The sequence below is a fragment of the Vanessa tameamea genome, chromosome 3 (genome assembly GCF_037043105.1).
Source record: "Vanessa tameamea isolate UH-Manoa-2023 chromosome 3, ilVanTame1 primary haplotype, whole genome shotgun sequence".
In the NCBI taxonomy this organism is placed as follows: domain Eukaryota; kingdom Metazoa; phylum Arthropoda; class Insecta; order Lepidoptera; family Nymphalidae; genus Vanessa; species Vanessa tameamea.
The window spans coordinates 12,291,623-12,528,144 of NC_087311.1; the positions used below are offsets into that span (position 1 = coordinate 12,291,623).

General features: G+C 31.4%; 7 protein-coding genes across 9 annotated transcripts; 2 read left to right on the top strand and 5 right to left on the bottom strand.

Annotated features, from left to right (window-relative positions):
- Positions 1–250: 250 nt before the first annotated feature.
- On the bottom strand, positions 251–3,851 carry LOC113397125 (histone PARylation factor 1). The gene is made up of 5 exons (XM_026635288.2): positions 3,121–3,851; positions 2,857–3,005; positions 2,255–2,484; positions 1,567–1,820; positions 251–418 (listed from the first exon to the last, which is right to left on the bottom strand). Exons 1-5 carry the CDS (start codon positions 3,703–3,705, stop codon positions 365–367), a joined length of 1,272 nt encoding a protein of 423 aa, XP_026491073.2. The 5' UTR covers positions 3,706–3,851; the 3' UTR covers positions 251–364.
- A 777-nt stretch (positions 3,852–4,628) lies between these two features.
- Positions 4,629–12,399, top strand: LOC113397126 (uncharacterized). Its single transcript, XM_026635289.2, has 2 exons — positions 4,629–5,072; positions 8,016–12,399. Exon 2 carries the CDS (start codon positions 8,038–8,040, stop codon positions 8,911–8,913), a length of 876 nt encoding a protein of 291 aa, XP_026491074.2. The 5' UTR covers positions 4,629–5,072; positions 8,016–8,037; the 3' UTR covers positions 8,914–12,399.
- Positions 12,400–13,482: 1,083 nt separating this feature from the next.
- LOC113397420 (rab proteins geranylgeranyltransferase component A 1) lies at positions 13,483–30,597 on the top strand. Its single transcript, XM_026635748.2, has 9 exons — positions 13,483–13,657; positions 14,353–14,551; positions 14,978–15,104; positions 16,643–16,886; positions 17,707–17,929; positions 19,832–20,181; positions 24,848–24,966; positions 26,299–26,421; positions 29,456–30,597. The coding sequence occupies exons 1-9, from the start codon at positions 13,609–13,611 to the stop codon at positions 29,600–29,602; spliced, it is 1,581 nt and encodes a 526-aa protein (XP_026491533.1). The 5' UTR covers positions 13,483–13,608; the 3' UTR covers positions 29,603–30,597.
- Positions 30,598–30,788: 191 nt separating this feature from the next.
- LOC113397421 (inosine-5'-monophosphate dehydrogenase) lies at positions 30,789–33,014 on the bottom strand. Its single transcript, XM_026635749.2, has one exon. The coding sequence runs from the start codon at positions 32,616–32,618 to the stop codon at positions 31,083–31,085; it is 1,536 nt and encodes a 511-aa protein (XP_026491534.1). The 5' UTR covers positions 32,619–33,014; the 3' UTR covers positions 30,789–31,082.
- Positions 33,015–36,289: 3,275 nt separating this feature from the next.
- Positions 36,290–38,362, bottom strand: LOC113397422 (probable serine/threonine-protein kinase clkA). Its single transcript, XM_064218035.1, has one exon. It carries the CDS (start codon positions 38,257–38,259, stop codon positions 37,264–37,266), a length of 996 nt encoding a protein of 331 aa, XP_064074105.1. The 5' UTR covers positions 38,260–38,362; the 3' UTR covers positions 36,290–37,263.
- Positions 38,363–49,471: 11,109 nt separating this feature from the next.
- On the bottom strand, positions 49,472–161,838 carry LOC113397137 (CD151 antigen). Of its 3 annotated transcripts, XM_026635306.2 has the most exons (8): positions 161,658–161,838; positions 122,166–122,193; positions 61,514–61,539; positions 55,996–56,238; positions 52,534–52,725; positions 51,411–51,584; positions 50,687–50,836; positions 49,472–50,343 (listed from the first exon to the last, which is right to left on the bottom strand). In XM_026635306.2, exons 4-8 carry the CDS (start codon positions 56,134–56,136, stop codon positions 50,200–50,202), a joined length of 801 nt encoding a protein of 266 aa, XP_026491091.1. In that variant the 5' UTR covers positions 56,137–56,238; positions 61,514–61,539; positions 122,166–122,193; positions 161,658–161,838; the 3' UTR covers positions 49,472–50,199. The 3 variants fall into 3 exon arrangements, with proteins under 3 accessions (XP_026491091.1, XP_064073585.1, XP_064073584.1); XM_064217515.1 differs by lacking the exon at positions 61,514–61,539; XM_064217514.1 differs by lacking the exons at positions 122,166–122,193; positions 161,658–161,838 and adding an exon at positions 89,307–89,474.
- On the bottom strand, positions 56,381–59,279 carry LOC135193290 (sorting nexin lst-4). The gene is made up of 2 exons (XM_026635304.2): positions 59,125–59,279; positions 56,381–58,480 (listed from the first exon to the last, which is right to left on the bottom strand). Exon 2 carries the CDS (start codon positions 58,463–58,465, stop codon positions 56,789–56,791), a length of 1,677 nt encoding a protein of 558 aa, XP_026491089.2. The 5' UTR covers positions 58,466–58,480; positions 59,125–59,279; the 3' UTR covers positions 56,381–56,788.
- Positions 161,839–236,522: the final 74,684 nt, after the last annotated feature.

A 236,522-nucleotide genomic window follows, 5' to 3' on the forward strand; every position in this document is an offset into this window, starting at 1 on the left:
GAATATTTCATAAATAAGATAAATTGGTCTGTCACATATATAAGATTTTATTAGTAATATCTATATCATAAGAAAGAGATGTACGTTCTACAAGTCCCTACTTGTGTAATATAATAATTAATACTTGAACGCCATGTAATAATGTTGACAATGTTCTTACAAAAAAAAAAATTATATAATGTGAAAAAACAATTTTCATAAATAAAAACACGTTACTTCAAAAAATAAGTATAATTTATTTTTCTTCTCTATAAAATTAAGTTCAAATTTAACACATTCCACAATTTTTAAAGCGTTCAAATGATGTTTTAAAGGCATGCCGACATTAACAGTTACATCAAATTTGTATATTTGTCAAGAAAAATTATATATTTAATACTGACATCTCTGGACCTTTGCGGCGATGCTTCATGTGCATCTGAAAACAACCAAAAAAATTAATTTATAATTCGAGCGCAGTAATCAATAATTTTATCAATATTCTTTATTTGGCACGATAGGAAAAGAAAGATTTCCCTCTGGCAATGCCTTCCAAACAGAATTATGTGGTCCACGCGGAGTAATCTACATGTTTAAAAGCAGAGTTGTTCATGCTAAGACATTTAAGATATTTACTTGACTTATAAAGAAATCCTATGTTCTTCGCCCCTTGGTATAGTATTCGACTGGGATATAAATAAAATATGTTTTTCCTCTCTCTAATATATTATGTTCATAAAAATAAAGTTAAGGAGTAGGTTCTTCTCAAATGTTCAGAAAAATGGTATTATTTTACTTTTTAAAACAAATCACCACAATAAAGACAAAATGTACAAGGATTCCGTTATATCCATATCCAATCTTATAGAGCCTTAAGAGCGCTTATAGCAATTTCTGCTTGTCAATTTCTGTCAATTCTAAGCTTGCGTGCGCGTAACTGCGTATGCATATTTAGCTCTCAAAGCTTTTAAAAAAATGTCGTAAAAACGGCTAATCCGGCATAAACCCTATACTTTGTAGTAAATTTTAGTTTATAAAAAAAGTCATACAAATATTCGTATATATTATAATAAAAAGTAAGTTTCGTTGGTATTTTTTACCGATACACATAGAAACCATTAACCTAAAGGATTTGAAACTTGTTTTTTTATAAATATTATGTGCTATATATACGCGAACGTTAACAAATAGTTGCGCAAAAGCTTTACAAAGGAGATTTGAAAGTTAAAGATCTTCTTTTATACTTAAATTACAGTTTTTTTTTATGAATTGTTGGAAGTTATGCAAAGGGTCACCTGATGATAACTTTTTAACAACTCCTGGCATCACTCACGCAATCCAATATTGAGAACTAAGATTTTATATCCATTGGGTCATATGTGCACTCAGCCTTCAGACCAGTACACAACAATGAATATTGCTACTTAACAGCAAAATAGGTGATGTGGTGGTAACTACTCAGCTGAGCTTGCACAAAGTGCAACCACTAAGTAAAAATCTTACACAATGAAATAAATAGCTTATTCGTTTGAATGTTTTATGTAGTTAAATTTAATTTTTTACATGTAAATGACTTGGAAGTATTACCTGAATTATTTTTTTAAAAGCTTCTCTTCGTAACAATGTATAAGCTACTTCTAGATTCCTTAAAGTACTGGTTTGAAGTTCTTTTAAGCCTGAACAGAACAAAGCAATGCCAGCCTCTAAACCAGTTCCAAAGTCACACTCGTCCATAGCTATACTTGCATAAGTTAAAACTGGCTGTAGCTCTGATAGAACTTTATCTTTTTCTGTTTGAGAGTTTGCTTCTGATAATTGTTTAAACATTTTTTTTATTTTCGCTAAAATAATTTTAAAAAAATACACCTTTAGTGTTGTACATAGTATTTCTTAAGAATTTAAAAAAGAAAAATATTCTACTGTTAGGAATACATCATCAGAGAAAAGTAGTAAATTGTCTATGGGAAAATCTTATTGTTTTATGTTGATGTATAATTTATGATAGGTACAATCTATAATAATGAATATGTAATAAATTAGTAGTTAAATTAGGCTAGTCTTTAATCTTGTTTATGTTTTGTTTGTGATATTAATACTTCTACATACAACTACAAAATATAATAAGAAACTATTGTGTCCATAAAAGTAAAACAATAGATGCACATAAAAAAGAATTGAAAATTAGTTCTGCTTAATTATCTACTGTTATCATTTAAAAACTTAACTGAATGCAAACACATTGACAAAAAATATTTGGAATGAACTTATACCATACCATCACTTTCAGCTAATTTCCTGTAACCTAGCTGAGTTTTCTTATTATAAGGTACTACAATGCCAGCACTGTGAAATGATCGACATACTGTATTAGGTATTCTTTTCTTCATATTAAATTCTTCTAATGAATATTTGTGTTCCTCAGCCCAATTCTTGACGTTTTCCATCATTTTCTGACATGCTATAGAAATAAATGGCGATGTTTTCTTTTCATTTTGCAAAAACCAGCTAAAAGGTATATAAATGTTACTGTACAGGTTTTTATTATTCGTTAGAATATGTAGGCAGACTGGCAAATTGGTCACCAGACAATAACCACCACCACTATTAGCATTAGTATTTTAAGGAATATTAATATTTTCTTACACTGTAAATGTGTCACCACATTGGGAACTAAGATCTCATGAACCATGTGCCTATAGTAACACTGGGTTAATAATCTTCATATTTGTACACAAGCATACTAAGCATAATATGGTATTTGATAGTAAATTTTTTTATATTGAATGAGTGGTACCTATCCAGGTGGTCATGCACAAACTTCTACCACAAAAAAAACGAAGGCAAGAAAATATTGCTAAAGTAATAAACTATACATACTAAACTGCTCCAAATATGTTCTCAGAAACAGGAGTGATAATACAATCTGTCGAGCTATCATTTCTGGCAACGAATACTGGTTTCTCTTTAGGATCATCTCTGTAGTAACCAATGTGAAATTCACTTTTGCCTTTCTTTTTTAAAATTGCCTAAAAATAACTATGATATGTATCAAAATGAATCAATTTATTTTCTTATATTAAATATCAAAGAGCATTAAAGAAAACTGGCTCTGAAATTATGAATAAAATTTAAAATGCATACCTGAAATTCAGGTGGATCATAATAAAATCTCCAGTGAATTAAATACATATCTTTATCTTGCAATATTGGTAGTTTACCCAAAAATAATTCATATGGACCAATTAATTGTAAATTTACATTTGCTAGTATTTTTTCTATAGGTTCAGATTCTTTATTAAGGCACTCATAAAATTTGTAAAAATCTGGTGGCATTTCAACTAAAAAGCATTCTTCCAGGATGCTAGGATCTACGTCTCTGTCATAATAAGACACAATATCATGGGAACTAACATCTTTGCATTTGAGATTATTTTCATTATCATTTTCAGTTATAGTGGATGAGGAAGGTTGACTTTCAATATTATTATCTTTAATTTTTTCTAACTCTTGGTCATTTTTCACTGTAATATTGCTTTCATCTTCAGAAGTTTTAATTTTGTTATAAGGTTGAAAACGGTTGTTTCTTTGCTTTTTATTTGCTTTAACCTTTAACTGAGGTGGATGTTTATACTGCTTATGATGTTCAGGATTTTTTTGATAACACTTTATTCCATATTTGCATTGAGTTCTAGTGTCTTGAATATATTGTTGCCATTCCTCAGACATTTTAATGTTATATGATGTAATTACCAATAGTGCTAATAATAGTAAATTTAATTAGTGATATAAAGTGTTTGGTTATAATAGAGTGGTAAATGGTGATGAGTAGTAAATTAAAAAGACAAGTTAAATAAGTTAAAACAATAGTAGAGTCATAGAATATTATTAAATAATCAGATAAAAAGTAACACTTTAGCAAAATATTGTGTTGTGTTAAATGTAAATAAAGTTTCTCATTGATTTATTTATCCAACGGTTTTTGATAGATAGAAGCTTCAAGATGACTTTGACATTTTATTTAGTATTGCCAGTAACACAAGTGATGTCTCAAAGTTGGTCTTGTGGCCACTATCAGGAGATTATCGTTATATCAAAACGTAAAACAAGAGATTATATTTATATTTAGAAATAAATAATTATATTACTAATATTTGATGTAAGTAATAAACATTTATTTATTTACTTCAAAGACTTTTATTAATAACATAATATATATTATGGTAGTACAGTAATAGAAGTAATTTGTAAAAAAAATGTTTCCACCTTACATAAAACATTGGTTGTTGTAATTAAGGCATTTATAATTAAGAATTCTTGACAAAAACAATATATAATGCTAAATAACTCAACAATAGAAATTAATTAAATAATACTATTTTATACAGTGTATTTTTTTTACGATGAATATATTAATTTTTATCAGTAGTTATAATGGAAATATCTGTTAATTAAGCTATTCATTTTTAGGGAACATTATAAATAAATAAAAACGTTTATTTAATCATTAGAGTAATGGTATAAATTAGTTATAATCATAGTTATAATTCATAGCTACTACTTTTATTGTCCAAATTTTTTGGTTACTCGGTAGCTTGTAATATTGTGATCTGTAAACTTCTGTAGTCATCTGGGAGGTGTCCAAAAGTTAGGTATTTCGCATTTGACATTTTTGTTAAGTAGGTAGTCAGTTGAAGAGCACAGAGTACTTATTATTAGTGAATTAGTGTCATTGGCTAGGTGGTGGTTCTTAAAATCAGAAAAATGTTTATGTGACTATATAAATGAGAAACATTTTTAGGAAGCCCTATAAGTCAAAAAGTTAAGAGAAATTCCTTACAGGCTCTTCTGTGTTAGTTTTGTAGTATTTAATTTTGTAGTCGACAATTCGGAATAATTATTGATGCGAATTAATATCTACAATAAAACATCGACGCGCGTTGAACTTTCGGTCTCGTTTTTAGCATATGTGTTTTTTATTTCCAATGTATGGATGTCTAAATTTTAATAATATACCAAGGACATGTTCATAATAAATCTTCATCAGGCAAGATATTTGACAATTTGTGCGGGCTTTGGATCATGCTCTATTATTGGTAAATACATTTTAATGGAATTTATAGTTTTAATGTTGTTATTCGTTTAATTTTAAACTACATATAGTTTAAAATTTCTTTTACAATTTAGTTGATTTTTATATTCTCGATCTTAAATCATACAAACATAATAACATTCTTATTTAAGGCAACAAGTTGTTAAGTAATGATTTTTTTTTTTAAGAACCTTTATATATATTACGTATTTGATGTGGTAAAGAACGAAAAGCTAGTAAATCAATTTTATTACAATAGGTACTTTCGGGAATTTATACAAATACTACAATTTTAGATATAATTTTTGGATATCTTCTTGGGTTTTGTTTTTTTTTCATAAAGTATGAACAGTATGCAAAAGATTCTGAAAAGTTAAAAATATGAGCTAAAGACAACAGAAGAAACATTAAAGTATTATATCAAGAATTTATAATATACATAAAAAAAAATGTTATCCTTGTTACGTCAATATCATGAAAACTACAGAATGTGTAGGTATGACACTGACCTATCTTACAAATATGTATGTTTACATAAAGGTATTATTATTGGTTCTATGATAGAAGACAATTATTATTAAAGTGCAAACCAAAAACTATAGGATTACATTATTAATTTATCACCAATTTCTTCTACTGACAAATTGTTTGGTGAATTATTATTTCCAATTCTCTTAAACATTCTAAAGTCTTAAACAGTCTTCATAAAATGTAGCTTAACAAATGTAAATTTGAATCTTGAAAAAATTATTAAAAAATACATAATCTTATACTAATTTTGTGTGTGCGTGTGTAGGGGGCAAATGCTAGGTACCTTTTGTCCTGTTCTGTATCCCTGCCAATGTTTCTGCAAAATTTTATCATAATCAATAAAGTAGTTAAGATGTGAAGGCATAACAAACTTGCTCTTGCGTTTATAAAATATTAGTTGGTATAGTAATATTGAATATAATTATATACCTGACACTGAGAATAACACACCAACATTAAGTGTTAATCCTTTGTTTTCATTTTCAATATTCATGTTGTAAATTTGAACTGTTTCTTCATCAGCAGTTTATTACCTTACGGTGGTGTATTTTTAGTTTCATTGTGAGTCGTGCTCAAACCTTTGTAATTTTAAAACAATGAGTCAAATAAATATTATTTTTAACAATACACGCTGAATAATTGACATAGTATAGTACTATTTACAATTTAGTAAACTTTGTAGTAGTTTAGCTTACATTTATTTTCTCATATATGTATATATATATATATAATTTTACTATATTGTTTTAACTTTCAACCCAGTAACTAAATGTACACATTCAACAGATATTAAAACCAATACTTTGTTGGTATCTTGCTTTTATTTTTTGGCAAAATCTTGTACTTACAATTTTTCTTAAAGGACTGTTACAGTGAAATAATATGATATGTAGGCTCTATTGTTGATATACCTACTATTTATTGCAAAACTATTGTAGTATATATAGTAGTATCTGTTGTAAAGATAAAATTTACGTTTATTAGGTATTGGAAACATATATTTTGGAGCACTTTTGTAGTCTGTAATCTGTACAAAAACATTCTCGCCCTTTGATTTAAAATTCGCTCATTGTTACCAAAGGCTATTCTAGGCTCTAGCCTAGTTTTATTGTTTGAAATTGTATTGATATATTCCAGAACGTTTGGAAAAACGAAATATACCAGTCACTAGACATTGGATATAATCCAAACTCCGAATTGTCTGCAACATAAAAAAATAAAACAAAGAACATATTGTCTTTCTTCTCTGTGGAAGGAGAAGAATTTAAAGTTTATTCCACCACGTCCTGACACTTTGAATCTGACATGGTCATAATTTCTTACGACGCGTGCAGATATCCTCACTATTTTTGTCGTCACTGTCGAACCCCGCCACAATAACAATTGTACGCAAATTTATCATAGAAAATAGCTTTGTAGCTTGCCTTCATATAAAACCGTGACCTTGGGTTAAGTTCCACGTGCTCTAGCCATTGAGTCGCCTTGGCTTGTCTTAAATATACTTAAATATTCATAAAGAATAATGTTTACATTTAAAGGATCGATGTATCTCACGACTACATTTTGTTTTCAAGGAGTGGCGTCCGAAAATAGTACCTATATGCATTAATGTTCGATTATGGTCGTAATAGTAAAATTGATATTATCACGAACTGAGCCAAAACATTTCCATTATCCGTGCACAAAGTTGTCCTTGAACATGTGGTATACTACTTGCTTATTATGGTTTCGGCTGTGTATATAAAGTTATAGTTATAGTCATTATGCCAAACCGCAGAACAAAATATTAAATTACGTATTTATTTTTAAATACATACACGGTAATATAAGTTCTAGAAAACGTTTCATGCTACAATTAATTTTATATTTACTCTAAATTAAATATTGTTTGTAAAGCAAAAAAAATAAGCGAAAGCTTACATCATATACAACTTGATAAATACTAGATATTTCTGCCAAGAGAAAAACCATAGGCAGAAGTATTAATTATGTTCATGTACCGATTATAATCAAATTGTAAGGGTGTAGGTATGAAGGAAAAGCAACGTTAAGCGATATGCGGTGTCCCAGATATGTCGGTCGGGGACTCGGGGCTGGGCGCTAACTGGCGAACGGAAATCGCTTAGCGACAACATTGTTGTTCAGTTTTCCAGCTACATTCTAGAAAATAAATGTTGTGTACCTACAAAAAAATATTTTGCACGTAAAATTGAAAGCTTGCGATTACGATTACATATCACACCGAATTTAATATTATTTGATTTTTTTATACCTCTACCAGTGCTTATCTTAACAGCATTGTTTTTTATCTAACAGCTTCACATATTGTATTTTCAACGTGACATTTTAATATATTACAAACATTTTAGTCTTTCGATAAAAAATAACATCCTAACTGTGAATACCTCTTCTACAGGCAATGAACACTTGACCGCAACATGGAACACCAAGATGGATGGAGTGGTGGAGAAACGACTGCAGCTGAGAATATTACCGAGCGCTCGCAGACCGATCGGGATCGCGTACGAATTGAATTCTATGCTACCTACGACGTCATGACCGGCGTGCGTATAGCCGCTACCCTTGGCGGCTTTTTTGCACTAATGGTCTTTTTAATCGTTTATAAGAGCCGGAGTAAATCTGTGAAAGCTCTGAATGATCCAAAAATCGTAGAATTAGCCGAAGCGGTTGTGGCTGAAGAGCAAGCTGTAGAGGAAGAAAGGCAATTGACGGCAGCTTTAGAGGAAGCGCGTTCGGAGCGAGCTCGTTCTCGCCCGTCGATAGGAGAAATGCCGCTGTGGACGAGAACTGCGCGGTTTGCTTCCTATGGTGGAGGTTATGGTAGCTTATTAGCACCACCTCGGAGACTTTCAACTTTACGCGGTGATTCGCTTCCCGGTTCAGCGCTAAGGTTTAGTGAAAGACGAGCCTCGGGAGGGCCTCGTGATAGGCGATTAAGCTCGGCTACATGTTCGAGTTCAGGGAGTTCCTATTTGGAAAGACGTGGTTCATCAGTAGTGTGCTCTTTACCGGAACGCCGGTTGTCACCCTGTCCTAGTGAACGGCTCGCGCCGCTGGCATCGGTCGGTAGCGTGGGTCCGTCGTTTGTGGTGGAATGTGACCTTGCATCAGTAGGTGCGGATTCTGTATTTGCAGAAGACGATGCGGACTCTACAGATGATGAAGTGGAGCAGTTTTCGACTGATAGCGGAGGGCCTGAAGCCGGCACGTCCGAGTGCACGGAACTCACAAGTCGGCCGGTACTCCCCATGCGTATCGATCGCGCTTCGCACTCTCGTGAAACGTTATTCTAGTCGCCGGCGCTTTTCGCTGGATGTTATATGTTATTTAAATGTTGAGATGTCGACTTTTTCGTATTAATATATTTTTTATATAAATAGAAACATATCGATGTCAGAATTATTTGACATATCTATATTAATTCACGATGCCAAACTCTTGTTTAAATATTTTTTATATATAAGGCTAAAAATCTTTTTATTACTCCGTTATGCGAACAAATATACTGCTTGTGCCTCCGTTTAATATATTTTCACTAAAGTCACGATTTTCCAACGTAAATATGAAACTATTAATACGAATGCGTCGATATTTTGATGTTAATTGTATTGTGTAAATAATTTGTTTTGTTAATAAATTCATGTATCGCAATGTTAATGTTTCAGATCATGATAGATTTTTTTCGCGAATTGAATTCGGTTCGCGGCAATTAGTTTAAAAATATCTGAAACTGAATATCGAAGCTTACTAGTCAAACTCTGATGCTTTATATGTTACCTAGTATATAGAATTATATGTACTTAAAAGTATTATTTTCAAATCGGTACTCATTTTCTATGAAATGGCCAAAGATACGAGAAGACGTATATTTTTTGCGAATATTATTTTCTACACGAAACAGGCTTCTCATAAAACCATAAAATATTTCGAGAGTATGAATATTTCAAATAAAAAGAGAATTTTTAAATGACCGGCGTGATAGCAATGTCTTTTTGTTAAATTTTTCTATTTCATTGTTGTTCGTGGGGTTTCGATACAAAACTGGTAATGTCACCAACTAGTGTTCTTTTTTAAAAAATATTAGATAAAGTAATGATCTGCCGAATTAGTCTTTAAAAGGCGCATTAATATACTTAATTGTAATGATTAGTGTCAGACCAGGTTTGTTTTTATTTATTAATTTATTTTCTATTTAATACTAAAATAACAATATGTGTTCATTTAAAAAGTTATATACGAAACGTTTTGAACGAACGTGAACGAACGTGAATCGTTACGGGCTGGTTTCAGTTGGTTCAATATAAATTTTACTTTTTGGGAAGCAGCACCTACGTTTCATTTGTGTGACCTGAATCGCAACCGAGTCGCAAACTATTTCCATACGGTCCTGCTGCATGAAAGCAGTCTAATACATTGTCGAATATGACCCAAGTTTACTTTTCATTTGAATGCAAATTTTCTTAAATTTGATTAACATTTTGAAACACGCACAAGGTAACATAATCTTAAATAGTTTATTTACTTTTCGGACAATAAAATTACATTTAAAATATCTGATTAGTTTTCTTGATAGACGAGACGCAGCTTCGCGCTGGTGCAATTACTTTCTTGAAAAAAAAAATGGCCGTAAAACATAGGACATATAAATTTAGCTCGACTGGGTAGGTACCACCCACTCATCATATATTATACTGCCACACGGCAGTACTTAGTTTTGTTGTGTTCCGATTGGTAGGGTGAGTGAGCCAGTGTAACTACAGGCACAAGGTACATAACATCTTTGCTCTCAAGGTTGGTGGCACATCGGCGATGTAAGGACGGGTTTATAATTTTACAGCTCCAATGTTCATGGGTGGTGGTGACCACTTACCATCATCTGTCCCATTAAACTATGTTGTAAATAAAAAATGTATAGGTAAAAGACCTACAGTCCGATATAGGCGTTCTCTCGTCTTGTGGTGAAGGATAGGATCTCATTTCGCAAAAATACTTCAATGCGGGTCGGTGAATGTGGTTACACATATGGCAGTTTATTTGGTTAAGAGAAATATGTTCTCACTATGAGAACATCAAGGCTCTTAAATCATTAATATTTAATTTTCCAATCGAACCATTCACCTACACCTATTAAACTATTCACTTACCGCTAATATATTGTAACGTAAGCGTTGCATTGTTTTTATTATTCTTTCATTCAAACATCGTTTTATCTGAAACTAGTAATATAAATTATAATGTTCAAAGGAAAAAGTTTATATCTGTGAAAAGGTTTGAATTACTTTGTTTTAAGGAAAAAACACTATGATGATTAATATTTTGAACAAACAAAATATCAGCTAACGTTATTAGCAGCACTTGGACTTGTCTGTCATATTATTTATGTTTATTAAAATATACCTCTTGATTTTAAATTAGCAATGAAAAAATCTAAATGTCGCTCAAAGCTTTTGCGATTATAATAATAAATACTTTCTTAAAATATTTTTTTAAATTTGAAACAAAGAATTAGAGTACCTATCAGAAAAAAAGGATAGGTATATGCCCTATGTAAAGCTTTCCTTGTATTAAATTTTCACGTAAGTTACAATATTTAAGAGTCCGATTGAAATGTTGATAATATTGATGTACAGTCCGTAATGAATCCAATATTCTTTTTTTAAAACTTAAATAGTATAATAGTTGGAAGACGTATTAATTCGTTGAGTAGCGCGCTGGGTTGAGAATCCTATACCTCAATAAGAAAAGTAACATTTTGTAATTGTAAAATAGTCGTGTAAAATGTTATGTTATAGACGGGTAAAATTGTATAATGATAACGCTTGAGTAATAAAGCTATCGTCACTATATGGTGTAGATCTTAGAAAGGAATGTTTTTTTATCATTATAGGTTGTTATAAAATTTGTAAGCGAATGTTAAAATGAATGTTACCTATTGCTGTTTGTGTAGAAGGCTAATATAAAAAAAGAGATTTGTCTTAGTAATAAAATTATGGCTTCTTGGTAAAAAAATATGCCAAAACACAAGTGTGATATCGGTCGTGTTAGCGAGTAGTTTTGGAAGGTTTGTTAAAAAGGCAAAGTTAAAATTTATTGCATATTTGAACTATTTTGGACTATAAGCAAAACTCGAAACTTATTTCCACAGAGGAAAATAACTTTGAAAACAGGGATTTTTACTCTGCCTGCTAAATTATTCATATTATTTTTAATGTATAGTAATCGACAGTTGTTGACAGCTTTTAGATGAGTCGTTTTTATTAACTATGTATCTGATGCAATATGTATGTATGTATATCTGAAAAATCCACGAACTTTTCATGGCATTTTAAACTGTAGATAGTACTAACTCGGTAGGGTAGTCGTCAAGTCAATTTTAAATTGTATATTTGTACTATAGTGTTTGAATCATCCCTTACACACTAAAAGGGCACACGAGAAAATTCGTCCTTCGAACAATAACTATTAATGGGAGGGGCGGCCTAATAAATTACTGCTTGTACCTACGGATACACTACGAATATCACTTGTCAAGGATACTGCCACTGTTCTCTCGTTTAGTAACAATGTAATACGCACACCGGGGTTTTATTGATTCTAGTGTGCCGATCCCGTCTACCGCGGGCCCAGTAGATCAACTAACACAGATCGTTTTTATTACGAATTAGATTTACGTGTTAGTTTATGTAACTGTTCGTTGCTCGAATTAAAAAGAGCTCCCAGTAGCCTGTAAAATGTTGAAATGTATGTAAAAAATATTGTAAATATAAAACACAACTCAACTGTCGTTTCATTTTTGATGATCGCATTTTTGGTTTCCTGTATAAACAATTGCCGGTTTCGAGGAACATAAAACTATAATAAAATTAAATATGACCTAATAAATTTTGGTTCACCAAACCGCCAAAGCTAATAGCAACTCGCAAGTGACGTGAATTGACGCATCTATATTAATTCCAGTTTTATAACGTTTTCTAAAAAAACTTAGCAATTAATGATTCTCCCACATCCTACGTAGTGGTAGGTAATTATTATTAAAATTTTATTAATAAACCTTGCACATAAGTGTTTATACCTTTCAGTTTTGGCACTTAGTATTCTAGAATACTTATTGATTTCATATTATATACATTTAACGAGGATTATTATCGAGGTTCTTATAATAAATCCCGGTAAACATCGAAATGTACTAATGATACTGAGATAAATGTTATACCTAATTTGCAGTAGAGCTGGACCAAACATGTTTGTAATCCTGATTTCCCGTAAAAAATATACCAAAATACTATGATACTCTTAGAATGAAAACAAATTTAACCTGCTAAAATATAATCTTTTAAGACTAAGCATATCAACATATCGAGGTTTATTGTTAAAACTTGGCTCTAAATATTTATTATCATACGTTTTTTATCCGTTTAGTCAGTAAGTTATTTTGAATGTACTACTAAACAACTTCAGCTACTTTAACATTTGATATATCTCATAATTCGCTTGTTTATCTCATTTAATATAATTTAGGATTCGTCTGTGCAGTAAAACCTCCATGAGAAATGAATTTGGATAGAAATTCGGCTTATATATTTGCATAAATATATTTATATGCATGGTGAGATAGCTTGCTTACTGCTACTACTGTTTTTTTTTTGTTTAGTAGGTTACTAAAGATCCTTTAGTCAGCACTTACAACAGTCAAGGGTTGAATTGATTTAATTTTACTGTGTAAGCTTTTTATATTAGGGAATTGCTAGGATTCTTTGGTCCTAATTTATTACTCTCAAAATGAGTAACATACTTTTTAAACTATTTTCTTTTAAAACAAAATTAATGTTGTGAATTTATAGTATCCGAACGTAGTTGCTTAGTTGTCACTGTCAGACACATCAAATGTCAGAGAAAGTAAAATCCTTTACACAGTGCAGGCACATTTTTCATTTATATATTTTAAAAAAATCAATTTAATTTGTGCTGGACGTACTAAAGAGGTAAAAATGGACGAAGATTTACCGACCGACTTCAATGTCATCGTTGTAGGAACAGGTATGACATATTTTTTTTTATAAATGATACCGGGTTTGATGGCGATAGGTAGCCTACTTAGGTATCGATCTAGGCTTTTTTCATTCATTCTGCAGTTCTGTATGACTAACATTTTTACAGTTTCTAAGTAAAAGTGAGAACTACTTTAAACAGTTGGATTAGTATGAAAAATAATAACTATGCAGATTTCATATAAATCAATGCTTTTGTCTGCGTGAGCGATATGTCTGCCTCTTACGGATTACTCATTTATTAAATATTTGCGGAGTCGATTAGCAGTTCATTGTCTTTTTAATTTGAACACGTAATTTGAAATTTCTGTCCAAGTCTAAGATATTTTTTGTAAAATTTTAAGCTAACTTTTTAGTAGAAAATAGGAATGTAAAATATTTTAAGTTAATATGAGTATTTTATGAATTAAAAAAAATGACATTTTACAGGTAAAATCAATTTATTGTAAAACAAATTATTTTATAACTACAGTGTTTAAAAAATATTTTTTAATATTGGACTACTATTATTATTATCTCTGAGTGCTTTACTAATATGTTTTATTAAGGTACTAAAACATAATAATTAATTTCAAAAAATATTTGAAGCATTATATTTTATACCAATATTGTTATAAATGACAAAAAAAATTGCTTACATTTATAGCTTTTTTCTACTTAAATATATAATAATTGCTTCAATAGGTGTGGTTGAGTCTATTGTGGCTGCTGCTTGCAGTCGAATTGGCAAAGATGTCCTCCACATTGACTGCAGTGACCATTATGGTGGTTTATGGGCCTCTTATAATTTTGACGGGCTGCAGAAATTCATCAAAGAGGTTAAAACTGAGCCAAATAAACATTCGCAAGTGTACAACTTGGAAGAGAAGTGGTACATAAATAAGTAAGTTAATTTGCTCATTATTATTCCTTTACAATATATTCCCTAATTTTTTTCATACAAATTAAATATATACCAAACCTAAATTAGACATATACTTCTAGATAATTTGATTCATACATAACTTTCTTACAATAGCGAATACAAGAAGAACTGAAGACTATCTTCCGTTTTTATTACTATTATTATGTGTAATCCTGTCCGGGTAGGTATCACTCACTCATTAATTATTCCACTGGCAAACAGTAACAGTTTTTATTGTTATCTATTGATTTTAATGTAGTTAAGTAATAGTAATTAGTTAATAATAGGCTTAAGGGACAAAACATCTTACTTCCTATGGGTCACAATGCATTGGTGTTGGATGGAATTATTCATATTTCCTATAAAAAAAAATTAAAATCAAACTTATATAATTGTTTCCAATAGGGATCCTCCACAAGAAGAACCAAAGGAGGACAGTGAAGACGGTAAAGCTGAACCCACTAAGAAAGTGTGGTGTCAAGCTGATTTCACTTCAGAGTACAGGAAGTTCAATATTGACATGACTTCAAAGGTAAGGGAAACTTTCAAATTCAAATTCTGTACTCATTAACGCTGTCTAAGCAATAATTATATAAATTTGATAGTCTTTAAATATCATATTCATAATTGAATATATAGTTTTATATAGCTCATTATACATTTACAAGAATCAACTTATATACTTTACTAAATTCTCTAAATATATCATTTTTATGAATCACAAATCTGGTTAGCTAATCAGTGCCTTTTAAAAAAATATATCTCAAATATATATGTTTCGTAAATTATCGGACCATGCAGTTGTAATTACAGTTTCTATATTAATTGCGTTAAAAAATAAAATTTGCTAATTAACTGTGGAAATACGAAACGGTAAAAGTTTGTTTATGTTTTATAATGTCTGACAGTCCAATAGTTCCTTCACTGTTTGTTGGCTATGGTTCGCGTTTTATAGCGTCGCTTTTTGTGTCATGTAAAGTACATTACGTTTAGATAAAACTGTGACTAACAGTCCACTTTGTCGTAGTTCGTTTTTTTATCTTTTTTTAAGCAACGATTTCTATTCCAAAGCGTTTTTTTTTAAATTACTCGAACCCTATTTTGTATGCGTCACATTACAAAAACACTTTTTTTGTATACTTTATATTAACAGAACTTTTAAATATTAAGCGATATCTTTCGTAGTCATGGTCAAAATATTTTCTTAGTACTTAATTTTCATCATTCGAATGGGTATCCGAATATTCTATTATAACGCCTAGTTTCTGAAACCGCAAAGTCAATAAACCCTTTTTGGGGCAAGGTATTCGTTTCTATAAAATTCCGCAAATATTCTTCGTCGATTCTTAAATTCAAAGCGTTTGTTGAAAAAAACAAAAACACATTAATAAATAAAGCACATTATTCAACACAAGATTATATAGATGATAAAAAAGCGTATAGGTAATACTTGTCGACTTTCAGGCAGGATATATGATATATAATTAATTGTATTTAACTTTGAATTTCAAATGTTAAAAAAGAGTAACTACTAAGTTCCTCGCCGGTTATTCTCAGTAAAATCTACATTCCGAGTCGGTGGTAGGCTTACGTTTAATACAGTTGTGTAAATTTACAAAAAATCCTTGTAAAAGCCTATTTGAATAAAGAATATTTTGTTTTTTAATTTTCCGGTCGGTTGGCACTGCGTATTATACAGCTTCTTTTGTCTACCTCTTGCCTTCCAAATCCATGCATAACAACACTTTTGCAATATTCCTGTGTTTTATACGTCCAAGTTTGCATTTACAGATAATAACTGATTTTTATCATTCGCTTTCCCTTATCTCATTTATTTAGGATCGGTGAAGCGTGACTGTATCTGTAATATGGAAGGGAATTAATTTTGTAGACTATCCGCTGGCCGCTTGTCGGTGGGTTTGTTTTCGAAAGCATGTTGTTCAGGCGCAAATATTGTATGAATGTATATACGCTTACTAAATAAAAACCTTAATCAACGACATCCACGGGGTAATATGGGGTGGTTCCTATCTAATCACTATATCTCTGACTGATGAAATATTTATTTAGTTGCTGTTCTCACGAGGTCCACTGGTTGAACTTCTGATATCCTCAAACATCGCTCGTTACGCGGAGTTCCGTTGTGTAACGCGCGTACTCACCTGGCTCAATGACAAGTTGATGCCGGTGCCATGCTCCCGGGCCGACGTGTTCGCCACCGAGGCGGTCAGCATCGTCGAGAAACGTATGCTCATGAAAATGCTCACTTCCATCGTTGGTTACAACGACGAGGAAATGAACAACGAATTTAAAGGTAATTATTTTACAGCATTCCAATCACGTATTATATTTTTTATTGAAAAAAAATGACTCGGAAACTTTAAAAGTCGAAATACATTTCTCAGATATGTAGTTTGGTTTGGTTTTACTTTTTTATGGATACATAAGTAAATGTAGTCATTGATAAAAAGGTTATTTCGTAGTTTCTTAATAGCCTGTAGTATGGATAGTTTTACCGTCCCGTGGGGCTGCAAGCATACACCCACGCCAGCAATCTATTCTGAATTGAGTTAAATGAGGCGATTAATTATTGGTCCCGGGTTCAAATCCCGGGTCGAACCAGTAAGTGTTTGGTTTCCTTTTAGTTTTTAATAGTAACTTGGAGCTTAGAAGTTTGTTTATACTTCCGAATCTCAAATAGCACGTTAAGCCCTGGTCTTTTCCCGATCGTGACGCATTGCTATCCCATCGGACTTGGAGAGTATTAATTCGTGATAGTTTTGTGTAAGCCAGTCTGGGTAGGGACTACCAACTCATCAGATATTCTACCGCCAAATAGTAATACTTAGTATTGTTGTGTTCCGGTTTGAAGGGTGGGTGAGCCAGTGTAACAACAGGTTCAAGGGTATCTGATCTTAGTTGAAGTAACAGCGCTTACCATCATACCATCAGGTGGGCTATTTGCCCGGCCGTCTAGATATTTAATAAAAAAGTCACAAACACACGTATCTTTGAAATGAGCTGCCGCGGCTGAAAATAAGCCAGAAGAATGTTATTAATAGTAAATATAGTTTATTAAACATGATATTTTTAAGTATACACAATATTTCTAAAACGCAACTCTTTTCCTATAGACTGGAACGACAAAACCTTCAAAGAATACTTAACCCATAAGGGTCTAACTCCAAACTTGATCCACTACGTTCTGTTCGCTATCGCGGGCGGCACCGAGAGCATGCCTTGCTTGGAGGGCGTGAGGGAATGTAAGAAGTTCCTCATGAGCCTCGGTCGTTATGGGAATACTCCATTTTTGTGGCCGATGTATGGAAGTGGAGAAATACCTCAATGTTTCTGCCGGTAAGACAATATATATACAACATATATATTTATGCAAAAATAATAAAAATACAATCAATTTCTTAATTTAAACTCAGAATGCGGTGCTCTAAGGATTCTAACGATACTCATACATCCAAATCTGTTTAGGTATTTAAAGTTATGATGTAATAAAGAAACTCACATACATACGTAGATAAACTTTAAATATTATATTCCTTTTACGGGAAGTCGTGTTAAATTTGTAAGGTAAACTTTCTTGTTGGTATATGCGTTTAATAACTATTAAACGAACTAACCAGCAGTGCGTTTCTGAAAGAATTCACTTCGTATTTCATTCGTGAAAAGTTGACAACCGAGTTTCGGTGTATTCTATAAATTTTATAATTATTATAGGCAACATCGCATATCACATACTGACATTATTCGTTCGTGTGCTGCGGTTAATTTCGAATTATTCTTACAGAATACCTCTGCAGTATTCAAAACAATCGTTTGAAGTATTTTTATCAAAGTGCTTCCTACACACATGTATCTTGACGTCTCATGATGAGGGGTGTAACATATCCGTGGATATAATGTTAAAAACAATGTGTACATACTTTAGTTTTTCGGGGCTTATTCATCGTATGAATAATTCAATTTTTAGTTAGATTGAAATGATTACATAGGACACGATAGAGATTCGTAGCTTTATTTCATTATCCTTTATACCTACTTGTTATGGTTACAATGAAATTAAAAAAAAAAAACGATAGGTAATTTCTGTTGCAAATATTTATACGAAATTTTAAACGTCACGCTTGTCACGTCAATAGTCTAAAGATAAAGGGGGGGGGGGATGCGAAACGTTATAATTTTTTTACTTATATTATAATATTATATATATAATTTTTCTTTAAGTTTTATGTATATGGGTTTAGTGGTTGCACATTAGTAAAAAATCTAATTTTATAAATCGAAATTAATATACATGATAGAAATATATACGTTTACGTCATAACCATTTTAAACATCCCTGTTATGTAATATCTTTAAAAAAATTGTAATGTAAATTCGATTGCAAATATTTTATATGACGTAACAGTTAAACAATGAAAGTATGTATCTTGATTGAAACTTGAGAGAGTAGTGTAATAAAACAGAAATACTTTTAAAAATTCCTCGGAAATTTAACACGACATCATAAAATTTCCGTAACGATCCTGACTCATTCAGAGCGGCTTCGAAGCGTTTATTTTTATTTACAATACACGGGACTGGAGGAGTGAGAAATATCGATTGTACAAATATTTTGTACTCCGGTTTTCGATTAAATGGATTTTTATTGGAGAATAAAACGCATCATTGAAAATATATCTCTGCACTCGTTATTTAATATAGCAGTTTTCATCACTCTTCGACTGTTCGATTTTTTAACGTTCAACTGTTTCTATTAAAATTAACGTCTATAAATCATAGCAAATAAATAACGTTACGCTAAATTTAACGCGTAATTTTCGATTCAAGGCCTTTATACTTCAATAAAAAATGTGTTATTTGTTAAATATGAAATGAATTATGAGCTCCTAAATTTGATGTCATTCTCTTGTAACGTTAAAGTTGAGTGCAAAATAACCATGAAAGTGTTGCGGCGAGAGGTTTATTGACCCAGATGTGCATCGTTCGAGCGCACTCGAAAATAAGGCGACTTTCTAGCATTGCATGATGCACGACTGACATTTTATTATGAAACCGACGTTTTTGGTATCATTTCATCGGTTTTATGATTTCATTGTGATATGAAATGTAACAAAATCGAATGAATGAAAATGAATTGACTTGAGGTAAAAATTATAATGTAAGATTAGAATTATTATAAAAAAATTATACAAATAATTATACGTTAATATGATAACGAATAAAACCGTTTTTCTTTTTAAGATTGTGTGCAGTGTTCGGCGGATGGTATTGTTTGAACCGGCCAATCGACTCCGTTGAAACAAAGACCGTCGATGAGGGCAAGACTGTCGTGGTTGTCGGCAGTAAGTCGAAAACTCTGAAATGTGACCACTTGGTTATCGGCATCAACGAATGCCCCAAGGATTTCATTTCGTCGGAGCCAGCGGAAACCTGTGACATATCAAAGGCTATTTTCATAACAAATGGAACGATTATGGCGAGCGAGAAGGAACCTCTGACACTGTTCAGGTTCCCGCCACTCAATGACGAACAGAACTGTGTGACTGTTCTGGAGGTTGGCCCCGCAACTGGCTCCTGCCCTAAAGGACTTTGTAAGTATTTTCGACCGATCGTTATAGATACATTTTTTTTTATAATAGCACAAAGTCCTACTTCATAAGGGTTTTTTCAGTGTATATATATTAGTTATTATTAATGACAGTTTCGCTGGCTTAGTAAGCTCATAAAGCTTTATATCTCGAGGTCGTGCGCTCGAGCTCTCCACCCGTTGCTGTCCCATCGAGCTATAAGGAATAGACTGCACTAATATTTACGTACACACTCGGGCACTATAACATGTCCAGCACAGTTGCTGTTGCAGATTATAGTCGCCGGGACCGAATTTGGTCAGGAGAGTCATTGCGATTTGAGAGTGGAAGAAACTGTTATTCCAAGATGTCCAATGTAATTTTAATTAGATGTAACTCTTCAAATGCTGAGAGGTATAGCTCTAATCTAAAAGGTTCCGGTGAAACTCGGAACTCATAAAAAACATATACATATATAATTGTATATCCCATTCGCTTATATATATATTAAAACCAACACCTTTCAAGGAATTATAAACATATTGAATTTTCATGCGTTTAATGTGTGTTCATAATTCATCTCGTGCTCGGCGGTGAAGGAGAACATCGCGAGGAAACCTCCATGTGTCTAATTTCACATAAATTGCTACTCGTGTATCCGTCGTATCTTATTGGAGCACGGTGGAATAAGCTCGAAACCTCCTCGAAAGGGGACGAGGTATTAGCCCAGTTGTGGGACATCGACGCTTACTGTAATGATATGTCGGGATCTTTCGTAATTTTTACCGTATTATATCTATTTTAGCTACCTTACATTATTTTATTTTCCTCACTAATTAGCATTTGGAGATTACTTGAAGTCAATTTCACGAACCATAATTATTAATTTTTTAAAGCGCTTCGATTATAATATTAATATAAATGCTAATATATACCACAGAACTATATAAATTAACACAACTATAGTCTATACAGATAAAATTACAAATTGAAAGCTTTATATAAATAGTGTTAGAACTTTGTGAAATTTTGTTCGTAATTCATGAGTCAATGTTTTTTCTGGCGTTTTATTGAATGTTGTTGTTACACTTAAAGCGGCAAAAAACGCGATATAACCAGATCTTTTGCTTTATTCGTTTCATATAAATTCAGTAGCAAACACATCAATATTGTCAAATAAAGATTAACTATTATATAAACACTTTCTGAGTCAGTAGACGTCTAAAGACGTTATAACAATTGTCTTCTGAAAAATCTTGTGAAAAATGAAATCTCTTGCTAATTAAAAAAATGCAACAAAATCTAAATATGTAAATAAAAAAAAGTTTTGCGACTACTTCGTCGAGCTTTTTGATTCGTGTCTTCATACAAGATTTCGTTTGTTTTTTTGGTGGCACAAGTCCGTTTATTTTTTGCACCTCGCTAGCAAACTCATTTAGTGCTTTAGTACCAAGTTTTTTTTTTAAATGACCATGAGTCATTGACTGGCAAATTGAGGAAATATAAGGCTTCCTACTTAAGCGTTTGTAGAGCGTTTTATTCAGCCATTTTTTGATTGCATTTGAAATAAAATTCACAGCAACAAATGATTCATTAAAGTTTTCGTTGTTACAACGCATTATTATTATTTTTTTTCTGGCTACTAAAACAGACAAACAGTTTCAAGAGAAAGACGACAATTTGTTAGTGTTAAATACTTAACTGAAAATGAATTGTTACGGATGGACCTGGATAGATGTATCCATCTCCTAAAAATATATTTTTAGAGAACACATAATTTTAATATAATATTACAGGTTATATTATAGCCGTGTACCCGATGGGAAAATCGGTAACATCAGACCAAGCAGACTGAACTAAGCGGTTTTTTTTAAATAGTTTGATTTCAAATCATCAACAGAAGCTTACAGCGATATATTATTGGGGTATCGAATGGTGAACGAAGCAACACAACTACAATTTTATTTGTTCACTTAACGTATTTTTTACGAATTGACAATAAGTAATAATTTATATGTAAGTATTTATGTAGCGTCACCGGACGGGTGGGTAACTTTACTTTTTTTTTCGAATTGAGTTTGCTGTATGCCGTAATGGCCTCTACAGCGTCACCCGGCGGGAAAAATAATAAGGACAGCGTGATTCAGGAATGTGACATTTTCAATCAGCGCCATCTATCGCTTCCGGGTTGTACCAAACACAATTATACAGAAGCCTAAATACTAATTTAAATTTTTCTAATATCAGAAAGTCGTTTGATAATCAGTTTCAAGATCTAATCTAAACAGGCTGTATGTCTGTTTAGATCGTCTTGAAATATGTATGATTACTAAAAAAAAATGTTCTTGAAAGTTCGGCACTCAAGCCGTGAACTTTAAATATAATTAAATTGTATTGTCTGTTTTTCATTGTACAAATTACTAAAAACACTAAGCTCTTATACCGTAAACATATCACGCTGATTGACTTACGTATGGTTTATCTCTTTGTAAGTGCAATGTTCTCGGTAGTCGTTAAGGACGCGTCGGTTTTGTACAAAGCTAATGTAGGGTTACAAGGTTTATTCGTTTTTGAAGAAATCTTGATTATTTAAATTACGGCGCCTTGATTATTTATGAGAAACCTTTTTTGTTTTTTTTTTTTTTTACAAATTTTAGTATATCAATTTATTTTTGAAATATAAATTATGCAAACGTAAGTGCTATTAATTTTAAAACTGTCTCCGTTTTTCCAATTTCTGTTGATCAAAATAAGGTAATGTTTTATTAATATTGTTTTTTGTTTACCAAAAAACAATACAACCAGTTTTTAATCAGTCATTAAATATATATTATTTGCTAGCTTCACTATGATATTACCCGGCTTTGGTTGCGATGGCTCTTTAGCATTTACGACACTACACTTGACACAAAGGTTAAATAATTATTATGACGTCTATAAGCGTTTACGGTCACAGAAAATTTAAGTTCGATGGTAAACCGATACGATTCATAGTAAAATGTTTGGATTAGGTGATAGCACAAATGGGGTCGAAGTTTTATCTCAAATATATATACCAACATCCAATATTATTTTTTTATTTAATTGAATAGTATGTTTAGTTGGCCGCATATAAAAGGCCATGGCTCTACGAATGATCCTGTTTAACATTCTTCTCGCTTCAAGTAAATTCAAATGTTACGCATGTCTGAAGATCTTTATAAACATTGAAGAACAGAATTTAAGTAGTTAATACAGATTTTTATCTGTTTTCAGTGGAGTAGTAACTAAAGTAATAGTATGTAAGTTTCTCACTGCTCGGCTAAGGCTTCCCCCTCCCTTTTGAGGATAAGCTGCATCTCACCTGTATGTGACGTATTCGAATTTCAGTGGAATGAGTCACATGCAGGGTTGTTTACGACGTTTTCCTTGACCGCACGGGTACGAAATGAATTATTGTTTTATTATATAAACAAAAATCAAGTGCAAGAAAATTCAGTAATGCTTGCCTATGTTTGAACCCGCAATCGTCGGTTAAGATTTAAATGTCTAAGCCACTGGGCCATATCGGCTTATTCAGATTAAATAGTAATTCATTTTAATGTTTTACATATTATCTATACTTGTTCGCTTTAGTTCGTAAACGTCACGCCATAAAAAATCGGTACGATAAGGTACTGCGGTTATAACCTGGTATATTTTGTATGAAAAACATAAGATTCGACAACATTAACGAAACGACCGAAGCCAATAAACAAAATTAAACAGATATATGTATTTTAAACACATACATCAAAATACTAAAATCCGTTTTTTTTTTATTATTATTCTCAAAGAACTGATTACTTTGTCAGAATTATTCATTGAAATTTCATTTTACTATTTCTCGTTTTTTTTTTTAAGAATACGTGCTATATAATGTTCTCAGAAATAACCTAAGTTATGTAAGTCGTAATTTTGTTTTTGGGGCGATAATGCAGCACTTGCACCACACTCACATATCCTATCGCCAAACAGCAATAGCTTAGTTACAAGCAATCAGCTTAGTATGTATTGTGAGTTAGCCAGTGCAGTCAGCCAGGATGAAGGCACAATGCGATGTCACGAGTGGTTAATATTTCTTGTCAATGTCTGGGCGATGGTATGACCATTAAATATAGAGCACAATTTCATGTACTCCATCTTAAAGAGTGTTGAGAATGTGTATTAACAATAATTTTTCTCATTTAAATATATTTTATTTCAAAACAGAAATTATTTTAATCAAAACACGAATTCAGGAAAAAAGACGAAATCGTCACACTTATCATCGAAGTCTGTACTGAGTCAGTAGCTCTTGTATGTATGCGGTTAGACAATGGGATACCAGACAAAGACTGACGCTAAATAAATAAAAATATATATATATATATATAGCGATGCAATAAGTAGCTTTATAGATAATACTATAAATAATAATAATATAACTTGAGAAATACTCATACTGACTATTTCATAGAATTTTGTAAAATCTAATAAAATGAGATCAAAAGATCGTTGAGTTTCTTTCGCTGGTTCTTCTCAGTTCTACTGTTGTCATTGCGGAGCATTCGGTGCTGTTGCTTCAAATTTGAATGAAGACATTTGAATTAGTATAAGATATTTTATATTTCTAATGATATATTCCCAAAACGAATTAAATATTAATGGTTTACTTTTTTTTCTATTACAGTCGTGGTTTATTTAGTAACGAACAAGGTAAAAGATGCAGAGAGTGACTTGAAGCCGTACGCGGAGAAAATCTTCGATATGTCCGGCGGGGACCAGACTGCGACCTCCGATAAACCCAAGGTCTGTTAAAGAAAGTCCCTCATGTGTAGCGTATCCCGAGGCCTGAAGAGTACAGATACTATAGCTCCTCTATGTACATTAACATATATTTATTTATAATTCACACTGTAAACACTATTGCAGTTTAACTACATAATGTTTTGATAGCAACTTCGCCGATATACAAAAAGTAAATTTTTCACGAATCCGTAATGAATACCACGTAATAATTATTTAGATTTTAGACCAATAATGTCGTAACGATTCAAGGTCAGAGTTGTTTTTGCATCTACTCCTTCTGGCATTGACTGGTAATAAAGACGGGAGACGGTGGTCACCCATAATCTGGTAAAGCTATAGAAATGTTATTTTATCAATGCTTAGAAAAATAATGAACCGTAGGTATGTCGGCCTGTAACTCGTCCGAATTTTATTTTAAACACAAATAATATTATATTACTAAAATTTCTTTCTTAAGTACTTTGTAAGTTTCGCATCGGTCGGTTGAACCGTTAAAACCTTAACTTTGCTACAAAATAGGCGTAAACCTTGATCGTTTTGATTTGCCATAAACGTTCAGTATGTATGTATTTAGTAAGAAATAAAACGGGTTGAAATATATCTGACTGAGACTTTAGTAGATAAAGTCGCCGGTGATTATGTCCGGGACGCACCGGTTATGAATAATGAGAAATAACCCCGACACGAAATTGCTTTAAGGCACGCTAATCCACCTTAACCACACAATCCTTGCTTTAATTGCGGTAAAAATAAATGTATCGAGTGCAGATTAAATCTATCTACTTTTTAAAATATTTGAAGACTTACTTATAAAGTATTTTTTTTTTAAATTTAAGTTTTGATGTTTTGCGCATTGAGTCGCGGTTACTTGACCACAACTCATTTAGTCGAATGCGAGAAAATAAGAGGAATAGTCGGTTGTTGAAAGCACAGATTTATTTTTATTCTTCATGAATTCGGACATTTTTCTGTGGGTGATTAAACGACATTATTTTGATTTAATACTAATTTATGGGTTGTCAAATTAATTTAGTAAGATCTTGTAAACAAATTATTTCACGCAAGTTACATGCATGACAGATAGTTTGACTCTTTATCAGCAATACTTAATATAGTAGTATTCCGGCTTAAAGGGTGAGTGAGCCAGTATAGCTACAGGCTCAAGGGACATAACATTTTAGTTCCCAAGATTGCCGGAACATTTGCGATGTAAAGAATTGGTTAATATTTCTTCGATGCTAATTTCTCTGAGGTGCGGTGACCACTGACCATTCGGCCTATCTGAAATACATATGTAGTGTTTTCTAATGTGATGTCGTGTTGCCGTCGCAGTGCCTGTGGTCGCTGTTCTACAACGTGAAGGACACGAGCGCGGCCGTGCACAGCGGCACGGACTGCGTGCACGTGTGCGCCGGGCCCGACGCTGGACTCGACTACGACCGCGCCGTGCACCAGGTAACGCACACCCGGACACACACACACAGACCCAGACACACACGCACGTTAATTTGTAGTTTTCTTGATTAAAATACTTTTTTGAAGTTTATGACGTAAATATTTTTTTAAGGATTGACGTCTGTATCTATTTGTCATAATTATTTATATATCTGAATCAATAATTTGTTATTGATTTGTTGTGTTAAATCCCTATAATTATTATTTATTTGTAATCGGTGTTACTTTGATATCATTATTCAAGTAAAGCATTGTTGATAATAATACTATAAGCTTGCTGATAAATATTTACATTGACAGATTTATATTGCGTGCAAAAATCGTTTAATTAAATATTAAAATGCTGATTGAATAGAAATAAATATAATTTATTATAGTAATATAACAGCAATAGTTCAAATGAGTGATTTGCACGAGAGTGTAAGTCATTCACCGCGACATTATTTTATCGATAGCACGTGTTTGACGCGCACATCACTATACCGACCATGTGTATTATAGGCAGCTATAGTTAGGCTGGTCTGATTACTTTAAAATAGTCGATTTTTATAAGGGTGAACAGTATTAGAAGTTGTTACCGTTTTTTGGATTGTACTTGTGTTTGTTAATAATTCACTACGTTTAAGTTAAAGGAAAAGTCGCAAGGAATCGTCCCAGTCCATAATTCCGTGGTGGGATAAGGTCCTTTGTACCACTTTCTTTCGTGGTAGTGTTAGGACATTTATGGGACTATCTATGTTTCTTATAGATCCAATGTCTTTGGACAGCACTTACCCTCATTTGGCCTATTTGCTCATCCAAATATAAACAAGTATGACGTTGTAAGCAGTGCTCTGTCGCAGGTTCTTGGTTGGTTTGACATAAATAATTTGGTACTAAATGCCAAAAAGACTAAATGTATTTTGTTTTCTCTGCCAAATGTCAAATCAAATTCTTCTGCCGTCATTTTGAATAATGAAAGGCTTGAGTTTGTTGAGTCGACGGCCTTTCTAGGAATAACCCTTGACTCCAAACTTCAGTGGGGCACCCATTTGTATGCCCTAGCAGGGAAACTAAATAGTGCCATTTATGCAATAAAAACAATAAGAAAACTCACGGACATAAGTACTGCTAGACTAGTTTATTTTAGTAATTTTCAGTCTTATGTCATATGGAATGTTGTTATGGGGTAATGCAGCAGATATTGAAATAGTATTTATTTATTCTGCAGAAAAGAGCTATCCGAACTATTTACAATATTAGCTCTAGAACATCATTACGCGAAAAATTTAAAGAAATCGGTGTATGATAATATAATGTTTATACAGAAGAATATACAAAGGTATTCCATAAAAGCCGATATACATACTATTAATACAAGAAATAAGAATAAACTTGTAACTCCTACATTCCGTTTGCATACGGTACAGAGAACGTTTTTGGGCAATGGTATACGCATATATAATAAGATACCGGGAAATGTAACCAATTTACCATTTACGAAATTTAAAAAGTTTCTTAAGACTAATTAATAAATAAGTCTTATTATTCATTAAAAGAGTACTTTTTAGAAAAAAACGCCAGGCTCGGGTTCCATCACATGACACTAATTATTGTAAAAAAAACAGCATTGTAAATCTGTTTATTTGAAAAGAGCAACTATGCGAGGTTCTTGCCGTTTCTTCTCACTGGAGGCTGCTTTCCGAAACGGTGATAGTATTTTAATATCGACGATTCAAAAACGCTTCGTTGTGAAGTTTACTTGCATAAAATTCATTTGATTTGAAATGATAATGACAAAATTCTAATTAAAAATAATGAAAAAGAAGTTTATATAAAACGGAATACAATGTAGAAAGAGATAGAGTGGAAGAGAAAGAAAGGGAAAGGGGTCGGGAGGGGGTCATAACGATTTTTCCGTACGTAACTATTTCTGCTACTTGCTAGCTCACTCTCAAGCCGCGTAAAACAATTTCGTACCAATACACGTAAAAGGAATTTAAAAGTTATTTTGGAATAAAGACATATATGAACTCTGAAAACATTACACTCCACTTTCGGACTTTTCTTGATTTGTTGTAATATAAACATAGAAAACGGTTACATTGTATATTTTATTATGTTATATAATACACGGTCAACTTAACTGAGCTCACTTATAGTGACAATTGCTAATAATGATAATTCAAATCACAAACACGGAGATAAAGTAAATTGTAATAATAAAATTAAATATGTTTGTTATATACCTAGTTATATGTTTAAGTCATGTCTTCTATTTATAAAAATAATAGCAATAACATAATTTTAAAAGTTAAAAAAAAACATAGGTATACAAAAAGTTTAGATGATAAGTTTTTTGGCTGTTTATTTTACATTTGACCCGAACTATAACTATTGATAAATTCACAAAATATATCTTGATCACGAGTGTAAAACGTGTTACAATTAATATTCGACGTGGACTAGGTGTTCCTAGAAATTAATTTTATTGAGATAATAGTAAAATTATCATAGAAATTTATTTTGTTTGCTCTTATAAGTAATTACAAAATCATATTTTTTTGTTTTAAAATTATTATTGAATAAAGTCACAGCCTGTCAATTTCCCACTTCTGGGCTGAGGCTTCCTCTCCCTTTGAGGAAAAGGTTTGGAGCTTATTCCACCACGCTGCTCTAATGCGGGTTATGCACATACTGGTTTTACGATATGTTTCTTCATCGCCGAGCACTAGATGATTTATAGACACAAAATGAAGCATATTAAAACCCAGGCTGGGTTTAGCACGAAATCATCGGTTAAGATGCACGGGTTCTAACCACTCGGCCATCTCTGCTCTTAATATTATATAATATTCCCTACGCAAGTGCCTCTTATAAAGAAACCGCTTGAGCCAACTAATTAAAAGGAATGGTGCCTGTACATTATTTAGTTTGAAAAGAAGTAGCTAATCTAAAAATTTAATACCTAACGTGACTCTATCTTATTTTCGTGAAACCGAATACTTCATTATTCCGTATCTTCGCAAAAAAATAATTAATCGTATATTTTCAGGCAGAAGAAATCTATAAGAAGATCTGCCCAGGTCAAGAATTCCTGCCCCGTGCTCCCAATCCAGAGGAAATAGTGTTCGAAGATGGCGCAACTCCCGGCCCTGAGTTCCAAAGGGAGGACGAAGACGCAGAGGGCGACAAGGAGTAATTGCTGTAGTATTAGTGTTTTTAATAATTGCAGCACTTTCTGGTATGTTACAATACCAACTGTGGACATGACATAGTATTTACAGCACCAGATATAAAATTACCATGGATCCTTTGATGTTTCAAAGAGGTCCCATATGGCTGGTATGTTTTTATACTATTACGACTTTGTTGGTGAATCTCCAATTTTATAGAAATAAATTCTGTAGTAAATAATAAAAACAATTTTTAGATTTCAATTAACGAATAATACGTATCGCTTTAGAGTTGCATTATAATGTAGGACATGATATAAAAAATCACAAGTAGTAACCATAGACTAAGGCATCATATATAATGCCAACAAAGTCTGTATGTTAAAAAAAATCTCATCATTGATCTCCTGTTAACAGACGAGAATGTGCTGATTAAGTTAAGGTATTATCCCAGTAAGATTTATACGCTTCTTGCTTGACTTAATGCATTCCGACTGGTGCGTGGTGGAGTCAGGAATATTGATATTTTGGTTTTGCACTTTGGTGGGATGGTTCAAGTAACATCTGATCTGGAAGAGTAATATCATGACATAACGACATATCTTTTTATATATGTAACTAATATTGTCTTGTAATATTAAGCAAGAGAATTTTTTAGTTTGAATTGAGAGTTCATGATTAATACAAAATCTATCAAGTAATTTATTGTGTATAAAAAACGGACAATTAAATGAGCCAATATTGCTCTCTTGTTTTATATAAAACAGTATTATTTATTAAATATTTCAAACTATATAGGGCAAAAAGGTTAGCGGAATGTGAAATTGTCTAGAGCTAAGATTGTATAGGCTAATGAAATTGGATGCACCAGTCAAACGCATATATGTAGCACATATTAATTTTTTATATTTAAGTTATTTAGCACTTTCAATCATATTTATTGTCAAAACGAATTTGAATATTCATGCATATGCAGCTTGTGCATATTATAATTCCATTAAAATGTGATTATTAGAAATTACTCAGCATTTTTATTGAAAATTTCCCCATAGCCGTCTATTTCGAAGACTTCATTAGCAATATGGTATGTTCAGCAAGGCTTCCTTGTTTATAAAGGTCATGAAACCCTATAAGTCAAGAGATAACAAGATTAAACTATAATTACTCTATGTCTAGTAAATAATATATTGAAACAATGTAATAAAAGTATACTTAGTGGCAATAACTTTATTTATGAAAGATATTTTACATCTGGTCCATAACTTACATAGTATATTCATCAATATTACATAAGATATAAAATCATAAATGGAATACTTAGTTTGTAATATTAACAGCTGTCCATGCAAGCTTACAATTATACAATTACACAAAATAACAGTTTTATGTCTTCATACATTATAAAATTTTAAAAATGCTTGTATATGTTTCATACAAAATAACTATTAATGGATACTTTACTACTTAAGTAGTTTGCTACTTCAAGTAAGGTTGGCACGGCTGCTTTTAAAATAATCGTTTTTCATAAGAAAATAATCCATGAACATTTCCTTCTAATTGTGCTGAATATGTTCTTTTCATAAATCTCAAATCCCCAGAGTAACTCATTTCGCGCAGTTTAGTTATTGAACGGGCACCAATATCTTGACAACTATGCTGCATTCCAGTTTGTAGGTATGGAAGAAATCGAAGAACAGATCCTTTGTCAACTATACTTCCACTAACTCCCTGAGCAACTCTGTGTTTATCAGTTTCCTTGTGGAAATATCGACTCATAGCTGAGCCTTTGCCATCTTTGTTTTCCATTGCTTCTAAGCTTCCCATTCCCCTATATTTCTTAAGCCTAACACCATCAGAAAAGAAGTATTCACCTGGAGCTTCTGAAGTGCCCGCTAGAAGTGATCCCATCATCACAGTAGAAGCACCCAATGCAAGAGATTTGACAATGTGGCCAACAGACTGGATTCCGCCATCAGCAATAACCGGGATATTAAACTGCCGAGCATAGGAACTAACCTGATAAACTGCTGTAGCTTGAGGGCATCCACAAGCCATAACTTCTTGTGTAATGCAAATAGATCCACTACCCATACCCACTCTCAAGGCATCAGCACCAGCTTCAATGAGATTTTTAGCTTGCATCCTTGTTACAACATTTCCTCCAATGACTTGGATGTCAGGGTAAGTCTTTTTAATATATTTGATCATTTCTATTTGATATATTGAATTACCCTGAGAAGAGTCTAGAACAATGACATCAACTCCATTGTTTACAAGAAGTTGAAGACGTTCCTTGTCAGCATCTCTAGTTCCAATAGCAGCACCCACCAACAGCTGTTTGTTGGAATCTTTTGATGCATTGGGGTAACTTCTGGCCTTTTTTAAATCAGTTCTAGCAATCAGAGCCACGAGTTCACCGGAGCCATTAATAATGGGCAATTTTCCTTTTTTGCTCTTCTCCAGGATGTAATTAGCATCTTGTAGCGTAACACCAGACTGGGCAGTAATCATTTCCTGTATAGGTGTCATAACTTCTTTTAAACTGAGTTGTGGGTCACCTTCCCTAAAATCAATATCCCTAGATGTGACAATACCAATCAAACGCCCGCCTAATTTTCCATTTTCTGTAATTGGATAACCTGTAAATCCATTTTTCTTCTTCGCCTCCAAGACATCAGCAACGGTATTTTCTGGACCCATACAGACTGGGTCTCGGATAAAACCGTGTTTATATTTCTTGACTTTATGAACCTCATTAGCCTGATAGTCTGGAGTACAATTGTGATGTATAATACCTATACCTCCACATAGAGCCATGGCGATAGCCATGTCAGCTTCGGTTACGGTGTCCATCGGAGTCGAAACCAGAGGTGCCTTGAGGTTTATTTTCTTGGTGAGTGGAGATGTCAAGTCGACTTCCTCGGCTTTGAAATTGATGAATCCCGGAAGCAGAAGGAAATCATTATAAGTCAGACCTTCGCTGTTTGCAAAGATTTCCTTAGCCGACAGCCCATCCCGTAAGTCACCTTCTGCGTTTGACATGGTTCGTTGTTTAAGCACGTGTTATCAAATTATTATTATAATAACTGCTTTAAATAGCAAGAGGATATTCTTTTGTCACTTGAAATAATACTGGTTTTTTTTAGCGCATAATAAAAGGTATTCAGAAATTAATTATTTCACTTCAGAAACTTAAAACACGTGGTACGTATATATACTTTTTGTCAAGGATTTAAATAAAACGTAAAAAATTGTTTTATCCTTTAGGATATCACTTTTTTTACTGGAGTTTAATGTGGATTAATATCCTGAGTTTTAAATTATTTTATATTTTCAACAATGCTGGCGGAGTTTCGAATAGCCGGCTTCTCAAAATTGAAGTCCAGTCTAGATTAAGCTGAAGCTGTTTCAGAAACAGCGTCACCGTCATTCGTACTGGCGTCAGATGTCATTGTCAAATGTCAATTGTTTTTCCTCTTGCAAAAGAAAAAGGTATAATCACATACAGCCTCGTCTTCGGTAAAACGTCAATACTTTTTCTTGTCATCGCTTTCAACCAGCAAAGGGCAAATCATTCAGCCTAGTAATTATTTGATAAATCATGTGTTTTATTATGAAAATACACAGTGAAGAAAAGTTTTCTCATTCTATACTTTATTTGTTTTTGTTAAATTATTTTTATAAATGTCTATTATATTATTTCAGTATATTTTATTTATCCATAACCAGAAGAATATTAAATAATCTCATGTTAAATAATAAGGCTTAAATATCTTCCTTGTTTAATTTTTTTTAACATTTCGGTATTTGTTATGATTTGGGAGGAATTAACTTCATTTTAAAAAGTCGTATCTCGTACGTGGAACCTATTTCCTTCAATTCCATTTATTTTTTTATTAATTCAACACTGTTTACTTACATCAAAACAAGGAAAAGAGCAAATACATTACAGTTAATTCTTTGACAATGATAAATTAAAACAAAAACCAAACTGACAAAATTAAAACAGGTATTTAAAAAATATATTAATAAAATAATATTAATGTTATTTATCTAAAACTATAATAGGACTAAATATTTATTTTTTGTTACTGAACACTCTATGAAGAGTTAGTAAGTAAGACGCCCAAAAAAACATCGTAAAATATATATATAAATGGACTATGAAATTATGTATATTTTTTATATGCAACTGTTTCTAAAATGAGCTTTACAAACGCCCCGGCTGTTTATTATTTATAAATATGATATAGATTCCTATAAAATAAGTTTATAACACTGGTTATGAAAGCGTCATTGGTTTCAATTGCAAGTACTGTGTGAATGTAATGTGAAAAGTGAATAAAACCAATATTTGGAGTCTTCATTTAAAAGTACTTTCTGTAAAGGTGGTCTACAGCTTAGTTCAGTTTTCTGTAGGTTATGCCGAACCTACGACTTTTCAAAGATACAGACCACAGAAAAAAATATTAATAAAAACAATAAACAAACAAAAAAATATTTCAATTGTTCATTGAAGATTTATATAAAAACTAAATAGATTTTCCCTGACAATTTTAGTTTAGAGCCATTTAAAAAACCAAACATAAGAAAAACCTTTTTTTATGAGTGATTGATTGACCTACAGTTGACGAAAATTGATTTCGTTGAAAAAATATATGAAAATTGATTTCCCTCGGCAGCTTAAGATAGCTTACAGTCACTACGTTTTACCAGCTGAGCCCCCAGGCTTAACATAGTAGGTTAACTTTGTTGTTGATAAGGTGTAGTCCCAATTATCTAATTAACAGTCATAAAAATACTATAATATTTATTTAATTCATTTCATATTTTATTACTTTAATTTTTATCAATTGTATTTTTTAGTATAAATTCCACGATTCGGCCGTGGTTTTTAATAATTAAAACAACTGATAATAGTCGATGATTCATCTAAAAGATTGAACATACCTAGATCATTCGTCAGTCGTAAAAAATTGCGAACACTGAAAAACAATCATTTTGTACAAAAAATAGTAACAATATATCTTAGAGTATTAACGGAAATTCGATTATATAATATGTAGTGGAATAATACAATAAGGAAGTTTTATGCGTAACAGTGCGTTTATTTATTTAAAGCATTGTATATTTTTCGATGCTTGATGCTTCACAGAGTCAAACCATATTTTTTGTAGCTACTTTTACAGTTTCTATTATTTATTTACCAGCAAATTTAAGTTTGCTTATTATGTTATGTAAACAAAATTAAGATTTCCATTTAAATTATAAATGCAACGTAAGCAGATGAAATTAAGTGTATTATCGCTTTCAGACCCATTGATTAATTATTATCTATTAGACATGGTATAAGGTAGATAAAAAACAGTTTACATAAAAAATGGTACTACAGACCTATTTTTTTTAAAGTTTGTAATATTAATTTGCTTATGTACTTTATTAGTAATAATAGTATTCGTTTCTGATAATTTTCTACTCGTTATTTCAAATTGCAATAAAATTATATTTCACATAGAAAACCAGTTAGGTACTTAAATTTTAACCTGTTTTATTCAGTCGTAATTATCTTGCTTTGTTACAGCATAAACAAAGACTTGAATCGATATTCTAGATTAAATACACTAAGACAAATAAAAAACTTTATTATATGTACGTGTTATATGTAATATACATATACTAGAATAAACATTAACTTATGTTAGTAAAATATAATAGACAAGTATTGCTTTAATCGGTTATGTCGATTTATATAAATTAGAAAAGAGCAATTAGAATTACATATTTTGACATTTGCAATTTTCTAAGTTTGTAAATAGGAGAACTATTAATTAATTGATATAAGCAAGACCATATATTTTAAGTAGGTGTAAGTAAGATTATCATTTTATACATTTAAAAAGACATTTTATCTTACTTTTAAAATGGATTAACATTACATTCAGGTAATATTATTTTCTAGTACAATTTGGTGTACTACAATATTCTAGAGACCGCGGAATGTAGATAATTATTAATTCTTAATAATTAACATTTTATAAATACCCAGCAATAGGTAAAGTGCTATTCTAAAAATAAAAATGACATGAGCTTTTAATTTTTTTTATTTTGCTAATTTTTTTGCAATCTCCTTTTAAATGATAAAAAAACGAATATAATACTACATTATGTCATAGCTATATAATATCCTGCTTATAATGCCCGCAAAAAGAAATATCACAATACGTTATAATTATTACCAATGATTACCATATGCTCGATACCGTGTATTTTATGCGATATGCAAGTCACTACAGTTCTTTGCTTAGTTAGAATTGGAGTTGTAACACAGTGTACTGTGTAAAACGTTATTATTATTAATATTAATCAGGCATAACACATTTACCTTTTACCTTTACATAGTCCGTTGGGCAGTTGTCACCATTAAACGCTGATTTAGTATGGAATGTTACATTATTAAGACTTTTTTCTGATGCATCTTCTAAATCACTTGCTTTCCCAACGCTTTGTTTAACGGTTTTATTTGTTGAAGGCTTGAAGTCGATCGTAGAATTTGCTAGATTGTTTGAATTCACCGGGAATAAATCTAAAGGCTTAACCTTGACTTTATCCGGGTTATCATTACTATTGCTTGATTTGACTTGACTTGATGGTACCTTACTTGTATTGTTTTGATTCGACTTCTCAGACATATTTCGGAATGTTTGAGGATAATAATTTTCCAAATTAATACTAGGTGACAATAAAGTTAAATTGTTGTCGTTTTCTTTAGATGATTTATGCAAATTTATTAACTTTTTATTAGATGATGAAATCGTCGGAGACAATCCTGTATTCTCAATGTTTATTAATCTCTTTTCCTGGTTAGGACTTGAACTTCTTGATTTCACAATAACTGTCTCAGTTCGAGTTACTTGCGACACAACTACTTCTTGACTGACAATATTATTTACTGTCGACAAAACCAGGAAAATATGCAAACCCAACATGATGTAATGGTTTCCTTGAATCACTAGATTAATTAAAAGAATTATATGTATATTTTGTATTGTTTTGAATAAAGATTTTTTAGATAAAATGTCTTTGTTAGAAAACTGTTGGATGTGTAATAACCAAGTAAGCGACGTCTTATGCAGGTAATGCTACGCTTTTTGTATACATGAAGAAATAATATTTATAATGATGTCGTGATAAACATAGGGGGGAAATCCTATTGTGACGAGGTTTAAATTATTTATTCGGCCTTGCTTCTTAGTAGTTTGAAATTTAAATGCAAAACCTAACACTGCGAATAAATGTAATGTATATAGTAGTTCCTATCTGCCTGTATATTATATATTATAGTGCAATATACATTATTGCGTAAAACTATACTAAATATTTATTTATTTACTAAAATAGTTTTTATTAGAAAATAAATAATATATTCGCAAATATAATAAAAGTGATTAATATTTATTCAATATATATACAAATCTGTATAGTAAAGGCGGAGTAGAATATTAATTACAAACTAGTTTATAGGTAAATAACATAATAATAATAACGCTCGTCCGACAACCAATGCCAAAAAAAAAAAACTCATTTTGCGGTTTATCATGTTACTATTAAAAAGTAAAATAATATTCTAAGCAATATATTTAAATTTCTAGTTTTAATCAAAGTATATGAACATAATATTTGTTCTGCCTTAGTCTTTAATCCTTATGTCTAATTCAAAATCTTCTTCTTCTTCTTTATCCTTATCAGTTTCCCTCTTGGGATCTTTAACATTTTTATCTTTAATATTTTCATCTGGTAAAAGAGGTATAAACAATGGAACATCATTGTCCGGTGTCTCCGTTGTCGCGGTTGGTGCGACGGTAAAGCTTGGTTTTTTGGTTGAAAATTCTGTGGTTGGCCGATTATTTAAATAGCTGCCATCTGAATTTCCATTATTATTATCGTTATCATTGTTATTGTTTTGCTGTTCTTTGTCATACATGATTGGCCGATTAGGTGTACCGTTGTTATTATTTCCATTTCCGTAATTATTATTGTTATTATTTTGTTGTTCTTTGTCATAAAGGTTTGGTCGATTAGGTCTACCGTTGTTATTATTCCCTGGATTTAGATTGGGATTATATCCGTAATTGTTATTACCATTGTTATGGTAATCGAACTTATTATTGCCATTATGTTGTGGAGGATATTGAGGTCTTCCATAATTCATATATCCTTCGTTCGGACGATGTGGGTACCTATTTGGTTTGTTTCCATTATATCCATAATTATTGGGGTAGCCTTGATTATAATTATTGTAATTACCGTTGTAGTTAAAGTTTTCATTTCCCTGATGTGGTCTTCCTTGTTGATGGGGCCTATAATCATTGTATCCTTGGCCGTAAGCTCCGTTGTTATTGAAGGGAGGTCTTTGTTGATTTGGAAGTGGCCTATGATTGCCAGGAGGTCGATGTTGTTCGTTCGGATTAGTTTCACTTTCAACGACCACTATAATGGTCTCTTGTTGTGTCGTTTTAGGTTGGTTTTCTTCGCGATTTAAATGAAGTCCTTGAGCAATACCACCAATGATACCACCAGCAACATCATGTAATTTTGAATGTGCTGACGATATTATAGTACCCAAATCAATGTTTCCGTTGCACGCAGAGATAGCAACCAAAAAAATAAACAGTTTTGTTTCCATAATACACAAAATTTTAACAATACACAAATGCAAACACGCAGCTATTCCGTGTGCTACGAGAAGCGACTGACCGCACCGTCAACTGACACAACTCATCTTCAACGTTCGTATTCATACGTACCTATATCAAAACCTGTTCGAATCCGTATTCAAGATTTTGTTTTTAGTAGTCATTATATTAAAGATAAAAAGGCAATTTTAGTGTTTAATGATGAAATTATCTTAAGAGTAAAGTTACTAAATTAGAATATATTTGATACATTAAAAAATATAATTAAATTATATTCAAATACTACATGTAGTGTACAGAAGATATAATTTTAATTTTTTTAATTATAAATAAAATTACAACATTTTAATAAATCTCATTTACTTGATTCAGTTATTTTTTCGTGTAATGATAAAATTATTAATTGAATAATAATATTAACAAACTTTTTTGTTTTGTCATACTTCAAATGGATGTAAATTTTTTTGTCATTTAATGTTGATTAATGAAGTTAGCACGGACATCAAAATCGTAGTATTTATCATATTTTGTATTATTAAGTTCATCTCTATTAGCACTAGTCAATTTAATTGGCATATACGTATTTTCAGATGTATTAGTTTTTGTACTAAATTGCTTGGTAAATTCGACGGTGCTATGACTAATAGATGTATTTGGCTTTTAATTCTTATCCCTAATGATGGAAGTTTCCATTTAAAACTATTTTTTGCCATATCTGATCTAATAATTCCTCGTTGATGTATAACAATAGGTGTCAAATCTAAATTTTTTATAGGCTTATTATTTATTAGCACTATTATTCTTATAATATATAAAGCTACACATGGGATTATAAAAAAAAAATGTCACCAAGTTTATTAGCACCTTCGCTGACATCACTTATTGTGTACATTAAGTACACAATAAAGGGTAACGGTAATTGAACTGCTAAATTACAAAATATTGGCTAAGAGCTGAACCTCTTTTACCAGCGAGAAATTTACCTCTACCTATAGAACACAAACCGTCACCCCATTTTACCCCCTCGAGGGGTGGATTAAAAAAAGTAGCCTTCCTAGGACTCAAACTATTTTGAAACCAAATTTCATCTATGTCGTTTTAGCGGTTTAAGCGTGAAGAGATTACAGACAGAGTTACTTTCGCATTTATAATATTAGTATAGTTATCGTGTAATGCGTGAGACATAAATAATTATTATGAGGTAAACATTATGATGGCCGTTCATTTTTTAAAAATGAAACAAAAAAGAACAACGAAGGCATTAAGCTAAGATTACGGATCAAGTTTTTTTTATTTCTTTTTTTAGTCTGTATTCAGTGTAGAAATTAACAGAAAATAAAAATAAATAACCGATTAAAAAACGAAACGAAACGTAAGTAGATTCGTAATCTACACTTATATTATAAAAAGGTAAAATTTGGTGGTTTTTATATTAGTCAAGGTAAAGTTAAAATCAAAAATCTTTATTCAATACAGAAGTGTTACACTACAATTTCGGAAATTAACACATGAGAAAATCCGGCGAAATTAACTCAGCGGGAACACCTGAAATAATTACAAAAATCACCATTCACAAATTCTATTGGTTACAAAATTATATTCATACTAGCGGCCCGGTACGTGCTTCGCTACGTATAAAGTGATATAATACAAAAACGAGTTAGAACATCGACTCATTTCTTAAAAAAATATATTTACTTAATGGCTAGCTATTTAAAAAAAATATTCAAAACATTTGGATAAACAATATTTTTGGTTTTTCCATTTTGAGTGTGAATAAACAAACGGCTGGGGGTACCGACTCTGGAACAGGCAACATAAAGTTGGCCGTGTGAAAAACATGATTCTTCCAAATTCACACCACAAACGTGAAGTGTTTGCCCTTGGGCCTTGTTGATGGACATCGCAAATGATAAACGAACAGGATATTGTAATCGTTTGAACTCGAAGGGCATATCAGTTTGAATCATAGGGATACGTGGTATCAAACAAACTTCACCTTTAGATTTACCAGTTAAGATCGTAGCTTCGATCAAATTTGGCAATAACTTTTTCCCTGCCAATCTGGTGCCATTACACAGTTTTGGTGGATTAATATTTCGCAATAATATAATTAAATAACCAACATTGGTGGTTATTTTCCCGCAAGATATCGATTCAGTTTCGCGTAAAAATAAAAATACAAAAGGAGTAGGTATTGACTACTAAATCAATTCTTGGTGGGAAAACAACCAACAAAATTTCATCCTGTACCTGTATAACAGCATTCGTTGTCAATGTATATAAAAATGTCAATAAAAGAATCCATTACAAAATAATAAAATACACAGCAATATATTTTTTCAAATTAAGAAACACACATACATGTAATCACTTCAACAGTTCAAAACTTACCGTTTGTGTAAATGCGTTTGACAATTTAATTCAAATAAAGCCTGCTAACTACATGAAACACCGACAGCGCACTAAAAAACTGAGTAAAATTTAAAAATTGAAAGTACACGCTACTTTTATGTCGACAAACGTAAATAAATATTTATAGGATTTTTGTTTTTAAATAGCTAGCAATTAAGCTGACAGCTCAATCACTTTTAAAATAAGAAATTGTGTTACATACCAGTATTTAATGCTATGCCATGGGTTATTTGGAAATAATAAATTGATTTTTTTAATTGATATTTACTTTTAATTTGACTGACAATTCTCCGTCTAAAAAATCTCCATTAACAAAATGACCCGCCATTTATTGAAATCATTTGTTACAAAAAATGTGATAAATGAAGAACCACTCTACCGATTTTGTGCAAACTTCACATAAACCATCTACTAAATAGTCCGAACAAACCCTGAAAATTTGGTTTGGATAGATGAGCCCGTTCTTGAGTTATAAAGTGACAACGAAAAATGCCACTTATTTTTATATATAAGATAATTGAATAGAAAATATGCATTATATTAGCTCAGCTATCAATTTTTTATTTAACGAATTTGCAATTAGTTAATAAATTACACCCGGGCGAAGCCGAGGCAGCCATAATCGCTAATATTTGTATAATTCTGTTTTCTGTCTTAAAAAAATAGGACATTAAGCCGCGATAAATCGAAAATAATGAGCTATTGACAATGTCCGCGATCGAGTATTAACGGGGTGCTTAACATGACCAATGGAGAATTGTGAAAAGATTACTCGTAGTTCCTATCTAATAGCGGCTTGTAATACTTTTTCCAATAATTGGATTCGAATATTGATCCACTTTGCTGCTCCACTTTGAAGACTTTTTGTTTCTGCTATCCATCATGCATTTGTAGCGATTACATAACCGCGGGTAAATCGGTTGGTGGGCTTTTAAATAAATAAATAATTACAATAGTCAATATTTTGATAAGTTAGGTAAATTATTTCCTTTTCCTTTTTTAAAAAAGAAGCATTTCGCTTTACGAGAGCTTACGAGACTCGAACGAATATGAACTTATACTATGACTATATTTTTTTTCTTCGGAAATACGCATTTTTGCGTTATACCACAGAATGTGGGGGCGACGAGTGCGACAAAATACCCACAAAAAATTAGAGGACATTCTGTGACATCTTTTTTGCAAAAGGAAACCATCTCCTTCCTCTTGCTACGTTCCGAGCATAGTCCATGGATTCACTTAAGCAGCCGGTGAGCACCTGCGTCAGCCTAAGCGTCAGCGTGCCGTTACTCTTCTCAACCCAGCGCCTCAGGTGATAGCGAACCGCATCCACGGCTAGCTGAAAGGGAAACCCCGAACGGACGAGAACTTCCAGTGACACCTTGGCGCCTATACCTCTTTTCATTAAAAAATGAGGAAAGTTTATTGCGAAAACCGTTTAAATATATGATACAAGAAAAATAATAAACATTTTTAAAGTATTTTAGTAAAAATTATAACAACGGAATTTGTTCCGTGTATTAGCAACCATAATTTTATTAAAAAATCATGTACTTGAAAAATCATGTACTTTATAAAATCCCTGTTTTGCGGAAATTGTGCAAAAATAACAACGCAGGAAAATCATCTTTATCCGTTTATGACACATACCTCCGTATTCTAAATTTATTACTTGTCTAAAGTTAATTTAAAAGTTAAATTAAAAAAAATGTTAAATATTTTTTATAACAAGGAAAATCATATAAATATTGTATTATAATTTTAAAGAAAACGTTACATAGTATATAAGTAGCGCCCACAATGAATTATTCGAGGAGCCATAGAGTTGCATGACGCAGGGATTTTATTATTTGTCATTGTAAGCTATTTCCCTTAATAATTAAAAAGAACTTCTTTTATTGCAAATACTCAGAAGTTATTATAAAAACTACGCGAGAATAAATTATAGTTTACTTTTTGTAAGTTGTTTTTTTAAATTATTTGTTAAATAATAATAACAATACATGGTTAATTGGCGTAAAATAAAAAAACATACTTATTATGTAAATAACCTGTTTTTTAATATAAGATTACACAGCAGTAATTAATAAACTTACTACTGTTATAAATAAAATCAAATAAGATTTCTACGATATCACGAATTTTCTAAACTTTATTTTAGATGCAATATTATTCTTGTTTTATAAAGGTATATTTTTTAATATATTCATAATTAACAAAAATACTTAAAAAGGTCCGTGACCGGAGGATCTTGATGAATCCCTAAGGTATTTTACTGATTTGTAGATTATGTTTACATACATATGGAATTTATTTTAATAAGTTAGCAAGAGTCCGTTATTGTTGATTAGGGATGTTTTATGATTAATAAATAAATTTCATCTATTTTCCTGTTCCTGAAAATAATTCTGTGATTAAAATATATTTCAAACTACGCCATAAAAGTATTTATTATTTAAACCAAATTTTTTTTTATCGTAATTATATAACTTTATAAATAAAAATAACGATTTTTATAACTGCGTATACCTATATACATATATCTACTTATATTGCAATGGTACTAACTCCGTAATACGTTAGTCACTATATACAGTTAAATGTTAATAAGTTATAGGTTAATAAAAACAGTCGCTTTTTTCAGTTATCAACTATTTTTAAATTTTAGTTTTTATTAAATTTCCATGTATAATACAAATTTAACGCAGGTAATAAGCCGATAACGAATATACTTGTATTTTATAAACATAGTCTAGTCTAGAGAGCGTGTTTGGTCTTTCAATGCACATTACTATATATTTTTTATTAAAAATAATTATGATTATTGTAAGGCTAAAGTTTATTCAAATATCAAATGTTCATTAACCAACTATGGTTCATAAAGGAATGATTATCATGAAGCTAATTCTTCATAGCTTAAAATGTTATAGCGTTACTCATCTAACATTTATCAGTGTGCTTAACTAAAGACTAAATACATAGCTATGTACAAGAAAACCTTTTACGAACTCGGACAGCTAGTGTTGTATATCTTAGTAATAAGTTAATATATAATATAATCATCCGATCAACATACTTTGATTGTTTTGTTTAAGTATGTAATACTATATCCTGCATTTACTAAATTATATACTAGTATAATAATTATACCCTTTTAAATGATATCAATGAGTAAAATGGTTTACAAGAAATAGTTTAAGACTTAATAATGGCTAGTGACTTACTAATTAATACTGATAGGAATATATCAAATTATTAAAAAATAATAATATTGTCTATACCTATATCTCATTGTCTTTGATTAGATCTATACGGATGACTCGGTTATTATAATTAGTATATATTGAATGAACAGTTACATAAGACAAAGACTGAATAGTGGTAACAAAACAAATACTTAATGTGTAAATATAATAAATTTTAACAAAATTTCGCAAGTAACGTTATCAAACGTAAAAAGAGGTAAAACAGGCAAGTATAGCGCCATAGAGTCTATAATGTAACGTATTATAACCGTCACACTCACAAGTTAGTATAATCTAATTCTACTAACTTGTGACGGTTATAATACATTAACGATTCAATGAATAAAAATACCAATGAATTAAAAAGTATATTTAAAAGAGAGAAATTATAAGATAATTAATAATAAAATTTATCAGTACTACTATTATATTAGTTAAAATTATTTTGGCAATAGGAATATGAAACATATCATATTTCTATATATTATCCGAGAACATGTTAATTGTATTAACAAGTTTTTCTCAGAATATCCAACTTCTATTTAGGATTATTTTAGTTAATTTAGCTTTGGTTGGTCGCGTTGAATATATTGATTGATGATGATGATGATATATTGATTCGTAGACGATGAAAAAGTATTTTAGAGGCTAGGTGGGGCGATCAATATGACTATTTATTATTTTATATAATAGTACTTAGTCTCGTTGAATACGTCGGTCAACGGCCGACATCCGTTTAATAACATTGATATATTATATAAGTTGATTTTGTGATTGGCTTTGATAAAGCGGTGATGGATACCTTTAATTTCATAGATGTGATTCATATAATGAGGATTCCACATACTCCAAAATTGATCTTACAAATTTATTATATAATAAAATAAGCGTTAACGGATGCTTTAATTCTTTAGAAATACTCAGCACCAAGCACTCAGTAAGACTTATCAGCTATATAACCGACGTGTTCATCGAAGAGTACCTTGGAGTCAATAAAAACAATACAATACAATCCATGATTATATTGTCTCTATTGATTACTTCGCCATTCAATTTGTATTGTATTATAATCAATAGTCACTATTTTTCTAGTAAACGTCGTAACGTTGAATTCTTTTAAGTATAGGAATAAGGAATTTTGTTAACAATAGCCAACAGGCCCCTCAGACAATTAAAATCTAAAAATCTAAGTAGTCTTCGGGTTTTATTTTTCGTTGTTTTATGTATCTTATTGTTATCAGCATACAAAAAAAAAACGTTGAGTGCCTAAAACCTAAAATGATATCGTTTATATAAATATGTAACAATAATGGTCCTAAATGCGAACCTTGTGGTACCCTGGGCGGCGCAGGAATAAATGATGAGCAAAAGCCTGTACCTGTCTGGCGTCTGTTAGATAGGATTTAATTCAACCCATGTAAATCGATGTATCGATAATTTTTCGAGAAGGATGGCATGAGAAATTTTATTTAAAGCAATACAATGTATACAGCGACCACTTAGTAACCGTCCTTCTCGTATGTGACCAATGCAAATGCATATAAATTAGTTTTAGTAGATCTTCTATTATTAATCCGAGCTGCTAGTATGTATCATATTTATTAGCCTGTTTGTTGAAAAAAGTAGTTTTAGTTGTTCCCGAGACATTTATGTTAATGTATCGAAACTCGATCTAAGACGTGATTTAAAATACTATTCCACTATAGTTTTAGGTATTAACAAGTCATTTTAGGTATATTTGTAGCAGAGCATATGAACAAATACTTGTTATCCTTAATCCACATCAGAGGCGTAGAATGCCTATACCTGAAAGCGTAACATATTTTTTCATACCAGAACAAAACCAACATGAAGAAACCCTTGTCATGATGACGTTTTTGTAAATACAATTAAATATGTCCTCGCTGTAATCTGCGGCAGTGATATAACTGGCCATGAGATTATAGTCGGTTTATATCTTAGCACATCTGAGTTAATTATATTAATATAATATATATATAATATAATAATAAATTCCATGTATTTAATTATCTATGTAATTGATGGAGAAGAGTAACTACTGAGTTAGTCGCCAGTCTCTTCTGCAGAATCTAAATTCCGAACCTCTATTAAGTTAAGTTTCTAAGTCTTGCTAAACTGTTTATTCAAATAATGTCTGCGGGTCAGCCTGGAATATTTGGAAGATGGACGAAATAGTGTGGCTTATCGATTTGATATTTGGACTAACTGCAAATATATTTCTCGTGACATTGTCTCTCCGAGATAGTTAGAAGTAAAAACATCGCATTTAAATATTAATTGTATTATAAACTGAACTTCTGTAAAATATTTACATATATAGAGCTTGTGTTCTATACTGTACCTTGCTCGATGAAAATCAAATTTTAATTCAATCTTCACAAGATACAACCAATCCTTTATTGAACATGTTTTTTTTCTTATACGGAAATGTAATAAACAGGTTATTTCAACGGTTTCTTGTTTACGAATAGGCCATAATTGCTCTTCAGTTCGTTTTAAGAAAACTAGGGTGAGAACTAGTTCGTTTTTTGAATGTGGTATTGATAATTCTACATCATTGTATTTCATCTTACCTCGTGTGATCCTTCGCCCTTTTTATCATCCAGTTCCAGTTTTGCTCTAATAGTATTTTTAAAGATTTTGTAAAATAATTAATTGTAATATCATCATATCTGAGTCCAGTAAGTAAAAATATGCAAAAGCTCTAAGAAACTTGAAGTACTTAGTAATTTTAGAAATATTGAATTAACATCCTAATACACGAAAACTTGATAATTATGACATCGGTGTGTCTCAAGTAGGCTGTTACAATGTAGAATCAAACTCTGGGTTGAAGTCTAAATCGGTGATAATAAATAACACACTCGTGCTAAATAAAAATTAGATAAAAATAACAAAAAATCAGAACTTCACCGCTGTTTTTGCTTAAAGGAGTCAGTGTGATAAGGATTGTATCTGTATTTTTTTAAGAATATTTCTAGGCTACTAGAATTTTCTTTTTTTAAATATTTGAGTGTGATGTATGTGTTTAGAAGCCACGATGAAAAGGTTTGATTGATAAAAAGATTTTATTATTAATTGTATAAACTATTATTTGAGTGCGAAATAAACCCTCAGTTTCGTTAATTATATTAAATACGTAAGAACTTACAATTTCTCTACTACGAACTCCTATTATGTTTACAGATAACCGTATGATAAATCAATACTACGTTTTAGCAAAATATGTAAATGATTTAAAAGATCGCCGTTTAGTGACCTTTTGTATATAATGTATTCATACATTTGTCCAAATAGTTGTGATATCTAGGAAAATAACTCAATAAAACTAATAAAAAAAACCTGTATTTTAATTTGCAATTTCAAAAATGATGTTCTTTCTTTATGGTATAAATATTTAAACAAAAATTAATAGGCGTACACATGTTAGGAATATATCATTAATCGTTCACATCCGTCCTCACACACTCCATCCATGTCTTCTTAGGTCGTCCTCTTCCCCTCGCTCCCTCTGCGCTCATGCTCATCACCTTTAGTACCTAACGTGTCTTCTCTCTGTGCCTCACATGTCTCTACTATTTCAAACCTGTATGTTTCCTATCACTTTTTCTGTTATTATATACTCGTTTCTTATTCTCTTCTCTTCTTCATCTCAACATTCTCATCTCTGTTACATGCAATTTATTTTCATCCTTCTTCTTCACGGCCTAGCATTCAGATCCATACATGACAATACATGATAATCTATGCTGAATATGTTTTATAATAATTACGGATATAGTAAATAAATGGCTAAACAAGACTTATAAACTTAAGTGATAATAATGGAAAAATAAAACTGAAATCAACGAAAAAATATTTCCTTTAAGCAATGCTAGCTCGACAATATTTGCCGTTTTTTAATTTCCACGTTTTAATAGAAACTATTTACCTACGTCAAACGAAGTAAATATGTTTTATAATCTGTGTAATAAAATACAGGATATACCTACGAAATAATAATTGCAGAAGAGGTTATATTAACTTTATTCTTATAAATTAGTAAGGCACACATTAGCTTTGGTTATAATATTACAATAGTTTATAGTGACTTATACGACTATATTTTACATATTGATATATTTAACACTAGTTACATAAATTTTCTTTTTTATACTATAATAAATAATTGTTTTAAGCACATTTATGTAGTCCGTTTTGTTTCAATAAATTTGTACAACAATTAAAAATGTATGTAATTATTATATCGTAACTTCGCATAAATACTTTGTACAAATTTATTTGAAACTTACTAAAAACGTACCACCCAGCTATATAAATTTGGGTTATCGATATAAGCGTATTAAAGCGACGTCGAGATTCGTAAATTTTTGCGAAATAAAAAAATACAACACGTCGCTGTAAATTGACAAAAAAAAAAAACAATTTATTGAAATAAACTTTTATCTAACTCTCATTAATAAACCCGCTTTTTGCATTTATTATTTATTTGGTAAGTTGCCTTTAAGTAGTGGAACTTTTGCCTAGATAATTTTGAAATATAATTTTATTATTTATTTTGGATCTACTGTTGGTTTTCCTAATGAAAATAAAATTAAAATATAATATGTATTATTTGTTTCTATAGTGAAGTACAGTTTTAACTAAAATTTTGTCTATTATTTAAAAAGGATAATTAATTATTTATATATTTACAAAAAAAAATTGTAAGCCAATAAAAAATAATAATAAAAAAAAAAATAACAATAATTGACAAAGTTATATGACGAAACGGCATTTAGGTAATGATGAAAAAATATCTAATATAGTATAGGGCGTAAGTACTTTTAAGACCCAGTTTTTTGTCGCAGTTGAAGGCGAAATTTATTTATTGGTTAAAGAACTTTGTTTAAAGGTTTGACAATTTTGTATTTAGAACTTGATCTAATTAGAATTACGAACTTAGATATGCAGCGATGAGATGTTATATATATTTTTTTTCAATTTACATTGATAAAAAATGTTATTATATGTTCAAAACGTCACGAGGCGTTCCTAAGACCGCAAGTGAGACCAAGCGTGACATGTTAATCATGTACACACAGATAATGTTATATTAATTATACCAAAAAATATTACTTTTTAATTAAATTAAATTCCAAAAAGAAACATAAAAATAATGACGGACAAAAAAAGCCAAACTAAAAAATAGTTTTCAGTGTAGATTCTAATCTTTTTTTAAATTATATTATTGTTTTTTTTTTTAATTTATTATATATATTTCGATGTAATTTAATTTATATATAAATTATGGCTTAAATTTCGTTAACAAATATAGCACCTTTATTTTTAAAATAACGCGATACAAATTACGTGTAAAATATGTACATCTATAAGTTAAAAAATATTACATTTTTTATAGGTTTTTTCTACAGTGAAAATATACTTTAAAATAGACAAAGATTAAAAAAAATATAACCAATGATCATATTATTAAATGTTGCCAGTTGTTTTCGAAATATTTTTTTAGAAATACAAATTCTTTATTATTATAATAATTTATATCACGTTTAAAATAACATTACAAATTGCACGCTTAACACAATAATATAAATTCGGTCTTGGTGTCTAAAACTACTAACTAGATACGAACATTTTTTTAAATTCTATGACAGTGTAGCACTGATGAACACACATACAAGGTTTATCTACATATTGGAGATTCTACAGATTTTTCATAATTTTCTGTAAATTTTTCATCTTATTTAGTGTTTTAGATTTCTAAGAGATTTCTTTATTATCAACATAAAAATAATAGATATATATATAATATATATATATAAGTAAGTAACGCAGCCTTAATTGAAAATATATAAACATTTTTTTCCACAATGTCTATCTAATATAATTAACAAAACAAAACTTTACAATAATAATTTGATTATGTGCAAATTATATTAAAATATGTTACTACTTATTCATATTAAAATATGTGTTCAAATTAAATAATTTTAAATTAAATTATAACAGACTTTCAGCTTAAATGCTGACATTGTCGCTGATCGTTGATATTGGAATTTTTTCTTCCTTGTCGGGTTTAGAATGCAATGGACAAGGCGCACGTTTAATAGTTCTCTTAACTTGAGTTCGTTTAGCGATCTTTGGGGGTCTCTGCGGTTGCCTCGCCATTGGTGCTTTGGTTAAGTCACCAACAGAAGCCGACTTGTCGATAACCTTGCACTTATTAGGAGGCGCAGGGTTAGGCCGGGGTCAGTCGATCACGTGTTTTATCTTCACATACAGCACGCACGAGAAGAAAAACCCGAATATAGGTATGACAGACATCCCAACGCCTACTGCTGCTAGTATAATAAGGTTGTCTCGTATGTGGTTCGTAAATTGAAGCATACATCCCTGGAAAAAATAAATGACAATTTGCTTAGGCGACAAAAATATTATTTAAATGTAATTACGATAAAGTTAAATGATATGAATAAGCTGAAATCTAATGTCTCGTAGACATAAAAGTTCATGGACGAATTAGTGAATGATACTTATACGGAAGATGGAGTGATTTATAAATAATATTAAATATTATTAGTACATTCTAAATAATATTGTATAAAATACCTCGTGTGCAAGGTGTACATATAGGATATATTTTCAGATAGATGTATTTATGTAAAACGTAATATAGAAACTAAATTCGCCGGCCCGAACTCACTCTCAGAGTAATTTCTGACCGGCAAAGACTCACGTCGTAGTAGATGTTGGAGGGGTGGTCGCGGGCGCCGCAGCGCGCGCGCACGCTGCGGCAGCACGAGTCGGGCACGAGCAGGCGCGGGTCGTGCTCGTGCCACGCGCTGCGCCGCCAGTCCGAGTAGCGCAGCGCGCCGCAGCACTTGAACTGCGGGCCGACACTTCATTTATATACGTACGGTTGAGTTTATATACATCCTGCCTAGAAAGTGTGCATTGTTATCTTTGATAAAACTTTTTATTCAGTAATATACCTTATTTCGCAATGATTATTTGAGATGAGATTTAAATTAAAAGGCCAAGTCAATTTAACTTATTGGTAATGGCGAATCAAGGCCGATATATTTAACCTCTTATGCTAGTTCTCAATGTAAGCGGCTAAAAAAATTGTAAAACATTGGAAAATTTTAAATTACACGCCGTCGTCGCTCTTTTTATGGGAAAATCGAACTACTAAAAAAATATGACATATTATTTAAGATACAGTTAAACGTGCGTTTAATGTTAGACTTATTTATATAATTATAAATACACGGAAAAAACTCTATAACTCGTTGTTTTAGTTTTTATAGACTAATTAATTTGTTTCATGAATCTACTTAATATTATATCGAATTCAAATTGCTATACATTTATCTTTTATTTTATTGTACTATCAAAAGATTGAACAAGACTTAAAGTGTAACAGCCGAGACCACTGAAGCATCTTCAGAGTCAGGTACCTCAGTCTGCATGCTGTCGACAGCGTTAGTGACGATGGTATCCAGCGCGTAGTTGGTTATGAAGGTGGTGTTGAGCTCCGCCCGCAGTTCGTCCTCGACGGCCACCTCGTAGTAGTACGCGAGGCCGCCCGCACCCGCCTCCAGGATGAACGTGATCAGCAGGAAATATGTATACTGAAATATTACAAGAGAATATTTAGATTTTTTAAAAGCTTTCATTTCAATTGCAATGTTCGTTTGTTTAGGTCAAATCTTGCAATATTAACTAAAACTAATTATTTCCATCATATACAGTTGAAATTTTACGTTTGTTCAAGCAAGCCTGACATAATTTCATATCGTGGATTGGCTCTAAATCAAGGAACTTCTCAACAAGATTTATTCGTTTATTAATTGAAATTTATAACGCTCTAACTTTATATCTATGATTCGCGCGTTCTTTCAAAGTTCATCCTCTAGCAACGACATCTTAATTTCATATATTTTAACGGACACTTTATATTAACAAAGATAATTTTTATCTTTACACTCCAAATAAGTATGACGTCTTACAAATTACGATCGTTGGGTCAATATCAACAATAGATTCCGAATGTTTACGTTATTATTCGATTTAAAATAGATAAATGAAACGCTTTGTATGGGATTTCGATTGTGATTTTCAATTTTATCAAGGAGCAATACTTTGAGTGAGCCAGTGTAACTCAAGACACAAGGGACATAACATCTTAATTCTGATGGTCGGCGCCATCTGCAAAATGTGTTAATTATATTTGCATTTATATAGTGAAATAATAAACGAAAAACACTTGGTGGTAGGGCTTTGTGCAAGCCCGTCTGGGTAGGTACCACCCACTCATCAGATATTCTACCGCCAAGCAGCAGTACTCAGTATTGTTGTGTTCCGGTTAGAAGGGTGAGTGAGCCAGTGTAATCACAGGCACAAGGGACATAACATCTTAGTTCCCAAGGTTGGTGGCGCATAGGTGATGTAAGGAATGGTTAATATTTCTTACAGCGCCTTTGTCTATGGGCCGTGGTAACCACTTACCATCAGGTGGCCCATATGCTCGTCCGCCAATCAATGCCATAAAAATAAAAAAAAAAAAAAAAAAATACTTACACACAATAAACTGGTTCTGTTTTCAGTCTTAAGACCGCAGCAGCCGAGGGCGCAAAGCGGTACTCCTAAAGCACCGGCGATTATAAGGAGGTATGCAATCGCGGGGTAAGTGGGCGTCGGCAGGAGGGAGACGAATCTATGTCTAGACGTAACTGTCCAAGCGCCAACTAGCAAAACGCCGGCTCCTGCAAACTAGATATTTACAAATTAGTTACCAGTTATCAGACCCGGCTTCGCACGGGTAAAAAACGTTTTTAAATAATTAGTCCCATTGGTCGGGATAGCTTTTTCCGATTACTTCAACAATCATCATATTTCAGGCAATTTAAACAAAATCTTAATGAATTATACAATTAAACCTTCCTCACGAATCGCTCCGTCCATTAGTAAAAACCGTATAATATCCGTTGGGTACTTTTTGAATTGGCTTGAATAGATACAGTTGGAGGAGGAGGCTTTTATTTTATAAATTTTTTTTACTGATATACTATGTAATTAAAATGGTGGCAAAGAGTAACTATTGAGTTTCTTGCCGGTTCATCCCGGTAGAATTTACTTTCCGAAACGGTAGATTAACCGGTAGATTTAAATTTAATTCAACATTGTAACATGACCATTCGAAAGTGCTTTCATTAGCCTATTTGAATAAAGAATATTTTTACTTAATATGAAGTGAAGATAGAGCTGGCAACCGGTATCGAGTAAAGGCCAGTCAATGTCTCCTCTGCTTTAGAGGAGAGGGAAGAGCTTGGAGTTTATTGTGATGCGAGTTGGTGGTGGTTGGTTGGTGGTTACACATGTATCAGTGGGGTTATTGCGGTTATAGCATAGCAACTGTTGCTCTCAAATATTAGTTGCGGATTGATAAATGTTGCAGTCGATAATTCAGTATTGCATAGGTCTATAATACTGATTTATATTTTTTTTATTTCATTTCATATCAATCCACAACAAATATTTGATAGCAACAGTTGCTACGCTATAACCGTAATAGCCCCACAGATTCCATCCGATACAGTTTACATTTACATTTACATTACAAAATTGTATACACGATAACCGAGTTTAAAGTTTGCATAACTTTGTGACTTGTGTCAACAATTTAATTAAGAACTTTAATATAACATTCAGGATTAGTCAGAATATAAATAATATAAATGTTGTTTAAATATTGATTAAAGAAAACAAATTATTATATTAAGTTGATTAGATTAGAGTACTTTATTTGGAGTAGGTAAGTTCAAGCAATTGAGTGGTATCATTAATATGTTCAAAGTTCATTTAGTTCAATTCATTATAATTTAATTTAATTATTATGAATTCAATTCATTAAGTTTCAATTTCGTTAAATATTACTAGTAATATAATATCATGATTTATTTTAAACATAAATAAAAGAAAAAAATCTTTTACACTAACAATTTTAAATTAGTTCTTAAACTGTTTGTGATTAAAGAAATATGGTAAGCGTTCTATTCCTCTTACGCGCGAGGCGTTAATTAGTCGGAAATTAGAAATCTTATGTAGGTTAAAAACAAAAATAGTAGGCGTGCTATAACATAGGCGACGACATAACTTATCTGTTACTGGATACTTGTAAACATCGTCGGTTAAGATAGTTTTCATTGAGCCTAGCGAGATTGTAAACTGCCAGAAAAATTCGAAACGTAGCATTTAATGTATTATATACATTACATACATACATTATATATACATCACGACCAATTTTAGTTTTAAATAAAAATTAGGTTTTTTTTTGGTAGTGGCCGTCCATATTTCCCGCGTTAAACACGGTCTTTTTTTAGTCTGATTATAACCATTTTAACAAATAGGTTATTAAAAATAAAAATGTATATTTGGAACTGTCTGCTAGATCCTGATTAGGGCGTTTAATCAAACGATCAAACGCTTCGGGTTTATTTATATAACGGGTATATTTATACAATATACACATGCCAATCGGTTTAATTGGCTTAAACATGTCGAGATTAAACTTTTAAAAGTGTTAATTCGGGGCGTGGCGGATAGTGTTTGATAAAGTATTGAAATCAGTATAAGAGTTGTCTTAACTGTTGAGTTACAAGATAATCCCTGGCGGAATAAAAGATGCGCATGTAAAAACATTTAATGTAAGCGTCTAATATAACTAATACTATATTTTACATTATCTTGATCACAAAACTGACATCGCTTTTTTTTAATTACAGATTATTTATAACGAGATACACGATACAAACAAACCTTAGGAGCAATCGATTACTGTATCGTTATAATCTTGTTCGTTTTGAAATTAAAAAATATTTCGAATGTAAATATTTTAAGTTTTATTTTCACAATTAATAAAAATAATAATAATTATACATTGACATTATTTATTCGTTTTTGTTTTAATTTCCCCAAATTAAACCTCCTTACTTATCTCTATGCATTGAATATATATGAGTTCTTTCATTTCTTAATATAAGCCTATTCCAATCGAACGCGCAAAGATAAACAAAAGTTAGATTTAGGTATTCTATGTGATTTACTAATAGCTCTACTATGTTATAAACTACATACAATTCTTGTTTAATGTATCTGAATTTATAATACAACACTATTTCAGATGTTATATCCCTCGTGCCTGTAGTTACACTGACTCAATCAAGTTCTAGTAAAATTCTAGTCAATATTTAAGGAGATAAATAAAAGACAAGCGCTACGTCATTCTGGTAAATGTTATATAAGATGTAGTTAATTGAGTAACTCCTACCATAAAAGGAGTAAAACAAAATAAACAACTTTGACATTGAATTGACGTAATATGGCGGCTTTACTCGCGCGAAATTTATAAAACACAAACTTCCAACGCCCTTTTACCCCCTTAGGGGTAGAGTTTCGTTAAATCTATTCTTAGTCATACCTGCCAAATTTTCTCAAGTTTCTGAGATTTCGTGATAATTATTCAGTCAGTGTATTTCGCTTTTATATATATAGAAAATTTAACGAATCTCCTTAATTTTTTAATAGTTTTTCATCCATATAATAATAATTTTGACTTAGTATTAACCAGTGAAGAGATTTAATTGTTACAGGAAATGTATCATTCCGTTTATATGACAAAAATGGTTCTTGATTTTATAACAGAATTGGATACCTGTTTTTTTTATATAAAAATGTATTATATACCATTAGGAATATAATATTTCCTTCTGATATGACACATGATACTTAAATAAGATGAAACAACATCCAAATTCACGTTAGTATTTTTTTCACTTATCTTTATTATATTTAATCTGTTAAAAATGTAGTCTGAATTGACTTCGTCAATAATTATAATTTCGTCAGAAATTCTTGCAAAATAACTGTTTTCTTTTTGTACTTAATTGACCTTTTTCATTTGATAATGTTTGTCTATTCTTTGCCATAGATAATCACATGCTTATATAATAATTAATTTAAACAACGATATTAACTTACCAAAAATATAACATTGAATATATGCAGAACACACTTTAGGAAGTTGACGCTACAACAGTCTGCGTCTCTCGATTTTCTTGGTTTGACTTTTTTCTTCTTAGCCAATAATGCACTTGAGTCCTTTTTTTTTTCTTCTGCCATTATATTTTGCAGACTCTGTGGACCTCTGAAGATCTGAACAATTTGTTTTAAAACTCAGCATAAGTGGACACCTTATTTGTCACTTTCGTCCATGAAGATATCCTGAAAAAAAAAAAAAAAAAGTTAGTTTGGTATATACTTTAAAGTAATATATCGTTTATAAGATCGTCATACTTACTATGTATAATTTGTCACTGTTAAATAACTTTAGTCTTAACGTCACAATATAATAAAAGACAATAAGAACGATTTTACTTTTTATTGTTTTACTTTAAAATGGAATATTACAACACTTATTCTACACAATGTCTCAAAATAAATGAAAAATTATTAGTAAAAGTTCAAATAAAAAATCGTATATAAGTGATAAAAAATATTATTTTATGGAAAATGTAATATAGCAAACTATATACAGAACATCTCAGTATATAAAAATTAAACAGTTTTGTGTGTATTAAGCATTATTTTACATTCAGTCACTTTCATCACAATATAAATTCATTATCCAAGTCCATTTCAATCCTAAGATTTTAGATATACCTACAAAATATCAATACCAATATTATAATAGGATACAATGGCAATAAATAGTCCATATTCAAAATGCTCATTGAAAATTTTCAATTCTATCATTAGTCATTTAATTGAGGTATTATTCATCATACTGGTTAAGAGTTACTTCCAATTTGTCGACTATTCTTTTATAGAAACTAATTTGTTGTCTCAAGAATTTCTGCATTGTCGCTTTCAAGTCGTCTGTTCTTTCTGATTTGAAGTGATTGATTTCGGCAAGAAGGGCGTATGATATGACATCGGTTCTTCTCAATACTTCATTCAGTTGTGCTACTTCCATTTTGTGTTCAGCTGTCAATCTCTCACACTCTCGTCTTTTCTGCACAGCTCCCTTGTGATTGGCTAAAACATCTGGAAATGAACCTACAATGCCCTTATATAGGTGGAATTTGTCACCGAGGGGTTCCCAATCATATTTCGGTTGATCCTCATACATCCTGCCAATTTCGATATAAGCACCACCAGTCATCTTTATAGCAGATGTGAGTTTTGAAGTTGATATGACAGTCCCCTCGTCCAAGCTGAGGGCATTTCCTAAGTTATAAATTGCTTCACCGACCTTCTGACAGTCAGTTTTGTAAGGACCTTGGAACCTCTTTGTTTGTGCTAGACACATATTGGTAACAGATTTTACTGATGTATCCATACTACCAATGAATGTGTGACATTGCTCTGTAATATGGTCTACTTGTGATTGCAATAAAGCTTTTTCAGGTACAACTAATGATACACAGTAGTTAAGGCCTAATAAGTTATCCCTCTCTGCTTGTCTTTTACCAGCTTTCCAACGTTTTTCATCAGTGCAAGTTAGAAAATGTTGCCAGACCTCACTTTTAGATAAAACAGGGTGTTTACACATCCAATCTACAAACTCTTGTAACTGTACTCTCCTGCGTTCAATTAATTGTTCATCATAGCGGCCTGAAATTTGTTTATCTGGTAGCGGTGGTATGGGTATAAGTGTAAATTTCTCTTGTAATCTCTCATGTAGCCAATCAAAATGCTTATATCTTCTAGAAACTTGTATATTATTAAAGGAAGGAGTTAATTGATATGCTATAAAGCTCTTAATACCTTTGAATTTTGATTCCTTCTTCGGAGATGCAACTGTTACATTATATGGCTGTGTAATTTGGGCCCATACATAGCCATCTCCTTCTTGAACTATATAAACTTTTTCAGTTTCAGGCACCTCGACATTTAATGTTGCCAATAAATAGCTCTCTCCGCTAATTTTTGAAGATGGTGCAAATTTATTTTTTCTCACTGTTCCAACTGTTGAACCGAATGAGGAAGTGTTGTCATCTATTTGTTGATTGAAGTCACTAATAGGCATTCCAGGTAATGGGGTAAGTTGTTGCTGGCGGCTCATTGATGGCTTATTTTGAGGAGCACCTGGACCTATTTCTGAATATGTATCGTCGTCCCAATCGTCATCCCAGCCATCATCATGTGAGGCTGCTCTCTGGTAATTGTTATCTCCTGCACTAAACTGTTGTTCGCCCCATTCATCAGCTGCCTGGTCATATCTAGGTGCAGGAGGAGCAACTTTTGTTGGTGCTGATTCTTCTGGAGAGAGCTTCCTTACATATGCTGCAGGAAACAAACCTGTTTGACCCTGAGCATTTTTTCCTTCCCACCATCCTTCACCAATATCTGTATTCAAAAGAGTTAACACTTCCCCACAAGTGATTGACATTTCTGTGGTCCCTGGTTCACCCGCGAAGTCATACAGGGCTTGTACTTGGGCCGCCATTGTGGACCCTGCAACCTACAACAATATCGAAACATATTATTCACTGCAAAACATTATTGGAGGATTGATGTAGCAATTTAATTTTATCTTATCAGTGTTATCTAGTAATGTAGGGAGTATGCATAAAGGTGTGATAAAAGTAATATTCGCGTGGATTTAGTCACCAAGAATTAAATTGGAACAAACAAATTAGGACGATATTCGTCGCGTAAGGAGTCGACACATTTTCGTAACAATGTCAATTAAACACGAGATAAATTAATGAATGACTCTATGCCTCTATATTGAGCAGTTTCTTACTGATTACTTATAGAAATATACAATGTTTTCTTTATTCAAAAAAACAGTTCGATGTGATGAAATTCGAATTTGTAAATAAAAAGTTATGAAGCAGTTTTATTGAATCGCTACGAGCCACCATTTATTTTATTTATTTTTACTCATATTTTTTTCATTACATATAATAAGATTACAAAAAGGCAATTATTGTAATAAAAGATAGAAGCTAAATTCTTGTTTTGTGATGGAAATCAATGACGTCAATGTAATATGGTCTTGTAAGAAAAGCACTGCACTACGATCAAACTTGTTAATTGCACAATTTCATAGATCGATTCATACACAGTTAAAATATTCGAAAAGATGAATTTGTTACTTACTTTTGTTCACAAAAAATTTAATTCAAGGCGGATACACTACTCGTACAGTCATCTGAATGACAGATTGATTCACAGGAATTTGTTTTCTCTACTACTATTGTTTTCATTTACGTGGCAGAACATTGATAAACCTCGTTTTTTTATTGGTTGTTAGAAAATTTGTTAAAAAGTAGCCAATCACAAGTCGGATACTAAATGTTAAAATCAATGTCAGGCCTGTGTTGCTTAGTTCAACAGTAAAGTTAAGTTTTATTGAAGTTTACGGGTATATCCACAGATGGCGCTGAACACAAATAAAAAATTATACTGTTGACGCCATCTATTTTGCAATCCGGTACATTAAAATACAATACGGACAGTGGAGTTCAATTGGCTTTATTGAAAATGCCCTCTGTTTTTTTATTGTTATTCGTGTATTAAGGATAGTAGATGAAGGTTTATCCTTTACTGCGTTTTCATGAACAATACAAGATAATAATTATATTCCTAATTAGGTTTTGGCAGATAAATGTCCCTACAAATTATTGGCCAATTGTTTTGTACTGACTTTAGAAATGTAAGTAGCAAAACAATAATATTAAAATTATCTAGTTTTTACAAAACTGTAATTTTATATCCTTTATTTATACTTTAACGTACTTTTAAAGTACCAAAAGTAGGTACTTTAATTAAAAAAAAATTAGTCAACAATTTGTAGGGACTTTTATCAGCCAAAACCGCTATAAACATTGATCTAATGCATATAAATGAAAGATACAATAAAGAGGCAAAGAACTTCAGTACATTGTACCAACCTGTATATTTTGAAGTGAAGCTTCGTCGGGCGCGATGAGAGTAAAATTTCGAATATTAGTGCAAAATTTCTATTTTATAACATAAATTTTGAATGAAATATTTCTAATGAACACAATATTATTTTTGACACGTGATACAGGAGCTTTAATTTAATTTATTTTTGGTTACCTACAAAATTAAAAATATTATTATGAACTTAAATATATATTTTAGAAAAGGGCATGTTGACATTTCATTTTGCAATTATTACGTACATCCAAGTTTGTTTTTGTTAGCTTTGTACTTCTTCATTATTTTTAAAGTTATTAATTTTTTAAAGTTGTAAATGAGTTATTATTTAAATATTAGGATATTATCTAAAAATAATTATTTCCTGTTTTTAATCACAAATTTAATAATTATGACCTTAGATAAGTTTTAGCTTTCCGCAGAACTTCACGCTCGTTAGTTGTTTTCCTCAAAAATGCAAAATTAATACTGGAACAGGAATAATTTTGTTTTGTAAAAATTCGTAACCACCTTTCTGCTCTCCTTCCTGTTTTTTTTTTGATTTTATATTGTAATTTTTATCAACATATTTACAAATATATATTTAAGATATCTACGATGTTTTCAAACATACGTATAGACGTTTCTTTTGCTACTCTATTTCAACAAAATATTCTACTTAAAAATGAACTAAAATTTGTAACCAGGAAATGAATTAGAAACGAATGAAAGGATTCTCTTACCTTTGTATTTGTTTGAAAGTATCTCTACTTTTGAGTCTACCAACTGGTTTAGTAATACATTGTTGTCAAGATTAAAGCAAATGACTTTCGTATTGGGACAAGCAGAAATAATTCCGATAGGTAACTCTTTGCAACACTATAAAATATTATATATTGGTATTAAATAAAGAGTGTATTTTTTTTGGAAGCAACTCAATATAAAATGTTATACTCAAATACTTACGTGTCTACGTTTATTAAATATACATAGACAGACTTGATAATATAATCATATTTCATTTTGGTTAAGAATAAAAATGTATGTAATTAGAAACCATAAGTTATCAACAACAATTTCCACAATATTATGTACTTAATGATACAAGTAGACAAACTGCCCGGCCGGATTTCGTGAGGGTCAAATAATTCATGCAAATCCGTCCATTTCCATCATCCCTTCAAGTGGATAAATCCAAAATTCCAAACGTTATAAAATAAACCTATGTTCTAAATTTCAGGTTTCTAGACTAAGTACTTTTGGCTGTGCGTTGATAGTTAGCGAGGGCAAAATATTAGTTTAAATTATCTGATTTGCAAACACCGAAAGTGCCAATAATTTCGGTTAACTCTGATAATTGAAAATTGACTTTTTAAAGTCCATTTGAATAAAAAAAACTGGGTACATTGACATTTTAATGAATGCCGGTAAAGCTTATCTGAATTAAGAGTATTAAAATTAAAATCCATGCCTTTGAGCGGACTTCAATGTAATATGAAACTCGAGCCAATGCAGGCACTTTGTGGCGGGGCACGGATTAACGTAAGCACCGAGTACGAGCACCAAAGACCGGGTGAGTGATACACAATATAAATAACATACAAACCTCCGAGTACTCTGCTTTTAAATAATCTGAAACAAGTATAAAAAAGATTAAAACATTTAAAATAACTATTGTTTGGTCTGATCACGAACAAAACAATATTTGGGTATTACGGTCATTCATTCATTCATTTTTCAAATGCAATTAAAGAAAATTGTTTAGTCTGAACGCTTAGAGATAAAATTATTTAAAAGTTTTTTTATCATACTCAGCGTTTTAATAACATATGTCCTAGTTTATGAACTAGACTACTTAAGTAATTTATTGTTAAAGTTTAGGAGTCAGATTCATGCTATTATTATGGTATAATCTACCTCTTCATTAACGTGTCGAGTTTATAAGAGATATAATATTTATGAAATATAGTTAATTTTGAATTAATAATGAAATAAACACTAAATTAAATTAAAAATGAACATTATATTTGATTTGAAGTAACTCTTGACGGTTTTAAAAACATGTTAAGATATATACAGAAGTAAACTGACTTCAAAACAAACAAAATTTTCTCAACAAATGTGTAATTTTTCAATTAGATTTTTAATTGATTATACCTACTCGTCGTTAGCATACTTTCTAATCAATTGTATGTTATGAGTCGAAGAAAATTATGAATCGATATTTTCAATTACTTATACTAGAAGCTCGACAATAAGGCTATTATTTACGTGTTTATAATTTGGCTGGACAATAACAATTATATTTAAGCTAACCGTCGTAAGCTATAATCATTCGCATTTTACATATAGTCTCTGTAAAACTAGAAACCCTAAGTCAAATATAGTGATTATAATTTACATTTAAGAATTATTTACTACAGTTTTCATAGCCAAAAGTATGAAGCTTGCAATCTCAATACACCTGTTTTGTCATTAATATGGGGCGCTCTAAAGCCCTTGAAATCAGAATATGTCACAACTGAGCGAGTCTTACCGGCAGCTGGTGCCAGATGCAAGCTGCACTCTCTACGTCTCGTACCATGTCTTTTTCACTTGGCTGACTGCCAGCTTTGGCTTCAATGCTCGAAATGCATTTTATTCTACTAAAAAGACGAGAATATATTATCTTTCCAATTTTTCAGTGACGTTTTTTCATGTATGCATCTATAAACCATAGCTATCTATATTATTTAGTTTGCTAAATAAACGTTGAGCGTTTTTTAATTTAATTTACCTATCAATTTTTAATCTGTATTTTAATATTTTTTTTGATTCAGGTAATTTATTATACAATATGATTTTATTTGATAAAATGCATAGAGTCATATATTATCATAGACAAATATCATTAGAGTATGTCGAGTGAAATAGTTTATTAATATTCATCTATTAATAAACAATTTTACTCAACATAGTCTAATATAATAAATAATTTTAGAGTATGTAGAGTCACAGTAATACTCCGTAAGTGTAGTGCAACTTAACATACATTATCATACATGAAATGAAGCTGCCAATATTGAAACGTAGAAAGCATAAATTAGTACGGTTCCTGAAACTCCTGAGGGAACATTTCTCGGAACAAAAGTGATTAATTAAAGTGAGAGCTAGGAATTGAAAGTCATAGAACGAATATAGTATATTTTATAAAATATAAATAAGTATATTTTACTCCAAGTTATATAAATTTATATTTAATTTCGCTAACGTGAATTTAACTTATGTTATTCCACGTAAATGGTTATATTAAAAAAAAAATCTAAATTTCTATATAGACGGGCTGATTCTGATTCTGATTCTGATTCTGATCGATATGATCGTATCACGAGAAAGTAATATCAGTATAATAGTTACATCAATGTTAACGTCAGCTCCAGAGACGTTGGCGATGGCGATTTGATATTAGCAATAGTGTCTTGGATCATTGGTACTATTTATGCTGACGTACGTTCGATCGTTCGAATGATTGATTCGTCATTTAAATTATTTAGAGATATATCTTAAATTATTTTCAATCACATATTATTTCTTACATGGTCCATCCAGCTTCTTCCTAGCCCTCAGATATCTAAATCATTATATATATTTTTAAAATTTCTTAGATAAAAATGTAGGCGTTACGGGGTGTCAAGAATTGAAATAGGTAGTTAATGAAATAGATTATAGTTAATTAAAGAATTACCCACTGAATTTTCATGTGCTTAATTTGTGTTTATAAATCATCTCGTGCTCGGCGGTGAAGGAAAACATCGTGAGGAAAACTGCATGTGTCTAATTTCAACGAAATTCTGCCACATGTGTATCCACTAACCCGCATTGGAGCAGTGTGGTGGAATGTGCTCCAAACCTACTCTTCAAAGGGAGAGGGCTTAGCCCAGCAGTGGGAAATTTACAGGCTGTAAATGTTAATGTTAATTGGGCAAATAACCTTTCTTTTAAATATATTCAATTAAAACTTAATAAAAATGGGCTCATTCGACTTTCAGAGTATAAAAAAAGATTTCGTCGAGAATAATTATATAGATAACTTATTTTATTATTATTATATTTTAATTCTCTACTGATATTATTTAATTTGATTATTTAAGGGATAGGCACGACTGTTCCTTATGTTTTAGTGACGTTGACAAATTGTCTCTGAAATGCAAAGAGAAATTGTTAAGATCCCTTAAGATTTCACCAAGAAGGATGTCGGAATGTCCGTTGTAATAAATTATTTCGGGGAATTTAAGATATGTTTGTGAAGTTTGGATATTAAATATGAGAAAATTTAAAGGTACTCTTATTATGATTTTATTTTATATAAATAAAAATGAATATTTGTCCGCTTTGAGTTTCTAAATCAATCATCCGTTTGTATGTTCTGCGTACTCGGGCCAAAAATCTTTTCTTTGTATGTTTGTCCTTTAATATAAACGTTTTATGTAGACCCTTATCCTCCCGTGTGAAGCCGGAACGGGTATCAAATAAAGGCCTCGTTATTGGAAATATAAATATAAATTTGTTCCTAATCGAACTCCTGTGAAAATTTTCTGATGTTAGAAATATGTTATTCGTTATTTTGGCTTATGTTATTGAGTTAAAAAGATATGTTTAAACTTTTTTCAAAATTCCTGATCTAAGGGGGGTGAAACTTAGGATGAAAATATCTATGAAAGTTCATAATTTTTGAAAGTTATAAATATAAAATCGATATTTAGAGTTCTGTTAGTTTGCTGTGGCTGTAGTGGGTTATGGGTTTCTGAATAATATTTTCTATAGGATAGCCTACATGGCACGATGCTAGTCTTTTCATAAATTTATTTTCTGAAAATTGTTAACTAAATAACTTTCTAAATGAATAAATAAATAAATTTCTTAGTCTAAATTCTAGATATCATTGTGTTTAAATTGTAACCAATGAATTGTTGATATTGCCAGTAAAGTTACCTTTTTCATCTATTAGTCGTTGACAAATTCTGAGGTTTTAACACAATAAAATTGCGACTCATCAACCAAAATTAAAATCAAAATATTCTTTATGCAAGTAGGCTCATAAGAGCAGTTTTGAATCATCATATTAAAATGTTGGATTAGTGTAAAGCTACCACCGGTTCAGAAAGTAGATTCTACTGAGAAGAACTGGCATAACTCTGTAGTTACTCTTTTCCACCATTTTAATTTCAGAGTATGTCAGTAAAGTTCAATTATTTTTTTATATACATTGCCTAGAAATCTACAAATAAGTCCAAGTAATTTTTTTATTATTAATATAATATCTTTTATTGAGTAATATGCCATATTTATCAATGTTTTTTGACATGAGCTTTACATTTTTAATAGACCAAGTTAGAATTAACAAATTAACCAATTTTATCTGATTCATATAACGTGCAAGAAAGAGCAAGAAGAAGAAAGCATCTTCTTCCTTAATATTAATTAAGTATATAAACTAATTAATAAATAAACGTTATAAAAAAAAAAGAATTATACTTTGTCATATTTTCATGTTCCTTTTGGCAAGACTCAATTTCTTTATTAATAATAAAATTGCAATAATAAGCTTGTATAATACAAAATATTTTCAATGAACTTTTAATCTTCTCTATTTCAAAATCTAAGGTGAAATCGTGCTACTATCCGTGAAGCTATTAAAGGAGTCCGTATACGTTTTAAATGCACAATGTAGTACGAATTGAGAACTATCGCCGTCTTGAAAGAGGAATGGCGTTGGAAATCCTAAACTGCTCGAGTTTCCCGCTAGGTTAAGCTTTAAAGGTAATGGTCTGTTACTTTACGAGCATTCCGTAATGTTCCAAATATATATATGTATATATTTATCCGCAACATATTATGCGACGTCTTGTTTTATCTCGGCTTAAAGCGCGAAATCACGTTACCTATCTAAATAATACAGGTATGATCTTATATTTGAAAATAAGATTCGTGAAATGTTTTATATGGAAGCTTTTATGCCTTTTTGATTCCGTTACTTTTAGAAGCAAATATTTCTATAAAAAAAGAATAGCATAAGTAATAAAATTCAATATCTAGTCGGTCGTTTATTAATTTGTCGAAATAGTAATGACTTAATTCCAAATCTAAATATATTTTAGTTAAGTAGGCTTTTACGAACACTTTTGAATCGTCATTTTAAAGGGTCATATTAATTGTAAGCTACTGTGTTATGTTCGGAATGATTTTACTTCTAAGTATTAGCGGAAAGAGACCCGGTCGTTACTTTTTACCGGAATATAATTGAATACTATTAAAATCAACCCATATTGACTCTACTCTTTTTATCATCTTTAAATAATATTTAATTTGACTTGTGTTGATTACTATAATTTGTTTTTATTTAAAGTTTTTATATACCTACTATATTTGTTTCAATATTCTAGTATGACGTTACTATTATTTCAAAGTAAGTAACCAAAGCGGCATTATTGTGTCAAGGTAAAAATAAGTTTTAACTAACAAAGTGAACTAATGACTGTAATTAATTAGCATATGACATCAGTTTGAATGGTAAGCCTATATTCTGAGTCATCAGGGCGAGGGTTGGTCTGACGTTCAACTTTATATTTACAGCATACGTTTTTGTGGTAATAAATACATAAATTGTTAGTTTGTCACCGATTATTTTGTCAAAATATACTGCGATAAAACCAGGTATAGTATCTCTCATATGTATATATGAGAGGTTGATTTGAGGAGAATTTTTGTAGGATGTGTCGCTTTGTATCCTACTAACCAGTTTTTGTATCGCAATACTTTTAATTATTTGTATATAAAAAATATTTCTAGCTGTGACTTATACATATTTTAATAATTTCTATTTTATATAAATAAGAAGAATATACAATGATTACTTAAATAACATTTCCCTGTTGCATCGTAATACTGATTCTTTAAGCGAAATTTTAATCAGACTTTACGTCACCAGTGGAGGAAATAAGACGAGGCTTATGTTTTTTTTTTAAATATTTATATAACATTATAGTATGGATCAATGTAACTTATTTTCGGTATAGTTATCGTGTTGAATGTTATAAATAAATTACATGGGCGTTAATTAGTCTAAGTATCGTGTTGCGATGTCGTTATACGCGAACTTTTTCAGCAAACGGTTTTTTATTATACTTGTGTGAATATTCGAATGTTTTGTAGTGAAGTTAGGTAGACAGTAGAATGAGTTAACATAAGCATGTACGCACTCACTCACACACACTTCTTTTTACAATACGAATACGACTATAATTAATGGTATACAGTAAAAAAAAAATAGCCTTCATAGTTACTATATAATATTTAACTTTTTTTTATAGTTAAAACTTCGAACTGGAATTAAAAATACACTTTATTTGAATAGGCTGTTCCTGTTGACTTTCGGTAGTTGATATTTTCCAAAAATCATACGGTACGTTTTCTTAATTTTTTTGTCGACGTTACACTTTAAATCTCGCTAGACTCTCTTCTGTTAAACTAATTCAATTTCGTTGTCATGTTTTGAATCTTACTACAGTTCTTTTTAGAGTATAAATAGTAAGTTCTGTAATGAATAATTCAATACATCGTAAGTAGTCTGTGAATATTCCCTAGCACTTCTAAAGATCAATACGTACTCGACCTCAGAATACAGATTAGTTCAGAAATGATATGTGCATTAAATAAGGTTTAAGTGTTTTTTTTAAGACGAAGATCTTAAGCGGAAAATCCCGTATTTTTAAATTTATAAATAATAACTTTGTAATCTTATATTGTGGTTTATTTTATACTTCAAAAGAAAATATTGGTAGACGTTGTTCGTTCCGTGTATGTGCCTTTATGTATATCAATCAAAATGGCGATCGGTTTAACGGTATGGAAGTAATGTCAGCACTATGTATGAAATGGTATCTAAACCTTTTAAAAAAAAAAATATTTATTGTAATCGATAGAACAATTTCCATATAATACAAATATTCTTATTTACTAACTCGAAAAGAACATGACTGGTCATGTTCTTATTTCGAGTCATAGAATTTCGAGTCATCGAAATCATATAAAAAAGTATTTGACAGACGCTTGACGCGCGTCTTTCGGAATGTTTTTTTTTGTTAGGCCTACCTATAAGTGATTGAGTTACTTGAAAACTCAATTGCATTGCTAAATGCTCTTAATCGACTTAATGGTTGAATCTAATTATATCGCAGAAAAGTGTCGTATTAAGGATTTCATTTATAATGTTAAGTATGTAAATGTTCTCGAAAGCAAAAGTCGCGCTGCCTGTCAAGAGCAGCCTACGCTCTCGAGTCTCGACCAGATATAAAGGTTGGAGTGGTGAAACCGCAGATATTAAAACGTATTTTTACTTGCAGGTTAAATAGTATACTGAGATATAAAACAGAGAATTGATACAGTAACATTTTTTTCTATGTTTATTACAAACGGTTCATTTTGTTTCAATTTACAATATGCCTCAATTAATTATTTTGTATTTTTTTCAATTAAACATAACATTTTTAAAAACAAAAAAGTTTTATGAAAAAGTAAAAAGAGAATTAAAATTGGTTATTATAATTTTGTACTTGTATGTTTTTTATATTTTTGAAGAATACGGAATTGAAAAAAAATGATAAAAAAGATATTCCATTAGTCAGGTATATACTTAAAATAATCACTTTTCGTTAACCTGAGATCGAGTTCGTCATTACATACATTTATACATTTACCTTACATACATTAGCAGCCAGCAATATAGTGTAAATGATTCAGTGTATCGAAAACGTGGAACTTAATCGAAGTTTACGAATTCTTATCGGTTTAACGTTTGAGTTTTATATTGTTCAATTTGTATAATAATTACAATAATGTCGTCCTCGGAGGGAAAGTTATTCTTTATCTATTAGTCGAACAAATATCTGCCACATATGTAACCACCGAACTGCAAGTAGAAGAGCGTGTATTGATCAGCTCCAAACTTTCTGGTTCTCCTTCCTTTTTGAGACTTTTATTTACTATACTTATTATACAGTTTATTAGATTAATAAAGTAGACACAGTCTGTAAAATTTCCCATTGCTGGGCTAAGACTTCTCTTCTGTTGAGGAGAAGGTATAAAGCCACTACGCTGCTCCAATGTGGATTGGTGGATACATATGTGAAAGATTTTCATCCGATACATGTAGATTTCCTCACGAAGTTTTCCACCGCCGAGCCGAATTTTTCAATACAAATGACCACAAAAAGCTCAGTGATGCGTGCCCTTTGCTTTCAAGATTCACGTTTATTTAGCAATTGGGTACATTTCGGTGAGTGTAATCATTAATTTCAGCAAATACCATTATATATCAACTCGAAACTGTTTTACGGCTGGATGTAATCGATATTTATAATCCCTTCTAATTGCGTTGAGACAATTAAGCTGAGGAATCCGAGCTGCTGATCTAAGTGAATTACGATGAATTTAATGAGAGATCACAAGTGAGCAGTCTTCCATTATTACATTACACTTGTATGGTTCTATATTGGTTGTTGTCCATTTTTAATGATTGGGTTATATTGAGATTTCTGTCTCTACATCTTTGCGTTTGTCAGATTATGTAAGAAATAAATAAATAATTAGACGATTACATACAAGGCTTACACTATGTATTGTATGTTTTAATCAATTCTGTAATAATAATATTTTAATTTAAGTTATTTTTGAATTGTCTTAATAACATTGATATTAAATAAGAGGGTACTTTGACTTTTCTGTTCAATATTGTGAGTCACGTAATTTGTAGTGTGGCTTTTATAAGTGATAGAATCTCCGTACAGAACACTTTTACTTTACACTTTACTCTTCTTGGAGCAGCAAGGTGCTAACATTTAAGGTACGATATAATTTTGTGATATAGTATAATTGTTATTGCTTGTTAAATTATTGATGAATATATGAATTGTGTTTTTGCACTTATCAATATACAAGTTTAGTATTATATATACATAGTTAATATAATTGTATTTAACTAAAATGACTGTATTTTTGGATATTAAAAAAGAGTAACTACTGAGTTTCTTGCCGGTTCTTCTCCGTAGAATCTACATTCCAAAACGGTGGTAGCTTTACTTTAAATAGTTTGTTAAATGACTATTCAAAAGTGCCTGTAAAAGCCTACTTGAATAAAGTATATTTTGATTTTGATAATGACTAAATAAATATTTGTATTTCATATATAATCTTTTATTGTCTTATAACCTTAAAATATAATAAAATAATAAAGAAATAGAAATTATTCTTAAAATATCCTGACATAATGTATTAACTCTATAAAAAATCTAACACGTTCGTGATTTGAGTTTTCCTTTCTTTGATATCTTGACTGGATCTTAACTCCGTTATAAAGTAACAGCCCGTTAATGTCCCACTGCTAGGCTAAAGCCTCTTCTTCCTTTGAGGAGAATGTTTTGTAGGTTATTCTACCACTCTGCTCCAATGCTGGTTGGTGGATGCATGGATGCACATGTCACATAATTTAATTGAAATTAGACACATGCAGGCTTCCTCACGATGTTTTCCTTCACCGCCGAGCACGAAAAAAAAAAATATACACAAATTAAGCACATGAAAATTCAGTGGTGCTTGTCTGGTTTTGAATCTGCAATCATTGATTAAGATGCACGCGTTTTAACCACTGGGCTATCTCGGCTCCGTTATATTCGTATATTATTTACTTACAAAATTACATCTTCCGTGTGATCATAATATAAAGCTGTGGACCTTGGAAAATATTATGCACACACGAGTTCGTTTTAAAAGTATACAAATGTCTTCACCTGATTTATAGGAACAATCCAATGAGGTTGCTGCTTTACCGACCGCTCTTGTTGCATTATATGCTTTAGTAATAGTGCCTGTTATGTGTTTCTATTTGGAAATTTTATGGGATGTAACTGTCTGGAAAGTTTATGGGTGTACATCCAGGAATCGGAATCGCAATCTTTCGGTTGCTCATTGCCGGAGTCGTTTACAATACATACGACTTAAGAAAACTGAGGGTTGCTTTTGTTTTTTTTTATTTTGGTTTAATAATTTGATGGTTAATAAGAGAAATGCCATAGTTTTTTTCGGTAAGAGCATATATTCATCAAGTACGGAGGCGTGTTAATCGCCGGTATAGTTGTTGGCAACCAGCACACTACGACCTAAGTATTCCCAAGAGAAGTAGCGAGGTGGCTTACAGTAATAAATAAATTGTAAAAATAATACATCGTTCAATAAACTATCCTGTGGCGTTGTAGCTTGGAACGAAGCGCTATAGTCTCTTTATATCGCTTTAAGCTCATTCTTTGAGTTACATAAGCCGAAGTCCTTCGATGGTCTGAACTACTCGTATAGACCAGGTGCACAGAATAGCCTTATAGTAATATATGAATGGTCTTATTTGTTTGTTCGTTATCCAGTTTCGAATCAATTTTGTGACAAATTGGTGGACCACCCTCTTTTATTTTAAATTTTCGAGATTTTCAGGAAATATTTTTCACAAATAATGCTCTGCTCTTAATTAGTTATTGGTATTAATTATTTAGATATCAGACGCTCAAATAATGTATTTACACATTTTATCGCAATGAAATTGAGTTTGTGTAAGTAACTGATTTTACAGCACAATGTTTTGTCAATTTGGTTGTGACTACACGTATACGGCTAATAAATCTTTTTGTTCCTAGATCAATAGGGAATATTGTGAACAACTTAATTCGATCTAAGCCCGAGTTGCCCGACAAGAGTTAGTGATTTTTCATATGAAATTGGAATTAAAATTTTAGGCGGACTGTGCTGTAATAATAATGTTCCTTATATTGCCAATGCACCAACAAGCTTGGCAGCTAAGATCTTATGTCCATTTGTTACACTGGATTACTCACCTTTAAAATAGAAACACAGACCAGAACAACGTTACTATTTAGAGGTAAATGATGAGTGGGTGGTACCTACCGAGATCAGCTCGTATAAAGAGCATACATATATATATATAGTCATATGAAGTCCAATAAAACTTTGTAGAATATGGTTTTTTTATAATGCTAATGTAATGAGTACTGAATAGTAAGTTCCTTCAATTTTGTAGCATATTGACGTCAAATTAAACTCCTCATAAATGTCCAGTTGCTCAAAGGTCTTTTTTCAAACCGAAGGGTTAGAACTCATTCCAGATAGAACAATTGTTTTATTACGACGTTAATTTTTTTTAATAAGCTGATCTGCGCCTACTGTCCATCCTAGTTAGATTGAGACGGACAGATGACATATTCCAGGATTCCTAGACACCTCCTGTTTCACTAGCCAGGATCTGTACAGTTTAGCTACATTTATTGATTACTCACACAATGATTCCTTACACACATATATGGATAAATCCCCGACCATAACACGGGTTAAGAGTATTCCCGTGTAATCACTTTGCGTGGCGTTGAATACCATTACGAACCAATATTAATTTGAGAGATTCTGAGTGCCTTTTTAGATATCATTTAGAAATTTTAATACAGAATGAATTTTGAATATCAAGGCCTTACCCTTAACATTTTATCGAAGAATATTTAATTATACTAAACCGTCAAGGATCTTAAACCCTTAGACTATTAAATTGAATGGTTATTAATAAGATTTCTAATAATTAATTATTTATATTTTAATGTACGATTCAATGAAATTTATCAATTATTATGGTTAGGATCAGTTTTACTGTACGTCAAATTATTTATTTGACCTTAAGTTGAAGGAAGTACAAGAACATTATACACGTAAACCCATGATGAAGTTTATTCTTTTTTTTTTACGGTTCATTCCAACCGGATTACTATTTATAGAACATAATATTTATGTTAAAGTGACGTGTAGTGTAGGGTCGGGTGACGTGGAGACATCCGCTATTTCACGGTCCATGATACTCGAGTATCGTCCTAAACCAGATTTACGTTACAACAACTCTAAAGGGTTCTGTACGTACATGTTTTGTCCTTTATAATAACAATATTTTATCTGTATTATATTATAGTGTTTGTCTCATTAGATCAGTGGCTATTTTATAAGGCTTCAGATCTTGACGTATTGGGTTCAAACTATTGGTCGCAAGAGTAAAATATATTTGTTTTTTTTTCTGTCAAATAATTCTCAGTAATAAATTGAAGTAGGTATGGCAGTTTGCTTGCAGTTTTAACTCTCATACTTCCAAGCATGTATAGCCATTGGTTCTCTGCCTGCGTATTCTGTTCTGACGTTCCAATTGTCGTCCCATTGGATTATGAGTGTGTGTGAATAGATCGCATCTCTAATTACGCACACATTCAAGCATTATAATATGTCCAGCTTGTTCTCTGTTGAGAATAGCCTAGAATTAAAACCTAGAATGTAGTGTAACTTATCTCTAGATCACACGTATATATGGGCGCAAGTCGCCATTTATGGGCAATGGTTTAAATTAAATAATTATTAATATAATATAAAATAATAATTATATATTGTCAATTATCATTTTAATGTTTATATTTTATTATGTAAATTTCTAAAACACTATTATTCAATAAGTAAAACTTAATTTGGATTCGTCTTGCAGCGCCACCTGTAATGTGTCATAACGGACTATGTAACAAAAATATTATATTATTTTTTAAGTAATTCAATTGTAATTAATTAAGAGCTATATTTAATAATAAGAATCAAATAGATATTCATTTTTAATATTAAACTATATTTTAAGAATTAATTTGCAGTAATTGCATTAATTTATTATAAAAAGTTTTAGTTGTGAATATCCGTTTGATTCATTCGAAGAGGACGCGTTAGAAACGGGCATTATTATAGCAACGCCATATTGCATTGACACATTTTTTGAAAAGACAATAAATTGTTAACATAATGAATAAAGATTCATTAAATTGATTGCGTTTCACTGCGATGGAACCTGTAAACCCGACTACTTCTCCGACATATACGTCTTTTATTATTTGGTAAAGAGAAATGAACGCACGAGAGAAGAATTCATGTCATAATATGGTGTCGCATTCATTGTATAAAGTCAAAATGTTGATGAAAGGCGTCCTAGGTACGGTTAGGAACGCGAAATTGTTTTATGTCATTTGTCTTGTAATTATTTAGATATGTAGATAGCTGAAACTAGGCATTTACAACGTATTACATCACTACAATTTATTCTCAGATCTTGTGTTTTTCCTTATAAATATTGCGTTTTATTTATTGTCTCCATACGATATGGATATTATATAAATCTAGCATATAAATTTATTATTGTATATAAATTAAAGTATTTTTTTTTAATCGAAATTTTCCATTTCATTTCCCAGCGAGCACGATTGAATTTTCAAAGCTTAATTTCTTACGTTACTAATGTTTAATTAAACTCATATTTAAATCGTATAGATATAAATTACATGGTAATATTTATACCAAAGTAAGTGAAATTTAAAGTTAGTTAATAGAGTGTGTATGATGGATTGCCATCAATCAAGAACTCCATCAACTAATCGTTTGTAAGCGATTTGCCCAAAAAATAATTGTCATGTTCACCACGTACGATGCAAATGAAACAAAAGTAGGTACGGAATACTTTAACTTCTCCACTAATACTATATATTCTCAATGCATAAAGCGATTTTTAAAATCAAAATATCATTTATTCCAGTAGACTCATAAAATCACTTTTGAATCGTCATGTTACATATTGAATTAAAGCTACCGCCGCCTTGGAAAGTAGATTCTATCGAGAAGAACCGACAAGAAACTCAGTAGTTTTCTTTTCCACCATTTTAATTACAGGATATGTCAAATAAATTACATTAAATTTATATGTATCCTGCCTAGAATTCAACAAATATTAAGTTCACACTTTTTTAATATTTATATGTGTATTAAATAATATGACCTTAAGTGTTCTGATACTAGAAGTGTTTTATATACAAAGCCATCGATCCCCATTTCTCTCGCGAAACACCCACTCTTTTCAGTTTTATCAAATAATATAAAACGAAAACGAATTCAATGCATAATGCAAGAAATGCTCAAACGGTCATTTATATTCTGATCATTTGTAAAGTTGCAAATTTTTGAAGATAAATCTCACAGAATACAGTTGCATTTTCACTACTTTCGAAGAGAAAATCTGGAAACGGTGTCTTTGAATGTATTGAAGATCTTGGAATGTACTTTATCTTTCGTTTGTCATTTTACGTGTTATGTCCTTTTGTCTTTGAATATTTGTTTGTTTCAATTCGATTCGATATCACTTATTATCTTTAGGAGTTCATCTTATTAAAAATTTTATACAATAAGTATTATAATATTAAAACAATAGTGCCAGCGTCTTTGGTATAATGCCTCAGGACAATTTTTTGATATCGTTTTTTATATAGTTTGTATATCATGCTTGCATAGATATATTTTTTATTTTTTTTTTCTGTATATAGGTATTCTTTAAGTAATTAATGTATAATCTTTTTCTCGTTGTGGTATGCTGTTTTTTTTTTTAAATAACAAAGATGAACTACAATAAATAGGTCACATATTATACAGCTCCTTACAAATTAAAAATATATTATAAATTACTTTACTGTTGTTTGTGCTTGTGCCCACGTAGTGAATTGAAGGATTTTCAATCTCGCCATTATAAAATAACATTTTATTTAGAAAATTTCATCTAAATTTCATGAAAATCTGTAAGAGGTTAAATAATTTCTTATGGTAAGAAAAGAAAAGTTATCACCTTTAAAAGTGCTACCTTTGTAGATGTTTTAGTTATGCTAGGGGCTATATGCCTCTAGCGTCACACTAGCCTTTAACAATACTACTGCTCTGTCAAGCGAAAGATCAAAGATGTTATGTTCTTGTACCTCTAATTATACTGGGTCACTCAATCGCCACATACGAACACGTCCGAAAAATAATATTGCTTTGAATACCAAAAGTAGAGCTTGTTTCTGTAGGATGAAAAGAGTTCCCGTTTTCACGGAATTTTCAAAAAAGGAATGGGTTTTATTATTTCTTTATTTTTAATAAAACTCCTTTGTAAGTTCTATACAAATAATACAATAATTATAGCTGTGAACGTGTAGTCTAAGAATTCTTTGTTGTTAACGCTTATGTACGTAAAATGTATATAAATCATTATTTTATGGACATATATATTTATTTTGGCACAGTATTTAACAATTGTATTGTTTTATGTTATAGCTACATTTTTTTTTCATATTTACGATTTAGTGAGTGAGTGAGTTACACTTTATGTTGTGAGACAATTAAAGACAAAGAAATATGAATGGGAATGAGTAAACAAAACTATATTGTTTGAATTTTGCATTAAAATTAAAAATTAAATAGTAAAATATTTCGGCAAAAACAATATATTTTTTTAATTTATTGCTAAGAGTTAATCATAAATTGTAATACTATTGTTGAACGAAAACTGAGTGACGTGGTCAAGAAAGTGACGTCATCCGTCAGAAGAATTAAAAGAAAAGGGCATTCATCTTGGATTGATACGGTGGTAAAAATTGTCAGTTGCGTTCTTGATGAATTTCATAATATTTTTTTTGAATATAACTAAAACTTAGGTAATCAGTGTCCGTCAATATTTATTTTAAATGTTTTAGTAAATAGCCAATTATAATACATTATACATAATTTAATAATAAATAATTCTATATATTATAATTAATTAAAAAATATAAATGAGTTTCTCGCTGGTTCGTCTGGTAAAATCTATATTCCGATGCGTTGATAGTTCTCCGTTTAATTTATATTTTAAAATTACGTTTTAAAAGTGCATATACTACAAGTGGTTTCATAAATCTTATTTCGTTTTCCTCGAATACATTTAATTTTGATATTTTAATACTTGATTTATATTTTCAGAGGCAGGGCCGGACCGTAAGTTTACGGGGCCCTGGGCTAACACTACTTAGGGGCCCACGTAAGACATATCTGAACGTAGACTTGAATAAAATTAATTGAATGGGTTTGATTAATTGCAGGACTCGCAGGGCTGCAAACCATACGATCTGTTTAATTTAATAAAGTTATGGATTCTTTGCATTATCGTCTATTTTTGATTTTGACTTAACTTAGCTAGGGGCCTCTTAAATCCACGGGGCCCTGGGCTGAAGCCCAAGAAGCCATATGGTAGATCCGGCCCTGTTCAGAGGGGCTTTTTATATCATATTGTTACATAAAAAGGTAATACATAAATTTAAATTGATTTCAATATAAGAAACTTATGTAATGTAAATAATGAAGAATATAATTTATAGTTATGTATATGTAATTATTACATTTTTATTTATACATTCTACATTTAAAGGGATTTCTCAGATGGTCTCGATAAAATCTTATGGGGTGAACCCTTGCGAGTTGACTACAAAGCCCTCAAAATGAAGGGATCGACTGAAAACAAGCAGCTTTGGAAATGTGGCTCGGCTGCTGTATAATGTTCATCAAGTAATGATATTCTAACACAGAGTTTAGTTGTTTATATTGTTAAATAAGCAACATAATATTTATTACACGTTGCATAAGTAGATTATATGTGTCGTTTTGTTTCTGGTTGAAGAGAAAAGAGTCCGAGAAAAGAAAGATATCTTAATCCGCGTGTCTGTCATGAACCGAAAACCACTTCTATTTGAAATTTATTAACACTAAGTATTTTTATTTAATTAAACCGAACTATTTAAGTATGTAATTATGTATATTATAAATTGCCTTGAACCAAACGTTAGCGCGATTCAGAAAATATCTCTGATCATATTGTTTACATTTGATCATTAAGAAGGTTTTTTTGTTATGTTTCATTGCTATAAGCTCTTATCGCTTCAATAACCAAACCAACGCCGAAGCGCCGTTATCAGTCTACTCATACTTATTGTGAAAAATATTTACTAAAAATTGAATTATTAGTGTTTTAAAACACGTGGTGATAAATAAATAGGCTAGGGTTACGCGATTGATGGTTATATAAGTTACTAGTTTCTCATTTCGACTTCGCAACAGGTGAGAAGGATTTTTAAATTCTACTCTTTTTTAAACTAGAAAATATATTAAGTGTATCTTATGTGCTTAAACATCGTTTGGTGTGCTGGTGGTTTTGGTTTAAAAGAAATATTTGCGAGTACGGTTGACATAATGACATTATTCAACATAATAATTCTTACAACATTAGTTTGGATTATTTATACATTGTACATATTTTCACGTCGTGCAGTTTACAAGTTAATTTATGGTACACTTAGCGTGAATAGCATTTTTTTATCAAGAATTCTTATTGTGGTCTTACTCATATTCGTATGTTAATGTAATCGCAACACATTCGCAAGTCAAATGATAGAAGCAGACTTTTATTGACACTTGTTATTGTATGTGCAAATGTTAAAGAAATGATCCTTTGTATTCCAATTACTAAAGTATCGAGATATAAGATACGCGCCCTTACGTTTTCTATACTAATTTTATAGAGAGGCAAAAATTTGTTTGTTTTTATATAGGGAGTATTATTTCTTAGAACTAATGTTCCAATTTAAAAAATAGTTTTCACTGGTAAATAAAATTAATAAATAAATCTTATTGTTCATTATAAGAATACTTTATAAAAAAAAAAAACGCTTGGATTTAGGCTCGGGTTCCATCACAGGACACTAATTGGGAAAATCAGCATTGTATATCTGTTTTTTTGAAAAGAGCTACTATGCGAGTTTCTTCCAGTTTCTTCTCGCTGGAGGCTGCTTTCCGAAACGTTGGTAGTGTTTAAATATTGACGATTTAAAAACGCTTAATTGTGACGTTTACTTGAATTAAATACATTTGATTTAGAAATATTCATGTTATTTCCTGAGTGCTATATTAATAAATTGCATCCATGTGCAGCCAGGGTTTGCAATTTACATTAATAAAATAGATTTTCTTTTATTTTCTTCGATAGATATTGATGAGTTGCGCGTTTCAATGCAATTATCATTTGTCATAGAGTAAAATATCAAATTAAATTTGTGTTTTTTTTAGTATTGTAGCAATTTTTGTAAACAAGATTGATGACCTCAAAATATTATAAAAATATCCTCCAATGTTTCGGTCAAGGATTTATTTTTTGCCAGCTTATAGGATAAACAACAGTGTGCGAGTCTGGTGATAAACACACGTGCACTCTCTTTTCCATTACTCATTGTCCGATGGGCCGGTAATCCGATACGACCGGAAAAAGTCCGGATGTAAAGCATGCGGATTTACATGGTTTCCGAAGAGAACCATAACCGGGACGTCGTGATTATCCTCGCATAATCTAGTAAATGTTAAGTTGGTAAATGTCCTTAATAGTATTAAATAGCTTAACGATTTTTTATTCCATAAGCAATACTAACATGTGTGTATTTCTTCCGTGAATATTGACTAAACTTTATATTGAAATAATATATTGGGTTAACTGAATAAAAAAAAAAACTAATATCGATTTGAATATATGTGTATATAAATAGTTTGATCAATCACTCAATAATTATATCTTAAGAGGTAAATTATCTCTAATCTTCAACTCTCATAATTCGATGGGACGGCAATAAGAAGAGTGATGAGAAACAGAGAGTTCAGAGCATAAGGCCAAGGCTAATGCCGTTTCCGAGGCATGGGAGTATAATGCCGTAAACTTTCAAACTTGTTAACTTCCAATCTCCAGATTGCTACTGAGGCTTCCATATCAGAAGGGCCCCGCTTAGTTTCTTTCCCATTGCTTAGGTTATTCTGCTTCTATATCGTATGAAGATTTTAGTTTGACTTAGTCATATTAGTATGACTGGTATGATTCACTTCCCTTTAGTTAAGTTATGTTTTATTTTATCAACTTATAACAACAATCGTAAGTCACCCATTGATTAAGAGTATATTTTTAAATATTTACAATAATATCACGTTCTGTATTACATATTGGTTTACAGTTATATGTTATTAAAATAACACCTATGTAAGTATTATATTTATTAATTTTATTAATAAATATAATACTTTTTAATAATAAAACTACTATAATGTAGTGGATAACACGAAAGGTCTTTCAACTAAATCTCATCAATTAGCTAAATAAAGAAAAGGTTTAAAGATATTTATTTCTTAATAGACGTCGCCAGCGGCTTTGCTTGTGTTTTAGGGGTTGGTCGTCTGGTGATAAGCATAAACACCAATGTCCCTCCTCGGAGGTCAAGCTTGCTTCATAGAATTTTTTATTGATTTCTGTTCAGTGGCTTGCAAAGAGCAACAGACGATCAAATCATTTATAATATTGGGTTATAGATAACTTCAGCTCTCGGCTCCGGTCGCCCATTAGGGCATCAGCCAGCGTTCTTTTCTGTACCCCTCAAAACGTCTAAAAAATTTCATGACGATTGGTTGGATAGATTAGACCTGAAAGCGTAACAAACAAATAAACTTACTTTTGCATTTATAATATTATTTAGAATATCTCGTATCACAATGAATGTTATATTAAAAAAATATATATAAAAATGAATACGAGAATATAGTGTAACCTTTTTTCGACTAAACTGGAATATAAAATAGAAAAAAATAAATTTTATTTAGAATTACATACGTACATATCGAATTGATAACCTCCTTTTTTTTGAAGTCCGTTAAAAATAGTATGGGTATTGATTTACTTAGCAGCAGGGCTTTGTGCAAGGTCCTCTATGTATGTACAGCGTACTAATCTATTTTTCTTAAAATATATATTGATGTGTTATGTTTTCAACGGCGAATGAATATAAGTTTAATCGTTGTAGCTGGACGTAACATCTTAATTCTTTTGAATAACAGTGTATTGATAGTTTTTGTGATGATTAATATGTCTTACATTTCCACGATGGAGAACATTACGACGTGGTCTATTTGCCCTCGTCGCCCTGTACTGAAAATAACAATTTGTCGTCCATTTTTGTAAATTAACGGTATAGTTCTTTTTAGATATGACTCAAAATCAAAATCTAAAAATACTTTATTCAAGTAAGCTTTTCAATAATTTTACAGAATTTTATTAAACGTAATAACCATTACTTCTTTTGAACTGGTTCACTCTCAAGAAGCTCAGTAGTTACTCATTTCCAACATTTGAAATACAAAGTCACGAAAATGACTTGAATAACATTTGAAATACAAATGAACTATATCCTGTCTGAAAGTTAACAAACATTTGTTCCACGCTTCTTTATCATCTATATAATATTGAATAGAATAATATTTACTTATGACTGACTATTTTGGCAACAATGTGCTAGTTGTTTTCGTGTAAAGACATTCAATTATATCTCTTAATTTTTTTGTCCTCTTTTATTTCTTATGAATAGTCGCAGAATGACTGTGATATTTTAGCAGTGAGATCTGTCACGGGGCGAAAACTAACAAGAGTGTGACGCAAGAATCACTCCAGTTTTTTCCTACAGCATTTTCTGTGACAGAGCAGGCATCAAGGTTAACGCGAACAATGAGAAAAGTTGCAGCATGAAATTAATATTTCAAGCTCGTTGTTATCGTAGTAGGAAAAGAGTAATGGTACTTTATTATAAATCTTTTAAAGATATTCTGGTGACTTTTATTTACAAAGCGTATAGTTTTGATTAAAATATTACGTCGTGAGCTACTGTCATTGATTTTGTTCGTTTTTACTTTAAACGTTTAAATACGGTCAATTATATGATCCCTTTATTTACTACAATAATATTAATTATATATTTTCATGAGCCGAGGTGGTTTATCGGTTAGAACATGTTTTTAACCGAACATTGCGGTTTTGGCTCGGGTAAGGATTTTTGAGTTTTCATGTACTTGTGTTAATAGTTCATCTCGTGCTCGGCGGCGAACTGCAAGCTTTCAACAAAATCTGCATTATATGCTGAATAAAATGTTGCTATATGAACATCCAACGATTCATGAGATCCAACGAGAGCATTGGTCCTTACCTTTTCCTCGAGAGGTTTTTTTAAGTGATCATTCTACAAGAAGTAGATCGTGTTGCCTATTGGAATTTATAGTAATCTTGGATTGCTTAGGATGAAGACTATAATAAACATTGGGTCGAGTACGATTTGCTCTTTGTATTTTCGTTAAATAATTTGGGCTCTATAGGTATCCAATGTGTTGAACATTCGAGATATAATTATCTTTTGATTGTGTCTCGAATATTGTTTAAATTTCATCGAAAAATACTATTATTTTTCCAACGAATCGCTTTAAGATATTTTCTTCAAGGAACTGCTATTAAGAGTCCTTTATATGAATTTAGAATCTTTAAATTTCCATTTAAAGATTCTAAATTCTTAATTCGTTCGATTCTATTCGAAAACTAATCCAAATTTAACTTTTTTTTTTTTATGGAAAAGTCTTCTGTTTGTTTTTGTTTTATGAAGCATGACTAAATAAAAGTATATTAGTTCAAGTAAAAATTGTACCATGTAAAGTGTTTATGTCAATTAAAACTAAGTAAAAAAAAACATTTAAAAAACAGGGCTTATAATTTCTAACTGTACTGTATAATAATCAAGTAATAACATTTTTCTCCCGCCATTACGGTTAAAATATAATGGCAGCAAAGATTTATAATACATTTAAAACCTATAATACATAAAAAAAATAAGCAGCCACTTAATGATCCTTTGTTTTAACGATAAGCCTTTATGAGTGTTATAAGTTAATTTACAGTAACGTACGTACATTTGTGTTAAAAAAAATTATACTTATTTAAAAAAAAAAAACCTTGTCCACTATTCTAAAGCAAATGTATTTTTCTTTTCTTTAAGCGACTTTGTTTCCAATTCCTTTAATAAATAAGTTTCTTAAGCCACAATAATAAAGTAAACGAAAAGTCAGATCTAAATCTTCATTAAGTTGAAAATATTTTTATAGAGTACGTGCCGGTGAGGCAATTTACTGCGGGCAATTCTCCAGTGGTTGCTGTCAGCTCGTATATCTTTTAGATATTGATTTCAATCTTGTCTAAATGAGCTCATTTCGAAGATATTACGTGAAAACGTGTGTTTTATTTTTAAACGATACTTGATGTATATTCTTTATCGAAAAGATCTTTGCTATTATCTTTAGACATAGTAATAATATGAAGACAAATACCAGTGACGTCACGAAGGATGATTAGCATTCGAATATGTATAAATCGTGCTATCAGTACATAGTATAAAACAAAGTCGCTTATCGCTGTCTGCCTCTATGTATGCTTAGATCTTTAAAATTGATTCAAGAGAAAGGTTTATGTTTTATAATACATGCTCAATATAGTAGAGAAACACTGTTAATTTTAGAGATTTCTAAAGTGATGTCGTAAATAAGCACATTTTTTGCGCTTACATTGCAAATGCTGGCTGAACCCTACAAGATATGTAGATCAAAATAATGTACTACAGTATTGTATACCTTAAAAAGTCTTATCGTTAAAGTGAAGGTTAACTATGATCGAAAAAGAAAAATTGTAAAAAACGTAATTATCTGAAATAATCATAACAATGACTTATTTATTTAATAATTAAGAGTAAATATGTTAAAAAAAATCGGCAAACATATGAAAGTCCTTAAACTATAAATCTACGCATTTCCATTCAATGAGTTTTATACACTTTGACGGGACATCGTTGAAGTAAAATGAAACATAACACGAACAGACTGTTGGCAGATTAATTTGTGCACTTATCTAAACGACGAAAAAAAAATATAAAAAAATTTACTAATAATAATCGTAAGAGACATCGTTTGTTATTACAATTTATATATTTTATATTTATTTATATTTATTTTTTATACCAAATGCGTTAATGTTTGGATTTATCGATTTCTGCTAAAGATAACCTTTTTGATCTTATTTAAGTAGACATATTATATTGAAATATATAAAAACCTATAACATTATCAGTATTAACATATTCAGCATTATCTAACAATTTATCAGGGGGACAAATATAAAGCTAGATTTTAACAAAAGGCGAACAAGGAAGTTTTATGTAATTTATAATATTACGTTGTAAACAAAAATTGTTATAAAGTTGAGTAATGTTTGACTTTCTGAAGGATAGCAAACGTAACATAGTAATGTGTGCTATAATTAAATAGATAACTATGGGTCGTATATCTGTCGACTTTTCTTCGAATCTTGGTTAATTGAGGTCGTTTGGCTAATCTTAGATGAAAATATTGAAGTTTATTGCCGGTCGAAGCGGTATCTATCTATATAGTAATTCACAATTTATATTTTCTAAACAGTGATGTTACAATAAACTATATAAGGGTTTATTACATTAATTATTATGAAGGTTCATTCGAAAAGGTTCAAAAACTATTCGTTTGTTAGGCTTAATAGAATAACTTATTAATTATGGAATATTATTAAATTAGTAAAATGTTTTAAACAAAGTCAGAATTTGTTCGAACCTTATTAGGGTTCATCTGTGCCTCGCATTAGCAGCATTAAATTGGATACATACGAGTTATGTTAAACATTTATCTGATTCATTGAGGTTTATACTTAAAGTTATATAAAACTACCTAAGTGATCGGATTGTCTAAAGGCATTGTACAAATTAGATCAGTAGTTCTGAAGATTAGTGCGTTCAAACATGTAAACTCCCAAGCTTTGTAATGAACACTAACTGTACATGCTCATTACATTTTATTTTATTTATAAACTAGCTGAGCCCGCGACTTCGTGCGCGTTGTTTAAATTTAAGTTATTTGGATATGATAGCGTGATTTTATTTTTATTCTATATATAATTCTAAAATAAAAGTAGCCTAAGTTACTCCTTATTACATCCGGTATCTGCCAGTCAAGTCCCGTCGAAATCGGTTCAGCCGTTCCAGAGATTGGCCGGAACAAACAGACAGACAGGCAGACAAAAATTGTAAAAAATGTTATTTTGGTATATGTACCGTGTATACATACATATTGCATTTAGTAAAAATTGGTTATTTTAATATTACAAACAGACACTCCAATTTTATTATATGTATAGATGTATGCACATTGATATATGCAATGTGCATAACTTTCAAGTATATAACCAGATTGGTTGTCATTTATCGTTCCCGTTCGGATCTTTAATAAGTTAATCTTACTTAAAATCGGGGAATGAAGCAAATACTGACATTGTTCTATTGGATGCGCGCTCAGACGTACATTATTTTCAACGTTTAAAGGTTTAAATGACAATCACAAAAATACACATGATTACATTTTTCATGATGTAGACACGGCATGCGTTTAATATTAAGTACCAATTAGCGTCTAGTCCATGAGAGCAGCAGATACCAAGCATACATTTTTTTTTTTCTTTAATTTCAGTTATTTAATCTATTGAAATATTTTTTTTAAAACAATTTTTAATGAGGCTATAGAACAGTCGGCAAAAATATCGTAATAATAACTAATACTATTGTAAGAGGAACACATACGGTATAAAGGCGAGTGGCTAAGAACATTTGTTCGAGAGGTAGGAAGACAAAAGGTCCTAGAGTTGGGCAGGCGACTGTTTGAACGAGGGATGGAAAATTTTATGCATTGCAGGATATCGGACGAGTCAGTAAGCCCATGAATCAGCTTGTAAAGAAAGATAATATCGTTCATTTTTCTTCTAGTATGAAGTGAGCTTGCTCTGTAATAATTGAGTCTCTGTATGTACGATTTAAGTTCGTGACATTTATTATCAGTGTAAGTGAGGTGATATAAAAATCTCTTTTGAACACGTTCAAGTCTATTAATGTGAACCTGATAGCAAGGGCTCCATACTACACTACAATATTCCATGATATTTCGAACTAAGGTATTGTATAAAAGAATAGCAACACTCGGCTGCTTAAATATTTTTAACTGTCTAGTAATAAATCCAGATATTTTAGATGCTTTTTTTATTATATGATCAACATGTAGCCTATAACATAATGAACTATCAAGTATAACGCCAAGATCACGTATGCTCTTTACTTGTATGGTTGAACTGCCATTAATATAGTATGTCACCGACTCAGAAATAATCTTGCGAGAAAATTTTATGTAAATATAATATAGTAAATATAGTAATGTAAATATAATATATAATATACCAGTTATCTGTCTCAGCTTTACTTTACTGTTATACTTTTATTGTACACCACACAGAGAAAATAAATAAATACAACATAGATCCAGCCTTAATAAAAGACGCGTACAATTTTGTCGACCTTATCGCTACATAGCGATCTCTTCCAGGCAACCAAGCTTTGCAAGTAAAATGAGTATTCTATTCCATGTTTTGTTAATCAATGGGATATAAAAACTCGTTAAACGATCTTTTCACACGTACTGTGCGAATGCATCGTATTTCACGCGTTCGTTTATATATCTCGCAATATTTATGAAATAACTGTTTCGAATTGCAAAGTGAAAAATACAATATTTATCTACATAAAGGTTTATTAATATGTTATTTATTTTGATGAGGATTAATATTTTGTGACAGTTAAATTTAACCGATGTTATCGTTTCGTTTTATAAACATATTGGATTAGTAGTTTTTGTTTGAATACGATAAATTTAAACCAATAATTTTACAATATTAGTAAAATATACATAATATTATCTCGGTAGCCTCGTTAGTCAAGTAGCTATAAGCTTGTAGAACCCGAGGTCCTAGGTTTAAAACATAAGCCGGGTTGAATGGGTTTTTCTGTCGAAACAAGATTATATACCTAGATGATAAAAAAGCGTGGAGTTAATGCTTATTGACTTCCAGGCAGGAGACAAAAAATACATATATAATTGTATTTAACTAACATGACTGTATTTTTAGATGCTGAAAAAGAGTAACTACTGAGTTTCTTGCCGGTTCTTCTCGGTAGAATCTACATTCCGAACCGGTGGTAGCTTTACTTTTAATAGTTTGTTAAATGACGATTCAAAAGTGCTTGTAAAAGCCTACTTGAATAAAGTATATTTTGATTTGATTTGAAAATTTGTCAGTAGCAGCGCGGAGTCTTGAAGTTGAAAGTGGGTAGACTACCGTTTCACATAAAGCATGTAAAGTATTTTATCCTACGTTAAAACTCTTTCCAGACGTGTCAGATTTGCTGTCTCATGGGATTATGATGTTGTTCTCATATAGAGAGCACAGAGAGAGCGTTAGATTATGGCCCGCGTAGTTGGTTAGACTTCTTTGAGAATGGCCTCCGAAATTGGTCAGAGGGACGTCATCATCATCATCATAATTTTAAATTTGGAATGGAATTGTACAATATATACTATAGTTGCTAACTATTTATACTAGAAGCAGTGAATACTAATAGTATTGAGTTTGTAGTAGTTAGTACTAGAAAACCTATCGCTCACTTAACATTTATTTAAAAAAACCAACGTAACAATAGGTATCTTTTGAATACTTAAGAAGGTTAAGGTTATATGAGGATTAGCATACACCCAGTCAGTCTAAAAACTTTTTGCAGAGAGTTTAAAAAAAAGTCAAGGTTTCATACAGTTCAATTCTATTATTATTTATAGCGTCATGGTCACGTGACTAAATTTGGTTTCTACACTGCGATTCTTATATCAATGTTGATACAATAGTTTAATTATAAATATAATAAAAAACTAAATAAGTAATACTTTGAAAATGTATTTTTATTTATTTAAATGGGACCAAATAGAAAGTTTACTTAAATAAAAAAAAATAATTATCCAAATCGGTTCATAAAGGACAGAGTTCTGTGGTAACAAACATAAAAACATACAACCGAATTGAAAAACCTTTTTCCTTTTACGAAGGTGGTTGGAGTGTAAGCGGCCTGAAAATGTTCTACTACTAGGCAATGGCTATCCTCTTAAACAAAAGGTTTCGAGCTTAAGCCTCCTGCTTCTTAATATATAAATATGTAGGTATTCCAAATTCAAAATTACCTAATTAGGTATTGTAAATATTTAAATATTATATTTAAGCGTTCACGTAAGCAGAAAATTGAAGTTGGTTTTCTTTGTTTATTTTAAAAAATAAAATTAGTGTTGTAATTTTTATATTAAGTATTGGTATGTCATTGTTCTATTCAATCGTGATAGCACCGTTTTCAGTTACAGAAACAAGTTCCGAGCAATAGATGTTCTAGGTCTGTGACATTGTGATACTGGTCACAAAGTCACAAAAAAAATCTCTTAAAAAGATGAGAATGGATGAAGTCCAGTAAATAAGAATTCTATGAGAAAGAGGCCTAACTGATTTCATAAATGCGAAAGTCAGTTTGTTTATTACGATTTCACGTCTTAACTACTCAGCCTATTGTTACTCACATTGTCAGAGGTACAGAAACGGACATGGACTTAAAGCTGCTCCTTCTCCACACGCGTTTAAAGCCACGGGCGGAAACTAGTGTTGCACAAATATAATTCACCTTAAACATTCTGTATAAGTACGAGTAGGTAGTACTATTTTTGTTTGTTTTCATTGTATCAGTGAATCAATAAGGAAGTATCGTTTTAGTATCACGCTACAATGTCGTTTTGTTACCTATAATATAATTTTAATTACGTAATTATAGCTAGTTAGATAAATTTTAAGTCCTCTATGATTTGTATTCAAAGTCATGTTCAAACTTCACAACGAATGAATAATGTAGGTTCGGTAAGGTACGATAAATGTAATGTATTGTTTATTTGCGTTTCATGTATCCGCATTAGGCCGACAATTCACTGGGTTATGACTGCTAAGAAGCGCTATAGAGCAGTAGTGCTTATGAAAGTCAATAGAGGGAGACAGGGACGCAAGATTGACGAGTTCTATTTGTAAAAGTGAGATAAATTTATTATGTTTAGTTGCTTCGTCTAAATAGAAAATAATATATATGTATTGATGATTAACATCTGACGTATAGTCGCCGTGTGATTCTTATATACAAGGCCAACATCAATAGTATACAATGCCATGTGTTGGCTTTAGTTTAAACTATTTTGAACCTTATATCAAATGCAGTACATTTCATTTTGAGATGTCAAAGTTTGTAATAGTATTATTTACTTGTGATAAGAAACATGCAAACTATAAAATTGTTTTAAGACTTACCTAATTTATGACGATTATTACTTTTTAAATTGCTTAGCGTGAGAGTATCATAAAAAGTGTTTACAATTACTTCAGTATTAATTATATGTTTTAATAAAAACCGAAACAATGCAATATCGATTTAATTTATTACTTTTATTTTTAATTCAATGTTTTCAATTACTCCCTATGTTCTCTTCTTGAAATGAATTCTTATTTTTCAAATGAATTCCATATAAAATTCCAGAGAACTATAATAACAATTGGATCTAGAAGTTTTACGTAATAAAATTATTGAAATATATCTTACCTTTTTATTTTATATATAAGTTAACGCATTCCAGTCACATAGTTTTAGTTCACTCACAAACAGATAATAATGATATTATATTAATAATGAAACATGTTCTATGTAACTTTGGCGCGAAATTAACAATACATCGGAGCCCGCGAAACGCGACGTCGGTCGCTTCCAACGCTACAATCGAACTGACTTACTTTAAGTAAGCTAATAAATGTTGTTATATAATAATTAATTCAGGTCTTCGACTCAGTATTGTATTCTACATAAATTAATCTTTTCTAAAGGAATAATCTACTTTAAGTTTCTAAAGGTCCAATAAACAATAGATTTTAATTGCGGCTTTAAAATAATTATCGTTTTTGTTTCGTTATTTTACGGAACTCAAAATAATTATAATTAAATTATTTATAACATCACACTATGATTACTTATTTAATAAATAAAATGTAAAAAAATATATTTACATTTATGTATATTCAACAAAGCAATATTGTTAAATTTATTCTTATACATAGTATGTTTAACATTATTAATAAAAAACCATAGTTATCTGCTTTAAAAATAATATATTAATAAATAGTATAAATACGTATTCATACAAATTATTAAGATATACCTATATATATGTATGTATATACATTTAAAGAAAAAAACTTATGTATTTCCGTAATGAATATTATGGGATATTATTTACGTCGTTGAGTCTTTCTAAAAATAATCACTTAGAGTTCAAGTGGCGTGGGTGCCGTGTGGTGATTTTACTTTTAGCGATTGCCAGAAACGGTTTTCAAGAGCGGGTTTATTTAGAGACAATCTGTATCATATTATGGTTATCTTTTATCTATATTGACCTTTTAAATTTAATAGTTTGCTTTTCTACGAATAAATATTAGTAGATTTGCTTTGTTTAAGTTATTACTAATACAGCTTGGTTTTATAATATGTAAATATTAATATAGGTATAACAATCAAACAGCTATCTCGATTGAGAAAGTCCGATATTGTGCACTTTTATTATCTGGTATAGTTGAGTTTATTGCTTATATAACCTTTTGTGTGCAATGGAGAGATAACAAAGAAGATTTTGAGGGGTGCGGCGCCATTAATTAGCAACTTACAGCAATTTATATTAAAACCTTCTCCATGATAAATTAAGTACATTTTATACATTCGAACTTTTATATTATATAGATTAGTCAAACGGTCAAATCTCGAACCATATTATAATTTCAACTTTATTATACTATTATCTTATTCATATTATATATTATTAATATTATATCAACTTTATTAATAGTTAATGTCTCAGTCGTTTTTGCACCAGCAAATATTGGTTCAACTTATATTTGTTGGTGCAAAAGCATTCCATAGAAAGCGACAGGAAGACTTCGACCGCAAACGTTTGCTTTACAGTAATTAGGTAATCATAACAACAGGTATATACACCTAATCACTCACGATGGTGCGCACCTCCACGTGCATTCGTATGAATGACGTTCATGCTTACAAGACGTCATCGTGTACGTGAGACGACTAAGAGAAAATACTGAAAAAAAATACAAATTAGATAAATTTTTTTGTGAAGAAAGTCTTTAAAATATATTGACAATTGTATCATCAGTTGAAGAGAGTGTCAATATGATAGACAATACAATGTGGGCAAATACGTGATAGGAAAATAGAAAATACTTTTTTGCTGCCATTACTCTTAGATTTATTATTATTTACTCACGCACACTAAGACATCTTATAAGCCCGACCGTCACTCATTCAAACGTGGAGTGAATAGAACTATAATTATAAAGATATACAAATAATGTATCTAGAAGATGTCGTCGATGCTGTTTATGAATAACACTCAGCCAAGTACTGAGTTCTTTTCTTCAAATAAAAAATCCTCGATTCACTGAAATATAAAAAGCTTTTCAATTATATTTATTAGTTGAGGGTGAGAGTGTTTTTTTGTGTTCTGTGTATTACTAGCTTTTATTATTTTATCGTAACAAATTATTATAGTAAAATGTACATTAATTTAAATAGCACCTTCTTAGGAAATTAATTCGAGTCTGACCTTTGTGTGAATCTCAAATGAGATAAGGAGGGATGCTGTTATCCACCCTAAATCTTAAAAGAATTCTGTTGAGAGGATCTTAACGCCTTAAGAACGCAATTTCTTGGAAGTAGCAGGCTAAAGTGTTAACTCGATTGTTTTCACTTTTTCATTTCTGTCGCTGTCGTTTATTTATCATTAAATGATTTTTTAATTATTAAAAAAAATGTTGTATAAAAATTAAAATAAAGTTTGCGTCTTCTGTATAATATTTTTTACAGGCGTTCTTTAACTATCGACACATAATATTAATCTATCTTTCTATCATCAATAAAAAACGGCACATCCATGTTATAAGAAACAAAAATTGATTCCATGGCTGGTGGTATTCACTTTCCATCTGATGAACCTTAAGCCAGTTTGATCCCTGTTCCGTAAAAAACCTAAATGTGACGAAATCACGGTTTTGCCTTAAAACATTCATTTCTGGATTTTATTCTACGCAGAGTCTTGAGTTTCCTCGTACAGTCTAGCTCTACAGTTTAAATTTATTACGAAACCGCTGTCGTACAACTCTCTCCAAGATCTAATAAAATTACAAGTGCCCTCAAAACTTTATATTGTTTCTTTTAGCCTTCTTGTTGAGATAAATGGCAATTTTAAAGCTACAATTACTGGGTTCAAAGAAAATGTTATAACAATAATTAAGTATATTTACGCACTCACAAAAATTAAGAATAATCATTCAATTTTTCTCGTGCTCGGCGGTGAAGGAAAATCTCGTGATGGGACTGGACATATGTCGCATGAGAGTCTGTAATACATGTATTGATAGATTCACCAACCCTCACCGATAGCATCGTGTAATAATCAGCGAACTTTTTGAGTCGAATCTAAATAGGAAAAGGGCTTAGCCCAGAAGTGGACATTTCACATTGTTACTTGACATATTACATAGGCCAGTATTTTTGGTAATATTAGAAGCGATTTTGGATTTTTGATTCGATAGAACGTGATATTTTTTTTGTCGTATAGTTTGGCGGATGGGCCAATCAACTTTGGGGACTAAGATGTTTAGTCCCTTGTCCCTGTATTTACAATGGATCTCTTACCCTTCAAACCAGAACACAACAAGACTCTGTATTGTTGTTTAGCTTTAAAATACATTATGTAAAGTGGTACCTACACAGACAACTCTACCAACAAGTAAATACATCGTACATAATATGAGATTTAATATTTTAATGTAAGATACAACTCAATTGATTATTAGGTTAGAATGTTGACTATTGCAAACCAGTTGGAAGTCTCCCCATTTTCGCGCTTAACATTGCTTTATAAGTAAAACGATTTAGGTAATTGAAAACATCAGAAGCATCATTTGTTAATATATATTTAATTTATTAATAGACTTTACAGTACCTTTCACTGGTTCAGCCTCAAGTTCGTAGCATTTGTTTTAATTATAAACAAACAACTTTGGGAAGTATTTAAAGACTAAAATGGTTTCGCTTCTTGTTACAGTAATTAACTTCTCGTTTTAGATAATATAAGAAATATTTGTTTGAATTAGAACAATTACGTATTTAGATTATCATTTCTGAATTATAATTACTTGCTCTCCTTTACGCTGAGAATAACTTGGAAAGCTAAGCACCAATTTGTCTATGTTGTCCCAGTTTGGGATTAAAACACGACAAATTGCTACCATCGAGTGTTCTCGTACTTTGCGCACATAATGCGACGTGAGGATGAGACCCAGAGACAATTTGAGTAACTTGTCAAGTGATTTCTTTATTTCCACTAGGATCGCCACCAAGAAAATATTTGGAAACAAATTATTAATATGAGATTTCATCACCAGGACCACAATGTTCAAGAATAAAGGCACGACTGGAGGAAGAAACTCTCTTACTTCTTTTAAGGGAGATAGAGAGAGAGAGTGTCTGTTTTTTAATATTTAACATCAGTATTTAGTAATAGAGAGCCGATATGGCACAGTGGTTATATAACATATATCTTACAGACGATTGAGGGTTGAAAACCAGATAGGCATCACTGATTTTCATCGCGAGGAAATCTGCATGTATGTATGTGCATGTATGTGCTCCAAATATTTTCCATCGAAGTGATAGGAGGCCTAGCCCAGCTAATTACACTTACAAATTTGTACATTTAACATTTTACATTTAACTTTATATTATAAACGTGGTTATTTATTTTCGTATCGCTTTGATAACTTAATGTACCTATATTTTTGCTAGTAGGTAATAACGTCCAGTTTTAAATGAAAGTTTAACGAAAATATTATCGGCAGTAATAAATTGTAAATATCGTTGAAATTCAAACCTAAACAAATATTAGTATGGCAGAGCACCCGTGATATTGGATATTATTAATCAAACCTACAATTTTAAATTGAAAATAAAACTGTATATTAAGAAATATATATTTTATTAATAAATTTCGGAAATAGAGCAGATATATTTTTGAGGTAATATTTATTTGGGATCGAGTTGAATTAAGTAACGTTTATGCCGTATAGAACGATTTACTTCTGCTTCGTGTACGTATCACGTACTTTGTTTTATTAGTCCTTAAATATTCCAAGATTATTTAATTACTAGTATTTAATTTTCGAATCAATATTTTTTTTTATCAGGCATGATATAAATTATATTATTTTCGGTGCAAGTTTGGTTTGTTATATACAGTTACGTTTAGTACAATATTTTAATTGGATACCTGGTGTTAATTGGGCAACACCGCCCAATGACATTGGCGCTGTAAGTAATATTAACCATTTCTTACATCGCCAATGCGCAACCAACTTGGGAGCTAAGATGTTATGTCTCTTGTGTCTGTTATAGGCCCTACTTTACTATTAATATTTACGTAGTTTTGTATGGGCTTCAATGAATGTTCAAACATTCGATTTTAGTTAGTAAGACATTATATATCGACAAATTCATTACGGGGCTACATTTACAAGTTTTTTTTATAAGCTAAGGGGTCACCATGTCAGTTGAAATCATCAACATATTTCATACTGAAATTAAGTGAAGTATATCACTTTTTTCAACACTCCTGCCTAATTAGATCTAAAAAGTTATATCTATATTGTACTTGTATTTAGACTGGCTCACTTTTACACTCTCCTTTCAGACTTGAACAAAGAAATATAGAGTATTGTTAATCTTGTCATAGTCTGTGAGATAGGACTGCAAAAGCTCTACCTCCATTTAATTGAGTGACTCTACCACCTTGATAAATAATCTATTAAACAAAGTTAAGTAACCCAAATGAAAACGATGGTACGAATGAATTCGATAATGTAATTTTTAGTAATGTAATTCTTCTAAAGTCTCTTCACCTGCTATTCAAATTCTATGAAAGTGTACCAAAAAGAATTCAATATACATTTTACTCAATTTGTTGTAAAACGTTATATCAGTTGTTACTCTCCAAGGATACACTATATTTGAAGTTAACAAGGGAACAATTCCCTGGTGACAAGACCCGATGTTTGCTGACTGCAGAGCCATTGAGATTTCCGCATAAAGTCTCTGCAATCCGATATTTTCAAGCTTAGGGCCGGAGTTAATACTCGTACTTACATCTTTTGTCATACTTTACTATATTGTAAGATATTTTACGATTTATTATGTTGAGATACTTATAAATTTATAATTCATATGATATATGAAATTCTTGTTATTAAAATAACACAGAGCATGTTTTGACAGTATCATCACAAACATTGTATCATATTAATTTTAAGACCTTGAACAGATCGGTAGTTACGAGTTCATTTTACTAAAAAATTTTTTTTCTAACTGGTAATCTCGATTTCATCCGTGTGAAATTCGGTTTTATTTAGCACGGTGGCTATAGATATTGAATATGTCAGGTAAACTCCGAATTAAAAATTATATTTAGATAGCGAATTACAGTGAAACAAAGCTTTAATATGGCATCTAGCTGATATCAATCTATTTTTTAAACTGCAAGAAAATTCTTTCAGTAGTTTTGAAGATTAGCGGGTATGGTGGTAGATTTTTGACTATCAATAAGCAAATGTAACGCTTCTACATTGAATATACATTTTTGACTTTGACATACAACAACGGACAGAGAGTCAAATATTTAAATATATCTCGTATGTTAGTTTTTAGCACCTTCCAAGTCCTATGTTTAAACAGTTTCCGGTCGTATCGGATTTGTCATCCCCTCGGAGTTCAACTGTGTTGGCGTACACACTAGAAAACATATACATGTCCTGTTTAGCTGGTTAGAAACCCTTTAAATTGGCTGCTATGACCCAAATCTCTCAGGAGGATATAGTCAGTCTTTATTTTGATATTTTTTTTAAGTGTACAGATATACGGTTTCTGTTGCATTATTATATACATACATATTATACTTATATAAATATATATAAACTTATTAGTTTTTTTTTATATATTGTTTATTTATCTATCTCGTTAAAGTTATTGTGTATTATCTCTCTGTGTCCGTTTATTCGTTTAATCGGATTAAAATGTGGAAATATTGAAATTTCAAATAAGTACCAATTTTAATTGATTCAACATATTTCAGCAGAATCCTCGAAAAATACGTCTTTAAATTCAAGCTTTATCTTTTAAACTATGCTTGAATATGACCTTGAAAACTAAAAATGAAACTAGATAGTATTTAGTTTACTGTTTTTACTGAATATTACACGTATAGCAGCGGCACAATGATAGCAGAAAAAACTTTGCGTCAGTAGAATTTAACATAAACGTTACACATAGGAACGTTGCGTGAACCTCTTGTAACATGTTGTAACATGTAACCTATTAATATTTGTTGTTACTTGGTGGAACGGGCGGAACATTATAGTGAAGCAACAAAAGCGAATACAAATTCACTTAATAAATAATAAATAAATAAATAAATATTGGACAACATCACATACATTACTCTGATCCCAATGTAAGTAGCTAAAGCACTTGTGTTATGGAAAATCAGAAATAACGATGGTACCACAAACACCCAGACCCGAGACAACATAGAAAACTAATGAACTTTTTTTACATCAACTCGGCCGGGAATCGAACTCGGGACCACTGAGTGGCGTACCCATGAAAACCGGTGTACATACCACTCGACCACGGAGGTCCTCAACTTATATGCTATTGTTTTATAATCTGATGATGACGATGATGAAATTATTTGTCATTTCAATTGAGAAAATAATGTCAAATAATGTAAGAGACGCTATATTAAAACCAGTAGATAATGTAAAAGGATCCGGAAGAAAATCGTTTGTGGAAAAATAAACATGAATAACTAGCGTCGGTAAAAGTTTAATGTTCTGTGCTGTATAAAAGAAACGAATGAATAACTGCTGTAGTACGGCGATTGTAAGCAAGCAAAGAGTTGCAGAATAAAACTACTGTCTGTTTTTTGAAACGTTACGATTTCTGTGAGGTTTTGCATGTTGTGTTCACAACAAGTAAATTCACGTTATGAATATAAACTTTAGTCTGGCTTCGGCCTCGGATCTTTCATCTTTTCGAGTCGAGGCAATAACGAATGAAAATTACTATTAGAAATTCTTTTTGGTTTTTGTTTTTTATAAGAATAGTAGCAATGTCCCAATTTAATTCAGGGATTACTAATATTCCTATTTACCCCTCCATTTAAGCTTAAAGCTTATATTAAGAGGGGGGACGAGCCCAACATAGCCCAAGGAGTCAACAAGTCAGGGCCCTTAAACCATTGCGCTATTGAGGCTTAAGCAACGATTTTTGTGTTCTATTTTTAAATTAATTAATTAAAATTGTTTTGTTAGTTATCTGATGTATCTGTAAGTGTAATTGTGTCCTAGCACTTTTTTTAAAACATATTATAAATTTGTGAATCCTCTTAGAAGCCGTCAAGGACAGGAACACTTTTCGGCCCCCCTTAGATCTGAGTTTTTATAGTGTGTTATAAGAGATAGTCGGTTTGGCCCGCAAGACTTCGCGTTTATTCAACAGATTTTTAGAAATTTCGAAACCTATGACAGGTTTTGTTTTGATTTAATTTCATTGTAAACTTACGTCTGTTCGCATGTTTTACATTTACTTTTTTCCGCTCTCAAAATTAATTATTAGTTAAATCGTAACAATTTAGTAAATTGCATTGAAGAATCCTCTTTAATTTTCTGTACATCTATTGCATCTCTTCAAAATAAGATCATAACTGATATTCTACGTCAGCTATCGTCCCATAATTACTGGGACAAAAATCGGTTTACGCTATTAATCTTCATATGTACATAAGATTTGCTACAAAATATTTTACTTTTATCATAAAAAAAAAACTTACTTTTTTAATGATAAAAATCTGCTGGATAATAAATTCCCTTCTGTTTTTAATGAAAGAATTTTATAAACGTCAAAGCCTAATAATATTTGGTTTATATTTCAACTCTTACCTATTTTATTAGTAGAGTGATAGTGGAGTATATTCTACTCCATATGCCCAGTATCGGACTGGCGATATAGTCTAGCCTTGGCTGCGCGTGCCCAAGACTGTTACCCTATCCTCCGGGCTTACATGTAAATTGATTTGTATATACTAAGAGAGAAATAGAACGGAAAATATTTGAATCTGAAACTTTCTACGATTTTCGAACTCAAAGCGTTCGTTTGTTCTGTTCCTAATTATTATTATAGAGCTAGTCCCTTCCGGCTCTTTGCCGCCCTGCGCATATTTATCACGTTCTCCCGTGTTCACTAATGTCACCTTTATATATAAGTTTCTTAATATTACTGTACACAGAATCGTTTATATGTAATTACTTTTTAACATCGTTGTTTCAACGTTGCATTCCATATTTGAAATAAACTACTCGAAGAAGTTGCTATAGTTCGTACTATTTATTGACATAACATTATTGATTTGTATTACTTTTTTCATTTATGTACGAAATATTATACAAAAAAGCCCAAAATAAAAAAAAAACAAAAAAGCCCAAATCCGTACTGACAGTACCAGCGACTCATCATATATTCTACGGCCATACATTATTAGCAATACTTAGTATTATTGAGTTCTTGCTTAAAGGGTGAGTGAGTCAGCCAGTACAACTACAGGTACGAGGGACATAACATCACAACCTCCTTTCCAGTATACATATTATAGTTAGGCCACGTACCGTCGGGTGATCATTTGCCCGTCTATCAATATTATAAAAAAAACACAGAGACGACAGAATACTTCGATCTTATGTAACTTGTTACTTAAAATCCTCTTCATTGATCTAGTTTTTCCTTTGAGACTCATTCACTGTGTCGGTCGTTGGTGGAATAAATAACCAGAATTCATAATAATATTTCCGTCACGTGACGCCTTCAAATGACAAGTCAAAGTGTCTTTGTAAGATATTGGTAATGAATTGCACGCCTTTTACTGTATATTGATGATACTAAGCCTCATCGGTCTTAGCTAGTTTATATGATTGCTGATTCGGAGATCCTGCGTTTTAAATCCAGATTGAGCCTTGATGAATGTGTCAGATTAAGTAAGAAATAAATAAATAATTAGACGATTACAAACAAGGCTTACACTATGTATTGTATGTTTTAATCAATTCTGTAATAATAATAATTTAATTTAAGTTTTTTTTGAATTGTGTTGATAACATTGATATTAAATAGGAGGGTACTTTGACTTTTCTGTTCAATATTGTGAGTCACGTGATTTGTAGTGAGGCTTATATAAGTGATGGAAGCTCGGTACAGAATACTTTACTTGACTTTTACTTTTCACTTTGATCCTGGACCAGCAAGTTGCTGCTAACATTTAAGGTACGATATAATTTTGTGATATAGTATAATTGTTATTGCTTGTTAAACTATTGATGAATATATGAGTTGTGTTTTTGCAATTATCAATATACAAAGTTAGTATTATATATACAAAGTTAGTATAATTGTATTTAACTAACATGACTATATTTTTGGATATTGAAAAAGAGTAACTACTGAGTTTTTTGCCGGTTCTTCTCGGTAGAATCTACATTCCGAACCGGTGGTAGCTTTACTTTAAATAGTTTGTTAAAGGACGATTCAAAAGTGCTTATAAAAGCCTACTTAAATAAAGTATATTTTGATTTTGATAATGGCTAAATAAATATTTGTGTTTCATATATAATCTTTTATTGTCTTAAAATATAATAAAATAATAAAGAAATAGAAATTATTCTTAAAATATCCTGACATAATCTATTAAGTCTCTATAAAAAATCTAACAATTGCATGAAAATAGCTTTTTCCGAAAAAAGAAACTTCGTTTTAGCCCAACGTTAGTTAGTAGTGCTTACACTCTCGTTTTTATAAAACATGATAAACTTTTGGTCCTGTACCTGAACTTGCTTCGGTAGTGTGGAACTGCAGATTAAATTACGAATGAATAGAGAGCCTGAAGTCTGAGAACTGTGTCTGCGCACACACTTGAGTTCTATAATGTCTCCCGCGAATTTGGTAAAGCCCCGTTAAAAAAAGGCTACCATGACAAATATTGGTCATGAGGACATTATCGTTGTCAATATATTTATATTATTAAAATATATTAGGTATGTAATTTATAAATTTATTCAAAGTAATGCTTAGATTAATTATCATTTATACCGTATAAATTTTCTCATAACAAAGAATACAGTTAATAAATAAAAGAGGCGAAGTCGAGAAGACGTTTTATACTATATAAGACGTCTTCTCTACTCCGTCTCATAATCTGATATTTTGTAAAAACAATTTGCCTCTTTTTACTCGAATATTGGTAAATTACTTTCGCTTTGTCAACGTAGTCGTCAGTTAAGCTCTTCTGCCGGCACCGTGCCAACTCCCACTGCCTCTCAGACACATTGACTACGTCTGTTTCCCTATTTTAAGTGACTACGTTAACGACTGTGATCTTTTTCTCACAGCGTGTGTACGGTGACATTTGCTAAGCACCACTCCACGCGTGTTGTGTTCCGCAAAGTTAAGAATAACGGATATCGAAATGAGCCATATCGATTATATACTGTTTCTACGTTCTATGTTTCAATTTAATATGAATAAAAGACCATTTCTTAATGCGTAAGAACGGGATAATCATTGCTAATTTCAATTCCTGTAGAGTGTGCAGTATTTAATATTTTTTTAATTCGTCAACAATAATCAAATTGAGAGCATTTTTGATGTATTAACAAAAATATGTGTCATTTGCATCTGGTTTTGTTGTTTCGCTGGTTTCATCTCCTTTTTGTTTTACAATCAAAAGGCAGATGGTGCGAAACATGGATGGCAAGAAACTACTGCTTCCCTTGACAGTTGTCGCCTAGAAAGAGATCAGATGTTTCTCTAAAAAATTTCAGTGATTCATCTTATGTTTTCGGCAAAAGTTAATTCAGAGATTTGGTAAGGGTAAAAATAGTTTAAATATCGAATCTTTATATATATATTTTATTATAATGTTACATTAAACTTGAATAAAATACAGATACCTCCTTTAGTTTCCTAGATAATAATAATCAATTTCGACTAATGGTTCGTATTTGTCAACCGCACGGTTTTTTTAAATTATATATTTTTTTGTTTTGATTTTATTACTAAACTGCATTTAACTTTAAATTGAAACATATTAATTGTTTCTGATTTAATTACCAAACTTGATCAACACGACACAAAGTATCAGAGATTATAAAAATTGTATTTTTTGATAAACTTGATTTCAATACAAACTCCTTACGAACTTTGGAATATTGAAATTTGCGTACAATTTTATTTATTATGAACGTTTTTGTGAATAAAAATTAATGATATATTTCCATAGCTGAATCTACTTAATAATAAATTGAAGCAATTGAGTTGAAGTACATATTATTAGAGGTACAAACTGCCTTAACCGCCTGCCCCAGTTTCATAATATAAAGACTATTGTAGGACCGGACCTCATTATTTCGCATAAAAGGATTATAATTGACTACCTATAAGGATACGCCTTTATAATTTTAATTTTGCGATATTTAAACACTCAATAAAAATGTTTAGATAAAACTCAATCGGCGATCATTATTGAAAATTAGAAGAAACAGGTATGAACTAGTATTTTGTTTTACTTAGATTTATATATTTAGAGTGTCGCACTACCAAAAAACCAAAACGAATAGGCTAACTTTATTATCTTGGTATGCGTGACAGTTACGCTTGGTACTCGCCATAGCATACTATTTTACTGTTGTTTGTTATTGGTAAATAATCAAAAGGTTTTTTATTAATAGCAATAACAAGCAAATAAATATAAATAATCGGTTAATAAACAGAGCAGAAAATGGTATGGAATTGTTTTGTTATATATACTTTTCATACCTAATTTAAATCTTTATAAGGAATTACGTTTCCATTATTTTTTAATATTATGAAATTTCTTTAGAGACGGTCTAAAAAGGATTTCTTTAATAATTGAAAATATATAATTTGAATTTATTTTTTAGCAAATATCTCACTTACTATTTAATTTTTATTTGAATATAATTATGACCTCAATGTGAATAAGTCTTATATAAATATATGTTTAGTATATATATTAAAAGAATTAAATACACAGTGTAACAAAGAAACGATAGAAATACTCTTTATCTGCTCACTGTTGGGCAATTATGATCTAGTAGATACATCGTAACCTTCGATCGATACGAAAGGCTGCGGGTTTCCATTGTGACAAGCCTCATTGGAAAAGGTATATACATTTTTGAAAAATATCGAGCATGAAAATCTGCGACATGTTAATCTTAACTTGCAATAAAACCGCGTGGTATTATAAACTCTAAACAAACCTGTAAGAATGGAGATTTTTTTTTATTAGGGCTTTTGCAATACTACGTATATTTAAATCAAGTTTATAATAATTAAGTATATATAATAAATATCAATTTTAAATCATTTATAAACTGCATAATATAAGTTTATTTTAGATATTTACGTAAAAGTATATTAATAGATACAAGATAAAATAATACTATATTCTTGTGAACATTTTACATTCTTTATTTAACGCGAAAGAGCTTTAAAAATCAGGTCTCACACGGGGCTTAACAACGAATATATCGGGGTAAAATGTCGGTCGTTAGTGGCCCTCCAACCCGATAAGTTCGCAGCAACGGTAATTACGCGGATAAGATCAGTAAATATGCTGTGCCATGAATAATAAGTATCGACATCAGTGTAATGGCTATCTAAGTGAAAATAATATAAACTAAAACTACTACGACTATTTTAGTTTTAAGAGGAGAATTAGCGAAGATTATTTGAACTAACAATATTAGCAGCAATTAATTGTTTGGTATTTTTGGAATTTAGGGTTGCTTGGTAACTAAAGGCTTTAATGATTATATACTCGCTTAAGGTAGATAAGACGCAACTTTGCGAAGACCGAGTCTGCGCCCGCATAGATTTCGCTTTATTACAAAGTCATTTCGTAACCATCATTAACATTTCATACACAAATATTTAACAATTTTATACTTTTTTATGATGATAACAATTTCGGGCATTGTTTAACAATAGAGTCCATTCAAAGGTCGAAATTTCATTGTTTGAAATTTGGAGAAGATTACATTTGGTGGTAGGGCTTTGTGCGTGTCCGTCTGTGTTGATATACAACATGCCTGATACAAGCCTTATCAGATATTTTACTTCCAAAACAGCAATTGACCATGAATAAACATTTGTGCATGAGTCGGATGGGTGGGGATTTTAAAAAATCTTTTATAATGGTGTACTTAAGACCAAACGTACCATTTTTTTCGTCCGTTTTAACTGGACCATACTTAGTACTATATACTTGTTCCGGTTTGAAGGATGAATTAGCGGTGAATGGTCACCGCTACATATATAATAAATTAAATAGTGACTACAATCTTCTTGGCTACAAAATGTTTATACTTTAATAACTATAATCATAAATTTAAAACTCTTTTAAATATAAGCAAAAAAATTTAAATAGTTAAATTTCTAGAAAACAGATTAAAATCCTATTTTGAAAATTGTTTACCTAAAGAACATTACGTAAATAAGTAGATTTGTGCACCTAGAACAACAGTACAATACCTACTATTAGCAAATAGGTGTGAGTGGTTTCGTATTTGGCAGGTTTAAGTCGAATACGAAACGATTTTCAATCCGATTACCTTCTGCTTTGCCTTAATCAGAAGTTATCAATCAAATTATCCATTACTCATTTTATTTGAAGATTTTGATTGTTTTAATTTGTTTCATTTCATCGTTCGTTCGATTCAGTTGAAAGTTTGAACGACGATTCGTATCGGATGATTGCATTGCTATTTTATTAATGTATTTAAGTGTTAGTTAGTTTGGTGTGGTAGTAAGGTGCACTAAGAATGCAAGTTATGAAATTTTAATTATAAGAGCGGAATTTGATGAACACATATTTTTATTAGATTATACCGTTCACGTGCTATTTTAGTCTGGGAAATACGTAAACTTAAATTATTATTTTGAGACAGAAGCGTGTAAAACCAAAATGCTTGAGTAAATCACAAGCTTCGTACAATTAGATCATTGTTGTCATTCTTTTTGATACACCTGGATGAATAATTATGGTTATATATGTGGGATGAGAAATCAGTGGACTGGTGGATGAACTAGCGAGTACTTCTAGGGATGGACTAGCTTAAAATTTGTTATTTGGCCCGAATGTAGCTTTAGTAATTGCAAATGTAGCACGTATATGTGTAACATAAGATACAATATTAAATATTTCAAACTATGTAAGTTTGCAGGGGTTGCAGTGGCCTGTACTTTGCCCGGAGGCAAGTAGACCTGGTTACATAAGGATACAGTTGCATAAAATCTTATTCCAGTTGTTTGGGCAGAGCAGCAGTAACCAAAACTGAAATCGGCCTAATGATTACCAAACTTAGTAGGTATATATGTAGATAGCACACTAAGAAGACGAACAGGTTTAGTTTATGACTGACGAAAAAAAAGAACGAAATATTTGACATTTCTTATTTTAATGGAGTCGTTGTGTGCATCGATTCTCACTTTGGTATGATTGACTCAGGTGTCATCCCATAAAAACTTTTTGTCATAAGAATAAAGCCTTTTGGGCCTTGTGTCTCCTTAACCGACCATTCGAAGATATGAAATGTTTCCGACAAAATTTTAAATTCATCACGCTAACAAACAAATCGTTCTCCACAAAAAAATGGAAAATTATTCAACGGTCCAAAACTAACAAGTACCGCGCTTTGTAAAAATATTAAAGAATTTATAGTAATATCTGGTAATAGGAGTCAGTATTTACAATGCATACCGTTTATGCCGTCTGATTATGCATTTTTATTATGCAGAAAGCAATTACCCGTCCAAGTTTGCTTAGCCATGAGTATCAATATACTTTATGGACAATCTTTAGCGGACAATTTTTGCATTTTTTCTTCCAAAGTGACTTGTTTGAAAAGGATCCTGCCTGTTCGAAGGAAGTGGCTTAACAAAGTCCTCGCTTAATTTAAGTTTAAAAAGATCGAAAGATTTTTCAATTTTTCTCGATGATCTCATAAAATATATAAGTTTTATGCTCATAAACAAAATTACACCCGAATACTTATTAAAATTTTGTGTTGAAAAATAATTGGTGTATCAGAATCATCAATTATCGGAATCTATAGCTTCTTTAATCCTGTTTTACTTGTAAATATTGTTTAAAAGTATTATTGTAAATGCGAAAGTTTGAATGTTTGGATGTTTGTTACTCAATCTCGCACGAACGGCTGAATTTATCTCGTTTTGGCAGAGCGATAGATGATAGTGTGGCATAGCACTATAGGTTACTTTTTATTCCGGAAAAATGTACGGTTCCCGTGGGATAGATGTGTTTTTGTTTTTCACAGAGATTGAGATCGACATGATTTTTGCATAGTTTACGGGTCGAATTACATATATTACTTTACATTCCGTTAAAATGCACGGTCCTGTTTGTTTGTTATCGATAAAGTCTGAAACAATTCAACCGATTTTAATTATTCTTTCACCACTATTTATTTATCCAGGGGTAACATATGCAACTTATCGCTTTAGTAATATTAAGATTTTATCCTGAAATAATTATATTTGTGAAACAAGACAGTAATAAGCCCTACCAACCTGCTTTATTCGCGTGTGCTGGGTTAATAGTCGGTCATACATAAGTAATGCGCATTCCAAAAAAAATTTTTTTTTTATAAACTTTTAACTAAATCCGCAAAACCGTTTAATAAATAAGCAATTGAAAGCAGCGAAAAATCACTGATCAATCCGGTAACAATTTTAGTCTTGTCAAAAGTTCTTAGTGTCGTAGTATTGGACTTTTGCCGTTCAGTGGACTGAACAGTGGTCTCAACACTTGATTATTTCAGATTCTGAATAAATTAAATATTTCGTTAGATACTTTAATTAAATTAATTTTTAATTATTAAAATATATGCATTATTATTAAAAAATAATAATAACTAAACTTTAAGACGGCACGATAGCAAATTTAGAAGGATTATCTTCACAAACTGAATGCTATGCGGGCAAAACCGCGGGTGTTTTAAATTGATCTATTTATAGGGTTGAAAACAAAACCATCACTTCAATCTTTAAACATGAAACGTCAAACCGTCTTTGCTATATTTTGTGGAGACGAAACTCTAGCTAGGTTATTCCGTATAAATCAAATTTCCACCGAGATGCCGGATGAGATTTCCCGCAACCATTCGGAACTTATGCTTTGGCTTTTGTAAAAGTTATATTTATTAGAAATAACTTTTACTCAGGTCTACGAGTTCCACTCTTGAATTTCTTGAGATGGACTTGTGATACAGAATTTGCTTATTCCCTTTGAAAATCTGACATTTCCAGGAAATAATGTATGTAAGTATGTGACATACGGCTACAAGGTACAATGTTGTAAAGCACACGGGACGATAAGACATCTTTAAAGGAGGTTCTTAACCGTGGAAGAGCGCGGAAGAAATAATAAATTTTTGCAGTACTAGTTGAAATTTTATTTTTGTTTAAGATCCTATTTAAAATCCAACGATATTTTCAGTTCCAAGCCGTGCGCTTCAACCGCGTTCATACGTGTCCATTTTAATCGACCAGTAGCTAAATGGAAATTCGCTTGAACAATTTCAATCAAATTAAGCGACAAAAACCGGTTTAATAAAAGTTTATTATCGACATTTGTTTATTCAATATTAATTTATTTTATTTAGATCGGGTAATAAATGTCGATGAATTCAAATCGGCTCGATTTGGGTTGAGAGCCCGCTATTAAACAAATTTATTTCGTTAATTGGGTTAACGATTCAAAGCTTTGCTTTTCTAAGCAATTTTGCATTGTATTGCCAATTGACATTCAAACGAGTTTAATAACTGAAAAACAAGCGAAAGCGGAGCCCTTTTTTAAAGTCTTAATTTTTCTAGCATGTTCAGAGAAAACCTGTTGAAAATCTTCTGAAACAATTTCGAACTAACCATTTAAGAATAAGAAATTGTCTTTGTTAAAATAACAAAGACATATCGAATACATATATAATCTATATATATCCATATATTTATATAAAAGCGAAACACCACTCACTGATTTTAATTAAAGTCCTATATTTTTGAAGTAACAGGCATGAAATTTAAAATCTATGTTAAATCTTGAAGAAGGGTTTTCGCTTATATTTAAAAGTGTATATTTAACTTCACCTCTTAGTATTTGTGCATCAAATCTTGCAAATGAATTTTAAACTAATTCTACAAAATCGATTTTGCTAAAGTTCTGGTAAAATACAATCTCGTATACAATATTTATTTATTTTATGTTTCGTTTTATTTTTATTAATAACAATAGCTAACCATCTGCGCACGGATTGAATAAGGGTAACATTAAACGGTTATATTGTAATATATTGGTACTCTATTGGTTTACGCAGCGCACACCAATAAAGGTCCCATATTTTTGGTCGGCTTATTTTTCCGATAACTTCAATAATTACCGTCATATTTCAGATGACTTACACAGAACCTTAATGATATATGTACTATCCTTATGAAACCTTTCAAATCATTCAATCCATAATTGAATACCGTATGAACATCCGTTCTTTACTTTTTGAGTTCATCGCGTTCAGATAAACAGACAGACAAACGCAGCGGGTGGACTTTTTTAAATATAATATAGTGATCTTTGCATCTGTATCGATTAAATTCCTTAAATCATTTAACTATTTATTATTAAGTTAAGTTAATGTGTTTATAATGTTGCTTGTGAAATATTTCAAATCAAAGTTATTTTCTATTTTCTGATTGCGCTTTAGAAGTGACGTCAGTTTCAGCTTAGTTCCTGAAAATGACATCTAAAGTGTAGTTTTCTACCTTTGTGTTACTGATTTGTTCTCATAGACTAAAGCTCTTGTTTCCTCGGACAGTGGTTTCATCACAGAGCTGTATGACGTACGTAATATTACATAATGAAATAGCGACACAGCTAACACGGTGTAACATGTCTAAAAACGCTGTCTAGGAAACCACTTCATTTTGTTTCCAAATTGTTTTTGAAACAAAATGAAGTCATTTCTTAATTTTTTAACGAGTACGTTTGACCCGATATACCCGTCGCTACATGACTTCGCTATTTTAGAATGCCTTAGCTTTAAAGATGTCATGTAAGAAGTTTAAAAAGAACTGAATATATAGAAATATATGTTTTACAGAGTAAAGTTGTATATCATTTAAAATAACTTATTAAACAATATTACAGCTCCGTAACAATCGATAATTTTATGGAATATAAACAATAAATCACAAATAGTTAAAATATCATGGTTATACAATGAGTCATGACGTTAACTAACGGTCACCGTTATCGGCCGAGTTGACGACTCCAATTAACTACAAAGCCGTGCAGTTTCAAAGTCTGTCCCCCCGGTAGCGGAGTCTGTTACAATATTTGAATGTACCGAGCAGATTAATAAATTTGTAACTTGGATATTTTTCATTAAATCAAATATAACAATAATATTTACGATAACTTTTATTATAATATCTCGAGTGCAAAAACTACAATAAACATACCTATGGTTCAATTAAAAACCTACCTAATATTGTACAAAAGTTGTTTTGTTAGTTAATATATTAAAACCGAGGGTTAAATTATAAAATCAAACGAGAGAAGTCTGAAAAATTTTAAAAATTTCAAAAACGATTATTGCGAGTAAAGTTCTTTAGATTATTAATAAGTAGTATAATGTACTAATTACGATTTGTGTGAGCCTGACCCTGGTCAAGGTTCTGTTTCAAAATGTAGAAAGAATCCGAAAGATAAAGGCCAAGCGGTTGGAGCGCGAGTGCTAAACAGAAACTCTATCGAAATACGATGGTGTCGTATTTTATTGAGCGTTTCGAAATCATTCTATTTTTTGTTACAAGTAGTTACTTAATATTATTATTATTTAGTTATACATATTTATATATATTACACATATGCAGCCATGGCAAAGAAATTTCTGTCTTAACGTTAAAATTATCAAATTTGTAGTTATATACCTATATATAAGGGAAAATATTACGATATCTTTATGTACATAAATCAAATTAGCACTTTAGTAGAGTAGCTACATTAGTAGTGTCGCAGATACAGTGGAGATAAAAATAACGTCGTAAAATATGCTTGGATAAACGCGACTGCCATCTGGTTTCCAAATATATCTTAAATAGCCTTCCATCGTATTATGTATATAAAAGAAAACTGCTTTCGTATATAAAGTATAAATATAAATCGATTATGTCATGTATTAATTACTGATTACTATTATTTTTTATATATTTTAATAATATTATTGTCAATCACTTGTTTAGAACATGTTGACAAGTTTGTAAATTTTTCATGATCTCAATTTTTTTTTAATTCATTTCGTGGTTAGAGCAAGGACAGTCTCTAAGAAATCTGTTTTCGGTTAAATTGTTACCATATATAACTATACACACTCAATGGATCAGATTGGCAGAATAATTTATCGAAATATATGTATGTGTCGCTGACTCTTATTTTAAGAAATAATTCTACATATAAATATATATATATAAATAACTCATGTTATAGATAATGTTTAAAGTTTACATATTTTTATCGTCTAGACTAGTAGAATAAATGTGAACTCGATCACACGATCGAACATTTATATTTAGCGTTATTAAGCGCTGTCTTCTGATTATTATATTGACGACTTACAAATAATACATGTAAGAAAATTGTCGCAACGAAGTAGAACAAATAAATATTGAACAAAAAATTAAATCGTATAAAAAATATTTGACATAAAAACATTGAAAGCGCGATTCAGGCAAACCTCATATCACGTAAAATGTATAAAGAGTTTATTATTGCAAATTTTCACAGATGTATTCCTTGTTTTTTTTTGTTTCATTTGTATTGGTATACAATCCCCTGAATCGATCATCTTAAAATTTTGCGTATACTTTGTCAGGGGTACAGAAGGACAGGTACCTAACATCTGACCCCTAGCCGCGGCCGGGAAATTGTTTTCAAAAAGGTACGTTAGGCTCAAATTGATTCGAATACTAATAAGTAAACTGAATTGCCGTCTATTTATTTTTGTAATGATATCTACCATTACTATGAATTAAAATTGTTCAGTCCACAAACAAATACTATATGAAGCAAAGTTTTTACTCTATAGATTATAAATATTGGTATTCAGCGTTATTATTGTTAATTAACACAAAATAAATAAAGCCAGATATGATTTAATAGGATTACAAAAATAATTTAAATTTCGGATCTTTGTGTATTTTTACAACAAAATTTACAAAAGCTATTTAAAGCCTGTTCAAAAATACACATCCATAAAAATTACTTTATAAGATGACGAACGTAAAGATGAAGTGTAATGTGTATTTGAATAGAAAACATATTTATTTTTTTATTGAGTAAAAATAACTATTGATTAAATAAATTAATGACACTAAAATACTGGTGAAACTGAGTATAGATAAATATCATTAAATTGTTCCATTGATTCGAATTTTCATTAGAGTTGTCTAATTCGTAATTATAATTATTCGTAGTAGTCAAATTACTTTTTGTTCCATTTGCTGTCGAAACACTTGGAGTAGTGGTGCAAAATGCTTCATCAAAAGTACAACACCTCGCCTTATTGCCTCCACCGGTGACAGGAGGGCTGGTTCGTTTTTAGCCCAGAGGATCGGAATTGCGATTTAACGGGCAAATGCTAGCATTCTTGCCATCATTCCACGCGGTCAAGATTTATACAGTAACTATTTTTAATTAATATTTGTATACATTTAAGCACTTAATGTTATTAATTCTTATGTTAATTATTAAATAAAAAATATTCGTAATATATATATTTTTTTATAAAATATGTGTTGTATTTTTTTAATAAAAATATTGTTGTTGTATTTTTTTTCTGTCACGTAGTAAAGTTTTCTTCTTATACATTTGACGGCGCATGCGTAGCGCCATATGTTGAATTACGTCGGAACTAGATTTGACAACTCGTCACTGTCAAAATCTAGCGGAGCGTCGTGTGGTTAGCGCACACATAATGGCGGCATTCGACTGGGAAGAGAAACCGTCATCGTAAGCGCACCACAAATACGACGAATCGCTATTTTTCCGTGTAATCTACGATAGTTTTTGTTAATTTCAATTCAATTGTGATATAAAGTGAATATTGAGACTATTAATTTGATTTTTAGACTTAACAATGATTTTAATTATATTTGAAGAAGTAAATTGATTATACAATTCATTTTGACGTTTTATCTTGTTATCCAATTGCGTCTAGAAGTCATAAATCAAGGCTAATCCTGACAAAGGTGATCTCTCGCCTTTAAATTACTACTTTAAATCGTTGTATTATCATGTTTGCAAAAATTAAAATATTTTGTTTCAAATAATCGCGGCTAAAGTCGCAGGCATGTTTGTGATGCAATAATCTAGTTCATCAATGTATCACAGAGGTCGGACCTTTGTGGTATACAATACTCTGTTCGCAAGTTTCATTTGATCAATTCTGTGTCAATATATATTTGCTTACAATGACTCTATTGACGATCTACTATACCTTTTCGTTCGAATGTTGCAATATCCAAGTAACAAATTTTTGATAGCGAATTGCTGCAGCCTTTGATATTAATGTTTTTGACAATTCTTTGAATTTTGTTTCCTAACCTAGAAAAAATATAGATTAAACGGCTCAGTACTTTATGTAATAATATAATTATTCTTTTTTGATTTTTGTAGTTGTAAGTAATAATAATTTAATTAATACACAGCCATATTGTCACTTAGGACAAAAAACTCAGCGTTCACAAATGAAACTGTTCTTTCGACGCAACAACAAAAGCAGTGCAAAGCGGCAATGAACGGTAGAAGCAGCAGCATAGCACTGGACAAGCAGCAACTCCTCCACAAAATAGCAGCTCCAACTCAGCAAAAACTCTTCAGTTGAGTCCACCAAGCAATATTATAAGACTTTGGAATATACATTTCAAGTATATAAAAAATACTGCCACAGGAGTGATTAAATAAATGAGAATTGGGTAATACTTGTTCGAAACCCAGTATTAAACAAAATATGCATATTTTTATAAAATTAGACTGAATTAATACTCAAGTTCAATTAAAATAATAATTGTATTATGGTCTTATATAAGTAAGTAAAAATTAAAACTAGTTACTGTACAAATCACGACCGCGTGAAATAGTTATAGAACACTTAATTCCATTATATGGAGATTGAATTATCTACGCATAACAAAAACAGGGTTACTTTGTCAATATATTAACTAACTTCTTATAATAGGTATCCCTTACCCCTTAAATTAAATACAATTAAATATATTAATTGGAGAGTCAGAATCGAACCTTCAAACTTTGTGTTTATTATTGTGTATGTGCCTTTATTTACATCAAGGGCATAATGAGGGTCTGGTCGAAAATTAAATGCTGAGGATCTTTTCGACCGTTTTGTTCTCAAGGTTATTCGGAAAATTTATTTATTTATATGAACAAAATAATTAGGAATCCACTCGAATGAATTATTTAAAATAATTACTATATTTAAATAACAAGTATTTAAATATAGCAATTATTTTCTTTATAGTACACTACAAATATATATAATATGAAATTAATATACTAGTGAAGATGCTAATGACTCGGTCCTATCAGTAAGTAACGATCTTTTACAACTTTGCAGCCTTAATACAAAATCAATATAGAGTATTGCGTAATATTTAGAAATACATGTTATATTTATGAATAAGTAATTTTTTGCATTATAGTATTATTAATTTTACTTGGTGGTAGTCTGGGTAGGTACCACCCACTCATCAGATATTCTACCGCCACACAACAATGCTTAGTAATGCTGTGCTTCGGTTTGAAGGGTGAGTGAGCCAGCTTAAAAACAGGCACAAGGGATATACCATCTTACTGATCAAGGTTAACTATTGGCAGTGGTGACCACTTACCTTTTTAACTGTTTGAATATCTATATTATATTGCAATTTGTATTATTTTTATCGAATATACATTAAATTAAATTTTTGCAATCCAATTGCAAGACGCTTTCGATTCTAAAGTACCACCAATACGACTGAACATTGTGTCCAGGTATCGATCCAAAAGTACATAGACTAAATAAAAACTAAACTAAATAAAAACGAATTTAATTAAACTTTATCTTATACTTTAAAAATAATTCTAATCTCACGATCGTGTATGTTTCAAATATCTTAACTAATATTATAAATGCGAAAGTGAGTTTATCATGTTTTCACATATTTCATCATGATATTTTGCACTTAAAGTACAGAAAAGGAACTAAAACCTGCCTATACCCTATTTCTCCCCCAATCGTGGGTGGGACGCACTTTCTTATATTTTGTAAAAGGTGAGGCAATTCAGTGACGTTACGTCAAAAGGTTGACGTGTTGCATACGTTGATTACTTTTGGATGTATACTCGTACTAGCCTTTGAAAGACTTCGATAGACTTGTTTTAGCACGACTCTAACTCCAGCAGCTCTCATGTGTAGGATGTTATTACTTATGTGAAATTGGTACATACTGTTTTTTTTTGTTTTACAATTTAATTTACAACATCCACGGGCTCACAGTTGCCCGTGCCTTTTTTACATTTTGGCGTTTTATATTTTATATTTTTACTGAACATCAGTAGATCTTCGTTGGACTCTAAGCTTGTCGTTTTCTCGGAAGAGGTACATACTATTTGAGTGACTGGTAGTATTTGGAATATGGATAGTGACGCCTAGAAAGATAAATCCTAGTAATATTTAGACAGGATAAATAGAAGCGATAAATTTTACAATTATTGTTTAAAATTGTAATTCTGTCTGTTATTTAAATCTTTATTTAAAAGCACTTTTGCCTTAACATGTTACAGTCTTAGATTTATAAAACAAAAGGCAAATAGAGCGTTTGGAACATTACAGTGAAGCGAAAAAATCAAATACAAATGTATTTTTGTACGTCTTTCTCCTATATTACGAAGATCTGTCGTTCAAATAGGAGAAGTATTTGGTTTCAAGTATTTCATTGCCTTGTAAAACTTTTTTGCCCACATAATGGCTCTGGCTGGAATCTGGCCTAAAGTATAATATGTAAAATAATTAAATGCTTATTGTAAATTGAGGAATATGAACTCCGCGGTTTCATCTATACATTCTTGTGTTACTTAATAATCCTTATAAATTGAATTGTATGTGTTCATAATATAATATTCAAATTTATTAATAGGTAAAAAAATCTGTCAATGTTTTTTTTTAAGCAAAGATAGGTACATCGACTACGTTCTATGTTCATTTATAAAAGTTAGATTAATATTAAATATGATAATAAGAAATATCTTGACGTAAAGCAAAATCCAAAAATATAGACGATTTATGAAATTCTTTAAGAAGTTGGCTCGACGCCATATTGGCTACTCCCGCACTAATCGAGTTTGAACGCTTCGATGATGACACCAATCCTATGATATGATATTTGGAATTTAAAGAAAAGTTGAATTATATAGTAAAAATATTTTTATATATGTTTCGAGGTATTTTTTTTTTAATTTTCAGTACAGTATTTATGTAGTACTGTATGTATCATTCGATAATTTGCTAAAAGTATTTTATTAATGAATATAATATTATAATAACAAAAAATAATAACGCTGTAAAATAATTATTTATTTATTCATTATATTAATAAATTGGCTAAATAAAATAAACCATTATTATTTGCGCTGTATAATTTAATACAACACAAACATGTCGATACATTTAAATAAAATGTGTTTTTTCGCTTACTATCAAATATTGGACGGAATTTATGAGGTTGCAAAGCGGTTCGTTTGTGCTGGCATCACTGGAGAATGAAAAAAAAAATGTAATAAGAGAAACTGAAGATTATAAACGTCATGTATTATTATTAAAGGTTAGTTTTATTTTAGGTTTTACCTGAAAATTTTATTAAACACCAAATATATATTCCGTTAATTGTGCACATATTCTTCTTCACAATTTATAACAAATCTTTAAAATTCTAATTTACATAATATGTGGAAGTGTATTATACAAAATGTGAAGTGTACTTCGCTTGCTGAAATTTAATGATTATAAAACTTAAAATGAAGAAATGCTGTAAGCAGACTGAACAAAAACACAAGGCGCGACGGCGATGTGACTAGCATAATTAATGCAAACGTAATTAAAATCTCGAGTTTACACAAAAATGACTTTAGATAACGAAAGAGTTCTCATATGAAAACGTTTCCACACTCTAAATATTTACAGGGAACCCTACATTTAATATTTACTTAGGATATATAGTTTTTATTTTTATGTAGTGTTTTTTTTTTCTTAGCTTTGAACGAATTGGTCAATCCATTGACTTTAAAAAATGAGAATGCTATATGTTCCCGTGAAGGTTTTTGTTAATGTATGTTCAACGATTTCTCAGAAACCGTTCACAATTCATAAGCCGATTAGATGTTTTAAAAAAAATCTATTATCCCGAGATGGTTCTGTTTATTTTTTATTAACATAAAATTTTACAGAAAAGCGAAATGTAAATGTAAAAAATATATCTCGTAAATATGTTTTATTATGATTAATTTCATATAAAACATTGTCAAAATTATTCTATGCATATATCCCAGCTTATAGTACCTGGGTATAAAAAGTCTAATATTATAATTTTGAAAGTAACTCCGTCTGTATGTTGCTATTTCACAGTCAAACCTTAAAATTGAAAATTTACTTTTTCAAAGTTGTCCTCCACAAAGGCTATTTTTTTATGATCAAACCCTAAAACGCGAAGGCACGGGCGACAACTATTGTCTTGATATAAATGTCTCTGTAACTAATCATGTATCTGCCCTTGACGATACTCACTCATGATGATCTTATCTACAGTGATGTCAGCGTAAAAACAAGTTTTGACGTATTGATATATCAACAACATATTATAATAAAATTCATCTAACAGAAATATTTAGGGATTTGTTTCTTAAACATTTATTTTTAATCAAAAGACTGAAGACATAACTCTGTAAACACAAATAAACGGATTACACAAACAAAGTAATATTAAATTTCCAATTATAGAAGTCAGTCCATTCGTTTTTAGAATGGCAACAAACATGCAATGCTCTACTACATAATATGTTCTTAATAGTTTTATATTTGTTTGTTATATAAAAATTAATAATAAAACATTTTTTATTTTGCCGATATTTGTTTATTGAAACATGTTACATAAAGTTAATTAATAGGTATGAAAATATTTAATGTCACTTTTTGTTTTACTTTGATAAGGTTGTAAAAACAACAGATTTAAAAAAAGTGTGATGCCCATGTTTTTATTAAAGTGAGACACAAACGTAAACTTGTGTCAACTGATGCCTGATTATACAGGGTTAACAATGATTTCGTGGGACAATGTAACGCATTGTAAAATTGAGAAATTAGGGAAATAATGTTTGTGAGCTAGTATTTTCGTTTTAAATTTAGAATTGGGAATGAAAATATACTGGCAGGAGAGAATAAATATTAAAACGTTATTGATTTTATATTAAATAAAGAACAAATATTTTTATCAAAAAGAAAAATCTCACTATGTTTCATTTGCCAGTTTTTCTTAGATCAGAGATATTCCTTTGAGAACTGGTTGTTATCATAAGTGGATTATCAATAAAAAAGTGTGTTTCAACGTGGACGTATTATTATACATTCACGTTGAGTAATGATTATGAATTTAGAACATTCAAGAAATATTACGTAGGGCTAACAAAAATAGCTATTTAAGTAATTTTTTTGAGTTTCCACGTGTTCAAATTGTTTTTCTAACCTAACCTATGGGGAACATACAAAATTATTGGGCCCAAGTATGAGCAAATACAGGTGCACTTTATTACCTCTCATCCGAAAAGTCCGGAGAGCGTTCAGGTGAACTTTATGTGCATTCTGAAGCAAGGATGAGTTAAAACTGTGAAACACTGGAAATTTACAAACTCCGAGCTATTCCCAAAAAAAAACTCGACATAAAAACTCAATGACCTTTTAACTGATCCGGAGTTTGAATTCAGAACGGTATCAATGTTAACAGTTAACCGCTATAGCAAAGAGGTAATAAGTATATAGGATGTATTAAAAATTCTCGTCTTAGATTGTTTCTATATGTAGATATAATATCGATTTATACTCTATTCAAACCATATTAGGAAAAAAGTCAAATAAACAATATTTGACAGCAAATTGACTGGATATCATTGAGAGAGAGATTAATCTATGATATTCAGTATACATTTGCTAAATAATGGCGTTTTGAACGTCGACGGAACTGTTTTTTGAATTTTGAAAGTATAATTAAAGTGGTAATAAGTAGTTAAGTGTAATAGAAAATTATAAATAAATATATATTAATCATAAACTCTTAGTAGTGCACAATATAGCTGAGTTATTAGCAAATCGCTTCAAATATGTAAATCTAAGGTTTGTTTATTTTTTTTCTTACTTCCATTGGAATAGGCTATTTGAAAGAAACAATTATCCCAACTTTATTATTTGACGTTCGTGATAGCTACGCTTGAATCTCGCCAAACGTCAAATTACTTTATTAGTGTGCGTGTACTTACTGGCCAACCGTTGGCCACTATTTTCTTCGACGCATTCTCAGCTTTGACAGTCTTTCTAGACATATAAATATTATGAAGTATAATTATTAATTAGAGAACATTAAATATGAATCTAGCTTTGCCAAATCATTACCATCCGTCACGTCAAATCTATTGTGTCACGCGCGGTCAAATAAAAAATTCAGTTTAAACGTGGCTAACAAGCCTTTGTTTAAACGAATGAAATAATTTAATACGTGGAATAAAAATTCAATTGAATACAATTCTGTATTTTTTTTATTTAACGACTAATATTGCATGGCGTGATAATTTACATTATTAAGTCTATACTAGATTGTATAACATATATTTATCACTTCTATAATTCAGTTGATTAGCACATCCACAGGAATATCGACATCACTCGAAAGAGAAGAGAAAGTCTCGTAATGAAATATAATATTTATTATTATTTGATTAAAAACATTTCTCGGGAACTTCTAATCGTGATTCGAATTTTTATGATATTATTTAGTGTAAAAATTGTTCCTTCCAGAAAACTAGGTACTTCTTGAAGAGATTAAGGACAAGTTGACATTTTTATCCGAAGCATATCGATTTCAAACCCAGATCACGTGTCAACTCTGTCAAATTCTTCTTGCTTGAGTTTATCTTTAGCGTCAAAACTTCAGAACTAAATAGATCAGTGGCTTGTTAAGCGATTTATCATGTTGAAGAAATGTAAATTTAAAAAACATTGTTTGCTTATAAAAACGAACCTTACGAACAAAAGCCCAAGCATATCGAGACTTCGAAATATAACATATAAATCTAATCCGATGAAGGTCCGTATTGATTGATATACCATAGTGTATTTAAAGCTTCCTTTTATGTCAAAACGTGCAAAATTAGTTTCAGAAAATACTCTGTACGATTGCCTGCGAATATAGAGATTAAAAGATTAAATGAAAGTCTGTTATATTTGAAAATCAGAAAAAGAACAAGACTGGAGAACGTTTCGCAAATATTAGTAAAATAAATGAAAAAAAACGGATTATAAATCTGATTTAAACAGAACAGAACTTCAATATCTAGAAAGTAAATCTAGTTATAAAATAAATGAGCTAAAACAAAAGCTAGCATCAAATAAAGGGAGATTAACTGAGGAAAACAAGATTTAATTCGAGATAATTCTCGGTAAAAGAATCCTTTGCATGGCAAAGGCTAAGTAGCTGATAATATAAACTAAACCAGCACTACGATCGTTACGAAGTTAACTTTAAAAGATAAAATCATAGTAACGTTGTAAAATATTGTGTAATTATAATGAGTAGAGCCAGTTCGTCCTTTTATTACAATACTACTAATAAGTCCTTTGTTTTGTCTATTAATATTATCGAGGTATTTTTGTTTGTATGTCGATAGTGATCTCCCAAATTGATCATGATTCAAATGATCCAATTCAATTTTTACATTAATCCCGAGTAGTGTCAGGTATACCGTAAATTTTACACGTGCGAAACCTGGACGAGTCGCTAGTCATTTATAAACAAAGAGGATATGTATAAGATTATTCAAATTATTTTTAAAACAAATATCACAAGTACTCTTTTGTTTAGAATGTCGATGTTCAATTTAACTCCTAATTGGAGAAAAATATTTGTTCCTGAGGACGTTATTAAAATTTTCTTCTTCCTAATGATTTGCTACAGACATTATTGGTACTATTTTTCTGAATTTATTTTAAGCCGTCTAATGATTTATATCATTATGGAAAGAAATAATAGTCCCATACATATATATGTATTTCCATGTGGAAATTATTCCGTATCTTATTTATTTTCAAATATATTTTATTTTCGGAGGTATATTCCATCAAATGAAACCTCGATTATTTATATCTATTATTAAATATTTTACTAAACACGAAGACAATTTTGACTTATTGTTTACCAGAGAAAATTAATGGTGTAAGTCGTTTTCTATGAAAAAAAAATCTAGAGACTAATATCTACAGACAAAGTGACGGTAGCAGATGGTGTTTTCAAAAGTTTATACTAACTGGTGATTGGGCTCGCTGGGTAGATACCACTCAAACGTCTGTTATTCTACCGTTAAACAGCAACACAAAGTCCAATATCAAGTCCAATTACATGCGTCAGACACAATATATTCGATCTCATGGCTGGTTTAGGGTCTATGCAAAAGGTATTACCATTACCATTTACTTGGTGATAAGACCTTGTTTATATAACTATTCAGAAAAAAAACATATACAAATAATAGATAATTCTCAATGATTATATATTTTTTTTTTACTGAACATCAGCAGATCATCTCTGGAGCTCGTCGTCCTTCTTGAAAGGCATGGCCATACTGACTTAACTTTTTTTTTTGGCTATTTACATGAATAATACGCGATCTATACAGATTTAGTTGCTTTCGATACCGGAAGCAACTTCGTTCCATTCGAGTGTCACACAACACCTATCGTATTTTTTTGGTCGTGAGTCACTTGATTTCCTTTTTAGATTGTTATTGATTTTAATGGGATACTTGATTGTAAAGTAGATCTGAAACTTATAAACGTTTTAAAAGCGTACTGTACTTTTCAATTCTTAAATTGTGGTGATTATGCAAGGTTTAAATATTGAATTCGATTTACAATAGAAAATATGGGTACCAAGGTTATCGAATAATGGTTAAGTAAACACAATTTTAATTACGACGTAAAATTTTAATTTCCTATCGAGGGAAGCGGAGCATGTTGCGCTCAGTCCAATTAAGTTTATGCTTTAATTAAAACATCGACTACGGTATGGCTTCAAACCATTATTCACACTGATTCACTTAAATATAATCAAAAACTCGTTCAAACTATAAGCATTAAAGTTATCTGGCTTAGCGCAAAATCGATAGTTATATAGAACGGACGCATAAAAAAAATTAATACTTTTTATATTCATTCTGATTGTCCGGAAATGATTCAAAAGGATTCGAGTAAAATAATATGTGTTAGTTATGTTTATAGTATTCATTATTTTGAATTTGGATTAAATTTGAAGTTCATTAATTTTAATTTTTAACGGCGTAGTTCTGTTATGGGAATATACACCCGACAACTTTAAAGCCGGCAGTGTTAGGAGTAACTACTGAGTTTCTCGCCTTCTATATTCCGTACTGGTTGTCACTTTCAATTTAATTTCATCTTCTAAAATGATGCTTTAAAAAAGCGCCCAAGATCTTATTTCAATATTTTTATTTGATTTGAGAGGTTGTTGATCTTCTTAGATATGGACGAAATACTGTAGTATTTTTACGTATAAACAAAATTGATGTTAATAAACTAGACTTTACTAAGTAGACTTGAAATATTATTAATATCTATATTGTTATTACTCTATGACTAGTTCATGTGTCAAAACTCATAAGATTGTTTTCATTTAATTTGATGGATGGATATCAAAATATCTGATCAGACACTTAGGTTAATAGTGTCACATTAGTGATGCAACATCACACACGTGCTTATCCCGCTAATCGTAGAACTTAATTAATTAAGCCTGTAATTAATATATTTGGCCTGTGTATAGTAAACATTGAACCTGAAGCACCTGGCTGTCCCAAATCCAAAATTAACAGTAAATCCAAATTAACAGTAAGTCCAAAATTAATGTAAATGTCCCACTGTGGGCCTAGGCATCCTCCAATTTGACGAGAAGGTTTGGGACTTATTCCAGCAAGCTGGTGCGTTGAAAGTTGGCGGAGACACATGTGGCAGTTTCACATCCAATATATTCAGGTTTCTTTACGATGTTTTCCTTCACCGACGAACACGACATGAAGTATAAACACTAATTAAACACATGAAAAATCCAAACAAAAGTGCTTTTATTGAAATAAAATATTAGTGAATAAATAGATACGTTTCATTTTAAATCTGATTGCTCTCTTTCTGACATCATTGATAAGATATTCGTAAGAAGAAGACGCAGCATGAGCAGGCCCCGTACAAGGTGGATTGATGATCTTGTAAGAGTCGCTAGAGGCCGTTGGATGTAGATAGCACGAGATCGGACGTCGTGGAAATCCCTGGGGAAGGCCTTTGTCATCTGACGTTTTTCAGTTAATATTATGAAGAAGACTAAACATAATATCATAGTTCTCAAGGTTGGTGGCGTAATAGCTGTGTCAAAATTACTTACAGCGAAAATGTCTACGGTGGGTGGAGACCACCAACCATCTCATTAGTGGTAGTCTACAGTCAATACATAATTATTTAATTAACGCATGAAACATTTTGACGTCCCGCGCATTAATTTTTTCGACCTCGAAACCTTGTTGTTTAAGTAAAAAATTAAATATTTGTAAATAAAAAAGGTCATGTTAAAGGTATGCCTAAAAAAAAAAACAATCTATCAACTACATGGAGTAATTTCATTAAAATCGTTCAACTTTTACCGATCACCGGTGCATTTCGTACTCTGCGAGTGGATTAATCTTATCTCCCTAATGGTATTATAGAGATTGTATTCAGAGCTAAAAGTTGAGTTTAGGTAATATTCGTATGCACATATTGAATTATTTACCTTGCTCAGGCTCCTTTATGTCCAAGATCTGTAAAGAAGGAAATTCTCATTTTAGATTATTTTCTTCGAACTAACATTTGTACATATAATATTAAATATATGACATTAGAGACAATAACCCCGTAGTTTACTTTAACATTATAAAAAGAAAAAATATAAATGAATGAGTAAAATTGTAAGTTGAACTTTAAGAAGAAGGCTTGCAGCTTATTCCACAACGCTGCTCGAATGGGGGTTAGTAGAGACACATGTTGCAGAACTTCGATGAAATTAGACACATTTAGACAGGTTTCCTCACGATGTTTTCCTTCACCGCCGAGCAGGAGATGAATTATAAACACAAATTAAGCATATGAAAATTAATAGGTGGTTGCCTGTGTTTGAACCCGCGATCATCGGTTAAGACGCACGCGTTCTAACCTTAGAACGCTCTAATAAATACGTATATTGTTGAAAATATTTATTCATGTATGAATGAATAAAAATGAAACTCCTAAATTACTTTATCCAATATTATGTCGATTATTGTTGTATTTTTTTAATCTCTCTCAAATTTTATATTCAGACCAGAGCGACATAAAGAAGGTTATTTATCTGTCCATTTTACAAAGCAATCGCCAATATGAAGATTCTTTGTTGTAGACAACGGAGGTAAAAATTATCAAACCGAATGAATTATTTTTGTTATTGTTCGTATACAAAATAATTACTCAAAATGTAATGAAAGCAAAGTGTATCTTTTGTGATAAAGTAGTATTTAGTCCACTACAACAGACATCTAAAAATTGTAACTGGAATAAATTATTTTTTTAATTAAATACTCATTTACGTAGTACATCAAGAGCAAGACTTTCCGACACTGGTTTTCAGAATGTCTCTGTCCTATCGGATACTGTAAAGTAATTTTTTTTTATAAAAATATGTTCATTTCTGTTTTTAAATTATACTATCAACGAACAAATGTCAAATTCAATAAAAAAAATTTAATACTGAAACCCAATTCCTAGAAGTATCCCAATCCTACGAACCTATGAAAATAAATGATCCAAATATTCTGTCAGAACTCACTGCGTATATCACTCGTGAAATGTTTATAACCTTCTTATAGTGATACGCTTTTTCGATGTATGCATCATGTAAATATTATAATTATCATAGTCAATGACGCATATGATTTTTTGACATGTCATGATCGTGTTCTGCGATGAGTTTCGAAGCTTTTTTTACAGAAAAACTATAGTAAATACATTTATATGATGTTAACGAGTGTAATATGAATGCATTTTTAATTGGTGGCAGAGTTTAACACTTTAGGTCCCAATTTAAGTTGCACGTTGGAGATGTAACGAAATATTCAAATTTCTTACGTCGCCGGTGTCTATGAGCGATAGTGACCACTCACTATTAGGGAGCCAATTGGTCTTTCACTTACCTATTACGCAAACTAAAAAGACCTCGCCACCTTGTAATATAAGTATTATATATTTATGTATGTACGCAGGCAAGTTATACATAAATGCACGCACACTTGTGTGACCTCTGATATGAACGACTGGAAATACGTTAGGAAATTGTTGAATGACGCGGTTTCAGAGCTGCTCTTCAATCATGCAAGCGCTTCAGGAATGTCTTAAAGAATTTTTCGATTAAGCTCGTTTCTGGCCGTGTAACTTGTACCGCGATCCTTGTCAAGTTTAACGTGACGTGTAAGTATGGGAATACGTTTGACTTTTATATAAGTTACGTTGTTATTATTTAGGAGTTTTTACTGCGGTTTTACTTGTATTTGATTTTGAGTAATAATCATAATATAGATTTTTTTGTGTTCGCATTGTGATTTGAACATCAACATATGTATGTATGTTTAGTTTAGGGCCACCTGATATTCACTCCTGCCAGTAGATATTAGGTCCTTACAAATGAAATTGGCGTTTTATACGGGAGGAATTTAAAGTAATTTTTTTTTGTTCGTTGCACTGCATCGTTGTTGTCTATGCACTTTTGCCATCTCATAGATAGTTCATTGATCCCTTTACTAAAAAAACCAAGGGGGGGGATCAATAAACTCTTTGAAGGCGGTTTGGACTGCCGCACCGGAGTTGAATTTTTTGTAAGAAGTCTAAATTTCGGAAAAATGGTAATATATTGAAGGTCCGGGGAGTACGGTGGATGTCGCAGTCGCTCATCTAACTTAGTGGTTGTTTGTTGGTTGGTTGTAATTTCAACGAAAAAACTATAAAATATTACCTAAGCTATTTTATTTAAAGTTGTTAGAAGTTACAAATGTATTTGCTTTTTTCATACTGAAATATAATTGCAATTGAAATCATCATTGGACGAGACTTTATTGTTAAGGAACAATGTTTACAAAGGCAGTATTGATTTTTCTGTTTTAAGCCAATTATTGCAGTAGATATTGTAAAAATATCTATTTTCTCGACTTGATAACTAGGCTGCCTACTTGAATAAAATATATATTGATGTAATTGAATACAAGATAAAAAACAAGTAAAATGGATTACCGTATTTGGAAGTTTTTCAATTAATTAGATGACATATTTTGATACAAAATAAACGTATACAAAATGTATACTTTTAATGGCGTACATATACAATAGTCTGACATTATTTATACAGTGTACGCCACGTTTAATGTTCCCAATATAATGACTACGGTTTTGTTAAGATAACGTAATCGAATACCGTCTCTGGGGAAATAATTAAAATTATCTTAGGATCAGATTAAATTTAACTCACACATACACAAACACTTTAAAACGTACATACAATTATTTTATGTTTGTGCGTTTAAAACGAAGTAAGTTAATAATGTAGTAGTAATTAGTAACAGCCAGTGAATGTTGTTTGTAGTTAATATTCTTTAACACATATAGAACGAGACAATTTACATAAACAAAATAAAGAAATTTAAGCATCAAAAGCGCAATGGTTTACGGGCCCTCTGGCGATGTATAAGTCGCAGGATCGATCCTGACCCCTTGGGTTATTGTCGTCCCCACTCCTAACATAAGTGCTTAAAAGCAGGGGCAAATAGGAATACTAGTAATCTCTGAATTAATATTGGGCATTGCTAGAATTCTTTTTTTTTAAATAGAATAAAACTAAGCGGTATCGATACCGGATTAGAACTCCTTGTTCGATTAATATTGACGGTCTACCCACTGGGCGATCTCATAAAAATCATTTACAATAAAACTTTGGACGGTAAACCAATTGATACGTACGGTGAAAATACCAATGTTGTACAAAGATAATTTCTCTCTTGGTGCAAATATTGACCGTAAACTATTTTATCAATTTAAATTGAATTTGACAGATGACATTTTATGAATTTCAATCAATATATTTGGTAATTTTATTTTGAAACTGGCTGTGCCCGCGACTTCGTGCGCGTTTGAATTTAACAAAAAAGTTATTGTTGTAGCCTAAGTTACTCCTTATTACATCAGTTAGTGAAAGTCCCGTCAAAATCGGTCCAGCCGTTCCATAGATTAACCGGAACAAACAGACAGACCGGCGGACGAAAATAGAAAAAAATGTTATTTTGGTATATATACCTTGTATCTATGTGTGTATGCATTTAGTAAAAAGCGGTTTTAGTATTTTAATATTACAAACAGACACTCCAATTTTATTATATGTATAGTTATGTATGTATGTACCCATAAATATGTGAATATAGTCACTGATAGAAGGTCATGGAACAAAAGACGACAAATAAACCGAACATCATTACCCAGTTCAATTGCTCACAGAAACCAAACTGCAATTTTCTTAAATGGTTCTCTAATCGAGATACATTTGTATTTAATTCAATTGGATTATCTTTGACATTACTATTAATTTTTGAGGAGTAAAGGTCCCAATAATCAATTCATAAATTTAATGGAATTCATAAACAAATATTGAAGCTGTAACTTATGTTTCAACCACTCTGTGGAACCAGCTTTCGCCGACGGTTTTTCCGAACCGATACGACTTGGGAACCTTCAAGAAAAGAGCGTACTCTTTCCTGAAAGGCCGGCAACGCTCCTGCAAGCCCCCCGGTGTTGCAGATGTCCATGGGCGGTGGTAGTCACTTTCCATCAGGTAAGCCTCCTGCTCGTTTGCCACTTATGACATAAAAAAAAAAAAAAAAATGTTACAGTATTATAATAACATGGTAAAAATAATGATTTGCCAACTCTGTCTTTTCTCCTATTGAGAGGAATATTCGAATATTATTTCACTCTGCTCCACAGTGGTTTGGTGAATACGAGTGACGTGAAGCGAATTTAACCTGAAATGTTACTTAATATGCTATCCCTTTCATCACATTTCGTATAAAAACAGCGCGGATTTTAATGTTCGGAAAATATCACCGTTTTTACGTCTTAAACACAGGATTACAAATCAGAGACTTTACTAACTGAAATTGAAAGCTGTGCAGTCACGGCTCATTGAACAATTAAATAAATATCTCGACTAACGGCATTTCTCCATTTGAGATTAACCCATAATTTAATATTTGTACTTCGTTTAGTTTTATCAATGTTGGTTTGATTTTATCAATACCTATTGCGAGGGGCTGCGACACCAGGTGAATGTTATAAGCCAAATTTCACATCTTTTTGACTTGGCCCTTTGCCGACCGACGAGTTAAGACCAACATGTGTTAGAAGTTTCTCGTTTAAAAGAGCGAATGCTCTCGTATAAAATATAAAAGTGGGTTCACAAATAGCTTACTTATGACATTTTTTATAATATTAATATAGTAAAGTCGAAAGAATATTTTATTTTAAATAAAAAAAATCAATGCCATAAATTACCTCTTTGTGTACAAATCACAGAATCCATGTTCTAAGTTTTTTTTTTATAGCTAATATTGGGATATAATCGACCCTAGATAAGTGTTCTGATCTTTTAAAGTAAAATGTCAATATATGTACTTAAAATTGTATACTGATAGTGTTCTCATTTGATAGTTTAAAACAGGTTGTTAATAATCAACAATTTTATTTTACACATACATTAGCAGCCTGTAAATTTCCCACTGCTGGGCTAAGGCCACCTCTCCCTTTGAGGAGAAGGTTTGGAGCATATTCCACCACACTGCTCCAATGCGGGTTGGTGGAATACACATGTGGCAGAATTTCGTTGAAATTAGACACATGCAGGTTTCCTCACGATGTTTTCTTTAACCGCCGAGCACGAGATGAATTGATGAATGAAGTGTCTGCCTGGGTTCGAACCCGAAATCATCGGTTAAGATGCACGTGTTCCAACCACTGGGCCATCTCGGCTCTCAACAATTTCATGTTGTATCAAATTTGACACATACTACTTCCTGGAATCTGATATTTACTAGCGAGCACATCGGCTAGTGCAATGATACAGACTGTGTTGTTTTTTCAAAATCAACACGTTCCATTTTCAGCTCGCAAAATAGATTTTATGGACGCCGTATTTTCAGTACGTTTCGTTAAAATTGGACCGATAATCTTTTAAGCGATTTTCGCTATTTCTTGTAGTTTCAGACTAACTAATATTCAGTTAAATTATATGTACATGTATTTATACATACAATAAGTTCATTTCTAAATTTAAAATTAAGTGCTAATGCACTGAACATTCAAATGAATGGGGATATAATGTCCTGGCAGCAGGAGCAATTTGTTGCGGTCACGATTTGTGCCAACCCAATGTCCCCATAACCAGAGAGATACGATTTCTAATATATTTATCATTGAATTGTATAATATAATTTTAGTAGAATATTTATTATAATATTAGCCGAATATGAAAAATTGTAACAATATTTTCGATGAAACTGAATTTAACCGTTGAATTATATGCTTTCATTTATTTAGCAAAACTTCATTAAATACTATTACTGAATATCTTAATAATAAGTTTTTTGGATAAACTATTTAAACTCGTACCTTTTTTTACTTTACTTTTAAATTTATCAAATAAAAAAAAAAAATCAATAGATGTTAAGTTTCCTTTAATACCTTAAGATTCATTGAATTCATTAGATTATATAAGTTATAGACATCAATTATATTCGGAGTTAATGAAGATCATGTTCAACTTCAAACTGTACTTTATAAGTCGCATTCCCATTTAAAGTTTAAACTCATGTGGTTGTAAACGAGCAGTCTCGGTGTATATTGAGGTGTGCTCAAACTATTTTATTTGCTCGCTTAACCATACGAAAGTGTAATTTAAAATCTATTTTCTGCGCTCGTTCGCGCAACAAAACGCCATTAAGCAAACAATTCCACTAAATTAAATTTTGCTTCGTATTTTTGTTAATTTGCTCGACAAATACTCCAGTAAATTGATGATTTTATTAAACGTAATTCAATGAATTTTCAATTGTTTTTATATGGTTAGACTAAATTATTAAATGCTCAACCCAGGAAAGGGTTTCTTACTAGAGGAAAGTGGCCATCTTCGCTACAGCACGGTCACTGAAAAATATGAATGTCTTATACTATCAATGCGCAATCAACTGCGGTATCTAAAATGTTATGACCCTTGTGCCCCTAATGATATGACTGACTCATTATTAAAACTAAAACCCAAATAAAAAAATATTGTTGTTTCTAGGTGACAAAAATAGAAAACGGATGATTTCCTCTCAGAAGGACCTTTATAAAGCTAACACTGGATAAGATCTACATAGCTGATCAACAGTACAGTGGTACTGTCCTATCTTACTTCGTACCTTAGTAAAAAATATCATTTAAGATTATATTCAACAATATTTTTTTTGAAAAAAGTATTGCTTATTTATAATATGCTTTTATTTATATATATATATATATATATATATATATATATATATATATATATATATATATATATATATATATATATATATTTGTGTTTATGCTTTTGATAGTTGAGGAGTTCCGCTGTCTGAAATAAATTCTGGGAACAACTCAGGTCATGGTAAACATAAAATTGCACTGTTCTCGTAACTGAACCAACATTTAAAATGTCCACTCCGTCGGATAAGAGGTTATTCAGCTTACAAAATTTGACATAAACAAAATAAAAAATGGCAAGTTAAATAAAAACTTATAAGAATATAAATTTACTAATATTCTATATACAATTAAAGGTAACCGTGTATGTACATACATTTAGTTAGATTTTAATATTTATATGTTCACAAGTTACTTTCATCTATGTTTATATCGTATAAACTAAAAAGATTAAAATTGGTATCTACTTTGTTTTACTCGAGATAAAACTGACTCAACTTATTTGAGATCTCGTGAACTCATCAATACAATGCAATTTAGTGCGAACGATACATTATTTTATTTTAATTTATTATGAGATATGATTGTAACAAGAGTTTAACCCAATGTTATAATTAGTTACGTTGATTTCGATTAAGAAAAATATAAGAAAATTAATTCACAGTTTAAAGATTGATGTAAGGATTGGTTAATATTTCTTACAGCGCCAATGTCTATGGGTGGTGGTGACCACTCACCATCAGATGACCAATTTGCTCGTCCGCCTACCTATATCATAAAAAAGACCAATTATGAATATTTAAATATTTAATTTTAAAATAATATCTTTGTCGTATCGTGTAGTGTAATAATTACAAAGTGGTTACTTAATCAAAAAGTACATTGTCGTTAAATCGCTATTCATGGAGAAGTTTTCCAATGTAGCATTGGAAGTTTGACGAGTTCTGGAAACAGCTCGCCTCTGAAGCGTAGCTGTAATATATTAACGTCATAAAAAATGGGTAATAGGGAATGAGTTGAGTGTTTAAAATTACGAGACTTAGATTTGTTTTACGAGTTTATGAGACATAAAATTTTAGATACAATCTTTGACTTAAAGTAAATTTGCATAGAATATTAATAAGTTTATATTTTATTTACTTGCTGTGCCCACGACTTCGTGCGCGTTTGAATTTAACAAAAAAGTTATTGTTCAGTTCGCAGATTTTACTATAACTTATTAATTCTGTATTAGGCAGCTTTTGTGATATTAAATCGTTGGTAGGAGGCACCCGATGTGACGGCGTAGTGGTGGCATGCGTGAGTGCTGCGCGGTATTGGACAATATTTGGACATTGCAGCGTGACCTTAATATTATTTTATATGTAATTCTAAAATAAAAGTAGCCTAAGTTACTCCTTATTACCTCAGCTATCTGCCAGTGAAGTCCCGTCAAAATGGGTCCAGCCATTCCAGACATTAGCCGGAACAAACAGACGGACAGATAGACAATAATTGTAAAAAATGTTATTTTGGTATATGTACCGTGTATACATATGTATTTAGTAAAAAGCGGCTATTTTAATGACAAACAGACACTCCAATTTTATTATATGTGGTAAATAGATTAACATTTTTAATTTATTCTTGTACCGAACCATATACTTATTAAATTTACAACGACGTATAAATTATCTGGTACAAGAGATCTCTTTTGAAAACTGTTGACACGATATAGATTATTTACGAAAAAAGGTTTTATGTACAATTTCGTCTCAGCTATACTAAGCTCAACCCTTTTGATACACAAATATTTACGTTAATTTTTTTGCTTTTTTAGTCGTTGCTTGTTTAGTCTTCTACTGAGTAGGGAAAATTCTACTACCATATTTCAAACTCAAATTCCTTTATTCAATATAGAAGCATTACACCTACTTATTTATAGTCAAATGAAACCGGTACCGAGTATTTTTCTACAAAAATATTAAATGTCATGATAACATATTCTTGTGAAGCATATGTTGTGCATTCTGTAAGAATAAACTCGAAACTCACCGCAATACACGCGAGTGGAATATCAGAATCTGATATACGACATTTACTAAAGTAATTATAAAATTTATAGGGTACAGTATCACCGTTATCGTTTGTCACGAGTGAGATACGAATATTCGTACAGAAGCGAACTTCTGTGTTTTATATTTCGTATAAAATCAGAACGTTAAGCTGAAAAGCGAAATTTGTGGATAGATTTTGTTCTCATATTGTTTCGGTGGCAAGGAAAATATTACGGATTGAAGGTTTATCCGCGTCGCCTCACAGCGCACTGGTTATGTTTGCTCACTTGATATTAAAACAAACGAACTTATCTCCGAAGATATTGTAAAATTTATACGTATTGTCCAATGATTTTAATTAAATTGTTTACTGTTGTAGATTTGTTACGATGCTCTTATAACACATCGGTAAATATGACTACAGAAGTTCATCAAATATAATACATACATTAACTTGTAGTTAAGTTCGTAACTACTGTTTGTATTTTTTATTATATCACATATATAAGAAAAAGACTTGTATTGCTTTAACTGATTGGCGATTAAAACAATGCAAGGTACTTTTCATGACATATTTCAAATTAAAGTGTCACATATCAGTACCATCGTCCATGGACCCTCTTTAACATCGGGGGTCTTGCAAGAGCGTTACCGGCCTTTAAGGAATGGATAGGCTCTTCTTTTGAAACTTTTCAAGTCATGTCGTATCGTATAAGATTTATATTTTATTCATTTGTCTTTAAGTTTTACCTAAACCAGATTTTGAGATATATTTTTTCCTTCGAGACCTATTATAAGAAGTAATCAATATGAAACCACAAAAGGCGAAGATATTACGTAATAAACAAACAAAACAGTGAAATTCAGAATTTCCTTTTCGAAGTCGCTTAAAAACAAAAGAGAACCAAATCTTTTGTTACAATTATAATTATGTGAATTTATTATCCGTAAATTTAATTATCTCCCATAACCGTGAGATAATTGAAATTGATGTTATGTCAATATAATTTAAAAGTTGTTATACTTAAAATAAAAGAAAAATGTATTCTTTTTTTAAATTGTAATCTTATTTTCAAGGCAGTTGCGAGAAAGTTTCCGCCACACCACAGTATTAGCCCACCGGGCAAAGTTTAATCAAGTTGGAATGTAGCAATGCGTGAGAATTGTCGAAAAAAAAATATAATTTTGATAAAAAAGCGAAATGAAAAATCTCTCATTGCGGGTTAACGAACCGCTAGAAGGAATGAAGTTAAGCCTCCACAATTTCCTTTTATTTCTTACAAAGAACTTGATTTAGGTATTTTGTTAAATGAAAATTGGATACTTTGTGGCATACTTGACGTTTGAGGAAATAAACAAATACTTTACAAGATATTTTACTTTTAATAATATTTCAGTCTTCATTTGGAACATATATAAATTTCGTATATACAAATATACGATACTAGACGACACTAGATTAAAGTCTAGTGTCGTCGTATACGTAAGAGTTACCAAAATATTTTCAAATTGTTTATTTCATGGTTTTTATATAAATCATAAACAGATGTTCACAATATAAACATTAAATTATTTAATTGTTAAAAAGAGTGACTACATAGTTATTTTCCGGTCGGTTTCGGTAGAATCTACATTCTAATCCGTTGATAATTTCACAAAGCATTTTGCAGCAATTTGCACAATGTTCTACCACCAAGTAAAACTTCTAAACTGATAAGTTCTTTTAAAATAATGATTTAATTTAAACGATTCATAAGTAGTTACGATACATCTCATTGAATAATGTATTTTACGATTTTCTATACAATCAATTTTAAAATTTCGTGCAGATCTACGATCTAGATCCGAACGAAACCTATCAACACATATCGTTAAAAAATTATAATTTTTTAGTCGACAACATAATATGTATATCCGTAAAATTCGTATATTCGAGATATTTTGATATTAAATCCATAAAATTTAATGACATAAAGTTCAACGAGCGGCTATATTTGACGTTCATGGGTGCGTTCAGTAAGTGTGTTCCAAATAATAATTTCGTGCAGTAGTACGGTAAATTCATAGAAAAATTATCTACAATAAATTGTTTATAAATGAAAAAGCGTATTTGTTTTGTTTTATTTAGTTTACCCGAGCGAAGTGAGGTGTTTATCTAGTCTAATATAATATATAACCAGTGATAGGATTAGTGCAAAGCCGAGCGTACTGTATCACCCACTCGAGTTGATATAAGTATGTTGTGTAGATACATTATGCTTTAAGAGTGAATAAGCCAGCGTAATTACAAACACAAAAGAATAATATCAGGCGCAGAAGGAATACTTAATATTCAATGCCTATGAGTAGTGACCACCTCCTACGTAATTTATCTTACGTCTTAATATAAGATCCTAATCAACTCTTGGCATAATATCTTAGTTTCCTCGCCTGTTAATGACGACGAAAACAAAGGTTAGTACATCTTACAATATAAAAATATAAAATTCAAAATAAAGTATAAATAAGTAGTATGTTTGATCTTGCTTTGGATGATATCGTCTTTAACTGTATCTGATTAGATGGATATTGTAAAATTTACACTTAAAAAAATTGATGTCTTCATGAACTTAACTTCAATGTTATATGTTTGTTGGTCATTATGTCTACTTACTATCAGGGGAATACTTTGGCCGTTCATCTTTTTTTTATAAATAAAACGAGCGATCCGCCCCGACTTCGCTATGTGCTATTTATTAATAAAGAAAATTTTATGATATGTATATAAATAATTTATACAGTGCTCAGTAACAATGTAGCTTTCTATCACTGCAAAAAATTAAATAGAATTCGTTCATTAGTTCCGTAGATTACCTCCTACATAAAAACAAACAAATTTTACCTATATATAATAATAGCATTGATGACAATAATGAGTTCTGTTTTATATTTAGCTATATTTATACATAAAAATAAACAGAAATATGTTGAACTGGAAGGATATTGTTCAAATGACATCTCTTTGTTGTGTTACAACGAAGTAATGAGGTTATTAATCTTATAATGAGGCCGGAGGTCGCGGGCCGGTACGACTATTGTCACATAACGACTTATTACGAAAGGATAAGACAATTCAGACAGGCTTATTATTTTTATCATAATTGTTTTCGTCTCTTTTAAGAAATGACATATTCATAAAACAAAGTCGCTCACCGCTGTCTGTCCCTATATATGCTTAGATCTTTAAAATTACACAACGGATTTTGATTCGTTTATTTTTAATAGATAGATTGATTCAACAGGAAGTTTTGTATGTATAATACATGCACAATACAGTAGAGAAACACTATTAATTTTTGAGGTTTCTTAAGTGATGTCAGAAATAAACACATTTTTCGCGCTTAAATTGCAAACGTTAACTGAACCCTTCGGGATAGATCAAAATAATGTACGTATATGTCTATCTCTTAGTGATAGCCTACAATAACTATTTTTTATTACTTTATACGAGAAATAATGGCTTATTTTCGAAGCAATTTTAATCAATACAGCATTCATCCTTATCCAATTAAATACATTGTGCATTTAATGTAGATCAATATGGCCCCTTACAGCATGTAATTTAAATAAATATTTTCGAAGATATTACAGATTTAAAAGGCAGAGACATAGCGGCTTGTATTGTCTAGCGACTGAAAAACGTGAAAAATGTGAATGTCTTACAACGTTCACATATGATATAATATACCATACATAACATAATATAGAATCTCAGTTCATTACTACAAGAACAATTTTATAACAGAAAAGTAATAAACGGTGGCTAACTTCACCTTAGGCTCATGCCAAATAGCCAAGCCACATATTTGGATGAGTTTTATAGAGTTTCTGAAGTTAGGTCTTGTAGAGTTAGGGCGTGTAGAGTTAGAAACTTGGCTCTACATGAGATCTTGTAACTTTTGACAGTGCGAGTCATATGGTTTGTCGACATTTTATATGTATATGTTTTTGGTGGGATTTAATAAGAGAGTATTGTGTTATAAACTTATAAGTCACTTAGAATAATAATATTTGTAGATGTGAAATACCGTCATACAATAACAGTTTTTCTTTATTTTAATTTAAAATTACGACTTGAAATTTTTTTTGAAACGTTTACTCAATCTGTATGATAAAGACGTTGGGCTTGCGAATAGATGCAATATATTAGGCTTTGTTTTTGTATTTAATATGAATATATCTTTCTCTACAGGATTGTGTATTTTTTATATCTTAATTTGCTCTTGGCGCCGTACCAGTCGTGGAAATGATTAATTAATTATTTATATGTATATACATGATGATATATGATGAATTACTTTATTAACTAATTAACATTTGCATCTTATATGAGACGAAGATTCTGTATAATATTGGTTTATTTAAACTTTATTTGTTCGCGTGAAATGTATATTATTATATACCTATATCTATATATGAATATTCCTTATGGTAAGTGGTCACTGCTGCCCATAGATATTGGCGTTGTACCAAATAAATAATTAAAATATTAGCCTAAATTAGTAGTAAATAGGTATAGGGTGTAAATATTGTATTACGAGTAAATAAATATAAATGCCGTTGAAAGCTCCGTCCCTGAAATTGTCGAGTTTACTTGAGATAAGTATCCTGATCAAAATTCAAATTCGAAAAAGGGAGTTTCTCGAAGAATGTTATTTGGTACGGTGGTAATTTCACTTAATATAGTTTATAAAATGACAATTCAAAAGTGCTTATAAAAGCCTATTTGAATAAAGTATATTTTGATTTGAATTGCTACTCCAATGAGCAACATTCGGGAAATTAAGACAAATCATCTGATACAAATTACATACCTTAGAGTCTATCATCGAATGCATTCGAACAATGTGTGTTTCTAGTGTTGTCCGTTGTTCTCTACCGTCAGTCAAGGTCAAGGTTGTTCAGTGTGCGATAGACAGAGCAATGTTCGGTATTTTGCTACGAGACTGAATTCATAAGGACGAAATCGGCAGACGAACGACGATAGACTGAGATATATTGTAGAGTTTGGTATTTGAAGTGGCAAAGAGTAAAAGTAGAAAGGAGACAATGATTCGTAAAGAGAAGAACCCCGTGTAGGTAGACTGATGGCCAAAAGAAGTCGTGGTGAGATTAAAATTCAGTGGTGCTAACTAGAGGGTATGTTTGTTCGGTAGCATTTGATCTTTAAAGGCTTATCGACGAATGGGTATATAAATATAGCGAATACAACTAAATTTAGCTGATTGTATTCCAACGTAATTATGATTTAGTGTTTGTTTTTTTTCTTCAATAAATACAGACCAACAAATTAATCACTTAAAGGTAACTGTCACCTTTGTTTATTGTTATATTAGTATCTCCGCAGATATGTTGTCCGTGCCTTTGGTGTATTTATCTTTAATTTGTATTTTTTTTTGTGTGCCTGCGTCATTCTATTACTAGCCAGAATCATCCTAATAACCGTTTATTATTTTTAATTTATATTAGCATTGCGAAAACAAAGTACTGCTATTTGGAAGTAGAAGGTAATAATGTGTTAGTGTTTGATGCGACTGAAGAGTGCTCTATCACGAGTATAATTACATATAAGTTATAATTACCCATTAATCCATTTCTTACATACATATATTAATATTTCCCAATTTAATAAACCGTTCCATTTTTAAAATATGAATTTAAAATGCAGAAGTTGACAAGTGCAGAGTACGCTTCACTCTCAAATATATATTAGTCTAAATCGGAGGTAATCTTATTATATATTAAAAGCTAGTTTACGAAAGAGACCTTTGTATAGTAGTTTAATGCAATACGATTTTTAAATCGTATATTACTGGAGTATGACCTTAACTTTGTACTATTTACCTTTGTATGAATTTTACCCGTACGAAATCGGGAAGGTAAAGAAATTTTGTTAATAGTACATACGTTGGTTGTGCTCATATAATTAAGGTAAGGGTGCCTCGTGAGATATGACAGCTCATATTATATGCGATGTTTTAAACTCGAAACTCATGTCATCAATCCGTCTCGACCCAAAATGAAATAATATTTGTTTAAGTATCTCATTTTTGTTTAATGTGAAATATTCACGACATCGTTAGACGAGACTTTGAACAGAGATTCTATTTATTTTATGTGCCCCTAATTTCACTGGGGTAAAGTAATTTTTTTTTTTAAATATTTGTCATAGGGAACAAGTCCTTCTTTGATGCTGAAAAAATAGTCAATAAAAACGTTAAATTGTTTGAATATAAAAAGTTAAATTGATTACAAATATATTTTTATTTGTTAGAAACATTAGTGATGACTTTAAATTTTATTTATTTCATATTCCCTTAAATATATGAACTTGTTCATAAAAAATTATAAAAAAACAGCCAAAAAGAAATCTAAAAAGTGAATTTGTTGCAAAAATATTTTTCATATCATAAAACATTTTGGTGCCTTTTGCGATAAAACGGATGCAATATGTATTTCAATTAAAATTTATTAAAAAAATAACCCAATTTGAAAGCTTCAAACGCACTCCATTAAAACTATGGCTCTACAATGCCTCTACAATATTCGATATAGAGTATGGTTTTAAATAAGTGATGAGTTAGTTATGAGTCTTTATAGTTCAATGGAACTGAAGTCGCATTGCGGTGTCGAATTCGAATACAAATATTACCTCTTTAATGCTTGCCGTACTGACTACTAGAGCTATTTTACTTCTTGCTTACTTGATGTAGATAAATATTGTTACGAAAAAATTAAATAAGTCATTTGTGTACTAATAAATCATTTCTTGATAAAATAAACATGGAATGTAAAACGCGTGGAAACGTTGACATTTTCAGAAGTGTATTCTCACATTGATTCCTACAATAGAATGTTTGATTAGTAGTATACAAAACGACATTCAACATAAGATGTGGCGTAGAGCTAAGAGCTCTATAACCAGACCAGAAATTAAAAGAGGTGGCGAGATCATTGAGAGTTTTGAGACGAGTCAAAAGGCCTACGTCCACTAGTGACCTGTGATTGGCTGAAATACGATCGTCACTATCCAAAAAGGAGCCTCACTCAAATATAAATTTACTTAATATATTGCATAATTAATTGATCTGCGTGCTATGAGAAAATATTTTAAAATTGTAAAATGAGTAAACAAAAATTAACAGCCTACCTCTGTTATTATGAAATGATAATTATATGAATTAATTATGATAATCATATGGCCTGGAATACGATGCAATCAACTATAATTATAAAAAAAGTTGACAGAAGTCCTGGGTACAAATCATGGGCCACGTTAATCAAATGTTGGTTCAATTCCTAAATTGGTTTAAGAAATTGTCAGCGGCTACACTTTTCTAGTTTGGAAACGTGTATGCAGCAGACAGATATCCAGTCTCGTCAGATTGCTCTAGCCTTGTTGTGGTCTTTTCCAGTCAGTCATATGGAAAATAATTTTTCTCTTGAAAAGTATACTTGTGTCTACTCATTTGTCCTATATTGAATTTGTCACAAAAGGTATTCGTTTGGTTTTGATATATGAAAATGCGAAATGGTGTAAATAAAATGAAGGCAACATTTAATTTATTTATCATCTTGATACCTTAATTTCAATATAAAATAATGTGCCTAAAGATTAACTTCAATATATATATTTAAATATATATTGGAAATACAAAAAGTTTTTGCTTACAAACAGTCGCACACATCCAAAAAATGTAAAATCATATAAAAAGTTCGAAATTCGAAATATTTTAAATTAAATACATTCACACATAAATACTCACACGTTCGAATGAACACAGTGAGCAAAAGATTGCACGCAAGACCAAATTCACCTTACTCACACATACGTTTTTCTACACGTATGGTACACATAAACGACTGGAACACATACAAATGCATTAGCCTAAAATGAACAGAAATAGTAAAAGCACAATTACGTTGACATGTACTCTCTATCCTTAATTAGTATTAAGTAAAGGGTCTCTTTGACTCTATATGACGCTGACCGGACTGACCTGGCCTCTTTTAACGAGATTGCGACTGTAGCGGGTTGTTAAACTAATTTAATAAGACTTCGAAATGGCCTGCACGTTCAATCAGCCTTAATTATATCGGCGATTGGATTTAGGTAAAATATTTTTTTATCAAATAACACAGGCCGAATTGTGGGCATACCGTTTCAATTAAATGGTTTCCGGTCAGCGGTTGAACGTTGCGCTAATTTCTACATTTCATAATATTATTTCACAAAACACGACAATGATTTACATACCACATAATTACACCTCGAGTTAATGAATCGATGAGCCGAGATGGCCCAGTGGTTAGAACGCGTGCATCTTAACCGATGATTGCGGGTTCAAACCCAGGCAAGCACCACTGAATTTTCACGTGCTTAATTTGTGTTTATTATTCATCTTATGCTCGGTGGTGAAGGAAAACATCGTTAGGAATCCTGCATGTGTCTAATTTTAACGAAATTCTGCCAAATGTGTATCCACCAACCCGCATTGGAGAAGCGTGGTGGAATATGCTCCAAACCTTCTCCTCAAAACGAGAGGAGGCCTTAACCCAGCAATGGGAAATTTACAGGCTGTTAATGTTGTTAATGAATTATTTTTTCATAAACCTTAACATTTATTTCTTAATGTTTCTTAATCCTTTAAAGTATTTGAAATTGTCTTCTATTTTTAAAACATAAAACTATGGACCGAGCAAAACTATTTATGACTAAATATAAGTATTAGGTTTGCTTCAGACAGTTTTATTAGCTAGGGTCACACAGCATGAACCTATCATTTCCGCAGTATTTCAGCCTTCACAAGGCCCTGCAACTTTAAATGAAATACAGCGATAAGGACATTATATTAGAAATAACTCAGCACCACATCACTACTCCAGCAACACGACAAGATAATTAACAATTCTACATAACTTAGATCCCTTAATAGAAACTTCAAAACCGTGGATTCTTCCAGACAAAACAATATTGTAAGTTTAAAAGAATATTGACTTTAATCGTATCTTGCTCACTGGGTTTGACAGACGAAATACTTTACTTTTATGAATACTAGGATTTTTTTACTAGTGTAGTATATATCATAATCATCACCGCAGACGGAAGTCCACTGGGGAATGAGCTCCGTGACGATATAATCTGATAAGGCTAATTAAATATGAAATTTGAATTGAACTAATTTCAGGATATAATTGCTTCTTTATTTAATGTAAGAAGTCTAAAATTTAGGCTGGTAATTAACTATTCACTATAATTATAAAATTGTGTAGTCCGATCTTATTCTTTCACCAGTTTTTGCCCACCTGTTTTATTTTTTTTTAAACGAATTTGTCATATTTGATTTTGTTACATTTCTAACATGTCAAAAAATATTAACTTGTCTGTATATTTATGAAATAATAAACTTGATCAAGTATACATACACTATAAAATAGAAGTGAAATTAATATTTTTAATATTATATTTAACCGTAATGAAATAAGTGGTCATTGGAGTATTTCCTGTCGATTTTATTTTGCCTGCGTAAGCCGAATAATAAAATCTTACGCTATAAAAGGGAGTTATGCGTTTCGCCGGTTTATGGACGGAGTGTTCAATCTCCGCTTCTATATTAGAAAGTTTAGTAGGAATTCAAATATGTATTACTTTTTTATGGGCAGCTCATGTGGCGATGTATGATCAGGTATCTCGGAAATTCGCTTACGTAGTGAAAATGATTAAAGCGAACTACAAATAATAATTATTTCAAATGCTTTATTACTTTCATGTTATTTTTTTATTTATATAATTTATTTAACACGGTATAAGAATATATAGATCTAAAGAGAAGAGTACGATGATGAATTATAAAATTGAACGAAAAACCGGATTCCATAATTCTTTATTTATTAATATTTTTCCTGCAACCTCTTATAAACACTTTTGACTCGTTTTAGAGACGAGAGTACTACTGTAGAAACTGTGACTATCTCTGTATTAATTATCATACTATAGTTAAAATATTTCAAGGTCCTCAGAATAATACATAGTTCGCGGTAGAAACTACTTTCCAAGCCGGTGCTAGCTTTGCATTTAATTCAATACTGTAATTGAAGATTCAAAAGTGCTTTTATGAGCATACTCGAATAAATAATATTTTGATTTTGATTTTGAAAGAATATTTAGAATTTGTTTTCTTGATTAAAACTAGTAAAATAATACAATAACGTCGATGGGTATAGATGAAAAAGGGCATTATATCACATATCAAGAAAATCGTGTAAGGGACGCGCGGCAATCAGAATTTTCGCCAATTCGAGGCGCTCACTTATAGTTAACTTATAACGCACAGCTACCGCCACTTAGAAATACTAATTCTACCGAGATCAACCGAGAGAGAAAGGGACTTATATTTGCAACATTCAAACGATTTTGCATTTATTATACCCCTTTATGTCAAAATTAAATAATAAAATATGTAATCAGTTTTAATTTTAGAAGTACTGTATGGCTTCAGGAGTTATTTAATAACATGACTTATATTTGGAACACACGTGCGTACGTACGTAAGAGTCGAGTCTATAATGGGAATCATAAACATTAAACATGCACTAAATATTTAAGTATAATTATTTCTTAATATAAAGGTATGCCATGCCGACTGTTGTATATTTGAGATTAATTATTCACTTACCCTTGATTATTGAATGTCTAAAATAATCGTTCATTCATTCTTGCAAACATCGATTTGCAAAGATTGTTTAGCTGGCGAAGTAACCCATGGCCCAATGTAATTGTATTTTGCGCGGATTTTGGTTTTTATATGAGTTACGACATTTTTAACTTTGCCGTTTCATAAATTCTAATCTTTTGTAAAAAATACATTGGTAAAGAAGGCATATTACTCGATACAAGATTATATAGATGTTAACAAAGCATGGAGTTAATGCTTGTTGACTTCCAGGCAGGATATATAACATACATATATAATTGTATTTAACTAACATGACTGTATTTTTAGATGTTGAAAAAGAGTAACTACTGAGTTACTTGCCGGTTCATCTCGGTAGAATCTACATTCCGAACCGGTGGTAGCCTTACTTAATATAATTTGTTAAATGACGATTCAAAAGTGCTTGTAAAAGTTGCTTGTGCAAAGCCTACTTGAATAAAGTATATTTTTATTTTGATTTAATAGATCTGTAAGAAATTCATATATTTTTGTCAGTTATGGATATAAATAACTGTTTATAGATTTTCATTTGCGATAGAAAATATCAAATTGGACAAGAGATGCTTATAGACATTGACACTGCCATGCACTGTCACGGAATCTAAGGAGTAATCCTTGAGCTTGATATGATATCACCTCAACAAAATAGATAAGTATTTTTTATGTTTACAGGCCATGGCTTACATTAAATCACTATAAGTTTTCCAATCAAACTGATTCTTAATTTTTGAAACTAAAATATATTGGATCAGTATTGAACCTGTGACTGTAACATTGTTACATGACGCAAATACACTTGAGTCATCGTGCTTCTTTATATTTTATTATCTTAATTCAAATAGACTTCAGTAATAGTGAATTAAGATTACATTTAATAACGAAATTATTAATAATATCAAATTAAAGATAAGCAAAAGTCATTTAATAATCATAATTTTTGGAATAAACTCTCATTATTTTCACAATTTATTTGAATAAGTTTGTTTTTGTTAATTTCTTTGTTTTATAAACAAGTGTATTTAATAAAGCTTTTTATACAGAAATATTAATATCAGAAGTTGTCTTAGAAATAGCAAGATGTTTTTAGATTAAGGTTACGTTCCTAAATGAGAATCATAAGTGATGTTAGAAGGCTTTACAAGAGCTCACTTAACGTCAATAGTGTCAAAGTCGTTCACATTTCCACTAGTGGCCTTATATCCTTATTGACCTCTTTTCGTTGTCAGTTTGCCAAATATGTAAGAAGTAAAGGGAAGTAACTGTAATAAATACCTAAACGTTTTCATTGTTGAAATTTCGATAGCTTACTCGATAGTAGTAGTTTTTGTAATTTCAATGAAAATTACTGCGATAGATTATAAAGCGTTAAATTGTAAGCAGTTTTTTACGGTTCGCAATCTTTCGACAGTTTACAATCTCACGAGTTAGATAATAACGACCGCCGTGGTCGAGTAGTGTGTATACCGGTTTTCATGGGTACGCCGCTCCGAGGTCCTGGGTTCAATTCCCGGCCGAGTCGATGTAGAAAAAGTTCATTAGTTTTTTATGTCGTCTTGGGCCTGGGTGTTTGTGGTACCGTCGTTACTTCTGATTTTCCACAACACAAGTGCTTTAGCTACTTACATTGGGATCAGAGTAATGTATGTGATGTTGTCCAATATTTATTTATTTATAATAATCTAACGGTGTTTACAATTTTACGGTGACATAAATAACACATAATTAGGAACTATTGGTTCGGAAACACCAATGATTAACAGACATAATCTAGGAGACAGTTGGAAGTCGCAGTAAGTAAAGTAGTGACTGAGTATATTTATAATTACAGACTATTATTTAATAAAAAACTTACGGATTTATATATAATATAAATATTGTTTATGGGCTGATTAGTAAATAATGCTGTCTCTTTCTATTGCATGTCAAATCAATGATCACAAAAAGAAAGACATTTTTCTAAGGAATGCTGTTATCATTGTACTCCGATTAAGCATCAAATGAATTCTGTACAATTCAAAATTCTTTTTTTTATAATAATAGGTAGGCAAACGGATAAATGGAGTATCTGACGGCAAGTGGTCACCACCGTGCAATATATATTAACAATTTCTTGCATCGCCAATCGGGAACTAAGTTGTTATATCACTTGTCACAATCACAGTTTAATAAATGAAAATCGTTTAATCGGGAAAATCGAAATAGGGGATTATCGCAATGGTTCTAATATGCTAGCAGTTTGATCGGCTTGTTTTAGAATTCAAAATGTCAATCAATTTTCCATAGGCCATGACCCTATTACGTATTTACGTGATCCGTTCCTCCTTTATAAAGTTTCAATCAGTGTTTATATAGTAACCACAGTTTAATAGGTTCGGACGAGTTCTGTACCAATTTATTAAAATGAGGTTAAATAGTTATATATATATATATTTTAATAAAGGGTTTACAAATGAGGTTCCAAATTTGTTTTTTATAATTTAATAGTTACTAATGAGTTCTGTACTTATTTATTAAAATTAGATTAAATATATATATATATATATATATATATATATATATATATATATATATATATATATATATATATATATATATTATTGAAAGATTTCGAAAAGAGGTTCCATTTTTATGCATAGATTACGTTGCGTGCATTATATTTAGTTTTAATGAGTGAGTGCAAAATGTCTAATGTGTTCGTGAGACACTAATGGGTAAAGACACGAAAAAATACAAATTAGATGATTTTTGTTTAATTTATTTTAATAAAACGGCTATGAAATAACCTGGAGAGACGCGTCTTCGTGAGTGAATAGATCCATCGGCTTGGAAATATTTTTTTATTTAGTTAACAATTGCGATAATTATTTTTGCGTTGGGTTCAGTATAAATGTAAGATTAATTTAGATTTAGATTTATTAGAAACGTATCTCAGTCAAGTATCAAAATTTTTATAGTCGTTATATATTTTGGAAAAAATAGTTAATAACAATTGTTTTTGTTCATATCGTAATTCGTTGATAATTGTATTTTAATGCGTTCACGCATCGTCCACCCGATTGGATTTAATCTAGGTGGATGTGGCAGGTGGCATTCGAGTCGTGTTATATTTGTTTATTGTATATAAAGCGCTCGAAAAAAAAAAGAAATATATATATATATTTAATATATATTGAAAGTACAGTTGTTTCAAACAAATTTGATTACCTCAACTAGTTTCAGATTTATCAAACAATACATCACAATAATAAAAACGCAGTTGCTGTTAAGCGGTAAATTAAGGACCGTTTCTTGATTATCATGATGATAGATTTAGTTAGATTTTTCTTCAAAACTACTTCTTACAAAACCACTTAGGAGAGACCTTCACTGAGGACTGTGACATTCAATAGCTGTTTCATTAAATCAAATCAAATCAATACGCTTTATTGTACACCAGTAAACATAAAGTTGAATCACATTTAAGAAAGATGCACAAGAGGCGGCCTTATCGCTAAACAGCGATCTCTTCCAGGCAACCTTAGGGTAGAGGAAAGAAACAGATATAGAAAGAGGTAGGGGTGTACAAGGCATTACTTTAATTCTGATTTCTTGGTTCCACATAATTTATGTAGAGCGTGCGATAATACTAATGTTAGGTTGTATAAAATAAATATACCACTTATAACGTGGCTTCGGTGATTATTGTAATAAAAGCTTTGCCTAAAGGCCCTTTCCTTGAATCTGTCAGCATGTGGTCTTACACGAGCGATCTCAAAATAGCGGTGATAAAAGCCGGAAAACAAAGAGCTACTGCTAGCAAATGCTCCTGCAATAAATTTTGAGATGACCCGTGGGTGCTCATTCTACTTCTAGAGAAAATATATATTAAATATAGGTTAAAATTGAAAAAATGTTACGGAATTTATTTTATCTTGCATGTGATATTCTGGCAGATCAATGATCAAGATTGAAGTTAGTTAAGGTATTTCTAAAGGAACATTTTTCATCCAAGCAAGTACGTCCCCGGTGTGTAAACGGTAACGTAAAAACCAACAGAATATGTTTGTGAAAGTTATTTTATCGTATATAAACTAAAAATTTAATATTTAATCGTAATTTTGTGTATATTCTGTTGTAATTATATAAAATGATGAGTTGGTGTCTTGAACAATGTATTATATTACACAATACCAGTAATAATATTTGTGCTTTGAATAATATATAGTTATAAGTACCTTAATAATTAAACAGTAAAATTAATGCGAGGTGTCGTGAAACACCCGGCTGGAACGAAGTTGTTTTCGCTGTATATATATAATGTATTAAATAACAACCACGATAAAATAATATAACAACATTTTAGAATAGTTGAATAAAATTAAAAATCCCGAGTGAATTAAAACAAATGAAAAAGTTTGAGCCGAGAATGCCCAGTGGTTAGAACGCGTGTATCTTAACCGATGATTGCGGGCTCAAACCCAGGCAGGTACCACTGAATTTTCATGTGCTTAATTTGTGTTTATAATTCATCTCGTGCTCGGCGGTGAAGGAAAACACCGTGAAGAAACCTGCATGTGTCTAATTTCAACGAAATTCTGCCACATGTGTATTCCACCAACCCGCATTGGAGCAGCGTGGTGGAATATGCTCCAAACGTCCTCAAAGGGAGAGGAGGCCTTAGCTCAGCAGTAGGAAATTTACAGGCTGCTAACGCTAATGTAAAAAAGTTCTAAATAATATTATATAAAACCGTAAACAATAGAAAGAGACAGAGAGAAAGAGATGGAAAGAGAGGGAAAGCTGCGTAGAAGAACATCGTTCCAATACTTTTGATCAAAAACTTTTATTTCAATGTTTCGTTCGGCTCTACGCTTTAATGTCCTCAACATTAAAGCATAGAGCATTTTCTTCAGCTGAAGCTAATCCTGAGCGTTGTATCAGACCATAGAATACATTATCATCATAACCGAGTCAACGTGCAGTATTTCAACTCCGTAGGGTAACAGGAAGTGGTTGTAATTTAGCTTGCATAAGATTTAACATAAACAAACGAACATTGCATTGCAAGTTAAGCAGAACATTGCGAGTTAAATAAAAGCTTAATCTTTAAATAAACGTTTGTTTACAGCGAATCTTGCTATTCAAACTAATAAGTAATATTAAATATTTTTTTAACAAAAAAGAGACTTCAATTTTTTTCATCGAAATACAATAGGACCAAAAAAATATTCCATATCGGTTTTTAAATGGAAGAGTTCCGAGGAAACAAGCATAAAAAAAAATTAACCGAATTGATAATCTTCTATTTTTAAGTTGGTCAAATATATACTGCAATGAGTGAATATAGCCCAACAAAGTAAACAAATGGGAAGTAAACGATCACGTTCAGCCATTTTAGTAAAATAAGAAACCATAAACAAAGCCTAAGTATCAAGTAGCCCTTCTTTTGCCGGTTCTACTTCGTTTATCTTCGGTCGTCTTCGGTATATTTTGTATCAAACACTAAAAACAATAAAGAGTACTGTTTGTATGTTGAAACAAAAATATACTAGTATTTTTATGCCTAGCAAATGGGCTACCCGATGGTAAGTGGTCACCACTGCCCATAGATATTAGTGCCCTAAGAATGTCTTTTGTGCCTGTGGTTGCAATGGCTCACTAATTCTTCAAACCAGAACAGGACAATTCTAAATATTGCTGCTTGGTGGTAGATTAGGTTAGGAGTGGATGGTAGCTATCCAAACCGACTTGCACGAAACCCCACCACCAAGTGTTGATTGGAAGATACAGATAAGTGTTTATATTATGGTAACTATTTTGGCAATCTTTTATTGAAATTCACCTGATAGTATGACTAAACCTTTAAATGAATTTTAAAGTAGTTTCATCTAACAAGCTTTGTGCCACACATTTCGTTCCGGATCTACAATCTACTATACTAAATTTTATTCGTTTAGTAGATGAGAATATATGCTTGTCTTTTAAAAATATTTTAGTTTTATTTATCTCGTCTTAACCTGAGATATTATATATGACGTCACAGATGACGTCTTTTAAATAGATTATACAAAATATTTTTTTCACAAATTAGACTCACAATTATTTCTATAAATAAAGCTTTGCTTATTTATGTGGTTTAATTTTTATCAACGTATCGATTGAATGGCTTCGTACATATAGAAACGAGAAGAGGCTGAGAAGCAGTAAAGGATGACGAAATTATGATATGATTATGAAACATCAACAACCGACTCGTATAATAATAATAATAACTAATTTAACTCTATATTTATTGCCTTTCATAACATATTCTTTCAAAAATCATCAGTTTCGATGTTTCACATAACATATCTTTCAAGCATATGGCGTCCCATCACGTCCACATTTCTTTCTTCAAAAAGTATGTCTTTTTTTAAAGTATGTATGTAAAAATGAGTTAATACAATACTGTACTAGGGTCTGTGTGAGTCTGTTTGACAGTTTTCACGTTATTTACTCGTCCATGACCTTTATAAAGTAGTCGCAAAGCTATTACACGTTTGCATAGTAACTGTATAAGCCCTAAGGCCTCATATACATAAAAGGAGTGATGAATCTTGTATACAATAGTCCGTTTTTTCTCCGAAATGTGTTGAAACCGTATGTCATGGTATAACTGAGTATAAAAGTAATTAATTGAAAAGAATTGTCTATGACGTCATTTGGATTGTCTATGAATTGCTTATGACTACTTTTCAACTTTTAAATAGACGATTGATGCATATCCAGCGATTATGTATACAAAATGACGGTCAACGGGAAAACGTTTATAAAATGTTTTGGTCCCAGATAAAATATTTATGAACAGACGGCGCTAGTGTCGATACATGTATATAGAAATGGTATCATCGATGTTATTTCTATTTCTGCGAATCGTACATCATAACTATTAGCATAGCCATACGGTATTTCCTCTCGCCTAGAACCGAGATCTATATTTCCGGATAGTGATTCATAGTTTTTGTGAAAATAAATGAATCATGGTTGTCATCATCAGAGATATATATAGGATTGTTGTGTTCCGATTTAAAGGATGAGTGAGCCCTACAGGCACAAAGGACATTTTTCGGGCACCAATGTCTATGGGCAGTGGTGACCACTTACCATCGGGTAGGTCGGGTGGTCTTAGATATTAAAATTGCATTGTTAAATTGAACATTTATAATAAAAATGTTAAAGGTATAATTATCAAGGATTTGTATTTGATTAATTTTATTTAATTTTTGGAAAGTAAAGGGAGAATGGGTAGAAAATGGCTCAAGGGCTTCTGTAGATGACGATCAAAAGAAATCCCTTCATATCTCGAAATATTCCAAAATTAATATGTAGTAACGTTTGCTTAAATTAAGTTACGTTGCTTGTAAATTATAATTGCGGTCTTGTATACTAACATCTGTAGATTTGGAGCACAATAATTCTAGTGCTTCTATATATTGAACTGCAATGCTATGTCTACACTGCGCATCACTTGTATTTGCACCAGATATATACTATATGTAAAGCCTTATAACTACATGTATATACGATAACCAAATTATTAAGTTGAATATATTAATCCTTAATTGATAACTTCGATTTACCTCTACCATAAGTATTAAATTAATAATTTAAAGTCTAAATAGACGTTGTCAGATTGTCTATAAGGGATAGAAATAACCACAAGTTTTTATAATAATCTTATATATTAATAACGTAAGCCGATTTTTGTCTGACTGATTATGGGACGACAGCTGCAGGTTGAAGATTGGTTATGGTTTTATTTTGAAGAGCTCCAGATGTAGATGTGCAGAAAATTAAAGAGGATTCTTGATTGCAATTTAATAAACTGTTACGATTTAACTAATAATTAATTTTAGAGAGCGGAAAAAATTCCTGGCCGAATAGAGAGTGGTGCTATGGCTGTATAAAAAAAAAAAACAAATGTAAAACGTGCGATCATACGTCGACAGTTTACAATGACATTAAATCAAAACAAGACCTGTCATAGCTTTCGAAATTCCTAAAAATTTGTTGAATAAACGCGAATTTTGCGAGCGACTCACTCGTATTAATTTAATATTCATCACTATTTTCTTTTTTGGTGAAGTAATTCTGCCTGGGTACCACTCAGTTATCAATTATTCCAGTGCTAACAGTTAGTACTTTTTATTGCTATTGTGTTTCAGTTTAAAGGGTTGGATTCCATTGTGGATCGTTACTGTGAGCATAATCTGTTTGTAGTGTAATTCTCTACATAACATAAAATAACATAATCAGCCTGTAAATTTCCCACTGCTGGGCTAAGGCCTCCTCTCCCGTTGAGGAGAAGGTATGGAGCATATTCCACCACGCTGCTCCAATGCGGGTTGGTGGAATACACATGTGGCAGAATTTCGTTGAAATTAGACACATGCAGGTTTCCTCACGATGTTTTCCTTCACCGCCGAGCACGAGATGAATTATAAACACAAATTAAGCACATGAAAATTCAGTGGTGCCTGCCTGGGTTTGAACCCGAAATCATCGGTTAAGATGCACGCGTTCTAACCACTGGGCCATCTCGGCCATCTCATCATCTGGGGGTAATTCTCTACGTGTGAATATTTAATATAATAATATCAGATGAGACATGACATCCTTAAATAAATAAATAAAGCTTCTTGCGGGTATGTGTAAAATAAGTGAACTCATGTTTTTTAATGCTCTCGTTTTATTTAATTAAATTAATGAGAAATATGCTGTGAAAGTCTTGTCACTTACCAGTATTACATTCCTTTAATGACAACAATTATAGTCTACACTAAACACCTATCGCATTCACAATAAAAATTTTCATAAAATTCTTCCAATTGTTCAAACAATACAACAGCAGCAGAACAATGGAGTCCTTGAAACACACAATATTTGAACTCAGAGATCATTTTGATAATAAAATGGCCGAGTTTCAAAAAAATCTTCAAAGTGCTTCCATCCCGGCCACAAGTCCTACTTCCAATATTGCGGCTCAATTCAGTGTCTTCAGAAGTTTTGTTATGGGTGCTCTAGAGGGGCTTCAGTTACAACTTGGGCTTTTGGCTGGCAAGTATGATGAGTTAGAAATGAAATCCCGTAGAAAAATTCTTCTTGTCCACGGCATTCAGGAAAGCAAATCAGAAAAATTGGTGTCAGGTACCGTTAAGATTCTTTCTGAACATCTAAAAATCCCCGAATTGAAAGTGGAAGATATAAGCCGTTGTCACCGTCTCGGCCGCTCCAGCTCTGACAAGCCACGTGCCGTTCTTATCAAATTCCGAGATATTGACCTTAGAAATAAGGTCTGGTTCAGTAAAACCAATTTGAGGAATACTGGTATTACTATATCTGAATTCCTCACTAAAGAACGTCATGAGGTTTTTGTTGCGGCTCGCCAGCGATTCGGGATCACAAAGTGCTGGACTAGGAACGGCACTGTGGTAGTTTTAGAGTCACATGGCACTAAGAAGAGGATTTCTACGATGGCTGAATTAAAGTCCTTAACTTCATCCACCGACATCACAGAGGTAAACACTACTCCTACTGCTTCTACTAGCTGCGGCACCCTGGCATCAAAAGACTTGAAAATCTCCAATATCAGGCCAAAAAGAACCGTCAAAAAGTAATACTTTCTTTTCTTTTGTTTTATGTTATTAATTATCCCTTATCTTTGTGTCATAGTTTTATATTAATTTTGCTTCTGAGGTGTTTGTTTATCTGTTTCATTACGGTTGCAATAATTCTATCCGCTTATCTCTTTATTTATTTATCTTAGTTACTTGTCACAATCACATCGTTCGGTGTGTGCATGTTGTGAGATCTCATTCGAATTATAGAGTAATAATAATTAAATCTCAGTACTTCGACTCGCCATATAATTTACCGAACACAATTCTTTTATTTGTTTACCGATACCGACATTCATCATAATGATTGTCAAACTCAAAGGTCAAACTGACAAATGAGATTACAGAGTAAACAAATATTGAGCCATAAACAAAAGCGTTCCGTTTTAAGCAGAAATATGGATACCATATATCTACTGTTATTTCTTGATAAAACATAGATATATATTTTGTAAATTAATGTAACTTAATTTATTTGTTTTTTTTTTTTATCAATACCTATTTGTTTTCATTTTAAATGTCATATTGTTTAAATATTCGCTGAATATACCTAACTACTAAGCGAGGAGATTTAATTATTATCTATCCATTGATTGATTTTTGTGCCTAAATGTTTTTTTTTTTTTTTTTTTTTGATGTTTTTGCTATGCTTTGGTGTTGCTGTTTGCACTGTTTTTGTTCTATTTCATGCATTTAACTATGACCAACTTGTGTTAGTGCTGGTAAGTGTAAGTTTTTGTCTGATAAAATTAGCTTTTACGGGTTATATACATTTGTTTAAATATACATATATATTATTTCTAAATATATTTATTATATATATATTTATATTTATTTAGTATGAGTATTAATAATATTGATCTGAATATTGACTCAGACGATGATAACACTTTTGTATCACTTTCCTCTTCGGCTGACAGTTTTCATAGTACTTACATCCCGCTTTCCACTTCTCTTGATTCAACCTTCTCTCTTTTCCCAAAAAATTTTAATGTTGTTCATTTGAATGCGCAGAGTATTCCAGCTCACTATCCTGATCTCTTATCTTCCTTTGGCAACTCTAATATTCACGCTATCCTTATCTCCGAAACATTCCTCAAGCCATCTCTTCCTTCTTCCTCCTTCTCATTACCTAACTTTCATCTTATCCGCAATGATCGAACTGGAAAAGGAGGCGGAGGAGTTGCTATTTATTTACGTAACCACATTCCTTTCACTATCCTGAATAAATCCGATTCCCAATACTCTGAATCCGCCGAGCACATACTCATCGAGGTTATATTTGGACACATTAAGGTACTACTCGGTGTTTTTTACAGTCCTTCGCTCCACATAGACTACTTCGACACGTTCGAAAGTCTATTGGAAAATTCCTTGCCTAATGTTAACCATGCTATTATTATGGGCGACTTCAATACCTGCCTTATCAAAAATGACGCTCGTGCCAAGCGCTTATTGAACATAATTAATAGCTCCAATCTAAATTTTCTCCCATCCAATGCCACTCATTACTTTCCCAACTGCATCCCAAGCCAACTTGACCTATCCTTTGTTTCATCCTTGGAGCATGTTGAAATTCACGGACAACTACCTGCTGAAGCCTTTTCGTACCATGACCTAATATATCTGTCGTACAAAGTACGTCCGCCGAAAGTTAAACCCACTGTGGTCATGCGTCGAAGCTTCAAACATTTTGACAACGAAAAATTTATGCAGGATCTTAGTGCTATCAATTGGGACTCAATTTTAAACGCTTCTACTATCGATGAGAAACTTGAACTTTTTAACTCCTCTCTAAATGATCTCTTCGATAAACATGCTCCTTTCCGTCCCATCAAGCTCAAACACCTACCTGCACCTTGGTTATCTCAGGACATTCGGCAGTTAATGAAGAAGCGTGACAGAGCTAAATCAAAATTTAAATTAAACCCAACTATTGACAACCTCGTGAAATATAAGAGTTTACGTAATCGGTGCCGTAAAGTATGTAGAGATGCTCAACGTAAATATATACAAGATAAGATTGTGAACAGCAATTCTTCTCAGACATGGAAATTCCTACAATCTCTAGGTATTGGACGACAAGCATCCAGGATCCCTCATACTGTTGATCTCAATGCTCTGAACGGATTTTTTGCTAGTACTGTCCTAATGAACAACAGTGATATAATTAGTACTTTAAATCATTTTAGATCCTTGCCTATTCCTAACAGACCCTCTTTTCACTTTTCCCCAATTACTGCTAGTGACGTTAAGGCCAACATCCTTGCAATAAGATCCGATGCCATGGGATGTGATGGAATCAACCGTAGAATGATACTTGCTGTGTTAGATTATGTTCTCCCTATATTATTTCACATTTTCAATTTCTCCCTTGACCATAATGAATTCCCTTCCACTTGGCGTTTAGCTTATATCCTTCCTATTCCCAAAAACAAAAATCCCATATCTTTCTTTCACTTTCGTCCAATATCTATCCTTCCATTTCTGTCTAAAGTGTTAGAACGTATTGTCCATCTTCAATTAACAAAGTATCTAGCAGAGTACAATGTACTCTCTGATTTCCAATCAGGATTTCGGAGAGGTCATAGTACTACTACTGCCCTACTTAAAGTATGCGACGATATACGTTTTAACATGGACAACAGACATGTTAGTATCCTGGCATTATTGGACTTCAGTAATGCGTTCAATACGGTTGATTTAAATCTCCTGCTGGCAGTGCTTCGGTCGATTAATATCTCTTCCGATGCATGTGAGTGGTTTCGTAGCTACCTGTTTGGTCGTCAGCAATGTGTACGGATTAATAATAAATTATCCAGCCTCCAATCTCTCTCATCTGGTGTTCCTCAAGGCAGTGTCCTCTCTCCACTTTTATTTTCCATTTTTATTAATACTGTATCCCATCTCCTCTCGTCTTCCTTTCATCTTTATGCTGACGACTTGCAGGTCTACGTTTCTGCTCCCTTAACAGGTATCGGAGGGGCTATTGAGAGGCTGAACCAGGAATTGCATAAAATTTGTACTTGGAGCAAGACGTGCGGGCTTCTTGTAAATCCAGATAAATCGCAGGTCATTATTATTGGCAGCTCCAAACTACTTACTAAAGTTGATTACGCCAACCTACCTGCGATCATCTTTAACAATACGCCTTTGTCACTTAGCAGTTCCGTTAAAAACCTTGGTCTTCTTATCGATAATACATTATCCTGGACTGTGCAAGTTGCTGAAGTCAGTAGAAAAGTTTTCGCCACATTTCATTTGTTAAAACGTTGGAAACACTTTCTGCCCATTAAGACTAAAATCACGTTATGTCAAACTCTTCTACTTCCTATTTTGGACTACGCAGATTGTTGTTACACAAACATTACTGAGGACCAACTCAATAAGCTAGAAAGGTTACAGAACGTTTGCATCAAATTCATCTTTGGTCTACGGAAATTTGATCACGTCTCCGAATATCGGGCGCAACTTAAGTGGCTTACTATTCGACATCGTCGCAACTTGCACATGTTATCTCTTCTTTACTCTATCCTCTATAATCCTCTTCTTCCCGCGTATTTGAAGGAACGGTTCTGTTTTGTGGGTACTGACGTCAGATATCCACATGAACTGCGGTCACGCTCTGACAACAAACTGTCACTGCCGGTCGCTCATACCCACTTCTATAGCGAATCCTTTACGATGACAGCTGCAAAGCTATGGAATACGCTCCCTACCGATATTCGTCAATCTGAGTCAATTTATATATTTAAAAATAGGTTACATAAGTATTATTTATCTATTCAATCTGCGTAAATACTATTTCCTATATTATCATACTATTAGTATTTATTTATTAAGTATTATATTTTATGTACGTAAGTTTTATTTTTATTCTATATGTTTAGTATAACTTTCTGCTATATATATAATTTTATTTATATAATTATTTGGTATATATAATACATATGTATTTATTAAACTTATATATATCTATTTTGTTATATATTATTTGTATTATTTAAAGTTTAATTTTTAGTTGTTTAAGAATAAAACATGCTTGTTTGCACCATCCCGTTTCCCACAGACAAATTCTTACTCTAAAGGGTTGTCTGTAAGAGATTGCTTTAAGCAATAAGACCGCCTTTGCACGCTTCTCTTTTTTGTTATATGTTCTTGTAATGTTATGTACACTGTATCTTTTGTCTTTTGTGTGCAATAAAGTGTTTATAAATAAAATAAATAAATAAATAAATATTGGACAACATCTGATCTCAATGTAAGTAGCTAAAGTACTTGTGTTATGGAAAATCAGAAGCAACGACGGTACAAACAACACTCAGACCCAAGACAACATAGAAAACTAATAAACTTTTTCTACATCGACTCGGCCGGGAATCGAACCCGGGACCTCGGAGTGGCTTACCCTTGAAAACCGGTGTACGCACTACTCGACCACGGAATAAATATTCGCAAGCAATTATCATCGGTATATATGAATAATATCCTTGTGAAAACGTAATCCTGAAATTCTTTGTAAGAATTTAACGAATCCGAAATAAATAATATTTATATTTTATTCGATATAACTGATTTGGATTTGCAATTAATAAATTTTATCTTATTTATATAATTAAGTCTAAAAATCTTTCATGAAAATGTACCTTTGCCATCTTCCAAACTAATATTAATAATCTGTCTCATTACAAATTAAAGCTACTTATTATTGTTTTATAGCGTAAAATATAGCGATTTCAGGTTGCTGACTATAATGCACTTAACAATGAATTGAATAACATTGATTGGTTGAAACAATTTGAAACATGCGACATAATTAACGCAGTAGATAAGTTTTATTCAATAGTTAATAGTGTAGTGGATCGCTTTGTACCAGCTAAAACAGTATACGATACCAAAAAATATCCTGTATGGTTTAATAAGAGTTTGATTAAATTGATCAAAAAGAAATTATTAGTACATAAACGATGGAAAATTTATGGTCGTAGTAGCGATTATGACAAATTTTCTGACCTTCGACACAGAACTAAATGGATGGAAATAGAGTGTTATAATGTATTTATTGCTAGGGCGGAAGATAATATTCATCATAGTTCCCGGAATTTTTGGTCATTTGTAAAATCAAAGAGAGGTAGCAACAACATACCAGACACCATGTTCCTTGGTAATACTATTGGTTCCGATGGCTCGTCTATCTCAAATCTATTTAGTCACTTCTTTCAATCTGTTTTCGAAGAAGATGATGGGAAAATAGCCGAGGACGATATTTTAAACAAGTACGATAGTCAGCCCCTAATTGGTACTTTTAACATATCACGCTGTACAGTTGAAAGATATCTCTCAAAACTTGATTCATCTAAGGGCAGTGGCCCAGATGGCTTACATCCTACATTTTTAAAACAATGCAGTAAGTCTTTATCAGTTCCTTTATATTTACTTTTTAACAAATCCATTCAATCAGGCATATTACCACCTGTTTGGAAAAGATCCCTTATTGTTCCTATTTATAAAAATGGTGATAAGCATAATGTTAAAAATTATCGTGGAATATCAAAGTTGTCAATCATACCAAAATTATTTGAGAAGATTATTTACGATGTTTTGTTTCCTTTAATAAAACCTCTGCTTATTACCCAACAACATGGATTCGTAACTAAAAGATCAGTCGAGTCCAATCTTGTCGAGTTTCTTGATATTGTTCTTTTAGCTATGGAGAGAGGACATCAAGTTGACGCTGTGTATACTGACTATTCAAAAGCATTTGATAAAATTCCACATTCGTTACTAATTAAAAAACTTGAATATATCGGTATACACGGCGATTTGCTTAGATGGTTAACATCATATCTTCGTGACAGAACTCAAGCAGTTGCTGTCAAAGGACACATCTCTAGTTTCGTCCCCATAACATCTGGTGTACCCCAGGGCTCTCACCTCGGTCCCCTTTTATTTAACATTTTTATTAATGACATAATGAAAACATTTCAAAATCCTAATATACTTTTATATGCAGATGATACAAAATTATTTAAAATCATAAAAAACTGTGATGACTGCTCTAATTTACAAAATGACTTAGACATTTTAGAGCAATATTGTTTGTCTAACGGTCTACATCTTAACTTTGATAAATGCTGTATAATAACATTTTCAAGAAAAAAAAATCCGATTTTGTTTGATTACACAATTTCCAATCATTCAATTAGGAGGGTGACCGAGATTAGGGACCTGGGAGTGCTTCTGGATTCAACTTTACTGTTTGACAGGCATGTGAATAAAATTATTGCAAAAGCTTTCAGCATGTTGGGTTTCATATTTCGCCAAGGAAGTGATTTTAGAAATATAAATACATATAACCTTTTGTATAACGCGTATGTAAGGTCCAGTTTGGAATTTGCTTCAATTGTTTGGAATCCACAATATTCGAAGTATATTATGGCTATCGAAAAAGTACAGAATAAATTTATTAGAAGATTAACGCGCAAATTTGGGTCCAATTCTGTTAATAAACTTAATATTTTGACGCTTGAGAAACGCAGAGAATGCAAAGATCAGGTTTTTCTTTATAAAATTATAAATAACTATATCGATTCAATGTACTTAGTTAACAACATTAATATCAAATGTCCACATGCCTCTGCCCGTTCAAAACAAACCTTCTATGTGCCGATATGTAAAACTAACTATTCCAAAAATCGCTTTTTGGTAAGAGCATGTGCTAATTATAATAAATATTATAGTAATGTTGATATATTTAACGTTAATCTGTTTAAGTTCTCACGAGTCTTAAAAAACACTATTTATCATTAATATTATTTGAAGCTTATTGTTTTGTATCTTTTTTTTTTTTTTGTTAATCTTGGAATAATTCATGTTTGATAACCGTATTTCATATACTTTCATAATATTTTACTTTTATTACTTGTTTTAGTTCACTTCATGTTTTAATGCAACAGTGGAAACTTTTTTTGGCATATGTTAGAATTATTTTGGTATTAATTGTATGTATTATACTATGCTGTATGTTTCCCTAAAATAAATAAAATAAAATAAAAAATAAAAAAAATATATCGTAAACATTAAATAAACTGTAAATACATATATACATAGATATAAATATAGATTGGAGTTGTTGACGACCTTAAGTATGTTTTATACAGTTTTTGGTGCGGAATACTAAAATGGTGTCTGTAATCGGAGTCGAAGGTGAAATATGGTACAAGGTCGAACAGGAATACTAATGATACCTAACGTATGTGCGCCCATATGGCTTAGAAACAATGTCTCATTGTGCTTTGCCATATCAACCTCCTTTATTTATATATACTTACTATATAAATGTATTTACGTGTACGGGCTTAGCGGTGATATCTAGTCGTGTATAAATATTGCATATGTATGTTTAAAACATTGACAAATAGAATTATATTGTCGTATTAGTCGACATAAAATTATATACAAAATAAACAAGCCGGTTGTTGATTTACATTTAATTTTACATTTAATAAAAGTTTTTTATAGAGGTTTAAATAAAGAAAAAAATATGTTTGATTTTGGACATTAAATTTTGTTTTAGAAATAAAAATAAAAAAATAAAAAGTGTAATAGCTATGATGTAGCTAAAACCCATCGAGAGATTTTAATACAGTTTCTTACATAGATTGGTTTTATCACCATACATCTTAGCAGTTATTTGATACTGACTAATCCAAGGTTTGATTATGTTTCGATCATTTTTTGCGCTATCATCTGACGCACGTCTGTATTATAGGCGTGAACGTATGTTTGTAATTATGATAAGTAATCTAAGTAATTATTCAGATGTTATTCAAAAAGGATAAAGTCTCCGAAGAAACAAATAATTTCACAATGTTTTGTGAAAAGTTCAAAATGTCTTCAGCTGTCGTCTGTAGATCTTTGTTATACAGTCGGTATTCTAAACTTTTGCAGACATCAAAAATATATATCTATACTAATTTTATAAATACGAAAGTCACTATGTCTGTCCGTCTGTTACGCTTTCACGGCGAAATAACTAAACTGAATATGATCACATTTGGTATGAATCAAGCATTTTTAAAGTTATACCCTAATAATACTACGACAACAGTCTGCAGACTACTTAACTATTCGGCATGTTGAGTTGTCTCCTTGTCTTGTTGGCTTCAGATCAGGTGACTGATGAGGGATCATAAATATGCTTACAGGAACTGTAGTCATGGTTACAAGGCGATATTAATGACGAAAACTGAAAAATATGTTATTATGCTTAATTTTTGCTAAAACTTTGCTCGATTCTATTTGTCGCTAGTTGAACGCAAAATATTCTGTCAGTCTCACGTATACTCGTATAAGACATAATACGAAATGAAACAGTTTCGAATTTGGAACTGTTTAATGACGTTGAGTAGACTCTGTGTAATACATCAGTAGATGACAGACAATATTATAATTGAATAATGGAATAGAACATATATATAATATTATTGTAGAACGAAAACTGAATGATGAATCCATCTTGGGTTGGCGTGGTGGTAACAAATTTGTAACTGTCAGTGGCGTTCTTGATGAGTTTCATCATTGCAGGTGTGTTGCCGGCCTTTCAGGAATGAGTACGCTCTTTTCTTGAAGGTTCCCAAGTCGTATCGGTTCGGAAAAACCGCCGGCGAAAGCTGGTTCCACAGAGTGGTTGTGCGAGGCAGAAAGTGTCTTAAAAATCGCGCTGTTGTGGATTTTCGGACATTTAGGTGGTGCGGGTGATATTTGGAATTTTGACGAGATGTCCGAAGGTGAAATTCAGCAGCCGGGATTAATCCGAACAATTCCTCGGAACATTTCCCGTGATAAATTCTGTTGATATATAACTGAAACTTATTATCTATCAGTGTCCGTCGATATTTAGCTTAAATGTTTTAGTGTATGGTCGATTATAGTAAATAAATAAATATTGGACAACATCACATACATTACTCTGATCCCAATGTAAGTAGCTAAAGCACTTGTGTTATGGAAAATCAGAAGTAACGACAGTATCACATACACCCAGACCCAAGACAACATAGAAAACTAATGAACTTTTTCTATATCGACTCGGCCGGGAATCGAATCCGGGACCTCGGAGTGATGTACCCATGAAAACCAGTGTACACACTACTCGACCACGGAGGTCGTCAAAGTATAATATAAAATTATTATTTAATTTATTTCTCCCTAGCTACTTGTCCCGGCTTCACATGGTTTCAATAAGGGTATATACAACCTTTAGATTGAACAACAAACATAAAAAATAATCTTTTTTTTTCGAGTAGTAAGTAGGTAAGTTGAAATTCTTGGCTTTTCTCTGCTTTGATATACATACATACAAACTATTATACATACGAACCTTCCTCTCGAATCACTTTGTTTGTTGATGAAAAACCGCATTTAAATCCGTTGCGTAGTTTAAAAGATTTAAGCCTATAGACCACGAAAAATGACTTTGTTTTACATGTAGGGATATTAAATTATTTGAATATGTAAAAAAAGGGGGAAATACTAATATAAGCAGAAATTTCATGTTAAAATTGCTTTTTGAAATAAACCTATATTGATTTTGGAACGTTAATGTCAAATCCACGGTCTTAAGGCTTTTTTAAACGTATTCGAATCTTTATCCACGCCGAATCATCCAAAGTGTGCATTGAAGACGGACGATAAAACAAATTGATCCCCTCGTAACTGTTCTTGAAAGAGTCGTTTTAGATGATTTATTTAGAGCGGAGGTGGAATGAAAAATGTACACAATCATTCCTTTCATTTTCACCTTTTTACTATTTAGGTTTACAATGATGCTACAGTGTGGAATTATTAGAAGAAGTATCTATTGATAGTCGAAGTAAAATTTGGTGTGGAATAACTGGTTACTCAGGGTATTTTGAGAAGAACCTGAGAAGATCAGCGTTTCACCTTTTTTTGTATTTACTTTTTTAAATATGCTAGTTTCTAAGCTAGCATATTTAAAAAAGTTATTAATTATATAAATAACAATCTATTGTTATTTATATATATATATATTTTGAAGCACGGTTAAAAATAAACTCGTGTCTACATAAAAGTATCATTCTTATACAAAAGTACATGAAATTGTCAAAAAAACATTTACTAAACAGTAACAATGTTGTTCTTGTAAATTCAATTTAGTAATATAGTTTTTATTTATTTATTTATTTATGTACCAACAATTTTTTTTTTTTAAATTATTTTGATGAAAATAAAAAACTTTATTTAACCAAATATAAAATAATTCGCTTACCGAAATATGATAAAAACTCGATCATCTATTCCACCTCACTTACAATTCCAATAAACCTTTTTTTTAAATCACTATAATTTATACAACTTAACATAAAACATTACGCGAACATACTAACAGAGTGTTAACATTTCTACAGCATCACAACGAACGTTATTACACTGCAACTGTTCTCACCGTACTGACTGAGTTACGTTTAATATTGGCCTCGTACCATGTTACGATCACGTAAACTTTGAATTCGACGACAACTGCACACAAGATACCGATAAAATATCCATTGCTTAGTTTGACGTTACAAGACGAAACATTATAGAAGAAATCACGCAATGTATGTAATAATTGTTTTTTTCTTGTATTCAAAATGTTATTTGGCTTGAGGATAATGTTATCTCCCATCTGAAAACACTGGAGCACGTTGCACGATGAGCCGCACGCTTTCCGGTCATTTGGTTCTGTATTTCAGGGTACAAGATAACTTCGAGTAAGTTGCTTACATGCGTAGTGTTCTTGTGTTGAAATGTGAACGTTTTATAACTTTTTTAGAATATTATTATTTATTAATATATAGATAGTTTTATTATTAGAGGACACGGCTCTTTTTAATCGTCTTCAAGATTGATTTTTTTTAAACGGCATAATTTGAATTAAATAATTAGGCCAATGTCACGCTGCTGAGGCCTCCTCTATTTTTTGAGGAGCAGAGTTTAAGTTTGTACCTGCAATTTTCCACAATAAGCAGCTTGCGTATATATTAATGCGACACTTCTTCAGTACCACAGTTTGTCTCACGACGATTCTTTGTCCTTGACATCAATATTACAAACACAAATTAAGTACATGAAAATTTGTATATGCTTGGGTTTAAACGCACGATCAACGATAATTTCACGTGCGCAACTGTATCTGGACTGATTCTCGGCTCTTTAAAGTTATAGAAATATAAAAAAAAGCAAATGAAACAACTCATTCTATAGAGCCCTGTACGAAAGTTACTTTTGCTTGCTCACGTCAATCGGCTTCAACTAGATATAACGAGTTTTACGACCTATCCGTTGGGATAATTTACGTGTACATATAAAAGCAGTACTTTGTACATTTATTGAAAGAACCCCCTATTAATATACTTAATATTAATATTTAATGTATTCTGTATGAAATATCATTTACACTCTCAAACAATGTTATTTTCTGGACAAATTAAAAAGCACTTTTCATGCAAGCAAAAGTAAAACTAAATGTTGAGTAAAATTTGTTAAAATAACACAAGTTAAATAATGATGTATACATTTCACTTATTCGGTAACAAACCCGGAACGTGCCTACTGCGCACTGAACAATGTAAACAATAATTTGTACTCAGCTTCCGTTTGTATGTACCATATTTCTACACATAATTTAGATGAACGAATGTTAAAACATTCCTCGTATACACCAGTCAAAGCAAAAAAATTACCGTCAAATGTCAAAAAGTGATACGCGACATTAACTCTAATAGTCATACATTTAAAGGACATACGCATAAAAATCGGATATCAAAATTTCATGAGTGAGATAGGAAGTGAGTTACAGAATAGCACTGCTGTATTGTATTGGCTTACAAAGGAAACCTGCATGTTGCATTGCATGAACCTCGGTATCGTTTTATATTTTTCTCATCGCCTATATTTTACACATAAGAATATAGTGCAGTTATTTTAACGGTAATAATGTAATAAGTAATATGAAGTGCTGACAATTGTCAGCAATAATTATATTCAGTGATTCTATCATCTCAGGAGTAGCGCAGTGACTGATTTAAGAAAAAAAATACGTGTTTGAAGTATGTATGTATGACATGCGACATATGGAGTTTTGTTTTTGAATGAAAATGTGGTAAACGCTAAAGTTTTTTAAAGTTTTAAAAATAGAACTATGATGTTTACAAAAATCCCTAATGTCCAGTTTTAGTCTCAATTACTAATATCTTTACAATTATAAAAAAAAAATAAAAATAAAGAATATTTTGATCTGTGTGAAGTTAAAAGCAAGGTATATAATAATTATATTTTTGGGTTCCATTCGACAAGGTTTGTACCGGATTGTACCACTTTTAATCGTTTATACCCCCAAAGGGGCGAGAGATATGGGGGTGTGTAAATATAGTCACCAATAGGTCATTTTATTGGTTAGCTTATTTATATCGTAATTTCTTTCTATTCTTTTGATCAAACCCTTGATATTATGATGTAATTATACATACAATATGTTATTTTTCAATTTAAGTTAGATTTACCCTTGCCAAATCAAAGATTAGCAATTTTGTTTTTAACGTTCACTGGAATAAAATGAAAACTTACATTAGCGTCTGTGGATTTAAGCAAATGGTTCGGGAGCTGGAGAGAACAAAATGTCGATATGATTTTCATTCGTAGCAGACAATTTTAATAGCGATCATAGTTCCTTATCAAACGTTAAACGAGACCGGAAATTTATTAAATAAGGAGGATACTTTTTGTGTAATTTGCTTTCGTCTGCCTTTGAGGCTTATGTCTGCCTCTGAGCTTCATGTTCCGAATCCTTCGCGAAAGAAATAAAATGTACAAGTGGACGTCCGCTTCTACTCAGAATTTTGCAGTAATATATTTCTTGTGAATTATAAAGTACACGTAAAGAAGACAACACACAAATAATAGATGAATATTTATTTGATTAAACATGAAAAAATGTAAAGACTAAAATATTGTCTGCCACCGTGCCGCCTCTGTATTTTAATTAGCAGCACTTCAAAAGTGTCATAAAAACTGTTCTACACCATATATTCTTTTCGGGATGATGTTCTGATTTCTTATAAAAACAAAAAATCAAAAAGCCACATATTCAGGCCATCGATATTCTGAAAGTAGACCATTTGTACATTTTTATTACTTGGATTCTTCGTTTGCATGGCGTAAAGTATAAAGATCTAGAAATATATTAATTAGTAAATACAAGTAACGCTTATGTACATATATTTGATTACAACATAAAAATGATTTTAAAAAAAACAGTATATGAAATCAGTGAGCATATAATAATTAAAATTCATCGATATGAAACATGCGTCAATCATTGAAATGCTCTCTAGGTTTCTCACTAGTAGAATCCAGATATGTGTGAGAATTGAAAATCATTTTAAATAATTGGAATACCTACGTCATAGGTACTACTGAAATATTGAAAATACGAATGTAATATTTTTTTAAATAATCACTTACTTTTTCCAGAATATCATTTTTATACTGTTTTATTTAAAACTGGAAAAATAAGTTTAAAAAATACGTATTTTGCCATTTTCATGCAATATGACCGAGAGACTTATAAATTCAACTTATAATTCAACTTGTAATATTGTGAATTTTATAAAATACGTGATGATTGTAAGACTTCATGTCGGCTAATAATGGCATAGAATAAAGGAGTTAAAAAATAGTAGATATTTTATAATAACAGCGAGAACCTGAACTTTAAATAAATTAATGAAAGACTCGAATAGAATTTTAAGCGAGCTAGATTCAGTTAGCCGTAAATCTTGTAGGAATCCTATTCGACGCTTGGCTTCTATATGAAATAAAATCCTAAACCGCAATTTTCTCTAAGTTACATTTTAGTAAGGTGAGCGCGATGTAATCTAAAAATTATTTCATGAAGATTTAGGGTTACCATTTTATCAGAAATCTCGGAAAAAATGTTTAAACAAAGTTGTGTGACTAAAATAACGTCAAGCAGCAGAAAAACTATACTTTCGTTATTTAAATTTGTGTTTAAAATTCGTCCCTAACTCGATAATGAATGTAGAAAAAAATCGTGACTAAATAAGTACTTGACGTATCGGATGCAATTATGCCTTATGTATTTCCACTAACTAGTGGTTAAGCATGCTAGTGGACTTTTTAGTTGCTGTTATGACACATTTGTCCTACAACGAAACAAAGATGTTTTGTTAAACAAATGTATTTTTTATTTAAAATTAGAATTCAATCTTGTAACTTCTTATATCAATTTATAGTCTGTCTACAAAGTGTAAGAAGAAGTAGTAACCAAACATTTGTTACCAAGAGCAGTTTAAACTTCGTTACAAGACCAGGCGAAGAATTCTGTTCGTGATACAATAAAAAGGCAAGTGTCATCAAAACTTTGTCATTGTTTCTTGTTGCGGAGAAAAATAGGCAATCTGAAAGGTCGACTATTTATCTTCTGTCTTGGTGATTCGGTTATAGTTCTCATATATTCTTAGAATGATTCTGATGTGTTACGAAATTGAAGTAAACATTTATATTTATTAGTTGCTAGTTTCTGACGAACGGGTATGATTACTTTCATCACAAGGGTTTTTTTTAAAAGCTCAAATGTGGACACTCGTTATTTTGGAATAAGCAGACAGTATCTTAGTGCCGCTTTTATACTATGTGAGACCAATAACTCAATTTTTTGTTGATTATTTCCATTGAACACTAGTGATTTATTTTTATGTCTTCATATTTTATTTCGTAGCATATATTCATAATTTATAACGTTCTTAAACAATCAGAGATCTAAGTTTTCTCTAAACTGATTGATTTAGGACATCATTATTATATTTCCAACCATTCTTCTGCCAGAATATGGAGTGCTTATGCCCACTAGTATATAAATAAGCCATCGTCATTTCTATGGGTTTAAAATGATTACCTGTGAAATATATTGTCTATTATTAACTGGAATTCAGGGCCATCTATCTTTAAATAACCAACACACCATCGTGTCGATTAAACAGATAGGTGTATTATGTGAATATATAACTTCAACAGGTCAGGTCGTTTAGAAGTTACAGAATCGCTAACAGACGCCAATATGTATATTCAAAAGTTTGAATAGAAAGAGTAGGAAGTCAAACTAATATTATGAAATTATTTCAAAAGTTGTGACCTCATACTTTCAGCTTACTAAGACCAGTCATTTGTTTTTAATAATATCTGTAACAATACAAACAGACCTGGTTGATCAAGAGAGGCTTTTTATGATATTGGTAGGCCGACAAGCTAATGGGCCCATAAACAATGGCGCTGTAAGAAATATTAAGATGGTAGGTATACGATGTCTGTATGAAAATACACCACCATGAACACAATATTTTAGCAAAATCCAGTTAAGTTTCCATATGCATAATCATCTACTCTACCAATAATTGTATGCAAATCGTCAGTCACATGACACGCGGTAACAAGGTTTCGTCATCATACAAATTACACAAAACAAAGTTAAATTTGCAATCACTTAGTGATATGTATTTTGTATGTTAGGTTTAAATTGGGTGAGTTTATACTAAAACGTTTGTTATTGTGGGCGTATTTCCTTATATGTATTACATGTAGATTTTATCAGGTATATGATTGTAGGATGTTGAAAAGAGTAACTACTGAATTTCTTGCCGGTTCTTCTGGGTAGAATCTACTTTCTGAACCGGTGGTAGCTTTACAATTCATTTTGTAATATGACGATTCAAAAGTGTTTTTATGACCCTATTCGAATAAAGAATATTTTGATTTTGTTTCTTTTTTTTTTAATTGAGTAGATCCGTTAGGAAATTGGGTATTAAAATCAATCAAAAGCCCAGATAGTAGTCCAGTAGACTTATGAATCTTGACTATAGATCGCGAATTTTCAGATGAGAAAGTTTTAATAATTTATCGCGTGATTGGCGTGATGGAAAATATTGTAAGGAGGAGAGAAGAGAGCATCTGTAGATATAAAATGGAATTTTGCAACATATACATGTAAATCTACTCACCACTGAACTTTCTTGTGCTTTATTTGTGTTTATAATTCATCTCGTGGTCAGCGACGAAGGAAAACTTCGTGAGAAAACCTGAATTTGTCTAATGTCAACGAAATTCTGACTTCTGATTGACTGATTCTGAAACATGTATATCCACCAACCCGCATTGGATGTGTACATGTATACTCATCAGTCTGGAATAAGTTCCAATCCTTTTAACAGGCGATTTACTTTATATCAGTAAATTGTAAATTAAAAAAAGGTTTTCTTCACAAACTTGGCGACTTTCTTGTCAGTACGAAAACTTCACAGCCGCAAATTTTTGAGATTCAGGGAAGAGAAAATATAATTTTGTTGTTATTACCGGTCAACAATTCAGGAAACAGAAACGCCGTGAAATATATAAAGTCAACACTTCATGAAATTTTGTGACTTGTTGACCTGTTCGAGGCTGCAGCACTTATTTTTAAAATTATGATCGCAAGTATTAAACTTTGTTTGCGCTTTTTATTCAGAAATGGCACAAGAGTTGTTCGATAGAGTTAGAAAAACATAAGCGATTATTCTAAACATGCAAATTTTGTTGCAAATTATGTTAATACCACTATAATTTTAATTAACTTTGCAAAGGCACTACGAAACAATCGCGCCTCGACTTTACAATAAATTTAATGACCTATACAAAGTAAAAAATCTATCGAACCGCAATATCAAAGAAGTTTTCATAACCTGGCTTAATACTTTGAGTTGTGATCAAACTGAGGACCTGTTTTGAATTTCAATGTAAGGGAAAACACGGACACACACACACACATTTTCTTACGTACGAAAGCATTTAATATGAATTTTTATTATTTTTTGTAAGTACTAACTCAGGAGTATGATGTATATTTGTATGCACGTGGCAGAGTTTTATCTGGCTTATGACGATTTCCTTGCAATGTATTTCCCCACGAGTACGAGATGAATTATAAATACAAAATAAGCACATCAAAATTGAATGGTACTTGTCCGACTCTGAATCCATAATTTCCGGGTAAGATTCAAGCGGTACTCACTGGACAATCCCCGCTGTTAAATATGAAAATATTTTTAATGATACTACGGCAAAGGCTACTTTCGTTGCTATCGAGTTTGCTATTTTCATTATTTTTATCGTTCTATAGTTTTATTAAATATTTAGACAGTATAAAACATTTTAATCTCTACTCATTCTTATTATTAAAGGTGAATAATAAATTATTTTTAATGTGTACTAAGTTCTTCAAGCCTTAATCTTTAAAATTAAGTACTTCACTATATTCGTAACTTTTTAAAAAATAAAAAAAATATTACAGACTATCTTATATGCAAATTTTATTATAGAATAGAGTATCACAAAGAGATCAAATGTCCCAAGAACTGGCTTTTGTGGAGTCAGAGACTTTTATAACTTGATCTTTACTTACTTATTTTACAGTTGTTTATACAACGATTGTTTTTGCATAAAACAGAATATTCATCATTATTGTGAATATACATAATTTTTTTGTAAATATATTGTACTTTGATGAAACATTCCGAAGGGAGTCTCGAAGTCCAAGATTATGAATAGCCCGAATTTTTTTTTTTTCGTGAAAACAGTTTCAATGTCAATAGCGTTACAGTAAGGTAATATTGCCTAAGAAAAAACACAATGAAAACGACTAAATTGTACTAATCGAGCTGTATTAATATCAGTTACCTTCTAACCGCGTGTGCTACGAACTTGCGTCGATCCGATAGAGAATATAAATTAGCATTCCATTGAAGGCAACTGTACCTCGAGTCTAAAGGTGAATTAGTTAGTGGTAAATTAAATATATTAATTTAATATTAATATTAGGTACTTATATAGTGTATTTAATTATTGTTTGTATTTTTTTAATTTATCTAAAATAGTTAATCAGAGAATTAATAACCAACCCTTGAATCATGTCATACTGTAGTTCCATATGAGTATATCATTAAACTATATTATTGTTCTAAATATTGCCCAGAAGTTAATTAAACTCTCGACAAGCGAAGGATCACGAGATTTGCAGTTTTATAAGCATGCCACTAGATCAACTAACCGTTGTCATATCAATAATGTAAAGTGTATAAGCGAAGTTCAATGTTAATTGACTTGTACAAGTATTTAAAATTAACTTTAATATAATGGCATTTAAATAAAATAGTTATATTTCATAGAACTCTACTAGCTTTTACAGTAACTTTAAATTGAAGTTGACACTTCGCCTACTTCTAAATCTCTGCTTTAGAAACTGCGACGTGCGGTAGTATTTAAAGTAATTATTGGATAACGAGGACAATTTTTCATTAAGATAAGTTAGATTAAGATTTTTAAACGAAAAAAAAAATTGCTTTTAAATCAAAGGAGGTGAATTTAATATAAACAAATTTGCCGTCATTTAAAGTTCAAATTATTAAACCAAAACGAATAGCTTTTGTATTTTTACATTTGTTTTTTTTTACGGGTTTAATAAAATACCAATCTTGATTAATGTAATGTAATATTTAATAATATTCTATTGCATTTTTTTTAATAAGAAAAAAATATTACAGTCTAAACAAATAAATGCTGTTACGTAAGTACAGATGAAGAAAACAGTTTAGGTATTTTCAATGGAGTTCAGGGTTCAGCATTAAATTCCTGTCTCTGACGTAGTGATGAACTATTTATCCACATAAGTGCAGGAGCATCCAAGATGTCGATGGCGTTGTACTAATTAATGAAGAAAAACTGCCTCGTTTCTTTATTGACTTGTTTATAAGGCTAAATCTAAAGTTCTAAGTTCGAATTGCGGGCCAAGCCCTTAAGAACTGTTTTTGCTGTCCAGTCATTTTCGACCGCAGAAATAATCAGTCAGGAGGCATTGTCATTATTTCCTAAAGTTCCAATTTTCTTTAGAAACATTGAAAGTTTAAGTATAGCTCTAAAAGTTGCTGGCTTCCATAAGACGGAAGCAGGACTAAATGCCAGCCCAAATCTCGAAAAGAGCAGAACACCACTTCACTCAAAGTTTGCTCGAATTTGAGTACAGTCCTACCGTCCTACAGTCCGAGGCTCATCATGTCTGATACAGATCGTTTAATGAGGTTCCAGAACAGATAGTTTACTGATGACTCACGATGATGAGATGCAAACCAACGTAATGGAAAGTTAAAGCGTAAATGGAAAAAAGTTCGATAAATCAGACTGTCTCTTTTTATATTTTTATAATTTAAATAGTAAGACGGGTAGCAGGGTCATCTGATGGTGTGTGGTAACTACCACCTACAAAAATTGGCGCCGTAAGAATATTAGGCATTATTTATATCGCCAAAGCGCTACTAACTTTGGGAACTAAGATGTGTTTCCAATCAGAACACACCTATAATGTCGTTTGGTGGCAGGGCGATAATGAGTGGATGGTACCCAGATGGACTTGCAAAAAGCCCTACCACCACGTAAGGTACATCTATCTATGATATCTTTGATATGATTACGCGTTTAATTTGATCGTAATTTTTATTTACAATAATAATTTTAAATTGATTATTTTTTTTCATATCCATTATCCCAAATATTCTTAAGTAAAGACTCGAATTAAAGAAATGCAAAACTTTATCGAAAAAAGGTCTTTGACGACAAATATCTTAAAGTAACGCCTACGATGACTTTTACAAATTCGCTACAACAGCCAAGGGAAATTCAATACATTGTAGGCTTCGCTTTTAGCTCTCTTACGAATAAAAGTAAGAACATATGAATGCTGTTCCGTTTCAAGGAATCCATTTGTATCTAGCCGTAAGTGCCGGATAAGCACAAAAAGGATTGTAACACAAACCGACTTGCTATTAGGTAATATTTTGTTGTTTTATTCATAAAATCAAGATTTACTGTTATGTAATATTTTATGATTTGCTTTTATAAATAATTCAAAATGGTTTTTCAATTTATCTTGACATGCATTTATGATTGTTATTGTTTGTATTCACTACGCACAGTTCAACGGATTGATTAAAGCTGTTGTTAATGTTAAAACTTACATAGAGGTTTTTGGCACATTACCTACCATCAAAATAAAAAGGGGTGAACAAGTCGTATCAAAGAAATCAAAAAATTATACTTTTGCCGTAGCCTTAACATAAGTAGAACTTATCCCATTTAAATTAGAACTGTGTGCACTGCATCACGTGAACACGCAAATTCCGAGGTACTGGGTACTAATCCCTGAGTCCCCACTCACCCACGCTAAAATTTTTCAGATAGAAAATTCTCAGTAGCAGTTCCGAGTCTGGACCTAGGAAGCGTGTACTATCCTGTGCGTCGGAAAAAATGGAAAGCCAAGTTAATACGTATCCAAAAATTATATTTTAATTGTATGGAAAACTCAAGCCGAGGAGAAGAAAACTAAATCGGGCACTCTTGGCGAATATTATTCTCATACTGTTTATACCTAACACTTGGAACTTGGTCAAATAGTGGAAAAAAAAATCATAAGACTTAATACTGCATCTTATTGCCTTCGCTGGTGACAGGAGGCTCGTGCACTACAAAATTGGAATTGCGATTCTTCGCGAAAATACTGCTAGCATTTTTGCCACCACCGTGGGGTCATCGTCTGTTATATAGAACACATATGGATATCTGATTTAAGCGCACTGCTCAAATGATAGCGCCGTTTAAAGTAAAATGTGATGAATTTCCTAGTTTTGCCCCTAACTAACCTTATGACGACATATAAACGAAGTGGCCTATGTCTGTCCTGAAATCATTAATTATTTTGTCAATACTAGGCAAATGCCTTTGCTCCTTAATAGGTAAGAAATATACTTTAATATAAAACAAATTACGCCATGTATATTAATATAATAGGATTTATTTTCCAAGTGTGCACACTTGTATACTGTATTGTATATCTCGTATGTAGTTAGCAAGTATTAGCTGAGAATGGCTCTCGTAACAGTTATAAATTAGAAGGTACTCATCATCTATCTATCTATATACTAATAAAGCTGAAGGATTCGTTGATTTATTAGAACAGTGTCTTTTTATTGTTGAGAAATTAAGGCTATAACCCTGAGGATGGAACAGTTAAATCAAAAGCGGTTGAAACGCACGTACATCTGGTTTATAGAATCAAATGAAAGTAACTTACTCAATTCTTTAAAGGACGTTCAAATTTAAATGGTGCTGATTTTCATATCACATGGATAACGCAAGTTACCGAAGCCTACTAAGCTCCTCGGATACTAAGTACATGTCCTCATTATAAAATTGACTGTAATAAAAAATAGCATCTCGTAAATATATGTTAAATATTAAAATCTTCGTAATACTTTTTTCTAATTTGCATAAATGTGAGTTTTAATTTCATGTTAGTCCCTTGAGAAATGAATAAGCATTGTTAATTAGTATCTTGCGAAATACAAATAAATTGTTCACATTTTATAAAGAGCGTACATGCGGGCACAGTACAATATGGAACAAAGGAAGGTTTAATAATGAACGTGGCGAGAGACAACCTCACTTCTAAGCTCGTGTTCACCCTCGCTGATCACATACGATTCGTTCGAGAATTGAGTTAGAAAGATCTTACTCATATTAAATATGTGCTTATTATTATATTAAATTTAATTTACAAGTGTTTGTGGTGTTCAATTGAGCTTTAGAATTTTTTTTTAATAATAAGAATGGATCGAATATAAAAAGACTTTTGACTCGATGGCTCTAGAGAGTCCTTAGGGTTTGTAAGGTTTTAGGGTTTGACCCCCTAGTTCATTAAAATGTACAAAAATGGCACACTTTGAGATTTTCTCGAAAAACGCGTGGATAAAGGATCGTACTTCATGGTCACGAGTACGATAATTTTTTCACCATGGTGAGTGGGTCGATGTGCCGATATGGTGGATTATTTTCCAGGGTGATGAGATACCTATTGCGGTGAATTCTATTTGATTTTGCCTCTCTATGAACTTGCCAGCTCACTGCTGGAAAGTTCAGGGACGGGTTTTGAGTTTCGGAGAGGAGATACAAAATGCCTCACCTTCTCTACAACGATGACTTACAGCAGAAATTGCTGAATATCACCACCTTGGGTCCTGGTATGTTTGGGTCCTGCATGTGGAGAGAGGATAGACTTATTCAGCTGATAAAAATACGGTTCGATAACATATAATTATGATTTAAAACTACCTACTACAAAAATTGTAGTTGAATAAATTATTATTATAAGTTTTGCTAAGTAACTAGTTCAAGCATTTTTCTTTCGGCATTTTAATTTCGGCATTAAATAATCTTCTAGTACGTCAATATCACTTATTTATTAAAAAAAAATCTCCTTACATATTTAAATAGATGTTTTAATTAAAGCTTTTGTGAAAATTCCTGGTTCTATTTATAAAGTAGTTTAGTAATGAAGAGTAATGAAAAAGAAAAAAAAGAAGAGAAAACAAAAACCCAAGTGCATTTAATGATTAGAAGAACAATCAATAGAACTGTACCCACCCTAGTTTTTCTAAAACCAGCTATGTTATCTTTGTTCGCAAGTAAACTCATTGATTTCCTCTTTGTATCTCATTGATGTGTCGATAATCTGACACATTTAAAGATAAATGAATGACAGGAACTGTACAAGGCTAGGGAGTGTCATTTCCTTTACTAGGATTATATATATATAAATTATTCTTAGTAAAGTACAATAACTTTTAATTGCATCGAGATCCTATCTATAAGTCCCACTAGACTACGTAGTTATTAAATGTTAATAAACATATTGTATTAAACAAGCCCGTGTACACATGTCCGATTGTCGAAAGCCGGAATGTTTACTACTCTGAACGTGGCCCATTGTTTGCAGTTTATGCGGAATTGCCTTAATTTTACCTAAAATGGTTCGTAATAACAATTACACGTGTGCATAAAGTTATAGACGCTTTTGTTACGTAACATGCCATTTTATTTTTGCATTTTGGATGAATATTCACCGTTTTTGAGAACCATTAAAATATTTACAGGTACTTGAAAGGTCTTTTATATGTTTCCAGGAAAACTTAGGTAGTTAATCTAAAGAAAGGTGAAAGGTCTTTTAAATATATTAAAAAGCAAAATACTCCTTATGCTATATGTAAATTAATATGTATTTTTTTCATGATTGAATCATCTATTATTTTTAATAAAAACACGAAAAAATGTTTATTTTGAAAAAACTAAAAACGTTCTTAGTTCATTGACGAAAATAATTGTGTGTATTCACTAGATATAATACTTAATTAATAATCAATTTTATCTTTTGTTCATTTGAATAAGAAACGTATTAATACTGTTTTTAACATAACTTTAAAATTATAAACAATTTATAATATGATATTACGTAAAATGACGAACCTAAATGAAGTATTTTAGTAAACGATGTAATTATCTAGTTTCAGATTTCTTAGTAAACAACTAGAAGGTTTTTTTTTTTTTTTATTAAACGACGAAGTTTTTTTTTTTTTATTAAACGACGAAGGTGTTTTTACCCGTTAAGCAGGCACGGTTGATTAGCTCCAGACTTATTGATAATTATCAGTATATAATATTATCTCAGGGTAGAAACTTAATAATAATCAACGTACTTCTCTGTCAAGAGACCACTCCAGGGTCAGATGATTTGGAGCCTGGTGATTGCGAGCTCGGTTTAGTGGTTACTAACGATTTTCTTGGTCTAAAACACATAGAGTAAGGTCAATGACTTAATAGCTGAGAAGTGGGTTGTGGTACGAAGCGTTTTCGTGATAAAGGAGGAAATCTTAGGTCCACTTTCAATTATCAAATATAAATTAAAATTTAGTATGTAAAACTAGCGATTAGCCTCGGCTTCGCTTGGGTGTAAGTTACGTATAAAGAAAATTATATGAAGTAAATATAATTTATACCCTATAGTAAACGAATAATATAATTTTCTACAATTGAACACCTTTTTTAGAATTGGATCACTTCATTAGTTAAGGAGATAACCCCCTATATAGAAACAAACAAATTTTATCTCTTCATAATATTTGTATAGATATATAATGCTAGGTTTTTTTTAATAGGATGACAGACCTGGTAAGTATTCACCTTGGGAATTAAGATATTTGTTGTATCTGCAATTACACTGGCTCACTCACTTTTCATGATGTTATACACCCAGACAGTTTTGCACAAAGCCCTACTACCAAATGAACGCTTACAAAATACGTTTAGACTCTCTGGTATTTTAACTAGTATTGTATTACAAATGTATTCAAGTTATTTCAACTATATTTGAATAGTTTAAACTATGAAGTGCCGTTCTACGCAAGCACTTGTGAGAAGTTTTGTGTTTCATACGTCTTTCAGAAGTGCGGTAGAATTTCGTAAACTTGGAATATACAAAGTTTGGGATATGTATTTTGCTGTTTTAATTTTATTCATTGGAAGGTTTTTAATTTACATTTCAAAAAAGAAAACAGTTAAATTAGAACTTTTGACAAATGTTTTTTTTTTAAATCTGACCCAAAATTAGTTTCAGATTTGAAATATAATTGATCCCAAGCTTATTATTTTAGTTGAAAATGAATCTATAAGTATACTTTTTTACACAACGTTTTTGATTTAAATTTGATGAGTACATTTTGCGAAACTTTGAAATTCAAAATTAGTTTATTTTCGCTACGAATTCGTGTTTAGGTTTCAGGAATACAACGAGTAACAAATGTCAACTTTATTGGTTCAGTAGCTTCGGAGCAAATTAGTTGTGTCAGGCGGACAGACAATTAGGTGATCCTATAGAAAACTGTTTTTTCATTTGAACGTACGGAACAGTAAAATCGTATTAAAAAAATATACATAATACTCATATTATTCCAGTATAATGCAATAAATAAATACACTCATTTTAAAGCCTTGAGCTAGTTAGGTAGTATTTACAGCTTATGTTTTAAACGCTACATTAAGCGTCAGTCTGTGTTCGTAGTATTTCATTTGCACGAATCTCTCAATTTACAATAAAATTTTTCTAATTTATAATCAAGTTTACGTTAACATTTTAAGTTAAAATATTATTAATAGAAATAGTCAAACACATTGCATAAATAAAAGGTAAAGTTATAACACGAAGTTTCCGACTCGACCAAGTTTCTGCATCCCGAGGTATTCAATTCTTTAATACAACGCACCAGATATTTTTAAATTTATCACTCAATACATTTAAAGCTTATATTGAGAAAAACAAATTCATGAATAGAACATCTAATTTAAGAATACTGAGACGTTAAGTAATACGTATTTTTAAATAAAGAATGCATTCATTACAGTTTCATATTTATTTACGAAATGTCTATTTAGATGTAACTCAAGCAGGTTTATCTTAATAAATGTAATCTCCAAATTGGTATTGTGCTTCGTTTCATTAATCTTGTACGTTTGTTTTGCAGTTGTATGAGTTCTTGAATAAAGTTTGTTTTGATTAAATTATGTCACAGTATAATAACTACTGCTATGGCTTATTTTATAAAAGTATATATTTGTTTATTTAAAACGGTATTTTTATTTATCATGGCGTTTTATTTGGATAATTTGATGAATTAGATGCTGCTTGCGGTTGGGACATCGAATCCTGAATAATCTAGAAATACTTAGCTATAAAAATACAGGGAGGTATTTTCAAGTCAAAGTTCACTTGATGGAGACCATACATGAAATAAATCAAATCAAATCAAAATCGGTTACTCAACCTAGGAGCTTACTTAACTCACTTATTGATTTTTAAATTAAACACTATCACCGGTTCCGAAAAGAAAATACAATGACCTGAGAAGGATCGGTAAAAGAAACTCAGAGAGTTTTTGTGTTTGTTATAAAAGTGTGACAAAATGGCGCTACTGTAAGTATTCGCTTTGCCTATTAATACATTTAAATCACAGGTGAACAAAGATAAATGAGGCATAATACTCGATTCCATATTACGTAGATGACGAAAAAGGGTGGAGTTGAATTCTATTCAATTGACATGCTTTTGTTATTCAATGGTCGGAAAAAAGTTACTACAGAGGTTTTTTGTCGGTCTCTCTCGGTATCTACATTCTAGACTCAAATAATTTTAAATTAAATTAAATTATTTAAAAGTCAAAATTAGAGTATCCAAAGTTAAGAGCATTTTTTAATTAAGTATATTTAGTTTTTATTAGTATGTTTAAGTATAAAAACAAGGTTGTCCAATTAAAAAAAAAAAACATAATAAATCATAACAGACTTCCGACCACTCAATTTGTACTTAAAATAGCGCCGAGTCACGCAACATTAGATGAGAAGTGCACTTAAAACTTAGTTATAAGTTCGAGCCTCGGTTAAAGCGATCGAATAATGAGGGCCTGTGGTCAAACTTCCTGTACCGACAATAAAAGCAAAACTTTGCAGTCTTGATGAATTGGGATAATTTGAGCACGTTAAGGATAATTCGCTAGCGAAAGATCAACCTGATTGATGAGTCCGAAATAATTGTACAAAAGAACCCTATTTTGTGGGATATATTTTTAAGTTAGAAAAAATGGTCTGAATAAATTAACCATAGTTTACAACTAACGATGCTATGTATGGGTATAACAGTGCTATACACAATTGATCATCGGTCAACGGCCTCAGCTTTTGCAAATCTTACCTCATATTCAAAAATGATATATCCAAACCAATCCTCGTAAATCAATCTATTGGTGGAAAAGGAATATAAATTGTCATAGTAGATAATATGATTAAACAGACAGGACGAGGAGTTTTATTTTAAACATTAACATATGTAATAAATTCAATTCAGGCGCAGTACTAAAAGCTTGACGTGCTTTCCGAGGCACGAGAGTGTACATACTCCAACACCCGGACTTTTACTGAGAATTTTTTGATAGAAAAATCTAGAACCTTTTTATCGCCCTGGTCTGGTGTTTCAAACCAGGAACTCATGACCGCGGTCAGTTGTGTATTTATGTAAGATTATATGATAAAAATCGTTTTTTAGAAGTTATAAAACATGTATGTTACACGAATAGTATCTTATTTGAGATTGATCACAAATTCAAACAAAACATTACTTAATTTAAATTAAACTTTATAGTTATGTATAGTAATATAAAGCGTATAATCTTCACGAGCCCAATGCTCTGTATAAGTCATTTTATCAAGCAAATCATATGACGTAAGTTAGGTACATAGCAATAAGTAAAATTTAGTAAAATTGTCTATGTTTAAATCTCATTGCCTGTGATTAGTTATAATATTGGCAGTAGGCCAAAGGCTATATTAAAGAACATGCCGAAGAACTCAGCAGTAATGGTTAGTAAATAGTGAATAAACCATTAAATAAAACTTAATAACTCATAAGTAATAATTATACGACGTAGTCGGAATTTTATTCAGAGTACTAGAGGGGAATTTGTTTTTCTGGCATTCTTAGCAACTAACACCCCCATTAACCCTACCTGGTATGAACAACAACACATTAGTTATTCAAACGATACCCACCCGTTTATTCGTTATTGCTGTGTTTTGGTTTGAGGAAGGAGGAAGCTGGTGTAATTATGGGCAAAAATTCTAAAGTTATCTGCGCATCGGTGATGTTAGGAATATATTTTATTTTTATCTGTATATTCTTTATGGCGACCAGTAAGTACTTAACACCTAAGCAGTCAAATCGACTGTATATCTGTCATAAATAGAAAATAAAAATGAGTTCGCTTACACTCTAAATAAAAAAAAATATATTTCTGGTATAACTTAATCGCCAGATATAAGGGAGATTTATTCGAATCATAAAGTTTTTAATTTATTCCATAATATTATAATCGCCAAAATTCTGTTTTGGCAAATGGTACACTTAAAGCAAAAGTGGCATAACCATAAATGTACAATTACGGATTCGGTTTAATTTACATAGCTGCTACATATGTTAATATTAATACAAATGCTTTTAAATACTTACATTTTACATTACATTAGCAGTCTGTTAATTTCCCACTGCTGGACTAAGGCCTCCTCTCCCTTCGAGGAGAAGGTTTGGAGCATATTCCACCAAGCTGCTCCAATGCGGGTTGGTGGAATACACATGTGGCAGAATTTCGTTGATATTAGACACATGCAGATTTCCTCACGATGTTTTCCTTCACCGCCGAGCACATGAAAATTCAGTGGTGCCTGCTTGGGTTTGAACCCGGAATCATCGGTTAAGATGTACGCGTTCTAACCACTGGGCCGTCTCGGCTCTTCCCTTAAATACTTATAAACTTCATTTGTCAATCGTCAATGGCTTTAACGTAAAAAACAATAATCTCGTTCAACTCCAAAATCGAAAATAATTGGTTGTGCCACTTTTGTTTTTAATGTGCGAAATATTTACGCCCGTTGTATATCTCTTTGTTCCTCCCGCTTTATGTAAAGTAAAAGTGATAAGGAAAATCGATGTGTAGATTTGCTCACCCAGCCGTTATTTTTTATTCTCGCGAACGCTATCTGATCTTTATACGTTTTAACCAGAGGAAAGGCATAAAGAATAATATTTACATCTTTCACTGAATATATTTTTTTTGTCTGCAGAATTTATCTTAGTCAAAATATTTAATTTTATTATTTATAAAGACATCTTATATTCTTGTTTTTTTTTTTTTAAATCTGGTAATGATAGCAATATCGACAAATTAGTGGTATTTGCCATTTTCGTTTTTAAATTTAACTTTTATTTGAGATTTGTGAAAAAAAAAAAGTAAAACTAATTAATTACAAAAAACAAACAATTTGTTAAATAAATATGTCATGAAGTACTGTAGTTGATGATTAAAAAATATGCCGCAACATTTTATTTATTTTTTTACGTGTATCGAACGAAATAGCGCCAGGTGTTGAATGACGCCGCTTAGCGCGGTTGATCAATTATGCAGGTATTTGTGAAATATTTGCTAGAATATTTCGATAAAGGCACGTACATAGTAAACACATCGGTTAGAATTATTCTTCTTTTATTTTCAATTAATACTTTATATAGAAAATCACATTGTCTTTTTGTTTAAGATATATATTTTCAATCGAAATATCTTAGAAATAATATCATAACTGTTACTGTTAGTATTTTATATTTAGTGGAATTATATTCAGTGGAAAGAATTGCTACAAGTCTATTAACTAAACTACATTGAAGCGGTGTGGTTGAGTAAGCTATAAACGATCTCCTTAAAATTAGAGAAAGTTTCGCAATAATCGTTACGGAACTCAATCACGTGCTTCGTGACCGTTTTTAGTTTAAAAAATAATCAATATAATTTAAAATCCTTAGTTCTATGAGCGTCAATTTGTTCCAGATTAAAATATTAAAAAAAACACTGATTAAAAATGAAATATTAAAACATGTACTAAACATTGATCTATCGATTGATTACTAAGATCGGTTTAAATATCGAATCTAAGAAAATCAACAGACAAACGTGTGCTTTAAATATTGTTATCTAGATATGGAATGATAATAAATTACACACTAAATATTGCGTATTACTATTGAAGTGGTGTATTACTAAGATCGATTTAAATATCGAATTCAAGATATAATATAAATTTGAGTCGATAATCGTGTAATTTATTTCATGTAACAGTTTGAAGCGTACCCAACTCTCTGGCAGCTGTGATCGTTATATTGAAAATGACGTAGCAAAATGTAGATAGCTTACATGTTTTCATCCGTTGGAATATGTTTTTAATTTTTCATATTTTGTTTGCGATGTTTTATTGTTTTTACGCGACTGCTCAAAAAAGGAGTGTAATGTTTTCACGGTTCATTATTTATGTGTTCTTTTTTATTTCACTATAGTCTGAAAAGATTTGGATGTCGGTAGTATCGTTGAAATTCTTAAATCATCCCGAGTTTTACTGGCTAAAAATTAATTTATTGATACATTCAGAGCATTATTTTTTTAATTTCACTTAGATTACGTAATCAAAGGACGTAATTTAATATAGTATATCTTTTATGTGAAACAACTATTCCACGTGTATATTTGACAGCCTCTTATGCCGTGAGTGTCGCTTGATACTCTCTCGAGTCATGTATGGGCATGGCTCGTACATACTTCATTGCTCTCCATAAGGATATGTACATATATTTTCTGTACTTGTGTGTTACAACTACAAACGTCCGTTACACGTACTAAATCAATAACTTTTTAATGGCTCATCCGGGCTTTGAATCCAAGGCCTCGGGTTCTGCAGCCTTTTAAAGTAACTACTAGACGAACGAACAAGTGGCTTTAGGTATAAGTAAAAATTATACACGTAAATTGAATAAATTACAAGTATCTGCAATCTTTATAAATTAGATTGTGTTCTATTCAGTATGACGTTTTGAGGAGATTGTTGACATATTCACTTAGTCAGCGCCGTTGGTTGTACGCGAGTGACGACGACGTTGACTGATCGCCCCACTCGACTGCCAGGGGAAATTATTTAAATCGCTTTACAACACTGAATATTAGGTTTGATTAGTCTCAACAAACTGCTTGAAAGTATTATATTTTATGGGACAGATGCTCACGGATTTTATTAAAAAGTAGGAAATAAATTTCCTTATTTCAATTCTGTATCTACTTAAATTTTATACTTTCAGAGCCGGATTCAACATTAGCGCCATCCTAGATATTGCAAAAAAATGCCATCCCTTCATCGAAATATTGCATGAAATAGATAAAGCTTGGATATATCATTTTTTAATAACTCTAAACATTCATAACAGAAAAAATTGTTAAATATATTTTATTATACCTTTTTAGGTGATATTTAAAGCATTTTTAAAACCGCGAAGAATTTTGCTTTTATCACTCTCTGAATCCTAAAAATAACCCCAAACAAGCCTCGAGTGCCCGTCGTGTAAATCCAGCGCTTACCTAAAAACCTAAACAACCTAAAACCTAACCTTAAAATACTATGTAATTTACTAGCCTGTGAATCCACTGCTGTGCTAATACTTCCTCTTCTTCTTCTTTTTTATATTTTTGGGGTAGTCATATGACTCCACTATACCTGATGGTAAGTGGTGGTGGAGTCCAAACGCAAAGACGACCAGTACAGTCAGGAAGAATAACTGCACTAGCCGCCCTCGCCATGCCGGCCCGCCAGATGCCTCTTCAGGTCTCGTTTGAAGGAACCCAGGTTATAAGAGGAAGGGAACAGTAGTTGATTGCCGCTATCTTTTGACACAAAACGTAAAGGTTCGAGGATGCTTTTGACCTTTCCATCACCAATAATGCGGACCGCAAGTCGCTGCAACCAATTCAGGGCCTTCATTAATTACTTAGGGGGGCCATCCCAATGGTGCGAACAGTATTCAACGTAAGATCACACTGGTATTTTGTACAACAGGAGCAGTTGTTGTGGCATGAATAAATGCCCCACCTGGTTCAGGACCCGAGGTTCCGTGAGGCTGTTTTGATAACAGCCTCGATAAAATCCCTGTTGAAACAATTCTCCACGCTTGTCGTAGCTTGTCGTAACTTCAACCCAGAGGTGTTTTACATACCCTTAAAGATCACCATTGTACTGTTTTGGTATAGTTGGCATATATTTCACAAATGCGGTCGAATTTCATTTGATATGTGCATGTTTTCTGACGATATTTATCTTCACCGCCGAGCACGAGATAAAATATAAATATTAATTAGACCCATGAAAGCTCAGCGGTCCCAGCCTGCGGTTGAACCCTTTGAAAGAATACATTTGAAAAACTTTATTAAAGCAAAAAGTAATAGCAAATACACCTTAAAATGATCAGTATGAGACTGTCATGAAAAATAATTACAGTACTGATACGTCCGCATTTAACACCAACGATAACATACCATCCTCAATATTATACATCTCGACGCAAACCCTGCTATAAATGATCTTCACGCCAACAAGATGTGTGTGATGACTTTATTATATCTTCTCCCAAAAAATATTGGTTCATCGCAAATTGCAATAGCAATACTCATTTTTAATATATTACTTGTTTTCACATGTAATGATATCAGTAGTTCAGAATCAACAAAGATTCACACGTGAAAAATCCTGTGGTTTTCCACCATAGTATAGAAAATAATAGAAGAGTAGAAAATTTATTTTAAACCAAAATAAGATAACCTTCGAGATAAATAAACTATTAAATTCCACAGATCCTACATCAAACTCGTAGAAAAAATTCCTTATTTTTTTTGGTTGGCTAAAAAGGTAGACGAACAAAATGTATTGACGGTGAGTTACTTTTATGGGGGCAAATCGACTGAGCAGTCAATACCACTAAAAGATATCTGCGATTTCTCACACGATATGCTGATGCGGTGTCCCATTTCTGACATTTTACGTTCTTTATATGTGAGCATCATTCAGCTTTTGGAATTCATCAATACAAAATTATTTCCATTTTAATATTTGAAAGAAAAAAAGGTTCTACGCACACACACACACACACACACAAAATGGTGTCAGGGATTTATAAGCGCATTCAAAACATCATTTCACAAGTGTTTTCTTGTACAGAATAATAAAATGTTAGCAATCAAAGTTTCTATACCATGAGAAATAAATTTATTAATTATTAAAACAAAAGCACATATACCCTAAGATCTTGTTTTCATTAGAAAATATAATCAACTTTATTCGTAACTTCTAAATCGCTATCTCATGTCATTTTGTTTCCTAAGTGAAAACAAAATGTTGATATATTTTCTTATTTTGAACTTCGCGTTGACAGTGACTGATCACCCCACTAGACTGTCAGGGGATTTAATTCAGATCGCTTAACAACTTGGAATTATTTGGCTTATTGAATAAATCGTTTTTGCATATTTGTTTTTCGTCAATCGAGTGTTAAAATCGGTCTTACAAGTTAGTCACATACGACTTTGTAGCTTACGTAGCGTTTTTTATTAAGAGACGTTTGATACACCTTTGTAAATAATTCTTCTATATAACCTTTCCATTTGTAACCAAACCGATAAAGTATTCTTCAATGATTTGTATATTACATAATTTATATTAGATCGTTGTCGGTTTTTAAATAACGACTAAATTTTTAGGATATTTTTGTAAATTTTTCCTAGGTTTTGTTTTTTAGATTATTGTTGATCTGAAGTTCGATTGTAAATACTTTTATTGAACGCAAGTGAAGACTTCCTTATTCAAACAAGTTCCGTTAGTGGAAGACAAACTTTGCGTAAACTTTTTTCTCTAGTTAACTCAAGTTCGGAATGCTCGAGGCAGTTTCCTTTACATTTATTTATTTATACTCTGTAAGAGTTATTTACGTTTGCTATCGATCTTGACTGTATTTTCAATAAATTAATTTGGTTCGAAGTTTTTAATGATTTATTTAACATAATTGGGTGAGTGTTTAACAACACAGAACAGCAAAGTGAGTTTACAATAACCAATTTTGTATAAAGGTTAATCAAAAATATATTTCAACGTGTAAACCGTCATTACCAAATGAAATACTACATGTAATAAATTATTTACGATCAGTAACGACGTTACACGGAGAGGACATTTTTTATGTGCGTGAATGGCTACATCCGCAACTACTGGGAATATCAAAATATTCTGAGAGATGTCTTAGTGACTATTTTTATGACACTAATGTATTTTTAAATTTCTTTAAAAATACTTATATTTATCATGGCCGTCAAATGATTGATAATGATTCAAAGGTCCCTCGACTGAAAAAAAAATATTAAACGTATTATTATTATTAAAAGTTATAAAAAAAAACTATAAGTAGTATAATAATGATGTAAATGAATCTATAAACATTAACAATTTTTATACATTATTCGATGAACACTAACATCTAAACGAGGCTAAGTCTGCATCTTATAGATATTAGTTTTTTCCTTTGTAAAAAATTTAGTATACACTTATGGTTATTCACAATAAGTTATCGGAAGTTTATAACCTAAAAGTAGAGTTTAATTCAGTGGATCAGATACGATAACCGCCAAATAAGACTAGGTATCGTATCAACGTGCGGCGAAGAGAATTTACAAAAACTGAGGACTTTTTATTTGATAATTTATATAATGTTATTAAATCATTAGAAACCATGCATAATATGGAGTTTATAACGATCTAGGCTATACATGTAATTTATTCGAAAATAAATTAATATTTGTATATCTACTTTTGTATATCTAGTCCTAACGTCACCAAGGCGTCACCGGCCATAGGAACTACCTCATTCACCCTCCCAATTGGAAAACTAAATATCACCGTTGAATGTAGGATGGTACCTACCCGGATGGAATTGCACAAAGTCCAAGTATAATAGTTTAGGAAGATTATTACAATGATTATGAAATTTTGAAAGATTATTATTGCTCTATTAAAAATATGGTATTCTGTTAAATTTAGGTAGCAACTGCTTAAAGGAAATAATATAAATTACTTTCCTAGTAAGGACACAAATGATTCAAGTAGCTGGGAATGATGTGTCAACCCTCGCCGGCAAAGCAATTTGTCGCGGTCACGATTTGTGGTCGCTGCTTTTCGCTTCGTAATCAATGACGACTCCACCTCCGAATTTAACAGTCTTAAATTTGCTGCTATTTATTGTGATTTTATATTGTAATCTTGTACTATTCTATGCACGTACCATTTACTTATGAGACTGACGTATCACTTAAAGCAAAAAGTAAAAAAAAAATCTTTTTTTTTTTAATTTAAATGGGACCATCGCTAACTAATACCCTTAAAATTAAATATATTTTTCCAATTTTTTTAACACTAAGTTTAATCAATCTCTCGTCATAACGGCGTATTCATACAGTAATAATAATAATTATTAGTTTATGTATTTCTTCGAATCTGTTTTATTGAAATATATAAATTATTAGAAAAAAATGTTTACTTTTATATAATTTAGGTAGGCGGACGGGCAAAAGAGCCACGTGATGGTAAGTGGTCCATAGGTCCATAGGTAGATCGTCCATAGGCAGACATAAATTATTAAAAATTGCTTACATCGCCAATACACCACCAACATTGGGACCAAGTTGTTATGTGCATTGTGCCAGTACTGACAGTACACTGTAAAATTCCGCTGAACTCATTTTTTTCTTCTTTAACGGGTGTCAATCTGACCGAGTTCGTCCAAAGCGACCAATCTCTAGAGAGACCATTATAGTGCACACTCATAACCTGATGGGACGGTAAGTTCGGCACGATCGGTTTGTACCGGTCTGTACCACTTTGGTCGTGCGAATTTGCTTTCCAAGGAACGGGAGTGAACTAACAACTTCTATAATCCGGGCTTTTACTGTAATATTTTTCGATAGAATACCCAATAATTATTTATCATCCCGACCTGGGGCTTGAACCCAGGATCACGAGATCTGTGGATATATTTAGCAGCTAGACCATTACTGCCACTAGAAATTGAATAATTTATACCCTTTGACATGGCATAGGCCATTGTATTCGTTTAAGCTCAGTATATTCCGTTGGACGCTTGCCAAGGGCTAACCCGTAACATTATACGTTTTTTTGAGTGTAACTTGTCAAATTTTAAGCGGCCTGCTTTTGAACCGCGGCCTTTTATGTTCCGTATATGACAGATTTTATATATTGCTATTTTATAGTAACAATCGTTTTTGTACATTACAACGCTAACAATTTTGTAATATAATATGCATTGAACAATAACTAAGCAACTTAAACAAGCGGTGGTTAAAAATTGCTTATAAAATTTTAGCAATTATAATAATATTTATTTCAGTTTACATTTTTAGAATGCTAAAATAGACCATTGATTTTAATTACTATAATATTAATACTTCACTTTGTAATTTGATAAATGACGGACATCCGTACAAACTTTCTCTCATTTAATACTCTTAAGAAAAGTTTTTTTTAAAACAATGTAAAATTATTTCAAATCATATTTTACTTGAAACAGGCAAATAAATAGCGATTTTCTACTGCCTACAACATTGCGTTGTATGTCAGTCAGTCAGTTGGTGCAGGTTTTAGGTACATTTCGTTCGGATACTTTCAGCCGTCTGACGCAATTGATTAACTAACATCAATTTATACAAACTTTCTCATTCATAATATTCAAACGCTTTTGTCAAGTAAGCCTACCAATTAAGGGAGCAGTTGAGATAAAAACTAATATGTATATATATGTATAAATAGATAGATAGATAGAGCTACAAATTTTACCCAGTATATAAAAACATTACAATATATAACTCTTGCTGGAGTTTGACGTTGAAATAATCTTCATTACGCCTTTATCTACCCTTATCGATTTTCGTAATTGTGGTAATAAAATCCACCACAAACGAGCACCCGTAGGTAAGTTGAATAAACTTTAGAAATCTTTACTTTTAGATATCAAACCGTGATGCTTTCAATATTTGAGTTTGATGAAGAAGTTTGAATTTTCGGTTCGATTGTTTGACTTTAGGTTTGTTTGGTTGGGGTTCACTTACTTATCCATTATACTCTAAACATTAATATTTTTTTTTAATTTGTGATACATATTACAGAACACATATTAAAAAATGAAACAATACACTTTATTATATACAAAAACAAAAGTCTCTCAGTTCATGTTGAAACTCCTCGTTGGTCTAGTGGTTAGATAAAAGGCCATAGATCCCGAGGTTCAAATACCAGGTCGGACTCATAAAAAAATATTGAATTTTCGTCGTAAAATTCTCTGTTCAGCTCGAAGCCTGCTTTAAACTGATGATTGAACATTCCCCTGCTTCGGAAAGCCTGTAAAGTCGTTGGTCCTGCGCCTGAACTCTTTCTAATCGTGTCGGAACAATCATAGCCAAAGGACCACTTACCACGAGGAAGATGTATTTTTTATAACTAGGTTTAACCATATTACGAAAAAGTTAGAGATGAGTTTTCTTTTAGTTTCCTGTTTTAAAAGTTTTTGTGCGATGACTTGTTTTCTTAGTGGTAATTTTCTTGAAAAAAACTTTTGTAGTGATAACAAAGGCGGATTACTAAGTTTAAACACCATTATCTTAACTTTCCAAGTACGTGTGCTTTCGGTTTAAGGTCTTTAATGTAGTTTTAGTAAACTTAACATGTAAGCGATACGCTGACGAATAATAAAATCTTACGTATGTGTATCTGTATTCTAACAATAATAATAATGTTTTATTGGTTTACAAATATTACAAATATCAAGAAGGCCCTCTACAATGGCCTCAAATATATATATATATATATAGTAGATATATCAATTATATAAATAAGGACGTTAAATGATTTTAACTTTTTATTATTCATCAGCGTTAATTTAATTTAGTATAGTTACTCCTTTCACGACATGATGCTCATTCTGAAAGGTTTGCGGGACTGACATTACAGGTGCGTCTGCGAAAGCACGATTTCTCTCACTCCTACAAACGGATGGAACAGCAATATGATACAACCGGAACGAGTTCAGTTGCAGTTTTACAAGTCGTATTTGTAACGAGGACACCGTTCGATCTTATATACACCATTGGAATTATGTTGTAATATTGTTTGAACTGTGTTTTGAGGATTTCAGGATTTGCAGTCTCATAAGTTAACTTGAACAAGAATGGCAGTATAATCATCAATGTATGAATACATTAATAAATCTGTAAATTTGAATTGAAGTATTCTAAATTGAAATTATTTTTTCCCGTGAAGTCATCTGCTACTATTATCCGTCACAAATTTAATAGTAAGACGAAGACGAAAATAGTCTTACGTTAAACCTGCAAACGTTACGGCAAACAAAACTTATACAAGCCATGTTTAATGTTGAAATAGTATTTTACAAGCCGCTGAAGTCTGCGAACTCGTGATCCTACTAAATAAATAAACAGGTACTGAAAACGTTGGATACACGTAATTCAATCAAGAGAGCAAAAGTAGAGAACTGCATATACATGTAGAATATAAAACTACTAAAAATATGTACATTTTAAGTAGTTGAAGTTGTGATAGCATGTTAGGTTTTAATATACTTTAATTTAAAAATGAATTTTCGTTAATATTCAGTCATAAACATATATTAATACAATATACAAATAGAGTATAATGCAAAGATCTCGTCGATAATCGTCAGTCCCATAGTACATTTTCGACACTGCTACAAATATTAAGGCAGGCTCAATAAAACAATAACAAAAAATGTGCTCGTTCCTTTTCATAATCCACCTAAGAATGTCTTTGCAGTGAATTTTCTTAAGCGACACACACTATCAAAAAAAGTTAAATTTTAAGTATACTTACATCATATCTCGTTACAAGAGGGAGATGAAATGTATTGAGAGAAAGAGAGTTGTTTATTTAAGAAGTTTCACACGTGTACGACGCTGCACGCTCATTTGTTTTATATTGAGCTATTATTTTACGGTTATTAATTTAACAGGTGAAATCGCATGTAATTCGCTGTTTTATATACTGCGACTCTACGTCGTCCGAAAAACACGACGCGTTCACGAGGGAGGGTATGTCAATTGTCATCTTAAGGTCGACTCTAACGTGTCTTTGATATAAGAGGATTTATAAGAATTTAAATTAATGCGTACACTTTATTACAACTCCATTAGAATCAATATCATTTGAAAAATATAAGGAGCCTTAGCTAGTTTTAGTAGTTTTTCGAATTACATTTTTCTAGTTTTCACCTGGATGTGAAGAGGGTTAGGTATCTCTGACAATGTTTATACGAAATTTCATGATGATCGGTTTAGTGGCGAAGGTGTGAAAGAGTGACAAACAAAAAAACTCATTTCATAACATTATTCAGGATAAAAACGATTTGATCTGCAGTTGATTAAACTTAGCAGTTCGATATTCCAATGAGAAAAAGAACTTTTTTATTTCCAGGCAGCATCAAAATTTACATTTCAGAATATTTTTTTTTTTTTGCTTTCTGCGGATAGTTTTTGGTATATACATATATATGTATTACATAAAGAATAACGATATCCTTATTCTTAAATAATTAATATTCTGTTAAATTTTGAATACTTTCCGTAAAACATCCAAATATTTGATTAAAAAATATATCGTCGTTGTATCTATAATGATATTATAAAGAGGTAAAATTAGTTTGTTGTATGCACTCTCCGGAATTAAGGAAATAATTTCAAAAATGTTTTCATTTTCGAATAACATTGTAATTATATAAATATTAGTTGTAACTAAATAGTGAGTTATAAGAATAAATACGCATCCCTATGACGGACTGGCAGACGATCGAAGCTTATAAATAGGCTTGATTAAGTAATCATTATTTACATCGAAGTTTAAAAAGAAGTATTCGAGCCGTTCAAATCAAAATGATAAATACTTACGGCTTTCAATTCATGACCGCGTCGAGTGATGGTCAGATTTCTAAAAGAATTTCCCCATTGATGCTTAATTCTGGTTCTCCAGTTGATGATTAAGTTGGAAGAGAGAGAATAGGATTGTTTAAATAATACTATAATATAATATATTTAACTGTCTGATAGTTTAAATTTAGGTAACCCTTAAAACGATTTACTTGGTGGTACGGCTTTGTGCAAGCCCGTCTGGTTTTTTACCTTCCACTCAATATATATTCTATCGACACAAATACTTTATATTGTTGTGTTCCGGTTTGAATGGTGAGTGAACCAGTGTAACTACAGGTACATGGGACATAACAACTTAGTTACCAAGGCTGGTGGTGCATTGGAGTTGTAAGGAATGGTTAAAAATTCTTATAGCGTTAATGTCTATTGATGGTGGTGACCACTTACTATCAGGTGGCCCATTCGCTTGTCTGCCCATCTATTTCATACTATTTAAAAGGCACTATCCATTAGATTCGCACTGCGTAATTAATTTAGATTATTCATGTTTTTTAAGCATTATTTAAAAAATATATGCTATGCTATATAATATATATTAGAAAGAAAGAAATAAATAAATGTTTATTTAGAACAAGGAACAATTATAAAAAAAAAGTATAAAAAATTAAAAAAAAAGAAAAACAAAAATAAAGAACATATTACTTAATCTACAAAAAACAACAAAACAAAACAATGATAGCTAACGTGTCCTAAATAGGTGTACCATTCAGTTTCCAAGTTAGGTTCCAAAAACCCAATGCTGATTTTCAATGGTACCCTATGTGGTTATGACGGGCTGTGACAATTGATGCTAATATTAATAAAAATACTTAAACATAGAATAACAATATAGTTTTTATACATTAAAGAAATAATTATTATACATTATAGATAATAGTGGTATCATTAAAAACCACTAACGGAGATCGCAAAGTGAGCCGAGTGGGCCGAGGATTAAAACGCGTGCATCTTAAACGATGATTGATTTAAACCCTTGGTTTTAAAACAATCGGCGCCACTGAATTTCCATGCGTTGATTTGTGTATATAAATTAATCTAGTGCTCAGCGGTGAAAAAGAACATCGGCAGAAAACCTGCATGTATAATTTCAATGAAATTCTATCCACCAACTTGCATTTAAAGGCTGTTATTTTATTATATATCCTTACTTTTCCTTTTTTTGAATGATATGACAAATTTTACTCCATCTCCTACCAAGCTAAATTACTAGGTCAGATGTCATAAGTTTTAATCTAGCTTTAAATCAGGAAGGAAATTTTATAGCTGGCATCGCTTCATCAAATGCCCTTTTCGAAAAAGTTGAGTTTTAAATTTCACGTTAAAATAAGTTTTACGATGTTTTTTTTTGTTGGTTCATAAAACTGGTTACAATCCTTAAAATGTTAAACTTAATATAAACATGGACTTAATATAAACATGAACATAGATTGAAACTTTCTTGATATGAACACAGCATGCGTATATATATAAGTATCATGTGGTGTACAATCAAAATTTTAAATAACTAAAGCTAAACTAGGCATTTATATAAAAATATATAACTAAAAATAATAATACAACTGCAATAATAAAATAAGAGAGAGAAAACTACTTAGCTAAATATTTACAATGTAAGAATTTTAATGTCATCAATTTTGATGTTGTCAATTTTAAAAAATTCTCTCGTATTGTTTACTCGTTTTATTTTCGAGAGCAAACAAGTGCACTCAAAGAGAAATTTTTAGTAGAAAACATATGGTAATTTTCAGTTCAGATATAACTTCAAAGTAGTAACGGATATTAAATAACAATATATGAATGTACGAATGAATGAATAAAACTAATTTATTGGTTGAACGTTATACTTTAAACTCAAAAATACAGATAGAAAATTTAAATGTACGTAGTATAATATCCAATGAACTGAATTTCTAGCACGGGACCTAGTAATTTGCAGCCATACAGTCTAGCAGACTTACAATGACGTCTTCGTCTACGACTGTACGTAGTTTACGAACCAAGAGCCAATATTGATAATTGGGGCTTGTAACAATTACGTATTATAATTATTGAATTGAAGCTTTAATTTAAATTTAAACTTAACAGACTTAACGTCCTAACTATATTGTTAATTTAATTGCTACATAGGCCCTTTTTGCTAACATCTATTAAGAAATGTAAAATTAAATGCATATTTTAAATAAGGAGTATTATTATGAGTATAAACATGATACGAAGATTGCCTATATGGATGCGGCAACGTCTCTCGGAGCGCTGTTCAAATTAAAGTTAAAATTAAGCAAGCGCTTCTACCACAGCCTAGTCCCAGCAACGTATTGCCATTTTGGTGGTGTAATTCCTTCTGATTTGTTGTGTGTGATTCTGATCTTTTGACAAACACCCTGAGGTTATCTATAGGTATCTCGATAAGCCACTACAAAGTTACAGATGCGGTATTTTATTTTACTTTTCTTTTATTATTATTATCATAGTGGATTCCGTCCGTAAAAAATATGAACATTATTAATAGATCCTAATAAAATTATATTAAATTATTTACTTATAAAATAGCTCACGTTACAAATACATAAACGATCCCATAAAAGTGTTCTGTTTTGTAAGTACAGAAAACTAAAAAATATATAGTTTTTATGATGTGTAAAAGAAGACTGTTTCTATTTAAAAACTCTGTAACATTTTTTAGTATAGCGGATCACGTTCGCAATGGAATGATATATTGGTCAAGCAATGCGAGCCACCGGACTGTAAGGTTCGAATTTCTTCTAGGATTTTTATATTCCATAATAGCGAACCATTTTTCTTTAGAAGTCTTAGTTTATAAAGAGTAGAATTTGTTTTATTTATGACTCTTACTGTAGCGACAACTATTGATTTAATAAATAATTTATTTTACGACAGCGATGGATTAACAAGCTGCAAAAGTTAATTATTGTTAATTTAATCTTATTCTATAATGTGTTGAATATTTGATAAAAATGAAAAATAACAAAAATGAATATAAGCGAATATTGCTCTATTTTTTATTCAATTAATAAAACATTTGTTAAATAATCGAAGTTTCAAATCTAATATGAGAAAATTTCGCTAACTTCGTTTTGGAGCTTAATGTTACAAATGTATAAGTTCACCTGTGTAGGTACCACAAACTCGTCATATATTACCGCCAAGAAGTTATACTTAGTATTTGTTTCGGATTTAACGGTATATACACAAAGGTACATAGCATGATACCTAGTTCTCAAGGTTGATGACGCAATGACATAAGGATTAATTAAAAAAAATCCCGTTCCAATTTTTATGGGCAATAATGTCCTTTTACGATGGTAGTCCATTTGCCTTTGTCTTTTAAATAAAAATAAAACCCTACATTTTAAAACGAATAAAAAATAAATATAGAGATTTAAATCACTGTAGACTTTAAAGTCTCATTAGAAAGACATACAGTCAGAAGTTCAGTCTAAAGATTGTAATTACTCCATTGCAGACTCGTTAAAGCTGCTCTTACATTTTATGAACGAGAACAGAAACAGCTGTTACAACACATAAAAGGCTTATATAGACATTTTTCAAATTAATTCCTTCTTTGTATTTGCTTCTTCAAAGCTAATCCGTTTAAAGTGTAGCTTCAATATTGATATTGTGTATTAGAGTAAATACTTTGTATGAAAGTTTTTATAAATATAAAAGACACTAGAAGTATACTATATATATTTAAAAACTATATAATATTCATTTTAGCAGACCCAATAATTTATTAATAATATCGACTTGTATATAAAAGCAAGACACTTACGATTCAAGTTACAACGTATAATTGTAGTGTAGTACAGTAGTGTCTTTTATATATATATATATATAATGTATATAAAAACTACATTAATAAAAAAGCATATTAATCAATACAAGATTATATATATGATAAAAAAGCGTGGAACTACTTATTGATTTCCAGGCAGGATGTGTTATATACATACATATATAATTTTATTTAAATAACATAACTTTGTATTTTTAATGTTGAAAAAGAGTAACTACTAAGTTTCTTGCCGCTTCTTCTTGTTAGAATCTACATTCCGAAACGGTGGTAGTTTCACTTAATATAGTTTGTAAAAAGTCGATTCAAAAGTGCTTGTAAAAGCTTACTCGAATAAAGTATATTTTGATTTTGATTAGATGTAATATAATATATTTAATTTTAAATATATTTTTATAGAATAAAAAATATAAAGATTTAAATTGATTTTTACAAGTATCTTCGTATTATTAAAAGTTAAGATGTCAAATATTTTATAAAGAATTAATCTTTATACCTGCGTCAATATCGTTGGGGCTTATCGGCAATATTGAGATTAGCTGTCAGCCCGTCGATCACGATATTACCTAAGTGTTCCAATTCTATATACTTACTTATAATGACTTATAGTTATAGTTTCGTATTATAATAGTTATAGCCCTACGTTTATGTAGTAACCAATATCTATACTAATAATGTATTGTATATATTTATATTTTCATCAATAGTATGAAAATTATTGATCGTATCGGTATATAACTGTGATCAATCGACGCGGAATGGTCTTTCAACGGTTATAGTTCCCTGAACCTTATCACTTTTTTGCCACTAACCTAACCTAACCTAACCTAACCAAAGTGGGAGGGTAATTTTTTTAATGATATAGATGTCTACCTAGGGCTGGACAAACAAATGAGGAACCTGATGGTAACTGGTCATCACCGCCCGCTGTAAGAAATATTAATCATTCCTTACATTTCCAATGCGCCATCAACCTTGGGAACTAAGATGATATATCCTAATTGTGCTAGTAAATTATAGTTTTATTTCTTATGCATGTAGACACAGAGCGACCGATTAAATAAACAAAATAAATAAATAAGATATTATATCCATCATGGTTGTAATCAGTTTATTTTATACGAGCTCAATTACTCTTCAAACCAGAACACAGTTTTACAAATTACCCAGGCGAGCTTCATTTACTCGTCTCCCAGTTAAATAACTTAATTATGATATTTAATACGATATATATTAGGAACTGCCATACAAAGTAGAGCCGCATCTAATTATTTCCAAAATTAAATTATAGTTGTATATTCGGAATCAGAAGGAAAGACATTTACTGATATTCATGTCTACCGTTGTCTACGAGCTTCCGTTATCAAAATACACTTTGTCTAAAAAGACGTAACACACTTATTTTTGTTGAAATGTAACTGTAGTAGTCTGAGTAGAACGTATTTGTATAATTATTGTAGTATATGGAATTGACTTATTAATTATCCACAATTCTCCCTTCCCTTCTCATCAAAGGGAGATCTTAGACCAGCAATGGGAAATTTACAGGCCGTTTATGTTATTGTTGTTATTGTGTTAATTATTATTTTTTTGTTTCTTTTTTGGGGGAATTCGATTGTAACTCGGAACATTACGAAAGCTTGTAAGAGTCATCTTTTAAGTTATATAACCACGATGTTTACAGAAGAAAAAAAATTAAATGTGATTTTTTTATAATTATCGCTCTGAAATATTTTCTGATTAAACTTATAGACGCAAAGATGACATATTTTAGTGCTTGGTGGCTTGTCGCGTAAATTGGAAGTGATAAAGGTATCTTACATAATTTTGTTTCAAAAAAGTATGTACGCTGATTGTTAAATGTTTCGAAAATATTTGAATATTTTCGAAACACTATGCAGACTTGTTTATCTCGATTACTTTAATGAAATAAACTCAAATTTCAAAAGTCAAAAATAACGTTCAAAGCAAAATCTACTTCTCTAATTAACTTTTAATGAATGTTGGCGTAAAATAATTTCTCAACCATGAAACTCCAAATACCTTTCGCTTCAGTTAATTCAAAGATAAGGAGTTACAGAAAACCTTAAATTCAAAGAAGTGGAAAATTACGAATCAGAACGAGAATATATGAAAATGGAAAATTAATTTTATATTTACATGTAATTTAACAGAAACGGAATGTGAACATGAAATATTTATAGAATCATAAATCGTTTTTGGATTTCGATATATTTACAGTTTCGTTAAAAAAATAGTAATAACGTTTCCTCAACATGAAACACACATACCTACACATACAAATGCACGCATACACAACACACACACACAAGTACACGCGTCTCAGACTCGCACACACGTATCTCATACCCACGCACACACTTCACATAAACGCATAGAAGCTTCACACACACATGATAACGCCAACAGCCATACATTATATTATTTCTCTAAAATGTATATGGTTCAAAACTCTTTTTTTTGTACCCTTAATAGGCTAGCGTTTGACCTCTGTGTTGTCTGATGTTAAGCATCGATACGGTCTTCGATGTAGCACGCTTGCTTAGAATATGCCTGTTAACTCTTGATCTGACGACACCAAGGTTGTACCTATCGTGAAATACTGACTCAGGCAAATAATACCTCTGTGTGTCGCAGACACTGTTTGTAATTGGTGAACATTAATGAGTGAACGTTAATGCGTTCCTATAATATAAAAAATACCGCATCAAAATAAAAACTGAAGTGTTATTGCTCAAATATTTAATACCGTAACACAATAAGAATAATAAAAATATATAGTTACGTTCTTTAGAAATAAAATTAAAACGAAATAATTGCTGAGTGTAATAAGCATGATTTTTCTCAATTTACTGATAAATCCTAGATTATACGACAAAGATATATACATATATATATGGGACCACAAGGCGACGTACTTCAATAGTAGACCACTTTTGAGGAATCAGTTAAATCAAATCAGAGACTATTATTGTACATAAATTAAAACTTTTGATAGACAACCGATTTCGACGAAGGTATCCTTTGGATAATTTGTTAAATATCCAAATGTTTATATTAATAATTATCACTCGTTTTAAACATAACCTAAGTAAATAGACAGGCAGACAAAAAATAAAAAGGTTATTTGGTTTTAGTTACTTGAAAATAGTCGTATTAACATAAATAAAAATGTGACCGTCACGGGACGCCAAGCTGATGTGAAACCTCGCAGGTGGTCATCGAATTAATTTATAATAAAAGAAAATACAGTAATGAATATGGAATAAATGAAAAATATTATAAATAGTAAAGAAGTAGGGGTAGGTAACGACGGCGGATATGGGAAATGGAGGCATAAGACTGCGTTATACCGTTTGCCGTCACGGAATACGAGTCAGTCTTACTCACAATGCAGTTTGATGTCAAGACATCGAGGACTGCGGCTTTAAAAGGTAACCATTAGACTAATGAGCAAATAAAAAGTAGGAGTATTCTTATATACTCCTATTGTTTGGTGAAACATGAGCCAAATTATTCCAAATCTAAAGTTTACTGTAAGTTTTTAACTTATAAGAAATTCTTGACATAAGGAAGGAAGTCAATAGGTCCATTAGATTAATTTCTATCTAAACATTATGATAGGAGCTTGTTATAATTTTATGGTAATGAAACGTATTTACAGTAGAAAGTTTACCTATCCACTCTTTTTAATTAAAATGGAAGGTCATGCTCCGAGCTTCGTCTAGTGCACGGTAATGCGAGTCTCACAAATATTTAAAGTCAGTTAGTCATTAAAAGTAAAGTGTTGTTATTGTAGTACCTACAAAGGAATCCACTTGGTTTTTATGGATTATAGCGTCATAAAGAAACGTAACTTGTCACTCAGTTTAAATGTACGAATTATTTTTATTTCAAAGTATTATTTCATACTATTTATTATCAGCAATATGCTGAATAGCGAATTATTACGGAACTGATACTAGTTTTAGAAGATCATATTTCGACCATCGACATTCGATTTTCAAAACATTGAGTGAAATTTCAATGAAGATAAATTCTTAATGGATTTATTGTCAAACACAATTCTCATTTCCCTTGTAATAGTTTTAAGAGATTTCGTAGTAAAAGCCGTTCGTTAGTGGTCGCTTCAGAGATTCTATCTGACTCGTTGTGGTGTATCCTCAATATCGAACCGCTCGATAGTCTATTGTATGCCTCAAGGCATTGCTGCGGAGAGATGTAAAGATAAAATACACAGAGACATAAATTGGTACATTGACTTCTGTATTCAACATTCATGCTGTAATGTTATTTGTTAGAATATATTTTTCAAACGTATTATTATAGGTAATTTAAGACGATTCTTAAATTTTATTTTAAGTTTAAGAAGCGAAGGAAATAAGACGATTCTAAGATCAGTAACTAAGTTACCTAAAAGTCAAGCCAATAATGCTTTCGTTGCTGCCAAATGCAAGAGTTCTTATCCAAATGGTTTTATTTGACGATAAACTCAGTAATTTAAAAAATAATGTATTGAGGATTAAGTTAAAATCAAACTCAAATTCCTTTATTCAACATAGAAGCATTACATTTACTTATTGATAGTCAAATTAAACACTACCACCGGTTTGGAAAAGGAAACACCTTGAACTGAGAAGAACCGGCGAAAGAAACTCAGCGGGTCTTTTTTTCTTTTTTTTTTGTCAATCAAATTAAGTACATATATTGAATATGATTAGAAATAGCCAGGAGGCGATCGTTTCATTCCAAAAGTGTGCTATCAATCATAAACTCACTAATTGTATAGTACCATTTTGCACACAAGCGTTCCTTAACAATTTTTTTAAATTTGGCAACAGGAGCATTTTGAACGCTTTCTGGGATCCTGTTGTAAAACCGTATACATTGCCCCACAAAAGATTTACTGACTCTATGCAGTCGAGTAACAGGAGTAACAAGTTTGTGTTTGTTCCTTGTACCAATGCTATGAGAATCACATTTTCTCATAAAATCATCGATATTTTTCCGTACATACAAAACATTACAGAATATATATTGAGAAGCAACAGTTAATATCTTGATATCTTTAAATTTATACTTTAATGATTCTTTGGCTCCTAGGTTATAGATTGTGCGAATAGCCCTATTCTGCAGCACAAATATATTATGGACAGCGGCTGCGTTACCCCAAAGCATAATATCGTAAGACATTATACTGTCAAAGTAACTGAAATATACTAAGCGAGCCGTATCAACATCGGTAAATAATCAAATTGTTTTGACCGCAAATTATGCAGAAGTCAGTCTACTCGCCAATCCGTTAATATGGGGGACCCATTGCAACTTGGCATTAACAGTAAGGCCAAGAAATTCAGTTGATTCAACTGGATCCATCGATTCCCCATTGATAAGTAGACCAGCTTTTACATTTTGCACATGTGGTGTACTAAATTTTACAATTTTTGTTTTTTTATTATTCAGCCTAAGATTATTTACGCTAAACGCAGTGTAGTATATCAGAGATAGCATTGTTTACATCGTCATACTGTCCCTGTTTTCTATTAATTTTAAAAACCAATCATCATCAATGTATCATCAGCAAACAATACTATATCACGTTTGTTTCCAACAAGAAAGGGCAAGTCATTTATGTATATGAGGAATAGAAAAGGTCCAAGAATTGATCCTTGAGGGACCCCCATACCAACTGAGTCCCCAGGAGACCTTTTCCCATTAACGTCAACCCTCTGAATTATATCGTTAACATAAGAAGTCAGGAGGTCGAGCGCACATTCTCTAATTCCATAGTGATATAGTTTCCTGACCAGAGTTTCATGTTGAACACAATCAAAGGCTTTGGATAAGTCGCAGAAAATCCCTAAGGCATCCTGCGACTTCTCCCAGGCTTCATAGATATTCCTTATAAGCTCGATACCTGCGTCGGTAGTGAAGCGACCCCTCGTAAATCCAAATTGTTTTCTATGAAGCAGATTGTGTCTATTATCAAATTATTTGGTTTAGAAAATTGATACGTCTTTCTAATAACATTCAATATGATAATTTAATTGAACAAGATGTGCAAAAAATGTAAGTTTGTGTAATAATTACGGTCTATTGGTCCCTTATTATTTTTTCTTTCTAGCATCTCTGTTTTTATTTATCATTGTTTATAGAAAAAGATTATATCTTTATTTGAGATAGGTACATATAATACAGTACATTTATTAAACACTTTGTAATATCAAATAATTATGATACATCTATCCATCACTTATAACGTAATGTATTGTCAAGCTGCTCGACAAAGTCTCCTAATATTGTTATAGCTTGTGAGATAAAAACTATTGATCTAGGTTACGTAATTTCTTATCTTAAAGGACTAAAGAGCAGTTCATTATAAAGTTCTCTAATCCACTTTCACACAGCCTTTCCTAACAGAAAAGTAATTAAAGTTAACCCTTTGTGTGAACTTGAAGTGAGCCCGGCTTTTTAATAGCCGCAAAGTCGTTCGACGGCTTTTTGGAAGGTATTCAATTCTACACGAGGAATCGAAGTATTGGATGCAATTTAAATAAAATCTTACGTTCAACTACTATCCGGTTTCCTTTCGATTGAGCAAGGTTCTAAAGTATGTGAACGATTTTGAATAAATATCATTTTTTATTTATTTTTTTTAGTTTGTAGAAAAGAGACAGACAAATTGGACGGCCAGTGTTACCATTCAGTAAAATAAAAAAGGTTTATATTCCGTTATTTTACATCTAGATTTATTTTATCATTATCAAAAGTTGGCTGTAAAAAATAAAATATTAAAGTTAATTAATTAAATATGTTATAATTTTTTTTTTTATAAAGTACACACATCGATAGACAAGGCTGTGAAGTATACCGTCCATAAATATTGCTACTTAATTGACCTCCATAGACATCAACATTATGTTTGTTCTGTTTTAAAAAAAATAGGTAGGTGGACGGGCAGGTGAGGCATCTGAAGGTAAGTGGTCATCCCCCCCATAGATGTTGCTGCTATATGAAATATTAACCATTCCTACCATCGCTAATGCACCAGCCGTGGGAGCTATTTAGTAATATCCCCTGTGCCTACAGTTACTCTTGTTTCAATTTATTGCGAATTACCTATCCAGTTTTAGTAAAAATAATATAATTTTTCTATATTCAATATCGAGGTGTTTCAGAAAAAACCAAATTATTGCCACTCAATTTTCTGACGTTCTGTAATACGGTCTTTTGAATATTATTAAGGTTTTCATGACGACATTCCCGCGGTTCATTTTTACATTCGGTCGAAATTCTCCTGAACGATTTTCAGCCGTGGCAACGAATTTCGTATCATTTCCTATACTCCCTTAATCCGATGGTAATCCGATACGATTAGAGATCGATCTGACCCGTCTCTTTGAGTGCTTTTGATGATCGCCTTGTAATATAGGTTTTTATTGAGATTTACATGACAACCAAATTCAACAACTGAATCGAGATTGGAACCTAACAATCTTCAGCAACTGATCCAATGAAATTATAATTACTACATAAACTGATACGATCACATATCTTGTCCTGTAAAGGAAACCTATTTTTTTACGTACAAAACTCTACAATTCCTAGCCTGCCAAGATAAGAGCGGTTTATGCATTGCGGTAAAATTTATTACTGTTGTTGCGAGAACCTTTTTTGTAGGCTTACGCTTCAGAATTCCGAGCTCTTTGCACAGAACATAAATAACTAGACTATCTTTTAATACTAGAATAAATTATAAAATAGGCTACGTGTTTATGTCTTGTAAAACTTGTAGTTATTTTATTTTTTACGCACACATTATAATTATCGTTTCTACTTTCTTATAATGTATCATCTAACTTTATTGTTTACTTATATCAAGACCATGTGTGATGTACATATCTGGTTGATATCATAATAACTGATAGCAGCCACTGCAGCCATTCACAAAAGAGACCAGCCAACTACGCACCACATATATATATATATATATGTGGTGCCTTAATATAAGGTGAAAACCTTAATATATATAGAGGTGTGTAAACACAGGTGTACTCTTTATTGCCTCACTCTCATAATTCGATGAGATGGCAGATCCTATGACGACTCATGAGTGTAAAGAGTTGAAGCCAACGGCTTTACGTTCCGGTTTGAAGGGTGAGTGAGCCAGCGTAACTACAGGCTCAAGGGACATAACATCTTAGTTCCCGAGATTGGTAGCGCATTGGTGCTGTAAGCAATATTTCTTACAACGTCTTTGTCTATGGGCGGTAGTGACCACTTACCATCAGGTGACCTATGTGTCCGTCCGCCTACCGATATCATAAAAAAAAATCGAGGCACGAGTGTATAAACTACCAACTCCTCGACTCCGGGTTGTTCCTGAGAATTTTTGATAGAAAAACATAATTATTTTTTAACGGCCCGCACTGGCGTTTGTACCCGGGACATTATATTCTAGCCACCACTAATGAGACAGTGCCAAATGTTTATACCTCAATAAATATATGAATTTAAGTATAACAAGGAGTTCTCTTGTCTAAGAGAACAATATTTAACTCATTAGGTTGGCCCTAAAGTCCATATATGTAGCTTAAATAATGTTAAGCTGAAATATTTTTTATTATAATATTGATTAATCTCTGCACAGTGTTTTTGCATATTATTAATTAAAAGGTTTGCTTTAACCCTGACTTGCATAAAATAACATCCATACTAATATTATGAATGGGAAAATACGTCTGTCTGTTACGATTTCGCAGCCAAACCACAGAACCGAATTAGATGAAATTTGGTATGAAGCTTCAATCTCAAGGAATGACAAGATCTATTTTTTTATAACTGACACCGCACATAACCGACCACAATAAACTACTAAAATGAGGGTGGAAACACGGAGAAACACTAACCAAAAAAAACTATTTTCATTAACTTCTTCCATAATTAATTGTCGTATTATACACGACGAAGTTTATAAATACAATTCTCAGTTTTGTTAAAAAAATGTTGTTTCTAATACAAGGTCAAGCACACGTTATAAAACGATTTCCACGCGGAAGAAGGCGCGGGTTCAGCTAGTAATTTATATTATATTAATACGCGTACAGAATATTTCGTACCCTTCTAAAGGATATTGCGCGCACGAAATGTGAAATTTAGCATTTTAAGTTTATACGGAGAAGGAGTGCAGAGACCGAAAATGAATGAATACGTGCGCTATAAATACATTTTATTGACATATATGTATTTATATATATGACGGCGACTGCGATAGATCAGCGGCACGCCCGTCATCGGTAGGAACTTCTGGTACAGGGTTCATGGCGTAGATCTCAGGGAATTAATCACAACGATACAATATGACAATTCTTGTATTTTATGTAGGTAATCAGCAATCACAAATTATAAAGTAGGTATATTATAACTATCAGAGTTGCGTGAACCAACGGTCCCGTTTGGAAGGTCCAAACTGTATCGGTCTTTATAGTAAAATTTTGCTTCCGACTCGCCGCTTTCAAAAGAATTCAAAAATGTGACAGTTGTCCCTTCAAACGATTCCGATCACGTGACTCATTACGTCACGGCGTTCACACCCCACAGATACAACAAACTCAACTGAATTACTAATTATTCGTAATCGACGACATATATATGTTTTATTGTATAAAATAAATGATTCATAGTTTAATTTATATACTGTTAATATATAAGAATAAGTTTAGAAGAAATCGGTGAGGTTAATTTTTGTTTTAAATTTATGTAACATACATAAATTGCTATAGAAAAAGGGAACAGGTCCCTTGTGAAAAACTAAGCTTCCAACCAGCATTAAATATAAAATGCCTGAACTTAAATTAAAATATATTTTACTAAATATAATACAGTTAGCAATATATTCAGTTAGCCAATTTTCAGCAAGTACAGTTTATTCAATAAATACGATTAATTAAATAATTGCATTGACCATAACAAATAATAACAATATATTCTAGAACAGCAATTACAATTCATATAATTGTGTGGTAACACTCATTCGTGCGTTAATTAATTATTCAGTTGTCATTTGTAATTAGATAAATAAGAGTTATTTAATCAATAAATTAGTAACCAGTCATAATGCTTTTCTGACCGTATATGCGCCATTATAACCAATTGAAAAGATTAGCTTAATACATATGACATATCTATATTATTATTATTTTTTTTAATTTTATGTTAGAGGTGGCAAACGAGCAGGAGGCTCACCTGATTGAAAGTGACTACCACCGCCTATGGACATCTGCCACACCGGGGGGCTTGCAGGTGCGTTGCCGGCCTTTCAAAAAGGAGTACGCTCTTTTCTCGAAGGTTCCCAAGTCGGAAAAACCGCCGGCGAAAGCTGGTTCCACAGAGTGGTTGTGCGAGGCAGAAAGTGTCTTAAAAATCGCGCTGTTCTGGATTTTCGGACATCTCGGTGGTGCGGGTGATATTTGGAATTTTGACGAGATGTCCGAAGGTGAAATTCAGCAGCCGGGATTAATCCGAACAATTCCTCGGAACATTTCCCGTGATAAATTCTTTAGAAGATGCAGAGCGATCCAACATCTCTACGCAAAGCCAAGATCAAGCAGATCGGAAAGGGCTTGATCGTCGATAATTCGAGCCGCTCTACGTTGGATAGGTCGAATGGAAGGAGCTGGTACTGGGGAGCACCCGCCCAGGGGTGAGAGCAGTACTCCATGTGTGGCCGAATTTGTGCCTTGTAGAGTCTGCTGAGCACACCGAGCTTTTTTGATGCCAATTTGGCTTTGACTTTGATGCTCCGATCTGCCAAAAAACTAGTAATCTAATTGCATAATTTCCCGGGAAGCCCATAGGAAGGAAGCTTCGAAAGAAGCGCTTTGTGCCACACGCGATCAAAGGCCATCGCTATGTCCAGACTGGCTGCTAATGACTCCCCCTTGCTTTCAACTGCTTCCGCCCATTTATGAGTCAGGTAAACTAGAAGATCACCGGCTGAGCGACCCAGACGGAAACCGTATTGACGGTCGCTAATCAGCTGGCACTCCTCTAGGTACCGCAGGAGCTGGCATTTTATAATGGACTCCATTACCTTGGAGAACAAGGAGGTTATGGCTATAGGTCTATAATTGGACGGGTCTGAGCGGTTGCCCTATTTAGGGATCGGATGCACCAAAGCCTTCCAGGAGTTCGGGACGACGCCGAATGCATAGGATTGTCGGTAAAGACGCGTTAAGACCGGCGCCAACTCGAGAGCACAAGTCCGTAGCACGATTGGAGGGATGCCATCGGGTCCACTCGACTTATGAATATCCAAGAAAAGAAGTGCTTTACGAACTGCACTTTGCCGGAATTTAACCTCCGGCATTGTGGTATCACACCGCGGGATTGTTGGTGGTGACTTTCCTCGGTCATCCAGAGTCGAGTTCGCCGCGAAGAGAGAGCCTAAAAGATCAGCTTTCTCCTTCGCTGTATGGGCCAATGACTCACCGTCCCTGTGCAAAGATGGAAAAGAGGGTTGACAGAAATTCCCTAAAACAGCCTTAGCGAGAGACCAGAACGCACGTGTTCCTGAAGGGAGGCGCACCAGTCTCTCGCCAATTCTGCCAATGTACTCCGTCTTCGCCTTAGCAATCACGTTTTTGAAGGACCTAGAGGCAGAGTTATATTCCTTTCTGACTGCGCTGGTGATGTACATCACGAGACGCCGATGCGTTAGCCCAGTCTTGGTAGCGTTCCCATTTTCGGCGTGAAGCCGTTTTGCAGAAACGACCAAACCAGGGCTGGGACTTGCCACCGATGGGGACCGCAGAATACGGAATAAACAGTTCCATACCCTGAAGTACCACATCGGCGACAGAATCAGCAACAACGATCGGATCATCCGGCGAGAAACAAACCTGCCCCAATGGGTAGGATGCAAAGAAGGACCGCATCCCATCCCAATCTGCTGACTTGGAGTGCCACACTCGGCGACAGCCCACGAAACGAAGTCGTGAGTACCGCGCAACCGGCACTGTACTCCGGACGATACAGTGGTCTGACGAGCCCAGAGGGGGATCGACGATAACCTGGTAGCCATCCGGATGGGAAGTCAGCAGAAGGTCCAACAGGGAAGGTGTATGATCCTCTACTTCTGGTATTCGCGTTGGCGAGGTGACTAGTTGTGTCAAATCATATGCTAAAGCGAAGTCGAGAACAGATCTACCCGCATGATCGGTAGTGCGCGATCCAAGCCATTCGGCATGGTGGGCATTAAAATCGCCAAGAATTACGATCTCTGCGGATGGGATCTGCTGCAGCACGGAATCTGTAGACATTTAGACGTGCTCAACCAGTCGGCCGGTTTCGGCTTTATTAATCTTTTAACGGAACTCTGCGTGTTTGTCTGTCTGTTAGTGCTGCTGTTTAATCTTGAATCCCAAGGACAGACATAGGCTACCTTTTTTATCTTTCAAGGGGTTGTTGGGAATGAATTTTTATGAAATATAATTCCACGTTCAAATAGTAATCTATATTTTAATACTGGGAGAGATAACTTGTTACTCCTTCTTAAGGATATTGCGAGCACGAAATAGAGTGACATTTAGCATTTTAAGTTTCTAAGAAGAAGCAGTACAAAAGGCGAAAATGTTTGTATATGCTACAAATATATTTAATTTATTTGGCATATAGATATACATCGATGATTTTATTGTATAAAATAAAACAATAATGGTTCACGTTCATACTGGGAATGTCAACACATGTCAAACATAGAAACGAAATTTCTTTGGTTTTTTTTTTTTTTATTGTAACAATAATTTAGTTTCGTCCAGGCAAATCTCATTCTTTCTATGTTAAATATTTTTAAAAAACTCGAAAATTATTTCATTGAAAATTAAATATAAGATCATTTAAGCTTTGCGGAAGATATTCTTCTTGATACTAAACTTTTATCAAATTTAGTACTTACTTAAAATTTTATGTAAGTCAGTGGTATTTAAAACTATGTATTCTATGACGTCATGGCTCATTTAATATATAAATATAATATAAGACTCCATTAGAATGTAATACTAAATATCAAATACTATACGAATTATTATACCTATTATCTATATATTGCATATATATATTATAGACGAGTATTTGTCGCTTTGTATAATATTAATTATAATATCATTTTTTTAATCTGGCAACATAAACATTGACATATACTCGTCATGGCGGGAAAATTAATTTGTTATTTTACATAATATCATTGGGCGTTGTGTAAAACATGAACTATAATTGTTATAAAATGACGTAAGAAAACGTTAGATATGTCATTTCATTTCTGAGTTAAGGAAGTTCTTTCAATAAATGCATAGCTTCAATTACATTGATCGTTTAGTGACTACAATCTTATGCAACCGGAGAGACGCCATGTGTTTATCGTACAATTTAACTTACTTACCGCCGCAATATGGACCTCATGATTCACAGCCGTACAAGCTAGATACTAGATCATCGAGGCTGTTCACAGTTATTGAATACCAATTTACTTTTCAGCTTACAAAAAGCAGAATGTAGGTCACGAGAATTTATAACACTGATAAGAGGTTTCGGTATCATTTCGAAAAATGATTTTCGTTATAAATTTTATAAGGTTTATATTTTTAAATTTGGCCTAGTATGTTTCATAAAATATAATCTATCAAACCATCAATTTTTATAATCAACATCGAAATATTCTTTATTCAATTGGCCTCTTACAAGAACTTTTGCGTCGACATTTTACAGTATTAAATTGAACGTAAAATGATCATTAGTTCGAAATGTGGATTCTACCGAGAAGAACTGGCAAAAAATTCAGTAGTTACTCTTCATTATCAATAAAATATATTTATATGGTCTGTATGGAAATTAACGAATCCGAACTGTACGCTTGTAAAGGTTTAGTACGATTAAGACTTAAATAGTTATGATATGTAATTCATAAATAAATTATTCAGATATCGGTTACGTTTTTCGAATATGACTTTAAATGAAACCGAAGTAATTATACAGTATTGTTTCAAATTCACTTTAGTAAAAAGTCATACAAAGTAGGTACAATAGCTCTTTCCATCATCTAAATATCGACCTACTTTAAGCTACTATTTGCTACTAAAGGGTGCCAAGCCCTGCCCTCTTTTCTCGGATCGTCATCAAGCTTAGTTTTGACATATTTCAACTTGGCTTCCAGTCGAAGTACCAATGTTGTGCTCATATATAAAATTATCCGTATATACATTTAAATTCTATGTACATTACAATTTATTTTTTCTTTAAGTATATTATTGTGCAATATGTCCCAATGACTTGTGATATTGAATATTATATATAAACATAGACAAATTGAAAAAAATAAAGCCGCTGAGTTAGGGTATTTTCTTTTAAGAACTCATGGTAGTGTTTAATTTGACCATTAATAAGTAATTAAAATGCTTCTATATTGAATAAAGCAATTTGAATTGATTTTCCATCCATCCATCAATTTTTAAATTATTAATACTAAAAAAATCTTTAAAATTAAACTCCTGGAACGACCTTTCCATAATTTAGGCGTAGTTGTATCGAAGTCAAATGCTCATTATATCGGGTTGTGGGATTATTGTTATAACCCCTGCTCTCATCATCGTAGCGAGATAAATAGATATATCAATTTTTAATATCAGGTTAAGCGTCAATAGCGCAACGGTTTACGGGCCGCCCATTGATGTAAAAAGTCCCAGGTACGATCCTGATGCCACGGGCTAATATCGTCCCCATTCCTATCATAAACTTTAAGCTTAATTAGAGGAGTAAATAGAAATATTAGTAATAAAGGGCATTGGTTATATTCTTTAATGAATATATATCAGATTCGTTATAGTTATGGTTATTATACTATTAGTAGGTGTGTATATACATATGTAACGTTCAGAAATCTATTATATATACGTGTGGATAAGGTCGAAAATAGATACGTTACGTAATGTATGAAGGCTGCCTTCGAGCAACGGCTTATAAAAAATGAATATTTTGTATTAGGTACATGTATTTTTTATTCACTGATAACACAACGCGTCTACTGTTTCCCAGTTTCGATGTAATATTAAAGCAACCCTCCATCAAAATGCAAAAATATCTCGATGAATAATTCTGAAGAGATGAGTGATCCGCTTCCGTCGATATTCGTTGTAACGAACGTTATATCGAATAGCTGAGCCATAGAAATGCTCGTGAGTTTTTAATTGATATACATATTTGCATTGCATGTAATATAATCATCGCCTTTCGAGTAAATAACAACGATGTGTAGTAATTTTCGCTCGCGGCTTTGCTCACGTTGGGGGGGGGGATCTTCCTTTTAGGGGTTGGAAGCCGTTTGTTCTATTCTGTACCTCTGATAACGAGTATGCAAAATTTCATAATGATTGGTTAATTTGTTAGGAGTGAAAGCCTAACGAAAACATAAACAATATGCATTCAATAACAACCCAACGTGGGTTGAAGCCAACACAACTAAGACTAGCATGGTGGAATAAGCTACAAGCCTGCTTCTTAAGAGGAGAGAGCCATATTCCACCATCGGAATATTTATTAAATTAGTTCTCTTTTTAGACGTTTTAATATTAATTCAGAACTGTTATAGATTATTTAAAAAAAACCTGATTATGACGTAATTACTATATGATACGCATGTGGGTCCCAGGGGTAGTACACGTGGATCTCGTATAAATGAGGTATTACATATACCTACCCCATTAATAAATAAGAAAGTAAAACTCGTAAACCTGATCAGATTTTTATAACGGTAAGAGCATTGTGATAGAGACTTGATGAACACGTAATCATGATGCAAGTTATCAAATCACCTCAGTAAGATAATGTTGTTATATGGTCTCCTATAATTGAAGGAGCACATAACTTGTAACCCTTGTATTGTTTAATTTTAAGAATATGTATTTAGTGTGTATCTTTTGTTGGAGACTCGACTCAAATAAATAAATAAAAATAATATTAGTATAGATTAGTATATATAAGAGCCGAGATGGCCCAGTGGTTAGAACGCGTGCATCTTAACCGATGATTTCGGGTTCAAACCCAGGCAGGCACCACTGAATTTACATGTGCTTAATTTGTTTATAATTCATCTCGTGCTCGGCGGTGAAGGAAAACATCGTGAGGAAACCTGCATGTGTCTAATTTCAACGAAATTCTGCCACATGTGTATTCCACCAACCCGCATTGGAGCAGCGTGGTGGAATATGCTCCATACCTTCTCCTCAACGGGAGAGGAGGCCTTAGGCCAGCAGTGGGAAATTTACAGGCTGATTATGTTATGTTTATTAGTATATATAATTAATACTAAGTTTTGTGATGGAGATAATCTAACATTAATTACTTTATATCGGCGTTAATATTAAATACTGAATAGTCCAGAGTGTAACTGTCAAATGAATTATGTGTAATGAAGGGGTGACCCTTTTGGAACATTTGGGAGATAATTAATTAATTAATTATGGTAAAGGTAAATCAAAACATTATGTTGGATGTTGTATATTTATAAATTTAATTGAATATTTTGATTTTATATGTAATATTTATAATTGTAATAGAGCATGGAGTTTAATTGCTATTAATCGAAAATAAATGTACCTCGGTTCAGAAATAAATTTCTAAAAGACCAACGAAATAGAGATAAGTTATCGAGGTATTTTTCGTTCATATTCGCTTTAAATTTTTAATATATGATACAGCGTGGAGGCGATTATGTTATACCCGAGCTATGTTCTCAACTATAAACTCACTAACCTTATTGAATAGCACAAAAACGAATTTTTACTTATTTTTAAATTTAGCAACAGTTTGTACGTTGTCTCGAAACCGTATACGTCATTCATCATCCTCATCCTCCTGCCCTTATCCCAATTTTACTTGGAGTCGGCGCAGCATGTCTTCTTCTTCCATACTTCTCTGTCGGACGTCATCTCACTAGTAACATTCTTTCTAACCATATCGTCTTTCACACAATCCATCCATCGTTTCTTGGATCATCCCCTACCTCTATATCACCACGACAGCATTCCCAAGGAGGGTTGGTGTCAGGCAGGCGGCCGACCGTAAAATTTAAACCGTATTCGTCATTATGAGAACAAAATAAGTTGCTGAGTCTACGCAACCATGTAAAAGATATAATAAGTTTTTATTTTCCGCCTTGTCTGACATGTATGTCATAATTTCACAGAATTATATATTTTCAAACGAACATTAATAAAATTAGAAGGCTTTCGTTTAGAACGACGTCATATTAATTTTGATAATGGGATGTATGAGCGCTGAAAATTACCACAATGATGTTGTACGTTTACAATTTTTACAGTAACTTTTTTCATATTCATAGAGTTTTTCATGTCAAGTCAAAACAGACGATGTTTAATTAGTATTACTGTTGGGTATCATATAGGCTCAAAAAGACATACTAACAAAATATAATTCACCATATATTTATTTGAATTATAAAAAATATAGGTCGAGCAATTGCGCGATCCGATAAAGGGTCACCATCACTCGCCATTTAAAAAAATGTATTATTAAACATCTTAAATATTATTAAAGGGAATAAATTGATTAGTTTCGAAGGACATTTTTCTGTTTTCGGTTTATTTTGTTTCAGATAATTTCCACATAATTATTTTTTCTCCTTAATGGTTTTTTGAACTGTAGAATACAATATAATTTTCGAAAATCTGTTGAACAATAAATAAACACAAAGCTACGTAACGACAGAATTAAATTAATGACAACGTAATATATATTCCATGTATTTCCTCCCTTGCATCTATGATTAAGTCCAGGGTCTCCTTAACATAAGAAACCGCGATGTCGACCGTTCTTCGACCCGCCCTAACAAGATTAGGGGCTCGTAACATGAATTTATTGGATCGTTCCAAAGGATTTATACAAGAGTTCACAAGATCTAGAACAAAAATTGTCAAGATACGAGTAGTCATTATATTAGGCTGCTTACAGACTAAACTTACTCTTGTTTAAATCGAATTTCTAATTAATATTATGAATACAGAATAATAAATCATCCAAGTGAAATTAATAATTGACTACATAAAAAAATATTTTTATATATATAAATATATTTAAAATCAAAAGAATTTTCATGTCTGCTCATCATAAATGATTGCAAATAGTTTTGAATTTTCTGTCTAAAGTTTAATTATGATCACATAAGGTAAGTACTGATGCAGTTTAAACCTATGTTCAAACTGTGATGCATAAATGAACAGCTTGGAAGATTATGGAAAATGACGAAGTAAAACGCATCGTGCACGTGAGTGGAATGTCGATGAATTAGGAGTTTGTCTCAAGACGTCTTATCAGATGGATTGATAAATAATAAACTTTTGAAGTCAATGTTTTATTTGAACCTTTTGTTATAATTTAATAATAATATTTATTATGATTGCTCTTATTCCAGCTGCTCCGACTACAGAGAGCAATAATCTTTCATATAATAATTTGTGTTGATATCCAGCTCGTCTTGTCCAACTATATTATTTATGACCAATCTGTTATTTGAGGGCCAGTGGTAATAAAATTCGTATAATAGGAATACTTTTCACAGATCGGAATATTAACAATGATGGCTGAAACGCTCGAAGGAAATCGCATCGTAAATAATGTTTTATGAAGTATAAATGATCATCAACCATAATTGTGGATGAAACTCTTCAACTTGTTTATGCGTTTATTTTTTCCATGTATTATGGAATATCGGGCATAATAGCAAACTATCTTGGATAGAGTTTTACACGATTTATAACTTTGCCAAATACAAGTGACATTTAGCCACTTGTATTTGGCAAAGTCAGTATCTAGAAATTAGACAACAAACTGTACTTTTAATTTACATTAATTAAATGTACTAAAGAGCATTTACTTGGCGGCAGGGCTTCGTGCAAGCCAGTCTGGGAAGGTATCACCCACACATCAGATATTCTACCGCCAAATAGCAATACTTAGTATTATTGTGTTCCGGTTTGAAAGGTAAGTGAGCCAGTGTAACTACAAGCATAAGTGACATAACATTTTAACTCCCAAGGTTGGTGGCGCATTGGTGTAATGTAAGGAATGGTTATTATTTCTTACATCGTCAATGTCTATGGGCAGTGATGACCACTTACCATCTCATGTAGTGATGTGGGTGGCCCATTTGCCCGTTCGCTAACCTATTACATAAAAAAAAGAATTTATATATTTATGTTTAGTTGGATTTAAAAAGTAAGGCACCAGCCAGCCAAGCCAACAAATAATGTTTCACCGTTAATCTAAGTCCCTTTTTGAGGTCTTTTCCAACTTCAGTAATGAATTGAAATAGAGGAAACAACAATTTTAATATTAGACTGCTAGTTTGTTAATAATATGGTCAGAGTACTATTATCTACTCTATGTGAGTGTAGAAGCTATGCCAATTTCATTGCAGTTACAAAAGCGAGCGACTGTGAAAAGATGCTGTAATTGGCGCTAGCTCTGTATCATTACTGGGGTTAAGAGAACAGTTCATGCGCAACTATAGACAAAGAGTTATTTGATATTCGTATAAAATGCTGAGCGTTAAAGCATGTATTCTTACAAATTAATAAATTTAAAACAATGTTTAAATTACAAATAAAATAGTCAAAAACTTTTGCCGGTTTTTCTCAGAAGAAACTACATTTCTAACCTAGTAGTCGTTTTTTTTTTTTTTATATAATAATATGAGTAATTGAACCTGTAACCAGTAATAATCATTCCTTACATCGCGAATACACCAACAGCCTTAGGAGCTAGGGTGTTAAGTCCCTTGTAGCCGTTAGTTACACTGTCTCACACTGGAACACAGCAATACTAAGAATTGCTGTTTATCAGTAGAATATCTGAACAGTCAGTTGTTCCAAATAAAATTTATGTTTGCTTAATTTTACTGTCTTATAGAATAACAGTTCAAAAATGTTTATAAGTCGTATTGAATAAAGTATAATTTAATTTAGATTTGCTACACAATTTTATTATTTTAAACGTCTCAATATTGTAATTTAACTTGATTTTTATATCGCACTGCTTCCGTTTTACTATATTCTCTTAATTACTATAGTTAAAGATGTTACTTTTAAATTTGTTTTTGTATATATATCCACTAAAATTACAGTTAAATATTCTGTCGTAATGTCAGAACCGATTAGAGCGGTCTGTACTTTATTTGCACGTTTCTCGTTGTTAGGTATGAGACAATCGAGAGGCAATTTAGTTTGAACAAGAGAACAGAAAACAGTACAGCTGAATTAACAGTTAAGAATTTTCTTACGTATTTAAATACAATTTATTTTAATTTTATGATTTTGTTAGTTAGTCACTTTAAGAATGTTGTATTCAAATATATTTTTTTTAATTATTTATAAAGGATAGGGAGATTGGCAAATGAGCTACCCGCTGGAACGTATTCATCAAAAACTATAGAAATTGACATTGTTAGAAATATTAACAATACGTTACATCATCAAAGTACCACAACTCTTCGGAACTAAGATGTTTTCTCTGTTTGAAATGTCTATGTCCTTAAAACACAATAACGTTAATGCTTGCTCTGGGTGGTAGAATTAAATAAATATACAGTTCTTTATTCTACTTCATCATTCATTTTAATGTTTTTTTGACTTAAGTTCATGTGCTATGTCTTGTACACCAGATCTTTGTATGAACGCGTCAGATTGCTATACCATCAAACTATATATGTGAGGAAATTATATTGCATATATGTTTACGTAAACGAAAACGCTTTAAATTGCAAAATTTAAAATTGACGTTAAAGAGCGTTTGTGTGCTAAATTATATTATAAAACTAATGAGTTTTTAGTTGATTGCACATCTCGACATCCTTCTCGATTATTTTAAATTACAAAAATATAATTTTTATTATGGTATGAAATTTATAATTGTAAAAATTTACATTAAAAAAAATCCTCGTAGTGTTTCTTGCGTCGCATTTTCTCGGGTCAGGTTTATTTCTACGTCGGTCATAGATTTTTGGCATATGAATCAATTGATAAGCAAGTCTAACGCTTCTATACCGAATAAAGATTTTGACTTTAATTTTAGCTAAAATCGGCAATTATTAACTTCGAGTTGCAACAAAAGATTTCCTACCATCAAAACCATTAAATCAAATTACTCACTAGACTAACGAAAATAAACAATATTTACAAACAAAAAATGGAACATACGAAAATATATAAAGATAAAACTAAAGGTTCGTGTTATAAAGCGTTGTTGTTGTTTCAAGAACAATGAATTATCGGTAATGTGCTGTTGTTTTACAAATATGAAAAGCCCTTTATAACATCAGCTTAGTGAACTGGAAGAAAGATAAAAATCACAATTTAAGATACAATGCTCATACATATTAACGTAACAAATGTAATAAATTTTATGAAAAAGTATTTTGTCCACTGATATTTGTTTTTTTATTTATCAAGTCTGTGTTATTTCTTTCTGAACTGCCACCCGTTGTTTTAATTTTGAATATTAATAACTAAGCCACTTTATTGAATAAAGGAAATTCAATTTTATTCTGATTTTGAATGTATATTTTATTCCTCACCAAAACTCTTCAATCTTACTCAAGACTGTGACGTCATTATCAGTATTTTTTTATAATCAGTGAACAAAAGTATTTTAATATTACCGTTTTATGCTTCACCGATAACTACGTATTTGATTGTAATAAAGAAATAGCCTGATTTTTGAATTAGAAACTGCAATTGGATCGTAATTTCATGAAAGAAAAATTGGATTCAATTAAAAAGTAACGCTTTAAGTGGACGGCTTTGAAAAGATTTATCTGAATAAAAGGCATTTCGTTAAAGTTCAAGCTTTGAAGCGAATTTCAATGTTTTATCAAAGAGCTAAATTAGACACTTTGTAGTGTAGAAAACTAAGCATCAACGAAAAATAGTAAAGTTCTTTAGTTTAAGTCAACAATTTGTAGATGGGAGGATTTCTATAAATTCTAATAAATCAAATCAAATAACGTCAATTTTATTCAAGTAAACTTCACAATGAAGCGTTTTTGAATCGTCGATAGAATGGATAACAATGTGTATCAACAAAAAACAAATATTTGTACCTTGTTTTATTGCAAAAGCAATTTTGTATCGTCATTTCATGTGATTATATTGATTAAAAATCCACCTGGTTTGGAATCAAAACATCTAAATAAAAATATACTTTATTCAAGTAGGCTGTTACAAGAATCATATTAAGTAAAGCCGGCTCAGATTCTAGCGATAGAAACCGGCAAGAAACACAGTAGTTTCACTTTGCCAACATTTGAGATACATTTTTTTAATTGAATACAATTATGTATCAATGTATCTACTACTGAGAATCAGTAAGAAACTCTTCTCAAACACCAATATAAAATAGATATATTAATAAAATATAATTAACAAATAAAAATTGATGATATAAAAAAAAGTTAATTTAGAATTTTATCTTAAAATCATTTCAAGAGTGCAAAAGAGAGCTGTCATTATTTAATGTTGGTAATACCGTAACTGGAGCGAGCATGACAGAGGTAAATATTCCAATATAGTAAAATGCTACAGACCTGAACGTACATTAATTTCTGTAAAAGCTTTTCGTTATCATTTCAACTCAAACGTGAAAAATAACGAACGATATTTACAAATACGCAAAAATTTCGTCAGAAATAAAATTTCATTTATCTTTTGTAAGGAGCGAAAGGTTAACACAAATAAAAAGTAGGAACAAAAAAACATCTTCCTTGCCTCTTTTTTTGTGCGAAACGTTTACATGAATGGAAAAAAATAATAAAACTTTTCAGAAACGTTTTATTGTTATGTTATGTACATATTATTTATTACAATTTAACGTAAAACTTTTATGAGTCAAAGTGATGATCAAAAAGTTTATACTGTAAATAAATTATATAAAATTCATTTAATCAAATCGTAATAAATTTCCAACTGATAAATATTTTAATTTGAATATTGTAGATGATGTGTTTAAGTAAACACAGTTTGCAATCTCTATAATTTCATTCTCATATGACGTACGAAAGCTATCTGGGGGTCAATTCTACAAACTATGACGACAATGATATGTTCCCGATTCGATTCCGATACAAACCTTTGAATATTCCTCACAAACCGAAACTTTAGCATTATCATAACTGAGGGCTAACTGTACTTATTGATATACGATACGATCTGAAATGTAACTGAATCGTTGTGTTAGCAGGATTATAACATATATATTAGTATGAATCAATTCTACACTCGTATAATATGTAATATGTTTCTTGAATAACATAATAATATTAGATTTAATAAGATGAAAAACTAGAAATTATTGGTTAAAGGGATTAATTAGTGGCGGTCGGGGAAATCTCTTTGATTCTTTTTGTTCTATAAATTATAAGTCATGCTACGATTTTAATAATATATCATTTTTATGACATTTCTTAAAAATAATTATTATTTGTTATGGAATAAGGAATAGCAACTTAATGTATAGACGCAAATCAAGTAATTGTTTGTTATGTTTCTTTTTTCTTTCCTAAATAAGATTTGAAGTCTATTCTATTTTTGTTAATAGTATTTAATTTCACAATATTAACATTACAAATATGCTTTCTTATACATAAATAGAAATAGGCAAATTAAAAATATCTTATACGTACAAAAGGCTAGCTTCTCTTTAGAGTCTCTCAGCAGACTTCCAAATAATATTTAAACAAAGCAGGAAACTTTGATAGAGGGTAAAGTTTGATAAAGTAAGTATGTGCATCAGATGTTATTCTGTATAGAATAAATCGAAATAAATATATATATTGGAGTAAGTTGCGGAATAGTTTATTATTTACATTTAAATGTTTTCTGAAATTGTATATGTATTGATATATTTAGTATCGTTTATATTCAAAGTAACTATTATACAATTCAAGCAATCAGTGCCGAGGATAATCCTTGAGCGGCGTCGAGGCGCCATCTTAACGTATTTGGCGGGAAATACGTAGTGGATATGGAATCTGTGACGGGAATTTGAGTAATGCATAAAAAACAATATGGCGGAAAGCTGGATCGAAGTAGATAATTGAAAAAGTTAATATTATAGAATAATGTTGTTGCGTGGAGATAGATCGGCACGAATCTGGTCGATTGTAACTGTTTGATTGATGTTTATATTAGTAACTGTGAAGTGATTAAACATTGTGAAACAGCTTATACTTTGTTTTGTGCTCGCCCTCAAATCGGTTGGCGCGGTTTATTTGAGGCGCAACAGAATAGTCTGTATCTACTTATCGAGGACAAGAATATTGCATTGCCCGAATAATAACCGGAAAATACAGGCAATGAAACCTAAGCCTGGCTAGCAACTATGGACATCTGCTTAACAATTGCTTAAAATCGTGCTGCTGCTTAAAATCGTGGTGTACAGGGAAGAAAATTAATTATTATGGGTAAATTAAGTGGGTGGAAGATAAATTAAAATATTTTTTAGAGAGAATTAGAGATAATTGTGATGACGATTTTAGATAACACGGCAGCGACTATGGCGAAACCCTTGTAACGCTATAAATGTGGCACTAGAATTGCTCTGTATCACGAATTTTGAAAACTTAGCAAGATCCGATTAGCAGCACACAACCTGCCATCACATCTGATACAGTGAAACTGGGATGGTGACTTAATTCGTTAAGCAGTTTTCATTTTGATTTGATATCAGCGCTGATTGTTTTTTAATTAAAAGAAAGAACTTCTCGCAAGCCAAGTAAGTAAGTTGTGTTGTTATGTATCAACACATAACAACTTACAATTGTTACTCTGACAAATGTAGTGTATTGTATGACTTACATACAAATATTATCTTACTTTTTGTGGGCATGACGTACAAATTATGTTTCACTTTATATCTGATGGTAGTGAACCATCACTCATCACAAACTCTTCGCGGATAAATAGTTATAAATTTTCTTTTATTAGTAAGATCAACTGCCAAGTGTTTGTACACTTAAAACATACGTTGAACAATTTAGTGGTTGTATCATGTATGTAATTTTAACTAAACGATCTAAACGGCGAGATGGCTGTTTCGATTTAAAGTGAAATTAAAAATATACTTCGAATGGCTGTTTTCGATAGTTCGTAGTGGAATAAAATATAGTTAATGGCGAGGCGGTTGCTTCAGTTGTGCGGAATGGATTTAGTTTACAACGTGGAGGCTAATTTACAAGAAAACAATGAACGAACAGCGTACAGGTTATTAGAATTTAGCCAACCAATAAGAAATAGGTAAGTAGTAACCACTTCTTTGTTGAATAATATATTTGAATTGGTGCCTATGCACCAAAATGCAAATTCATGAATGTATAGATATTCAGCAGTTACAAAGTGGCCAATCTAGACGTACTAAAATTAAAAATAATAAAACATATTTATATTATATGAGGTAAATAATTAAAGATGTTTTTATATCAGACGTGTCTTCGTTTTCGAACAATTTTGTATACTTTGATTAAAATCTTACGACGTCCGCTGTTTCTAAATTTATGTCACTTTTCTACCATTAACCAAGGACGGAATGAAGAAAAATATTTTTATAGGGAGTCCCTTGGGAAGTTTTACTAAACTTCGTTACTTTATGCAGAAGTTTAGTCTTAATAAGGCTAAGGTTACTTTCAATTTCACACAATTTTATTCATTATTCGTTCATTCATCAAATTAATCAATTATTTTTCGAGAGAGATTAAATTTCGGTGTTTGGTTAACAATATCTGTTCTTAAAAACATACACGTACCAGATCGCAGAATGCTACCAAAATAGTATTATTTAAAATTATCAAAATCAAAATATGCTTTATTCGAGATTAAGATTCATACAAGCACTTTTGAAATACCGTTTTAAGGGATTATAGTTAATGTACAGCTATCACCGGTTCGGAGTTTAGGTACTGACAAGAAGAAGCGAGTAACTACTGGCACGTGGGACATAACATCTTAGATCCTAAGGTTGGTGGCGATGTAAGGGATGATTAAAATTTCTTACACTGCCAGTGTTTATGGGTAGTTGTAACCGTTAATTTACACTTGTCAATCTTACGTGAAATAAAAAAAAAGTAATGCAGTATTTACTTTATATTTAAAATGATTTGTACATATCCTGCCTGAAAATTAACAAACACTAACCGCACGCTTGTCTACATGTAAATAATGTTTTTAATAATACAAACTATGTAAAATCAACAATTTATATTAATTTAAATTCTCACAACTAACCGTGAGTTAGAATAGTAGTTTTTATATATAAAACAATATATTTTAATGATAATTGTTATTGAAAATGTTTCGAAGTTATAATTATTTAAATTTTATAATTACTTGTTACTGACGGTCGTTTGGTTCCGTCGAGTTTATACTTTTGATCGACGCTTAATTTATTTGACGAAAATAAATTATTATATGTATGTCGAACAAATGATAACTAATTTACTACGAAGTATTTTCATTTTAAAAGTTTATCTATAAAAGTTAAGTTAATATTATTTTTAGCTTAAGAGTTGTTCCAAACATTTCAAGAAATATCTTACAACTTCAAGGAATTCGGATAGTTTTTAAAAACCAAACTCCGTCTATACTACAGATTTAGAGTAGACTAGGTTCGTGTTCATTATATACTATGAAAACCGAGCGCCTCTTTTGTATACCTTCGATGACGTCACCCCAGCCATATTTGAATATCATAAAATTATTTTAAAGTTAATGGCAGCTATTTGAGTAACAAAATTACTTATCGATACTAGAGTGTACCTCCGTTGTCTCGATTTACTACGATGGAAGAGTTTACAGTTTAAAACAGCACTATTACACAAACACGAACTAAAGTAGTAGCGTATCAAGTTAGTGCATAGCATAAACTTTGGGCACGCTTGGTCGGATGGTACGCTAGCGGTATCTAACCTACTCCAAATCGATGCTCTACACAGTGTCATCAAATAAAAAACGCATAACATAACATCGCAGTTTAATATTTGGCGAACGTCCAACAGAATCGAACTTACGTTTGAATGAAACATAATTTCCTCAATGCGATTTAATGTATATATCTATATAAATTATGTGTATATATATACTCATCATCACGAGATGTCCAAATCTATAGGTCCGACTGACTTGAATTTAATTAACGTTACTCCTTTTGCGAAGACGTTCACTAAGAAATATTTTATGGAAATTTCATCTTCAAAGGGGTAGCTTTGCATGTTTTTTATCCGTGCTCTTCGTATCCGTTATCAGAACGTAAAACTAGTACGTATAAGAATCCAGTGGATAGAAAACATTGATCTTAGTTTGGTTAACATCCGACCGAGTTAATATGGTAACAATTTGAAATTGGATGAAATTTTTTACACTATATCTATGAAAAATGTCGTATCTGTTTACTTTTTAAATAAATGTTTATTTCTAATTTTTCCGCTAACCATCATCATGTGGCAATTTTTCATCTGACTCATGGTATCTTTATGGTGTTTTCCTTGAATTATAATCACAGATCAAGTAGATAAAAGTTCAACGATGCTCGTTTGGATTGAAAATAATATTTAATGAACTATAAAAGCGAGTGAAAGGTTTTGACTTGCTTTGATCAGAATGTTTTATTCCCAAGCTAGCCTAGACCGATTTTTCATTAAAAATCATCTTTTTGAATAAGTGATATTTTCAAGTATTTAAAGCTTTCATGTTACAACTATCTTAGTATTCATTCCTGGACAGTTTTGTTATAATTTACAAAGTTAGTTTGACGACCTCCGTGGTCGAGTAGTGTGTACACCGGTTTTCATGGGTACGCCACTCCGAGGTCCCGGGTTCGATTCCCGGCCGAGTCGATGTAGAAAAAGTTCATTAGTTTTCTATGTTGTCTTGGGTCTGGGTGTTTGTGGTACCGTCGTTACTTCTGATGTCCATAACACAAGTGCTTTAGCTACTTACATTGGGATCAGAGTAATGTATGTGATGTTGTCCAATATTTATTTATATTTATTTATTTATAATTTTATTAGATGTAATTTAAATTGTCAAATAATTTTCCGCAGCTGTCACCGTTTGTCACTACTCTCATATATTGCTAAGGAAAAATAGATGGAGCTAATTCAATGAAGTTGCTACGTTGTAGGCGTATATATAGACGATCGTCAAGTTTTTCCTGGCCTTGCAGCTTTTTTGTCTGTATTCTTTTATGACTGCACGATACATAAACAAAATTTTAGCATTGATAATTTCTTGTTTTTCCCAAAATGTTATACTTTATTTATTTGTTTATAAGAAACTAAATTACGCAATAGTAATAATAAATGAATCAATATAGACAAAGAAAAAATAGCATCAGACCAACATGGATAGAATAAGGGTTTACATAAAACATTTATACTGAAAGACAAAGTTGAGACACAGCAAAAAGATTGTTTTTTGGGCAAACATACATTATTATTTGTTAAATAAGTATATTCAGTGAATAAATATGAATTGTAACCTTCGATAAATAAAATGCAAGGTTCGGCAATATATGTATTTGGTATGCGTAGGCGGACGAGCAAAAGGGTCATCTGATCTGACGGTTGTCACCACTGCCCATACTGGCCAAGGCGACACTGACCTTGGGAACTAAGATTTTATGGCCCAATAGTAACACAACAATAGTAAGTAATGCTGCTTAGCGGTAGAATATCTATTGAGTTCTACCTACCCAGGCAAGCTAAATTATTGTGTAAAAAAAAATCAATTTAAAAGATTAAGATTCAAGTGTTCCTTTCACTGAGCTACCTCGGCCATGATTATAATTCAGTTCTCTTTAATTGCGTCCATAAAACAAGTTTCATAAATTACGTCTTTTAATTTAAGTAGAATTTCTAATTTAAATGGTAGTAGTCATTGATTACGACGTGAAAAGCGGCGGCAACAAATCGTAACCGCAACAAATGGCTTTGCCGGCGAGGGTTGACACATCATTACAAGGTACTTGAATCGTTTGTGTCCTTTCTAGAATAATAAGTTATATTGATTGACTTATGTATAACGGTTTATTAATATAGCGTGTATGACATTTTGTAAATGACTGTTGTTTACACATCAGTGCGAGAACACGCAAATGACGAATAGGCATTTTTTTTCTCTGACAAGTCTTTTTTTTTAATATCGTCTTCGTCGATCTGGTAAGTCGTGTTATCATTTTGGTATTGCCAGTAGGGAAATACAAACTTTTTTTAATAACTATTTTAAATATCTTGTATCCTCTGGGCGCCCTCGCCTTCGATGAAGCTTGCACGCTGGTAGCTACGCCACTGCTTGTACGGCTACAAAATCCAGTAGGGCTCGAGACGTTCTAGTCTGACTAGGCTGTTACTTCTACTTTTACTACTTGTACTTTTTTTTAGGAAAATGTATATATTTTAGTAACAAAACTCTATGTTTTATTTATTCTAATCTATATTGAATTATTAGTTATGAAAAATTTTAAATAATTTCAATAACCATCATTTTCACAGCTGCCGTACATCCCAATATTTTTTATATTATTTTTCTTGTATGCTTTCTGATCTGTTACAATAACAATAAAACAAATTAATTAAATAAAATAATATTGTATAACTTTTAGTTAATAATAAAAGTGAACAATTTATTCCGAGGATTTTAAATATAAGTCACCTATAAATATTCAAGTTTTCCTTTTAAAACCGGAACTTGTACAAATAAATAGCAATTCATTCGCATTTTATAAAACTTTTTCAGCCGATCTAATTATGTTGACACGTTTCAGTATTTGAATTCATAAATTTACTTATCGGAAGGTTGAATTAAATTTAGGTATTGAATTATACATAACATTGTATCACAACACAATTATATTAATTAAACAGTTATGTCAATAAAATATTACAAATGATCATGTAAAAAAATAGCTGTTGATAGATCTGTTTGAATGTAAATATACTTCAACACTGTTTGGCCAATCACCGTGTAAGTTTAATTATTTTCATAGAAAATAATTTTATTACGAGATAGAGCTGGAACACATTAATCGTTTTTGTCTTTCATCAAATCGCCGTTACAATTGGCATACATTTGTGCAAGAAACATGTCATATCGGAGAACATAAAACATTTTAAATAAATATTGAATTGTATGCCAGATATTTAGCACGGTTTATATATCGTTCAAATAGTTTCCTTATATTTTTTCTCTCCTATTAATTACTTCCCACATAAATTATGTTTTATGCTAATTACTCGGAAGGGCTTTGTGCGAGCCCATCTGGTTGGTACCACTCATCACATATGAGTGTGTGGTAGAATATTATATCGGTAGAATATATGATACTGCCAAGCAGCAATACTTAGCATTGTTTTGTTTCAGTTTGAAGGGTCGAATGAGCCAGTGTAACCATAACAGGAACAATGGACGTAAATCTCAGTTTCCGAGGGAGGTGGCGCATTGATTATGTATGATATAGTTAAAATTTCATACGGCGCTATTATCAATGGGAGGAGGTGGCTACTGACCATCAGAGGGCTATTTGCCCGTACCCCTACCAAAAAAACTAAATTACGGGTATTTTTTAAACTTCTCAAATAAATTATGTTTTCACCTAATTTGAAAAATAATTGAAGTTGACTGACGTAAGTAGTTATTACTTAGAAGAAATCGTGTATTCTGTAGTCAGGCTTATAGACGCGTGTCGGCTTTTAAAGAATTCCTTACGACTTGTTCACGACTATTGTTATAGTGATTTATATAACGGAAATCATGTACTCTTAATCATTTCCCGTTTATTTGCGGTATGAGGAATATATAATTAAAACTATAAGAAATATGGCAGACTTTGATGACTCTTGTCTGATATAGTAATGATACTTTTTTTTGGAATACTACTACTATACTTATATACTGTTATTATGCATCACACAAGATTTAATAAAAAGACTGTTTGGATTATTGTATTGTACGAAAAATATTTCTATATAAAATTTCCATAAATGTTTTACATCGGAAATCCTTTGACTGTACTAAAAATGCATATCCAAAGAAGGCACTGCATGTATTTTCACCATCTCGAAAAATTATACGAGAACACAAAGTACACAAGATAAAAGAAAATTAATAGGTATATATATATATATGAATTTATTCGTAACAAATTTAAATTTATTCATGCAATCGATTGAAGTTTTGTTGAGATTAAAAAAACGTTTTAAATAATATATTACAAAAGAAAAAAGGGATGTTATATGTGATATTTTTGACAATAAAAATAAAATAAACGGCCCTCGCTATATATGACAAAACGTAACCTTTAATTATTTTTTAGTCTAGGACGTTTCTGTATTAGCAGAGTCAGAATAACGATTTTCCAATCGTTTTACACGAAAGAGATAACCTTTCGTTTTTTGTGACGATTAAAAAGTACTTAAATATTATAAAAATGTTATTAATTCATATGCAATGATGAACCTTATTCAGTACAGCCAAATATATAAAATCTTTTACTTTGTATTAGACAAAGCAACATCATTAAAGTATATGAGACAGAAAGCGCTACTAAGAATATTAGCAGTAGTGGTTCGCACTTTGACTAACGAGTCACAAGACATACATTTTGTATATACTTGATTTAATAATAGTAATCTTTTATGCTCGTCCACTGGCAATATTGGTGCGTTTGCAACGTATTTTTTTAATTTAATTCATTGATTCGTTTACGACGAGCAATGACGGTTTAGCGTCTGGTTAAAATAGAGGAAACGAGAGGAGTACAATAAAATCCTCTTGAAGAAAATATATTCCCAAGATAGCATTTATAAAAATAGCCTGCTGTTGCAAACAGCAATATTTTTTTTGAGAAATAAATTTAAACTTAAGTATCATACATTCTAACATATTATGTTTAACGAAGTCTAATGTCAAATAAAGTAAAGATAATATATATATACATGTTTATGTATGTATCGATATGAAAAATATCTGGTAATCCTAAATTTATATAGTACCTGACGAATTAATTATTTTCACATCTCTGAAATGATGTAAAAGTTCTTAATGTTCATTTAAACGGGCAGGATTTTGTAATCTACTTTTAAAGAGCTAAATTTTTGATGAAATATTCTGCGTAATACTTTTAAAAAATATATTGTTAAACATATAATTTGGATAATTACAAATACTTCTTAAGCTAATAAATTAATTATATCAGAGAGAAAAGAAGTCAAAATTCATTCATAATTGTTAATATCAGAGAGAGTCAACAATCACACAGAATGTCTTATAATATTAAATATATTAACTAATAAGCAATGTGTATAATACGTTAATTATTATTATTACCGAATGGTGCTTATTTTATGACTACCTTTAGTCCCATTCCAACCACAATAACTTACAACGCAGCTGTAATTAATTCGTCGACTAAGCTCCAATACCGCCTTACGATCAATTACACTGCTTAAACTCTAATGATACGAGTAAGTATGAAATATTAAGCTACCCTTGAAATGGCCGCACCTTAAAACCTTTTTGGTAAAAATTTATGTGATAATTGGACGGTTTAAAAATATATTCTCATGGAAATATTTCATAATGAAATATTTATTGTATATACACAAAACTATATTAGAATATGTCCACACATATTCTTATCTATTCTTAAATACTTTAGTTACGTACAGAAGTAACCAAAGTTTACTTCTATATATAACTACAGTATTATATACATAAAAACGGATTCGAAATTTTTGATTCTACTTCAGACTTGTAATTATTTTTATACTTTTTTAATAATTAATATTTGCGAAATTTTTATAGGTATGTTTATTAACTTTAAATCGGTACCGCATGACCAAATGACTCATTTAATGGTTAGTGGTTAACGTCGACACTGGCACTGTAATATAAAAATTTTATGAAGTCAAATTAATAACTCGCAATAAAAACGCTTGAAAATATTTCGATCATATGAACAACCATTTATTACATGCGAATTATTTATATTAAAGACTTAAAATAATATCTAATATAAAATAACAATTTAAAACAACAATGGTTTACATCATAACTATATGGAATAATACTAAAACTTCTTCACCATTGAATTTAGTAAGACGGGGTATTAAACACTTAAGATGTTCTTTACACAATTAATTACTCTAAGGTCCAAGTGTTTAATGATAAATTAATTCACAGTTTACACGGTTTTTACTTTTAAAGCAGCTACTTGGAACTTGTCCTTTGTTTTCACGTGATTACCGCTACACTCCTCGAGCGTCGAATTAGCTTAGCATTAAGCTGACCCGCCCAGTTTGTTACGAAGTTTTAGTGCGCTGTCTACAAGGTAATAATTAATTGTGAGCCCTGTATAAAGCTTCGTCTGTGCATTCTTATAAGAATTAATTAACTCTTAAATTCCTAAAACAATCGCGTATAACTTGGTACATAAATAACAATCTGTACTTATAAACAAATGGACGCGCTCTGTAATGACAAACTGTACATACATAAAACTATTAGTATTTAAGTATTCGTATTCAATTTAGACGTAACAAGCAGGGATTTCATTTTCTTATAGTTTAATATATTGATATTGATTAATATATTGTTAATGTTAGTAATACGTAAATTATAGATACCAAAAATGGTCAACTAGAACATACACTTTTTTTTTCGAATGTATTAAAGTCATTGTTGCGTCGTTTTACGATAGAATATATGATGTGTGGGTGACACCTACCCAGACGGGCTAACACAAAATCCTGCCATCAACTAACATACATGAATACTATAACAATATAAAAATATCTATAAAGTAGATAGAAAATTCTACTAAACACCTTTTGTAGTAACTTTTATACCACCGAGCAACAGATTTTTTTATTACAAGGACGGGCTCGGGCATGAATAATGAGTGCTCTGGATGCTTATATTAATGGGGGAAGTTCCGAGTTCCAGCAGACGCTGCGAAGCATCACCGGTTGAGAGGGCGAAAAATGTTACTCAACTAAGATGTTAGGAGTTCATTATATAATCTTGAGGAACCTCCTGGTGACTTGCCATCGATAGCATGTCGTCGACTTCGGAAAGAATATGCATTTTAGATTATGTAATAAATAAATAAAAGGCTGCGAACGCTGAAAAGGTAGACCATATGCGCGCTGGGAAGATGACATTAAAAAGAAGCTGGATAAAATAAGGTTCCAGCTAACTTCAGACCGAGAAAATGGCAATCTTTGTAAGAAGTCTACACCTGACAGAGGTTCCTGATTATAAGAATATATTTTTGTAAAATTTAAATTTTAGATAAACATTTAATAAAAGAAAAACATTTTATTGATTTTACCTTCTTGAGATAAATTATTAAGCACACATAATTACTTCGATATTTTTATTTCGGCTATATAGTAGCAAACAAGTTTCATAGAAAATATTATTTTTATCGTCGCAATGAAACTATTAATCTCTTCTGCGTCAGAAGAATCTCGTAACAGGGTTCAAAATCATTAATCAGTAGAAATGTTTTCGTTACCTCCAGAAATGTATTGCTTTTTCTTGGAAATGAAGGGAAAAGAGGTTAAGATAAACATCAAAACGTATATCACGAGCCTTATTATTTTATACTGCTGCATGATTTAAATTTATGCTAATATATTACTTATGATACTATTCAATGTCAGTTTTCATTGTACTCCTGTATTGTAATACATAGCATAAACTCCAGTTATGGCATCAGTTACATGGGATGAGGTAAGGAAAATAATTAGTTTAAATAAATATTATCATTAGATCAATGACCTTTGTGCGGTAAACGAAAAGTAACAATAACTCAACTTAATCAAGTGTCAAAAATAAATATTCAAGTAGGGTCTCACAAGATATATTGAATCATTTACAAGATTATATTAAATGTAAGGGAACTGGTTCGAAATATAAATATTACCGAGAAGAATCGACAAGAGACTCAGTAGTTGATGTTTTCGGCAAATTAAATAAAATAAGTTTGTCAATAAAATTAAAGTGAATGTAAAATAAAAAACCGAAAATTAATGCTATAATATTATTTCATTTTTTCATACATTTATTCCTAGTAGCAAAGAATTAAACAGCCTTTTTAGTTATTCAATACTATTTTATAAAGTAGACTTAAAAATGGGACTCCCGGGAAATAGTCGAGCTACGGCATTAAAATTCTTTAGACAAGATTTTAAGCAGTTAACAGAACAGCGCCTTGCTTTCGTTTAAAATTCACATTGAGGTCAGACTTTAAATCCCATTCATATACAATGAGCCACATCAAAGAACATTCTGTTATAATTGATGCATTTAAATTTATATGACTTATAAAATTTTTCTTAAGAAATGTTTGTAATATGATTCAGAACATATATATATATAAATATTACATCAACAAACTTTTGTTGAAGTTATATTTATGTATATATTTCTTACAGTGGCAATGTCTATTTGCATTGTATGAAAAGTATGGCTTAGGGTTTTATTCCAAACCAATGTTCCAGGTTGGTATTGATGCATGAAAATATCACATATTTTCCGATTTATCTAAACTATACAAGTTACCTCATCTACCCACACAATTTATAAACAAAAAGTCTTCTCACGCAAACTCAATGGTTTTAACAGGAATTGAACTTGAAATTGAAATTTTCGTGATTTCCTGTTACGTCATTTGATTTTATTTTTTATTATGTATATAGAACCAAGATAAACCATAATTACTCCCTTCTGTTGGTTGAAAAAAAAGCAGTTCCTTTTTTTCAATATATTTAAAGAAAGTAGACCGGTCAAATGCCATCTGATGGTAAGAGGTCGCCTTTGCTTATAGTCAATGGTACTGGAAAGAAATAGAGCTACAACTTAATCCTGTAATTACACCAGCGTTTAAACCATATCACAGCAATACTGACAACAAAAACTATAAGCAGACATACAATCGTCGTATCATCGTCGACGACTCAACATACAATAAACATTTCAATTCAAATCTCACTATTACCACAATGAGTTTTAATTCAACTGTTTCTGAGAAATTAATCGTCGCATTTGTAGTAATATCTCGAGCTTTAAAGCTCTTTTCACAGTTGTGTTCTTCGTTCTACTGAGAATTTACTTTTATAAATTCCTTTCCATTTGTCATTATACTATACTTACTATTAATTTACTTTTCCAGCTAGTCGTTGTGGAAAATATCTTCATCTTAAAGCACCCTTACATGTTTCATTCAAGGATTCATCAGAACAGCTAACTTGTTCACTGCTACTAAAGTACTTTTTCTACTATTACAGCTAAAGTAAATAGTTTAATATTAGTCAGCTGTATTCCAATATTACGTATTTACGTAATATCAATTGCATATATAATTGTAAATATTTTTATTTATTTTTGAATTCTTTGTGCTCCATATGCCATATCCTCCTGACCGATTTTAGCGGCTATTTTTTTCCATAGAAGATAGAGCGAAGATGTTACAGCGCCCTCTCAATTAGTTGATGACAATCTATTACGATCATTTAAATTTATTTTTTATTTCAATCTGACGCACGAGACTAATTCTGCCGACTTGCTTACCCCAGTGTGACGGGATACTGAGATTTTTTTGTCAGAAAAACTATTTTGGCGAGGGAAAATTCGAACCTAGGACTTTTGGACCTGCATCATGAGGATACCTGAAGTTATTACAAGACCAATAATCCCTTATTGGTGAATATAAGTAGTTGAAGATACATAACAAGGAATTTGTTTTCATCGATACGTTTTATTATCAAATAAATATTTTTATTGAAGAAGCTCTATTCACAATATCTGTTTTTAAATTTAAAATAATGTTGCCTCATGTAAACATAATTTAACCCTTTTGGCACCGATAACCGAGGTTACAACATACTGACGTTTCGCTCGGGAATAAGGAAATAATTCAGCGTCGACTATTCCCCGGCGAGTATCGACAAATGTTTGAGATCAGAAGCTCAGTAGACCAGCCGAGAATGATGGTTAAAAAGGAAGTCGGACAAAATCTATCAACTATATAGATAGATATTAATATAGATGAGTAATAGTACTTATCTATATTAATAAATTAATGTTTTTAACTAAAAAACTGTTTAAGTATATATATATAATTAGTCGAAGAAGATGCAACGCAATTCAGATAAGGTTTTAATATATAATATTACTATTTAAGTAGCAGCACTTCACAGTTTCATCCGTTTAAAATTTAGACTTAACGTGATCGGTGTGATTTTTCTCGTATTCATATTTTAATTAACATTTTTGAATGATAAAATATTATGTATCTCACACACATACGTACATACGTTACTGAATTCTTTATATCGTAATAAGAAAGAAACATTGTTCTGAAAATGTTATCGCAGGCGATGCTTGAAGATTAGCTCAGTGGTAGCCTCGGATACCTATGGGGAGTTAGTTCGAAAGTCTTACAGCTTCAACGGGGAAAGAATTAGTGAGGACAAAAGAGGAACTTAAAGTAGGAGCGAATCGTACGGACATCGCCTGGGAAGATTATTGTCACACGGGGATTTTGAACTTTACTTTAAAGCGGCCGATAGAGGATTAAAGGAAACAAGAGGTATTCGATCGAAATTTACGTTGTGCAATAGAAAACTGTTAAACCTAACCACGACAGTGAGAAAGCATAAACGTATACTTATAATGCAAGTGTTACATAATAGGAGATATTGAAGTGAAATAACGAAAAGGAATTATAATAAGACATAATGTAATTGGTATTTTGGGATTGGTATACCACCACTCAAATTTACTCTTCAAAATGAGAGGCCTTAAAACAGCTGTGGGATGTACATACTCCGTTATAAATTTGAATAAATAACTCGAACTAAGCGTGTTTATAGTAGGATGATTGACAATACGATAGGGGACAATATTTCATTTATGTAATACTAGCTAACCGCCCGATTTCGCACGGATAGATAAGAGTATATTATTTATAAAACGTTTTTATTGAAGAACAAAAACGGTTTGCAATTAAATCTTCGTAATCGTATCGAAAATCAACTTGTCTAAGTGGCATCATAATTAAAAAAATAGTTTAAGAAAACATATAAAATACACATACAGACATTAATTTGCATTTATTAAGGCGTGGATAGACGTTAGTTGACCTAATTTGAGTTGCATTAAAACCTTTTTTTTTCTAGTAATCTTTCTCGAAAAAACTTAAATAAATATGAATTTAAATTAGCAATATGTATAGCATTAGCTTTTCGTTTTAGATTTTTTTTAAATTAATAATTAGAAGTAGCTAATATTAATTAATAAGGTAATTACCCTTTGTTTACGTCGCGTTATTATTCGGTCTTTGTTGCAGAGCTATCTATAACTTGTATAATTATTTTTTTATAAGCTTCACTTTTCTTTTTTTTACGATATCGGCAGTCTCATTAGCGAATGGGCCTCCTGATGGTAAATGGTCACCACCATCCATATACATTAGCTCTATAAGAAATATTAACCACACCTAACATCACCAATGCGCAACCAACCTTGGAAGTAAAGACCAAGACCCTTGTGCTTGTAGTTACACTGTCTCACACCTACACAAACGGGCTTGCACAAAACCCTACCACCAAATAAATCCGTTTTCTCCGCAAACACAAGGCACAAAGGTGTAAAAAATGCGCGCGGCATTTTATCGGTACCGCCCAATCGGGCAAGGTTAACGACGTATTCACCCCTTAAAAATATATATCTGTGAAATTTCTATGTCCTTAGAAAGACAGCATATCTTTCTATTTAACTCTATATCTATAGCGATTAAAATATTAGTAAGTAGTACAGACAGGATGGTTCGACAAATTTATTATACTTAGTAGATGTACGTAGAACGCAGACAGATTAGTTTAATTACAGCTCTCGTTTACTGCCTCGTTAGTAAAAAGCCTTTTCAGCTGCAGATCATGGGGTCCTGGTTTCAAATCCCAGGTCTGGCAAATAAAACGTTATTACAGCTCGTAGTTAGAATGAAATTAAATTTTCTTTTAGGCATTCCATTAGTTGACATTCTTTTTAGATCTTAAATATTGGTATATTTTTATGAAATTCACAAACTTTTTTGACCAATCACCGTGAATTATATCATATATGTATATTCATTTTTCATGAAGCTTTTTTTTATCAGTCTCGTCTAGTTGGTGATGTAACACATAAATTTCATTACATACATTACATTGACAACCGGTAAATTTCAAAATGCTGGGCTAAGGCCTCCTCTGCCTTTGAGGAGAAGGTTTGGATCATATACCACCACGCTGCTCCAATGCGGGTTGGGGGATACACATATGACGAATTATAAACACCGTTTGAAACCGTAATCAACGGTTAAGATGCACGCATTCTAACCACTGGGCCATCACGGCTTCGTGCACGAGTGCTTCGTAATGGATTCGTAATTTCGACATTATCTACGAATGTCTTGTTCACGAGACTGGTCTCGATATCGAGCTCCACCAAATAAAAATAAAAAACATGGTAAATATCGCGTTTCAAATACTCATTGAAAGTAAACACCGTATGAATTATAATATTTATATTTTATTAAATACATTGGTTTATTGCAAATAAATAATGTCACCAAAGTATATAATAAGCCACCCAGTAAGTTAAATGAACGGTGGTTAAATGAAGATCATATAAATGTTCCATTGTTCACTCGCCCTAACGTAATCACGTCAGCTGTTTGCGTTGCGCAGTAATTTTACTTTTCACAAAACGAAAGCATTTAAAACTTTAAATTTCATAGCAATTAAAAGGTAATTAAAATAATAGCCGAACTTTTAAGAACTTTAGGTTTCAAAGCGCTATTAAGCCCAAAACTAAATGCGATTATCATCAATAATAACAGAGCTTTTATTTAATCTAGTTTAATCGACTAAAAGATGATTGTTATTTAAGATTATTTCACAGTCTTAGAAATAGTAATAGTAAATAATAAAACTTATAAGAATAAACTATTAAAAAACCTTCTTTATTTGAAATTGGAGTACATTTTTTTTTATTTCAAAGTAAATACAAAATACAAAGTGCGTAATGCTTATCGATAAAATATAACTGTTGTTATTTACGTACTTTTAAATCTAAATAGGGCTGAAGATACTCTGAAGTTTATGGCAAAATTCGAGCAAATCTTGATGAACTGGCATCATATATTCCTGACTTGCCGCTTGGACGAAAATGTCTGACTCCATATAAACATAGTCACGATAATCCCTGCACGATAGCACTAAAAGTCTCGTAAAATAAAAATAAAAATGTACTTTGTATGAAATTGAATGTTTTGTAAATTGGATCTAAAACTTTGTTTTATAGTTTCATATCTTTTTATATAAATATAATTATATTGATAAATAAAGCATATTAGTCATTATATGAGATTATTAAATAGAAGATGCAAGGGACATAAAAGTTTAATTCCCAAGGTAGGGAGTGCATTGGCGATGCGAGGAGTGTTTAGTATTTCTTTTAGTGCCAATCTCAATGGGAGGTGGGCACTACTTACCACCCAGTGGCCCATTTGCCTGTCCACCTGCTTATATCTTAAAGAAAAAAAAATCAATCGAAAAATATTACATGTATTTTTCTATACAATAATATAAATGTATGTATCTTGTCGATCAATGACGATTGCTAACTTCAATAACGATTTGCTAGCAGTAAGTATAAGATTTATTTACTTAAGAAAAGTTAATAGAGGCAATGGCGGTACCATCTACATAATTATGAAAACATTGTCAAATACTTAAAAGTTAAAATCATTATCTGACCTGTTAAAACAAAGCTTTCTAAAGTATGAAAAGCCTTCGAAAATCCCGCGGGCGTTTGTTTATACCGAATTAAATTACCATAGTGTATCAGACGAGGAGTTATTATTTAACTCCGGAGAAGATTCAGCTTTGTAAAAACATTGCGCAATATAGATAAAAATGATTTATGAATAAATTAAGGCTACAGCTATAGTTTTTATAACTTAAAAGAATTCTTATTCATTATATTTTTATTGCTCAATCTATTCTCAGTGATAATATTTATATTCTTATGGATTAGCAGCTGTTTCCACCACACTGCACGACTTGCAGACAATAAACTGCGTGATAAATTTTACGAACAAAAGAAACTCTCAATAAGAATTAAGAATTTTTTTTTTGATATTATAGAATTATTAATTTATTAACGTGCATTTTTAGTTATTTTATGGTTGCCGTTTTTAGCTTAAATCAAAATCAAAAATATTCTTTATTCAAGTAGGCTTTTACAAGCACCTTTGAATCGTCATTTTACAAAACTATATCAAGTGAAGCTAACACCGGTATATTACTTAATTTATCCTGCTTGAAAGTCAACAAGTATTAGCTCCACACTTTTGTCTTATCTATATTTACTTGTGTTGAATAATATGCTTTATTTGTTAATGTAATTATTACAAATTATTTGAATTTATGAACCAAATGTAAGAAGAAGTCAGATAAATATTATAATTACAAATTTAATCAATTATGATGTAACGTAGCTTTCATCATACAATACAAATTTAACTAAACAAAAAAAAATATTTTTTATATATAATAACTTTTTATCTTTACATATTAATACGCCTTTGCATACTTGAAATTCAGTGTATAAAAAAATATTCAAGAAGATGTAAAATATAGATTGTTAAGTTAAAGAAAGAGCTGGTCTCTTACTTTTTCTGAACAAAA

Coding starts and splice junctions, on each gene's coding strand:
- LOC113397125 (XM_026635288.2), bottom strand. CDS start 3,705: ATGTCTGAGGAATGGCAACAATATATTCAAGACACTAGAACTCAATGC. Junction 3,006..3,120: donor ATGATCCACCTGAATTTCAG/GTATGCATTTTA, acceptor AGTTATTTTTAG/GCAATTTTAAAAAAGAAAGG. Junction 419..1,566: donor CTTTTAAAAAAATAATTCAG/GTAATACTTCCA, acceptor GGTTGTTTTCAG/ATGCACATGAAGCATCGCCG.
- LOC113397126 (XM_026635289.2), top strand. CDS start 8,038: ATGGAACACCAAGATGGATGGAGTGGTGGAGAAACGACTGCAGCTGAG.
- LOC113397420 (XM_026635748.2), top strand. CDS start 13,609: ATGGACGAAGATTTACCGACCGACTTCAATGTCATCGTTGTAGGAACA. Junction 14,552..14,977: donor GAGAAGTGGTACATAAATAA/GTAAGTTAATTT, acceptor TGTTTCCAATAG/GGATCCTCCACAAGAAGAAC. Junction 24,967..26,298: donor CGACCTCCGATAAACCCAAG/GTCTGTTAAAGA, acceptor TTGCCGTCGCAG/TGCCTGTGGTCGCTGTTCTA.
- LOC113397421 (XM_026635749.2), bottom strand. CDS start 32,618: ATGTCAAACGCAGAAGGTGACTTACGGGATGGGCTGTCGGCTAAGGAA.
- LOC113397422 (XM_064218035.1), bottom strand. CDS start 38,259: ATGGAAACAAAACTGTTTATTTTTTTGGTTGCTATCTCTGCGTGCAAC.
- LOC113397137 (XM_064217515.1), bottom strand. CDS start 56,136: ATGGCAGAAGAAAAAAAAAAGGACTCAAGTGCATTATTGGCTAAGAAG. Junction 51,585..52,533: donor ACAGAACCAGTTTATTGTGT/GTAAGTATTTTT, acceptor GTAATATTTCAG/TATACATATTTCCTGCTGAT. Junction 50,837..51,410: donor TCGACAGCATGCAGACTGAG/GTACCTGACTCT, acceptor GTCGGCCCGCAG/TTCAAGTGCTGCGGCGCGCT.
- LOC135193290 (XM_026635304.2), bottom strand. CDS start 58,465: ATGGCGGCCCAAGTACAAGCCCTGTATGACTTCGCGGGTGAACCAGGG.